Below are 218,661 nucleotides of genomic sequence, written 5' to 3' on the forward strand. Positions count from 1 at the left end.
CACGTTTCTGAGGGTGGTTTACTCAAACCAAGACTGGAATTTGTAACTAAATGTAGTGAACTGGAACATATTTTTCGTAGTTATAATGGCGACACATTAAAAATAACAAAAAATTATTTAATAAACTTAATAAAAGCTGCAAAATATGTAAATGTTAGCGAAGATGTAAAATTAATTTTTTTAGATGTAAAATATATTTTAAAATACGAATTCTAAATAAAAATATTAAAGATAATTACAATATCCTCAAGAGAAAAATCACAAAGATTGTAAAATAAATGTCTAAATGATATTCATTACAGTCTCAAGTATGGCCCACTTTTTCTTTATGGTTCAAATTCTTTACATTTTACCGGCCTTTTATATTTAATTTATGTTTTGTAGAAATATTTATTTTGTTTGTAATACACACAATCAAATCGTAGATTCATATATTTCTTTAACTAATTTTACAAATTACTTATTAATTTTCAAACCACGGTTTCACAGAAAGTAACTAGTTATGACTACTTAGTGCAAGATATGGCATCGAGGTATACTTACCGTTAACAGTTTAAGTTTGGAACTTGTTCATTACAGTAATGGAACAACGTTGCCATATGATGCATCGTTAAAATAAGATACACACAAGTTCCCTGGCTTTGTCTCGCTATGACGTCATGCGCAAAGTCGATTAAAATTGGAACGGCACGTGAGCATATCTTGTTTGTTATAGTATCATGTACCAAGAGGTTCAAAATAAAATAGCAAATTATTAACCATATATTTTTTATCAATTCTGCAACTAGTTCCATTTTGTAAGTAAACGCCAAAAAAACAACAACAAAAAAAGAACAAAAAAGTAAATTAATACAAACTAGGAAATAAATGACAGACTTACAATCTATTTCTTTAGTAAGTGATGACAGGTTCCGACCAATACAGTTTTCTGGTCATCATCAGGTCACCCTTAAAGTACAATCTTTACAAAGCTAAAAAAATTCACACTGTAATACTACTAATTTAACCAAACCTTACATCAGGTATGGTACAAAAGGTGCCAATATTATGGCTTATGTTAGTTAAAAAATGGGGTAGGGGTTACTTTATTTAATGAAATTAGTATAAAATAATATAAGTAGTACTTACATTCCGGTACAAGGTCTATTGTTAAGATGGCGTGTTTTAAATGCTCTTTTATGCTAAAGTATTGTCTACTAGTATTCGATTTGGTCTTTCTGTACCTTTGCAAGTAGCTACAAAAGGTCCCGTATCCTGTGAGCGCTTGCGTTAGATAGTTGTCTATGCGCCTGTGCTCGCAGTCCAACCAGCTTCGCAGATTCGGTATAAATGACTTCGTGCACTTTTCCCCTTATATCTCCCTATTTCTTCGTTGAAATCTCCTTTCTCTCTCTCTCTCTCTCTCTCTCTCTCTCTCTCTCTCTCTCTCTCTCACCATGTGAAGGGGGCACAGCCGGTGATCAATCATACGGCAGCAGCATACACAGTCCTGTATAGACTTGTTACTTGCTGCAATTATTTATGTACCTATTATAATTTTGGAACTCGGAAACTAAAGAACTTTTTAGGATCCGCAACTTTTATTTGACTATTTTTCTCTAAAAAGTATAAAAAACGTTTTATATTTAAAAAATGAAAGTCAAAAAATAATTTTTTTTACTTTTTATGATTGTTTAAAGAAAAAAAAAACCAACAAAATCAGCTGTCCAGCTAACCTTCATAAACCACTTACAACCTTCAAAGATTTTTCAGCTTTTTTTCGTTTACTAGCCTATCTGTGGTATAATGCTAACAGTCGTAACTAAGAGGACGCCATGAAGATATTAAAAACCTTAAAATCCATGCTAGTCTTCCCCATTAACAACATTTTATTTAAACTTTATATAATGTATGTATGCTTATACATAACCATATACCTATAAATGTAACAATAAAACATTTTATCAAATAATAAAAAAAATGTAACTATATAATCCTTCATTAAACAGTCTTTCTGGTTATGATCTTGGCAGTAAAATTAAAAATCTCTTTAGATCAACCCTGTTTATTTATTTAATTATATATTTAACATTAAGCTAACCATTTTATCTATTAATAGCATATAATAGCATGTAGATATATGCGCAACCTATATATTAACTGCTTCAAACAATCCCCATTGGTTATGGCATACCAGCATTTGAAGTGAGAAGACATAAAATGTGTAAAGTAGTTTATTGGCTAGTTTTATTAATTTATTTAAGGTAAGTAGTAATTAGATAACTTTCTCACCTCTAAAAAAAAATCTAAAAATTTAAAATAAAATCAATGAAACAACGTCGAAGAAAGTCTGAAAACGATTTTTTGTCACACCAAAGAGCTAACTGCTGATTAAAACATGTTCTGGTTTATTATTAAACTATTAATCAACTTATTTTTGTTTAACTGTTGTTTAGTTTTGAAGGAACATTCTAAACTATCAAAGTTTTCTCTATGTTCTTTAAATGCCGTTGTAGAATTATCCGAGAATGGTTATCAATACAACAAAGACTTAATTGCAATATCCAGTATTTTCTTTAAGTACAATTACTAATCAAGAACTACCTAGCAAAGAATATCAATAGAAACAGACATACTATCATACATAGAACAAAAAAGACTAAAGTGGTATGGACATGTAAGAAGAACTAGCGACAGCAGATGGATAAAGAGAATAACCGAATGGAGCCCCATAGGAAGGAGGAAAAGAGGACGACCCCGAAAATCCTGGAGGAACGAAGTAGACGACGCCATGAGTAAGAGAGGTCTGAACGATGGAGAATGGGACAACAGAGAGAGATGGAAACGGTTGAGGGAGGGAAGGCAGTGAATACTGTAGAATCCCTGAATATATATATATACAATTACTAATTACTTAATTTTAGGTGATTATTTATGTTTTCAATACATGCTTTCAATCTTTCTTCTATTCTTCTTCTTCTTCGGCTTTTTCCCATTACGAGTTCGACTATTTCGTCCTCCACAGCACTCTATTCTGCCAGTCACCTTCTCTATACATTTCCTATGTACGTTTTTTTATCTTATAGCAGGCCTTCCTCTCCGCCTTGTTTCCAGTGGATCGCAGTCCAATATTTATTTCGGCCACATGTGTTCTGTTATTCTTTGTACATGACCGTACCACTGAAGGACGCTGTTTTCCAACTTTCTGTAATTGAGAATTCTATTTCTATCTGGCTTTTCGGAATCCAGCTTGTTCTTCCCATAATGGTCCATGTGTTGTTTTATTTTTTCTTTTATAATTGTGAAGAAGATTTTGGGTATTGAAGGCACTATACTGATTCCTCTATACATAGTTGTCTGTGGATCTTTTGTCACCTTTTTTGAAAATAAAATAATATATGTATGATATATTCCACTCATCTGGAACCTCCTTTCCTGCTTCGATTTTCCTGGGTAGAAGCCCTTCTACCAGTCACTCACTTAATATTGTTCTGAAGCTATATTAACATATTAAAATATTAACATATTAAATTTAAAATACATTTTACATGTAGTGACTTGGGTCTGTCCTATGCTTTTAATATTATTTTAATTGTGACGTTCATGTATATTTGTTAGCACCGAATTTTAACATGCTTGTTCATATTACTTCTTGAAAAAGGCATGGATTTCCTGCCGAAACGTAGAAAAAAATATAAAAATGTTTTAGTATTAAAACAATTTTTTTTATGAACCTACCTAAGGAAATCCACCAAAAAATATACATATATTAAGGTTCAAGAACTAAACTCAAACTATATATATATATATATATATATATATATATATATATATATATATATATATATATATATATATATATATATGTATATATATCTATATATATATATATGTATATATATATATATATATATATATATATATATATATATATATATATATATATATATATATCGAAAATGTTGGGAAATAATTTACTGCCCCTCTTTCTCATTTCATAATTGCTAAAGGTAGCCAATTTCAACATTTCTTATAATTTGATTGTATTTTACTATACATTTATTATAAGTTAATTGTATTAATATTTGCATATCCGTGATCTGCATTATGTCGACAATGAACATAGAGTACAATGGAAAGACGCAACAATAGTCATGAAAGAAACAGACATAAAAAAGCAAAGAAGCATCCCATTCAATAAAGAAAAATGAGTAGCAAACGTATCAGCAAAATGAAGCAGGATCTGCAAAAAGTCATCAGTAATAACATACCAAGATTAGAGGAATAAGTAACCCTATATACACATCAATCTTCATACGAAATACATATGTGACACAACACACGTTCACTAAGCAGGAACACTCTATACACATACAAAAAGTTTACAGCAGATATTAACAATACCGAACAGAATAATCAGAGTTTGAAATTTCCATATGGCAATAACATCCGCCCTCACATCTTTTCAGCCAAATATGGCCGTTGCCTGTAACACCGTGGCCAAAAGTAAGTCAACCTATAATTTTGTGACGTAAGATAACCTTGCCAACAATTCGTTTTTTTAACAACATGATTTAATAATCTTTTTTGAGAACGATTTTCGGAGTGGAAGTAGATAATATGTCAAATTTTTTAGGTAAAATCAAAATTGTGGCTTATTGTCATATAAACATAGTATTTAAGACATGCCACAGGAAAACAGTTTCAGAAGGTCATTTCGTTATTTTTTATAACACTTTTTTTTAACAATTATATTTTTTCCACTAATTAAGTAAATTTGGTAATTATTTTTAATAATAATTCATTTTCGGTACTGACACAAACACCGGTATATAATTAATGTGCATTGTGTATGTATAGCATTTTTCACATAAAAATGCTTGCACGTCATTCAAGATTTACGACGTCAGATCCCCACAGCGTTGCCAAAACATCAGAATAGTTAGTAAGTGAGGAATTTTTAAAATGTCAACTATTTGTCAAACTATTATATTAACAGTAAATACACTTAGTTTTAAGACTACTGCAACACACTAAAATACATAAGAAAACATTTTAATACAAAATTATATATTCTAAATTTTACACTTACCTCTTTTAGGGCTGTAATAGTAAAGACGTCCCGCCATTATTTCTTGTTCAAAATTATCTATCTTATATGAAACCTTATCAGCTTTCTACAGACTATTTAGTTGTTTTGGGAGAGCACAATCACAATACACAACAATAATTAGTTATTAGTCTAAATTTAATATGTATTTATAAATACAATTTATTAATATATATTATATTATGACCAAATTGTGTAAGAAATCAAAACATAAACAAAATTCTTACTCTAAAAAAGCGGAAACACTTTATACACTTTTGCCACACGCTTTTACGAAATTTATTGCTCAATGAACTTTGAAAATGAACGTAATAATCAGGTACATAAATAAACATGTAAAAACAATGTTATAAACTTATATAATTATTTTATAATTATTTACAGGATTTATTAAATTTTCTAATGTTATAAACAATCCAAGATTATATAAAATCGAGAAGATTACCAATGTAAATTGTACTAAAATTAACAAAATTTAAAATTACTTAAGACAAATCACATAATGGCAAAAATGACATATGGACAAAAATAAAAAAAAGCGATAAATAAATTTGTTTTGAGTATTTCCTAAAAAGATGGATATCTAAGTTTCTACTTCAACTTCTAATTTATTGTTGTGTTGCTTCTATCGGATATTGGAAAAAATCCAGACTACCTGGACCATAGTACTCTTAATATTGTTCTGAAACGATTTTCTCGTGGTATTTTAAAGCAATAACTATTTTAATGGGAATAAGCCACAACTAAAATTTAAAATTAAGTTTATTGACGTTTCAATTTTGAAAGGTGTTTTGAGAACCATTTCCGAAGTGGAAATTGAAGCTTAAACTTAATTTTAAACTGCAATTGTGGCTTCTAATTAGAATAGTAATACGCATTCGTATCTAAAAAGCTGATTTATGGTTCAACAAAATGATTCCCTTCAATTTTGCATCTATGACGTTTTTTTCCGGAAAACCACCATTTTTCCACGAATTGGCTTCGAATTAGTCTGTGGAGTAGTACATACACAGTTCTAGACCGTGCTAAAATTGCAAAAATGCCAAGGTCAGAAACACTTTTGGACCTTATAATCGAGGACGATGGTGACAACCAAAGTAGCACGTTTAAGAATTTTTGTTGTGATGGGGTAAACGGAGAGGACTTACCAGTCATCTCACAAAACCGAATAATACAATAAGACTTTAATAAGTCTTCTTTTGCTCTTAGTTCAGGCGAGACACTTTAAAATCTGGCACTTGGTCATAAGACCTTTGTACCATTACGAAGACTTAATTTGATATTAAGGAATGTAGTGCTACTTACTTTGTAACAATTTATAATTGCTTATGGGGGGTTAAAAGGGGGACTGAACAATTTCTGGACTTGCAGATAGGGTAAGCAAATGAATTTAAACGTTTGCGAACTGCTACTCCTGTTTTGGTTGAAAAGCTAGGTCGTGGATAAGGATTTCTTTTTTTAAGGAGAACTGAGAGAAATAATTACGAAAAAGAAATCATTAATACTTACATAGATATCCTGGGCAACACTACACAAGAAGATTCCTTAACTATTTAAAATTAGTCGAACTGAAACTACACAACTTCTCTGAATTATTAAATAATTATCAAAGGTTAATTATTTTTATAAGAAAAACTAAAATATGACAATTAGCTGATACATAAAACTTATATTTATTTATAAACCTATAAATCTTATTATATTAAACAATAAATATTTATTTAGAAAAATTTAACAACAATTAACCACTTCACTGGCTAATTATTTCTTTTCAAATTATGAAGTTTGTTACCCTACATTTGAATACAAAACATTGTCCCAAACAAACTTCAAAACAATCTGATTCGACCCATGGGCGGCACAAAATGGAGGCTGACAAATCCTGGGAGAAATTAAACACCAAAACTGGGCACCAGGTTATACCGATAATTATATATGATTTTTCAAACTCGGCTGCTTATTTTCCACTTAAAACCTTGTCGGCTTACTTAGCCCTACTGGACGCTCTTATCGAATCTCTTGACAAAGAAAACAGTTTTTAACAAAACGGTGATTAATTCACTTTACAAAGACTGCCATATAGCATTTTGCTCAAATCACCTACTTTTCACAAAAACTGATGGAATTAAGCAAAAATTTGTCGGTTTTTAAAAATTTTTACGAGAACGGTGTTTCTCCGTTCACATCCTGATTGTTCTCTTACGGCTGCGAATGTCAAAGCCGCGATGACTAAATTCGTACTTATACAATGAAAACGACTGCTCTTGCGGCTGGTCCATTGATAAGTGATATTCTCCTCAAAAATCATTTTCTTGTCCGCATCAGCGGAAAGACTATTGTTTATTTCCGGCGTAAATATCTAGGCGGAATCAAAATCAATCGAAAGAGCAATTATAATTATTATAAACAGACTCAAAAATGTTTACAATACCAATTTTAGAGCCGTAAAAAGATTAAGAATCTTTTTCGGTTATACGGAGTAAAACGAAAATGCTACAACTGAAGTGGCTAAGAGCTGAAACCTCATAGGCTTTTATACATTAAAACACATCTGCACCATTAAAAAATTCCGTCTTTATCTAGCATGAGCCACTATTATGAACACGAATAACTCATAAACATTGTCAGGAAATAATTCTAATAATGAAACTGACTTTTCTTTGAAACAGGGTTCAGCTCAGCACTTACGATAAAAAGTATGTTTAGACACAGCCCCTTAAAGTAACATAAATATTAGTAAATTAAACAAATTTTGTTTTTTATTACTTAGTGAAAAATTCTTCTAATAATTAATAATAAATAACATAAATATATATAAAAAAATACCAAAAATCGTTTAAGGTAATTTATTTATGAAAAGTAAAAAAGTACAATAGGCAACTGAACAACAAATCGCTTTAGTCATAAACTCACAAATAGTCATAATCTAATGTTATTGCATGTGGTATAATAAATGTGAATCATAGCTAGTCAGCAAAAATCTAATCTTGGGGCCCTTCATCGCTTTCGTCTTCCTCATCGGATTCTGCTAGCTTATCTGGCGTAGCTGACGTTTTCAAGAGCCTATATTCATTTTGAAACCTGAGAGGAATTATATTGTTGTCGCAGAGATCAATTAAGTCTTTTTTCTTTGCAACGGAAGTAGAAAATTTTTGAGAATAAAGCCGTTTTGGTTTTTTTCCTTTTAATTCCATCGTGAAATTGATGCAGTTCTGGCCATTATTTAAATAGTCAACCTCTATAATATATATCTGGGTTACCTTTCCCAAATTTTACATTTTTAATTTCACTGATTTTTATAGGTTTTCCGTTCTTACATTTGTATTTACTCGGTTTTAGTACATCATCAGATATTTTTTTCCATTCCAAGAAGTCGCTGAAATCCATTTTTATTGTTTCAAATGGTTTAGATTTGGTACGAGAGTTGGATATCGAAGTACACCATTCTGATGGAGCCCATACTACACGTTTTTTAATAAACAGCAATTGTTGCGTGAACTGAGTCGACAAGCATATAAGTATGGCCTGGTAGTAAGTATCGCACACTGATTGATGTTATATTAACAGAATCCTTAAGAAAAGTCGAGATCATTACAAACATTGCCTTGTTTTTGTTCTGTCCATAACTATCACAATTTAGTGATATATGTTTTACGCTTTGTCTTCTATCAACTTCTTGCAAATATTTGTAGATTATGGTAGATATTTCGTTACTGCCACGTCCTCCGTTCCATTCTCCCCACAAATAACAAAACCCATTTTCGTAAACCGTAAGATTGTAATAAGCATACTTTCTGGTATAGTACAAGAGCAAATTGTCTCCATGTAGAAATGAATCTTTGCATTTTTCTTTGTTTTCCAAATGTTTTTCATACAATTGCTTTGTTTCTTCTGTTTCCTCAAAATCTATGTCTTTTCTTACTTCACAGACTTTGCACTTATCTTTTTTTGGCAAGTGAAATCCGGTATTAAATTCTGACTTAAAAATCTTTCGGAACACTTTCAGGGAAACGATAGTGTTCTCAGTTATGCCATTTTCTAACTGTTTCTTCTTAAAAAAGTTCGTATAAGAATGATACATTACGAAATTCAGTGGGTAAGTACTTCTCGATGTTTTATTTCTGCAATAATGAGATGGGACAGTGGGTAGCAATGTGATAAAATATAAAACATTCTGCTTCTGCTCTTTCCCAGTCTTGCTATGGGGAACATGCTTAGCTCTCTGATCTATTTTGGAAAATGTGGCTGACGTAGAGTTTTCTTTCGTATATCTCAAAGTCACTTGTGAACTATCCAAGGTTTTCAATAAAAATTGTTGGCACACCTCGTGTTCCACATCATTCCACCTAATGGTATACTTGTACGAACATTGTCTTCTGCTTCTTTCAGCCTCTTGTTTTCGACGTTTTATTTCAACATCTTTTATGCATGAAAGCAGCCAGTCTCGTTGCCTTTGTAGGCTTCCCAAGCCCCAATAAAATTCGAAAACATGTTCTCTCACTATCTCTGGAAATTTTGAAATACACTGGTTTGGGCAATTAATACTGCAAGGATTCTCTCTAACAGACTTTTGGCACCGAACTTGTGATTACTTTTCCTTATTGTCTTTTTGCACGGTATTTTCTGTTTCCTAAAACAAGTTTTTCCCATTGTATCTTTTTTATTGTCAGGAGAGTTGCTGTCACCATTGCTAATATTTTCTTCAAAGAAATATTCTGAAGAGTGGCGACGAAAACGTTTAGCTGTATTACAGGTACGACTATTTTGATCATTTTCGCTACTGGAAGAGTCATAGTCAACGAGTTTCACAGGGGGTTGTGTTGAAACTACTGGCTGGTTCTGGTGAAGGTCATCATCAACTAAAGAACTTGGCACATTACGTTTGAATTTTATTTCTGTTACGTCGGCAGTGATATGGTAAATTATAGGTTCATCTAAACTAATTACGACCGCGTCTGAAGATTGTAAATCTTTCAAGTTCGAGATTTGACCAACTTGTGAAGGAACACTGGTGCTAGAGCATTTGGTTGAGTCTATAATGGCGTCTAAGGACTTCTGTAATACCAGTGGAATCTCTTCGAATTCGCTTGATACATAAAAAGATGCTGAGTCTTTTACATCATACGAAACTGAAGATATTTCAAATAATTTGCTGTCAAAGTTAGAGTCACCCACATATAGTGAGAGTGACTCCAACTCATGTGAAGACTCAGACCGAGTGGTTACCAAAGACGGTATGGCATTTGGTTCTTCTGTTCCTTGAGAACTAAGAGCTAATCTTACTAGATGTCTTGATCTACTACTCATGGCGATAATCTGAAATAAAGAATATTTTATCTTGTTTGTCGACTTTAAAATATTACTTATAAAAGTTATATTATTTTGAATTATAAGTGCGCCAAATGTGGCCTCCATTCTTCTTGTCTTTTATTTTATTTTCGCCAGGTGTGATTACGGTGTGGCCGTCCGATAGCTCGATCGGTACGGGATTTATCTTGTATTATTCCATCTTACTCAATGTTGCGTAATGTTACGCAGCATTGCATCATGTACGATCAGTACGGAGTAAATCTTGTATTATTCAACCTTACGCAATATTACACGTAAAGGCGCGTACAGACCTACAAACGCATGCGGTGAGCAGCCACGAATACACATACGTATGCAAATGTGGACGGCGCTTTCGTAACCTCTCGCCGCATGCGTTGCTTCTCGCAAATGACTTGAGCACACATGCTGCAAGCCAGAGTGGTGTCGGTTTTTTCGCACACATCAAAGAAACATACGTGTGCGTTTGCGCTCAGTTTAGACGGATAGCGTGGGGATTTGTTGCATTTGCAAGACAAGTTCGGGTTTATTGAGTTTTATTCATTTTATTGATTTATGTGTAAAATTGAGTGGCCAAACGAACAATGTTTGCAATTAATAGATTTGTATAAAGAAAACCCTATATTATGGGATCCAAAAAATAAGTTTTATTATTCAAAAACAAAAAAAGAAGATGCATAGGAGTCGATTTCAAGAAATCTTGATATAGATTCAGCAGTGATGAAGAAGAAAATGAGCAGAAATTGTCCAGTATTAGATTCTAACGCCAAATCTACTAGTAAATTGGACTTCATTTGTAGGGTTCTTCTTTTAAATAGATGCATCGTCCACCATCGCCTATTTTTCCTTTGTTTTTTTTTTTCTATTTTAATGAAGTAATAACCACAAATGCGGCACTAACCATAAGCAGACATTTTTTCACGAATGGATGGAGCGCCTTGAGCACGCATACATATGCGGTAATTTCTAATTTCAACGAATGCTCTGAGCGCAAAATAATACAAAAAGATAGGATTATGATTCACTTGAAACGAAATAAATCTAGAAAAACCATTACCTATCACACCAATACAATTACTAAGAAACCTCTATAATTTGAAAAAAACTACGTTATGTTGAGGAAATTTTGATTTCGAACTACATTTTTTACAGTGTTTCCTACAAATCTTAACAAAAGCAAAAGTAAAAACCATAAATAATTACCGAAAAAATTATTCTGTGGTACTTACGTTCTGACCCTGCGGCTATACACAGTGCACTAATAGATCGTAACGCACTTCGCTGCATTGTAGGTAGCAATTTTTGTACCACGTGACTTGCACCTTACGATGTTTTGGTGACCATGCGATGTTTTCACAACTATTTCACATGACTTACGTGACAGCAAATTCGGTTTTTTCTCCAAGATTATGCTATTATACCTTACGATAATTTTGCTGGGAGGTGCCTGGCGGCTTGATAGATACGATGCTTCAATAAAACTGTTTTCCCTAAATTTGTCACTTACGATGTTATAATATTTTAATATATATTGGAAATTTGGATCGTAAACGCAATAATAATAAGGAATTATATTATTTTACAGACTTTCTGATGCCAAAAATAATGGGACCTTTCCTTCTAACTTTTTATTTGGAGTAGCTACCTCTTCTTTTCAAATCGATGGTGCATGGAACGAAGATGGTAAAGGGGAAAGTATGTGGGATGAATATAGCCATCGAGTGCCTTCCCCGATAAAGAATAATGATACAGCGGATATAGCTTGTGATTCCTACCATAGATATAAAGAAGACGTTAAACTCGTAGCGGATCTTGGCGCCGACTTTTATAGATTCTCAATATCTTGGCCAAGGTAGTATTATATTGGAAATTGTTTTATCTTTTCACTTTTAAAACAATAAAAGCATATAAATGTGAGTATAAAATCTTTAATTATGTTTGTACTCCCAATTTTCAGCTTTTAGTCCAAATACATACACTCAAACAAATCTCCAATTATATTATATTTGCTTATAAACACGAAATTGCTATACAGTAGTATGTACTGAATATAAGGTTATTTTTCTAAGCAATTTGATTGCAATCGATATAGCGATAACTATACTATGAATACCAAACATTATTACGATATTATTACGATTTTAATGGGAATGGATTACAATTTCAGTTAAAAATACATTTATTTTAACGTTTCGATTTTTACTTCGGGAATTATTCTTTCTCGAATTAAAAAAATTGAAAAATTGAAATAAAGCGTGGACATTGAAACCTCCAAATAACTGAATTATAATAAACTGAAATAAACCGAACTGGATTTTTAACATTTAATATTTTTAAACCGAAGATTATCATCGTTCTTACAAGTCTCTAAACCAAATTTATTTACAGAATTCTTCCTACTGGCTACACCGACAATATCAATCAGAAGGGTATCCAGTATTACCAGAATTTAGTTAGGGAGATTTTGAAATACAATATGATACCAATAGCCACTTTATATCACTGGGAACTTCCACAAACGCTTATTGCTGCTAAATTGGACTGGACCAATCCCGACCTTATCGACATTTTTGTGAATTATACCAGAATTGTTATTCAGAATCTTCCTGATGTAGGCCTCTGGATAACAGTAAATGAACCCAAAGAGATCTGTCATCAAGGCTATGGTGAAGGTACGTTAGCTCCAGGAGGACTTAATAGTGGTGTGGATGACTATCAATGTGATTATATTGTACTTAAAGCTCACGCGAAGACTTATCATATGTATAAGGAGGAGTTTCCGCACTATGAAGGTAAATTTCTAGTTACATAATAGTAGTAATTAGTATGAAACTATTATTTTTATTTATACATTTTATAAGATTTTGCTTGCTTTTTATTCTTATTGCGCCGTAGCATTGCAAAGGTTGGCCATCCAAAAGGCACTTGTAGATTTTACCAACAATATCTGCCGATGAGCGGTTAATCCATCTCTTCAGTTTCTTCAGCTATGAGTTCTGATGTTTTCCTACTTATCTTGTGCCCGGTACTGTCTAATATGATTCTGAGCATTTAATATCTTTCACTTCTTAGCACATGGCCCAAGTATTTTATTTTCCTCTTTTTGATCGAGCATCGTGATCGTGATCAAATAGAGCTTCGCTGGTCACACTGCTTGACAAAAAGACCAACATTGGAACGCCGCAATTCAAAATTGGAGACCTTACAAAGGTAGACGACTAAGAGGAAGACCACAGATAAGATGGGTAGACATAAAAAGAATAGCTGAAACAAACTGGAAGCTAAGTTAGTTAAGTAGACGCAACTAACAATGCAAAACGTAAGCTTATGCGTCACAATTGAAGGAGAAAACTGTACATTCTTTAACATTAATAATGGTCTAAGACAGGGGGACACGCTGGTGTGTCTCCTCTTTAATATTGCCTTGAAAAAGGCAATCAAACAATTAAATATTAGAATGAATGGAACTATTTTTAATAGATCGACGCAAATTCTCGCATTCGCTGACGATATAGTTATAGTGGGCAGAAGTATGAGAGACATGGTGCAGTATTTTACAAGGCTTGCGGACGCGGCAAGTGAATTAGGACTTGTGGTAAACACGAAAAAAACCAAATATATGTTGGTTTCTAAAAATCCCCGAAATATCCAACAGAGAATTCAACAACCATACCTTTGAGCAAGTCAAATAATTTACATATCTTGGATCGCTAGTGAATGCGACAAATATGATAAACGGCGAAATAAAAAGACGCATAGCAATAGCAAACAGAACTGTTAGCGGTCTCCAGAAAAATTTAAAAAATAAAAATATAAAACGTGCAGTAAAGCTTAATATATACAGGACTTTAATAAGACCGGTTTTGATATATGAGACTGAAACGTTGACTTTATTTCAAAATGGTGTGAAAGACTTCTTGGTATTTTTGACAGAAAATTCTTAGAAAGATTTTTGGGGCCGTAAATGAAAATGGACTAAGGCGTCGAAGATACAACTTTGGACTATATCAGTTATACACCGATCCAGATATTGTGAAATTCGTTAAAGTGCAGAAACTTAGATAGGCTGAACACATTGCTAGTATGTCAGATCACGAATACACGAAGATATTTACATTTTCAAAACCAGAGGGCACAAGAAGCAGAAGACGACCACGAAGGAGATGGATTGATTATGTGGAAGAAGACCTACAGATTCTAAGGGTCAGAAGATGGGGGGAAGTTGCCAGGAATCGACAGGAGTGACGACTTCTTTGTGAGGAGGCCAAGATCCACAACGGATTGTCTAGCCACTTGTGATGATAAAACTTTTATACATTTTAATTTCATCAAATTTTAACAAAAAGAATTTATTGAAATAATAAATTAATATTTTCATATAAACTATTTATATTTTTTTCGAGTAATACCATTGGGAAACACATAACCAATTTAAAGAAAATTGTGAGTTACTACAGCAAAACGGAGTTCATTTTTGGATTCAGCGCATCATAAATCATACATCAGTTAAAATGATCAAAACAGCATTTAATTTTTGTTGTGGCTCTGTGTAACCTGTGTAGGTATTATCTCATCCTATTGCAATATTGGTTTAAGTAGCTGGTCCCATTGCCCCATTATGGTCTTTTAAATTAAAGCAGTTGTGAAGGGAGTGGTTTTTATAGTGTAAATCTTATTATAATTAAAGAAGTTAGAACTATAGCTGTCTATAACTAGCTATAAACTCGGTGATATGTAATATACGTAAAATATATACTACTTTTTATACTGTATGGGGATTTCCTAATAACTTCTGAATCTTGGGTCATGCATTCCAGCGCGTATGAGGTGGAGCTGGTTAAAGCTAGTATGATTAGAAATAGTGTTAGTTAATATGGTTAGAAATAGTGTTATACCTATTAGCTTATTTTTTATTTTATTTTTAGCTAAGATGTCGTTAACTATAGACTGTGAATGGTATCAACCTTTAACAAATTCCAAGGAAGATATTGATGCAGCTAGAAGATATATTGATTTTGAAGTAAGAATATATATTGTTATGATGTGTTTTTTGTTTGAATGATGAGCAATGAGTATTTTTAACAATATAGGGTTTTTATCGCGGTTCTCAAAGAATTAGCTTGTAAGTACTTTTTTAAATTATCTTTATTATAACTATTATGAAACACACATATATATCTAACTTAGCCAATGTAAATTTAAAATAAACTATCTTTAAATTGATATTCTTATAAAACTAATTAAATTCTATAGACAATCTACAATTTAAACAAAACTATCTTCAAAATTGAAATTGTTATGACACTAACTAAATTATATTAACAAAATTTTGTACCTTTCTTTCACTGAATGCCTAAATGAACTGTTTTCTACTATATAGATTCTAATCACCACTGAATGTCTTCGTACTTCAGTTATCCTTGTTTTTTGTGAAATTACTTTTTCCAATTATCAGCTTCTACCAATTTAAGATATAGTTTTCTTCACCAGCATTTATACACCACCAACCAAACCAGCAAACAGCATTTATATTTATTCTTCTTTTCAATATACCAATATCCACTTATTATAAGTTGATTTATACTAATCTCCAACCATAATATAATTTAATTTCTTCCAATATACTTTTTTTAATCTTCAATAATTATTTGTGTATAATTATAAATGTGCATTAAATTATATGCATAATTTTTAATCTTCATTTAACTCACTATATTAAACAATTGGACTATCTCCAACTAACTTTCATATTTCTTATAAAACTGCTTGACTGATTTACTAAAACTGTGAACAATTGACTTCACTAATTAATTGTGTCTATCTTCTACTAACTTTCATAATAAACTGCTTGACTTCTAACTAAAAACTGACATCTTGAATCCAAATCACGGGTATTTATATCTTTTCAATCTTCCAGAACCATCTGGTAAGAAATCATGTTCCAATTTGTTCTATCACTTCTATATAGATGTTCTCGAAAAAAATATCTGTTCGATCCACCGCCATAATCATTATTTCGAGAATGTTCGACTGTAAACAATGGTCACACTCTGCACTCTGAAGAATTCGTTAATGTTCCATTGATAATTTTGTTGACATTTAGGCTTTTCAGATCAGAATAAACATTTAAATCATCAAATATATATAAATTAAACACCTCAAACCAACATTATTATTATAACCCCACTTATATTCGTATTATGATTAATTTCTATCTGTCAATCCACTGTATAGTTGGTTGCCTAAGCACATGGCTCACTTAAATCTATTTACAACATTAAAATTACTAAAATACAACTTTTTACAATTATTATATGCTAATTTATTAAAAATGCCCTCACATAAATATATTTTTATTAAATTCTCTAGTATATAACTTATTTAAAATAATCAAATACTTTTTTATATCTAATATTATGTAGTATATAACTTATAAATTATTTTCTATAAACCCCAATCGTCACAATACCCCAAAAATAATATTTAAAATAAATAATTTACTTATTATTTCTTTTAAATATTAATTTTCTCATACCTTATTAAATTTAATAAATCAATTTTTTTTTATTTAAAATGTGTTAAATACATCCCTGTTCGCTGTCTATATCAAAACAGAGAACAACGGAGCACAGTTCGGCTATTCTATGGTCAAACTGTCATGTCAAATGGGGCAATGGATGCGATATCAGAGAATAAAATATAACCTTAATTAAAAATATAATCGATATGGTGTTCTGTTTGTTTATAGACAAAATCTAGTAATTATTTCCATTCAAAATAACTTTCATCAATATAAATTGGTAAGTTTTTTTTTTTTTACTTTATTATATTAGAAAGACATTTTTATAGCAATTATAGTATCTAACCCCAAATTATGATTTTTAGGGTACCAAACAATTTCCATATGTACAAAATTCAACAAGTATGATGTCAAATTAATTCAAAATAATGAAATCTACCATCTATTTAACAAATCAAGTCTATTGAATAAAATGGATATATCAGTAAGATGTTAGTGTTAAGTTTATAACCTAGATATATCATTACTTTTTGAAAAATTGTACATTTTTCTTGATTTATTTTTAGTCCAACTTTGTCTAATCTATTTATTATAATTTTTAGGTGTTTCTCATGATCTTCAGCCGTTCTAGAAAAAATTAATATATCATCAATGTAGTGAATTACAAAATGTTCATATTGATCCAAAATATCATGAAGACATCTACATAGAGCACTGCAAGATGATTGAAGTCCAAATGGTACTACTTTGAATTGATATACTACTCCATCTATCTGAAATCCTGTATACTGTCTACTTTTTCTTTCTAGAGGTATTAACCAGAAACTATGCTGTAAATCGATTTTAGTGAAAAATGACATTCCTGTAATTCTTCCTAATATTCCATCTATACTCATTGGTGCTTCAAATTGCTTTTCAGTAATCTTGTTAATATTCCTTGCATCCAAACATAACCTGATTTCACCTGATCTTTTTCGTACTACTACTATGGGGTTAATAAAACATGTGTCTGCCTTCTCAATGATCCCATCTTCTAACATATTATTAATTGTTTTGTTTACTTCTTCTCTGTATTTATATGGTATTGGGTATGATTTTGTTTTAAAATCTTTTTCTTCTTTAACTTTTATACTATGGATATAATTTTGTGCAATTCTATTTTCTTTATTGACAAGTCCCTTGTGTTGCTGCAATATGGAAATGACTATTGATTTATATTCTTCAGGGCAATTTAAAACTTTCATCATATCTTCTTCTTTACAAATAACATTATTCTTCATTATGTAATCATTATTCCTTGCTTCCAATTTTACGCACTCCGCCTCGTAGGCATCCATCTGCTTAAAATTTCCATTCCTTAAATATTCACTACAATAATTATTCTTTACATTCTTTTGGGACATTTCCCTATCATCAAAATACATTTCTTCTTCATAAACATCATTATTTTCTTTTAATAATATCCTATCAACTCTTATTCCTTCTTCCACCTCATCTTTCTGCATAAATTTAATTATTTGCCCTTCCAAAGTTACCATTCTTTCTTCAAAATCTATCTTTACTTTCTTCTTTTCCAATTCATCATTTCCCATTAATATATCAACACATAAATCCTTGACAATAAATCCTTGCATATTAATTTCTTTATTAAGAATATTAATTTTAAAATTGGCTAGTTTATCAATTTCACCCAACTTCTTATTATTTGCACCAATAATTTTAATTTTTGGAATCTTTATTATATCTGATAGTTTTAATGTATTAAAAATAAAATTCTCCGAGACTAAAGTACTTTCTGAACCAGTATCTATCATAATTTTAATTATTTTATTTTTGGCCAAAGCATTTATATAAATTAAATTAATAGATTCAATAATTTTATCTTCATCTAAAGAAATAAATTCAGAAGGTTTTTCATAATAGCAATGGCCTAACTTGTAATTCAGAAAGTTTACTGCACAAAATTTTGATTATTAGAATTGTCAGATTGTATCTGACCACTTGGATCTGATGTCCTATTTCTTTCCCTACTATGACTTCTACTCACATTTTCTTGCCTTGTATGATTTCGTTCCCTGTCTTCGCAGCTCCTATTCCTTCGAACACAATTTACCTGTCTGTTATAGTTAGGTCGCTCTGTATTTCTTCTATTGTTAAAATCTTGTCTATTATTATTAGTACTGTTATTAAAATGTTGTCTATTATAATTACTGTTATTATTATTAAAATTTTGTTAATTATTACCATATCTATTATATGACTGTCTATATTGTAGATTATCATTTTTATTATATTGAAAGTTATTAGTGTTTTTTTTTGTTGTTATTATTACTTGTCATATTGCCTCTTTGTATTCTTTGAATAAAATTAATAAAACTATCTATTGTTTGAATATTTTGTACAGTTACGGTTTGCACAACATCAGCATCAAAATGTCTAGATACATTTAAGACTGTTTTATCCTCTCTAAGTGGTGGTTCTAAATATTTTGCAACTGTTATCAATTTCAATGCATAATCTACCATATTTGATTTTAAATTTTGATTATACTTTCCAAAATATAGAATTTCTCTAAACTTGGCTTGCTCTAATTCACCCCAATAATAATTTAAAAATTTATTTTCAAATGTTTGAAAATTATCTAAATCATTCTCAATACTAGCAAACCAAGTTGCTGCATTGTCATTTAATGTCATTCTAATATAATCTTTAATATCATTAATATTATTCACCAATCTTAATTTATGTTTTAAACTATTTATGTATACTCTAGGATGCAAATTTTTTATATTACCAGAGAATTTAATCCCAGTCTCATTTGTTAAATTTAAGTAAGGTCTCCCTATGTCTCTCATTTGTGAAATATCATCTATTCTCTGTTCCACATTTCTTATTTGATTACAATTTATTTGGATATTTTGTTGTATATCGTCTAATTTTTCTTCTGTGTTTCTCCTGTCTTCGTTAATTTTTACTTCTAAGTTACATTTCTGTAACTCTATTTTCTGTTCTATATCTATCTTATTATCTTGAATAATCCTCTTTACTTCTGTCCTCTCATTTTCTATCCTTTTCTTGTAGTCATTCCTTATATTTTTTATTTCATTTGCTACTTTTTTCTCTGCAGCTTCAAGTTTTTTATCCATTTGTTTTTCTATTTGTTTTACAATTTTATTATTATTATCTTCTATTTTCTTTTCTAATTTTCTATAATTCTCTTCTAATTTCTGTTCCATTTTTTTCATGTCTTCTTTGACTTGTTTTGAATTCTCTTCCAATTTTTTTATGTCTTCTTTGACTTCTTTTGAATTCTCTTCCAATTTTTTTATGTCTTCTTTGACTTGTTTTGAATTCTCTTCCAATTTTTTTATGTCTTCTTTGATTTCTTTTGAATTCTCTTCCATTTTTTTCGTATTCTCTTCCATTGTCTTGTTCATCTGCATCATTAATGACATCAAAGCTGCCATATTGACATTTTCCTCTCTTTCTGGATTCATTTCTGCAGTATCTTGTGGAACTTGAACTAAACTCTCCTCTTGTATAGGTTGTGTTTCTACTTCCACATCTTCTTCATTCTTTTTTCTTCTTGTACCTTTCTTTCCTTGAGACATTTTGAGACTTTACTTGTTCAAATATAATTAAAAATAAAATCTATAATTTTTTTTTTTACTGATAATTAATTTAATTATATGAGAGCACTTATCTTCCCAAACTAATTCTTTTAAATAGAGAGCCACCGCGTTGGGTGCCAAATTTGTTATGATGTGTTTTTTGTTTGAATGATGAGCAATGAGTATTTTTAATAATATAGGGTTTTTATCGCGGTTCTCAAAGAATTAGCTTGTAAGTACTTTTTTAAATTATCTTTATTATAACTATTATGAAACACACATATATATCTAACTTAGCCAATGTAAATTTAAAATAAACTATCTTTAAATTGATATTCTTATAAAACTAATTAAATTCTATAGACAATCTACAATTTAAACAAAACTATCTTCAAAATTGAAATTGTTATGACACTAACTAAATTATATTAACAAAATTTTGTACCTTTCTTTCACTGAATGCCTAAATGAACTGTTTTCTACTATATAGATTCTAATCACCACTGAATGTCTTCGTACTTCAGTTATCCTTGTTTTTTGTGAAATTACTTTTTCCAATTATCAGCTTCTACCAATTTAAGATATAGTTTTCTTCACCAGCATTTATACACCACCAACCAAACCAGCAAACAGCATTTATATTTATTCTTCTTTTCAATATACCAATATCCACTTATTATAAGTTGATTTATACTAATCTCCAACCATAATATAATTTAATTTCTTCCAATATACTTTTTTTAATCTTCAATAATTATTTGTGTATAATTATAAATGTGCATTAAATTATATGCATAATTTTTAATCTTCATTTAACTCACTATATTAAACAATTGGACTATCTCCAACTAACTTTCATATTTCTTATAAAACTGCTTGACTGATTTACTAAAACTGTGAACAATTGACTTCACTAATTAATTGTGTCTATCTTCTACTAACTTTCATAATAAACTGCTTGACTTCTAACTAAAAACTGACATCTTGAATCCAAATCACGGGTATTTATATCTTTTCAATCTTCCAGAACCATCTGGTAAGAAATCATGTTCCAATTTGTTCTATCACTTCTATATAGATGTTCTCGAAAAAAATATCTGTTCGATCCACCGCCATAATCATTATTTCGAGAATGTTCGACTGTAAACAATGGTCACACTCTGCACTCTGAAGAATTCGTTAATGTTCCATTGATAATTTTGTTGACATTTAGGCTTTTCAGATCAGAATAAACATTTAAATCATCAAATATATATAAATTAAACACCTCAAACCAACATTATTATTATAACCCCACTTATATTCGTATTATGATTAATTTCTATCTGTCAATCCACTGTATAGTTGGTTGCCTAAGCACATGGCTCACTTAAATCTATTTACAACATTAAAATTACTAAAATACAACTTTTTACAATTATTATATGCTAATTTATTAAAAATGCCCTCACATAAATATATTTTTATTAAATTCTCTAGTATATAACTTATTTAAAATAATCAAATACTTTTTTATATCTAATATTATGTAGTATATAACTTATAAATTATTTTCTATAAACCCCAATCGTCACAATATATATATATATATATATATATATATATATATATATATATATATATATATATATATATAGCGATTTTCATCATTGAAATTAACTGAAATGTCATTAATCCGTTCCAGTACCCAAAAAAACACGTTAGTTGTTTTTGTTAAGTGTTTTTAAATAAGAAAAATGTATTTAAAAGAAGAAACATTTATTTATAAGTCACAAAAAAAGACATAGGTACGTATTCTGTAAAAACATAAGAAAAAGTAAAGTGCTTACGGAAGCGCTTAATTTCCGTCAGTGGTCTTCGCTTTTTTCGTCACACTTTGCGCATTTTCATTAGCAGATCGTTTAAAAAAACTGTCCAAGGAGGTTTGTTTGTTTCAGAATATTGCGGAAATGTGTTAGGCAAGTTTCGTTGAACAACACCGATGCACAACCAGTTGTGACTTTTTCGGGGTAATTTTAATCCACGAACTCTGCAACTTTCTCCCACATTTCAGGATCTCCTTTATCTCTTGTAGAGACAACGTCTTCCAATTCTCGCTCCTCTTCAAAACTAATTTTTCGTTGAACCATCGTATGCTGCTGCGATGTAGTTTGTCTAACTCCTCGGTTGTCTGAGTTGTCTCGGCTCCTGAGACTGTTCCTCGACAAGTTCATTTACATATTTTTCATCCACCTCTAGACCCATGGATTTTCCAAGAGAAACAATCTGATCTACCACTGACGCTTCGGGTTCCAGTCCTTCGCAGGCACTTTCATCTACAGCCTCAGACCACAGCTTCTTTCATGCAGAGATTGAAGTCCTCGTTGTAATACTTAGTCATACCTGCTCAATAATTCATAGGCATATTACTATGTTAAAGTGGTCCTTCCAGAACTCTCGAAGGGTAAGGTTTGTGTTCTACGTCACCTCAAAGCAGCGCCGAAAAATGTTCTTGGTATACAACTTTTTAAAATTAGAAATCACTTGCTGATCCATGGACTGCAAGATAGGAGTAGTGTTGGATGTTAGGCAGAGAATCTTTACAAACTTGGAGTAAATCATCTTCGAGATTAGTTAAGTCAGCAAGGGTATTGTTGAGGACGAGAAGGGTAGGTTATTTTTCTGTAGATATTTTTTAACAGAAGGGCCAAACACCAGGTTTATCCACTGCACAAAGAATTTCCTGATGACCCACGCCTTTGGATTTGCCCTCCACAGAATTGGCAGTTTTTCTTTTAAAATTTTATGTGACCTAAATTTTGTAAGTAGAATTTTCTGAATGGTGCATTAAGAGAGGTTTGATTTCACAGTTGTCACTCGCATTGGCGCAAAGTGATAGAGTTCATCTATCTTTCATAGGTTTGTTACCTGGTATCGTCTTCTCCTCTTCCGTTATGTAAGTCTTACTTGGCATCTTTTTCCAGAAAAGCCTGTCCCGTCACAGTTGAAGGCTTGCTGGGGGAGGTACCAGCTTCGCCTTTAGCTTCTATCAGTTCGGAAAACGTTTTGAGGTAACCTCAGCTGCTTTAACATCCGAACTTGCTGCCTCACCATGCCTGACGACGGAATGAATGCCGGTCCTTTTTCTAAAGTTGTCAAACCAGCCCCTACTGATTTTAAACGAGTCTCTCGATTCATAATTTGTGGGAGCGTGTGGGATCTGCTTCAGCAAATCTTTTTAAATCGCTCGTGCTTTCACACATACGATGCTTTGTGTTAAGGTTCCTTCTTGAAGCTGCTTCTCTGTCACCCACACCATTAGTAGTTTCTCCATATTTTTATGAAGAGAAGTCTGGAGCTTAGAAATTATTGTAACGCCCTTAGCTGGCATTATACCATTTATTACCTTCTTCCGATTACAGTACATATCATTGATGTGATACGCCCGTACATTCTCGCCAAATCAGTTACTCATACACCTTGCTCATGTTTTTCAATGATTTCACGTTTTAGTTCAATAGACATCATCTTTTTCTTCGAACCCATGATTGTAAAAAATAAATGTAAAAATAATATTGTAATGTAAAAAAAGCACAAAACGTGAACCCAACTGATCAACTATACTTCAAAAATGAGGAAAACAAGCAAAGTAGACAGACTGAGGTCTATGAGGTCTATAGTGAAAATTTACAATGTGTAAATTACACCAACATCGAGAGTGGAATATGGTTAGTATTAGAATCCGAATTTTTATCGGATTTAACTTCCAATGACCGAATTTTTATCGGATTTAACTTCCAATGACCATTTAATTTGTCGTTCCAAGTAATAGTCATGTACAGACCTGTAAAATGATTTTTGTGGCGAGGCCGTAAAGATCTGTTACCAGTAAAACTACCTTTTATTTACAAAGCAAATTAGAAGGTCAAATAAGAGGTACGAATTTGAATAAACACCGATTCCTCGTATATCAAATCTTGCTCTCATTAAAAGCAAAATATCGCTCGCTCCGCGGCTTGTATCTCAAAACACTCGTACATCGAGGTACCACTGTACAAGATCGACATACTACCTACCAAGTTTCAGTTTTATGAGATCGCACAGACGACGACATTTGGGGTTAAGTTTAAGTTTACAGACTTATTTGGTATATACCTATGTATTATCCATCCACTCTGATGTTATGAGTCCATTCTTTCATGTTTATTATTTATCGGTTTTTATACCAATAAATATGTTGCAGCACGTATAACAAAACAATGTCAACGACCAAATAGATAGCAATATTTTACAATGTAGGGTAGCAGCACCATTTTTGGCCATCTTAAGGAATTTCTTGGCCTTAATAAATCATTAAAAATCAAAAATTAGAGCTGCGGACTTGTAATTGAGCAAACGTATGACGTTAACTTTGTTTGATTTAATAGCCACTTACGTTTGAAGTTAAATTATAAGGACATTTTGTTAGGTATTTTTAATTCAGAAAGCATATAAAAACTAACTTTGTACCATTTGTGACCACTTTGCTTCTAATGTGGTTTATTCAGAAACCATTTGTGGCCATTTGTTTAATTCTACATAGATAAGGATGATAGTTTCTAGTATTTTTAGTTACCTAACACATTTTTTTACTAAAGGTAGAAAAATTATATTTAATTACTAGAAATGTTAATAAAATTACATGAAAAGGATAGTAGTTTTAATAAAAAAAATTGTTATTACAACAGTTTTAATCAACACGAATTACTAAAATTTATAATATTTATTGATCTCTTCAACAAAAAAGTAACCCCTTAAATTTTTTTTTAAAGGTGGTTGAATTTCTTCCATTACCTCATCCTTTTCATACCAAATTTCATCCTTTTTGTGTGGCCACTTCCAATCATTCCCATAGTTTTCCATTGTGCTGATTAAAACCTTGCCATTTTTTTCGTCAGTAATTATTCCTGGGAAAAACTTACTTTCATACTGTACAATTACGTATGTAGATACTTTGTCCGCAGTACATATGTCAAGAGGGTTCTCTTCAACTACATTCTGTATATTTTTGGCCTCCTCACAGACAGGTTCCTCCCCTGATTCTTGTGTGAGATTGGTCTTTTCTAACCTGTTTCCAATTACTTGTTTTACATCTTCAGGGGCCTTTACATTACTCACAGAAACTGTTTTGTTTATTAGTTCGGTTTTTTTTAGTCTCTTTAGATTTTATCTTAATTCCATTTTTACTAGAAGTTTTTTTTAGATTCTCTTCTTTACAGGCTCTTTTCGCCTCTTTGTCTTGCTTCTTTTTTTCTTTTTTTTCCATTTCAAGTTCTTTTTCTTTTTCTTTAGCCACCGCAAGTTCCAACCATGTATTACATGTTAGCACAGAAGGTAAGATTTCACTCTTTCTGGTGTTCTTGGAAATGTTTTCGTCACTGGGATAAATTAGAATGTTACTTAATAGGTCTACAGGCCTTCTTTTCGGAGTATAGACAATGGTAGTACCAACAGATGAAGTCATTAAGTCAACATTTGAAGGTATAGGCGAGTCCGTCAATTTATTAATAACACTGCTATTTTCCAATAGATCCATCGATTCATTGTCCATAACCACATCAGAATTTTTTGCTAACTCTTTATCTATTAACATTTCTGTAGCATTGTCTATGAAACTGCTTTCTTTAAAGGAAGGATTATTATACTCTGGAAAGTCAAATTCTACAATATTAGAGACTGTTGAAGTTGATGTTAGTACATTATTATCTTCCACTTCAATTACAATGGAATTGTCTACCATATAATGGTTAGGAATTTCCTCAGCCGACAATTTGCTGACACTCTCAATAGGGTCATGTAATAAATCTTCTTCGTTTTTAAACTGTACCCATATATTGTACAATGATTCATCAAAAGCATCGTATTTGGACTGTTTGAATTGTTTTAAAACGTCGGGATGAATTTTAGACTCCAAATATTTTAAATGTGTCAGACAAGTTTTCGTTTTGCTAGAGACTACTATGGGTTCTTTCTTTAATGTGATTTTAGAGTAATCTACGTTATTAGCAGAAAACGGAAAAAGTTCACATGTTTTAAACCCATTTTGTAGAGATTTAGTAAAATCAGTTTCATCCATAATTTTTTAAAGGAGTTGTGGAATGTCATGTTTTTTGACATCTCTGCCGTTGTGAAATCTGTACATTTTTACTTCAGTTTTCCACTTACTTTTTAACGGAAAAAAGAAACTGACATCCAACGGCTGAAGGATGTGTGTAGTATTTGGATGTAAACACACAACTATAATTTTATTCTCAATGCACAATCGACTTAAAGGCAAACTTAAATGCGAGGAATGTCCGTCCAAAAAAACTATAATCGGCAACGCAATATTACTTTCGTGAATAAAAGGAATAAACACATTTGAAAAGTATTCGTAAAAACACTTTGATGTCATCCATCCTTTGGGTGATATTCCAACTCCCCAGTCTCTTGGAATATTTTTGCAGATCTTCTCAGGAGGCCGATCATATTTAAAAAGTGTAAGGGGTGGTGCCATTTTCCCTAAAGCATTTGCTGTTATTAAAGTGGTTATATTTTCTTTGTCCGAGAAGGATGAAGTATTGTAAACTGGAAGACCTTTCTCCGCTAAAATTAAACCGCCTTTTGGACATAAATAGAAAGACGTCTCATCCATATTCCAGATTCTTGCCGGATCATCCAAAACATGCTTATCATCTCCAAGTAAATCCAAAGTTTCTTTGAACCAGTTTCGGATTTTTTCTTCAGTAATTAATGATCTGGCTCTATTTATGTATTCAGACTGCTATAATGAGAGTTCTGGAAATCTACGCATAAATAGATGAAACCACTTCCTCCCAGGAGTATTTGCTTTAAAAGGGGTTTTTAGTTGACTGTCTTCTACCAATTTTTTTATTGAAAAATAAAGGCCTTCTCGACAAATAGGAAAACCCATTTTAGCTGTAGTTTTGATCCAGTGTACCAGCCGATCTTCTATGATCTTCCCTAAAACTGGACTTCTTCCGACTTTGCCTGATGTTTCTGGAGCTCTTCCACTTAACTTATTGCGTATTGTGGAACGGGGTACTTCATACAAATTACATGCTGTACTTACTTTCATTCCACCTCGAATAGCTTCCAATGCATTCTTTACTTGCTGAGGTTCGTATTGAAAAAATGTTCGTTTTGGTCGTTGTCGTACATTATTATTTTTTTTCTTGATTTCAATTTTCTTTTTACTCCGTGCCATTATCTGTAATAATAACAAACATTTATAAATAAATTATTAGTTATATTTTTATGTACATGATGTTTTACCGGTAACGGTATGATTTCTTATTTGTTTTAAATAAATGTCAATGTATAGTAAATACATACTCCTGGGTTCTCCATAAAAAAAATTATATTTTTGTTTTACAACCCCATTTTGGGATACCTTGATTATTACAAAATATTCTTAAATCATTTTGTTAACGAACGGTCCGTTGCGAGTAAAACACCCTGTAGAGTATAACTGGCTACGATGGGAACACGCGTGTTTTTAAAGTAGTCAGTAAATTATGTCATATGACCAAAATTGGATTTAACTGTTCCATTAGTAGCCACTATTAAACAGTTGCTGTGGCCACAAATAGGTCAGAAGTGTTCTAATAGTAGCCAGCAAATGGCCATTAATGGTGTGAATACAAAAATAAGTGTTCCATTTGTGGCCACCCAATTTAATAATGTATCGAGATAAAATAAGGAGTTTAAAAACAGATGAAATCGTAAAGAAATCATACCCAAAACTTAAAATCATACGTTGATCACAAAATTTTAATATTTGGCTTAAATACAGCTTAAATAAACTTACCTGTTTTCTTACGTATATCGTTAACAGAAGGTCTAATACACAGTGTCACCTACTTCAAGAATAAGTAGAAACTAACCTGTAAATCAGAATAAGTCGCAAATTGTAGAGCCATCGTGTTAGAACGAATATAGTCGAAATTCTTCCGATTTCCGTAAAGGCGGTAAACTCGGACCTTATTATATTAGATTATTGGTTTAGGTGGCCACTAACGGTGAAGTGGCCAAAAATGGTGCTTATTTGATCGTAGTGTAGCCAGGCGACGTTTCTATAGTTATCTGTTCTAGGTTTATAGTTCCAGTCCTAAAATAAATACTTTTAGCTAGTTTTAAGTTACCTTTATCTTAACGTTTGAATAATCCATAGGTTAATGACATATGCTATGTATAAGTGAACATTTTACCAACCTGGATCAATTTATTTTTTTTATTTAATTAATAGTGAGTTTTAATGAAATAAAACTTACAATTAAATAATACACTAATTGTTGAAAATATGTCTTGTTTTAGTGTGGTTTGTACTCTAATCCAATATACCATGGTAATTGGCCGCCAAGTGTGAAAGAGCGAGTCAAATTGAGAAGTGAGCTTGAAGGATATAACCGAAGTCGATTACCAGAATTTACTCCAGAAGAGATCAATTACATAAAAGGAACTTCCGATTTGTATTTGCTGAATGTTTATTATGCGTATTTAGCTAAAGATGTACCAGAAGCTCCCAGTAATGTTACTAGTTGCCGATCTGATATTAGAGCAGAACTCATTCAATTTCCTGGAACTAGTGTCGGAGTGAATGGATTTCCTGTAAGTTGAAGACGAATTAAAATTTTTCTGTATTTTTAAATTAAAAAAAATATATGAAACATTTAAAAAAATGAAAATAACAAATTATGGTCCGCTTTGATATTTTGATAACCTAAACGCCACCCTCTCGATAGATACCTGCACAAATGGACTCTTTGGTTGTGTCTGTATAAATATGAAAATTTTTAAAATGTTTTACGAATTGTATTTATATGAAATAATATTTATATGACATTAAGAAAATATAAATAAATATCATTGATAGTTAATTTAATTATTATATAAACTATATAAGATGTTAAAAAATAACAAGTTATATTAAAAAGAGTGGAATAGTAGATGGTCCTGTAGACTAGCGCGGAGTTTTATACTACGTTTTCTATATTTTGAAAATTTAAATTACATTTAAAATTAAATAAAGTAATTTCATTATTTGTCCCCCCATTTCTGAAGTTGTTCTACCCACTTTCTAAAAAGTCATTAAGTAAAGCTCGTTCATAATCAGCAAACATTGTTCCTTCGACTTCTCTTAAATTTTCACAACAATCAATTTCGATAGGTTCTATACGTTTAGCTTCAAACAGCTACTACTTTCGAGTGATTTCATTTGCAAAATACCATGTCTTATTATGCATGTCTAAAGCTCCTTTCGCATTGGTTAAAAGATCAATATCAAGAAGAGTTTTGTTAGGTGCAAAAACTATAAACTTGTTAGGCACGATTTTATCTCTTATTTTAACATCAACTACTGTTGTCTTCGTATCTATTAACACTATCAGCAAATTTTACATAAAATTGTTGGAACTTAAAAGTTTGACCTTTATTCTCCAAAAGGTTATATAAAGTTGTACCAGCTAGACTTTGTTTAATACCTGTATCAATTAAACCTTTACCTTCATGACCTAATATATTGATGCGTAAAACTAGTTTAATCCAAACTAATCTTTTCCATATTGTGCTCTAATCCGTATACCATTCTAATTAAACTGATGCCGTAATACTACCTGGTTCTAATTGTGCAATTAAGGCTCTATCTCGATTATTTCTAGTTTCAAAGCATAGTGCTTTATGTATATCTTCATATTACATTTTGGATCGATTCTCATCTGTATTTAAATCATCTATGATGTTGGATTCGAGAATAAAAAGATTCGAGAAGCCACTGGCCAATACAAGAGGAGAATCACACATTTTTTCATAAACAAAGACGGAAACCTGGCGACGCCAGTTAATGAGAAGTTGGTGACCTGGAAAATGTACATCTACATCGAAGAATTTTGCTGGGACTACCGAGGTAACCTTCCAGAAATAAATTGCATGACAGGGCCGTCAGTACTAGAAAGCGAGGTGAAGGCAGCTTTAAAACAGTCTATGAATGGTAAGGCCACAGGTCCGGACGAAATACCCGTTGAACTTATTAAGGTGATGATTGAAGTGAGCACAAAGAAGTTGATTGAACTGTTTAATGCCATATACGATTCAGGTAATATACCAGAGGAATGGCTATTGTCAACATTTGTAACGCTACCAAAAAAACGATCTGCGAAAACGTGCGAAGATTTCCGAACTATCAGCCTTATAAGTCATGCACTTAAGATTTTTCTTAAAAGCATACATGCCAGAATTTACAAGAAATGTGAAGAAAATGTCGGTGAAATGCAATATGGATTCCGCAATTCCGTAAGTACACGTAAAGCACTTTTCACCTTACAAGTCCTACTTCAGAGATGCCGCGATGTCAGTTGTGATGTCTATATTTGTTTTATTGACTACGGCAAGGCATTTGACCGTTATCAGTACCAGAAGATGGTCGCCCCCCTACAAAGAGTATGATTGGATGAGAAGGACATGCGGATCATCATGAATTTATACTGGAACCAGCATGCTCAAGTCAAGATCGAAGACCAGCTGACCGACCAAGTGAAGATCATGCAAGGAGTAAGGCAGGGTTGTGTGCTCCTGCCGACTCTTTTCAATATATACTATGAGGAAAATTTACTGAAGCCCTCACAAACCTAGGAATGGGAATCCGAGTGAACGGTGAATACATCGATAATATCCGCTACGCCGATGACACTGTATTACTAGTGAGAGTGAGAACTATGAGCGTAATATACGGACTAGACCTTAATATTAAGAAAACTATATTCATGGTTGTCATCCGTGCAAATTTAGATCCCGGGGCACTAATGGCACGTAGCGAAGAAATCCAGAGAGTCGACAGATTCACTTACCTCGGAACTACCCTCAACGTACAACGGGACTTCGCTCAAGAGATTAGATCCAGAATTGAAATGGCACGGTCTACATTTATCAAGTTGAGATCCTTGCTGTGCTGCAGTGATCTCACTTTGGGAACCAAGATGCGCATTGTGAGGTGCTACATTATTCCAGTGTAATTATATGGAGTTGAAGCCTGGACACTGACGCAAGTCACTGAAAAGCTGATTGAAGCCTTTGAGATGTGGATCTATAGGAGGATACTAAAAATATCTTATATGGGCCATGTCACCAACTTTGAGATCCTACAGCGCATAACAAAAGGAAAAGAAGTCCTTAATTTAGTGAAACAACGTAAGCTTGACTACCTTGGCCACGTGATGCGGAACGAAGAAAAATATCGAATTCTTCAATTCGTTATATAGGGTAAAGTATTCGCCAGGAGAGGACCGGTACGCCGTCGTATCTCGTGGTTGAAAAAACTACGAAAATAGTTTGGAATGACCTCCTCGGAGCTGTTCTGCAGAGCAGTCAACAAAACGATGATGCCTTGATGATCGCCAACATCCGGACCGGATAAGGCACTGAAAAAGAAGAAGAAGGATATTGTATGCTGCAGGATTGTTCTAAATATGTCTCCTAACTAACCACAGACAAATTATTATTATTTCTCAGCTAGTCTTAATAACATAATATTTCACAGTTCTTTATCAAGTTCATATTTTAATGATATTATTCTTGTACAAAATTGTCTTTTCTACAATAAATAATTATGATAAATTCTTTTTTTGTTAAATAAATGAATAATAATTAGAATATTAAAATTTCTTATCTAAATAAATTAAAGACCTACGCGATCAGCATGATATGCCTTCTTCCTACTGTATCGTATCCCCTGCGTCTGTCATTTTTTATATTCGAACTACTAAAACCTAACTACTATACTATTCGTCTTTGGCTTCTTAAATAGAAGCACGCTAATTAAATATCCTTTTTGGCTTCTCAACTAGAAGCAGCTAAAGATTCCGTCTCTGGCTTCCCAACTCGAAGCACGTAAGTCATACTTCATCTCATGCTTTTCAAATAGAAGGAAATTTTAAGTTTAATATTATTTTTATTAAATAGTTAATATTTTCTAAATTCAGTGCTAGTGCATAAAAATACAGAAGAAAATAAAATATTTTGTGCTCACCTATCGTAAAATATTGACTACGAAAAATTGCAGGGTTGCCGGTGATACAATTAAACTTTATTGTCCTATCTATCGTATTTATTTATCTTGAACATTTGTGTATTTTTAGTACAGTCAATATAAACATTTGTGTATTTTATTACCATTTAAAAAGGTGATTTGTTGACTTACAGGTGAAAATTTTAGTTATCCTATTAGTAATTCTGTACACTATTACTAATCCGCAATTTTGCGACCTAGTGGTCGCTGGTCCTTTGAGATTTATATTTATTTTTTATCTACCAAATGTAGGAACGTGAGAATATAGTTTCACTAATATGTTTTTTTTTATTAAACCTGCTAACTCACTCTTTCCCCTACAATTCTACTAATCGATCTTATAAATTCTACAACGTACTCTTTGATTTCTCTATCGGCACTTATACCGACTCCACTCCGAGTTTAATTTTTCCAACATACCACAATTGTTTCCTGTTCATCTACTTCTTATACGTTTGTCTTTTTCACTGCGCCTCTTGAATGCAAGCAAGGTCAAGATTTCCAAGATTCCTCTATGATTATGGAATATCTTTCTTCAAATGATGCCATTATTTTTGACAACATACTACCAACAAAACCAAAGTCTAATATTACCCTATACCCGCTTACATTTTCTCAAGATTGCTACTGTAAGAACTAACCTCTCAGCCAATGTATTATTGTCCGTATTGCAATACTACTAGGTATACACTTTATATAATGTAGTGAAAATGTTTCCCCAATTGTGTGCTTGTCTATACAGGATTAAAAACAATCGCGAAGCCCTTCACAATCTAATATTTTATTGAATAAAAAAATGACATTATACAAAATATTATAGCAACTTTAGTATTCTCTTACGTGTTAATTGTTTTATGGATTTGTAGATCGTACCATGGAGTATAGAAAATATGTTGAAATTTATCAAGGACGAATACAAGAATCCTGATATACTCATTTCAGAAATAGGCACTTCTGAAGACGGGTCTTCTTTGGAAGATGATATGAGAATAGACTATTTCGAAGTACGTATAGTATAATATATATGTAATATATCTTTTTAACTGTTATGTAAAAAATCAACAAAACTGTTAGGAAATATTTTTATTATAGTCTTCTTATATTATTTAGATTTAAGTACTTTAAAGGGAAAATTAACTCATCCCAGACATCTACGTTATCAAAGGTACTCAGCTCTGGAGGACTTTGACCGTATTATCGAGCTCTAGAAGATCTGGAATATTTCCCAAAAATGTTTTCGTTCGTCTGAACGTCGTGAAACAATACCGCTTTGTGCATGTTTAGTAATGACCATCTATTTGTCTTTCAACAAAAGACTTTTCGGAATGATACTAGTAATAGAGAGAATAATAAGTAATGTCTGCGTACTTTTCATTTCCATAGTAGCTTTTTCATCCTTATCTAAAGATCTGTATACTTGGAGATTTTCACGTTGTATTTAATATGCAGATTGTTGTTAGTCATCTTATCAATAGGCGTTGTTTGTTTACTACTATGAGATCTGGCCTATTATTTATGTGTCACTGTCTGTGAGCACAATACTTTCCCAATATAGCTTGTAGTTGTAATTTTTAATTATGGCATGCCCAATCTATAAAAAGGGGATAAATTGAAATGTGAAAATTATCGCGACATAACCGTCTTGTGCACAAAGTTTTTACATACATACTAAACAAACGACTCCAACATTTAACTGAAAATATTGTCGCAAATATGAAACTGGCTTTCGACCAGGTGATCTACAACTGATTAGCTTTTCACAGTGGGAATACGACACTGATGTCCACAACTTATTCATAGATTTTAAACATGCCTACGACTTAATTAATAGAGATAAGTTTAAACAAATATTGCATAGCTTTAGGATTACCGACTAGTAAAAGCAACAGAAGACTCGTCAACAGCAACTGTCAGAGTACAAAATAGGCTCACTGAGAATTTTTCAGTAGTCAAAGCGTTAAAACAAGGAGACGAACTGGAACCTACCCCAATTAATACAGATTGCCGCCTATGCTGATGACATCAGCATTACATATCACGAACAGAAGAGACGGCGGAAATATATTCACAATTAAAAACAGAGACAAAAAACACAGTTAAGAGCTAGAAAAATAGACGTTCAGTTGAATTAGAGAACGATATTGAAACTGTAGAATATTTCACATATTTTAGAGTTGCATTAAACACGGCTAGAACAGGATAACCACAAATTCAAAGAAAAATAGTAAAGGGAAACAAAGCTTACTTTTCACTCGCCCATGTGTTCCGCTTAAAAAAACACACACTGGAGATCGAAAACCAGGGTCTACAAAACTATTATTAGACCAATAGTATGTTATGGATGCGAGACATGGGTGATGACAAAAGACAAAAACGTTAGCTACAAGTCTTAGAAAGAAAAGTTCTAATAAAGATATTTTGAATTATTAACGAAAACTGAGTATGGAGATTAAGGTACAATCATGAACTCTACCAACTCTTCAAAGAGGTATCGATCTCAGAACTCGTTAAACTTCAGAGACTTCGATTTACTGGTCATGTAATAAGAAATATTGCCAAAAAAGCGCTAGATATTAAAATGCAGGACGTAAGAGCAAAAGGATAGCTACGGAAAAGATGGGATGATAAAGTGGCAGTGGACGCGCAAAAATTTGCTAGACGGGAGAACTTGGAGAAGAACGGAGCAGGACTGCTCAGGTTAGAGGCATAGTTTAGAAGATTCCAAGGCTCGATTTGGGCTGTATTTAAGAGAATATGCTTTTAATTATACGTCTTTAAACAAGCCATTATATAGATTACAGCGAAGTAAAAACTAATCTACTTTTTCTTCTTTTTATGTAGACATGACTGTCTGTTTTTCAATGTGCCTCTAGTAAGTTGTCGGTCCACTGTTTTCGTGATCTTCCACTGATCGTCTTCCTACTGGGAAACCATCTCTTGCAGTCTTTACTACTTTATTTGTTCTCATTTGGCTTATATGATCGTTCCATTCTACTCTTCTGTTTCTTACCCAGTCCTCGATGTTCTCCACCCACCGTGCTTCTACGTTGTATATCTATACTTTTAGCTTAGTTCCATAGTGTTTGCCATACATTTTTAAGTGTTTTTATTTCTGCTATTTCTACCATCCTTTTTGTCCTCTCTGTGTCAGGTCGTGCTTCTGCCGCGTATGTCATTATTGGTCTGATAACTGTTTTGTAAATTCTGCCATTCGTTTCTTTCCCTTTCCTGTTTGCTCTATTCACTTGATCTTCCACTTCTGTTTTGAGCTGTCTGTAGCTAGATAATGTGATGCCTAGATATTTAAACTTCGTCACTTGTTCTATTATACTTCCAGCTCCAATTTACATCTTAGTAAATTGGATGGTATAACTTTTTTTAGCAGTTTTTTTGGGGAAATTAACATGTTAAATTTTCTGTCGGTTATATTTAAAACAGAGGTAAGCTAGAGGTACCTAGAGGTACTGATCACCATCAAATCTCGAAAGTTACAGTTCTTCGGACATATTATGCGAAATGAATCCAGATATGCTCTCCTTCAGGCCATCCTGCAAAAAAAAATATTTGGAAAACGAGGTCCGGGAAGTAGAAGAACATCTTGGTTAAATAACCTCAGAATCTGGTTCAATACAACATCTGTGCAGTTTTTCCGCGCTGCTGCAGATAAGATACAGACTGCCATGATGATCGCCAACATTCATAACGGATAGGCACATCAAGAAGAAGACGACATATTAAATTAACATAATGTGCTAATTAGCATGTTAGGTGCAGTATACCTAACTTTGTTTTTCTCCCATTTGGTATCCATTTTTAGTTCTTATTTTTTTTAATATGTCAACTATAATCAGGTTGAACAATAAAAGACTCAGGGAATCTTCCAGTCTTATCCCATTTCTAGCTTCAATATGGTCAGTTAGTTCTTCTTCTACATTTACTTTTTTTGTGTTGTTTTGGTAGATATTTTTGATCGTTTTGATTATTTCTAAAGGTAGCTCTCCTTCGTGCAATAAGTGGATAACGTCCTTTAATTTGATACGGTCAAATGCCTTCTTAAGGTCAAAGAAACATACATATGCCGGTATGTTGTATTCTAATGATTTTTCTTGCACTTGCCTCATTATAAATATAGCGTCGGTGCATGATTTTCCTGACTTTAAACCTTGTTGTTCTTCTGCTAGTATTATCATTTCATTCAGTTTATATGTTATCACTTTGGTTAATTTTAGTGTCGTGTTTAATAAATTAATTTCTCTGTAATTTTTCGGGTTCGATTTGTCTCCCTTTTTGAAGAGAGGTATTAGGATGCTTGATCTCCATTCTTAAGTAATTCTGTTTTGTTCTATTATTTTTTAGATTAGTTTTAATAGTTGTTTGGACAGATCTGGTCCTCCGTACTTTAGCAGTTTGCTCGGTATTCTGTCCTCTGGGGGTTATCTGCTTTTTAATTTCCTTAATGTTTCCTTTACCTCTTCTTTCTCAATATTTACTGCTTCGTTTGCCACCACCTCTTGGTGCTAGTGGTTCATTATCGTCAGCTTTAGCAAATAGGGATTGACAGTAGTCTGCCCATGATTTCTCGTCTGTGTTCCATCTGTTTTGAGAAACTCTGCCAGTGTTCCCTTTTTATTTGTCTAACCAAAGTATTCGTTTCATTTCTGATTCGTTTATAGTGGTTGTATTCCTGTTGTGTTTGTTGTGTTCTGTATTGTAAAAAGGCTATCTTCTTTTCTGCACGTTACTTCCTCCCTAAACCCTGCGGTTCTTTTTGATATGTTAGTGTTCGTCACTTTTTTTTCTCCGAGTAAATCTGTTGATACGTTAATTATGTTACTTTTAGGTAAAAAAACTAATCTAAATGATGAAAATATGTATTTCTACCGTTCCTAGTATTAGTTAAGACGTAAGAACTTTCAGGGATATACAGGATATATCTTTAGTTGTTGTGTTAATAGGAACTCATAAAAGACTAAGAAGAAAAAACAATATTAAGATGGGAAGATGGCATAATCAAAGCTAGCGGAATATACTAAATAAGCGAGTAGAATATTAGAGCGCAAGAACTGGAAATACGTTTGGAAGGCATAATACGGGAGCGCAGTACTTGATATGCTGCCTCTAGCCCATATTATTAGTGATCTCAGTATATCTTTTACCAGAAAAGGGAGAACTGGGGGGCCTTTCGTTTCGATCGTCCTTTTTTGTTTTGGTAATATTTGGTTGATGTGTTTTGGTTGTATTATATAAAAAAAACAATTAATTTTATTTTACAAATTATATTTTGAAGGCGTCCTTTAATCTGGAGTCTCAATGATCAAAAAAGGATTCTACTCGTATTAATAACAACAGCTCAAAAAATAGGAGAAAATTAAGATCAAGATTTTAAGATGACATAATCAAAGCTAGAGGAATAAATCGGAATTATTGAAAATTATACCACAAAAATCAATTGACAATAACTTGGTAAAATATATATCCAGTAACTCAATACTATAGGTTGTCTCTAGCGTTTGCTATTCGTCGCCTCAGTTAGTGTTTTACCAGAAAATGGAGAACTGGAGAAAGCGGGAGCTAGAGAACTATAATAAAACGTGTCCTCTCATTTTGGTATGCCTTCTATTATAAATGTTATAATGTGTTTTGATTATATTTGGCTAATATATTTTTGTTGTATTTTAAAAATATATAAACCAAACAACTTATTTGATTTTCAAAATTATGTTTTGAAGGCAGCTTTGGTAAGCAATCTAATTCGTAAAAAGGATATATTTGGAATTAATCGTGTATTTCCTATTATATAATTGATCAGAAACAGAATATTAAGTTTAGAGGTTTGTTTTAGAAAACATTTTATGCAGTTCTCGAAGCGATGTACAACTATGATGTAAAAGTGATAGGAGTAACAGTATGGAGTTTATTGGATAATTTAGAGTGGACTGCTGGATATACGTAAGTGATGATTTATCAATTAACATTGTAGTACTTGGTAGGTTTTTAGGTTTATTACTGTTATTAAATTATTTTTGCTTTAACACTTTAACTCCTGGGCCTATTTATCTGCATAAGTTGTCACAGCCTGGCCACTTTTTTTTTCATGTTCTTTAATAAAATTATTTAAAAAGGGCTTTGTAGTGTGTGTTTATTTTTGTGATACACGCAGTTCACCTAGACGACTTTTCATAATGTCATTACCCATAGCTTATATGTATTGAAATTGATACATATTATTTATGAAACTTTATTACGAAAAAACATAACGTCAATGTAAGATTTAACAGAATTATATTCTACTATTGTAGACGGTTTTCTTTTTATTCCTGATTTTGTACGAACGTCGACCATTTCTGGACAAGATTTTGTAGTCAAAAATGTTACCTCTCTTTTGCCGATCCATTTTCCTACAATAACTTTTGTGTTGCTCTGTAGCGCCATCATGTCTCCTTTATTTAGCTTAGCTTCAAACACTGACTTAGGATTGTATTTCCTATTTTTACGAAGTGCTACGGATGCTAGTGATTGTTTCTTTGGTCTTTTTTGCTTTCCGTCATAAATTTTTGCGTGATATGTGTAGCCGCCTTTTCCGCAGAGTTTGAAAACTTTTACTCCATATTTATTACGTTTGCCAGGTATGTACTGTAAAAATGACAAAGGTCCTCTAAAGGGAATCATCGATTTATCAATACAAACGTATTGGCCTGGTACCAAAGCAGATTGACAACTTCTATTGAACGCCTGCAACAATGGTTCAACTTTGAACAATCTGCTTCCTTCAGGACAAGCTTCATTATCTGAAAAATGGAAGCAAGCAAGAAGAGCCTCAAATCTAAACCTCGATATGTTTGTCGTCTTGTATATTGAGCAATGATGGATAAAATTAGTGCTCCAGTAATCTCGTAGTCGTGGTTTTGTATTCAAACCCATCCATATCAAAATTCCCAAAAATTTTAATATTTCTTCTCTGTTAGTATCATTCCAGTTAGTGAGATATGAATTTGTCTTAACGTTTTCACGATTTATAGCATCAATAATTTTTTGTTCGGCATATCGATTTGTTTCCTGCACTAAAATATCGAGTATCTCGTCTGTTAGGAGTAGTCTATAAAATGTTAAAGGTGTATCATTTTCCTTACTTTCTACAACTGTACCAAAACAAGTATTTTCATGTATAACGTCGAATGTATTTAAATTTCCATCAACATTGTTCCATATAACATTTGCTTGTAAATTCCCTATATGAGGATTTACCATATCGATATTATTTAGATCTTCAATTTCAGATTCACTTTCGCTTATTTTCAAATTTAACTGTTCATCTTGAATTATAGGTTGACTTGTAACATAATCATCCTAAAATATTTCAAAATTAGATATAACATTTGAAATTTATACATAACTATAAACTTACCATGTGTTTCCACTTTCTGCCGTTTTGTTTGTGGTTCACAATCTGAAGAGTATTCACTGCTATCGGAAATATCAGTGTATAATGGATCGACATCTGAGTCATCAAATTCACAATCACTTATTTCGCTAAGATTTTCAGCCAGATGCTCAAGTTCGTGTAAAGAAAGGTATCTCTTGTTATTTTTAGACATTGTACATAAACAAACCTGACTACAATAAAGGTCTAACAGTAACTGGTATGCCACAATGCCACTCGACGATTTTGTGTCTCCAAATTTTATCTACAATGTTGCCGATTTAAGTATGCTAGGATTACCGGACTAAGATTGAAAATTGGTTACCACAGCCTTAAGGAATGATAATACACGTATAAATACATTACAACTGCGGTCAGACCACATACACAGTCGCTTGAATGCGTTCTACTCTTGTGTATCAAATTCATACACATAGGCTCAGGGAGAGTACCTGTTGTGTATTATATATGATACACATAGGAGTCAAAGTGTTAATGTAAGAACTGTATGGTTTAATATTTTCCAAATATTTCTTTTATTCATTATTTTAGGAAAGTAATATTATATTTTTTTGTCTAAATGTCTTATTTGTCTTATTTGTATAAAAGTGTGAAGTATACATATAACTAAAATATCAAATAAACTGACTATTCTGCCTTCTGCATTCTATGACTATGAAAAAACTTGAAATTGAGCCAAAGAAGTTTCACGAAAAAATAAAAGAATTAGTACAATTAACAAAGACATGTAAAATAATATTTTTTTAGTGGCCTGAATGTTACAGTGGGACATTCTACAGTGTTACCTTTCTTGTGTAATTTCTGGTTCAACCTCATTTTGAGTGCTGTTAGCTGATACTGATGACTCATTTATTTCTTGTTTTTGCCTGATGTGAACATGGTTTTGCGTTTTTGGGCTCCATGATGATGGTGCTTTTGCTAAGAATGACTTTTATCGTCAATTATAGTTGAGGTTCTAGTAGTTTTAACTGGAATGTTCACCATGTCTGATTGATTGTCTTCGACTTCTCTGCAATGACTTATCCACTGGCAGATAAATTTAAGGCTCAAATAAACCGTTAATATGTTAGATATCATACAACATACGTTTTGGAAAATATACGTTTTAGAAGGTTTTTTCCTTAACTTTGCCTTTGCCACATCTTCGGCTGTTGATCCCGTCTTTCTTTTGACGATCTAAATACGCAAAAATCCAGAGGCTACAAAACGTGACCTAAATGTGGTAGAAGCTTTAGCACATTTTGTTCACTTAATTTTTGAACAAGTTGAAGATTGATATGTGAACTATGTTCATCATAAATAAATAACGTAGGTCGTTTATCTCCAATAAATTTTAAATTAACTCAATCCAGCAATTTATTGTTTCAGCGTAGGTTATTCATGTAAAATTTTAATCGCTAGAAGTCATCTACGAATCCCAAACATATTTTTTACGGAAAACAATTAATGGAGGAACTTTTTGTCCATCTGCATTTCTCCTCCTCATTCCTTGAGCCCTTATTAGGGTGTGGTGACACTCTAAATATTATTGGCTTGCTGCCCTATTAGCTGCGATCCTGTGCCATATGAACAGCTTCATGTAGGGATTTTCCCACAAGAGTCGTCATTCGGTCTGCCCATCGTGTTGGAGATCTTTCTCTTGGTCTTCGGCCTTCTACCTTTCCTTCTACTACCCATAGTTTCATGGTGTTCTTCTAGCTATGTGGCCGGAGTAAATTATGCTCGGTTTACTTTTTTGAATAGCCTGTCTTTTACATGAAGCTCTTCTAGAATTGACAGGTTAGTTCTATGTTCTGTCCAGGACACGCGTAGAGTTCTTCTATAGACCCACATTTCAAAGGCTTTGATTTTATTCCTATCGATTTTTTTGAGAGTCCATGTTTCAGCTGCGTATGTAGCAGTGGGAAAAATAAGGGTATTGACTAATCTGAGCTCAGTATTTCTCGTTATTGTTTCTTTCCATATTTTAATCAGTTTAGCTGTTGCGGTTCGGTCATTGCTAGTCTACGCTTTATTTCTGAGGATCAATCGCCATTGTTGGTAATCAGGGCTATCATCTGAATTACACACCATTAAAACAGTGATCTTTTGTTCCCGGCCCAGTTGTTGCTCGATGAGTAGGAAATCCGGCCATTTTCCCAATTCCGTCTGCAATATTATTTTCAACATCTGAAGAAACTACGGTGCGTTTTCCCTGTGTTTGACTTTTTACTCCGCGGATGCCGTTTACATGAGTAAAAAGTGTTGCTTTGGGTATCGAATATACTTTTGCTGCTTTGAATAAGCTAACTCTTTTACTTTTGATCTATTCTACAGCCCCCTTTAAAGTATCAGCTGAATACAATGGCTTTCGTTCTTTCTACACGTAACTATTTTTAAGCACACCAGTTATCTAAAATTGAGTAAATCATTAGAAACAAATTGTACGGCCTAAAATTTGTTTTTGATGATTAACCTTAGAGGAAGTAGGTACTGTTTATTAAGTACTTATTCAATAATATTAAACAGTATCTACTTTCTCTGAGGTACATCGTGCAGGTTTATACTTTTACTCATGCTATATTTGTCTATATGAATGTCAAATACATTATCAGCTAAAACCGTATTTTTGATTGTTTTCGACAGTGCGTCAAATATTTGGAAAATTTACTATTAACGTTTATAGCACGGCAGACTGTTTAAGTCAAAGTTTTTATGCATAGTTCATCTCCCTTCAATCCTACACCCCCGGAAAGAGTGTAGTGGTTATCGTAATGTTATGTATTGTCCGTCTCCAAAGATCTCTTTTTCTGGTCATTTCTTTTAACTCATGCATAGGTCTTTTGCATATTCCTGTAATTTGATCGATCCATCTTGTTGTGGATCTTCCTCGTGATCTTCGGCCTTCTACCTTTCCTTGGGTAATACGTCTTTCCATATTTTCTGTGTCTGTTCTCATAACATGTCTAAAGTATTTTAATTGTTGGATATGGACTTTGCTGGATGGCCGTTTGCTGACTTTTAGCTCATTCAGAATTGAATTATTTGTCCTGTGGTCGAACCACTGAATTCGTAACACTTTTCCTCAACAGAACATTTCAGTGGCGTCTATATTTTTTCTTTCCGCTTGTTGTATAGTCCAAATTTAGGAAATGTACTATACGTCATTATTCCGTATAAAACGTAAATATTCGTATGTCAAAACAGGTAAACAAAATATTGCAGACCAAGTAAGCAATTTTGTGTTTGTGTACAAGTGAAGAAAATCTCCTTATACTCATTAGCTGACCAACGTTGATCACTTTTTTTTTCGAGCAGCCTGGTTTGCTTAAATTTTTACCGCCCTTCCCCACTTTAAGTCGATTTATTTTGAATGTCTTCTGATTGTTTCAAACGGTATTAAAATGTTAATAAATTATAATAACGATTAATTGATTTAATATTCACAAGGTCACATTAGTAACTCTTTAAAAGCAGACTAACTAAAAATTAAAGTTTCAAAACAATATTTTAACTAATTTAAAAAAGCCATATTTTCTGATAAATGTCAAATATCAAGGGTCTTTAATTTTGTTCAATTTAATAAAACTTTTGATTATTGTTGGTTTTAATTTTTGTTTTTTAAATTTATTCTATATATTTAACAATATGAATTTACCTATTTAAAATTTATAATGATTATGTTTTATCTTTCAGAGCTCGTTTTGGCCTCTACCACGTAAATTTTACCCATCCAAATCGTACAAGAACTCCGAAAAAATCAGTAAACTATTACAAACATGTAGCAAGCACAAAACGTTTATTAAGTGCTGAAAATGGTTCAAATTTTAATAACATTTCAGGATTTATGACGATAATATTATTATTTACAATTCTGTGGAACTCGTTGATGTAATTATTATTAATAATATTAAATTATTTATCAGAATAATATTACTTTTTGTCCAATTTCCAAGCAATTTTTCTGTTTATTTTATTGGCCGTCAGAAGTGGACAGAATATGAATGTGCCTGCGGAAATCCTCACGATCTTAGTCTATACGTATGATATAGTAAATATGGCCTCCTTTGCCAGTGCAATATCTATTCAGACGGGTAGCGTTAAGAGTTGTGATAGTCTTAAAGTCCCTGGCAGAAAAAATCCAGGATATTCAGGAGTAAAGGAGAATAAATTAAACAAGGTGTAAAGATTTGTTTGGCTTGGAATTACAGGGGCTCTCAGTAATACATGAACTGTAGTTATGGAGCCTTTACTGGACCATCCTCCTCTGCAGGACGTTATAGGGGAAGAAACGAGGAAACCTGAGTAACAAAATATAATTCACAAGATTGAAGAAAGGAAACAACAGAACACCAAAAACGATCCATAAATACCCACAAGAAGAGATTTAAAACAATAACAATACCATATGTAAAAGTCTAGTACAAAAATTAAAAAGAGTAGAAAATAAATACATCACAACAACATTTAAAATAACCAACACGCTGAGATCTATCCTTTACGAAACCAAACCCATAAACATACAGGAATGATTAAAGATGCTTTATGAAATTTTTCTGGGAGAAACCTCAAGACCTCTAAGTATTTGGATATATGAGCATGAATCATACATTAAAAACAAAGACTTTAAGGGACAGATCACAGATATACTAATATGTCTGGGAAAATGAGCACGGACTACAATGGAAAGATGTATTAATAGTCACAAAAGAAACGGACAGCAATCATCTCGCTCACTAAATGAAGAACAATGTGGAGCAAACTCAGAAATAAAATGTAGTAGTCTCTGGTTACCAATTCTGAAATAAGAATTTAGTAAGAAAAATATACCAACATTAATGAGTTAATAGAAGGTAAGTGATACATTATCTATAACTAAATACATAAGCACAGAAAGATCAGAATTTGACATCAATCCAAGGGTAAAACATCACCCTTTCAAATTTCACTCAAAATATGGCTATTTATCTAAAAGATCGAGGCCAAGTAAGTCAACTGTCCAATTGGCTGCTACCATGAAGACCTATAAAACAGGAGAAGGATCAAAATTGGACGACCTTTAAATTTATGTACACTATTTTACCTGTTTGCTTGGTTTGTCGCTAGGGCGGCGCTGGTATAGAGAAGACGCTGGTATATTTAATGCTAAGATTTTAGTGCTTAACAGGTTAAGTGCCACCATATTGAAAATGTTAATGTCTTCATTTTTATCAGCAAGATTTTTATCACAAACTGCCTATGAGAGTCTAACGTAAAGCGGCCACTATACTGCCCAACTAGGGAAAAGTGCCGTAAGTCCAAAAATATTGAATATTGAGTTATATGGTTTCTTATATTTTCAACCATGCAGAATTCAATGCCCTACTCAAAATTGCCTTATCTCCAACAGTGATCGAGATATAAAATAATTTTTTGCAGTAAGTGTATCAAAAGTTTTCTGCATTATGCTTAGTATACTGTACTTACTGCAGTCTTGCTTAGTGGTTACTTAAACAGCTGATGTACTTACTGCATTGTATTTATGTTGACCGTAAATTGTGAGGTTATATTTGTAACATATGAGTTAGCTAAAAAGTTGCTGTGTTCAGTTTAGGTTATAATAAGCCAATATTTGTGTTGTTGAAGTAGTTCAGAAAGTATATAAATTACATTTAGTTAATTGTTGTTTTGAAACATGAGTGCTTCAAAGTTTAATACAGTCTCAACTCGTTCTGAACTTATTGTAAACTTAGCTCTAAAAAGCACCAAGACTGACAGAACAGTTGTACAAGATAAGAAATCAGAGCTAATTTTACCTACAAAATGTCCTTCCAGTGATTTATTAGAAGCTAATGAAGTACCTCAACCATCTAGCTGCACTATAACGTTGTCAGATGATGTCGGAGATGTGAGATTACCTGACAATATATCTCAACAGGTAACAGCCAACCATAATATATTAGTTTATGACCTTAGTGAAAATACACTGATATCACGTCCACTGGAAGAATTTAATGTTGATAAATCTGTTTATTTGGAATCACATACTAACCTACAAGTTATAGATGTACCTGAAGTACTATTTGAAAATCTATTTACAAATGTGGTCCAACCAAACAATGAAAATATTAACTTGGAAGAAGATTTAGGTGTTCCAGCTGCTAGTGTTGATTTTCTAACTGCAAATGAAAATGGTAAACAAACGAATGTATATTGTAATGACAATGCAGACCAACATATTACAATATTGTCGTAGAAAATCAATTAACCCCTGTCACGAAGAAAAGAAAAAGGTTTGAAACCAGTCTGGAAGACAGAAAAAAACTTAAAGTTAAAGAAATGAAAATATCTCATGCAGTAAAACACATACCGTGTAAAAACGCTGATGCTTTTTGCAAAAAAAAGTGTGGACAGAAAATTATTGCAGAACGAAGAGAGTTTATAAATAAAAAGTTTTGGGAAATGACGTGACCTGAACGTAGACATTTCATTTTGATTTGACCACATTTTGAACGTAGACATCATGTGCTAAGGTTGCTGTTAAACAAAGAAGAAATAAAAACACTGAAACAGAAAGACGATCACTACCTATTCAATACAAAACTAAAAGATTGCTCTGTCGTCACATAAGAGGTTTATAAGAGTTTTTTCCTCGCCACATTAGGATTTAAGAAAAATAATGACAGGTTTGTACATTATACAGTCACAAATAATCCTAAAGGTGCTTTAACTTCACCTAGTGATACGAGAGGAAGACAGCCATCAAAAAATAAAGAACCTCATCACTAGACTTCAGCAAATATGCATATTGCATATTTTGCATATTGTGCATATTTTATGCAAATATTTCATATTTTGGCATATTTGTATAAAAGTTTGCATAAGGTGCATAAAAGTTCAGATTTTTATACTATATTTGAAAATTTTTAAACATACCAATTTATTTCAATTCTTGTATAAAATTTTGTAGTCATTTTAATCAAGAAATGATCTAAGTACGTAATCTCTACAGGTACAAAACATTTACAATTTCAAAGAAGATCAATTTAAGTAGCCCTCAACATTCTTAGAAAGTCTCGGTCACTGAGGCATTCAGTTATTGGATAATCGCTAAGGGTTCGCTCATTTGCATTTTATGATCTAATCCCCAAATCTATCTACAATTTATTGTATCTTAACAGCAGGTAAACGGCTAATAGTTTGTTCCTAATTTAGGGATTTTCCAAAATCTCCCAGTTTATTGAATTAGGTACCTAAACATTTCTAATTTGATGCTCAGATTTGTAAATCATTTTTGTTTTGATATTCAAAGCGTAAACACTCGTTGTGCGTAACAAAAAGGAAGATTGTGATTTTATAATGCCTAAAACAACCAGTGCTTCAACTTGGATTAAACCTTATAAAGAGCTGTCTATGGATATGGGAAAAATCTACTATTCAGTCTGTGGCAAAATTGTAAGTATCTAATATTTTCTATTAAATATCTAATATTTCATACATACAGGGTGTTTCCAAATGACACTTACAACGTTTGACTGTAGATACTTCTCGAAAAATTGAACAAAACGATATAGTTAATGAGGGGTCAAACTTATTTACTTTTCGAGATACAGGGTGTTAAAATTAAAAAAAATTAAATTCTTTTAGTTAATAACAACAATAACTTTAAAACCAATAAACGTATTTACTTGAAATTTAGTACTCCTAGGTTGTTTTTAAATGAAAAATAGCTTCCTTTAATGAGAAAAAATTGTCCATGGTACAATACAATGGTGTGTATTTAGAAAAATTTTTCACCTTTACTTTTTTTTATGAAGTCAGCTATTCTAAAACACAATTATTTTTATTGTAATTGAATTAACAAAAAAAAAACTTTTGTTGAATTTTAAAATAAGTTATATGATGTACTAATGGTTAGTAACAAAAACTAATTTGTGGATTAATACTGCATTTAAAACACTTAGCGAGTGTTTTTTTTTCAAACCAGTTATTTGATTAACCAAAAACACCTTGTATATTTTTATATTTTAAAGGTTGGGTTAAAATAAAGGTTTTTATTTTTATTTATAGATGTGAGAAGAAATTTCAGATAGACCAACATGTGAGAACTGCTTCACACATTGCAAAAAAAGGAAAACTAGGAGGAAAACATCAAACTTCAATGGCTAAATGTTTCCAATCTACTTCAAAAAAATTAGATGAGCAAGAAACTTTTAATGAAGACTTGTGTCGCGCATTAGTGTCTGCAAACATACCGCTTTCAAAATTAGCAAATGTAAATTTTAGTTCGTTTCTAAAAAGATATTGCAAACTTAATGTTCCAAGTGATCGGTCTCTAAGAAGAAATAATGTGAACGGGCTATACTCGGTTTTAATTAATATTAAGGAAGAAATTGCAGATAATTATTTTTACATATCTGTAGACGAAACCACTGATTCCTCAGGAAAGTATATTGCTCATTTATTGATTGGTGTTCTTAAAGAAGATACCTTACCAAAATCTCATCTTATTTCATGCCAGCAACTTGAGAAAACAAATGTTTTAACAATTTCGCGTTTTATACAAGAATTATTAGCAACTTTTTTTCTTCCGACAACTATTCCTTCTAATAAATTACTGCTTATTTTATCGGATGCTGCTCCTTATATGGTGAAAGCAGGACAAAATTTAAAAATATTTTTCCCAGATTTAATACATGTTACTTGTGTAGCGCATGGATTAAACAGAGTTGCAGAGGAAATACGAAAAAAGTTTCCTCTTGTAAATACCATGATATCCAGTGTCAAAAAAGTATTTCTTAAATCTCCTATAAGAATTCAACTTTATAAAGAAATGCTACCTAACATTCCTTTTCCACCACAACCTATTTTAACGCGATGGGGAACATGGTTAGAAGCAGCTAATTTTTATGCAGATCATTTTGTTAAAATAAAGAACATAATTAATACGTTAACAGATGAAAGTTCCCAATCTCTTTTGGATTCTAAACAAACTTTTCAGAGTAACTTGCTTCAACAAGAACTTTCATTTATAAAATCAAATTTTAGTTTTGTTCAAAAAACAATTACTCAGTTAGAATCACCAAAACTGTCATTGTTCGAAAGTACAGCATTAATAAAAGAATTTGCGTCATGTAGTCGGAACGTTAGAGGTAATATTGGAAAAGATATTTTAAAAAAATTTGAAGCTACTATGGAAAAAAATAAAGGTTACCATATTCTTTCTGAAGTAGTCAGTGTTCTAGCTGGAAATATTTCGGAAACAATTAATTTAGAACCAAATGTTTTGGTTAGTTTGAAAAATGCTCCCGTTACATCAGTTGATGTTGAACGAAGTTTTTCCATATATAAATATATGTACTCAGACAGAAGCCACAAGTTTTTGTTAGAAAATTTTGAACACCACTTGGTCATTTATTGTTACCATAATTCTAAATAAGTTTATTCATACTTAAAAATGATGTAGTTACTTAAAATAAATGTAAATCTTAATGAATAGTAGGAAATATTTAGTTATGTACACTTTTTTTTAAATAAAATTGTTACTATTTTACGATTTTTTTATTTATTTGTATGCATATTTTGTAAAATATTTGCATATTTTCGGGTAAACACGTGCATATTTATGCGCATATTTTCTACATTTTTATTTGCATATTTGCCTAAGTCTACTCATCACTTAATTATCGAACACATCGAATCATTTCATCCCACGATTTCTCATTACAGACGGGACCATGCTCCAAATGTGCCTTACCTTCCAGGTGATGTTAATGTAGTACTTATGCACAGTGAATTCATCAACAAATTTCCCGAGTTTAAAGGGAAAATATATGATTTATACAGGCGAATCGTTAAAGAACAACATATATCATTCGCACAACTAGGACATAAGGAGTGCGAAAAATGTGAGCAGTTTACTCTTCATGCCCACAAAAAAGAGAATCTTGACATATCGTGTGATATATGTAAACAATGGAAAGTTCATAACGAATTAGTTATATAAGCTAAAAACGCATATAAAAGCTTTTCTGAACGAGAAAGATCAAATAATGCAATATGTTTTTCAAGTGACATGCAGAAGGTTATCATATTGCCAAGAGTGGACATGTTCAACAAAGTATTATTTGTAAAGCGTTTAGTAACCTATCATGAAATCTTTGCACCTGTAGGAAGAAAAAGTAAAGCAAAAGTTCACTCCCTTTTTTGGCATGAAGAAATTTCAGGCCGCAATAAAGAAGATAATGTTAGTGCGTTGTACATGTTTTTAAAACAACACAGAGATATTGAAAAAATCGTTTTTTGGTTAGACAACTGCTCTTCGCAAAACAAAAACTGGTGCCTTTTTTTTTAGTGTACATAATAAACTCTGAGTTTGATGTACTTGAAGAATAAATAATTCATAACTAAAATATCTTTTGATATTTGAGTTGTCTCAAAATGAGAGTATCTCAGTACTCCGGAACAGAATAAAAAAAGAAAACGTGTGGCCGGAAATACCAAACCGTTGGGACAAGATTATCGTCGTCCACCAGTAAAGAAACAGAATATACGAATTTCGGAGAACATGTTGATGCTGCTATATAATCTATTATTGCCCAACATTCTGAAGTCTCCCAACGAAGAGGAAATTTTAGAAGGACCAATAGTATCCAATGCAGTGAATAGAGCTATTATCTGGGGACCAGTCACCAGCGAAAATTTACAGAAATTTACATTTGAAGACTTTAATTTTGTAGGTTTTTAAACACAATTATACGAAAACTTTTACTACAGTAAATCGCCCATTCAATTCTACGAATATTTTGTAGACGATGGTCTTTTATCCATGATGGTAAATTTATTTTGTTCAACTGATTTTGATTTTTTTTAATTTTTAGGTCGAAGAAACAAATTGTTATGCCCTGCAGTGTCAGTAAAGAAACCAGAAAAAAGCGCACGTATTACAGCGTAGCACAACACTGATGTGGCCGAAATAACACGATTCCTGGGTATAGTTATATGGATGGGATTAAGTAATTTTCCATCTTTTTGTTTATACTGGTTAAAGAGTGATCTTTATGTGAATAATATAAAAAAAGTAATGTCAAGGAATCGCTTCCAGTTATTGGGGGAAACGCTGCATTTTAACGATTATTTAGTAACAACAGATGCCCGTTTGCAGAAGATCGTTCCCTTGATTAGCAGACTAGAGGAAAAATTCAAGGTTACCATCGTTCCAAAAACACGTGTGCATTGACAAAACTTTAGTACTAAAATTTAAGCAGTATATTGCCAACAAAAGGTACACATTTGGGATAAAATTATTCAAACTTTGTCTGAAAGGTGGTTATACCTACAATTTTAACGTATATTGCGGAAAATAACATATTGAAGGTAGCACCGTACCAACAAATGTAGTGATGAAACTTATGGATGGACTGCTTGACAAAGGACGAATACTTACGATTGATTACTACTACAGTTCTGTCACACTTGCACATGAACTCCTACACTGAAAAAATTATATGATTGGAGATATAATTTCAAAAACTTCATTTCCAAAAAATTTAAGGTAAGTAGCTGAACAAAGTAATTCGGGCATCGTTGTTCAAAAGTGGAGGAACAAGTGAGATGTGCTGATGATTAGTACCAAATTCGCTGATGAAATGGTGACAGTACATAAGGCACGCTGCGGCAGTAGTCTGCGGCCTTATGTTGGAAGAAGAAGAACTGGGACTCCATTACTACATACTCCATAAAGATATCAAAAGCCTTAAAACAAGCTGGGGTCGCCACAATTGATAAGATTTTATCTAAATCGTTTACAATATTTATATACCTACATTTAACCTTATATCTAATTGTAACAATAAAAAATAAAAACCAATAGTAAAAAAATTGTTAATATATAATCTTCCAATAAACAGTTTTCTCTCTCTTTTTATGGTTTTGGTAGTAAAATAAAAAATCTCTTTGGATAAATCCTCTCAATTTATTTATTTATATACTTAATATTAAGTTTATTATTATTATCGTATCTAATAATAGCATTTAATAGCGTGTATGTAAATATATGCATAATTCATATATATTTATATGCTTTAAACAATCCTCATTGGTTATGGCTTACCAGCCTTTGGAGAAGTTTGAAGACAAAATGTGGAAAGTGATTTATTGCTTAGTTTTTTTAAATTATTTGGGGTAAGTGATAATAAGGTAATTTAAACTTCTATGGAAAAATCTAGAAAAGTAGGTCTGAAAAGTAGTTTTGTCAAACTACAGAAGTTAACTGGTGATTGAAACATACTCTGATTTAGTATTAAAATATTAGTTAACTTATTTTTATAAATTTTTATTTAGTTTTTTTTTAATGTTCTAATCTATCAAAATTTTCTCTATAACTCTCTTCTTTATAAGCCATTCTAGACAATAGTGAACTTTTTTTTATTCTAAACTCAAATGTATTAGTTTATAACTTTCGCAGTGAACTTGCAAAATTGCAAACAGTAAATTTGCAATCTTAATATTAAAAATATGCTTATCCAGGTTTTTGTATCGGGTGGTCCAATAAGTCGATCTCTCAGCTATATATCAGAAAATATTCATGTTATAACTTTAGGAGAAAAAAATCCCTAGTAAAAGTGGCCAAGAGAAATGGCTGGAAATAACTTTCAAGTTTCTGGGTTAACCGCTAGGGGGTGTAACCTGTGAAGAAAAATTTGAACACCAGTTTTTTGTGAAATATGTCCAATTATACTAAGTGTTAAATAAGTAAACTAGAAAGAGGCCTAAATTTTGCACAAATTTGTTCAAGTACTTTTTTTTATTTTTTGAAATAAAGGGTGGGGGAGAGTGGGAAAGTATTTGTGGATAAATACCTATAACTTTGGTTTGGATTAACCGATTTTAACGAAATTAGTGTCATTAGCAAGAGTATGGATAATTTAATTTACATCTACTATAAAATAATTGTATTTAGTTTTAATTGTCATGGTTAGAGGGTACTTTCGAATAGAAAACATTAAAATTTGTTTTTCTTCAAAATGTTTAATGGAATCACCTATTTATTGTAATATATAATAGAACTTAATTAAATTCGTAACAAAATGGCGCAAACCGCATGTTTGGTAGCTTTTGTTGAACTCGAGATATGAATAAAAACGCATAAACATAAGTAAGTATAGTATTGACTCACCCTTTATTATAACTTAATATTAAATATGTGAAAGATCATACAAATATCTCGATCATTAAAACTTAATGTCCAATTAGATGTTCAAATTGTTTTCCATCGATGTTCACACAAAGATGTAATCTTTCGCGCGTAGAGATAACAGCTGCTTCAAGCTCAGCTGTTGATATACTATTTATTGCGTTTATAATGCGCTGTTTCATGTCGTCTCCCGTGGTTGGTCGAGTTTGGTACAATAAGTCCTTCAATCTTCCCCACAGATAAAAGTCCAGACATGTTAAGTCTGGAGATCCAGCTGGCCATGAAAATATACTTCCCCTTCCAATCCATTTATTTGGATAACTTGCATACAAATAATCTCGAACTCTTCTGGAAAAGTGCGCAGGACACCCGTCATGTTGTAATATCATATCTCTTCTTATTTTTAAGGAAATATCTTCCAATAAAACAGGCAACTGATTTTCCAGAAAATCCAAATATGTTTCGCCATTTAAAGTTCTATCAAAGAAATATGGACCTACGATCTTTCCATTAACTACACCATATTATGCAGATTAACACCACCCGCACTATTAAACGTAGCCTCATCTGTCCACAAAATCTTTGACATGATATGCGGTTGTTCTTCTAGCAGACCTAACATCCAATTGCAGTAATCCAGCCTTGCATCAAAATCTCTCTCATGTAAGGCTTGGTGGAGAGCTACATGATAAGGATGCAGTCTAAAAAACAGAACAAATATTGGTGAAAAAGAAACTACTATATTTACTAAAACTCAAAAAATCTTGAAAAATCCACAATTGTTTCACAAGAAAAATTGTGCATACGTATTTTTAAGAAACGGATAAAAGGATAAAAGCAGCGTGTTGCCTTTTTTATCGGAATATTAAAATAACAGTTAAATCTAATGTTTAAAGGGAATTTCAAGTTTCTGACCTAAACGTTCACTTTATAATATGAAAAACTAACCTGTGATATTTTAAAATCCTTAGAACAGTAGTTTTGGGTATGTTTAATTCTATAGAGATTTGCCGACTACTTATATGTGGATTCTGTTGAATTAAAGCAAGAACATTGATTGGATTATCTTCAGTCATACCTCTACTACGTCGTTTAAAATAAGGACGATGAAAACTACCAGTTTCTCTTAATCTTCTTGCCTTTCTTTCAAATACTTCTTTGCCACAATGTGTCCTGTCAGGATAGATTACAGAATATATACGTGAGGCAATAGCGGCATTTTGGTAACATTAGAAATAAACTCCAATCATATCATACAATTCTGCGTTTGTTATACTCATCACGAATTATTAGTACTGATAATTAATTACTAATATAACCAATATTAATATCTATTGGAAAAAGTGCAATCTTCAATTCGAATTAAAATATAACACTTCTTAACAATGTTTTGACTGCTGTCAATAAATAATCAATATGAACTCCTCGTCAAATTCATTGTCGTAGCCTACTTAGTTTCGAAAAAACTATTTTTAATCATATGAAATAACAATGGTCAAAATAGGTATCAAAATTAAGATTCTTTGGTTATAAAAAAAATTGAAAGTACCGACTGACTTAGTTTTTAATTTAATTTATAATACAGGGTGGGTCAATACTATACTTACTTATGTTTATGCGTTTTTATTCATATCTCGAGTTCGACAAAAGCTATTATGGAACTGGAATTTAATCCAGTTCTATTATAATTTACAATAAATAGGTGTTTCCATTAAACATTTCGAAGAAAAACAAATTTTATTTTTTTCTATTTGAAAGTACCCTCTAGCTATGACAATTAAAACTAAATGCAATTATTTTATGATAGATTTAAATTAACTCATCCAAACTCTTTCTCATGACACTAATTTCGTTAAAATCGGTTGATTCAAACCAAAGTTATAGGTATTTATCCACAAATACTTTCCCACTCTCCCTCACCCTTTATGTGAAAAAATAAAAAAAAGTACTTGAACAACTTTTTGCAAAATTTAGGCCCATTTCTAGTTTACTTATTTAACACTTGTATAATTGGGCATATTTCTCAAAAAACTGATTTTCAAAGTTTTCTTCACAGGTTACGCCTCCTGGCGGTTAACCCAGAAACTTGAAAGTTATTTCCAGCGATTTCTCTTGGCCACTTTTACTTAATTTTTTCTCCTAAAGTTATAACCTGAATAGTTTCTGATATATAGCCGAGAGATCGACTTATTGGACCACCCGGTACAATTTGGACCATCAATTTAAGAGATAATTAGGCGTTTCTAGACTTTGGTTCACTCTATATATACGTGTATTATAGTACAAAAATAAATTCGTACTTTTTATAACTTTCTTTTTATATAAATTAGGGTATATAATTAAAGTACATACCATAAACATCCTAATTTAAGCCTAATAGTGCTCTAATTATGCATTTTATTATTTAATGAAGTTTGAAGATGAACGTAATAATCACATAAATAAAAATGTGAGAACGAAGTTATTATTTACAAAACTGTATAATCATTTTATAATTATTTACAGGATTTATGGAATTTAAGATATATTATGTCAAGGTAAATATGAAAGTAAATGATATGAAATTGACGAATCAACAAAAACATCAAGAGAAGACAAATCATATGATAGAACAATATTCTAATCGAGGAAAACGCAAAAAAACAAGCATTGCGTGCTTATATGAAAGATCTAAAGATGGAGGAAAAAGAGAAATCAATTTAATTTGAGTACTTACACACAAGTAGGAATTAAAATTATAATTCTTATTGCGCTGCTTCTACTGCTTTTCCTAGTTGTTCAAGAAATTATGCGTTTATTTTGCGATCCATCCATGATATTTTCAGAATACGTCGGTAACACCACATTTCAAATGCTTTCAGGTTTTTAATAATTTAATATTGGATTGTTTCATTGTCCAGGAATCAACCCCATACAAAAAGGTTTAGAAAATATAACAATAAATCAATTAATCCATGTTTTTACCTTGTTTAGACTTCTGTATCTTCAAGAAAATGGGCGCTCCTTTTTTTATGGGGCCAGGGGGCGTGATAAGCGTAAGGGTGATATGCGTGTAATGTTGTAATGGTGAACTGCTAGAGAGCTGGTGTTCAGAAGGTAGCGTATTGTGATAAGGAGGACAATAGGAAATGTTGGTAAGCCAAACAAGCCAAGGGGAGGTACTTTAAGGTGTTACCAGCCATACTAGGAACGGCTCTTACTTAGCGTTTTTGGCTTGGAGTTGTTAGCTGCGATATTTTATTGTGATTAATTCTAATATATCAAAATACTCATAGAAAGTTCGTTTAAAGTGCTATGAAGAAGTTTTGTTGGAGAGAATGAAACATTTCTTTTAGGAACCCTAGTGAGTATTTGCCCTCGACAATGGCAAGGAGTTTTAAATATTTGTTTGACTCGCTGGCTTACTGTTTGAACCTGCTATAGTGCGAAGGACATACATCCTGCTGGCGGTCATGATTCTAATGTCCTAATGTCCTTAATTGATGTTATATTGACTACTTGGCGTATGAGTGCTGATAGATAGTGCAGAATCTTAGTATTTTTCGTTGTGTGGCCATGATGGTATTCATTTGGCGGGTGTAAAGTGATGCATAGACGCATGCCTTGTATTCGATTATAGGTCTTATGTAGGTTTTATAGGTATGCAATAGTATTTTATTTAACGTATTGCCCATTTTACCGGACAGCATTGCCAGGAGTTTAGTCCTTTTTCTTATCCTATCTAGGGTGTTTTGTATGTTGGTTTTCCAGTTGAGAGTCCTGCTAAAATGAACTCTCAAATAGGAAACCGAGTTTCTGAGATTAAGGTCTTCTCCTAGCAGGGTTATCCGACCCTAAATATCACGGCAGTGGGGAGATTTAAATAATATTAATTGGGTTTTGGAGGCGTTAATAGTCACTCTCCATCTATTGCACCACCTAATAACTCTGTTTAGGTAGTATTAAGCTCTTTCGAATACAGACATTTGTCCATGTATTGTGGGCATGACGTGAGTAGTTTCTCGTAGTAAGTATTCTATGTGACAGCAGTAGGAATTACGATTTATATTGAGTGCAGGAATGTCACTGTTGTTGACTGTGTATAGTATTGGAGCAAGAATTGAGCCCTGGGGTACTCCAGCTTGTGGAGTGAATGGTGAGGATAATGTATTATCAACTTTGATCCGGATAGTTCGATTGGAGAGATGGGAATTTATTAATTTAACGAAAGTTGTAGGCAGTTTAGGAAGGTGGAGTTTTTCGATCAGTCCTGTGTGCCAGACCTGGTCGAATGCTTTCTGGACGTCTAGGAATATGCCTATGACGTGTCTTTTTTCGTTAATTAATTGTGGGATAAAAGTTGATGCTTTAATCAATGCATTTTGTGTGGAATGTCCCTGAATCCAAATTGAAAATTTGGAATGGCAAAGTGAGCGTCTAGGAATTCTACGAGTCTCTTTAATGATCCCCTTAAGGGTGGTCAGTAGTGAAATAAGTCTATATAATTCAGAGTTGGTTGGGGGTTTCCCTTGTTTGGAAATCATGATTGTGCTGGCCACATTTCATAAAATTGGAAATTAGCTCAGCGTGAGACATGCTTTGATTATATTGGTAAGCAGCGGGATTATATTCTCTGGGAAAATATAACACAGTAGCATTCTTATCCAAAGTTTTCTCTTTCTATTAAAATTTGAGCATATAATTTCAATGTAGCGTCTTATTTTTTTGTCTGATCAGTATTTTCTGTGATCCAAGCTCCAAGGTATTTGTACGAAAATATTTGTTCAATTTCTGTATTATATAGCACAAGATTAACTTTTATGTTTGGAGCTTTTGCAAATACCATAAAGTTGGTAAACTTTTTTCAAATTTATTTTTAGTCCATAATCATTGCAATATATATTTAGTTGTTAAGCAAGATGTTACAGTTCTTCTAGTGTTCCCGCCAGGAGGACGGTATCGTCATCATATCGTATGTTATTAAGTGGCTGAATGTTTATTAGTAGGCCCTCATTGACTTCAGCCAACACGAATTCTAAGATAGCTTCATTGTATAAATTAAAAAACAATTGTTATAAAATACACTCTTGGCGCATCCTATGGTGAATCTGGATATCAACAGTCAGTTTATTTTTAACTTCCACTTTTGCTGTTTGATTCCAATAGAGTTTACATATAATTCTAATTTTACATATAATTCTTTATTGTCTATGTTTTTATTTAACAAAATTTCTTTGGGCCGATTATGCTGCACTATATCAAATGCCCCCTCAAAATCAATCAAACAGGCATATAGTTCTTGATTCATACCTTAGCATCTCTGCGAAAGAACGCTCGCTGCAAACAGTGCATCGCGTGTAAATAACTTTTAAAAACAATTTCAAAATATGACTCATTAAAGCTATGATGCGATATTCATTGCAATCCTTTGCATTGGCTTTTCTGAAAAGCAGTATAAATTTCGATAGTAGCCATTCTTTAGGTATTTTACCTGTTCTATATATGGTATTAAATAGATCTAAAAGAAGGTCAATACATTCAAGTATCCATAATTTTGAATAATTCGATTGGAACTTCATCAGACCCGGGAAATTTACTACTTTTAGCTTGTTTCATTGCATAGTCGATTTCTTCTCGTATAATGTCAGGCATCTTTAAATTCTTTTGCGGCTTATATTCTCTCTTTGCCTTAAAAAAAACTGGGCTATATATTATGTCCATCTCTGCATTTTCTGGTTTATATATGTTATAAGTGCATCACTTTTATCTCTTAGTTGCCTATTTCGAAGTGTTTTTCTCATTCCTGTTAGTTCTCTAATTATTTTATGCATGTTAAAAAAGTCATATTTTTTCTCAATTTCTTCCAGTTCTTAATACCACTCATGCAACATTCTCTCTTTAGCTTCTTTTACCTATTGCTTGTTTTATATTTTCCCATTTCAAAGTTATATCTACTTTTATTCAGTTCTTGAATATAATATATATTTTCAGTAAGACTTTTTACAGTTTCTTCTTTTGTTTGTAGTTCTCTTAGTCTCTTAAGATCAATTCTATTTGGTGTGGTTTTTTAATCAACTTCAATTTGGTTCGCAACGTGACTACTACGGCGTTATGGTCTGAACTGATATCTGCTCCAGGGTATGTTTTGGCAGAAAGATAGAATTATGAAATCTTTTTCTAATGAGGACAAAGCCACATGGATTTCGGAATATTATATTCGTTGTACCTACAGGAGATTTTAATGTATACAATCTTTTTTATGGTAGTTTAAAAAGTGTATTAGTTATTACAAAATTTTCGATCTGGGAGAATTGTATTAAACCGTCAGCACGTTCATTTCTATTTCCTAGACCATATTTACCCACATTTCCATCCACTCTTTCCTAGCCAACTTTGGCATTGAAGTCGTCCATTACTATTAAATTGTAATGTTTCTTCATTGACTTTAAGACTTGTTCCAAAGCATGTTAAAAAAGTTCGATTTCGTCTTCACCTTTATCTGCTGTCGAGGCATAAACTTGAATAAAATTTACTATATCTTCCTAAAGTAAAGTTGTAATTATAAGATCCTGTCAGAATATCAAGTAAAACTCATTGCAGAGTAGTTGACTATTTTTGCAACTGAGATAGCAACACCATCGTGATGATTAACGTCTTTGTTACCTAAATAATACATGGTTCCATTATTTGTAATTTTTTTGCCTTTACTGGCCATTGTACGTCACTTATACCTACCTAGAACAACAATTTGGAGGGTTTTCATTTCAAGGAGTACGTTCGCAATTTACCACTCGCAAATATACTTCTGAGATTCCAGATTGCTACTTTTTATGTCTTAAAGGCACAGGGATTTTTCTGGTTGACGACCTAGGAGGCCCTGTGGTCTAAAGCTTTGCCTCTCTTGCCGAATCTTGGACTCCGTGCTCCATAATCAGTAAGTTTGTTTACTCTTTTTGCCACTTGCCGTTTATGACTTTACTAGGGATACTCTATGAGTCTGTAACGCAGTCATTTCCTGGTGCCTTCTGAATCCTTACGCCGTTAACATAATTTTCAGATTTTTCCCTTTAGGGCCAGTTTCCCAACCCCTGGACAAAAGAGTGCCTTTCCACTTACTAACTTATCCGCCCGAAGCCGTTGGTCAGTAAGTGGGGAATTAGTTATACCGGCAATCATTCAGTAAAATATTTAGATATATTAGATATAAAAAATAATCAAGTTTATCTTGACTATTTTGATTTCTATTATCTTGCCTAGCATAATACACTAGGCTGCAGCGATTATGGTGAGCAGGGCACCTGGCCCCGATGCATGAGAACAGAATGTGTAGAAAATTACTAAGCGCAAGAGTGTAAGGAAAAAGACCTGTTAAAAGACCATAAAAGAAATGTGACGACCAAGTAGAGATGATGCCAAAAACCTCCCCTAAAAACAAGTTCACGGAAAATAACAGCAGTAGATAGTGATTTTTGGAGAAACTTACTGTAGGAGGGAAAAGCCTGCCTTAAGCTGTAGCGCCATCGAAAGGATAGATCTTGACTATTTCTACTCGTATCAAAAGAAATGTTTTTTGGTACAACAAAACCATTTTCTCCGAAAAAAAAAATGAATAGCCGTGACCTTTTCCTAGGAAATGAATTCTATTTTTCTATTTGGCCTTACGTTATGCTGTGAATGAGTATGATGCACGAGCCAGTGCGATTTCTTTGGTCCTAAACCAACAAACTGTTACACCTGAGAACCATTTTTGCACCTAGTACCGGAGGCTGATGGCAACATCGCGTGCAGATATTTATTAATTTCCACAAGGAAAATGAAATTCCTGTAGTTAGCTGTATACCATAAATCACAAAAAATTTATTTAAAAACTTTTTATAACAGGTATATATATATATATATATATATATATATACACGAGGCATGTTTTTTAAGTAAGTACCGTTTTGCAATTTCGCCGCCGCAGCGCTACGGTCGGCGTTCCGCGCATGAGCGCTGGTTACCTACATCTCTTGTCTACGCACTGACGCCAGTACAGTCTGATCCTAGAATAACAGAGACACATAGAAGCGACATAGCGGTCCAAAAGCGTGTACCATTTTTGTATACGCATGCCCGATTCTGGTTGTATTACTGTCAAAAACACGTGCTTATTCTTTAATTCTGGTTGTTTTCGATAGTCCGTAGGCGTCTATGGTAAATACTCGACACAACAAGTGCATTTGACCATTTATATAATTTATTTATAGTTAAAAGGTTATAGTTATAGTTTATAGTTAAATATATAAGTTTATAGTTATAGTTTATAGTTAAAAGTTTAATTTATATTTAAAATGTCTGGATATATTTGTGCGATTCGCGGATGTTCATCTGTGACAGGAAAAGGAATAAGTTTATTTAGATTTCCTAAGAATAATAACAGGTAATTACTATTGCTTTGTAATTATTATTAGTTATTACTAATTACATAATAGTATTGGTTTGACTTTCGAACAGTAAGCCGACGCCGACGTGTCTGTCCGAGCTATAAAAAAATAAACTTTGATCTGCCAAGGGATACCTAGTTCAAAATGAAAACATTAAATTTGGTGTCAGTGCTATTTCTTTTATTGAAAGACGCAAGTCTCCGAAGGCTCAGGTCAAAAAATCAACAGATGGTGGCCAAATGTCGGCGCGCTCGAAGACAACAATACGGATATAGTATTTTTAAGAAATAAAAATATATAGAGGGTTTTATACACGAGAATATTTGATTTAAGAGCGTAGGCGCAAAATTTGGGGCAAATGTTTTTTAAATGTATTCATTTTTTTCGAATCCTGAAAAAACTAATAAGTATTTTTGAAAAATTTAAACGCAGAATGAAAGACCACATTATTACTGAGGGCCAAAAGTCCCCGAAAACTTTTATAATGTTTATTTTAATAAGTTACAGGGGTGAAAAAAAAGAGAAAATTTAGTGTGATTTTTAATTTCAAATATCTCATTCAAAAAAACTTTTTGTTTATTCTAAGGGACTTTCGGCCCTCGGTAATAATGTAATCTTTCATTCTGTGTTTCTGTGTCATACAGAATGAAAGATTACATTATTACCGAGGGCCGAAAGTCCCTTAGAATAAACAAAAAGTTTTTTTGAATGAGATATTTCAAATTAAAAATCACACTAAATTTTCTCTTTTTTTTTCACCCCTGTAACTTATTAAAATAAACATTATAGAAGTTTTCAGGGACTTTCGGCCCTCAGTAATAATGTAGTCTTTCACTCTGCGTTTAAATTTTTCAAAAATACTTATTAGTTTTTTCAGGATTCGGAAAAAATGAATGCATTTAAAAAACATTGGCCCGAAATTTTGCGCCTACGCTCTTAAGAATTTATATTGTGTGATATGCCCACTGACTATTAATTTTCTGGTTGTTAGCTGTCATTGGCGGCTTGGCCACGTAACTTCAAAGGACTGTCGCTTCTCTGTGTTGGGTTGTTCTCTGGTCTGATTCTTCATTGTATACTTGTTTACTCCAGTGTTTAAGATGCCTCCAACAATCGTGAGTCACGCTGATTGTGAAGTACGGGCTGTTATACGATTTCTTAGTGCTAAAGGCGTAAAACCGATCGATATTCATCGTGAGATCGTTGAAGTTTACGGAAAAACCATTATGAGTGATGGAATGGTAAAAGCATTTAAAGATGGCCGCACAAATGTGCATGATGAAGAACGGAGTGGGCGTCCTTCGGTCGTTAATGAATATTTGGTGCAGAAAGTGGACGAAAAGGTGAGAGAAAACAGACGCTTTACAATTTTATCATTGTCCGACTGCTTTCCTCAGTATTCTCGTAGTGTTTTGTATCGCATTGTTACCGAGAACTTGAATTACCGCAAATTGTGTTCACGTTGGGTTCCAAAAATATTGACGAATTTGCACAAAACCCAACGTGGCAGTGCATTGACTTTCCTTGAGCGGTACCACAGTGAAGGTGACGATTTTTTAGACCAAATTGTTACTGGTGACGAAACGTGGGTGGCCTACGTCACATTAGAATCGAAACAACAATCCATGGAATGGCGACATTCATCATCACCCAAAAGAGTGAAGTTTAAGCAAACAATTTCTGCCCGGAAAATCATGTGCACAGTTTTTTGGGACAGAAAAGTAGTATTGCTAGTGGAGTTTCTGCCTAGTAATGAGACAATCAATGCAGCGTCTTATTGTGAGACATTGAAAAATCTGCGTCGTGCAATCCAGAACAAAAGACGTGGCAAGTTGAGTAAGGGTATCGTTTTCTGCATGACGATGCCCGTCCACATGTGGCTAATCAGACCAAAGATCTCATCAAATCATTTAAATGGGAAACTCTAGATCATCCTCCATACAGCCCTGATCTGGCGCCCAGCGACTACCATTTGTTCCAGCACTTGAAGAAACACCTGGGCGGTCAGCATCTTTAAGACGATAACGAAGTCAAAACATTTGTGATGCAGTGGTTAACAAGTCAGGCGGCAGAATTTTATCAGGAGGGTATTCAAAAACTGGTGCCACGTTATGACAAGTGCCTCAATATTCGCGGAAATTATGTAGAAAAGTAGATTAAGGTACAGGCTTTCATGTGAAAATAAAATTATTGCCATATCTTTGCACGTCTTTTCTTTTTTTAATTCCAAACGGTACTTACTTAAAGAACACGCCTCGTATATATATATATATATATATATATATATATATATATATATATATATATATCTATATATCTATATATCTATATATATATATATATATATATCTACGGCATAAAGTGGACTCCGCCCATGTTAAAATTCAGGTTCAAGTGAGCTCCGTGGTCAACTGGACACCGATATACGGAGCTCACTTGACCATTCCATAATATTGGCTCTGTCGATTCGTCAACATGTATAGTTTCATAATTTTTAAAAATTTTGTGGAGCCCTTAAGTACCCCTGTATCATGAATGTATATTGCATAGTTCACGTGTATATCTTATAGGGGTCGTTCAGATCTTTTTCACTGTATATTGGAACCATAGGTATATCGGTTTAAGTAAGCTCTGATAGTTTGGCAACTCTGCCATTAAGCTGTATACTTCTCGCGTATAGTCTGAACGGTTGATATGGACTCCTTATTTTTGTTATCGTTTATACGCATTACAGTGTGTAACAGATATGTATACTATTAACTACCTGTTTTTGGTAGGTACGTGCTTTTCTAAAAATAGCTTTATAGATACAAAAGGATTTCGTTACCAAATTGGATTTTTTTCATATGCGGAAATTTCCTAATGTATTTTGTTAACGTGAGTATGTCTTCATACGTTTTATTTAAGAATTCGATAAGTAAGAACTTTTTTTATTTCATCCAATGTTTTATGATATCTTGTATACAGATTTTTATTATTTTATTTCTGGTTTTATCTGTGTACTACATATAATTCTGGATAGAAGGTTATCTCAAAATAAATATTTATTTGCTTAAATATATATATTTGTGTAAAAATGGACAGTAGTGCACAAAAAAGGGAAGAATGCTTAATTTATCTAACAAGAATTATACCACTTCACCCATATTACATACTTCTGAATGTTTTATCTCCTATTTAGGGGTAATATGTAGTCAATATAAGTGAAGCTAGTGTTAAATTTGCAATGATCTTTATAAGTAATAGCTTACTGACTGTACTTTACATGTTGAGTTCAAATAAATAAACCTTGTCCCTTCAGAAAAGAGCGATTTGAATGGCAAAGTCAACGAAGAAAGTGTAATGAATCTTTTATCACCCCAAATTCACACAGGTTAACCGCTGTTTGCAGGCAAGAGTCTTCCTGGCAGATTTAAGAAAGATAACTACCATAAGGAAGTTCCTTTTGAGGGTTCAGATGGCGAGAAGCAGCTTATTTTTTGTTGTATATCTTGCAGATGTGTTGATCTAGCCAGTTTTTCCTCGATTCTAGTCATAAAATGGGTTGTTATTCGTGGAGTAAATGTTACGAATCTAGACTTTGTTTCTTTTGTTCTCTAGCTACTTATCTTCGGATATTAGGTGGATTGATAACTTCGATATTGTAGAGCTTATGTATGGATGAGAGTCTTAATATCCGCTTAATTTGGCTGACTAATTTATAGCTAAATCTACGTGTCAAGTATGTATTGATGTCACCCATACAAGCTAGGTATATTTGGCAGCAGAAGCATAGAGTTTAAGCGTCTACGTTTTAAGAGTGAAAGGATGTGCTTCCCGTTTTTAGCTGACAAGTTCGCGGAGAATACTATTTTTCTGGTTCTAGTTTGCCATTTAGTTTTAAACAAAGTTCTGTAAATTACAAGGTGTGTTTAATGATTTCATGACACTATTGGTTCAGGTATATGTTCAAATTTGTGAAAGCGTCTCTGTTAGGGACATTGAAGGAGCACACCTGACTTTTTCCAGGGTTTGGCTTAAAATTAATTTATAATCTATTTTTATTGTGTTTAAGATATGATTTAGATTTTTCTGCACTTCAGCAACAAAAGTTTGTGGTTCTGCAACAATAGATGTATCTTCTACATAATAAAAGTCCTAGTATTTACTGGAATGGGTTGTGTAAATGTTATACAGTGTAGGTGCCATTACGGTACCCCAAAGGAGACCGTTCTTCTACGTTCTCAATCTTCATCTTTTCTTACCATTGAGTGACACGGAAAATCTTCTGTTGTTCTATTACCTAAGGGGATATCACATAGATTTTGGAGAAATGTCCTTTAATTTAAGGTGTCGTAAGCAGAATTTAGATTGACAAATACCACTCCTCATGTCTGATATTTTTTATATCCGTCTTCGTTGTGTTGGGCAAGATTTAGTATGTGTGACGAACATGATCTACCCTGTCATATATAGCCACTTTTATCTTTAAATTTAAGTTTTCCTTCTATTATCGGTTTATATTAAGGATCATATGCAGAAGTATTGTGTATAGCTGAAAAAATAAATAGATATATTGGCCGATAGCTTTTGTGGTCGTTGAGGTTTTTGTCAGGTTTAAGCAAGGCATCAACTTTGTCTTTACTTTGCTTGTCTACAGACTTTGGATATTAGCTACTGTTGTATTTTTTTGTCCAAATTTTATAATTAGTTTTGTGTTTAGATCCTCAGTCAGGAGCCGTAATATTGTTCATAATATACGTGGATAGTGGATCCAAACTCAACATCGTTGAAAGGTTTCCTCAGCTGACTGGTTTTGTCCTCTCTTATTTTAAGTTTTTCTTTGCTTCTTTGCCGGCATTTATTATGTTTATTTCGTTATTTTCAGCGATTAGCTTAATACCAAATACCCTAGGTTTGGCCCTCTATTTGCTTCCTGCAGTAGAAATACGTCACATTTGTGTTAAGCGTATATGTCTGATAAGCTTAAGTAAAGTAGAGTGTGTGTATCTGTAGATATGTCCTTACTATTTATAGACATAAGTAGAATAGTTGGTCCTAAAAAGGACCGATTTGACAAACATCATATTGAACGGGTGATTGAAGAATTAACCGATTAAATAATTATTCATTATCCAGAGTAAGAGTACGCTCGGTTGCGGTGGTCTTATTGTAACTTCAAATTTCGTGAAGGCTTTTACTTTGAACTCCATAAAAATTTAAATTTTGCATATTGTTACTTATAGACGATATTTCGAGTCAGATTTGTTTAGTAATAACTGTACTTATATAGTCTCTTTGTGAAAAGTAAATGAGCTTGTAATATCGGTTTACAACTCATATATGGATAATAAGGAAATAAACAGGTTAAAATGTGACAACAAATTGCTATATAACAGTACGAGACAATATTCATATGCTGTGGCAAAATCATCATATTTGGGTTTCATATTTCAATTATCATATTTACATTGATATTTATTTGGCAATCAGCTGTAAAAGTCATTGCCTTTTTGTCTGTCATATCATATTTTAGCATATCATATTTTGAGTGAAATTGATCCTAAATTCGTCTAATAATATTAAGTTTTTAAAACAGCTGTGTTTTTATGCTCATTCGGTTACCTTTTGTAAACCAGTCTGTGTAAATATAAGGGATTTATATAATCTTTTCATTTCGTAATCTTGTCGTTTCATAATTATAGTTCTCTTGCTTTTATTTTCTATATTTTCTATATAAAGATCATCGTCATCGTATAGTCAGAACGCAACAAGATTCTATTGCCTTTTTGAAAATACAGCCACGTAAATGGCGTTTTTAAAATTTATGTCAATATTTCTGAAGTGCCTTTTCTAGGATAATTTTTTTCAATTACAATATAATCAAACGAAGCCTAGTTCGTTTGATTATATGTAATTGATTTGATAGTCCACAACAGATAAGTATTGATTGTAGGTAGGATAGCAGGTGTTGATAAATATAATGGGTCGGTAGATAGTCTCATTATTCCTAAATCTGACCATATGTTAACTCCCCCTTCATTTGTGGAAGTCCTAAGGACACTTTTTCTCTTGGGGCATCCTCCCAATTTAACTTCGAAATGCAGTTATCTTTGGATAAAGCCAGCGCAACTTTAGCATTGAGATTTAGTTTCTTGTACGACGTTGCTATCTTTATATATGTGTTTGATCTTGGAATTAGTTCTGTTCGGTATTGGTTAGTACTCGGACCTCTGTAAGTCGGAAAATACCTCTGATGGCTTTTCTAGCAATCCTGGTCTAATTAATACGTTCTCGTCACGTCTCCACATATTAGCACTGGTTTGCTCACTATTTTATATACCCTAATTTTATGGATTCGAATTAGACTTCTGGATTTAAAAGAGGGTTATATATACATATACATCAGTTAGCTACCTGAATATTTCCTTTTATTTCTTATGTAACAACGTTACCTACGATATCTAAGACGCTGCAATCTTTCAAAATTATATGGCTTTATTGTTCCGTTATGCCCTAATCTAGATCCTCTCTTTTGTATGTTAAAGAACATTTATTTGATTTTCTCATTAGTTACTATTAGACCGCTTTTTTTGCTGCTACTAGCATTATTTTATAGCATTTTATTATTTAATTTATGGATTAAATCCGGATAGCAAATAGATATTCTTCACTTTCTCAGATATTCTAACATACAAAATCCTATTAAATTGTCAAAACCTTCCTTGCATATTCTATTCACTTATGAGGAGCAGCAGCAATATCAGTACCATAATAATGCGTATAGTTCTGGACTGGCTAATTGTTGGATAATGAGAAGCATGAGTGTAGCAGTTTTAATGTTTTCGGGACTGATATCTGGTATCGGGGAGCAGAATTATCATTACCGAGTTATATACCGAGAATATAGGAATTATTGCCTGAACTTTATTATTATTGAACAACAATATATTCCCTAGTAAAATAATCATGAATTTACAGTAAGAAAAATTTTTGAACGTTGGTTATGAAAACATCATGTACATACCACCGGGTTCACTATGTCGATATCCAGCAAAATCCCTGTAATAATGATACGGGAAACCAAAGATGAAAATATGCTCCAAGAAACTCTGTGTTATAAAACAGTCGAATAAAATACAGATTCTCAATTCAAATAGTCAAAAAATTAATGAACAGCTTACTAAAATAGAAATAACGCCTATTTAAGAAGTACTCCATTAACGGCCCAAGGGACATAGCACTCCTAGCATATGCTAATGATATATATCTCATAACTCTAATAAGAAACTCTCCCGTCCAAAAACTTCAATAAAGTGAAGACAGCACGAAAAATGTTTCACTTAAAATCAACGAAATGAAAACCAAATACAAGCGAATCAACAAAAGAGACCAATTCAATAAATCTCGATAAAATATTAAAGTTAATAACTACAATTTTGAAAATATGGAACACTTTAAATATCTTAGATAAATAATCGTGGTTAATAAAAAAAACGGGTGTGGCAGTCCAGTGGGACTGCCGGTAGAAGTTACGTATACACGCGTTCGCCGTTACAAATTTATATGGGAGTCAATCTGCACAATCATTACATATTTAATGCTATAGGTAAGAGAGAGCAGAAAGAGAATAATAATTAGGTATATAGGTATATAGGTATATGGTGCATCGTTTGCTGTATATAAACATTTGACCTGTAATAGGAGTATAGTAAATGAAGGATTGTATCAATATTTTAATGAAAATATATATTTTTATTTTCATATATGTATAAAAGGAGTTGAATGCAAAAAAATTTTTTTACGCATACTCTGCAGTAAAATGCATTGTTTATTTTGTTATTAATATAAAAATTACAATACAATACACTGCAACATAATTCAATATAATAATACAATACAAATTAAAATGCAATATTCATAAGTATTTAAAACTGCCAATATACATAACTTACTTTACGAAGATAAAAATAAAAAACCAACAACTCGGATTATGTTGTAAATTTTCATTTAATTTTAAAATTTAGCATTTTTGCGTATATTACATATATTTAATAACATTAACGTGAGGTTTTTAAATATTTCAAAAATAAAAAAGGAAATTCATATTGGGATTCGAACTCACGTACACCAGCGTATGAACCAAACACGTAAAAGATTTGCCAATTAGACATGATACTAACGGATTTCAAAATTGACAGTTGTCTGTCATACAGTGATTATTTTGAAATGCAAAAGCCTAAAATAATTATGAACATTTAATAAATAATACAAAACATATCACATAAATAATAATATTAATATATATTATATTATATAAGTATATAACATTATATAATATAATATAATATATTTATAATATTAAATATATATACAAAAGGAACATTTTTATTCCCGAGGTAGGAAGAGAGAGAAAATATATCTTATGTCTCTCTCTTACTCATTATCTTACATATGTAATGGTTTCACAGATTCACTCCCGTGCAAATTTCCAACGCCGACCGTGCCTATAGAAATATAACTTCAATAATGCCACTAAAGAATCACAGAGCATAATTCAAACTTTAGACCTATTTTAATACATGCATGCGTATTATGGACAAAATAGGAAAGAACTACGAATATATGAAAGAAAAATAATAAAAAAAATGTTTTAACCTCATTATCATATCGCTTACCAATCCGTATAGAATAAGAACATATACTGAATAAAGAAAGCTCTTATACCGATATTGTTCAGGAAAATAAATCGCTTAAGGTAGATCGGACACATGCATAGACGTCAAGATGTCAAACTTGTAAAACTGGTATGGAAGGAAGTTAGCACAGAAGAATGCCACTTGGGCGTCTCAGTATGCAATGGAGAGAAAACTTCCAATCATATCTCAAAAAATTAACATTTCGTTTGATTACAGATTCGTGGAAAATCGACCAACTTGGAGAAAAGTTAGCGAAGACTCACCCAATGTTATAGCGCTACGTAACGATGATGATAAAGAGAAAGGAGAAACAGTGACAAAAAGCAACAAAAATGGACTAATGGAGCAAAGCTGCTTCAAAATCTTGATTGGAAGGGATTGAAATGAAAGTATAAGAAATACAATGGATGAGGGGGATTCACTTATGAGGGGCAGAAGCAATATCAGTACTATAATAAGGCGTATAGTCCTGGACTGGCTAATCGTTGGATAATATGAAACATGAGTGTAGCAGTTTTAATGTTTTCTTGACTGCTACCTGGGATCGGGGAGCAGAGATATCAGTACCAAGTTAAGGCATATAGGAATTGTTGCTTGAACTTTAATATTATTAAATAGCACTATATTTTCTAGTAAAATCGTCATGACTTTACAGTAAGACAAATATTCGAACGTTGGTTATGGAAACGTTAAGGACATACCATCGAGTTCCCTATGACGATATCCCGAAAAATCTTTGTAATAATGATAACCGAACCAAAAAAACAGAGATTAAAATAGGCGCCAAGAAACTGTGTTATAAAACAGTCGAATAAATACAGATTCTCGATTTAAATATTCAAAAAATTTATGAACAGCTTACTAAAATAGAAATAACGCATATTTAAGATGCAATCCATAAATGGACCAAGGTACAAAGCACTCCTAGCATATGCTAATGATATTGATTTCATAAGAAACTCTCTCCCGTCCACAAACGACATTAACAAAGTGAAGAGAGTACAAAAAATGTTTCACTTAAAATCAACAAAATGAAAACCAAATACAAGCGAATCAAAAGAAGAGAGCAATTCAATACATCTAGATAAAATAATAAAGTCAACAACTTCAATTTCGAAAGTATGGAATACTTTAAATATCTTAGATCAATAATCACGGTTAATAATAATGTCACTAAAGAAATATATATATTTAGGGATTCTACAGTATTCACTGCCTTCCCTCGCTCAACCGTTTCCATCTCTCTCTGTTGTTCCATTCTCCATCGTTTAGTCCTCTCTTACTCATGGCGTCGTCTACTTCGTTCCTCCAGGATTTTCGGGGTCGTCCTCTTTTCCTCCTTTCTATGGGGCTCCATTCGGTTATTCTTTTTATCCATCTGCTGTCGCTAGCTCTTCTTACATGTCCATACCACTTTAGTCTTTTTTGTTCTATATATGTTAGTATGTCTGTTTCTATTGATGTTCTTTGCTTTATTTCGTCATTACTTCTCCTATCCATTCTTGTTACTCTGCAGCATCTTCGCAGGCATTCCATCTCTGTTGCTATTATCTTACTGCTGTTTTTCTTGTTTATGATCCAATTTTCGGCCCCATATGTCATAATACTTCGCACTAATGTTTTATAAATCTGCGTTTTTGTCTTCATATTTAGGTGTCTATCCCACCATACTGAGTTAAGTTGTCGGATTGCTGTTCTTGTTTGTCCTAATCTTTGTGTAATTTCTTCCTCTGTTGTTGCCTTTTTCGTGATTATAAACCCCAGGTATTTGAATTTATCCTTTCCTTTGATTGTTACGTTGTCATCAATCTGTAAATCTTCTATGTCTTCTTCACTTGTAGATAGGTACTCTGTTTTCGCGAGGTTAATATCTAGGCCAGCCTTGGTATATTCTTCTTGTAGTTTCTTCATCATCTAGCTGAGGTCGTCTTGGTCTTGTGCAATCACTACTTGATCGTCTGCAAAACTTAACGTATATAGGTATTCGTTCCGTACCGGTACTCCCATGCCTTCGCATTTTCTTTTCCATGTAGTCAAGGCTTTCTCTAAGTATATTTTGAATAGGGTTGGAGATGTGGAATAACCCTGCAGGAGCCCTTTTGTTGTGGTGAAGTCTTCTATATTTCTTGTTCCCATTTTAATGGACACTTTATTTTCTTTATACAGAGCTTTTGTAGCTTCTATGAGTTCCGTCTGTATTTCTAATTTGTACATTGCCTCCCATAGTTCTGACCTTGGTACAGAGTCATACGCCTTTCTCAGATCCACAAATGCCAAGTGTATATCTCTATTTTTTGCTTTTTTCTTTTCCAACAGTTGTTCCAGTGTGTATATGTGGTCTATGCATGATCTTCCTGCCGTGAAGCCTGCCTGGTCCTCCCCGATTTTGCCTTTTATCGCTTGCTCTATCTTTTCTCGCAGTATCTTCCCATATAATCTTCCTATTGATGATATTACGCTTATTCCTCTGTAGTTTTCGCATCGTTTTCTATCTCCTTTCTTAAATATAGATGTCATATATGCCGCCGTCCATTCCTTTGGGAGCTGTTCTCAATTTATGGCTTTCTGAAATATCCATTGTATCATCCGGTGTAATTTTTTTTATCCGTATTTTATAAGCTCAGGTGAGATGCCTCCAGGTCCCAGTGCTTTCTTATTTTGATTGCTTTTATGGCCGTTCTCATTTCCCTATCTGTTATTTCTATTTCTTGTTGTGGGAATCTGCTTCGTCTTCGCCTGTTTTCTTTTCCAATGAATTGTGGTCTTTGTTCTGTTAATAGTTCCTTGTAGTAGTCCTTCCATTCTTTGTCCTGTATATTTCCCAATTTAGTTTTTTCTTTTGAGTTTTGTTTCAATCCTCTCAGTACTTTCCATGACTCCGAAGTTCTTGTACCTCCTATATATGTTTCAATATTTAAGCAGATTCTTTCCCATTCTTCATTCTTTTGCTGTGTTATTTGTTTTTTCACTTCTCTATCTTTTTCTCTATATTCTTTATAAACTTCATCGTTGTTTGTAGTCAGCCATTTTCTGTATAGTTGTTTTTTTTTCTTCAATTATTCTTTTTGTTGGTTCATTTATTTCATTATAGTGCTGTTTATTTGTTATATGTTCTTTTTCCCCAAGGGCTTCGAATGCTGCTTGCTTTATACTCGCCTTTATATGCTCGTATATTTCTTCGATGTTGCCGTATCTAAATTCTATTAATTTTTGGTCTAGACGTTGTTGGTATAGTTCTCTTATTGATTGTTCTTGGAGTAGTTCTATATTGTATTGTTTTTCTCTTATAGTGTTCAACGGTTCTTCTGTGGAGGGGGTCTTGTTATATTTCCAATTAATGCCCATTTTTGCTGTCAGTAGTCTATGGTCCGTTCCACATTCTGCTCCTCTTTTGACTCGCACATCTTTGATCTTTATTGTGGTATCTTGTTTGATTATTATGTAGTCTATTATCGATTTCAGCTTTCGTGTTTCTTGCGTCCATGTATATTTATGAATATTGTTATGTCTGAAGAATCCGTTGGTGATTTTTAGGTTGTTTAATTCGCATAATTCAATCAGACGTTCTCCGTTATCGTTTTGTTCATCCTCTCCAAATCTCCACACTACTTTATCGTTTTCTTTCCTTCCGGTTCTGCCGTTAAGGTCTCCTGCTATAATTATCTCCACGTTCTTTTTAATTAGCTCTATTTGATTCTGGAGTTGTTCCGTGAAATGTTCTTTTTCTACTCTCGGAGAATCGTCTGTTGGTGCATATACTCCGAGTATCACTGTCTCTTTACCGTATATGTCTATATGCATTTTAAATGCATATAGACATATACTAAAGAAATACAGAGCATAATTCTTCTAAAATTTTTTAACCTCATTATTATATCACTACAAATCCGTATAGAATAAGAACATATACTGAATAAAGAAAGCTCTTATAACGATATTGTTCAGGAAAATAAATCGCTTAAAGTAGATCGGACACATGCATAGACACCAAGATGTCAAACTTGTAAAACTGGTATGGAAGAAACTTAGCACAGAAGAATGCCACTTGGGTGTCTCAGTATACAATGGAGAGAAAACATCCAATCATATCTTAGAAAATTAACATTTCATTGAAGATTCGTGGAAAATCGATCAATTTGGAAAAAAGTTGTAGTTAGCGAAGACCCACTCAGTGTTGTAGCGCTACGTAATGATGACAATAAAGAAAAAAAAAGAAACAGTGACAAAAAGCAACAAAAATGGACTAATGGAGTACAGCTGCTTCAAAATCTTGATAAGAAATACAATAGATGATTGATGGATTCGAGAAACTTGAGACTTGAGAAAGGCACTCTGCCGAAACAGCTGTAGTGATAAGATACAATTAATTTGGTGAAATTTTTGAAAACAAAGTTTTTAGTATTTTGTTGTTAAATAAAATGGAATTAACATACGACATTATATACGCTATAATAACTAGACAACTTGTATGATACGGACATATAAGGAGAAAGTTTCATGAAACAATAAACTACCCAATATTCGTTATGAGTGAAATCGATATGAATAAAGAAAATGAGGAAAACTATGACAAAAAGGTAAAAAAAAAGTAGTAATTAGTAATTAAAAAATGAGAGAGGTACCTTGTGGACAACAGGTGCTTAATTAGGAACGAATTGAGATAAATAATCAAGACGACAAAGAACATTTTAAATTGATAAATCTATACGATTTTTAACAATGCATATTTATAGGTCATTTTCAGAGCCAACGTGCTAATTGTATGTAAAATGAAACTTTTTAAGGTTTTTAATGTTTGTATGAAAGATAAAACCGTATGAAACATGACCGTGAAATTTATATACTAATCTATAAATCTCTTTTAAAAGAATACTGACACCTATACATTATCACAATACTACATATCATAATACTAAGAAGTCTGTTATTTTAATCTAAGAATAGGCTTTATAATTTACGAGAGATTTAATTTAATGTATTTAAAATTTTCCAGGATCCGGTATTGTAATAAGAAACAAAATTTCACTACAAGGCTTGAAATCGTGTTAAATTTGACTTTAGATATTCTTTTTGAGATTTAAAGATTTTGTCTTTCTTCCCAAGACTTTTCTTCCCTCTACTCTTCCTTGCATGATGACGCGTAGAAGAGAGTATTTATCGTTTGGAACTATGTGGCCCAGATACGATGTCCAGATAGACAATTCGTTTGAGACTTTTACAGTCCAAGGAATTTTAAGAATACGCCTATATAGCCACATTTCGAATGCCTTTAATTTGTTTACAGATTTGGCTTTCAGGGTCCAAGCTTCTACCCCATAGAGCAGTTGCAACCATACATAACATTCGACGATCTCAATCTAATAACCATACTCAATTTCTTATTTGTAAACATTGACTTTTATCTGTTTAGTTTAGTCCTATCTTTTTGCTTTATCTGTTAATGATTTATATAAGAATTTGTAAATCATCTATATTTTCTGTCATAATTGGGGTTTAGTATGCAAATTTTTTGTTATTAATGATGCTCACTCCATTCCTTACTTCTTTCCCATAGTGTCTTCTAAAATAGTAGTTGGGAGTACACATTAAATAATTGTGGTGACATTTCACATCACAACAAACATCTCTGGCTGACTCCTTTTTGAATTTCTGCTTGATTTGTCTCATCTTTCACCCACATGACGGCTGTTTGATTTTAGTAGATTTTTTATTAAATTAATATCTTGGTATCTAGGTTTATGTGTTTTAATGCATGTATGGGCTTACCAGGTTGAACTGTGTCAAATACTTTTGAAAATCTATATTAGATAAGAATACGCTTTCATTATAATCTCTTCATTTTTGTAATAGTACCACCATTGCGCACAATTCCTCTTTTGTTCCCAATCCACCTCTTAATCCAAACTATGTGTTGTCCAATTGTTCTTCACATTTTTTATTGAGAGACGATTTAATGTTGTTATTAACCCGATGACATTTATGACTTTTATTAAATTTTGATAATCGTTACAAATCAAGTCTTTTAGTGACATATTATTCTTTTAATTTTTACTTCTCATTTAATGTCTATATTTTGTTAGTTATTTTTAGACTAAATATATGATGACTAAAAACGAATTGATCAAGAGTAGTGAATCGATGCCAAGAGCCGCTATTCTATGAAGCTACCCTTCACGACGCCATCTTGTGGCGCTAGTTCCGTGACGCTCACCTCAGCATTTTACTGTAGAGAGAAAAAGTAATACAATGCCAGTATAGAAGCTTTGTTTTAAAAATATGCCATAAGGAAAGATATAAAAGTATTCTTGTCATTATATTATATTGCATACTGTATTATTAACAAAATTTTTCATAATACATTCTGATATACGCTTTCTCTTGCCGCTAACGAACAGAAGTTTTTATTACCTTTTCGGTAATATAATTATGTAGGTATTTATATTTTTAACTTCTTACCATAATGCTAGAGTACAAAAGTAGTTATACTCTACTGTATTTTTTTCGTGGGGGTTCTATTTTTTAACTGTGTGATGAATTCTTGTATTTCAGTTCGTACGATTTGCGTTAATTAATTTAATGATATTTCTGGAGTTACAAGGGTATACTCAGTTTCTGTTGTTCCGTTTATTTATCTGAGATATGTTATTCATTCTTCTCTAGGGATGTACTTAATCTCAATCAATTCTTTGATTTGGTTTTTGACCTCTTTCACATCTGTTTCAAACCCTCCGGCGGACTTTTAGGTCTTCATTTTATATAAGCATTTTTTTTTCTTAGCATTTTACTTTTACCTCTTTTAATAAAGTGTGTCTATTTTTCTTTCTCAAAGAGCCTCTTTTATTTTTGTTTTTATGTTGGTATTATAATTTTTCAAATTAATTCGACATTATTACCACTTGACTCTTTTGTTTCAGTTATTGCTCTAGCCTAATTTGACATTTTTTTCCTTCAAGTCATCAAATTTTCATAAATTGTTTATATTTCGTTGTAGTAAAATTCATATTTTCCGATAAGCCTAACATATGCAGCAGCGGTGTCATGAAACCGAAATAATCCAGTTCTGCATAACGTTTTTGCTGATCGATTTACAAATAAATTTTCAAACACATCAAATTGATCATCCTTTTTACTTTCGTATACGCTCATACTTATCCAAATTAAATTTTCAATTTCCAAAAACTTATGATACCTCCTCAATCCGCAACCCTGCGCCACGGACAATATCTATTCCGGCTATCGACATCAGTCTAACAAACCTATCTCAGTTAGTTTCAAATTGTCGTCAATTACAACCATCTTTTCGGCTGAATTATTCGCAATTCTAAAAAGAGAACCCCCTTCTACTTCTTATTAAAAAAGAACTTAAAAACATTTCAAATAAGAACATCCAAGTTCATTTTTTATGGGTGCCTTCTCATGTCAGAATTGAAGGTACCGAAGTTGTAGATAAACTAGCTAAAAACGCACCAACTAACCTGATGTCCGAAGAAAGTAACATAATGGTACAAAACGATTTAAAACCATACTTAAAACAAAAAATAATTCAAAAATGGCAACAAACTTGGAACAACACTTCATTAAGGCTATACGAAGTTAACAAACATCCATATCTTTGGAAACCAAAAGTAAAAGACAGAAGAGAGCATGTGATGCTTACCCGTGTCGTCTCCGGTGTAATTAATAAACGTATGAAAAGTCGATAGCATCTTGGTGCAAGTTTCCATGTTTATTAATGTCTCAAACTATTGCGCAATATGTTGCAATATTGCGTAGTTAGCCGGTACGCCCTTATTGTGGCATTGTCTTGAAAAAGACAATGCCTTTATGGTTTATTTACTTTTGTAGAAATAAAACACAGGTTTTCTAAGAAGAAAAAAACTCAGCTTCAGAGTCTTAGAAAATTCGCAGAGCCCTTCGAGCAAAGTGCTCTAGGGAGCTACCCTAGACGGGTAAAACCATACTGACTTGAGATCCGAAAATGTCCCATATTTAAAGATAAATTAACTTTTATATGAAACTTTTTCATTTCTCAACCAATTAAATTTAATTATAAGTTCCAGAAGGAAGGGCGATGCACATCGAGGTGCGTGATTGGTGGCACCTGATGACACCCGTCTCCGTATCGGCCAGACACGACTTACTCATGGCTATTTACTACAGCGCAAAAATAAACCAGTTTGTGAAGTGTGCAACCATGTTCCAACGGTAAAACATTTTTTAATACAGTGTCCTAAATATAACAGTGAACGACTCAAATCTAGCATACCCAACTGCCCTAGAAGAAAATACAGATACCCAAAGAATAATTTCTTATCTTAAAGACTGTCAACTTCTTCATAAGATTTAAAACATACATTGTAATACACATACATATTATTATTATTAATTGTAAACCAATATATATACACTATTTGTATCAAGTGTAACATTAATCTAAATACGCTAATGCCTCTGCGTGGTAGATGCGTTTAAAAAAAAAAGGTATTTTTATTTGATTATAGATTATATTAGATTAGATATTCAGTTTTGTGAAAGCGCCTGTCTTAGACAAATTAAAGGAGCGCTCCTAAGATTTTTCGGGGTTTGGCTTAAAATTAATTCGTAGTTTATCTTTATTATATTTAAGGCATCATTTAGATTTTTTTTCACTTCAGCAACAAAAGTTTTGGTTGTGCAATGTATCGTCTACATGAAAGTCCTAGTATCTACTGGTATCGGTTAATCATTTGTGTAAATGTAATACAGTGTAGGTGCCATTACGCTACCCCAAGCGAGACCATTCATCTGCGTTCTTCATCTTACCATTGAATGATACGAAAAATTTTCTGTTCTGTAGATATACGCGGATAAAACACGTGATGTTTTTATCTAAGGCGATGTCATACAGTTTTGGAGAAATGTCCTCTAATTTAATATGTCGTAAGTGGCATTTAGATTGACAAATACCACCCCTGATACCCGATATCTTTTGTACCCGTTGTTGCTTTTTGCAAAAACGGGTACGTTATTAAGTACGTTAATAAGTATTACGAATAAAAATAAATAAGCAAGAAGAATATAAGTGATCTATATTTAAACCAAATGACAAAAAAAAAAAAGAATATTAAATATACATTTACTTCTAAATTAAATATTAAATTTTGATATGCCTGACAGTGAAAGATACAAAAACACAATTATTTAAAGTTCAAATAATGATAGCTTGTACAATCACAAAGCATTTAAAACAATAAGACCGAACATATTATATGTAATTGTAATAGATATGTTGCCGAGAATCAAGTTACACTAAGGTACCGAAATATTTCTTCTTTTAGTATCTGCCATAAGTGTATCTATGTGTTTATGTGTATCTAAAATATAGTATATAGGATATTGAATTCCCTTCATTTAAAAATCGAAATACTGAAATTAGACAGTAAAAAATTGGAATTTTAAGAATGATTTATAAATTGTTATAATTCAAATTTTACTACTTCATGAAACAAATATTTTATTCGTCATAAACTGTAGCAATCGAAACATCGGAACGTACATTTATAATATAATAAATGTTTCAGTGCCAATGCATTAAAAAACATACTAGTACATAAAAATGGACCCTTGCCTTTTCAAAGTTTATAATAGACACTAATTTAAGTTTATCTATAATTAAAGCAAGTAATATAAATTACCACCATAAAATATTTAACTACAATAACCAAGTACGTATTTGTGAAATTTCTTGATGACTAAATTAATTGATATTTAAATAAATTTGAAGATCCAAAACGTACCTGCTGTAAAATTTAAAAATCTACGACTAATCAAATTATTGGCAACATCGGAGGAGTTTAGTTGTGTACGCAAAGAAATGTACACGGATCCCAAAAGTGTTTTAACCTATTACGGAGTCCACTTAATCCGACGTGTTGGTCGGAGTCCGCATAAAGCGCTACCCAGATAATAATATACACGGTGTATATTCGCCTGGAGTTAGTATAATACCGTTTTAGAACGGAGCTTACATTAACCGCTAGATGTATATATATATATATATATATATATATATATATATATATATATATATACATCTAGCGGTTAATGTAAGCTCCGTTCTAAAACGGTATTATACTAACTCCAGTAGAATATACACCGTGTATATTATTATCTGCGTAGCGCTTTATGTAGACTCCGAGCAACACGTAGGATTAAGTGAACTCTGTAATAGGTTAAAACACTTTTGGGATCCGTATGTATACCTTCGCGTACACAACTAAACTCTTGCGATGCTGCCAATAATTTGATTAGTCGTAGACTTTCAAATTTTACAGCAGGTACATTTTGGTACTTCAAATTTATTTAAATATCAATCAATTTAGTCATCGAGAAATTTCACAAATACTTGGTTAATGCAGTTAAATATTTTAGAGTGGTAATTTATATTACTTGCTTTAATTATTTTTAAACTTAAGTAGTGTCTATTATAAACTTGGAAAAGGCAAGAGTTCATTTTTATTTATTAATATTTTTTTTAAATGCGTTGGCACTGAAATATTTATTATATAAATGAACGTTCCGATGTTTCGATTGCTACAGTTTATGACGTATAAAATATATGTTTCATGGAGTAGTAAAATCTAAATTATAACAATTTATAAATCATTCTTAAAATTCCAATTTTTTAGAGTCTTATTTCAATATTTCGATTTTTAAATGTAGGGAATTCAATATCCTATATACTATATTTTAGATACACATAAACACATGGATACACTTATAGCAGATACTAAAAGAAGAAATATTTGGGTTCCTTAGGGTATCTTGATTCTCGGCAACATATCTATTACAATTACATATAATATGTTCGGTCTTATTGTTTTAAATGCTTTGTCGCTTGTACAAGCTATTATTATTTTCAACTTTATATAATTATGTTTTTGTATCTTTCGTTGTCAGGCATATCAAAATTTAATTTCTAATTTAGAAGTAAATGTATATATAATATTCTTTTTTCTGTCACTTAGTTTAAATATAGATCACTTATATTCTTCTTGCTTATTTATTTTTATTCGTAATACTTATTAACGTACGTAATAACGTACCTGTTTTTGCAAAAAGCAACAACGAGTACGAAAGATATCGGGTATCAGGGGTGGTATTTGTCAATCTAAATGCCACTTACGACATATTAAATAAGAGAACATTTCTCCAAAGCTGCATGACATCGCCTTGGATAAAAACATTACTTGTTTTATCCGCGTATATCTACAGAATAGAAGATTTTTCGTATCATTCAATGGTAAGATGAAGAACGCAGATGAATGGTCTCGCTTGGGGTAGCGTAATGGCACCTACACTGTATTACATTTACACAAATGATTAACCGATAACAGTAGATACTAGGACTTTCATGTAGACGATACATTGCACAACCAAAACTTTTGTTGCTGAAGTGAAAAAAAATCTAAATGATTGCCTTAAATATAATAAAATAAACTACGAATTAATTTTAAGCCAAACCCCGAAAAATCTTAGGAGCGCTCCTTCAATTTGTCTAAGACAGGCGCTTTCACAAAACTGAATATCTAATCTAATATAAATCTAATATAATCTATAGTCTAATATAAATACCTTTTTTTTAAACGCATCTACCACGCAGAGGCATTAGCGTATTAAGATTAATGTTACAGTTGATACAAATAGTGTATATACATTGGTTCATAATTAATAATAATAATATGTATGTGTATTACAATGTATGTTTTAAATTATATGAAGAAGTTGACAGTCTTTAAGATAAGAAATTATTCTTTTAGTATCTGTATTTTCTTCTAGGGCAGTCTTCTGTCTTTTATTTTTGGTTTCCAAAGATGCGGATGTTTGTTGACTTCATATAGCCTTGATGGAGTGTTGTTCCAAGTTTGTTGCCATTTTTGAATTATTTTTTGTAGTATAAGTTTATAGTTTAAATCGTTTTGTACCAATATGTTACTTTCTTCGAACATTAGGTTATTTGGTGCGTTTTTAGCTAGTTTATCTACAACTTCGTTACCTTCAATTCTGACATGAGAAAGTACCCATAAAAAATGAACTTGGATTTTCTTATTTGAAATGTTTTTAAATAATTGATGGATTCGACCGTTACTTGATGGAAATTCATTTTATGTAACAATAAAACACTGAAAACTTTGTTTTCAAAACTTCCACAAAATTTATTTTAAATTCTTATCACTACAGCTGTTTCGAGCACTTGAGAAAGGCAATCAGCCGAAACAGCTGTAGTGATAAGAATTTAAAATAAATTTTGTGGAAGTTTTGAAAACAAAGTTTTCAGTGTTTTATTGTTACATGAAATGTTTTTATGTTCTTTTTTACTAAGAAGTAGAAGGGGGTTGTCACAGTATAATTGAGTCAGTGAGGAAAATGAATTTAGAGAATCTGTGATTATTATACATATTTCTTGGTTTTTGTTTTGTATTAACGATAGTGCTTTTAGAATTGCAAATAATTCAGCCGAAAAGATGGTTGTAATTGACGACAATTGGAAACTAACTGAGATGTCTTCCGAATAAATTGCTGCTCCAACTCTGTCTTCATTTTTTGATGCATCGGTGTATACGCTGTAGGTATTGCCATATCTGTTTAATAGTGTACGAAACTTTTGTTTAATGACGGTCGACGATATCTCTGATTTCTTAGGTTTTTTTGATGTCGATAGCCGGAACAGATATTGTCCATGGCGCAGGGTTGTGGATTGAGGAGGTATCATAAGTTTTTGAAAATTGAAAATTTAATTTGGATAAGTATGATCGTATACGAAAGTAAAAAGGATGATCAATTTGATGTGTTTGTTAAAATTTACTTGTAAATCGATCAGCAAAAACGTAATGCACAACTGGATTATTTTGGTTTGATGACACTGCTGCTTCTTATGTTAGGCTTAGTGGAAAATATGAATTTTACTATAACGAAATAAAAACAAACCATGAAAATTTGATGATTTGAGGAAAGAAAATGTCAAATTAGGCTAGAGCAATAACTGAAACAAAAGAATCAAGTGGGAATAATGTCAGTCATCATATATTTACTCTAAAAATAATTAACAAAAGATAGACATTAAATGAGAAGTAAAAATTAAAAGAATAATATGTCACTAAAAGACTTGATTTGTCGACGATTATCAAAATTTAATAAAAGTCACAAATGTCATCCGATTAATAACAACATTAAATCGTCTGTCAATAAAAAATGTGACGAACAATTGGACAACACATAGTTTGGATTTAGAAGTCGATTGGGAACAAAAGAGGAATTGTGCGCAATGGTGGTACTATTACAAAAATGCAGAGATTATAATGAAAACGTATTCATATCTAATATAGATTTTCAAAAGTATTTGACATAGTTCAACCTGGTAAGCCCTTACATGCATTAAAATACATACACCTAGATACCAAGATATTAATTTACTAAAAAATCTACTAAAATCAAACAGCGGTCATGCGGGTGAAAAATAGAGAGACAAATCAAGCAGAAATTCAAAAAGGAGTCAGCCAGAGATGTGTGTTGTCAACTAATATTTTAGGAGACACTATGGGAAAGAAGTAAGGACTGGAGTGAGCATCATTAATAACATAAAATTTGCAGACTAAACCCCAATTATGACAGAAAATATAGAGGATTTACAAATTCTTATAGAAATCATTAACAGATAAAGCTAAATGATAGGACTAAACTAAACAGATAAAAGTCAATGTTTACAAATAAGAAATTGAGTGTGGTTATTAGACTGAGATCGTCGAATGTTATGTATGGTCGCAACTGCTATATGGGGTAGAAGCTTGGACCCTGACAGCCAAATCTGTAAAAAAATTAAAGGCATTCGAAATGTGGCTATATAGGCGTATTCTTAAAATTCCTTGGACTGCAAAAGTCTCAAACGAAGAAGCGTTAAAACGAATTGTCTATCTGGACATCGTATCTGGGCTACAGTTCGAAACGATAAATACTCTATTCTATGCGTCATCATGCAAGGAAGAGTAGAGGGATGAAAAGTCTTGGGAAGAAAGACAAAATCTGGCAGAGAAATATCAAAGATTGGACTAACTTCAGTGTTGAAGAAATAATATATCTAAAAAATCTAAAAGAATATCTAATATATCTATACCGGATCCTGTAAAATTTTAAATACATTAAATTAAATCTCGTAAATTATAAAGCCTATTCTTAGATTAAAATAACAAATTTCTTAGTATTATGATATGTAGTATTGTGATAATGTGTAGGTGTCAGTATTCTTGTAAAAGAGATTTATAGGTTGGTATATAAATTTCACGGTTATGTGTCATACGGTTTCATCTTTCATACAAACATTAAAAACCTTAAAAAGTTTCATTTTACATACAATTAGCACGTTGGCTCTGGAAATGCGCTATAAATATGCATTGTTAAAAATGGTATACATTTATATAGATTATTATATATTATATAGATTTTCCTTTGTCGTCTTCTGATTATGTATCTCAATTCGTTCCTAATTAAGCACATGTTGTCCACAAGGTACCTCTTGTATGTATGTAAAACATACATCAACAGTGTGTAAAATTTAAATTTTTAATGAAAAGTTAAAGATTAGCCATTTATTATGGAGTTCAAAAGAGAAGCCTTTACGAAAATTTAAGTACTAATAAGACCACCGCAATCGGACGTACCCTGGGTAATGAACAATTAATTAATCGGCTAATCACCCGTTCAATATGATTTTTGTCAAATCGGCCTTTTTAGGACCAACTATTCTAATTAGGTCTATAAATATTAAGGGTGCTTAGCACAAATGTGACGTATTTCTAGTGCAGGAAACATATAGAGGGCCAAACCTAGGGTATTTGGTATTAATATGATTCCTGAAAAACACATAATAAATGTAAAAGTGCTATCTCTGCTGGCAAATAAGTAAAGAAAAACTTAAATGAGAGAGGACAAAACCAGTCAGCTGAGGGAACCTTTCAACTATGTTGAGCTTGGATCCACTATCTACCTATATAATGAACAATATTACGGTTACTGACTGAAGATCTGAGCACAAAGCTTATAAAATTTGTACCAAAAACACAACAATTACTGATATCCAAAGTCTGCAGACAAGCAAAGCAAAGACAAAGTTGTTACCTTGCTTAAACCTTCAAAAACTCCAACGACCACAAAAGCTATCGGTCAATATATTTATTTTGTCAGCTATATAAAATACTTCTGCACATAATCCTTAATATAATTTTACCGATAATAGAACATTAACACACCCCGTACCAGTAAATACTAGGACTTTTATTACGTAGACAATACATCTCCTGTTGCACAACCAAAAACTTTTGTTGCTGAAGTGGAAAAAAATCTAAATCATATCTTAAACACAATAAAAAAAATAGATACAAGGTTGAATGCTCGAATAAATGAACTTTGATAAAATAAAGGCAGATATCGAGCACAGTTTTATTAATTAAATCTTGCCCAAGTACTTTCGCTCCCTAGAGCATCTTCAGGGGTATCTGAAATAAGCCAAAAAACGTTTTTTTAAAGGAAGAAATTAATTAACCGCGATAAAGACTCGAAGTTATTGGATAATAAAAGTTTTTTGTGATTAACGTTTTAGACTTACTTCGTCAATTTTGGGCTATCCAACAATAATTGCAGAATGTCATAAGTGAAGAATATCAATTTGCTATCCGGATTTAATCCATAAATTAAATAATGGGATGCTATAAAATAATGATATTAGCTAAAAAAAAAACGGTCTAATAGTCAGTAATAAAGCATATAAATGTTCTTTAACATACAAAAGAGATGACGTAAAGAACGGCATAACGTAACAATAAACCCATATAATTTTAAAGAATTGAAACGTTTTAGATATCGTAGATAACTTTGTAACATAAGAAATAAAAGGGAATATTCAGGTAGCTAACTGATGTATACATAACTCTTATAATACTTTTAAATTCAGAAGTCTAATACGACTCTCTTAAATCAGGATATATAAAACAGTGATTAAACCAGTGCTAATGTGTGGATATGTGACGAGAACGCTGACAAAACAATGTACGTGAAACTCAGGTATTAATTAGATCAGGATTGCTAGAAAAGCCATCAGAAGTATTTTCCGACTTACAAAGGTCCGCGTACTAACCATTAACGAACGGAAATAATGCCAAGGTCAAACACGTATATAAAGACAGCAACGTCGTACAAGAAGCTAAATCTCAATGCTAAAGTTGCGCTGGCTATATCCAAAGGCTTTATAATAACTGTCCGATCTACGTTAAGCAATTTATTTTCCTAAACAATATCGTTATAAGAGCTTTCTTTATTCAGTATGTGTTCTTCTTCTATACGGATTTGTAGCGATATGATAATGAGGTTAAAACAATTTTCCTATTATTTTCCTTTCAAATATTCGTAGTTCTTCTTTATCTGTTTTAGTCATTGTCCATGATTCGCATCTATGTATTAAAATAGGTAAAAAGTTTAAATTATGATCTGTATTTCTTTAGTGGCATTATTATTAACCGTGATTATTTATCTAAAATATTTAAAGTGTTCCATATTAATGAAATTGTAGTTGTTAACTTTAATATTTTATCAAGATTTATTAAATTGGTCTCTTCTGTTGATTCGCTTGTATTTGGTTTTCATTTCGTTGATTTTAAGTAAAACGTTTTTCGTGCTCTCTTCACTTTATTGAAGATTTTTGCGGACGGGAGAGTTTCTTATGAGATCTATATCATTAGCACATGCTAGGAGTGCTTTGTACGTTGGCCTGTTAATGGATTACATCTTAAATAGGCCTCATTTCTATTTTAGTAAGATGTTCATAAATTTTTTGAATATTTGAATCGAGAATTTATATTTTATTCGACTGTTTTATAACTCAGTGTTTCTTGGTGCATATTTTCATCTTTGGTTTTTTGTTTCCCGTATCATGAGTATAAGGATTTTGCTGGATATCCACATAGGGAACCCGGTGGTATGTACATGATATTTCCATAACCAACAATCGAAAATTTGTCTTATTGTAAAGTCATGATGATTTTACTAGTAAATATAGTGTTATTTAATAATGTGTTTAATTAAACACATATACCAAAACGCAATAGCCAGTGTTAGAGTGGGTGATCGTCAAACCCAGAAATTCCCGATACAACGTGGAGTACGCCAGAGGGACACCATATCACCGAAACTGTTCACTACGCTTTTGGAATATATATGTAAAAGGGCAAAACTGACCGACAAGCGCATAAATATAAACGGAGAAAAGCTTAGCCATCTAAGGTTTGCAGATGATATTGTACTAATAGCTGATAGGATAGATGAGGCCAAAGAACTTCTATATCAGCTCTACCTTTCCTCGCTAGAAGGGGGATTGAAAATAAATATATCTAAAACCCAGATGATGACAAATCTTGTAGTCAGCGAAGATATATGCGTAGGAACAAGATCCATAGACCAGGTAATGGCCTAGAAATACCTAGGTCATGAGATTCGCATAGGAAAAGATAACCAAACCGTTGAGCTTCTCCGTCATATAAGACTGACTTGGGCAGCCTTCGGCAAGCTGAACCATATTTTCAAATCGTCTGATATACCAATATGCCTTAAAAGAAAAACGTTTAATCAGTGTGTTTTGCCAGTGTTAACTTACGGTGCGGAAACGTTGACCATGACAAGGAGAACAGTTCAAAAGATCCGTGTGTGTCAAAGGGCGATGGAGCGTGCTATGTTGGGCATTTCACTACGAGACAAGATCCCAAATTGCCAGCTACGACAAAGAACCGGAGTGGCTGATGCAGTAGAGAGAGCAGCAACACTGAAATGGAACTGGGCAGGTCACGTGGCTCGAATGACAGATAATAGATGGACAAGCGGATACTGAAATGGAGACCAAGAGATGATGCCTACCGAAGCAGAGGTCGTCCACCAACACGTTGGACTGACGATCTAAAACGTTGTCATAGGAATTGGATGCAAGAGGCACAAGATCGAAATAGATGGAAAATTATGAGGGAGATCTATGCCCAGCAGTGGATAAGCGAAGATTAAATGATGTTAATATTAATAAAGTTCGAGCAACAATTCCTATATGCATTAACTTGCATACCTGGTGCAGTCCCGAAAGCAATAAAACTGCTAGACTCATGCTTCCTATTATCCAACAATTAGCCAGTCCAGGACTATACGCCTTATTTTGGTACTGATATTGCTGCCCCTCATAAGTGAACAGAATATGCAAGGAAGGTTTTGGCAATTTATTAATTTTGTGTGTTAGAATAATATTTCTTCGAGAAAGTGAAGAATATCTATTTGCTATCTGGATTTAATCCATAAATTAAATATTAGAATGCTATAAAATAATGCTATTAGCAGCAAAAAACGGTATAATAGTCACTAATAAAAAAATCAAATAAATGTTCTTTAACATACAAAAGAGAGGATGTAGAGTGGGACATAACGTAACGCCATACGATAAAGCCATATCATTTTGAAACATTGCAGCGTTTTAGATATCGTAGATAACACGTAGAATCAGGATTGCTAGAAAAGCCATCAGAGGTATTTTCCGACTTACAAAGGTCCGAGTACTAACCAATACGAACGGAACTAATGCCAATGTCAAACACATATATAAAGATAGCAATGTCGTACAAGAAACTCAATCTCAACTCCAACGTTCAGCTAGCTATATCCAAAGGCTCTCTCAATAACTGCATTACCAAGTTAAATTGGGAGAATGCCACGAGACGATGTCTACAAATGAAGGGTGGAGGTAACATATGATCAGATTTAGGAATAATGAGACTACCTACCGACCCATCATATTTATCAACACTTGCTATTCTAGCTACAATCAATACTTCTCTGTTAGAAGCTATCAAATCAATTACTTGTAATCAAACGAACTAGGCTTAAAAAAATTATCCCAGGAAAGGCACTTCAGAAATATTGACATAAATTTTTAAAACGTCATTTACGTGGCTTAGTTTACAATAGAAATGAGGAGACAAAAAGAAGAAAAGGCAATAGAATCTTGCTGCGTTTTGACTATGCGATGACGATGATCTTTATATAACATAGAGGGAGATAGAGAGAAGAATGTCTATGTTTAATCTAGAAACCGCTGGTTTTCTTCCTTTCGAATTGGGTATGTATATGTATTACCATAGATAATAAAAGCAAGAGGACTATAATTATGAAACTTTATCTAAAAAGTAAAATCAATAAACAAATTATATATACAAAAAGATTATATAAGTAAATCCCTAATATTTACACAGACTGCTTTACAAAAAGTGAACGGATGAGCATAAAAACACAACTGTTTTAAAAACATAATATTATTAGACGAATTGTGGATTCATTTCACGCAAACTAAATCGGTTTAGTTAACATACTACAAAATAAATCAGAAGACTATGCTAAAATATGATACGGCAAAAAAAAGGCAATGACTTTTACAGCTGATTGTCGTATACATATCAATATAATGCAAATATGACGATTTGTCCACAGCATATGAATATTGTCTCGTAATTTTATATGGACGGCGTAATTCATCACTTGACCAAGCGCCAAAATATGATTTTAAGATATTTGACTTTAAAGTTTTCACTCTATTAAAATTCACTATATGTTACAATTGTCGTACTTTTTTGTTTTCGAATACAGTTTTTTATGTTTCTTATAAGTGCGAAATAGTAACTTGTCCAATAATAAAGAAAAACAAAAAAAAAAAAAGTCTTTTGGTCGACTTACGATTTTCGCCACATTGTGTAATTGTGTTATACATCAGTAGACCAAGCGACATGGAGGTCGTTTGGTCTAGTGATGAGTAACTAAAATATCACTTTTAGTGAATTATTGGTAGGCCACAAGCTATTATTTCTTTTTGGGTATGACAAAAATAGTCGTTGTTTTTGAATATTTTATATTACTTAAGAAATTAATCAAAAATATTAAATCTTTTAATGTCGTCTTCTATTGTATTGTTTCTGAAAAGAGAGCAATACAAAGGTTTTGCATCATTTGGTATTAGGTGCGTTAAAGATTGTCGTTAAGCTTAGGCACAAAAAGTGGCTTGCCTGTGGGCCAAAGAGGAATCAAGTGGTTACTTACGGATTGCATTGCAACAGGCCGTCCTTTTTAAAAATCCTTGTAAAGATTTACTTCAACTTCACTAGTGTTAAGTTTTCATAAAAATAATGAGTAGTATATCCTTTCTTATTTAAATTTCTCTTGTTTTAAACCAGCCTTACTCTTTTCTATGTCTGACTTACGGTTTGTAAGTTTGTAAACTTCTTTGTTCCAACGAATTCTTTTTTTTTTCATTCTGTGAACTACTAGTGGTTTCTTTTTACGGGATTTTTTCATCACGTTTATTTAATCATCAACGATATATAAACGTTGTTGAAATTTTAGGGCATTTTCAAAATCTCCAAAATCACTACCATTGGGTAAAAGCTATGACTAGGAAGGAAATAGCGTAATGTAATTTTTTCAATGGTAGGATGAGTTTCCAAAATCGTTTTCAGAATCAAAACTATTTTGATGTTGCGGTTTTGGCCGCCACAAGAGTCTGACCAAAAAATTACATGTCTTGCAGAAGTAACATTTTCTTCAATATGTTTCTTAAGACAAATGCCTACGTCCTGGGCTCCCCGACCAGCTTCACCTTCTATCCAAATATAACAATGACCTTTGTTATCCTTGGCGCTATGGATACCAAGATTGTAAATACATAATTGACGCTTATAATATACAATATTTATTAGAATTCTCGGAAGGGGAAGAGTTTTTCTTTAAATCAAATCAAAAGGTTTCCACTTCTGGTTGATAGTTGCTTATCTTCATGTCTAGTTTTCTTCTAGATTGTGCATTTTCATCTTCTTCTAATTGCACATTTTTTCTTTTTTTAACTTGTTTAATTGTTCGTTATCTGCGCAATTTTTAATTTCTAATTCGAAACAATCACATCTACTACAAGTAACTTTTTTCAACTTTTTTCTTTGAAGATTAAATCGTGTTAAAAACATTTTTTTGTAAAACGAAAATTTAACAAGGTCATTATCTGCTTCTTTAATATATAATTCATACATTTTACTTAGTGTTATGTCTTTTGTTAGGTATTCTCTTTCTGTGTTAGCTCTTCTGTAATGTGACTATTATAGAAAAATTTAAGCAATAACTGCCACTACTTCTTAATCTAAACGCCTCAACAAGTTGCCAACGTCACCATTGTTAACAACGTTTATGTACATAATATGTTGCCAAATATTCGATTTACAATCATTAAAACGCTCGCAAGAGGCGCTTGGTCTACTGATGCAAAACTAATACACAAAAATTAGTCGCTTGCTCTAGTTATGCAAAATTCAAAATCCAAAATAAAAAGAAAGGCACTTAATCTTTTTAAATATATCTGGTTATCCATTACTAACAGGTTAATGGGATTTATTACGTAGATAGTTTATGCTATTTTCCACCTTCTTCTTTAAGTTCCATCTTCTATCGAAGGTTGGAAATCACCATGGCTATACGGACTCTGTTGACTGCCGCTCTAAAAAGTTCTGCACTACTGCTTTCAAACCATTCCCTTAGGTTTTTAAGCCAGGATATTTTTGGTCTATAACTATTCTAATTATGTGTATAGATATTAAGAGTATATCTAGAGATAAAGACACTCCACTTTACATATGCACTTAACAAAATGCAGGAAGCACATAGATGGCCAATCCTATGGTATTTGGTATTAAGCTGATCGCTGAAAATTACATATTAAATGCAGGCAAAGAAGCAAAGAAAAACTTATAATGAAAGAAAACAAAACCAGTCAGCTGAGAGAACCTTTCAACGATGTTGAGCTTGGATCCGCTATCCACGTATATAATGAACAATATTACGGCTCCTGGCTGAGGATCTGAGCACAAAACTAACTCTAAAATTTGAACCAAAAATACAACAATGGCTAATATCCAAAGTCTTTAGACAAGCAAAGCAAAGACAAAGTTGTTGCCTGGCTTAAACCTGACAAAAACTCCGACGACCACAAAAGCTATCGGCCAATATATCTATTTATTTTGTCAGCTATACAAAATACTTCTGCACATGATCCTTAATATAAATCGATAATAGAAGAAAAACTCAAATTAAAAAAAAAAGTGGCTATATATGACAGGTTAAATCATATACGTCACAAATACTAAATCTTGCCCAACACAGCAAAGAGAAGTACGAAAAATATCAGGTATGAGGAGTGGTATTTGTTAATCTTAATGCCGCTTACGACACCTTAAATTATAGGGTATTTCTCCAAAATCTATGTAATATCCCCTGAGGTAATAAACTCACTTGTATTATCCGCGTATGCCTACACAACAGAAAATTTTTCGTATCACTCAATGGTAAGAATAGCAGATGGAGAACGTAGAATAACTGTCTCTTTGGGGTCCTGTAATGGCACCTACTCTGTATAACATTTACACAACTCATACCAGTAAATACTAGGACTTTTATTATGTAGACGATACATTATCTATTGTTGCACAGCCAAAAACTTTTGTTGGTGAAGTGGAGAAAAATCTAAATCATACCTAAAAATAGATTATAACTCAATTTTAAGCCAAACCCCGAAAAAAGTCAGGTGTGCTCCTTCAATGTCCCTAACAGAGACACTTTCACAAATCTGAATATATACCTGAACCAATAGTGTCATGAAATCCTTAAACTCTGGACTTGCTATAAATAGCTTGAAGATAGTTTCTATCACACTTTGTCATTCACAGTACTTTTTTTAAAATCAAATGCCAAACTAGAACCAGAAAATAATATTCTCTGCAAACTTGTCAGCTAAAAATGTGAAGCACATCCTTCCACGCTTAAAACGTAGACGCTTGAACTCTATGCTTCTGCTGCCTAATATACCTTGATAGTATAAGTGACACCAACACATACTTAACACGTAGATTTAGTTATAAATTAGTCAGCCAAATTCAGCAAATATTAAGACTCACATCCATACATAAGCTCTATAATATCGTAGCTATCAATCCACCTAATATCCGAAGATAATTAGCTAGAGAGCAAAAGAAACAAAGTCCAGATTCGTAACATCCACTCCACGAATATCAGCCCATTTTATGACTAAAATCAAGAAAAAAATGGCTATATCAACAAATCTGCAAGATATACAAACAAAAATAAGCTGCTCCTCGCCATCTGATCCCTCGAAAGGAACTTCCTTATGGTAGTTATCTTTCTTAAATCTGCCAGGAGGACTCTGGCCTGCAAACACCGGTTAACTTGTGTGCATGTGGGGTGGTATAAGACTTATTACACTTTCTTAGTAAACTTTACCATTCTAATCGCTCTTTTCTGAAGGGACAAGGTTTATTTATGTGAACTGAACATGTAAAGTACAATCAGTAAGCTATTACTTATAAAGATCATTGCAAATTTGACACTAACTCCACTTATATTGATTACATATTACCCCTTAATAGGAGATAAAACATTCAGAAATATGTACTATTGGTGAAGTTGTATAATTCGTGTTAGATAAATTAATCAGTCTTCCCTTTTTTGTGCACTACTACCCATTTTAACAAAAAATATCTATTTTAGCACTTAAATATTTATTTTGAGATAACCTTCTATCCAGAATTATATGTAGTACACAGATAAAAAAATAAAATAATAAAATAAAAGAAATAAAATAATAAAAAGCTGTATATAAGATATCATGAAACAATGGATGAAATAAAAGAAGTTCTTATTAACCGGATTCTTAAATAAAACGTATAAAGACATACTCACGTTAACAAAATACATTAGATAATTTTCGCATATGAAAAAACACATCCAACTTGGTAATGAAATCCTTTTGTATCTATAAATCTATTTTTAGAAAAGCACGTACCTACTAAAAACAGGTATTTGGTAGTACACATATCTGTTACATACTGTAATGCGTATGAATGATAACAAAAGTAAGGAGTCCATATGAACCGTTTAGAATATCCGCTGGAAATAAACGGCTTAATCCCATAGTTGCCAAACTATCAGAGCTTACTTAAACCGATATACTTATGGTTCCAATATACACGGAAAAAGATCTGAACGACCCCTATAATATATACACGTGAACTAAGCGATATACATTCATGATACAGGGGTAATTAGGGGCTCCACAAAATTTTTAAAAATTATGAAACTATACATGTTGACGAATCGACAGAGCCAATATTATGGAATGGTCAAGTGAGCTCCGTATATCGGTGGCCACTTGACCATGGAGCTCACTTGAACCTGAATTTTAACATGGGCGGAGTCCACTTTATGCCGTAGATATATATATATATATATATATATATATATATATATATATATATATATATATATATATATATATATATATATATATATATATATATATATATATCTGTAAGAACCGTTCGGGCTACATCACAGAACGTTTTCAGACTAAAAAGTCCATCATCAGTGTGTTATTACCAGGAGTACATGAATCAAGCCACCAAATATTTAAAAATAGTACAAAATTTATTATGTGTGACATTTTTGTTAAAAAGATGGTGTAATAATAAAGTTTTTAACAGATACCCTGTATGGCAATGTAAGACACCCAATGGGAGGTAAAAACCCTTTTACCCAAATATTTAGTGGCTTGACTCCTGATATAAGATACCTGGTAATACATTGATGATGGAATTTTTAGTCCGAAAACGTTCTGTGATGTAGCCCGAAAAGGTCTTTTTAATTATGTACATTTTATAATGGATTTTTAAATAAAACTTTTATTAATTAATTAATATCTGCCACGCAATGTTTGTTAGGAGCGGGTAATACAGCTCCTATGAGTGATTATACTAAACAAAGTGTTCAATAACTCAAAAACTCACAGTAAATATAATCCTATTTACCCCAAGGTCATCATAATTGTAATATCTTAATCATATGTCAAGTCATTTAAAGCCACCTAGTCTGTGGGTTAAAAGAACATCAGAGAAGATCAGAGGATATAATGAAGGTGATTAATTGGTAATAAATTACCAGGGGAAAATTACAATAATGAAACTGATTTCAACGATAAAGATGATAGAACCAACTGTTTTATGTATTTTTAACTATTTTATGTATAATAATTTATAAGAAAAATCTTAAAATGACAAAAAGATTTTTTGATCAATACTTTACCAAGATCTGTCACGTTTTATTAAAAAATATTTTTTAAATAAAAAAAAAAAAAAAAAAAAAAACCCGACGGTCCTTTACAAAATTAGATTTAACATGTTGCTTTTACAAATAGACTAGACTTTGAAACTGAATTCTCGTATAGTACATCCACTAATAATTTTCCAACATAAACATGTCTCATTCTGGTATCAAAGAGACCGCCTTTCAAATCAAGGTTGTCAGACATATTTCCTAAAATTCCTAAGGTTATATCTAAAAAATATTCTCCATTCCCTATTCGTTATTATTCAATTGCTAGTCAACGAACGACACTCTTAAAAAATAATATAAACATATTCTCAAAAAATATATATATAAATTAATTAACTAGGTACTAATATTTCCATGGACTCTTCACTAATGAATTAAAGCAACCGTGAACTTTGTATATATTACTTATATTCTAAGTAATTTTGGAATATTGGCAACATTGTAGTCTGGAGAGAATTTGAATGTTCGACGTTGCCCTGTTGGTGAATTTAGCGGTAATACTTTTATAGATATAATGATCGACTTTTAAGAAATCAGACAACTTAGAATCCAAGTTCTCAAAAACGGTTTCAAGAATTGTATTATTTTTTCCCAAATTTCATTGATTTTATACCTTACCCGGAAACATGAAAAATTGCAGATATATTAATAATGGTATTAAGGTTATATTCACTAATTTTAAACTCATGCATTATGGCAACAGCGCGAAGCGCAAAGCCGTAAATTCTAATGAACACCTGTTTGTCTGGGTATGTGACACCCTAAAATATTTCCTTTTGCAGAGGCGGAGGCTTATGATAAGGTATAGGTAATATAAGTTATAAGTAATATTATATTTTTCTAGGATGGCATTTTTTAAGATGCATCAACTTCTGTGTTATCAATAAATAATGACAATTATGTTAATGACAGCTCTGAATTAAAAAATAAAGATTTGCACGTACAATCCCAAAGAATAGTTTTAAATATGTATGAGTGTTTGAAAAAAGAAAATATTGGGATGGCTGATAATGCAATTGTTTCGAGAATTCATGTATTAAAAAAATCGGGTATAAGACGATATATACAATTATTAAATTAGGCACAGTTACAGATCATTCCTTAAAACGAAAGCGACCAAATAAAAAATTGGGTAGGATTGACACTGCTGCAAAAGACGTTATTCAGCGAACAGTTTACAATTGATAATGCAATTGTTTCGAGAATTCATGTATTAAAAAAATCGGGTATAAGACTATATATACAATTATTAAATTAGGCACAGTTACAGATCATTCCTTAAAACGAAAGCGACCAAATAAAAAATTGGGTAGGATTGACACTGCTGCAAAAGACGTTATTCAGCGAACAGTTTACAATTTTTACAAAGAAAATAGAGTGCCTACTATAGAACTGATTTGTGAAAAATTAAGAGATTTCCCTGAATATAATTATATATTCCGCCGAATTCAGTGATTGTTATGGATAATGCGTCGGATCATTCCCGCACATTAAATAAAATACCTAATATTAACACGAAAAAGGACGAAATTTTAAAATTTATGCAACTTAAAAACATCACTGTTCCTAAAAAGATTCCAGTAAAGAAAGAATTAATTAGAATGATCAAAAGTCGGAATTTTAAAAACGAATACGTTATTGACACCATTTGCAGCAGGCACGGCCATACTCTTTTGCGATTACCCTCATACTATTGCATTTTTAATCCAATTGAAATGGTTTGGGGTACCGTAAAAAAACGATTGCGAAAATATAATCAGTCACCAATATTAAGCGCAATGGCCATTGAGAATATTCGAGAAATAATTAGTGGCATTAATAGCGATGTGTGGAAAAATTGCGAAGCTCATGTTGTAAAAATAAAAAACGAATATCCTGTTTTACCGGCAATAGCACCAATAGTTATCCAACCTGGGAACGATTCGACTTCAGAAGACTCTGACGATTCTTTTAAGTCCTTCTAATTAATTTCTTTACAGCTATCGCGATGCATCTTGAACACTAGTATTCATTATTATACAGTGTGTCGCATTTAAGATGAAGACACCTCTATATATCAGCTACTAAAATACATACAGATTTGACATTTTGCACAGTCATACATGTTGATAGTGCACATTTTTTTAAGATAGTCATCTGAAATTTAAATTTTAAACGCGGCTTACTGCGAATCCACAAACAGGGTAAATTTTCGATATTTTGCTTCGCGTTAGAGAAATCGGAAAAACTTATTTGGAAAAGTTGTTCCACTTATTGTAACCGCACATACCAAATTTCATGACAAAATTCGCAATTTTAGTTTTTCAGTATTATTTGTAATCTCAATCCTAAATCTACAATTGGCTGTCTAAAGATGCATCTCGGGACAGCCAACTGTCCGTTTTAGAATCCTGACTACAATTGAAGAGCTTATTTCCAAAGTGTCTTACATCCATATAATGAAATCCATGAAACTACAGATTTTCATACAAATTTAACATACAAATTATACAATTTTACAATTTTCATATGCACTTTTAAATGGTAAATAAGAAGTTGTTTTGGTACATATAACTTTATTCTAGACTTGAAGAAATCTATAAAGTTTAAAAAAAGAAAATTTAAAAAATCGAAATTTTGGATTTAAGACACTTTGGAAATAAGCTCTTCAATTAATGAAAAAAGTAAAAGTGCTAATTTTGACATAAAACTTTGTTATGTGGGGTTATAATAATATTTGGAACATCTTTTCCAAATCACTTTTTCAGATATCTCTAACTCGAAGCAAAATATTGAAGATTCATCCTCTTTGTGCATTAACAGTAGGCCGTGTTTAAAAATTAAATTTCAGTTGACTATCTTAATTGCTGGATAGACAATCTTTTAAAATTTTTTGACAGAATGAGCCATTATTTACAGATAATTGTAAAAAAATATTATGGTTTATGTAAAAACTAAATAATAAGTCCAATATTCTTATAAATCACTAAAATTAACAAGCTTTAATTTGAAAGAATTAATTTGTTATTTATTCGATGTTGTGAGCCCGCTCCCATTTGAAAAAAACTGATTCTGTCCTTTGAAGAGTCCTATTCAAAAATGCCCCGTTTAAACAAATCGAAGGTTGAAGGGTGCCGTACATTTTTGCCGGAAACAATTCAAATTCAAAAGATCACCTTTTTCTGCTACGGAAAATATTGCTCCGATTTCTCACCAAAATCAATGTTGATACTTTAGTTTAGATACTCTTGAATCTCAAAAATACTCATTTACATATTTTTCAAGCCTCGAAAATGCATATTAGGTATCGCATTTTTCGGATTTTAAATCGCCTATATCTCCAAAACTATTAACTTTTGAGAAAAATGACATAGATCTTATTTAGAGTCACCCAAAAACCTAAAAAATATTTTTTGGAGCACAAAAGGTGATATTTTGAATTTGTTTAAAAAATTGTTTAAACAATTTCTGCCCAAAAATTGAGAAATTTTCCTGAATATAATTAAGCCGACGCTGGGCAAATTGACGATGGAAAAAGTATACCTACTCGTATACTGGCTCTAATGTATGAAGACACTACCACTTCAATGTGCATGAAGACATGCACCCCACTATTAACGAGCATGTCTAGCTCGGGATTTTTAAATCCCTCATTCCTTTCAATAAAGTTTTTGTGCACCATTAGGGCTGTACAGTTATATCCTCATCATCATCGTCAGTAACATCTTATAGTAGATGTAGATGTGTTGTGGTTCATCATTGAGCTTCAGCAGCTCGGATAGTCTGATCAATGATACTTCTCCATTGGTCGCGGCCATCTGTTACATGTACTGCTTCAGTATAGTACTTGTATGGTTATATACATTCCTTAAAACGAAACTAAAAACATATGACCATTTTTAAATTCGAAATTATATTTTTCATATTTTTAACTTTTTTTTTGGCTCGTTTCGTGCGATTTTGTAGTTCTATATTCCACTTTCATGAGTCTTTTGTACTAAGCATACATTTATATTTAAAAATTTGGGTCATGAATTTAGTGCTAATTTGAAACTATATTATTTTACAGATTTTCTGATGCCAAAAATAATGGAACTTTTCCATCTAACTTTTTATTTGGAGTAGCAACTTCTTCTTTCCAAATCGAAGGGGCATGGGACGAAGATGGTAAAGGAGAAAGTATGTGGGATGAATTTACACATCGAGTGCCATCCCCGATAAAGAATAACGACACAGCGGATATAGCTTGTGATTCCTACCATAAATATAAAGAAGACGTTAAACTGGTAGCAGATCTGGGCGCCGATTTTTATAGGTTTTCAATCTCCTGGCCAAGGTAAGAGCACGGGAAGTTTTACGAATGTGTCCTCCTAGGCCATATATTTGGCCATTTAATTCAATAAAGCGATAGCAGCTTTCGCTAAAAGATTTAATCTTTTACAAATATATATATATATATATATATATATATATATATATATATTTATATATATATATATATATATATTTATATATATATATATATTTATATATATATATATATATATATATATATATATATATATATATATATATATATATTGTGACGATTGGGGTTTATAGAAAATAATTTATAAGTTATATACTACATAATATTAGATATAAAAAAGTATTTGATTATTTTAAGAAGTTATATACTAGAGAATTTAATAAAAATATATTTATGTGAGGGCATTTTTAAGAAATTATCATATAATAATTGTAAAAAGTTGTATTTTAATGTTGTAAATAGATTTAAGTGAGCCATGTGCCTAGGCAACCAACTATACAGTAAGTAATTGACAGATAGAAATTAATCATAATACGAATACAAAGTGGGGTTATAATAATATATTGTTTGAAATGTGTATTTTATTAAATTAGAGTGTTAGTTACTAATTTGAATGTTTATTATGATCTGAAAAGCCTAAATGTCAACAAAATTATCAATGGAACATTAACGAATTCTCCAGAGTGCAGAGTGTGACCATTGTTTACGGTCGAACATTCTGGAATAATGATTATGTCGGTGGATAGAACAGATATTTTTTTCGAGAACATCGATATCGAAGAAATAGAACAAATTGGAACATGATCTCTTACCAGATGGTTCTGGAATATCCAAAGGGATATAAATACCCGTGATTTGGATTCAAGATGGCAGTTTTTGGGAGTTTTTTAGTCAGAAGTCAAGCAGTTTATTATGAAAGTTAGTAGATTAGTTAGTGAAGTCAATTGTTCACAGTTTTAGTAAGTCAGTCAAGCAGTTTAATAAGAAATATGAAAGTTAGTTGGAGATAGTCCAATTGTTTAATATAATGAGTTAAATGAAGATTAAAAATTATGCATATATTTAATGCACATTTATAATTATACACAAATAATTATTGAAGATTATAAAAGTATATTAGAAGAATATTGGATGGACATTGGAAGGAATTAAAATTATATTATGATTGGAGATTAGTATAAATCAACTTATAATAATTGGATATTGGTATATTGAAAAGAAGAATAAATATAAATGGTGTTTGCTGGTTTGCTTGGTGGTATATAAATGCTGGTGAAGAAAAATATATCTTAAATTGGTAGAAGCTGATAATTGGAAAAAGAAATTTCACAAAAACAAGGATAACCGAAGTACGAAGACATTCAGTGGTGATTAGAATATATATAGTGGAAAACAGTTCATTTAGGCATTCAGTGAAAGAAAGGTACAAAATTTTGTTAATATAATTTAGTTAGTGTTATAACAATTTCAATTTTGAAGATAGTTTTTTTAAATTTAACATTGTCTATAGAATTTAATTAGTTTTATAAGAACATCAATTTAAAGATAGTTTATTTTAAATTTACATTGGCTAGGTTAGATATATATGTGTGTTTCATAATAGTTATAATAAAGATAATTTAAAAAAGTACTTACAAACTAATTCTTTGAGAACCGCGATAAAAACCCTATATTATTAAAAATACTCATTGCTCATCATTCAAACAAAAAACACATCATAACAATATATACACTCAGGTGCAAAAAAATCGATCCATTCCTTATTTATTATTTATTTGAAGTTGTATAATTTTAGAGACATTAAATTACGTATGTAAATTTAGGTGTACCCTCGTATACGAGAAATAAAATAATATTTTTAATATTGCTTTTTATATTTCTTAAAACAAATTGGTATTTCAGGTTTTTGTCAAAAAGGGTCTGAAGCAAGTAGATATTATTTATTGAATGTTGTTTTTAATTCAACAACCATACTAGTGTAGTGATTTTATTTTTAAAACGTCTTACATTTTTATTTAATTATCCTTCCTAAATGTCTCTAACTCCGACAGATGCTGCAAGGGTGGTGACTTTAGTTCAAGATGGTCGTAGCCAATATTATGCAGCTGAAATGTTGGGTGTTAGTCGATCTTCGGTTCAAAGAGCAGTTCGGCTTTTTATCGACACCGGTAACTTTACAAGAAGACCAGGATCAAGTCGTAGAAGGGTAACATCCGAAAGAGATGATCGATTTCTGGTTTCATCATGTTTGAGAAATCGGCATCAACCTTCAGTTGAACTGGCAAATCGTCTAAGCGAAGTGAGAAATGTGGATGTAAGCAGATGGACAGTTCGTCGACGACTTGTAGAAGGTAATTTATTATCCAGAAGGCCAGCCCTATCTCCAATACTATCCATAGAACATCGCAGAACTCGCCTTGCTTTTGCAAGAGAACATGAAAACTGGAGTGATGCAGATTGGAGCAATGTATTGTTCTCAGATGAGTCCAGATTTTGTCTAAGGTCACCAGACGGCCGAGAAAGGGTTTGGAGAAGACACGGAGAGCGATATTTTCAATTTAATATTGCGGAAAGAATAAGTTATCGGGGGGGCTCCGTTATGGTTTGAGCTGGTATCCGTTCAGAAGCCCATACTGATTTAGTTATTGTAGATAGAGGTTCTATGACTGCTGCAAGATACATAACAAGTATTTTAGATCAGCACTAGATTAGTATTTATAGGTGGTACCTTTTGCTCCATTCATTGGACCTAATTTTATTTTTATGGACGACAACGCGCGTCCTCACCGTGCTAGAATCGTCAACCAATATATAGAGGAGGTGGGAATTGTCCGTATGAACTGGCCAGCTTGCAGTCCCGATCTCAATCCCGTAGAACATCTATGGGATATGATGGGAAGAGGTCTTCGAGCACGAGTATCCCGTCCAAACAACTTGGCTGAACTTACAGGGGCTCTTCAGAAAATATGGGACCAATTGGATCAATTTGATATCCAGAGGTTAATTACCTCAATGCCTAGACGTGTACAGGCTGTTATAAGGGCCCGAGGGGGAAACACTAGATATTAATTACTTATCAATGTTTTTCTTAATTTCAGAAAGTTTTGAATATTCTTGTATTTTTGAGTTTTGGCGTATGTCTCTATAAATAAATGATTTTTTTGTATATTCTGTAAAAATTATTTTAATCTAACATATACTTACATATATACCTGATTTAAAACTAATATCTTCAAACGTTTTCTTTTTTCAGCAAATAATACCCATGGATCGATTTTTTTGCACCTGAGTGTATATATATATATATATATATATATATATATATATATATATATTTTTATACTACTAAAAATATGGGTTTATTTCACCAAACAGATATTAAAGCCTGAACTCGGTGGTTTTCATCATCATCATCATCATCATCATCATTGGCACTGCCACCCTTTATGATTCAAAGTTTTCGTCAGAACATTCCCCAGTCCGTACTATCTCTACCAACTCTTCTCCATCCTTAACTTCGATAAATTTTAAGTCAACTTTGAAGTGGTCAGGGTATCCAAGTTTTGGTGTACCTCTATTATGTCGTCCCACTACTCTGTTTACATGTTCAATCTATCTGAGGCGTCTTACCTTAATTAATTTCATTTCTTGAGCTTCTCGATAACTCAAACGTTGTTACGCCTACGAGAAAAACCTGCCTAGTACATCCTCCGTATATTCTTAAAACCTTACGCTCGAAAGCTGGTAACACTTATTGACAAGGACTATTCTTCGCTGACGTGCTACTCCTTAGTCTGTAACGAACCTAGATACATGGAAGTCTGATCTCCTGATACGATTAATAACCATTAATTATTAATCCAGCTGATCGATTACCAGACTTGACGATGCATATATACTTCGTTTTTTGACAATTTATTTTTAGTGCCATTTCTAGTGCAGATGCCCTGAATGACCGAAAAACTTCAGTCAGGAAATCTGTGGACCTGGCGATTATGTCAATTTCGTCTGAATATTTAACTACTTGTATGTATTAAATAGTGTACCACACGTATTAATCTATCACTCACGAATAATCTTCTTCAACGCAAGGTTAAAAAGAAGATAGCGAGAGGACCTTGAGGTGTAGCTCTGGATTCTGACTATACTATCTGTACGCGTGAGTGTAAGTTCAGTTAGTTTAAAATGAAATAGGATTTGAAATTACACCATAACTTGGAACACCTTCTGCCTAACTATTTAGTCATAGGCTGCCTTGAAGTCCATAAATATATAGTGTGTGTTGACGTTAAATTCTAAGGTTTTCTCAAGAATTTGTCTCATTGTGAAAATTTGGTCAGTTGTTGGTTTATTAGGTCGAAAGCTGCACTGATATCACCCTACTATTAATTTGGCTTAGAAGAGTATTCAGATGTATTGTGCATTTGATAGTATTTTGTATGCCATGTAAGGAGGGTAATACCTCTATAGTTGTCGCAAACCATCACGTTTGAAGTGGGCATAATATACCTAATTTCCAGTCCGCCGGTGTTTCCATCCTATGTCAGATTTCATATGCATGTGTTTTATCAGTGTGTCGTCGCCGTCTTAAAATATTTTAATGCGTAGCCCACCTGATCAATATCTGTTCTTTGTCACTAATTATAGAGCCGTTATTATTTTTACAGGAAATTAGTATATGTTTGAATTCATGACTACAACTGTTTATCTATTGGCAATATTTTCATATATATATTTCATATTTTCAAGTGTTTTCTAGTTTGATAGTTAACTATTTCGGTCAGGGCGTTTTCATACTTTTTTTTTATCCTGAAGATTCCCTTTTCTACTCGTCTAAGATTTTCATATTGTTACAGGGTTAACCGCGTTCTGCGCTACTTAAGTCTTTTATATATTTCATTTTTTTTGCTGATTTATGGACCTGCATTCCTCATCGAGTCAGTCATCACTTTTTTTTAGCTTTATAAGATTTCAACACACCTTTTGCAGCGGTGTGGATTACCTCTTTACATTTTGCCCAGTATTCCTCTATATATAGGTTTTTATCCATTCTTGCTAGGTATTCGTTTAAAGTTTGTACGTAGTGATGCCTGGCTGTTTTTTTTTGGAGTTGGATATAGTGGCTCTGAGTTTCGCTCTGACTAGGAAGTGATTTAAGTCTATATCAACTCCTCTATATAATCTTACATCAAATATGCCAAAGAAATGCCGACTATCGATAATTATATAGTCAATTTGGTTTTTTTTAGACCTTCTGGAAAATGTCATGTGGCTTTGTGTATATTTTTGTGGAAGAAATACGTGCTTTCAACCACCATTCTTGTGGTGAGATCAATCAGGTATAGGTCATTTTAGTTACTGACCGTGTCAAAACTATGCTCGCCAGGATTTGGTTTGGTTGAGGTTGTTTTTCAGCTGATGAAGTTCTTCAATTTCTCATACAATAGATTCTTCTCATCTTCTCCTTTATCTTTAGTGGCAAAAATCCCTTACCAAAAATGTAATCGGTTTTATGATGGCTGTAATTACTTTTCTCTTCTTTTTCTTCATGTACCTTCTCCTCATTGGAGGATGGTGACCATCTACTGGAATTCTTCTCTATCTTTTACCAATCGTATAATTGTGCTGGCTTCTCTGATGTCGATTTATTGGCGTTTTGAAGTTTTGCAGCCAAGAGAACTTCTTTCGTCTGATGCCTCGTCTTCGTTCGATTATTCCTTCTACGATCAACTACTCAAAACCATACTTATAGTTTCTAAAGATATGGTCAAAATAAGCTACATTTCTTTGTTTAACTGTTTTCAATAGTCCTTTATTTTTATGCATTATTTTATACTCTCGAACACTCGATCATTTATACTCTCTCGAGCCATGGTATTTTTAATAACCGCCGGTGCAACCACATCTCAAAGAACCCAGACGTTACATGGCCCTTAAACTCCGTACAACAGTGCAGACTGTACCTATCATTTAATGGCACGTCATCTAGTAGTGAGACTCAGGTCTCTATTGCAGAATAGTTCTTTCATTTTGAAGTACATACTCCTGGCTATTTCGATTGTAATTTTGAATTTATCATCACGGTTCCATGTATAGTTAAGTCAGCATCCCAAGTACTTAAAAATCTTGACTCTTTCTATGTTCTGATTTACTATTCGTTCTCTGACATTGCCTACATCACGTTTGCTGATGACCATGAATATTGTTTTATTTATTTTTATTTTAAGACCATGTGATTTTATTTATTAGGAACTGCCACTCTTTCTTATCATTATCAAAGAGGATCGTTTCGTCAGCATAACGGATGAAATTAATAGGCTTTCCATTATCCTTGATTCCTATTGCTATATCTTCTACGGATTATTGGAAAATGGAATCAGTATATAAATTAAACAGGAATAGCGACAGTATATACCCTTGTCAGACTCCTTTGAGAATTTGATTTTTCCCTAGACTGCAACTACCTATACATCTTCCTGAAGGAGTATGATGTCCGCCGCCTATTCATGCGTTCTTTTGATAAGGTTCTTAGCTTTACTGTACTGTAGAGCTTTTGAATGCCTCATGTGAATAAACCAATATCATTAACCTTGTTTCGTATGCCTGGTCGTTGCTGAAATATTTGTCTGGTTAATTGCTTTGAAGTTTTCGGGTCATCATACCCTAGTCTATTTTGGTTTGCAGCAGATATTTTATTTTTCCCTTACCCGCCCGTCCTAGGATCGGTTAGGGTATTCCCCTATACTCCACCTGGGAATACATCTGATGGGAGATAGAGAACTTTACACGGACTATGCTTTTCTCACAAGCAGCCTACACCTGTTTAGGCACTTCATCATCTTAATTATTTTTTAAGGATTAAAATTATTACAATGAGTATAACACCAGTTTATAACTTCATTGCTGCAATCGATCCATGAAATTTAAAATTTAAATTTCATGCATAGATTTAAATTTAAAATATAATAGGCGAATACCAATGCGGATTTAGACGAGGGAGAAGCACAACGGACCAAGTATTCATAATCAGAGAATTACAAGCAGAAAGCTATGAACACAACTTACCAACGATAGCGCTATTCATCGACTTCCAGCAAGCATACGATAGAATAAAAAGGAAGGAATTAAAAGAGACCCTTGAGGAACTGGGAGTTAGCAGAAAGTTGCGTAACATGATACATCTTACTTTAGAGAATACAGAAAACAGAGTCAAAGTAAACAATCATGTATCGGACAAATTTATAGTAAACGAAGGATTAAGGCAGGGCGATCCTTTGTCATCATTACTCTTCAATTTATGCCTAGAAAAAATAATGCGAGAAGCGAAAATCAATAGAGAAGGACTCCTATATCATAAAAGACACCAAGTTTTGGCATTTGCGGATGATATAGTGTTGCTGGCAAGAGGAAAAAAAGAGCTACAGGAGATAGTACAGAGAATAGTAAAAGCAGCAAAGAAAATGGGACTTTACATAAATGAAACTAAAACAAAATGTATGCAGTGGACAGATGATCAGTTCAGGGATGGACAAAAGTTTAAAGTAGAAGTAGAAGAAAGATTATCATACGAATTCGGAATGGTAGAAAGATTTACATACCTAGGTACAATAATATCACGCAAACCTAACATTAAAGAAGAAATACAAGCTAGAATAATGGCAGGCAATAGAAGTGTACATGCTCTTAGTGGAATGTTGAAAAGCAAGTTTTTATCAAGAAAGGCAAAAATACAGTTATACAAAACAACTATACAACCAATAGTAACGTACTGCAGTGAGACATGGACAATGACAAAAAATGAACAAAATTTACTGGAGATATGGGAAAGGAAAATCCTGAGGAAGATATATGGAGGAATAATAAGGGAAGGTTTATGGATAAGAAGATCAAATGATGAGTTAAAGAAATTATATAATCAACCTAACATAATAGGAGTCATAAAGGCACAGAGACTAAGATGGCGAGGTCACCTAGAAAGGATGCCGAACACGAGGACTTCAAAAAGGGTAATGAACTACACTATAACTTTAAAAAAGAGAAAAGGAAGGCCAAAAAATAGATGGAATCAGGAGGTAGAAAAAGATATGGAAGAAATTGGACTACAAGGCCAGAAAAGAAAAATGAATAACAAGAAGGAATGGAGAAAAATCACATATCGAGCCAGAGAAGATCTCAGTACATAAAGAAAAGCGAAAATGAAGAAAGAACAAACTTTTTAAGCCATGGGCCTCTAAGGCCTTTAGTGCTATTGTATATATATATATATATATATATATATATATATAACACCAGTTTATAACTTCATTGCTGCAATCGATCTATGCATGAAATTTAAAATTTAGAAAACGTAAAACATATTCTGAAAGATTCCTATAGAGCAGTCAATATTTTTTCCTTTAATCGATTCTCTAGTTCTTTTAGTTGCAAAGATCCTGTACCAATATCCTAATATGATCATCTCTTATACAAGCTTGTAATTATCAAACCTATTTATTTTATAAATAAAATTAATTTTCAGGATTCTTCCTACTGGCTACACCGACAACATCAATCAGAAAGGTATCCAGTATTACCAGAATTTAGTCAAAGAAATTCTGAAGTACAATATGATACCAATAGCTACTTTATATCACTGGGAACTTCCGCAAACGCTTGTTGCTTCTAATTTAGACTGGATTAATCCTGACATTATTGACATTTTTGTGAACTACACACGCGTTGTAATTCAGAATCTTCCTGATGTGGGCCTCTGGATAACCGTTAACGAACCAAAACAGATCTGCCATCATGGCTATGGTGAGGGTAAGTTTGCTCCAGGAGGACACAATAGCGGCGTGGACGACTATCAATGTGACTATGTTGTACTTAAAGCTCATGCGAAGGCTTACCATATGTATAAGGAGGAGTTTCCGCACTATCAAGGTAATATTTTCGTTACATAATAGTGGTAATTATATTTTTTTTTATTTCAAAGATTTCGTTTATTTATTATTCATTTCTGATATATTTCTATCCTGAGTAACTCTTCTGTACTATCTCATCCAACCTTTAGTGTGTTAAGATTCCTTAACACACTAAAATAATTTTGTTTGAGGCCTTTATTATGGCCTTATAGTCGCAACTAGCTGGTGGCCACCAAATATCACCATCGCAGCTAGTTATTTTTCATGTGTTGAAACTGTCCAGTCAATTAAGTAAAATATGAGTACCTGCGAATAGATAGAACAGTTTCTTCAGCATATTTTAATTATAAGTCTTTAAGAAGACCTTGTCTTATATCTCTTGATGAGTAAAGGCTGGATCACTATTTTTTTATAGCCTTTCTATACTTTGTTGCGTTCTGCATATGCGATGCATGCTGTATTTATTAAGAGGGCATCAAAAAATGGTCTGCACAACTAAATTAAATTAAGCATATTCCACAGTTGCTCTATAGGGTTAAGGGCGGGTGAGCAAGCAGGCCACTCCAGAACAGTGATATCTTGTCTCAAGGAAGTCTATAATCACTCTGCTGGTATGTGGAGGCGCATTATTATGCATGAAAATTAAATTTTCTCCTATTGCAACTCTTTAGAGCCTAACTACAGGTTCTAGAACTAAATCAACATACCTATGAGCTATTAAAGTTAGTTGGATGAAAATTAATTAAGTTTTTTTACAGATCATAATGCCTTCTTAGAACATGACGCTTCCTCCTTTATATCTGTGAACAGATCTTTCGTTTTTGCTTGTATTCTTCGCTCTCTGAGTACACGAATTCGTCGATCACCTGATTTTTCACAAATCCTGGTTTCGATTGAAAATGGCACATTTTGCGAATTTCTAATGTTTCAGTTCTTTTTTAAAGACGTCAATTTAAGCAATCAATATTGAGCTGTCTGGATAACTCGGGAATCCGTACCTGCCTACTGCTGTATAGTCCTTGGGTACGAAGTCTTTTTCTTATCATTTTAACTAAAACACTTACACCTGTAGCTTCCAAAAGTTGCCTTTGGAGCTGTGAATGAGAAATTGTTGCGTCTCTTCTAGCTAATTGGCCAATGAAACGATTGTGGCAAGTTATTGCTACTTTTTGGCCACTTTCTCTTAGTTTATTCCTAAACGTTACTAATTCCTGATACCTAGCATAAGTTTTTGACCAATAATCTTTTTCCTTTACACCTGCGTTAACCCCATATAAGGTATATTTTGGTTTTTAAACGCAAAAGTAAGTTTATTTATCTTCGTTTAATGTACCTACAACTAAAGTAAATAGTCTATAACGTACTGAATTGGGTTATCTGATTGTTTTATTGGTTTGTTAATTTTCAATAGAAACCTTTATTCTTCGCAACAATAAGTTTTTCTTTTAAAGAAATTAATATTGGTTTGAAATACATGGTGATTCCATATAAGTTTATTTTGTGTATATATTTTGATAACTAACAAATCCATTTCAAATTGTAAAATATGGCTAGTTAAAATAAATAGAATAATAATTAAATTAATATCAAAGTTATTTTGTTTAGAGAAGTTTCATGTTCGATTTTTCAATCTAATTCTATGTTTGTATCAACAAATTCTAGGCTCTAATAAGCATCTAATATTAGATAAGTCTTACTAAAACTTAAAACTAAATAATTGTTGGAACTAATTAAAAAATCAGAGTAACTCAGTTTATTTTTTCTTTTAGCTAAAATGTCATTAACCATAGACTGTGAATGGTATCAACCATTAACAAACTCCAAAGAAGATATTAATGCAGCTAGAAGAAATATTGATTTTGAAGTAAGCATTACAATTCATACCTGTGTATTTATTTAAACAAATTAGGGCTAAAATATGCTAATTCTGACAAACTCCATATTAAAAATTTTGTTCCTGCCGTGACCTTTACGTGATCACTACAAAACTCTCTTTTATGTTCATGATACTATCATTCATATGATACTTACACCAGGCTAGGACTGGAAAAAATTTTTAGAAGAAAAATCATTGACCAATCGATTAAAATCAAACCAAATTGGAAAAATCTACAAAGACCAGCGACAATCATCGGTTAAAAAAATTTGACCCTGAACGATCCAATCTATCGTAGTTTGAGCGAGATCCTAGGAAACTACCGAATTCATCAAAGCTAGTCCAAATTTACTAGATTTAATTGACTTATCTTAAAAGTAAATCTGAAAAATGAGTTTGACTCGAACAAATAAACCAAGATATCAACTAGTCATCTTTATTTTACATAACAAAAATATAAAATTAAAATTTAATATTAAATTAAAAACAGAGCAAAATCTGCCTACAGCTTTACAAAAATTTTAAACTGACACTTAAATCTAGATACTTGCATGTATGTATCTTTAGGTGGCCGTTGAGTTCTAAATAGCAGCTGAAGTTGTTATCGCATGGTCGACCATATACTTTGGAAAGTCCTTACCGAGACTCAGAAAGTTCCACTTATGTGGTTTCGATATGCCCCACCAAAAGGTGGATAAGAAAAAATTAACAAAGCCAAACAACTAAAATAATAAACCTTGAGTTAGCGACTGCATACGCTTTAAAATATTTCCTTGTCATATGATGGCTGCAAATAATTACAATATTACAAATTAGTAAGGATTGAAAAAATTAAAAGATTCTAATTACATATGTCAGGAGTCAGGACAAGTACATGATAAACGCGGAGCAGTATTTCGGCAAACACACGCACACAAATGCGGAACCTCTAGGAGAATACTGTGTTAAAAAGTTGACTAAAACTATTTACGGAAGTTATCGAAACGTCACAATGGACAATTGGTTCACTTCAGTTAATCTTGCAGATACTCTTTTGAAGCCTCCTTACAACCTTACAATGATTGGTACTTTGTGGCAAAATAAACGAGAGATACCCTCTGATTAATCTTAAAAACAGAGAAATTGGAAATTCAAAATTTTGCTTTGACCGAGAGAAAATATTATTGTCGTATAAATCCAAAAAGAACAAAATCGTTCTAGTTTTATCAACAATACATAAAGGCTCAGTTGTTTGTTCAACTACTAAAAAACCCGAAATAATATTGCACTATAACCAAACAAAGGGTGGTGTGGACACTTTGGACCAAATGTGTGGCCATCGAAGCTGTTCTCGAAAAACTCGAAGATGGCCGTTATGTATTTTCTATGGTATGATCAACATAGCGTGTATAAACTCTTGGATTATATATAATCATAATTTATCGAGAAATAATCAGAAGCCAATAACAAGAAAGGCTTTCATGTTAAATCTACATCAACAACTCACAAGATTATGACTTGAAAAAAGTTTTGCGATGCCTACTTTGTAACACTCGGTGAAGCTTCTCATTAGCGAGATAATTTAAATTCCTTTGGTAGTTACTATATATATATATATATATATATATATATATATAATCAATAACCCTTCTACCCTAAGGTGTTGGGTGACTCCTCTCCTGTCTAGGATGGCGGCAATTTCATCGTCCCAGGTCTTCATGGGTCTGCCCCTCGGTCTTTTCAAGGTTCTTCTCGCTTCCCACACTTGTTTCACTTGGCTTTTTTTATCCATCCTTACCATGTGGCCGTACCATCTCAGTTGGGCTTCTTCGATTTTCTTCTCTATTGATTGGACTTTAAGGTGTTCTCTTATTTCATCGTTCCGTATCCTGTCCATTCTGGTCACCCCTAGTACTCTTCTTAGATATTTCATTGAAATACTTTGCAGTTTATTTTTTAGTCTGGTGGTGAGAGTCCAGCTTTCACATCCAAATGTTAAGATAGGTACAAAAACTGTGTTGTAGATAGCTATCTTTGCTTTTTGGGATACTTCTATTTTCGATAGGAATGTGCTCTTAATTGCGTGGTATATCCGGGAAGCGTTTGCTATTCGATTGTTTATCTCTGCTTCTTGTGTACCCCTACTCTCTAGTTGCACTCCTAGGTATTTAAAGGTTTCGAATTGTTCTAAAGTATAGTTATTGATTTTAATGTTTGTATGTTGGTCTGTTTTCCCACATACCATGACCTTGGTTTTACTTTCATTAATTCTCAGGTTACGTTTTTCGAGTTTATCTCTCCATATCTGGAGGTTTCTCTTAAGTGCGTCCTCGTTTCTTCCAAATATGACGAGGTCATCTGCAAATGCGCACTCCGCTATCTGTATCATTTCCAGGTTTCTATGTCCAACAAATATTCTCGATGTTTCTTCTCTAGTTTCTTTCATTACATCATCTAGTACAATATTGAACAGGATGGGGCCTAGTACACCTCCTTGTCGTAAGCCATCATTGACTCTAAACTCTTCTGATTCCATATTATCTGTTCTTACTCTGTTTCTTGTGTTCTTGTAAAGGCTCATAATAGCTTTTCTTAGTTTGCTGTCTACTTCTCTGTTTCTTAGGCTTTTGTCTATTTCGGTTCGCGGGGTTCTATCAAATGCTTTTTCGAGGTCTATGAAGGCTTGGTATAATTCCGTGCTTGTATTTCGTGCATTTTGTATTGGATGCTTGAGTGTAAAAACATAGTCATGGATGCTTCTTCCCTTCCTGAAACCGCTCTGTGACTGCTCCAGCTTATGGTCTACTTCTTGTAGTAGTCTTTTCTCCAGTACTCGTTCGTAAACTTTGGAAGGGATACTCAGGAGAGTTATACCTCTGTAGTTGCTGCATTCTCGTCTGTCACCTTTTTTGAAAATGGGTAGAATAACGCCCACTTCCCAGTCTTTTGGGATCTTGTTCTCATTCCATGCTTTATTACAAACTTTTCTAAGCATTTCATTTCCATTTTCTCCCATATTTTTTAGCATTTCCGCAGTTATCTTATCATAGCCAGCTGCCTTTCCTCTTTTGAGCCTGAGTATTATTTCTTTTATTTCTTCTATTGTTATTTCGTTTTGGTTTGGGTTCCCATATGGGTTTTCTTTAGTGTTGTCTATTTCATTATTATAGTCTTTTTGAGTCAGAAGGTCTTCGAAATATTCCCTCCACCTGTTCATAATATTTTCGTTCTCGCAGAGGATGTGGCCATCTTTGTTTTTAATTTGTTTTGGTGTTTGTTCTCTGTTCTTAATCTTCTCAGAGTTTTGTAAAATAGTTTTTGGTTAGTGTGGTAGTCCTTCTCCAGCTTATTCCCAAAATCCTCCCAGCTTTTCTTTTTTGCTTTAATCACCATGTCTTTTACTTTTGCCTTCTGTTGCTTATATTTTTGATAGCTTTCTGCATTCTGGTCCCCTAGATATTTCTTCCACGCTAACTTCTTGGATTTGACCTCTTCTTTTATTTCATTACTCCACCAATTCGTACATTGTCTGTTTTTATTGATTTTAGCTATTCCGCAGATTTGCTTGCCCCCATCTAAGAGGGATTCTTTAAGTTTTTGCCAAGTTTCTTCTAAGCCATAGTTCTGGTTTAAGTGCTTTTGTAGACTATTATTCACATAGCTTTTGTATTTCTGTGCTATTTTCTTATCTGCTAACTTGTATGACCTAATAACTGCGTTGGTGCGATTTCTTGGGGTTGTGTCTCTTTTTCTTGGTACCTTCTGCGTGCGTTTTTGTTCCACACCGATATTAGTTCTTGATACTACCAGATAATGGTCTGTTTACCAATTGGAAGTTACTAATGTCAATAAACCTTCTAACAAACGAACTACATGCTGCATCTGTCCCTCGAAAAAAAGAAGAATGACGTCTCTTTATTGCAATCACTGCAAACGAGAATTTTGCGCAGAACACCGTGCTCGTTGTTGCGTTACCTGTGACGTACATAAAATATATGTTACTCATAAAAATAATCCTTTGTTTATTTAAAAAATTTATTAAAATGTCATCCTAATTTTTTCTTTTACTTTTTTGGAAAAAATTCGTAAATATTACGAATGATTAGTGTCTACGAGAGTGTAAATTAAAGTTAGAGTTCTAGAGTTCTAACTTTCCATAAAAAAATTTTCGTGGTTTGATATTGTGTCGTCTAATTCAGTCATGTGCTCAATGTTAAAAATACATTCTGTTTTAGTGTGGTTTGTACTCTTATCCAATATATCATGGTGATTGGCCTCCAAGCGTGAAAGAACGCGTCAAATTGAGAAGTGAGCTTGAAGGATATAATCGAAGTCGATTACCAGAATTTACTCCAGAAGAGATCAATTACATAAAAGGAACTTCCGATTTGTATTTGCTGAATGTTTATTTTGCGTATTTAGCTAAAGATGTACCCGAAGCTCCCAGTAATGTTACTAGTTTCCGATCTGATGTTAAAGCAGAACTCATTCAATTTCCTGGAACTAGTGTCGGAGTTAATGGATTTCCCGTAAGTTAAAGAATAATTAAAATCTTTTGATTAACATAAAATATAAAAATTGTATTCTACAATGTAAAAGCAAATGAATACAAACGGAAACTTTTATACCGATTTATTTTTATTATAATTCTAATTTTAATTTAATTCAATTCGTATACACACACATATATATACCGATTCGGCAAATTTTCAACTACCGTATACGTTATTCAGTATGTGGAACAAAGATAACACTTAATTGTTTGAATACGAGTGAGACACAATCCACGCACTTGGAGTAGCGAGTCTAATTTTTAAGCAGTGTTGCGAAATTTCTGTAACATAACTCCTTCTAAAACATTAGTCGGATACATGTGTGTAACATAATGTTTAAATCCACTACAGTTCATTGTAGAATGAAAATTAATATTGCCCCAACAAACCTTACATGAAGTAATCATGTATTATTTTTTAAACGATTATATCATTACTTCATTAATTAACAAAGAATACTGAATTGAGAAATTGAGATGCGACAACAGCGTGAGCTAAATAAATAACGCACTTCAGTAGACAGAAAAATAGTATAAACCATTTGCGCTCTCTACCACTTCCCCTCAAAAGATTAGGCGGTCCTTATCTGTACAGCAGGTTTAAGGTCAATAAGGTAAGATATTTATTTGATTTTTAGCTGTCGTGGTAAAAGGTTGAAAATAAATAATTAACATACCAAGCGTATACAGTAGAACCTCGATAAGTTAAATTCCAAGGGAAAAACCAAATATTTTAAGTTATAGAGGTTTTAAGTTATCAAGGGTCTATGTTGTGATGGATTAATATAGGTCAGAAGTTCATTAAAATATAGGCATTTATTACACAATACATTACTACATACACTACATTCATTTATTATATTCGTTACAAAAAGTTAAAGCAATAATTAAAGGTATAGTCTACTAAAAAAAGTCTGTGATTTTCTTTTGTTTTAAACAATTCATAGATTCCAAATCGATTTGATTTTCAATAACATAGAGAAGAAAATACGTTATCTTTTATGCTTCTACACTGCTCTATAAATGATCGTACAGTCGTTATAGCACTCTTGCTTCGTTGATTGATATGCTCTTAGATGAAGTTTGTGGGTTGTCATTAAATTCATCGTCTTTATAACTTTAAATACGGTACATGTTGTTATTCCATTATTCAGGATCATTATTATCTTCCTCTTCAAAATGATTTCTTGAGGTTCTGAAGAAAAACCACAGGTTCTAAAGCAGTTTTTCACTGTGAGGAGTGTTACGTTTTGCCATGTTTTGTCCACCATCCTCATTACTTGAAGAACATTGATAGAAGAAATCGTATTTTGCTCCATATCAGCTATCATTCCTCTAACAACATTTTTTCTGTATAATGTTTTAAAATTTTTAATGATACCCTGATCCAAAGGTTGAAGTTGTGATGTTGTGTTTGGTGGAAGAAATTGTACTTTGATTGCCTTTAATGGTGGTATGTCCCCGTGTGCTGTTCAGTTGTCTATGAACAGAACAATGTTTCTATTTCAAGTTGCCCTTTGCTAATATATATTAATCAGCCATTTTTTAAAAAGTTCTGCTGTCATCCATGCTTTTTTATTGGCTTCCTAATCCATGGGTAGTGATTTTAAACCTGCAAAACACCGAGGTTTTTTTGACTTACCTATTTAATTAAAGGTTTGAGGTTTTCTGTGCCCGTAGAATTTGCACAAAGCAGAATCGTAAGTCGTTCCTTGCTGTGTTTTTCTCCATGACATTTTTTATTTTTGAATGCTAATGTTTTTTCGGGAAGACATTTAAAAAACAGACCAGTTTCATCAGCATTAAAAACATCATTGGGATCATAATTATTCACTAAATTATGCAATTTCCATTGAGATTTCCATTCTTGGCAGACTGATTTGCTTACGCTCGTACTTTCGCCGCACATTTTTTTAAGGCTAAATCATTCGTTTATTGAAATTCTCTAACCAGCCATTGCTGGCTTTAAAATTATCGATTTTTAGTGAATTAGCGAACTCTACAGCCGTTTCTTTCAGTATGGGTCCACTGATACTGATGTTTTTGTTTAGATACTGTTTTAACCACGTAAACAAACACTGTTCCAAATTAGGGAATTCGGCAATTTTTGTCTCCTGATTCTTGTTTTTTCAATAGTTCGGTTTCTTTTTTTATGATGATTGATAATGTACTCTCGTGTATTCCAAACAGAGCCGCAACTTCTTTTCTTTTAAATCCATTTTTCACTGCTTCTATAGCTTTTAATTTATCAGCATATGTTAGCGTTGTTAATTTTCTTTTTGAACTTATTTTAAGCAAGGTATCACACAGTACCTAAATCGATGTTTCTAGAACAGTGATCAAAACTTATGATACAGTAAGCTGTTCAGCTGTCATTGGTAAACAATTTTATGTTATAGAGATTTTGAAAACATTTCTTTAAGTTACTGAGGGCCAATATTGATATTGTTTATTTAAGTTATCGAGATTGTGTATTTTAAGTTGTAGAGGTTTTGGGCTCCGATGGGAAGGGAACATATAATTTTTTGAAGTTATAGAGGTTTTTAAGTTATTGATGTTTGACCTATCGAGGTTCTACTGTATTTTCAAAAAGAAAAGATTCAAATGGTGAAATGGTATTATGGGAACCATTCTATTGTAGAAATAATACAGTCATTTATTGCTGCTTTTTAAAAACAATAACTTTTTAAAAAATGTTTTCCGATGAATCTTCATTCACAATCCATAAACGTCATAATCCATCTGTCGTCCGCTATTGGTCTAGGGAAAAGAAACATTTGAGTATTGCTGTGAAAACACAATTCCCAAAGAAATTAAATGTGTGGACTGGCATTTATAACGATAATATAATTGGTCCATTTTTTATTACGGGTAATCCTAATGGACGAAAGTATCTAGATTTATTATGCAATCAGATTATTCCAGCAGTTCGAAACCTTGCGGTCAACTTCGATGATGTTTGGTTTCAACAGAATGGTTGCCCAGCACATCATGCAATCGAAGTTACAAATTATTTGGAACAAACATTTCCTGGACGAATAATTTCTACACGAGGAACAATAAAATGGCCGTAATAAAATCCCTAGATCACCAGATTTAGCACCTTGGGTATTTTATTTCTTAGGAATGCTAAAATCAAAATTATATCGGCATGAATTCGAACGAGCCACCAATTTAGCAGAATTGTAAGTTTTTCTTAAAGATTTACCGACGGAAAGTTCGCGACGAAATAATTTTATGCAAAGAACTGCACCCCATCAATGTCCGATAATTACTGTCGGTCATCGGTATATTTTTATGCCGCTTCGCACTGTAAAAGAAGGCGTTGCTTAAAATTTTAAACTCTTCAGGGGAATAATGCTTTGTTGCCACACATAAATTACTTAAATCACTGTTCTTTGTTAACTAATAAAGTAATTAATAAAATCGATTAGAAAATAACAATTACATTTTTCATAATCTATAAAAGCCAGACATAATGAGAGATTTTCTTTTCTATTAGGATTTTTAAAATAGATGTATAGATGCTGTACCCTTTTCTAAATCCGGCTTGTTCTACTGGTTCATATCCGTCAAATTTAGTTAATAACTTGTTTGTAATAATCTTTGTAAAGGTTTTTGTAAAGTTGTGAAAGAAGTGAAATTGGCCGATAATTTTTCAGATCTGTGGTGTCTCCTTTTTTGTGTATTAGTATTGTTTTAGCAGTCTTCCATTCTTTGGGTATGTTGCCTTGGAATAGATTCCGTCGTTTCCAGTAGCGTTATTCCTTTTTATTTCTTTTACTGCTCTTTCTATTTCTTCGTGGCTTATTTCGGGCATCACTTCTTAGTTGACATTTGTTATCTGCCTTTTCAAGTTCTGCTTTGAGGAGTTAGGAGGATCGTTTCTGGAACGGTGCAGATCGGCTAGAAGTTTTCAATTGAGTTTGCAATATTAGATTTACTTTTTTTTCTAGTTGTCCTTGTTCATTTTTAATGGTTATTATGTTTTTCTTTCCTAGTTTCGGTTTGGTGCATTTGAGGCTTTGGTTTTTCTCTATGATTTGTTCTATACCGTCTTCTTGATGTTTTTTTTAATGTCATCTTTTATCTGTTTTCTTATTACTCAATTAAGTTCCTTAAATTCTGCAGTGTCTCTTTTGTTTTGACTCAGAAGATATTTTCTTTGTTTCAGCATGTTTTGTGATTCTACACTTATTTTGGATTTTCGTTTTCTGTTAGCGGTTGCCACTTCTGAACTTGCATTTAATAGTTCTTTTGTTATGACTTCATTGATTTCATTTAAGTAAAGATTATCTAGATAAACTAAATATATATATATATATATATATATATATATATATATATATATATATATATCTCCAACATGGAGAACACATATACAGGGGTGTGGCGCGACAAGCTTTAATTAAAAGTAATGGCGGATACAGTTATGCTATAAATCTGAAAATTTGAAGGTGTAGTTTTTAAATAACGCCCAGTTGAAATATAATGTTGTCCTGAATGTGGCACTTCTGGTTATACCAGAAGTAGACGTCAACTTTGGTATTATAAATACAACCTTATACTTTTAATTTTATTTTTGAATTCTACATAAAATTTTAGATAAAATGTGTGTACAGTATTCTCTAACAAAAATGAAGTATTTTTGAAATATTTCAAATAATATCGTTTTCTGTCCTCTGGGATATACGAAATGTGCAAAAGATTACATCTTTTAGTAAAAGCTACTATCGGTTTGTTGAATTGAATAGTCAAATAAATGGCCTAGGAGGACAAGTTTGTTAAACTTTCCGTGCTCGAATGGGTATCAACAGAGTGTTATGACATGTCATTTCGGCATCCCTGTTTCGCTAGATACTCGGGCTGATACACAATTCAGACTCGGAAAGTCCAACGAATGTCTCCTAAATTTTTACCACTGCAGTGGTTAACGGACAGAGGTGTCATCTACTTTGGTGGCCATGAACGAAAACGATTTAATAATAATTGGTTCCATACTTTATTCCAACCCCGTTTAAATGTATTTGTATATATAAGAAATCACATTTTTTAGATTTTAACAATAATTTTAACAATCTATTATTTTCTTTTAAAATAAATTGCACACTTTTCTTTCCTTTTGATTCATTATGAATTTATAGATCGTACCTTGGAGTGTAGAAAATATGTTAAAATTTATTAAGGACGAATACAAGGATCCTGATATACTCATTACAGAAGTAGGCACTTCAGAAGACGGGTCTTCCTTAGAAGATGATATGAGAATAGACTTTTATGAAGTACGTATACAATGGTAACTATATAATACATCATTTTAACGGTCATGTAAAAACTGGACACAACTATTAGGTAATATAGTTTTTATTATATTTTTATTATACAGGGTGAGTCATGAGGAACTTTATATACTCCTACCACGTATTTAGGCCTATGGGAAATAATAAATGACCAACAAAAAGTGTCTGCTCCTATTGCTTAATACTATACAGGGTGAATTTTGACTAAAATTTCCATTAGTCATAGCTTTTTAACGGTAAATTTGATGTGTCTCATATTTTGGTCAAACATTAGACTACTACCAGCTAATCAACTGATTTATTAAAACTAGAAAAACATCAGGTTCGGCTTTAAAAAATATTTTAAAGCAAACAATTCAGCTTGAATATGGTTTTGGAAACCGGTATTCTAATAAGAATTTAATGAATTAGTAAAATAGACAATTAAAATAAAATATCAATTTTTTTCTATTATTACTTAAATTTTAATTAAAAAATTTTCACTACGAATAATTCATAGTCAAGAGAACAGAAAGACAAAGTGAACTTTGAATTTATTTAATGTTCACTTTAAATTCAATATGAAATCAGGCGGTATTAAACAGACGATTTTATATTGTTATTAATTGGATGACATTTATGATCACTTTTAAATTTTGAAATTTAATATATTTTATTGAAAGATGTACTTTTAATTTGTCATCTTTCATATATTATCTGTATTTTGCTACTTAATTTTTCATGCAGTTTTTAATTTACACCAACTCAGAGTAAATATTTAGTCCAGGAAATGAAGCATTTCACCTCGCAATTTTTTCGTCCTGTGCGCCAAAGCCTTGGAGCCTTGGGGGTGGTTGCCACCCCATCTGGGGGGTGAAAAATTTTTTTTACGTTTCACCTACAGGTTTCGATTAAAAAAGTGATTCTAAACAAAAAATGTTCTATACATTTTTTCTGTAAAACTGATATTTTTCGCGTTATTCGCGATTGAAAGTAACAACTTTTAGACGAAAAAATCGACGTTTTTAATCGATTCTTCGCGAATAACTCGAAAATGGTGCATTTTATCAAAAAAATTGTAGAAAACAAATTTGTAGCTTTTAAAAATACAAATAGAATTCATTTTTTAAAATGTTTTTGTGATATAATAGGAACCGAAATACGGCCTATCAATGTTCAGCAGTTTTCTTCAAATGCCAAATTTGAAAGATTCAAAGTCAAATATCGGGAAAACGATGCATTTTTAAAAGAAATCCCATAGAACCTTTTTTAAAGAGCATAAATAGACCTATCATAAAAAAAGACTCTATCTCAAAAATTGAGTGAGTTATGATGAAAATAAGGTCAATACCTCATTTTTTACGAAAAAATCGATGAAAACAACCCCCTAACTACCTCCATAATTAAAATTGATCTTCACCCTTCTGCAATTCTCTTTGTACATGTATTGTTAATACGTCCAAGAAGTTTGACCAATTTAAAATGCTTAGTTTTAGAAAAAGTACAGCTTAAAGCGAGAAATGATTTACAATTTCATATGTTTACCCTTCTTTTTTTAAATATCCCCGAAAATACTGAATATATGAAAAAAAATAAAAATATACTAAATTGTAGCTTTTTTAATGACTAAAATTTTCCTTTATTTAGATTTGTTGTACAATGAATATTTGGCGAGATATAGCCGTTTAAAGCATCGATTTACGATCAAGCACCATCTTGTTCGCGCCCTTTAAACTCACCCCATTTAAAAACCAAGGGTTTCAAAAAGATTTAATTCACAGATCCTTGTAGCTCTTAACAACCTCTACAAAATCGTTTCTGAAGAAATACTCTATCGTTAAAAAAGAAGAAAATACGTTAAAAAAACCAATTAATTTTTTTTCCGGAAAATTTCATTAGTATAGTACACTACATTTCGGAGCATAATAATCTACAAAACCGGTATTGTTGATGTCTTAGATGAGCATTCAAAAAGATGCTATTACCAAATTCAACAGTGGCTTGGCAATGAAAATATCAGAGCAACAGATTAAGGATGGTGTTCCAAAGATGGTTTGTTATTACCCGTACGCATGAACAACCAACCTGCACCCGATGAACTTTTGAAAATTATTTTTTGCCAATGCAAAAAAGGATGTGGCGTTTCATGTGGGTGCAGAAAACTTGGTTTATACTGTAACTCTACTTGTTCTGGGTGCTCAGGTGAAGGGTGCAATAATAGTCCACCAATAATTGAAGAAGATGACGATGATATAGATCACGATGAAGATGTAATTGATGACAAATAAAATTAATATTATAATTGTTTTACCTATAAATGTAAATATTTTCAACTATTTATGTAAATGTATAAGAATATATGGTGCCTTTTTATGTTGATAAATTTGTTTGTATTTAATTCTACTTTTTTCAATTTATATCTATTAAATTAGTTTATAAAAACTGCAACGTTGCAAAGGGTGATTTTCAAAAGTTGAAAAGTTGCAAAATTTTGGCAAAAAAATGTTTTCACCTATAGCACTCATAACAATTGATTTTTAAGGGTTGAAAATTTATGAAATTGTATTTTAAAGTATGTCACTATTTAAACCAGTGATAAACAGTGATTTAAAAAATCACTATTTAACTAATCCAAACCAAATTTCACTCATCTTAAGACTTGTAATGTTATTTTACAATTTTTGAAAATTAGGGGTAGTTTTCCCTCCTAAGAACAATCAGGGTTCATCGGCATGACAAACACTATAAAACAGAGGGTGAGTTGAGCTTAAATCCAAATTTTTATCCAAATCGATCAAGGCGAAATCATTTTTTTAGAATTAGTAATTTTTTTACATTAATCTCTAACAAGGGTTGCTTTTTAAGGGTTGAAATATGATGGAACTCTATTCAAAAGTATAAAATAATCATTATTTAACTAATTCAAACCAAATCTTACCCATATTCAGGTTTAATATGTTATTTTATAATTTTTGACAATTAGGGGTAGTTTTCACCCCTAAAACCCTTCAGCGCACTTCGGTTCGATATAGATTTTGATTCTTGGGCTATCACCTACCTTCTATTAAAATTTCAACTCAATCCATGCAGGACGAAAAAATTGCGAGGTTTTAACTTTTTTCGAGTTTCATTTCCTGAACTAATTATATGATGACTAGAAACGAATTAATCGAGAGTAGTGTATCGATGTCGACGACGCCATTTTGTGGTGCTAGTTCCGTGACGTTCACATAATCATTTATCTGTAGAGAAAAAAATAATACAGCGCTAGTATAGAAGCTTTGCTTCAAAATAACAAAAGTCGTGTAATATTTATTTATTTAACACCTTTATAGAAACTGACTTCATTTGGGGGAAAACTCAAAAATTGCATACGAAAGTTGCGAAAATAAATCATTTTTGATTAAAATCTTAGATTCCTCTTTACATATTAATGTGATTTGAGTGATTATTTAAATATTTGTTGGTGTGGGTTGGTTTTCTGTAGACTTCAGTTAGATTACACCCTCCTTTGTGAACACCTCCAGAAACGCTAGTGAGTTATTTTTCATTTTTATGGTCATAGAAAAACTTGCAATTTAAAAAAACAGTGTTTTCTATTTAATTCAAATTTTGCGTAAATTTTGGTTTACATTTTATTTAGTAAAGATTTAAAAAAAGAACTCATTTGATTTTAAAAATTTTTGAATTTTTGAAGGCAGCTTTGGTCTGGATTCTGACTTGTAAAAAAAGGTATTTTGTTTGATAGTTATTTAATCTAAATTAATTAATTAATCAAAAATTTTTAAGGAATATAGAATTTATTTTAGGAAGCATTTTATGCAGTCCTCGAAGCGATGTACAACTACGACGTAAAAGTAATAGGAGTAACAGTATGGAGTTTATTGGATAATTTAGAATGGACTGATGGATATGCGTAAGTTCTGATGTACACATTAACATTTAGGTAGACAGTATTTATTAGATTAACATTTTTATACAGTAATATGTGCGTCAAGAATCGGAAAATAACGCAAAAGATGGAAAACATAATACGTTGTGAAATAAAAAGAGGAGAAACTAGTAGAGGTGGGAAAATATCGATAAAAACCTATAACACAGGTTTACAAAAAAAAATAATTTTTTAAAATTATTTGGAATTTCATAACTGGTTTTTATGTCTTTTTCAGCACTGATTGCAAAAATGCAATCCATTTTTTTCTATCACGTAAGGTTTTCTCACAAAAAAGGAATTACTTTTTGGTATAATAACAAAATTTTAGCAATTTTTCAAATTTTTTCTTAAGTTAAAGGATTTTATTTCATGTATAATACATGTTATAAACTACATATCTAGTACACTTACATTTCTCTTTAAGCTCATAAGTCCTTACAGTAACGCTTTTGCTTTCCGTCGAAGCTTCTTTTATTGCTTTTCCAGCTGTGTACTCGTTGAGGGTCATCTCGTTTTAGCATCCAGCAGTAGTCCGCTATCATGTTGACGTTCCATCTTCCTCGATACCTTCTTTCCATTTTCTTGATATCTTGGTGGAATCTTTCACCCTGCTCTTCACTTACATCACCAAGGTTTGCAGGGAAGTAGTCTAGATGTGAATGGAGGAAATGAACTTTAATGCTCATGTTACATACCAGCTTCTTAAAGTTGTCGAGCATGTCTGCGACGATTGTTTTGTAGTTAGGATCTTTTTTGTTTCCTAGGAAACCGGTAGCAACTAGTTTAAAAGATGTCCATGCTGCTTTTTCGTTTGTTTCCATTTTGTCCATAAAATTGGGACCTCTCATCAGTTTTCTAATGCCTGGTCTGACAAAGACTCCTTCCTTTAGTTTTGCCTCGGATAAACCAGGAAACTGTCCACAAAGATACTTGAAACACTCCTCTTCTTTTGGCAACGCCTTTACAAATTGTTTCATTAACCCCAACTTAATGTGAAGTGGTGGTAGTAATACCTTTTTGGGATCCACAAGGCTTTTCCTCTCAACATTTTTAACCCTCACCTGTAAGGTTTTTCTCAAGGGCCAAACTTTTTTAATGTAGTGTTGCTTTCTGTATCTACTGTCCCATTCACAGAGAAAGCAAGGGAACTTTGTATAACCACTTTGTTGACCAAGCAGCATTGAGATCACTTTCAAATCACCACATAGTGTCCATTTATGGTCTGAATAGCAGAGTTTGTTTAAAACCAGTTCGAGGTTTTCGTAACATTCTTTCAAGTAAACAGAATGTCCAACTGGCATAGAAGCATACTTATTGCCATTGTGTAAAAGCACTCACAAATGTCGAGTTCTTGAGAAGAATGAATAAAGAAAAGGAAGTCATATTTACGATCAAAAAACGAAAACTGCAATACTTGAGACACATTACAAGAGGCGAAAGATATGAACTGCTTCGAATAATTATGCAAGGGAAAATAGCAGGAAAAAGGTCCATAGGAAGAAGACGAAACTCCTGGCTAAAGAATCTACGGGAATGGTATAGCTGTAGCAGCAACGAATTGTTTCGGTCAGCAGTTTCGAAAATACGTATAGCCCTGATGATCGCCAACCTTCGGAACGAAGATGGCACTTGAAGAAGAAGAAAAGCACTGCTTTAAGGCTTCTTTCTGAAGAACCTATAAAAAGTCTCCACTCATCAGGAGCATATTCTATTTCGAAACGTGTCATAAGTCCAGGAACATCACTGCAAAACACCAAGTCACCTTTTTGAGAAAAAAAAAGATACAAACTTCTTTTCCCTGGAACGATACCAAGAAGAGGACGTACCCGGAGCCAACATATTTTTATCTTTTAATCTAGACCCTAAAAGTTCTGCCGAGCCTTTAGGAGGACCTAGGTCTCTAACTAAATCATTCAGTTCAGATTGTGAGAATGGAACGGGATCGGTTGTGCCAGGATCGTAGCCATCACTGTCTGTTCATTTTCACCTAGCTGAGCCAATGGCTCGTGGTCATCTAAAATACCATCCAAAGAAACTGGAGGAGAGGGTATTGGTACTTCAGGTCCATGAGAAACAGGGTGAATGGCTGATTTGATGTTAGGGTAAGATATATCGTTTTTGTTTTTCAAATTGAAACCTTGAACATTGCAAGAACAAAAATAGCAGTCATCACTATGGTTTTTGGGCTCCCTCCAAACCATTGGTAATCCAAAACGAAATGACTGCTTTTTACCTTGAAACCATTGTCTCAGTTCTTCAACACACACTGAACAAACTTTGTGTGGGGCCCAAGACTTGTCTTGATCACCCAACTTTATTCCAAAATAGGCAAAATATACCTTTTCAACAAAATCGGAAATATTTCTTTGTTGCTTTTTAACTGTATAGTTACCACAAATGTAGCAGAAGCAATCTGGTGAGTTGATACATCCTCTGGTAGCCATTTTTCATAAAACAACTTCACACCACAAGAAAACAATCTGTTTAGGCTTATACCTTGAATTTATGTTCTTTGTAGTTCGATAAAAAATCCCTGAAAGTTATTTGATTCACACTTTATTGCCAACTATCCTTGTGTCACGAGATATCATTTAATACTACTCTCACAATCACTACTACAAATCACTAGTAACCACAGCACGTGAACAGCACAGAGTGAAGAGATACTGTAAACTGAAAAACAGGTAGCAGAAGCTCACTGCTTGGTGATGGAGAGGGGGATGGGCACTGTGGCAGACAGGCACTGACATAAAAGATGCTCAGTGGTTTATCCTAATCAACTCTTTATTTTACATACAACTTGTATAGTAAAAAACCAGCTAAGTAACTGAAAATACCTTAAAGTATTTTTTATACTTATTAAAAGTACTATGAGCTTAATAAACAGTTCATAAAGATCCAAAAAAACACAAATTCAAACTCACTAGAGTCCGGAACTATGTATAAAAATATCGAAAAAAAGCTAAAAATAGACAAGCAGTTTGTGGAATAACTGTACGTGATGGAATGTTTTTCACTTTTTCACTAAAATTAGCGTTGAAAATACTATAAAAATCACTTATTCAATTTTAAACAATTTTTATGTCGCAGACCTGTGTAATTTACATTAAATTACGTTGGGACTATCGGTAGTTTCCCACCTTTAGACATTAGCTTATGTTTTAGTTAATCTCAGTCATAATTATACTTATGACGTTAAACAATAACATTTTTTTAATTTCGCATAAAGTAAAAATTGATTGAAGACAATAAAGCAAATGTAAGTAAAAACAGTTAAGTTGGTAGTAATTTTTTATTCCAAAATTTATTTATTGATCAAGAATATCTTCTACTATGATTTATGACGTCTCATACACTTATGTCACTAAAGAATTATCGAAGACTGGTGGTTTAGTGGTATGAATACCGTACTTTTACGCGGATGCTCAGGGTTCGAATATCACATGTGTTTTTTTTGCAATAATTAAATATTAAAATTTGAAATTATTTTATTTATTTGAAATACGACAAAATAAAGCAAAAAGTGAAAGATATTAAGTTGTAGGATAGTACGAGATAAAGCTAGCTAGATTTTATACGTGGCTAGTTAACTTCAGTCATAATGATACGTATAACGTTAAATAACATTTTTTTTTAAATTTCACATGTTACAACAAATATTTCAATAAATTAAGACAGATGTTAGCGAAAAAACAATAATTAGTAGCAATTTTAATTTTAAATCAAGGTCATAATAAAAATTATTTAACAAAAATATTTTACTAAACTAAAAGGTACGTTCTGGCCAAAAAAAATTATTGTGTGTAGAGTTGGTAAAATGGTTAGAGACTTGGTATATTGATCAGCAGATTAAGGTTCAATTCTCATCAGATATTACCTTTTTTGACACTTAAAAAATAATAGAAATTATGATACAACATTAGCTAACAAGTTTTCAAAAAACTCATTATTGGCAATTTATTCTCATTCCATTTTAATAAAGCGAAATTCAAATTCATTTCAAAATTAAAAATGTACAGATTTCTTTTATTTAGAGTTCTACACTCATCAGTTTTGAATGGAAAATAATCCGGGTAAGACTGTTTATGTCAAAATCATCACTAAATTCTCAGTGTTAATATCAATTCCTCACTTTATAATAAAAATATGTACAAGTAATGAATTTCACCACAAACAGTTCTGGAGTTACTAGTATACGGGAAATAAGTCAATACTCACAATCTTAAGTAGTTTTTATTTAATAAAGTTGGTGAATTTTGGGCTACCGGTTTTAAGGGTTACAATATTTTCCCCATCATCAGGCCTCAGTACGTTATTTTTATATGTAATAAAATTTAAAAGCTAAAACAACATAAAACAAGCAATAAACAACTGAAACACAGTAAATGATACTAAATAATAACAAATTGAGTGAGCAACTATACCATTAAATGAGTGAGATTGACAAACCAAGTATTGTATTGGGGCATTAGAGCAATTGGGCATCATCAATCTGATGGAAGCTGCACTAAATAGTCAGTCAGCTGTTAGTATAAGGTTTATAAAGTTAGTTGGTTAAATTGAATTTAAATTTAATTTAAATTTTATCTACGACGAAAAAAGACTACTTACATGTCGTATACAGGAAAGCTCTATAAACTAAGGTAGGTACTTCTGAGGATCACCTTCCCCTTTAAGGAATGCATTCACTCGTACTTATGAATTTCAAGATACTTATGAATTTCAGTTTGATTTGAAGAATTTCTTGAAATTCATAAGTACGAGTGAATGTATTCCTTAAGGGGGAAGGTGATTCTCAGAAGTACCTTAGTTTATAGAGCTTTTCTATATCTGGAATGTAGGTAGTATTTTTTTGTCGAAGATAAAATTTAAATTAAATTTAAATTTAATTCAATTTAACCACCTAACTTTATAAACCCTCAGGTTTGAAGGGCCGTAGGATTTTATATTGTTTTTGGAATTCGCGTAAAAATGCCAATATAGCGAATATAAAAAAACCTAACTTCCTAAAAGTTTATTCATTTAGCAAATTCCCATCTGTAAATATGATCACATGTTGATATTTGCCCTCTCATTCACCAAGATGCTATTAAATATAATTTATTGCCTTAAGCCAGACGGATTCTCATGTTACAGATCCAAACTTGCCATTCTATTTAAGATTTTTTATTCAAAATGTTTACTTTATGTATCTCTCAGTTAATGGATATTTTATTTTAGCACATTTTCCTTGAATTGAACATTAAATTTTGCTTATAAAATAACAATTATATAAGACTCTCATATGTGTCTATTTTAAACACTTTGTATGCTTAATTTCTGATAGGTTTTCCAAGTTTAATTTATGAATTTTTTTTACCCATTAAATGATATATTTGTCGCCTTTTTGTGTCGCTGCGTACAATTAAATGCACTGAAAGATAATATGATAATTTAAAAAGAAATATTGTATTGAAAAAGTTTGAAATTGGAACTTAACACATAAAAAGTTTGCAAATACCTATAAGCACTTCTATAAAAATATAGAGTTATAGTTTCTAACGTTCTCTGCCATAAACTGACGTCACGCATAGCTGCGCAAAGCAATTTATCTTTGCTTCACTCTTCGAAACGGGGGGTATAGCATACGGCGTGTCTATAAGCTTTAATGGTCTAAGAAAAATTATATAAAAGCCAACGGATTTTCTTGGACTTTTATTTACTTACCATGAGAAAGTTTTCGAGCGTCCGCCATTGCAAATTGTCTCCTACAAGTGATCTACGTTTCTCACATTAATATTCCAGATTTCTTAAAGATGAAGCTAGGTGAAATAATTGTGCATAATTATGACCCGAGGGTCTGAAAAGGCTAATTTTGTCAATACAATTATAAAATGTAAAGATTTATTTTTAAATTAGCTGCCTATCTGTATTTTTTTCTTTGTAGAATATAATATGAAGTAGCTTTGACACATAGGTTATTTGAATAATAAAATATTTTTTTTTAGGTTTTATTTGTATTTTAATTTTATTCTGTATATTTAAGCAATATTATGTTACTATCTATTATATTTTTAAATCATGTTTTATCATCTTATCATGTTTTATCTTTTAGAGCTCATTTTGGCCTCTACCATGTAAACTTTAGCCATCCAAACCGTACAAGAACTCCAAAAAAATCAGCAAAGTATTATACACATGTGATAAATACGAAACGTCTATTAAGAGCTGACAATGGTTCAAATTCTAATAAAATTTCAGGAGTTATGACGATAGTATTATTATTTACAATTCTGTGGAACAATATATGTAATTATTATTAATATATTTAATAAATTATCTTTGATCGGTTAAATTAATAACAAATTATTGTAATAGTTGTTTTTGTACAATTTCCAACCAATTTATCATTTGATTTTATTGAATATAAGGAGTAGGCGAAACAAGGATAAAGCTACAGCAGAGATTTGCACGACCTTGATTTGTACTCAGGATATAACTAGAGCAATTAGCATCGTTAATGGTCCTGACAGTATTATAGGCCTGGCAGCACCCAAGACAAGAGATTCTAACTGTCGTTGCAATAATCATCGAGGTCAATTTAATCCCAGTGTTGCTTTCTGCAGATACGATAACATCTATATAGATATATGAGGACCTCCGAAAGAGATTATGAATATATACGCTCAATCTATAACCCATTAGTTCCTCTCCTTCTCCTTGAGTATGTATATTACGACAGACAAATAATAAGCAATGATAAGTTATTATAAAGTAAGTAATTGATGAAGGAAAGATTCCTCAAGAATGGTACAACTCCGAAGTCATTTTATTATTCAAGAAAGGAGACAAAGCAAACATCGAGAATTACCGACCAATATCCTTGCTCTCACATCTGTATAAATTACTAACTAAAATCATAACCAACCGCCTAACACATAAGCTCGATTTCTATCAACCTATCGAGCAGGCTGGATTCAGAAAACATTTTAGTACCATAGACCACTTGCACACCGTAAGAACACTGATAGAAAAATGCACCGAGTATAATGTTCCAATTCATATGGCGTTCGTCGATTTCCATAAAGCATTCGATTCCATCGAATTATGGACAGTGCTTGAATCTCTAGAAAATGCACGTATAGATTTAAGATACACTAACATAATTAAAAACATAATATGAAAATGCCACCATGCAGATAAAGCTGGACGAAAGCACAAAAACTAATCCCATAAAACTACAACGGGGAGTAAGACAAGGAGATACCATCTCTCCCAAACTATTTACCCTTGCTCTAGAAGACATTTTTAAGAAACTAGAATGGAACAATAAGGGTATCAACGTCGACGGATCATACTTAAACCACTTGCGATTCGCAGATGACATAGTTTTAATAGTCGATAATATCCAAGAAATAAATGATATGTTACAACAATTAAATGCAGTTTCAGAAGCGGTAGGCTTAAAAATGAACTACAGCAAAACAAAAATACTGAGCCGAGACCAGACAAATATAACAATACAAAATCATACCATAGAAAATGTTGAACATTATGTACATCTAGGTCATGTTATCAAACTAGGAAAACCAAATCAAGATGCTAAAATTAAAAGAAGATCACAACTGGCATGGGGCGCTTTCGGCAAATTAGCATATATCTTGAAAAACACCTCCTTCCTGTAAACTTAAAGAAAAAGATGTAAAACACATGCATACTACCAGTTTGTACTTACGGCTTGGAGACAGTAGCCCTTACCAAAAAATCTGCTAAAAAATTAGAAACAACGCAAAGAGCAATGGAACGAATCATGCTTGGAATATCACTAAGAGACAAGATTAGAAACACTGAGATAAGACGTAGAACGGAGATTAGGGATATTGTGGAAGAAATTGCAAAAATGAAATGACGCTGGGCAGGTCACGTAGCCCGATATAACGACAACAGGTGGACACGGAGAATTCTGGAATGGAGACCAAGAACGACAACAAGAAGCATGGGAATACCTCAAAAAAGATGGGTAGATGACATAAGAACAGTGGCAGGCAAAGAGTGGATTAGATTGGCGCAAGATAGAGAAAGATGGAAGCAATTGGGAGAGACCTACATTCAGGAGTGGATGTAGGAAAATGGTTAAATAAAAATATGGGCCCTATTAACCTTAAAAAAGAATGGAAACGCCGGCTGATTATATATATATATATATATATATATATATATATATATATATATATATATATATATATATATATATATATATATATATATCAAAAAAGCTCCTTTTGCTATGCAAAAAAAGATATATAATTCAGATTCATATAATGGTAGCAAACTTGAGGACCCCATCCGTTCTTCCGTTCAAGCTAAAAAGGCAAATTAATTGCCACCTTCGGAATTTGAACTACCCATGCAATCGTACTTCAACTTTATTGCTATTAATGAAGACAAGTTCAAAGACATAATGTTTTTGTCAAAGTTTTACGAATCCGAACAAGCAACAGAAATGTACATGAGTATATCTTATGAAATAAAGATAAAAAAAAAGGTGTGGCAGTTCAGTGGGACTGACGGTAGAAGTTATACTTCTATACACGCGTTCGCCGTTACAAATTTATATGGGGGTCAATCTGCACAATTTTCATTACATATATGTAATGCTATAGGTAATAGAGAGCAGAAAGAGAAACAGAATTAGGTATATAGGTATATGGTGCATCGTTTGCTGTATATAAACAACATTTGCCTGTAATAGGAGTATAGTAAATGAAGGATTGAATCAAAATTTTGATAAAAATGTATATTTTTATTTTGATATATGAATGAAGGGAGTTGAATGCAAAAAAAATTTACACATACTTTGCAGTAAAATTCATTGTTTATTTTGTTATTAATATAAAAATACAATACACTGCAACATAATTCAATATTATAATAGAATACAAATTAAAATGCAACATTCATAAGTATTTAAAAATGACAATATGCATAAATTACTTACTCATATGTTTAATTTACCATGATAATAATATTAATAAATATTAAATAAATTTACAAAAAGAACATTTTTATTCTCGAAAGAGAAAAAGAGAGAAAATATATCTTCTGTCTCTCTCTTACCCATATCTAACATATGTAATGATTTTGCCGATGCACTACCATACAAATTTCTAACGTCAAACGAGCGTTTAGAAGTATAACTTCAAAAACGAAATAAGTCCCGCCCTAACAACTCTTTTCTGAACCTTAAAACTTGAATTACTAAATTTTTAGGTAACTGAACTAAGCCTTAGTTTGGAGAAATTAATATATTATTTGAAGGCACTTGTATAAAACATTAGCTCCCTCGTTTTTTTGATTCTTTGTGGCACCGTTTCGAAATCTCCACTAAATTGTGAAAATCTTATTAAATTAACTCTCGGTGAATGGTATTCCAAAAATGAAAAGGTTATTACGAATCATAGAAGTCCCAGGAAGAATATTTATTTGCAATAGACTTTGACCAAATGTATATATCTACCGAATTAATATAAAATAATAATAATATTAATAATTATTAAATATATTTACAAAAGGAACATTTTTATTCTCGAGACAGAAAATATATCTTCTGTCTCTCTCTTACATATATCTTACATATGTAACGGTTTTGCCAATTCACTCCCGTACAAATTTCCAACGTCGAACGCGCGTATAGAAGTACAACTTCAAAACAAAGGAACAGTCAATAATTCAAATCTTGAGGAATTGCAGCCTGTTATAATGAAGAAACGTTTGGCTCAGAAAAGAAACGCACCTGGACTTTCATGATTTTCTTCCATAAAAGATTGACACTGACTTATATTTTCCTATTTTTTACAAAAACTGTTTGTTTCTTTGGTTTAGTTTTAAGTACTAGCTTTAGTAGTAAATGTTAATGATAAATGTTTTGAAATATTTAACTGTAATATTGTATGTGTATTTAGCTGTAATAAAATTTAACTGTAAAATTTATTTTTTTCAATAAAATATTTTGTGACATTCATAGTTTTCTCCCGAGATCCTTCAAATCATAAATATCATGAACTGCATCGATATTTACGGCGATCGACATAGAAACTGACCTTGCCGATTAATATTTATACTTAATAAAAAAAATTACATCTTTTGAAGTTTGCAATCCAATTTTTCACGGTTGCATACAAACAACATTGATCACCAATGACCTTAAGCATACCTTCGTAAATCTGTTTACCTCTTCATTTCTTCTATAGTATATAAAATTCACACAGAAGTTGTTAAATAAAAGACAAGTGAGCATATTTTTATGTTCATGTTTTGGTTATTAGAATACAAAATTCGTATTTATTAAGTAAATGCTTTATAAAAATTATATTAATACCAAATACAAAATAATTATTGTCTTTTAAAAATTTACCATAATTTAAAGAAATAAAACGACAATATAATAAAGCCAAACACAAAGCCATTAACCCTGTAAATACTTGATGCTCCATCACTATGAGAATGATCCTCTATACTCTTTGTCTTGATGACATTCTTAAAAAACTCTACTGAAGATTTAGCTGTCCTCGGTCGAGTATCGTTTGTAAAATCTACGTGATATAATCCAAAACGGGCCCTATAAAAATTTTTTATTTAATAAATAGTTTTACTTTGAAAGTTTTATATTTCAGAAAAATTTCACTTTGGTTTGATTCGAATTACTATATTAAGTTAAAGGTTAGTTTCATATTTTTTTTACTTATACCGCTATATATATATATAATATATATATATATATATATATATATATATATATATATATATATATATATATATATATATATATATATTTATATATATATATATATATATATATATATATATATATATATATATATATATATATATATATTGAATTTGAAATTTCCGCGGGAGCTATATGTGGTTTCAGTTGTTTTCCGGGTTTGACTCCGCGTTAAATATTTTTGGTTTTTAGAAAAACCATTGTTTTGACGACGTTTCGGCAAGGTCACACTTGCCATTGTCAAGTCAGATTCTGCTTCGTCTTGATGTTACAGGCGAACTGATTTCTCGGTCGCTGCACGCTGAGTTTAAATATCTTGTTGCGCTTCTTGTCATTGGTCCTGTGCGCAGAGTGGGCGTGGTCTTCTTCGCTATTTTAATTTTTACGTTTTTCTGCAGAATTGTTTTCCACGTATTTGGGAGTCTTTGGGCATCATCTCTGGTGTTTAAATTTTTCGGATGTTTTTCGATCTCTATGGCTTCTCTGATTACACGTTTGGCCTTATTTTCGATGTTGGCTAGCATTGTTGTTCCATTTAAGTCTATTTTATGTCCTGTGTTTATGACATGTTGTGCTAGGGATGAAGTTTTTTCTTTTCTTTCGATGGCGTTTCGATGTTCTTCGCGTCTAACCTGTATCCTTCGATTTGTTTGTCCGATGTACGACTTATCGCAGTCTTCACACGGGATCCTGTATACGCCTTGATTTTCTAATGCAACTTTTGTTTTTGCTGATGGTAATATGGTTGCTATTTTTCTGTCGGTGTTAAAAATAGTTTCTATTTTGTTTTTTCTTAGAACTCTGCTGATTTTGTCTGTCGTACCCTTTATATAGGGCAGGATAGTTTTACCGACTGGTTTTTCTTCTTTTTCTGGATCTTTGCTGTTGTTTCGGGATTTATGTGCTTTTTCAATCATGAACATGGAGAAACCATTTTTTCTTAGACTTGTTTTGACTTTGTGCATTTCTTCATTCTTATGGTCCTCATCTGCCAGTTTCTCAGATCTTGTTATTAAGGTTTTTATTACCGAATTTAATTGTGCAGGATGATGGTGTGAGTCTGCGTGTAAGTACCTGTCAGTATGGGTTGGTTTTCGGTATACTGTATGTCCTATGCTTCCATCTTCTTTCTTAATAACTAACACATCTAGGAATGGAAGTTGTTGGTTATTCTCCCGTTCCATGGTAAACTGTATTTTTGGATGGATATTGTTAATGTGTTGTAGAAATTTATTAAGTTTCTCTTCTCCGTGCGTCCAGATAATAAATGTGTCGTCAACATACCTAAGCCACAGTTTGGGTTTATGCTCTGCTGTTTCTATTGCTTTTGATTCCATATCTTGCATAAAAAGGTTGGCTATTACGGGGGACAGTGGTGAACCCATCGGTGCTCCTTCGACTTGTTTGTACCTCTGGTCCTTGTAGATGAAGTAGGTGTTGTTTAAGCAATGCCTCGTTAAGTTTAGTGTATCCTGTGGTATTGGATATTTTCTATGTATAATTTCTAATGTTTCTTCTACTGGGACATTGGTGAATAATGAGATTACATCAAAGCTCACTAATAAGTGTTCAGGTTCCAGAATAACGTCCTTGATACGGTCGATAAAGTGGCTTGCGTTCTTGACGTAAGAATCCGCTTCCTCCGCATATGGTTGTAGCTGGTCAGCCAGAAATTTTGCCAGTGATTGTAACGGTGATCCAATCGAGCTGACTATTGGTCGTAATGGTAGCTCTGCCTTATGTACTTTAGGTAAACCGTACAGTTTTGGACATCTTGACGACTTTTCTCGTGGAATAAGCTGGAACTGTTGTTCTTTCTTGATGTTTGACGCTTGTATTTTGGCTTTCGTTGTTTTCTCCAGATACGTTGTTGGGTCTGTTGCGATTTTTTGATATGCACTATCGTTTAGAATGTTTTTTATTTTTGTGTCGTAGTCTTCAATGTTCATTATGACAGTAGCGTTACCCTTGTCAGCTGGAAGAACGATAATGTCTTTGTTTTGTTGTATATTCTTCAAGGCTTTCTTTTCTTCGTAAGTTAGATTCTTTTTCGGAGGCTTGGCTGTTCTTAATATTTGTGATACGTCTTGTCTAATAATCTCGGCTGTTTCTGATGGTAATTTAGTGATAGTCGTTTCCACTTCGCTAATGATGTTTTCGATGGGAATACGTGTCGGTGCAATAGCAAAATTAAACCCTTTGGAAAGGACACTATTTGTAGCTTCATCCAAAGTAAGATTTGAGAAATTGTAGACTAAATTACTGGATTCTGTTGTTGGTAGTTCCTTATTCTTTGGTCGTTGTTGTAGTATCAATTTCTCAAACTTTTTGATTTGTTTTTTCTTGGTGAGATCAGCATCTGTCTCCGATCGAAAGTTTGTGAGTTTGTCGAAGATGTTCCACATAATCGGATGTACTTTGTTACTTAGTGTGAGATATAGCTTTAGCAACTCTGAATTTACTTTATCGATGTCTCGTCTTGAATCTTGAATTGCTTCTCTAGTAAGTGCTAGACTTGCCCTTTTTAAAATATTCTTAGTTTTATGGTTGTTTTTGTGGAAACTTAACTTCATACAAGTGGGTATTATGGCTTCATCGCGGCAGCGTTCTAAAAAGGTTAGGTTACAAAGTAACTTACCTCGCTTTGACCGTAGTTTTTCATATCGTCTAAGGTCTCGTAGAATTTCCTCCCCGTAGAGGTTAATTATATTGAATTTGAAATTTCCGCGGGAGCTATATGTGGTTTCAGTTGTTTTCCGGGTTTGACTCCGCGTTAAATATTTTTGGTTTTTAGAAAAACCATTGTTTTGACGACGTTTCGGCAAGGTCACACTTGCCATTGTCAAGTCAGATTCTGCTTCGTCTTGATGTTACAGGCGAACTGATTTCTCGGTCGCTGCACGCTGAGTTTAAATATCTTGTTGCGCTTCTTGTCATTGGTCCTGTGCGCAGAGTGGGCGTGGTCTTCTTCGCTATTTTAATTTTTACGTTTTTCTGCAGAATTGTTTTCCACGTAATTTCCATGGTTTCTCCATGTTCATGATTGAAAAAGCACATAAATCCCGAAACAACAGCAAAGATCCAGAAAAAGAAGAAAAACCAGTCGGTAAAACTATCCTGCCCTATATAAAGGGTACGACAGACAAAATCAGCAGAGTTCTAAGAAAAAACAAAATAGAAACTATTTTTAACACCGACAGAAAAATAGCAACCATATTACCATCAGCAAAAACAAAAGTTGCATTAGAAAATCAAGGCGTATACAGGATCCCGTGTGAAGACTGCGATAAGTCGTACATCGGACAAACAAATCGAAGGATACAGGTTAGACGCGAAGAACATCGAAACGCCATCGAAAGAAAAGAAAAAACTTCATCCCTAGCACAACATGTCATAAACACAGGACATAAAATAGACTTAAATGGAACAACAATGCTAGCCAACATCGAAAATAAGGCCAAACGTGTAATCAGAGAAGCCATAGAGATCGAAAAACATCCGAAAAATTTAAACACCAGAGATGATGCCCAAAGACTCCCAAATACGTGGAAAACAATTCTGCAGAAAAACGTAAAAATTAAAATAGCGAAGAAGACCACGCCCACTCTGCGCACAGGACCAATGACAAGAAGCGCAACAAGATATTTAAACTCAGCGTGCAGCGACCGAGAAATCAGTTCGCCTGTAACATCAAGACGAAGCAGAATCTGACTTGACAATGGCAAGTGTGACCTTGCCGAAACGTCGTCAAAACAATGGTTTTTCTAAAAACCAAAAATATTTAACGCGGAGTCAAACCCGGAAAACAACTGAAACCACATATAGCTCCCGCGGAAATTTCAAATTCAATATAATTAACCTCTACGGGGAGGAAATTCTACGAGACCTTAGACGATATGAAAAACTACGGTCAAAGCGAGGTAAGTTACTTTGTAACCTAACCTTTTTAGAACGCTGCCGCGATGAAGCCATAATACCCACTTGTATGAAGTTAAGTTTCCACAAAAACAACCATAAAACTAAGAATATTTTAAAAAGGGCAAGTCTAGCACTTACTAGAGAAGCAATTCAAGATTCAAGACGAGACATCGATAAAGTAAATTCAGAGTTGCTAAAGCTATATCTCACACTAAGTAACAAAGTACATCCGATTATGTGGAACATCTTCGACAAACTCACAAACTTTCGATCGGAGACAGATGCTGATCTCACCAAGAAAAAACAAATCAAAAAGTTTGAGAAATTGATACTACAACAACGACCAAAGAATAAGGAACTACCAACAACAGAATCCAGTAATTTAGTCTACAATTTCTCAAATCTTACTTTGGATGAAGCTACAAATAGTGTCCTTTCCAAAGGGTTTAATTTTGCTATTGCACCGACACGTATTCCCATCGAAAACATCATTAGCGAAGTGGAAACGACTATCACTAAATTACCATCAGAAACAGCCGAGATTATTAGACAAGACGTATCACAAATATTAAGAACAGCCAAGCCTCCGAAAAAGAATCTAACTTACGAAGAAAAGAAAGCCTTGAAGAATATACAACAAAACAAAGACATTATCGTTCTTCCAGCTGACAAGGGTAACGCTACTGTCATAATGAACATTGAAGACTACGACACAAAAATAAAAAACATTCTAAACGATAGTGCATATCAAAAAATCGCAACAGACCCAACAACGTATCTGGAGAAAACAACGAAAGCCAAAATACAAGCGTCAAACATCAAGAAAGAACAACAGTTCCAGCTTATTCCACGAGAAAAGTCGTCAAGATGTCCAAAACTGTACGGTTTACCTAAAGTACATAAGGCAGAGCTACCATTACGACCAATAGTCAGCTCGATTGGATCACCGTTACAATCACTGGCAAAATTTCTGGCTGACCAGCTACAACCATATGCGGAGGAAGCGGATTCTTACGTCAAGAACGCAAGCCACTTTATCGACCGTATCAAGGACGTTATTCTGGAACCTGAACACTTATTAGTGAGCTTTGATGTAATCTCATTATTCACCAATGTCCCAGTAGAAGAAACATTAGAAATTATACATAGAAAATATCCAATACCACAGGATACACTAAACTTAACGAGGCATTGCTTAAACAACACCTACTTCATCTACAAGGACCAGAGGTACAAACAAGTCGAAGGAGCACCGATGGGTTCACCACTGTCCCCCGTAATAGCCAACCTTTTTATGCAAGATATGGAATCAAAAGCAATAGAAACAGCAGAGCATAAACCCAAACTGTGGCTTAGGTATGTTGACGACACATTTATTATCTGGACGCACGGAGAAGAGAAACTTAATAAATTTCTACAACACATTAACAATATCCATCCAAAAATACAGTTTACCATGGAACGGGAGAATAACCAACAACTTCCATTCCTAGATGTGTTAGTTATTAAGAAAGAAGATGGAAGCATAGGACATACAGTATACCGAAAACCAACCCATACTGACAGGTACTTACACGCAGACTCACACCATCATCCTGCACAATTAAATTCGGTAATAAAAACCTTAATAACAAGATCTGAGAAACTGGCAGATGAGGACCATAAGAATGAAGAAATGCACAAAGTCAAAACAAGTCTAAGAAAAAATGGTTTCTCCATGTTCATGATTGAAAAAGCACATAAATCCCGAAACAACAGCAAAGATCCAGAAAAAGAAGAAAAACCAGTCGGTAAAACTATCCTGCCCTATATAAAGGGTACGACAGACAAAATCAGCAGAGTTCTAAGAAAAAACAAAATAGAAACTATTTTTAACACCGACAGAAAAATAGCAACCATATTACCATCAGCAAAAACAAAAGTTGCATTAGAAAATCAAGGCGTATACAGGATCCCGTGTGAAGACTGCGATAAGTCGTACATCGGACAAACAAATCGAAGGATACAGGTTAGACGCGAAGAACATCGAAACGCCATCGAAAGAAAAGAAAAAACTTCATCCCTAGCACAACATGTCATAAACACAGGACATAAAATAGACTTAAATGGAACAACAATGCTAGCCAACATCGAAAATAAGGCCAAACGTGTAATCAGAGAAGCCATAGAGATCGAAAAACATCCGAAAAATTTAAACACCAGAGATGATGCCCAAAGACTCCCAAATACGTGGAAAACAATTCTGCAGAAAAACGTAAAAATTAAAATAGCGAAGAAGACCACGCCCACTCTGCGCACAGGACCAATGACAAGAAGCGCAACAAGATATTTAAACTCAGCGTGCAGCGACCGAGAAATCAGTTCGCCTGTAACATCAAGACGAAGCAGAATCTGACTTGACAATGGCAAGTGTGACCTTGCCGAAACGTCGTCAAAACAATGGTTTTTCTAAAAACCAAAAATATTTAACGCGGAGTCAAACCCGGAAAACAACTGAAACCATATATATATATATATATATATATATATATTAATGTAATATCAAGAATTTTAATTTTAAAACTTTACAGAAAATATATATTAAACATTATTAAAATTTTTGGTTTATGATTTATATCACACCTTTCAATTTTGTTATCTCAGGTTTTACTCGTGCTTTAATATCTATACTTTACAGCTGATGGGTTAGGTCCAAAGAATAACGGAATAAAACAACATAATATGATATGAAAATAATGTAATAAAATGAACTGATTAAAATACCTCAAAAATTATTAGCATACAATATTTATCAAACAAAATTCGTTCTACGTACGGGAACCTTCAATAATGCATGGATAATATAATACAATTACAATCTAAAATCCAGCTTATTATTCTACATAAACAAATCAAATAATATTCAGTGTCCCCCCTAATGCAATTTTGATATATCGATTGTACCAAGAAAAATTTGTATGAATTATCCAATTCTCTCCACAGCTCCGTGTCCCCTCCTAGAACAAATTTGATCTCCTTCGACTATCGACAACTTATTCACACGTTACTAATATGATATAATATTATTTACCCAAAATTCTCAAATTGAATATACTGTGAATGTTTCTCCCGTTGAAACGCTTCCTCTGCCTTAAGTTGTCCAATTCCTCGTTCTATGCAAAATGAACTATCAGTTCTCAGCAGCCTCCTATGTAATTGGCAATATTAAACAAGATATTGCAATTTAGTGTCTTCAATACTCTCTTTCGAATGCACGTACCTTTCCAATAATGCCAGCCACTTTTCCTCTCGCCAAACTTAATCTCTCGTTCCGAAATACACAGCGATACGTAGAATACAAGTAGAAAAAGTTTACTTACAAATTTGTACCAGATCAGCTACCGTCGGACACAATTACTTCACCAACTCACAACTTATTTTTTATCACTTACTATCCTTGGATACCACCTTAAAAACCAACCATTCACTTTAAGAAACTGGAACTAACTGACTCTCTCATCTCCTCTATCCATTCATCCAACCTCTCATTATACACACCCATCACCACTTTCCAAATTCTCGGCCAATCAGAAATTTGCATACCACTCCCACATAAAATCAGAAATACCTACAAACTTTCCTAATTCATATTATTTCTACAAGGACACTTAATTTCTACTGGGTATTTACATATTCCGAACAATCATTTATTTATTAACTATTTTTATTGTCCTTTTCATGGTGCAAATCCGGCTTACGGAACACTTTATGGCTTATGGGGAAAAACCATCGTTAACTTCTATTCATTGTACCCGCACTATTTCACTTGTTATATTTATACAAAAGATTATTTATGACTAAGATTACCTTTGGTTAATTCCAGGCAGCTCGGAGTATTTTTTTATTTTCTATAATCTCTGAAATATTGATTTCATCGTACATTTAATATTTTTACCCTTCAATTTCGAATACCACAACATTATATATATATATATATATATATATATATATATATATATTTATATATATATATATATATATATATATATATATATATATATATATATAAGGAAAAGAAAAAATCCAATATATAGGAACATCCGTAGACATTAATCTCCCAATCTCTCTAATAATTAATCCCTCAATCTCAACACAATGACTCAGACCCTCGTCATACGAAAGCCTTTCTTCCTTACATCAAAGTATTGTTCTGAAGCTATTTTCTTGTGGCATTTTAAATTAATTGCTATTTAAATGGGAATAAGCTACAATTAAAGGTTAAAATACGTTTATTGACGTTTCAATTTCCACTTCGGAAATCGTTCTCAAAATACAAACATTAGTAAATTAAACAAATTTTGTTTTTTGATACTTAGTGAAAAATTCTTCTAATAATTTAATTTTATCTGACTCATCTATATTGACAATTCAGATATACCTTATACATTGTAAAGTAGATGACTTTAAAATGATATTGCCAATATTGTTGAGTTGCGTTCCTCGGACGACTTTACTTATAAGATAGTTCATTCGATTACATGAAATCAACTTTAACTTAAGAATATCCGTCAGAAAAGATCATAAAATGTAATTCGTCTTTAAAAAGACAAATATATGCCATGATGACAGTACAATTCTCCCGTTAGTGATTCCATAGTAAATTATGAGGGAAAACCAGGAAAAAAACCTCATAATACTATCCCGACATGGTAAGTATTTGATCTTGCATTTAGTTTACCTTCAATAAACACCAAATTCCGATTTTATATGTTTGTTATTTAAAAAACATAAATAATGTATTCTCTATATGTTACTGACTTACCAATACTGGTATTTTCCTTTTAATAACTTCCTCTTTCAATATGGGTAACCAGATCCTACTACATTCTGCCGAGGAATTCGCGACACAATTGGTCTCATTTAGCATAATTAGAGCCGCTTCTTTGATTTTTCTCTTTTTACCATCCGTTTCTTTTAGGGCTATATTTGAATCATTCAAAATAAAAAATTTCAACAATCGATCGAATAGAACAAAACAACTTAGAACGAGATCCTACAGCATATACAAGGAATAATACGAGGAAAATAACAATACCATACATAAAAGGATTATCGGAAAAGCTTAAAAGGATAGGAAATAAATTCAACATTTCAACAACATTCAAAACAACAAACACATTGAGATCTATTTTGTCCAAAACCAAACCTAACAATGAACAAGAAAGGACAAATAATTGCATTTATAAAATACCTTGTGAATGCGATCAGTTTTATTTAGGTGAAACATCAAGACCATTAAATGTTAGAATAAGTGAACATCAATCCTATATTAAAAATAGAGAATTTGATAGATCTCAAATCTGTAAACACGCATGGGATAATGAACATAGGGTTCAATGGAATGATTGAAGTTATTAAAAGGAAAATACCAGTATTGGTAAGTCAGTAACATATAGAGAATACATCATTTATGTTTTTTAAATAACAAACATATAAAATCGGAATTTGGTGTTTATTGAAGGTAAACTAAATGCACGATCAAATACTTACCATGTCGGGATAGTATTATGAGGTTTTTTTCCTGGTTTTTCCCTCATAATTTACTATGGAATCACTAACAGGAGAATTTTACTGTCATCATGGCATGTATTTGTCTTTTCACTAAGTAACAAAAAACAAAATTTGTTTAATTTACTAATGTTTGTATTTTGAGAACGATTTCAGAAGTGGAAATTGAAACGTCAATAAACGTATTTTAACCTTTAATTGTGGCTTATTCCCATTTAAATAGTAATTACATCAAAGGTGTCACTGAGTAAATCGACAAAATTCTTAAACCAAAAGCAACAGAGCAATATTTACTCCCTAACAAAAACTGTCATTACTTGTCCGATCAATTACATACATTCCAAATGAACAACACGGAGTTTATAAAATTCTTAGTGCAGACTGCCCTAGATTTTATATAGGCCAAACGAATCGTAGAATCCAAAATAAGATTTATGAACACTCCATTTCTGTTCTCAATTTTTTAGCTCTAGATCAACATCATATTCATACAAATCACAAAATTGATTTTGAAAACTCCAGAATCAGAGCCCTTATCCGCTTTTATAAATGAAGAATTATCCGAGGAGCCATAGAAATTGAAAAAAGCCAGATTGTCTTAACAAAAGAGATGACGGCATACGGTTACCTTCGACATGGATACCTCTCACATAGAAAATATCGTCTGCTCCACCCGCCAATCAAAATCCCACTGTCACAAATGTTTTTGCCAATCCCCGCGCCAATCCCCTCGCTAACTGTCACACCAACCTCCAACCAAACCACGTCACCATCGACAGTACACATGAACCGTCCTCTGTTTCCAGTAGCAGTACTGCATTGGTTCGTGATCCTTGTAATAGTGTCTGGGGGCTCGGGAGACTGAGACCTTGGAAGCCCCGAAGAAGACATCAACGATTATTTTCAGGCTAGTTATTGCGGTAATTATTTGAATGTTGGACATTAAGCTTTAGCTTCACTGACGTTATTAGCTAAAAGGGCTCGGTCATCGGCAACCGCCAAGCAATTTACTTTCATATCCTTTTTTTGTGTCCAATTTGTGACTATCATAATGATTTAATTGTTCCTTTTTTAATATTTATGATGTGGTTTGATTTGTAATTTATATCTATTGACATGTGGTAGTTTCCTATACATATGAGTCTGATATCTACTATCTTCTAACACTAATAAATATGTTTCCTTATAGAGCAAACATTTTTCATAACTTAAAAAAATAATATATTGTTACGAACATGCATTCGGCGTGGCCCGTGTAACGGTTGCATCTCGAAAGCGACTAGAAGTTTCCAGCGATGTATGGAGGGATCGACCCGTCAATTAGGCGAATTAGAGGTGGGATACGCTAGAATATTCTAGTATAACTTTTATATATAACTTTTGTATATATATATTTAACTTTTGTATATATATAACTTTTGTATATAAGCATACCTTCTAGGAGTTAAAGTTTAGTTGATAAGATATAATCGTGCTGTACACTTATAAATAAATATATTTATATAAATTAGAACCGCTCGTTTTATTTAAAAACGGTACAATATCATATAATTAAACCGAAGGTACCTGTAAAAGATTTTATGTCTATGTCTGGCTAAAAACAATTCCATTAAAATTAATTCCATTTAAATTTAATTAGACGGAATGTACCTGTAAAAGATTTTATGTTGATGTAGTGATAAAACTCGAAAGCTTAACATACGTTAAAGAGTTTTACTTAAAGACCAGTATTTGACTACGAAACCCAAAATATCCACATTTATATATACAGGGTGATTGATTAGTGTAAAGAAGCTCAGTAGATCTGGTATAGTAAAACTTACAAAAAAAGTTATTAACAAAAATTGTAGGCAGCTTTAAACTCCACATTTTAAAATTAGTTACAATCTTACAGGGTGTTCCATAAGATTGTGGCAGAGCAAACTTATGTTTTTTTAAATGGAACACCCTGTATTTTATTTTAAATTTGAAATCCTTGAGCATCCAGCTGCTCATCAAAATGACCAACGCTAAGAATGCTCCAGGCACAGATAACATCACAAACAGAGCCTTAAAAAATCTACCCAGGAAAGCTATTGTTCATCTAACGAACTTAATAAATCATATTATAAGATTAAGACACTTTCCGGACAGATGAAAGGAGGCTCATGTTATCATGATAAGGAAACCAGGTTAAAACGGAATGTTTCCACAAAACTACCGACCCATTAGCTTATTACTATCAATAAGCAAAATTGCGGAAAGAGTTATCTTGGCCAGATTAAAGGAAGAATCCGATACAATAGGAGCAATTCCAGAGGCCCAGTTCGGATTCAGGAGCAATCACTCCTGCGAACTGCAAATACTGAGACTGACAGAGTTCATCACAAAAGGGTTCAACGAAAAAAAAATATACAGCAGCCGCCTTCTTAGATCTCAGTAAAGCCTTCGACAGAGTGTGGCCCGACGGTCTGCTGTATAAAATAAACAAACTGGGATAGAGTAAGGCGATGACATGCCTTCTCTCCTCGTACCTAGCCAACAGAAGGTTCAGGATTCGAATAGGGTCCACCCTATCCGAAGTCGGAACCATAGAGGCAGGGGTGCCACAGGGAGCTGTGCTGTCGCCTTATCTGTACACCATATACACTTCGGATACCCCTAGTGATCATCGAACTATGCTCAGTCTGTACGCTGACGACACTGCTATAGCTGCTAGCAGTAGCAATCCAGATATGGCCACCAGATACTTATAAACGGCCCTAAACCGTCTGCAATCTTGGTGTGTTACGTGGAAAATTGCCGTTAACACGGACAAAATACAGGCTGTCATGTACAAAAGACGTCAAGGAATCCCAGACAGCAGCGTGGGGACATGCATGTAAAACAAACAGGAAGAAAATCCAAACTGTACAAAACTTCCTGATCAGGGAGGCTCTTAAAATCCCTACGTACGTACCTTTACGGTACGTATATAGATATTCGCAGCAAAAGAGAGTCCTGAGCATGATGGACGAACATGCATATGAGCTCTTTGAAAACCTCAAAAACCATCCGAACCGTTTCCTAAGAGAGCTGACTGACTACGATCCAAATCTAAGGACGGTACATAGACGGCCTAAACAACAGCTGGCAGGATACGGCGGCAACCCTGATTGAACGTAAAGAAAAGATACTCGCATGGTAATCCCGGATAGCTTAACAGTTTTATCCCAAAAAAAAACACAACATCCAAAAAAACAAATCAAAAAACCAAAAAATGAGCGTATGCTCACAAAAAAAAATACACTTAACTCCCAACCACCACCCCATTTTTATTATGATTTGTCTTATTTTGGTTATTTACTTTATTTTCACTAACCAGTTAGAACAAAAAAAAAAAACAAAAACCCAAAAAACATATACACGGGATGTGTGAGAGCATTATGCACTTGGGAATGCACATCCCACCCACCCTTAAACCCTAGGCCCCTCAGGCATGCCCTTCAGGCAAAACCCTTAAGGAAACAGCCCTTCAGGACCAATTGCCCTAGGCAAACGCGAAACCTGAGCATTGAGGCCGTGTGCGACAAGCACGGGCTTGATGGCCAGACCCATCAATCACTCAGCCGGCAAGGAGACCAAAACTAGTTTTTGCCAAATTGGCGACTGTTTGATCGAGCGCACAACTTCCGAACAGGGGGCCGTCAGCCTCCTGCCGACCCCCTGATCAGACACACATTTTTTTCCGGGACACAGAGCCCAAAGTCATGCAAAAGGTAAACTCAGTAAAGTAAATAGGGAAAAAAGTTACACTTAGCTACCCCTACAGTCAGGTGGCCTAACCACAAGTCAAGAAAAACGGAGGGTGTTTTCTTTTCCCAAAATCGCCCGCCGTAACAGTTCATAGCCTCCTCTGCGTATGTCAGACGTAGAGTAGGGGTGGAGGAAAAACCTGGGGGTCAGATAGGTCTTCTTCTTCTAATGGCGCTACAACCCTTTGTGAGTCTTGGCCTGCTTAACAATGTTCTTCCATTCTGCCCTGTCGGATACTTTCCTTCGCCACTGCCTGATGTTCATGGTTTTAAGATCCCTCTCTACGTCGTCTATCCATCTTTTACGGGGCCTTCCTCTTGTTCTGTTTCCTTGGGTCAGATAGGTACCGAGCCAAAATGATTAGCTCTTTTGGAACGTGACCGGTCTGATCTTCGGTCATGGGGATCCCACTGACTAGCAGTGGTACACTCATGTTCCTAGGGGTTGGGATGAACTCATGTGTGTGTGTGTGTGTGTGTGACCGAGAAATCAGTTCGCCTGGAACATCAAGACGAAGCAGAACTAATCTGATTAGCAGAACTAATCTCACAATGGCAAGTGTGACCTTGCCGAAACGTCGCCAAAACAATGGTTTTTCTAAAAACCAAAAATATTTAACGCAGAGTCAAACCCGGAAAACAACTGAAACCACATATAGCTCCCGCGGAAATTTCAAATTCAATATATATATATATATATATATATATATATATATATATATATATATATATATATATATATATATATATATATATAGAATGTATGTAAATATTAAATCTTTTAAATTGCCATTATATAAAGCTGAAGGTTTCAATTACTTACGAATATCCATTTAGCCATTCAAAATTATCTAGTAAACTCCAAATTGTTACTCCAATTACATTCACGCCATCTTCGTATATACTATCAAGGATAGCGCTAAAATACTCCTAAAAGCAAAAATAACATATTTTTAATTATTATCAATATTCCTTATGTCATTATAGTGCAGTTCAGATAAAACTAATCACCTTAAATAACTACTGAACTTCTAATTTTTAGGAAAAGCGCAAAAACACGTCAATTAATATTTGAAGGAGGAGACATTATGTCATATTTAAGCTTGCTGGGAAAGGCATCCTCTCACCTCGATATCACCTTTGATTTGGACTCTCCTCTTTGTACTGATTTTAAAAATGTATGACACATGATGCTTAAAGTGATTAGTTTATAAGAAACATAAATCAAAAATCAAGAAAACTGGATTGAAAAAAAAAAATATTTTTTTAATCATTTTATTACAAACATTTAAAATGAACATTTCCCTACCAAAAATGTTTATAATAATTGTTTAAAATGACTGCCATTCACTTTCATGCAATAGTTCAATCTACTTTAAAATTCTTCTCTGACATTACTTACCACGTCTGCATTTAATTGTCGACATTCATCCTCTATTCTTTGTCGTAAATCATTCAGAGATTCTGCATGAGTAGCATAAATTTTTGTTTTTAAATGTCCCCAGAAGAAGAAGTTGAGGGGTGTTAAATCCGGTTACCCATGTGGCCAATTCATCCTGATCTCTTCTACCTATCCGACGAGCAGGAAAAGTTTCGCTTAAAAATTGTCGCACAGGTAAAGCTTTATCATGTTGAAATACAACCAAATCTTTGGAAAGTTTATTTTTTTTTCTACTATTTTTCTAATACAATCAACCAGTTGCCTAAGTAACTTACGATACAATGCACCATTTAATTTTCCAGTGATAAATAGGGATTCAATAATGTGATCCCCCAAGATACCACATCATAAATTTAAGCTTTGAGGATGCTGTGTGTGAAATTCACGCACAAGCATAAACCTACAATTTTGATTCTTTCTTGCAAAGTGTAAACAAAGAAAAATTGTCTATCTCATAAATTAATCACTTCAAGCCAAATGTATTATACATTTTTGAAATCAGTACAAAAAAAGAATCAAGATATCAAATAAAAAAAGATGGAACTAATTTAAAAAAATTAAGTGATGATATGGGGGGTGAGAGAGTGCCTTTCTTAGTAAGTTTAAATATGACATAATGTCTCCCCCTTCAAATATTAATTGAAGTATTTTTGCGCTTTTCCTAAAAATTCGAAGTTAAAAAGTTATTTATGGTGGAGAGTTTTATCTGAAAAGCACTGTATATAAACCTGTTAAGTTCCATTTTGACACTTCTAACAGAAGTAATGACGAGTAAGTTACTTAATCAAAATTACTTTCTATATCAGATCAACAACAAAGATCCAGAGGATCTTATAACCATGTATAATTAGGCAAACAATTAAGAAATTTATAGAATACATCAAACAGCCTATAATGTGCTTTACAGACTTAAAACAGGCTTTCGACAGTGTGCGACTATCAGACGATATGCAGCTACTTTATAACACAAGTACCATTCGATATCATAAAACTAACAAAAAATATATTCGTAAAGAATAAACTTAAGTAAAGGTTAAGGCAAAACAACAGAACCCATGGAAATGACAAATGGAATCAGACGGGGAGAATGATTAAGACAAAACAAGTAAAAATGACAAGTGGATATTAGAAGGAAGATAAAGCAATAAAAATAATGTGTCGCAGATGACGCAGTTCTGATAGAAGGGAATGACGAAAATGATTTACAATAATTGCTACATCATTCTATATCAGCAAACTAAGGAGTGTAATATGAAAATATCGTCACAACAACAAGAAATTTAAAAATAATAAACTAGAGGAACAGAGACTGAAAACAAAATCGACTAAAAAATGGTAAAACTAGATATTTTATCATTAGAATAGTAAAACAAGTCATTATTATTATTATTATCATTATCAACCTGTATGCATTCACTGCTTAACATAGGTCTCCGTCAGTTGTTTCTATCTCTCTCTCTTTTGTGCGGCTTGGATCCAGTTATTGCTAAAACGCTTCAGGCTGTTAGTCCATCTGGACGCGTCCTCTGCTCCGTATTGCTTCTTGTCTTGGTCTCCACTCGACAATAAGTTTTATACGTCCATTGGTTTTGTCCATAATCTGGCGACATCTCCTGCCCAATTAAATTTTAGTGACGCTATTTTTTCGATAGCGTCAGTTGTTTTTGTTCTACGACTTATTTCTTCGTTTCGGATTTGGTCTCTTAGAGATACACCCAACATCTGGCGATCCATAACCCTCTGAGTCATGCGAATCTTATTTACTGCAGTAAAACAGTAGTCCAGTCGGGATAGTGTTTGAGCTTGAATGGCAAGCTACCTTAAATTTAACTATTAAAACCTTTAGGGGTCAATAGAAGTGTAAATTTAAAATCGGGACTGAATTACCCCGTTTCATCAGCCGTCGTTTTGATTTTAAAGGAAAATAGGTTTTACATAATACCTCTACCATTTTCAACTTTTCGATAAAAATAAAATTATAATTATAATAGAAATAAAACTGATGCAAATGCGATTTCCCAAGTTTTTTGTTGCACATTTTTTTGATAATTACCGAGTTAAGGTAAAAAATAGTGAAAAGAAGAAGCATAATTACGGAATTATCTCGTTTATTATAAACTTTCCGTTAAGTTAAAAATGGCCAACATATTAAAAAAAAAACAATTAATATAAAACCAATCACTGCAAGGTCTTGAATGTACGATCTCAAATATTGATTTTAGCAAAAAACTGGAGATCAACATTATGTAAAATATAATCCTCTTTATTTTTGCTTATGTGCACTCATGCCGTAAAGTTAATAATAAAAGAGACAATTCAATAATTGTGCGTCCCTTCTCCTTCCACTATTTTCGCCCGTGACTCAGAAAATATCGACCGCACGAAAAAATTTGCAAAAAAGAAATTGTAGGAAATCGCAATTACAACAATTTAAGTCTGTACCATTTTGTCAAAAAGTTTAAAATGGCGGAGATATTGAAAAAAACTAATTCTTATGCATCTAAACATTCCGTATACGTACTTAGCACCTATAGAGCGTTTCACGTTAAGAAAATAACATTAGGCTTATGGAGATCAGTGTTGCCAAAACTCTCAGGCATGCGGTTTACTAGATTGTCGATATATTTTTCGAATTTCCATTTTAAATTAACATTTAACTGTAAAGTCAGAATAACAACTGAAGAACCACAAAGCCTTATTATCATTATGTAGTCTCAGAGAACGACATTAAATCGCTGACATACGCTCACCGTATTATTTTAAGTTGCAATTAGTAATTAGATATAAGCATTCCAAGCGGTCCGTTTATTTGCTTTTAAATCTTTTATAGCCGGCAAAGTGCATGATTTAACTAAGCAATATTTTCTACTGATTTCTATGATTCATGGTATATGATAGTCTTACCGAACAACAAATAAACCGTTACTATAATTAAAATAAGATAAAATAAAATTATCTTTTGTAAATACTATTTATTTAATTAAAATCATTTTCCCTACTTTTCATCTCTTGTTTCGAATGGACACTTCTGGTCAATTACGTTAAAACGTCAAGAAACAATTATTTAATTCATGTCTGTGAAAACGAAAATACAAATTATACAACCCTGAATCGTGCTTGTGTTCATCGTGGCCTCGCTGCGCTTCTATCGTCCATAAGAAATACATGGCCCTATCTCCGCAATGTTATTTTCTTAACGTGGAAAGGACTTTTCTATTCATTGGTCCTTTGCGACACGTGGCCATGTTTCAATCCATGGTACTATAACAAACTGTTAGTTATAGATCATGGTTTCAATCAATAGGCGGCGAGGTGCCAAGTACGTATATGGAATGTTAGTTTGGTGCGAAATTCATACACGGAATGTTAGTAGACCGAAAAAGACGACTTCTCAATAAAATCAGAAAAGGAGAGTAATTTTAAAACAGTTGTTAAAGTATTATTAAAAAAAAAGTAAATCAGTGTAATAAAACAAAATATATTTAAATAAATAATAAAAAATTTTTAATTTTTAAAATGTAATATTTATACGAAACTCAATGTCCTTCGCCATTTTTTGTTGTATTTGTTTGATTTGCTGCGATGTTGGACGAAAGATTGTAACGCCTTTTAAACTTTTTTTAGAGGGTTGAACCAAATGGTAATCTATTTGACCCTCTAGTAACTTCCCACTTTCTTCGACTGATTGAAGTTGGTTGCACTCTTATATTGGCCTTATATTCAATTCCCCTTGCCGAGGAACTTCCTGCCATGTTTAAAAAACTCTCCCAAGCCGTTTTGGTTTTAATATGGGATAACCTTTCGTGCAATAACTTTAACGTTGATTAATCAGTTCCAAATGTAACATTTTTATCTTATTAGCTATTTCATTTTTGTTTAAAAGAATATCTTCTCTAACAATATTTTCATCACTGTTATCAACATCAAGATATAATTAAATTATGTCAAAATTTATATGAAGTTCCTAGTGAGCAAAATAATTCTGTGCTTTACGAAATCGATATAGCAACAGGATTTTGCAGCTGCGAAATTGAAAGATTGGGTGCAAGATTAAGCTGAGACTATACACTTTTTTAATATAGTATATTTCTTTGCAACGTCTCAGTTGCTAGTCCTGAATATTGATACGAAGTAGATAAATTAGCTTTTGGCGAAAAAGTTCAACGTTATTCATTTTATACTGGGCTTTCAAGATCCAGTTAACGTGTTCTTCTTCTTAGAGTGTCGTCTCTCTTTTGAACTTGCTGATCTAAATAAGTCAATCGATCTGCATTGATACGAATCACGCAGATTCTTGATTCTTCAACCATGGGTTCTGCCTTCAACCAACAGATTTTCTTCCTTGAGTCTTTCCCTGTATGAGTCTCAAAATTTCATATTTTGGTCCCCTCATCACGTGGCCTAGGTATTCCAGTTTTCTAGTTTGTATAGTGGTGATTAGTTCTGTTTCTTTACCAACCCTCTCCAGTACTTCTTTATTTGTAATTCTATCAGTCCATGATATTTTTAATACTCTGCGGTGTAACCAGAGTTCGAAAGCCTCGATTCTCTTTTAGATTGCATTTTTTTAATGTCCAAGTCTCAGCTCCATATAATAATATTGAAAATATATAACAGCGAATGGTACGTAGTCTGATCTCCAAATTTTGATTTTTGCAGGTTAGGAGTGGCTTCATTCGTATAAATGCTGATCTGGCAATCTCTATTCGCCTGTTTATTTCTGCAGTATTATCATTGGTTTCATTGATCAAAGTTCCCATGTACTGATATTTTTGTACTTGTTCTATCACGTTACCATTGATTGTCAATAGGTGATGTATATTTTGTGGTCTTTTTATAATTAGCATGTACTTCGTTTTTTTAGCGTTTATAGTAATTCCCATCTCAGCACTATTCATACTTAAGCTTTCGATAAGATGTTGTAGATCTTTTATACTCGTTGCTATGATCACAGTGTCGTCTGCATATCGCAAGTTGTTAATTAATTTTCCATTAACGGTAACTCCCGCTTTGATATTATTGAGCGTGCTTTGGAAAATTTCTTCAGAATATAAGTTAAACAAAAGTGGCGATAAAACACATCCCTGTCTAACTCCTCTACAGATCTTCATTTCTTCTAAGTGTTGCCCATCAATTTAAACTATGGCACTTTGGTTTCAATATAATGTTTACACTATATTTATGATTTTACTGTCAATGCGCTTGTTCATAAGTATTGATATTAGTTTTTCATGTCTTACTTTATCGAAAGCTTTTTCGTAGTCAACAAAGCACAAGTGTTGATCAACGTTTACATCCCGACATCGTCGAGTCAATATGTTGATGGCAAATAGTCCTTCTCGAGTACCCATTCCATTTCGGAACCCGAATTGCGTCTCGCTAATATCCTCCTCTAGTTAATGTGTTACAGAACCATTATATTAATACCAGCATTGATAACAGTGATGAAAATAATGTTAGAGAAGGTATTCTTTTAAACAAAAATGAAACAGCTGAACAACAAAAATCTTCTTTCGCAGATTTTATTAATACGCTACAAGATAAAATGTTACATTTGGAACTGAGTCATCAACGTTAAAATTATTGCATGAAAGATTATCCCATATTAAAACCAAAACGGCTTGAGAAAGTTTTTTAAACGTGGCAGGAAGTTTCTCAGCAAGCTATTTGAATACAAGGCCAATATAATAGTGTAATCAACTTTAATCAGTCGAAGAAAGTTACTAGAGGGTCAAATAGAGTACCATTTGGACAACCACCTAAAGTTCAACCTAAGAAAAGAAAAGGTTTAAAAGGCGTCACAATCCACAATCTTTCGTCCAACGTCCAACATCGCAGCAAATAAAAAAAAAATGCAACTAAAAATGGCGAAGAAAATTACTTTTTTTTAATAATACGTTAACAAATATTTTAAAATCACTCTCCTTTTCTGATTTTATTAAATAGTCGTCATTTTTGGCCTGCGAAGATTTAATATTCCGTATATGAATTTCGCACCTCGCCGCTTATTGGTTGAAACATGGCCGCGTGCCGTAAAGGACCAATAGAAAAGTCCTAGGTACCAAATACATATACGGAATGTTTAGATGCGTACCGTATCCGTATTCAGACGTTGGACATCATCATGTTTACAATTTCCTGAAACCATTATAATCATAATATGATCATAATATGATCTTTTACATCTGATCATTCAGGGAAAGGTCCAAGGTAATCGTGGTCCTGGTAAAATGGTAGTCCTGGTATGGAAAATCAACTACATCGTTATTTAGAGCTGCTGTTAATAAAGTCACGATAGCGAATATGGTAGCCAACATGATATCCAACGATCGATGAAGGTCATGGAACTAGAAGAAGAAGAAACCATTATCTATCGGCTGTTGGGCGAAAAACTCTTCTACTCTGGTATTATACCATTGTCTAATATTACACATCTATGAAAGTTTCCTTCGACCAATCCATCTATCTTCCCACATTCTTCTACTTTACCCCATACGTATCACTTCAAATATTAATTTTAGTAAAAAAATGAAAGATACCAAAATTGTATAAAATATAATTTCCTTTCTTTTATGTTTATGTACATTCATGTCGTAAAGTTAATTATGAAAAAGATAATTCGACAATTATGCTTCCTTCCCTTCCACTATTTTCCCCTTTAACACGGAAAATATCAACTGTACGAAAAAATTTGTAAAAAGTAAAATGTAGGAAATCACATTTTTGTAATAATTTTAGTGTGTACCATCTCTGTCGCTAAGCCAAAAATGGCAAAGATATGGAGCAAAAGTGGTTCTTCTTTTTCATTTTCAAATTCAAGATGGCTGCTAACGAAACGGTTATTGTAATCTACAAATTATCTTGGGTTTATTGGAGATATCAAAACTTTATTGGTTTACTGGATATTTTATTGGGTTTGTTGGACACATCAAAACTTAATTGGAGTTGTTGAATTTATTGGTTTATTGGACACCAAAACTTAGGACATACAGCCACGTGTGACTGCAGCTCTCTCTCCAGAAGCCACAACTTCTAATTGGAGGACCCAACAGCTAGAACACACAAGCAGCCCATCGAAGCAATAAGTAACACTTATTAACTGTTAAGCTTTTGCAGGGTTAATTATTGTTTTTTTATTCATTTAAATAAATATGTTTGGTTAAAATTTGTCTTATTTGCTATCACCTGAGAACTCAGGTTCAATCCCTAGTTTAAGACAAGACGAACTCACCCTTGAGATACTGAGCTAGGCAAGGTATAGACGATAAGCTCCCATGGTTGATTGAGGTATTATTTTTACAATAGTACTTCAATTCTCTTTGATAGTCTTATCGTTACACATTGGCTTAGTCTCGATTGTAAATTCACACTAGTATTGACCACCGTATAAAAGTTAGAATAATAAAATTGGAGACAGCTCGCCATGCAAGGTTAGGCCTTTTTTGGTCTAGCATGACTGGACTACAAGTACTAAATTTTAAATACCTCGGAATCAATTTATCAACTGACAATACCCAGGAAAAGGGCAACAAAGAACAAAAGCAAGAATAACATCAGGATAACTTAAGGATACAATATGGAGAAACAAACATCTTAATTAAGAAACCAAATTAAGCATATATACAGCTGTAAAGTCTATCATGACTTACAAAAATGACATGACTTACAGTGAAACGAGACGAAAAACTAGCACAATAAGAAGATACCTCGCAACACGTGAAATGAGAATCCCAAAAAAGAGTATCGGAAAAGACGCTTATAAATAGATAACAAAGCAACGACATCACAACGACCTATAAAGACCTTTAGCCATAGACCTAGATAAAAGCAGAGGTATCAATATTGAAATAATTCTGAAGCTTTAATTTAATAAGTAAATGTAACAAAAACTAAAATAAATATTATAAAGATTACTTACTGTAAGTGCTTTAATCCTTTGTTCATCTTTTAAGGTGGATCCGTCATCAGAAAGACCAATTTCAGTTATTAGAATAGTAGGGTTATTATATTCGGTTTTAACATATTTTAAAACTTTTGTAAGACCCCAAGGTACTATCTAAAAAAATAAATGTAATACTAATATTCAACATTAAACAAAAAGTTTTTGTTAAAGATTTCTCTCTTTAATCTTGACCCCCCGAAGGGAGTGTACTGGTCATCGTGATATCGTGTATTGCCCGTCTCCAAAGATCTCTGTCTCTGGTCATTTCTTTTAACTCATACATAAGCTTTTGCATGTTAATATAATTTATTCGATCCATCTTGTTGGATATCTTCCTCGTGATTTTCGGCCTTCTACCTTTCCTTAAACAATAAGTCTTTCCAACTGTGTCTGCTCTCATAACATATTTAAAGTTAATTGTTAGAGGTGGACTTTGGTAGGTAGCCATTTGCTGACTTTTAGCTCATTTAAAATTGAAATATTTGTCCTGAGGTCGGTCCACGGTATTTGTAACATTCTTTTCCAACAGAACATTTCAGTGGCGTTTATCTTTCTTCTTTCCGCTATCGTAGGGTCTAAGATTTACATATAGTTTAAGATAGTTTTACTTATTTATTGCATAGACATCATTTAACTATCTTTGTTTGAGATCTTTTGCTACAAAAACATAAAATTATTTAAGCTATATAGATATAGAACAAAAAAAAACAAACTATTTCGTAACTATCCAAAATATTAAAAATATTATTATCATTCTCTTTGTAGAAAGGATCTCTCTCTAATCCTGAAAATTATAGAGGCATTAGTCTGATAAATACTACATTAAAATTGTAAAATACTACATAAAAATGTGAACGGCAGTCACAAAAGATAAAATCGAGGAAAAAGCGAACATGGCAGATGAACAGCAAGGGTTCCGGAAGAACCGCAGCACAATAGACGCAATTTTTATTATCAGACAAATAATAGAGAAGTCTATTGAATATAGAAAACCAGCATAGATGTGCTTTGTAGATTTAAAAAGTGCTTTTGACAGGGCGAAGCGAAATGACATCTTAATTTTATTACAAGCTGAACAAATAGACCATCAGATAATAAGGACAATTAATGAAATTAACAAGAACAACAAGACCCGAGTTATAATGCTAACAGGGGAAACAGAATGCATATAACTAAAAGATGGAATCCGCCAAGGAGACTCGCTCAGCCTATTGTTATTCAATATGGTGATGAATCAAATAATTCACGAAGTAAGAAAACGACACGGATACCACATGGGAGCGCATAAAATCACGATACTATGCTATGCCGATGATGCAGTATTAATTGCTGATACCGAAGATAACCTACAAAGGCAGCTTAATTACAATCTTAATATGAGAATATCCGTAGAAAAATCTAAATGTATGGTGATCAGTAAAGAGCCGCGTAGATGCAAACTAGAAATAGACGGCAAAATTGTAGAACAAGTAATGAAATTCAATTATCTAGGAGTAGAGATCACTAGTGACAGGGATATAAGAACACAGACTACAAGGCAAGCATAAATAGCGGCAAGAGTAAGTGGTTGCCTCCGGGAAACCATATGGAGAAACAAATATCTGACCACGGAAAGCAAAATAAAAGTATACAAGACAACAGTAAGACTAATCCCAACATATGCAGCGGAGACAAGGACCGATACAAGAAAGACCAAACAACAAATCAACAATATCCAAATAAAAGTATTAAGATTAATAGCGGGCATATCATTAAGAGACAGAAAAACCAACAGAAGTATACGCGAACAATGCAAAATTCAAAATATTAAGAGGTGGATAAAAACAAGAAAAAAAACTTTAACGAACATGTAAACCGAATGGGACCAGATAGATTAGCGAACATCTGTAAAAACAACAAGCCTTATAGCAGAAGACCCGTTGGAAGGCCGCCAAAAAGGTGAAAAGATAATGTACAGTCAACAACGACTGAAACAAAATAATAGGCAGACAAACAGGAGTAATCCCAGTCGCGCGAAGAAGAAGAAGAAGAATTCTCTTTGTTTTTGTTACTTTATGGTTTTAACAACCCTTCTCCAGAAAAAAATCATGAAAAAAAATCTGAGAAATAAGTATCAATATCCTCAACTAATAATAAACGAAAAGATCGTGCGAAAGATAGGAACTAGGAAGGAACAGATTATCGTGGCTAAGAAACATCCGACAATAGACAGGACTAAATTTTAAAAAGCTAATAAGAACAGCTAAAGACATAGAAGAGTTGTCAATTGTCGTAGCCAACCTCCATTGAGGAGAGGTCACTTTAAGAAGAAGAACTTTCTTGAGTTACACCAATATTTTCTTATATATCTTATCTAATTGGTTAAATTGGTTCATCTTTCCTTCTCCTTTTAAGAACTTTTTATTGAAAATTTTTTGATATGGCACTACTATTTCGGTGCCTACCTTAGCCCATTCAATGCTCTCGACACGCATAAGTGTCAGATCGGTTCTTAGCATAGTGCGCGCTCTATTTTAAAATTATTGTATGTATTACAATATTATAAAACTAGCTTACTAGGCGAACTTCGTACCGCCTTAGAATTAAATAATATGTCAAAATTAAATAAGCTCCTCTTTCGAATCTGTTAACTAACAGAAACCTCTGGGTAATGAAGTAAATCCTGTCGTGGTGTCAATAGTAACTTTGCCATTTTCAATATCTAACAACTGCTTCGACAACACAATTGCACTTTGATCTTGCTGCAAAAATACTCAAATGTTATTTATCAATTGGAGCGTCTTTATGAAACACCACAAATTGGATGATGTTAGTCATGCATTTAGTTCATCCGCAGCAGTTAATTTGGGAATAATTAATAAATAAGGAATATTCTGACAATATCTCATTTTGGTTCTATTAAAAATGTTTTTAATTGTCACAAATATCTTTTAAAGTTATGTCCTATGTCCAGTGGCTGTAATGACCTCTTGTGGTCACTGTACATTCATCCCGAATGAATAATTTTTATACCTGTAAATCATTGCCCTATTTTTGGCGATGTTGCAATCTAATGTTTCATTGATTTGTATGTTTAATGGTCATTTAAAGGCAAAATGTACAATTTGTCCTCCTTCTCCATCCATCCAATGGCACTACAGCCCAAATCGGGCCTTGGCCTCCTTCAACAGGCTTCTCCAATCATTTCGATTTACCGTTGTTCTTTTCCATGAACGCGTTCCTAGGCAGTTCCTGGCATCCTCATCGACTTCGTCTTTCCATCTCTTTTTAGGTCTTCCAACAGGTCTTTTTCCCTGCATTCTTGCATTTAGTAATTTTCTGGGGATTCTATTCTCATGCATGCGGACCACGTGCCCTGCCCACCGTAATCTCTGCAGTTTAGTGTATTGTGCTAGAGTTGGTTCGCTATATTGCTCGTATATTTATCTATTATACCTAATTCGCCAGTTGTTGTTTTCACTTATTGGGCCCAGTATCCTACGTAATATTTTTCTTTCAAACACATCTAATGCATTGGCAAATTTCTGTGTCACCACCCATGTTTCACAACCATAACTTACTATATGCCTGATTATTGTTGTATAGACCCAGAGTTTTGTTTTCCGGTGTACGTCTCGCGATTTGAATATGTGGCCCATCGCGAAATAGGTTTGCCAGCATAAGCCTTCTATTTATTTCCGGCTCTTCTTCATTGCTTGCGACCAGATCCATTCCTAGGTATGTGAATCTATTCACATGTTCTATATCGTCAATAAAGTGTTGTTGCGGCGGTCTATTTGATCTGGTTTGTATGAGTAGTTTTGTTTTATTTGTATTTATTGCTAGCCCTACTGCTTCTGCACTCTATTTCAACTCAAGGTAGGTTTCTTTTGCTGCATTCACTGTTCTGCTGATTATGTTTATATCATCTGCGTATGCTGCTAATTGGGTAGATTTGTTTGTAAGTATGTTATTTCCGCTCACCGTCAACCGTCTAATTACATATTCAAGAACAAGATTAAAGAGCGTTGGAGCCAGTCCGTCGTCTTGTTTCACTCCTTGCGTTATCGTAAACGCATCAGTGATCTGTCCCTGAATACATACCTGTGCTTCTGTTTCTGTCATTGTCATTTGCACTAGTCGTGTTAATTTTGATATACTTCCAATATATTAGGTAGAATTGTTCTATCTATTGAATCATAGGCTTGTTTAAAATCTACAAAGAGATTGTAAACGTCCATGTCATATTCCCATGCTTTGGCTAATATTTGTTTAACTGTAAATAGTTGGTCAATGGTAGATCTATTTTGCCTAAACCCTGCTTGGAAAACAAATCATATTCCCCGACGATTTGTTCCGTGAGAGGTTGGAGTCTTCGATTAATGATGTTTGTGAGTATTTTGTATCCCGAACAAAGTAAAGAGATGCCTCTATCATTCTGATACCACAGTTTGTCTCCTTTTTTATGAATAGGGCAGATTATACTTTTCTTCCATTGTTGGGGGATTTCTTCTTCTATCCATATCTCTCGTATTAGCTGGTACATCTGTTGTGTCAAATTCCTTCCTCCTTGCTTAAGTAGTTCTGCCGGTATTTTATCTATTCCCGGTGCTTTATGGCTTTTTTGTATGTGGATTGCCGTTTGGACCTCCTCTAGCGTTGGGGGTCTAGTTAATTCATTTTCTTCTCCATCTTCCCTCAGTTCTTGTTGTTATACCTCCTGCCGTGCCTGCTGCTGCTTCTGTTGTTGTAATGGTGGTTGTGTCCCTTTGTTTAGTAATTCCTTCAAATATGTCATCCAGATTCTCTTAATTTCGCCCATATCGCTAATGATTTTAGCCTTCTTATTTTTGCAGAGGCTAGTCTTCGGTTTGTATCCCTGTCTTAGATGTTTAATAAATTGGTATGCACTACGTGTTTCGTTTTCCTTGAACTCCCTCTCTATATTCAGCATCTGTTGGTTTTCGTACTTTCTCTTTTTCTGCCTGCACAGTTTATCTGCTCTTCGTCTTTTGTTCTCAAGCTCTGTTTTTCTCTCTCTAGTACGTCTAAGTATGTAATTTTTTTGTGTTTCATTTCTTTCCTGTATAGCTTGTTGGCATTCTTCATCGAATCATGTTTCTTCTCGCCGTTGTGTTTTTGTTCCTAGGACTTCTTTCGCTGTGTTGAGTATGATACCGCTTATGGCGTTCCATTGGTTTTCTATTGTAGAGTCTGCTCTGTTTTCTTCTAGTAATTTTTCATCCACTGTTCTCTCAAATCTTTCTTGTACCTTAGAGATTTTTAGGTTATCTAAGTTTAGTTTTTCTTGTTTTGGATATTTTTCTTTTACCTGTCGACTGATTTTGCATCTAAACCGTGTCTGTACTAGCAGATGGTTTGATGGTCTGTCCTCCTTCTAATAAAGTTATATTACAGATAAAGCAAATGCTAAGCTAACTACGATATGATCATTGGAAATAACAATAAAACTAGTAATATTTTTGCTGTCCCTCCCGGAGCGCCAAAGAAGAAAATTCCACGAGATTCCGTGGTCATAGCGGTAACAGCAGGTTCCATTTTTTACTTTTACCAGAAAGTGATCTGAATTTGCATCCGCTCCTCTATAACTTCTACTGCCTTTAACGGCCTTCATATGTTTCGCTTTAATTAATATATGGTCTGTCTGATTAATTTTTTGACCATCTGGTGACATCCAAGTATCTTTATGAATCTCCTTATGGTCAAAATATGTGGTTACAGTACGCATATTATTTTTAAAAGCAAATTCAATCAATCTTCTGCCATTTAAATTGCTGTTTCTGTGTTTAATCCCTTCGCGGTTATTTGTCTGTAAGCATACTTCCTACCAGCTTTTGTGTTAAAATTTCTTACAATTAATTTCATATCATACGATGGTATTTCGTGAAACAGTTTTTCGAGTTGTTAATAACAGTAGTCTTAAATATTCTTATCCTTTTCTTCTGTTGGGGCATGTACATTTATAAATGTTTTTCTGTACTTTCCCCTCATTATTAACTGACATAATCTGTTTGTTATTGGCTTTAATTAAAAAACCCTAATCCTAATTGTCTTTCAATGTTTCCACTGTTGAAGAATATGTAGTTCTTAATCTCTGTGCAGAAAATTCCCTTTTGTTTGGTTTCTTGGATAGATGCAATATCTATATCGTACTTCTCTGGGGTCTGGGTTCCTCTAACATTCCATTGTCCAATATTGCGTTCCTCTGAATTTATTTTTATTTTTTATAATAAGCTGTTTATCCTTGAATGTGTCTATTTTCACTATTGCTATTATTGGTTTTCCGTTTATGATCTTGATTTTCTGAACGTCATTTGTTCTTATTTTCATATTCAGTTTATCTTCTATGAATTTTGTAGCGTCTTCAATTTCTTCATCTTTTTTAAGTACTAGCCTTTATATTATAACATTCTGTTTTCTGATTTGTTTTTCTGATCCATTTTCTCAATCTTGTTCTTCAAATAATTTACTTTATACTTTAGCTCTAAACTTTCTTTTTTTAAATTACAAATTTCCCCTTGAAAGTTTTTGGTCTTTTCTTATTGCTTTTACTTCGCGCATGAGAATCATTATCATTTATTTTAATTCTGGGTTTTCACACTGGTGGAAAGGGTAAACTTTGTTGCCAAACTATCCACATTTAAGAGAGGCATACTTGAACACCTAATTGCTTCAAAATATTTATTAAGGACCACTGAAGCAATAAAACAATTAAGAGGTATTTTCCTTCGATTTATTTACACAATAGACTTAAGGGCTGGTTCAAACATTGACAATTATCGCAATTCTGATAGTTACATAAAGAGTTATACAAATATTAGCTTTACAGTGAGTGCGGGGAGGCAGTAACAGATATACATGAAATGATAAAATTGAGAGAGACCAACTATATACGTTTTAACACAAAACACCGGGTTTACAAGCGCATTTATCACTTACGCACCACGCACTTTTCGGGATCACACACAACACCCGGCCTTCACTTGCCGAGAGGCAAATTGGCACTATCTGTCCTAAGTTATATACCCCGGAGGAGGAGCGGGTCCCTGATATAGGGAGTCAGTCGCACACACGTTAACACGATAGCTGACGATGTGAGCGTACAATTTGATAAAATAACTATACTACGATTACAATATACAGGTTGTTTTTACAACATACTGCCCCCAGTTGAAGCACTAGCTTTAACATTATAAAAAGCATTAAAAAAAAGAGTACATAAAAAAAACAATATGAGTCATAGTATACAAACAACATATGAGTAAAAGTACTAAACCTAATAACATTAACATGACCCTTCACCAGGAAGGGGACACAATTTTGTTATCGTGCGTTTGAAAATCCCATCCTTAGTTTTAACAGATGCAATTCTCACTCGGCCATCTTTACTCGGAAAGACTTCCATCACTCGTGCCAATGACCAGTAGAGAGGAGGGAGATTATCTTCTTTAACTAACACAAGGTCATTGGGTTCTAAATTTTTGAATGGGAGAAACCATTTTAGACGATTTTGAAGTCGATTCAGATAATCAGTCGACCACTTTTTCCAAAAAAGTTGCTGGAGCTTAGAGAGATTTTGCCAGATGCTAAGTCTATTTTCCGGGATAGTGACCAGGGGTAAGACATGTGAAATCGGAGGGATCATTAGAGAGGGCACAAATGGGCCGAGAATTAAGTACGGCTTCAATTTGGGTAAGCACGGTACTGAATTCCTCGAATGTAATTTTGAGATTGCCCAACAATCTATAGATATGATGTTTAGCGCTCTTTATAGCGCTCTCCCAGAGTCCTCCATGATGAGGAGATCGAGGTGGTATTGTTTTCCACCGAATTTGAGAGGAGGCTAGAAATGCCTGAATAGAAGAGTTAGTTTCCTTATTTTTCAAGAAATTATAGAGTTCGAATAACTGATTTTTAGCCCCAAGAAAGTTTGTCGCATTATCAGAGAATATAGTCTGAGGGAGACCTCTTCGACTGATAAAGCGCTTGAGAGTAAGAAGAAACGCTTCTGTTGTGAGCCCACTGACTAATTCTATATGAACCGCACGTGTGGACATACAGACAAATAGAGCTATGTATGACTTTATCAAGGGACTTTTACGAAGTTTAGAGGCCTTTATTAGAAAGGGACCACCAAAATCCAAACCTACATGAGCAAAAACTTGAGCAGAGCATAAGCGTTCCTTAGGTAAATCAGACATGATTTGAGCTAATGGTTTGGCATTAAACTTGAAACAAACATGACATTCGTGGACTATCCTCTTAATCTCCCGTAGACCATTCAAGGGCCAATATCTAAGGCGAACTTGAGAGAGAGTATTCTGAGGACCTGCATGATGGAGCCTAAGATGTTCTTTTTTGAGAATTAGACGAACAACATGATTTTTCGAGGGGAGGAGGAGAGGATATTTTTGATCAAAGGTAACTTCGGAATACCTTAGACGTCCACCTACACGGAGCATTTCATTTTTGTCAAGAAAAGGAGCAAATTGTAAGAGAGACTTATTAGAAATAATCTTATTGCCTTTGAGATCAGCAATTTCTGAGGAGAAACTTGAGTTTTGCAATAATTTTATAATTTTCATTTCGGCATTTTGAAGTTCAGATACTTCAAGTGCACCGGATAATTTTTGAGTGCCAGACTTTGCGTTATTACCAAATCTGAGTACATAAGCTATAGTCCTTACATATTTCGTGAAACTGGAGAACCTTTCAGAAAGCATGACAAAGAAATCAAATTGAGCACTTCGAGTGTGAAGAACAACTTTTCTTTCTTCAGGTAATTTATTAGAATTAAACTTCGGACTATATTCAGACAAATTTAGGTCAAATGTTTGCAAAAACTGAGGACCGTGAAACCAAAGAGTGGAGTTGAGTATGTTAGAGGGCATCATTCCTCTGGAGAGGATGTCAGCAGGGTTGTCTTTAGACTTTACGTGTCTCCAATGAGAGTGAGAAGAATTTTCTTGAATTTGAGCTACCCTGTTGGCGACAAATTGATTCCATCTGGAGTGATGTGATCTGAGCCACGCCAAAACTATCTCAGAATCGCTCCACATGTTTATAGAGGTAATAGAGGGCAATTTATCCTTTATGATATCAACCACCTTTGTGGTGAGCTTGCTAGCCAATAAAGCACCCATAAGTTCCAGCCTTGGAAGCGTTATGGTCTTTAAAGGAGCAATACGACTTTTCGAAGCAATGAGAGAGCACGAGACATTTTTTGATTTGTAGATAACCCGTATATAACAACAAACAGCATATGCTTTCAAACTTGCGTCAGAAAAAGAGTGAATTTCAATAGAAGAAATTTCATGACATGAGAAAAGACATCTGGGTATGCTTATGTCTTTGAGAGCAGCGAGATCAGTTATAAACTTCAACCATTCATTTAAAATATTTGAATCCACGTAGTCATTCCAATTAATTTTAGAAATCCAAATTTTTTGCATAATAATTTTAGCAAGAATAGTTACGGGATTAATGAGCCCTTGTGGATCAAAAATTTGAGCGATAATAGAGAGTACTTCCCTTTTTGTGTAATTATCCTTTATTGATAATTGAGGTACAGAAATTGAAAATGTATCAGTACTGGGGTTCCAACAGAGACCTAAAACCTTATTAGAAGCATTCTCTGGTGAAATAACATAGGCAGAGTTTGTAGAGAGAGTAGAAACATTTTCTAAAAACATTTTTGAATTAGAGCACCATTTATGAAGAGAAATGCATGCCTTGTTAAGTAGGTCAGTTATCTCATTATGAGCCTTAAGAAGAGTTTGCGTGTCATTGGCCCCATATAGAATGTCATCTACATAGCAGCCTGTTAAGAGAGCATCGGAGGCCAATGGGTAGTTGTTTTGATGAGTTTTAGCTAATTCCATCAAACAACGAGTACTTTGAAAGCTTGCGCTTTTTGTTCCATAAGTTACGGTTTGAAGCTCAAGACATTCGATGTCCTGTTCTGGAGAATCCCGCCAGAGGATATTCTGCAGGAATGTGTGATCAGGATGAATTTGTACCTGCCTGTACATTTTTTGTATGTCGGAAGTGAAAACATAGGTATACAATCTAAACCGAAGGAGAATGTCGAAAAGTTCAGGCTGGAGAGTTTTTCCTTTCAACAGGATGTCATTAAGAGAATAGCCACTGGAACTTTTCATGGAGCCATCAAAAACCACCCGTAATTTGGTAGTTAATGATTCTTCTTTTATAACAGAGTGATGAGGTAAAAAGTATTTATTTTCTAAGTGCACATTTGTGAGAGAAAGAGGAACCTTTTTGGCATGTCCAAGAGAAACATATTCATTGATGAATGCTTTATATTGAGAGTATACATTTTCGTGTTTTAAGAGTTTATTTTCTAAACTAATAAACCTTTTCCTAGCCATGTTGTAAGAATTGCCCAGCATTTTATGTGCTGTTTCAGAAATGAGAGGAAGCTTTACCTGAAACCGACCAGAAGGTAGAATTTGAGTTGTTTCAGTGAATATTTGTTCAGCCAGATCCTCAGAGGAGGAGATTTTAACAGAGGGGGTCACTTCTTCGACTTCGAAGAATTGTCGAATTATATTATCGAGCTTATCTTCCTCAGATGTGGACTGGACAAATAAAGAGACATTTGACTGTGTAGGGGACAACTGTGAGCGATAAATTCCTTTGTGAAGTGCGTAAGGAGGTAAAGAACCAAACATAATGTACCCTAAGTGTGTGTTCTGGAGAACAGGGAGTCCTTTACCTAAACGTATTAAACCATCCGATAACAATTCGCTATATATGTCACTGGCAAGAAGAAGATCTATATTTCCAGGGACAGAGTAGGTGGGATCTGCGAGAGTGACTGTAGAGGGGATATTAAATTTACTTCTGTTCATGGATACCTGAGGGAGTCTACAAGTTATGTTGTCTAAAATAGCACAGGAGATTTTGAAACCATTACCATTTCTTTTGTATGGAAAAATTTCTAGATCGACCATTTTGTTCGAGAATGAACTATGTTCAGAGATAGTAGAGATTTGTAACCTTTTGCTGTAAGGAGAGAGATTTAATTTTTGGACCAAATCTTTAGAGACAAATGACGACTGAGATCCACTATCTAAAATACATCTAGCGTGTATTGGTACGCCATGCTTTGAATAAATAGTGACTAGAGCGGTTGCCAGCAGAACATCCTGCTTTATTGACAGAGCAGAGAGAGAAGTCATCACATTTGAGACCTGAGAAGTTTGAGATTCAGAGAGAGAGACAGAATTACTTGGACCGGCTTCACCATCAGACCAAGTGTTTTGTACATTGCGAGAGGTTGCGTGATTTTGTCGTTGAAAAGATCTACTAGAAGAAGAGCTATTTTCATGGTCATTGTGCAAGAGTGTGTGATGCCTTTTCTTGCATATACCACATAAACGTTGAGACGAACAATTTTGAAAAAAGTGTTTAGTTCCTAAACAGTTGCGACATAGTTTGTTTTCATTAATAAATTTATACTTATCCTGTAAGAGAAGATTAGCAAATTTTGTGCATGTATAAATAGTGTGTGTAGCATTATTACAAAATACGCATGTTTTGGAGTAAGAGTTATTTTTATTACTTGCCGAAGAGAAGAGAACCGTTTTAGAGTGAGTTTTAATAACTTTTTTATCGTTATTATCTGAGGAGTTTAACTTTTCCATAATGTCACACTTTTTTTCTAAAAAATCAAAGAATTGATTTAGCGTGGGAATATCTTTTGACCCTAACTCGTATTCGAAAGACCGGTGAGTAGTAAAGTCCACTTTTTGCAAAAATATTTCTATTAATAAGAGATCCCAATGCTCGATGGGTACATTCATATTTTTTAGCGCGAGTAAGGTCTGTTTTGCGGTGACCAAAAATTCACGTAAGGCCTTTGCATTAGTTTTGACTAAGGATGGAACTTTCAAAAGACGCTGTATATACAAACTAATTACGCGCGATTTGTTTTCGTACCGATTTCGAAGAGTCTCTAACGCGATTTGGAAGTTTTCTTCTAAAACTTGGATGTTTTCTACCAACTGGAGAGGTTCGTTGCGTAGAAAAGATTTGAGATAAATAAAACGCTGGACGTTGTTGAGTTCCGGGTTATTAATAATTAACGTCTCGAAGAGCTGATAGAATGCACTCCATTCTGAGAAGCATCCTGAGAAAGTTTGAATTTTAATTTCGGGAAGAGTCACTTTAGCACTAGCTAAACGTGGAGAAGTGGAACTGGACTGGTGTGAAAGAGGTTGGAGCATCTCCATTTTATGCTGAAGACCTGCTAGAGTTGAGAAGTATTTTTCTTCAATTTCTTCCCTATCGCGTTCTTCAGTGTTTGCTTCGTCCAGTTCCTCAATCTGATCCATGAGGTCATCATATTTGGCGTAACAATTCGTTAGTTCAGTATGACGGAGTTGGAACTGCAAGGGATCCGTTTCTTGAGCAGAGTTATCCCTTAACCAATTAGAGATACGAGAGATTTTTGATTTCAACGGTTTGCGTTGTTTCTTCAATTGATCCATTGCGGTTAGAGATGTATCGAAAGCTTTGCGAGATATTTATCTATGAGAGATACACGAGAAATAAAAAATTTTAGAGTCTAAAATACAGCTTAGTCCACCCCGTATAATAAACAAGAGTCTCAGAAAATAATGTCTGTACGAATCCTGCGAAATATAAACTCGTCCCGTATACTAATAATATGCGTTCGAACTTTTGAATGTCCCTGTACGCTTGATTATAAAAATATATCTTGGAACGAACTCACCAAATAGAAATGAAAAATGAATCGTAAAAAATCCATAAATCCATAATCACATCACATGTTTCTTGTCAGCAATTTTACTTGATAACGGCGAAGAACGATAAATCTAAGAATGTTGGGTGGAAACACTTCAAACACTTGCGTGGTGACGTAATGTTCCATGTACCATTTATCTTATGCAAAGTTCTATTTTGTGAAGAGCACTTAGTAATGGGTTTTATTTTAATTTTTATGGAAAGAGAATTAAAATAAGAGAAAATTAATTTAATTTATGAAGATAAATCAGAGCGGGAATTGCGATAAACAATATATTCGGTTCGAAGAGACCACAAATGGTGGAAAGGGTAAACTTTATTGACAAACTATCCACATTTAAGAGAGGCGTATTTGAACACCTAATTGCTTCAAAATATTTATTAAGGACCACTGAAGCAATAAAACAATTAAGAGGTATTTTCCTTCGATTTATTTACACAATAGACTTAAGGGCTGGTTCAAACATTGACAATTATCGCAATTCTGATAGTTACATAAAGAGTTATACAAATATTAGCTTTACAGTGAGTGCGGGGAGGCAGTAACAGATATACATGAAATGATAAAATTGAGAGAGACCAACTATATACGTTTTAACACAAAACACCGGGTTTACAAGCGCATTTATCACTTACGCACCACGCACTTTTCGGGATCACACACAACACCCGGCCTTCACTTGCCGAGAGGCAAATTGGCACTGTCTGTCCTAAGTTATATACCCCGGAGGAGGAGCGGGTCCCTGATATAGGGAGTCAGTCGCACACACGTTAACACGATAGCTGACGATGTGAGCGTACAATTTGATAAAATAACTATACTACGATTACAATATACAGGTTGTTTTTACAACACACACCTTTTCTTAATTGGAGATCTAGAGATTTTCTTACATTTCGTAAAATGATTCCCATCTTCGTCCTCATTTGTCCACCTTTTTACTTTACCATCTTCAGTGTATGATTCTTTCACTTTTATATATCGTAAATTTTTTTTCGTAGCCATGACAATTTGTTATTCTAATAATTATTTTAAACAATATATCACCTACCTTCTTCTAGATGGGTAGTTACCTGTTATCTGATGTAATGCTGATAAAGACTTAATAAAAACTTAACTTGTTTGTAAATCGTTTACTATCGATTAATTTCAAGTTTTTAATATTTCGTTATTAACGCACAATTAATAGCTTTTAAGACACAGCACTCTGTGGCAAAACAACTAGATATTACCCGATTTTTCAAGCTAAATATCGGAGCCGATTTACGCACGTCTACCTCGTTTGTAGATTGATATCCTTTTTTTTCCTTTATTTTCTTACATAAAAATATTACTTATATATGGAACTAACGATGTAAATGGATGCATATATCGGGCATATATATTAAAAGGATAAAGTAGCTTGGTTTTCTTCTTTACCAAAATTGATTGATGTCCCTTCCACAATTATCCGTTGCATTACTTATTTGATTTTTGTTTTTTATTAAACCTAGCTGTAAACGTTTATAATTACTTAATTTAAGGTTTAAAATTTTTATTTTACTCTTTTAAGTATTAATTTTAAATCATAGGACAATTTGTATAAATATGCCAGATAAAATAATATTTTATATTTAAAAAATAATTATTTAAAAAAAAATTTTTATTAAAATCCTTTGTAAAAGGTATATATTTTAAGGCAAAAAAAAAAAAAAATATATATATATATATATATATATATATATATATATATATATATATATATATACCTTTTACAAAGGATTTTAATAAAAAATTTTTTTAATATATGGTATACAGCCAAATACAGGAACGTAGATTCCTTGTGAATTATTTTAAAGTTAAATTTCACTATAACTTACCGGATAGCCGTTACTGGCAGACTCAATGTTTGAAATGTTACCCAAGACGACCCTTACATCATTGTTGTAGCTAGTAACATTTGTAAGATCCTCTGTGTCGTCCGCTACTGTAAAGGCAACATAATAATTTAAGCCTAAGAAGTCAGCTGTGCCTAGGATATAGCTGATTTCAGCTAGAGTCAATTCGGGCAATCTGCTTTTTGAATAATTTTCTCTCATGCTTCTTTCGTATACACGGATCTTTACATCCTCGGGCCAATCTCCTACAAAGATTGGGTGAGCATAGATTCCGCACTAAACAATAAAAATTTATTATTATTAATTTAATTTAAAATAAAAATTGGATATTTTGCTTTCTTTAATGTGAAATATTTATTGATTATATTATTTATAAACATCTTCAATAATCATTATAGACAAAATTGTTTCGTCATAAAAAACCAAAAGTACATCTCGAATATTAAACCTGAATATTTGAAAGACCAACTAAAACATCAAGAAATGACTTTGGGACAGAACGAATATGCTCCAAGTGAAATTAAACGGTCAATACCTTAAAAATTAAATAAAAAAATCAAACCACAATAACGAAGAACAAAACTCAAAATTAAAGTTTTCTTATCGTAGGTACATCAAATATATTAAAAATAGACTTGGTAAACTCTTAAACAGGCCATTCACGTTCCGATTTTTAGTCCGACTAGTGGTCCAACTTCCGCAGTTGGATATGAAATCGTACCATGAGTGGACTGGTTGGATTAATTGGACAACTAGTGGTACTAGTCGGAACATCTAGAGGGACGATTTGAAGGTCCGATCGAAAATTTACTCAGTCAGTTGACCTTCGGCACCTGCTACGTATGAGATTTCTATGAATTACTTCACACAAAGATCCCTAGTTCGCAATTATTTAATAGAAAATAAACTTTCAATTGCACGAAAATTAGACCTATTAAAATACATCATTCTTCATCAGTATCTACTTTTTAATAAGGCAAATAATTTTCCTTTCTGTAGATCTATTTCGGACACTCTCACGCAGGTACTATTTAAAACATTCCGGATTGGCTACAGAAGAATTATCAACAAACAACAAAAATTAATTCATAGTTGTACTAAAATTAGAAGTAATTATTTCTGTATATTGTTCTGAAGTTATATTCTTGTCGCATCTTATGCAAATTTACTATTTAAATTAGAAAAAAGCCTGAATATTAGTTAGAAATTAAGTTTATTTGACGTTTCGACTTATTCGTTTAACGTTCGGAATATTTCGATAACGATTTCCGAAGTGGAAGTTCAAACGTCAAATACATTTAATTTCTAACTCATATTGTGGCTTATTCCGAACTAAAATAGTAAATTTACTACAAAAACACTTTGTAACTGCTATTTCCTCCCTGTATACAATTTGCTTACAACATCAGCTCCAAACAAAATCTCAATTGGTGCGATCTGTCCGACATCGCTGAGCAAAGATCCCTAGTTCGCAAATAAATAATAGAATTGCACGAAAAATTATTGTAGCCCTGCAAGTTTCTGGTATTACCTTTTTCAATAGTTGTGGAGATATTTTACAGCTGAACTTCAGATCCTCAAATGACCTTCCAGTGACCAGAAAACGTAAAGTTGCTACAAAGCGTTGTTCAGTACTGATACATTTACGCATAACGGTATCTTTTTTGGAAATGAGTAGACCAACTTTTTCCAGCAATAGCGAAAAAGTGAAGTTATCAATTCTGAGGTAATTTTTGTAATCATCCTCATCAATGACATTGAACAATTTCGTGTCAAAATAGTTCACACGATTAACAAATAACTGCTTCATCCAACATTGTTTCTTCTTTTTTTCAAAGGATAACAAGCACAATGCTGCCATTTTCCTCCTTCTAATTATATTTGCTTAGTGTTTACTTGATACATTTCTTGGTTAAGCGATGTACATCGTCGTAAAAACAAACTAGAACTAAAGTTGAACCGCTAGTTGGATAGCAAGTTGGAGCGTGAGTGGAGACGAATATCCAACTAGTAGTCCTACTAAGTGGGACCGCAAATCGGAACGTGAATACCCAGCTTTAGCAAACCATTACGTTAAGTCTACCTTCAAACTTGTCAAGACAATACAAGAAAGCGACAAAAAAGTTGTTGGCATTAAAAGAATGAAACGTAAAATTATTGATTCTGATAATGAGGTTAGTTTATACCAAGACAAATTGTCGTTATAACATTTATAAAAAATAACATGCCGCAGTTTGTTATGATTAATTTAGAAAGTTTTGTTGTCGAACCTTACATTTACCCGGTCGTACAGTGTTTTAAGTATCTCCGGTATGGCCATACAGCTAAATATTGCAAAAGCACAATTATTAAATGTAAAATTCTGGATAAATTCATGATGATAAAGAAGATGCCGAATGCACTTACAACGATTATTGTATATATTGTGAAAAACATGACCATAAATTTGTATCAAAAGAATATCCAAAACTTCAGGAAAAATTAAAGATTAAAAAGGTTATGTCTGAACAAAATGTATCCTTTAAGGAAGCCGAAGTTTTAATACAAAAATTGTTACAAACAATAAATTCGAAATTAGAATAACCTAAAAAATTTTTCCCAATAAATGGTAATTTCAACCGTAACGACTATCCTACCAGAAGTAGTAAAAACTGGGTACCACGTACCTCTACCCAACAACCTAAAAAGCGAAAAGCAATCCCCCGTTTTCGTAAATAAATCCTCCCTTTCAAAATTAAAAATATAAACTCAACTCCTATTATTTCTTATTCCCACAGGGAATCTTTTCAATCCTATAAAGAAATATTAGAAATACAAATCTTACAAAAACTCTCATTATATATTAAAAAATGTGTTTAAAAAATTTAATTTAGTAATCCCAAATCAATAAATACTACAAGAGATATAAATAGAATTAAGAACAATTTTAGGTACAATACACTACAGTGATTCTGATAGTGATTATAATTATTATTATTAAATGATAAATATAATGAATGCGATGTAATTGTAACTCAATTAATAAAAATAAAGCCAATCTCGTTAATTTCCGTTACGTTTGACTTAATATTTCTAAATTAAACTTATCTCAAAATAGAACATTTAATTTATCAGGTTTTAATATAATACCTCTATATACATCAGATAAATACAGAGGAATTTCCATTCTCAAATAAAAGTTTGTGTAGCGTATATCAATGACCTTAAAATTTCCCTAGTCTGTATTTATAAACCTCCCAAAATACAAGTAACTAAAAATGACTCGACTAAACGTTTTTCACAGTTGCAGGGTGATGTTGCTATGCGTGGCAATTTTATTGTCATCACACTCGTTGGAACAGAACGAAACTTAAATATACATATAGAATACAAAAGGAAGTGTGGTATTTTTTCACGACAATAAATCAATCCTTGTGGAAGATACCGTCAAATAAAGCAATCACCAAATTTTGTTTGAAGAAACATCGCTGTTTTGAAATAAAAAAGACAAACATTTCTGCAACAATAACATGCAGCGTCTGACCCAGCGTGGACAGCTGCAAATAGCGTCTGTGTCCAGAAGATCGGCTAGAATGCATACCAGAGAAGGCAACGGGAAACCACTCTGGTAAATATACTTCGTGGCATAAGTTAGTTCGATTTCAAACAGGCGTTTGATGGAGTAGATCGACAAAAGATGTTAAAGCAACTTTCTATGTTAGGGATACCCAATAAGTTGGTTAAACTTATTCGAATGACTCTGGAGGGTTCCAAAGCTATGGTGAGAATAGATGGAGATATGACGCAGGCCTTTGATATTGAAAATGGAGTTAAACAAGGTGATGCCTTATCAACAACACTTTTTAATCTAATTTTAGAAGCTGTTGTTAGAAAACTGGATATAAACGGCTGTATTAATACAAGATCAATGCAAATATGCGCATATGCGGATGATGTTGCCATAATAAGCCGCAACAAAAGGGTATTAAGCGAAAAAATTATAGAACTGAAATGAGAATCTGCTACGTTTGGTTTATATATAAATGAAAGCAAAACAAAATATATGAGGTAGACAACCATACCTACAAATATGCCTCCACTTTTCCCTATGATGATGACAACAACACTACTCAAGAAATACAAGCACGGATTAAGTAAGTTACTGAATCGTGAGTCTAAGCTTAGAATCTACAAAACAGTAATTAGACCAGTGGTCCCATATGGATGTGAAACGTGGACCCTCTCAACCACTGATGAAAATCAACTAAGAATATTTGAGAGCAAAATACTAAGATATTTGGACCAACCCAATGCAGCGATGGTTCGTGGAGAATTAAAATGAACCACGAGCTGGATGAACTAATGCAAAGCGCAGATATTGTTAGATTTGTAAAGTCACAAAGACTAAACTTACTTGGTCACCTAAAAAGAACGCCAGATAATCGAGCTGTAAAAGTAGTCCAGAGATGGAAGCCCCAAGAAAATAGAACAAGAGGAAGGCCCCGTAAAAGATGGATAGACGACGTAGAGAAGGATCTTTAAACCATGTACATCAGGCAATGGCGAAGAAAAGTATCCGACAGGGCAGAATGGAAGAACATTGTTAAGCAGGCCAAGACTCACAAAGGGTTGTAGCGCCATAAGAAGAAGAATAATAAGGCATAAGTTAGGGATATTGCCAATATAATAGTAATGATACTTCATTCTGCATCAATTATTTATATGTAAACAATTGAGAAGTATTATAATTTTTTTTATTTATTAACCGATTTTAATTTACCACATCTCATTTTGTGTTTCTTTTTTTCTAAAAAAGTTGTCTGTTGACGTCAAATCTCTAAATAGACAAATTCTTAAGTTATGAGCAAAATAAAAAGTTTGACGTTCTGATTGTTTATTTAAAAATAGTTTGATTAAAAATGAATGAATCCCTAGATGAAAGTCTTTTTGTAATTTGTAATTTTGTCAAACCCGTCTATACACTTGTGTCGAGTAAAAACCTAACTTAATTGGCCTATAAATCAAATTGTATAATTATGCTATTATACATATAGAAATGCGATAGAAGCTTCCCGACTATCTAGTCAACAAGTTCCGTAACCATTTTCATATGTACTTGTACATCAATTTGTAGTAGAAACTGATCACAACCCTCTCGTTTGGATCTACAAAATTAAAGACCCTACTTCTAGATTAGCTCGCTGACGACTTAAGTTAGAGGATTACAATTTTAAAGTTAGATATAAAAAAGAAAAAGAGAACCAAGTAGTCGATGCCCTCGGCAGAATTCAAATAAATGCTCTAAGCTTCAGTTCAGAATGCGCTAAACCTCCAGATACGATTGATGCTTTTGACGCTGAAAATTTTCTCGAGGAATTTGAAAATTTGCAAAATAATACCAACACACAACACACCGCCGTCGAATACCCTATCACAGGAATAGAAATATTACCCGAGCCAATTATCTTAAATCTATCTTAAAACCAGACTATATTTCAAACTGAATGAGCTAAATTTGAGTTATAATACATAAAGATTTTCAATAAACATCGATACACTGTAAACCGCACCAACAACTGTCAAGCAGAAATAGCAGATGCATTGCAAAGTATCTTAAGACCGAATCAAAAATTTGCCATTATAATACCTCATGAATTTAGAGCTTTCATTTGCAATTATTTTAAAGAGAAAATAAAATCCTCAGTAAAGACAATATTCTGCAATAAATTGCTGAAAGATATTGAAGAAGAGAAATGGCAAGTTGAATGTGTAGAAAAATATCACAGAGAAAACCATAATGGAATAGAGAAAACCTGTAAACATCTAAAGCAAAATTTCTATTGGCGTCTATGCAAACCACGATCTCGAACTTTATTTTATAAATAAATGTGAAATATGCATCAAAAACAAATATGAAAGACATCCTTACAGACTTCCACAGTTAGGACCACTACTTGGACAAAAAGCGTTTGACATCTTTGACACATTTACATTTTTCATTGTAATAAAACATTATATTTAACAATAATATATTCATTTTCTAAATATGTGCAGTGTTACAAATTAAACGATAAAACATCTATTTCAATTCTGAACAAACTTAGGCAGTACTTCACTCACCATAACTATCCAAAGAAAGTTGTATGTGATAGCGGCACAGAATTTAACTCAGCAGTCATAAAAGAATTTTTAAAACTCCACAAAATCGAAATTCGTTTTACAACAGTAAATAATTAATCTTCATAATCAATCGATTCATAGGTCTACAAATTTTTCTCCCTTTTCAATTCTAGATGGACCTTATGCCGAGAAAATCCATTTTTTTTACCTTTCCGTATACGAAACATACAATCAAAGACAAAGAGAAATTAAAAGCTTTTATTGATTATTTATACAATAAATAAAAAGAAAAAAGGCAGCTGGTATTAGATAGAAAGAACGAAAACGCTGAAGAAATTCCCAAGATAGATCTTTCAAAAACTTTTTGTTTCAAAAAAGAAACATAAACCAAAACTACAGGTACCTTATTCTATAATACATCTAGATAAACAAGAAAAAACAAAGACTTAGGTAAAACAGACAAACAAAACCCAACCAGTATACATCTTGTTTGTAAGTTTGTTAAAAGAACAAGAAAATGTACAGGCAAAAATACTCAAGCTCAAACTTGTTCACAGGAAAATCCTCACCCTGGGCCGTCAACTCAGGATTCAGGAGATTCAGAATAATGGCTACTATGCTGAGGAGATAGGAAAGTCAAAAGAAATCTTAGACCATTACCATAGACACTTTCTTCATATTTCCCTAGACAATATAATAGAAACTAGCCCAATCAACCAATTCCAAGCTCACTTTAAGAAAACACCTCTCTCACTTCTTTATTCTCAATATAATCATATACGCGAACAAGCAAAAGATGATTTACATAAGATCACTCGTAAACAGAAAAGAGCACTCTTTAACTTTCTCGGAACTGCCATCGAATATATAACAAGGTAACCCAGATGACTGTGACCTTGATCTATTAAAAACACATGTTATTGCAATAGAAAATAAACAAGATGAAATAATTTAACAAAATTTAAAAAAATTTAACAATCAAATCTCATATGGATAATCAATTAATACAAGATTCGATAAACTTTTAGAAAATATAAATATTGATCATACTGCCCTTGAAGCTGCAGTTAAGTTTTCTGCAGATTTTGATAGTTATTTGATTTTGCATAACGAAATAGTAAACATTCAAAATTTTAACTAATTCTTAAGCGAAACTAATTAGAACCATTACTTTATCTCAGTTAAATACTCCAAATATCAATTTTAAAACTTTATCTTAGAAATTCGGTTCTTGTCAGTGATAAGTTAGTAAGTAGTTATATCCGTATGAACTAATCGAAGCATCCAAAATGTTAGTCTGTGTAACCGCCAATACAATGCTCATAATAATTAAAATTCCTATTCTCCACGAAACTTCCTATAGCACCTTTAAAATTTATCCGATCCCAAATAAAGATCACATGATGATGTTACCACCTACACCCTATTATGTTAACAACAAATGGTTTGAAAGCTGCATTGGAGAAAGTGACCACATCATTTGTACCAAAAACGTACAATCCCATTGTACAATACCAAATGTCCATAATTGCACAAAGACCATAGTGACAGAGAACTTTTTCCAAGAAACCAGCAAAGTCATATTGCTAGGAATAATCCATACAATAATAATTCACTAACATGAAGTAAAATCAAAAAGTTTACTAACGACAGAAGAACCAATCGTCATTGAAGGAGTCTAGTTTAACAAGAAAACATCCGAAGACATTTCAATACCAAAAATAGTTCCGATAAAACTATTGCCGGATCACCAGATAAAAATTAAGAAGTTGACGATTTCAAATACTCATGGTCAAATTCAACCCTTCGAAACATCAGATGTTTTACCACAACTTTCAATGGGACTTAGCACCACTTCACTTGCTATACTTATCTTTGTTTTAGCATTTTTAGCAATATTCCTAATTAAAAACGAAGAAGAATTTTCCAAATTCTATTTGGTACGAAACTTCATCCTACCCAAATTCAGATTCTGGATGAATTAATTGCAGAAGTTACTAGGACTTCCAGGACGAAGTCCGAACCAAAGGAGGGAGGAGAAATGTAATAGAAGCTCCCCGACTATCTAGAGTCAGCAAGTTCCGAAGACCAGAGGCTATAAAGAAGGAAGAAAGAAGCCGACGATAAATATTATTAGTTCTTATCTAGTTGTAGTAAATATCTCTGTAAATTTTAACTTAAATTTGAAAATAAATTTTTTTTGAGAAGTTCAAGTGCTTGTGACATATTTATATTGATATTTTAAATACCTCAAAGTCTACGTTGCGTTTGGCTGCTTCTTTATCTTCGGCAGAATCACTCTTAGGTTCGTACCACTCGCAGTCTATAGTAATGCCCATAGGAGCTGAAAATAAAATAAACATCAACTATTTGGTATAAGAATGTCTTTTATTACATAGGTAATCGGGTACTGCAATTGAAGGATTAGATTGATTAAAACAGTATTTATTATATCATCGCTTTTAGGGAAATATTAGTATGATAGGCATATAGGCTTCTGAGGCTGAGAAACAAATTTCTGCAGTTATAGTTTCACAGTTTCACCTCTCTCGGTGGATGCAAGCACAAGGTTTCAATCGACGTTGAAATTTTTTCTGCTGTTAATTTATATTTCTGAACAGTTTCTTCCAACAGTTTAAAGAATTCTTGAACAGCCACCTTGTTAAATCAGGCTTTGTGATTGAAAACTCTTTGTGTCTATTTAAAAATCCCTGCATCATCCCTGTCCAGTCATTTTATGATTTTTGTTAAGGGGGTGCTCAATCCTATTTTTATTAGCAACGTCAAAGGCAAGTTGCCCACATTCTTTCATGGTCAAGCCAAACAATCTTACTTCCATATCTCTAAGATAAACAACAAGTTCTACTTCCTGTTCTGGAGTGAAAACAGGCCTTTTAGTACCTAAAACTTTTGCAACAGAATAACTTGCATTATCTCGTTTTTTTATGTGTCTAAGGAACAATCCATCTCACGAGTTACTACCACTACTATACTATTTTATATCTTATAGTACTTGTTATAGTAATTAAATTTTTAATATTGTAAATAGATAAAAATATGCACAACATATATTAATGTTACAAAAATGTTACAAATAATAATATTGGTAAGAAAACACATCAAAATATACAACACAATTAAGATTAGACACAATTCGACAATTAAGGATGTTAGCCCAATCATCATCATTATCATTCTATTGATTTTTTTCTATTTGTCTCTATTCCTATGTGAGGGCGAGCTCAGGTAGACCGGTCCATCTGGCCTTTGTTGATCTAAAGAAAGCATATGACTCAATACCTAGAGTCAAATTATGGGAAGCAATGAATGATCTCGGAATCCGACAAACACTAATAAAAGCAGTTAAAGCACTATACAAAGAAAACAAAGTAGCTATTAAATGTGGAAATAAAGCCTACAATCCATTTAAGACGACAAAAGGACTTCTACAAGGCTGTGCTACGTCCCCTACTCTGTGTAAAATATTCTTGGAAAAGACACTCAAACCATGGAGGAGAAAGTGCGAAGGAATGGGCATACCAGTAAGAGACGAATACCTATACACCTTAAGTTTTACCGACGATCAAGTAGTCATCGCACAAGATGAAGAAGATCTGAGCTTTATGCTCAGAAAACTAGAAGAAGAATATAAAAACAACGGAATGGACATAAACTTAGAGAAAACCGAATACCTAACAACAGAAAACAAGGATATGAGAAACCTAGAGATAGACGAGGGAAGACAAATAAATGGAACAGATAAATTCAAGTATTTAGGAACCATAATATCGAACCAGGGAACAACAGAAGAAGATATATACAACAGACTGAGACAAACAAGAAACTGTATAAGACAACTAAACTCAGTGTTGTGGGATAAGAACATTACGATAAAGACAAAAAAGAGAATATATAATACCCTGACAAGAAGTATCCTGACATATGGGTCCGAAAACTGGACAATAAACAAGAGAAATAGAGGTAGAATAAGAGCAGTAGAAATGGAGTTCCTGAGGAGAAGCTGTAGACTTACAAAAAGAGACAGAATTGAAAACGCAGAGATTAAGCGGAGAATGGGAGTGCAATCAGACATAATCGACTATATAGAGGAGAAGAGACTATCCTGGTACGGCCACGTCAGAAGAGCGGACAGAGGACGCTGGATAAACAAAATCACATAATGGAGCCCGATTGGAAGAAGAAAGAGAGGAAGACCCCGAAGGTCATTCAGAGATGAAATGAGTGAAGGAAGACAGTGAAAACTGTGGAAATCCTTAGTAGTAGTAGGGTGAGCTCCTTAATTACATTTCTCCATAAGTTTCTATCTTGGTCTATTTTGGTCTTCTACTCCTATTCCTCTCAGGAACCCACAGCTCACCGATTCTTGGTTTTGGGTAATTCACATCTCGACGTTGAACATGACTAAAGCATCTAATATACGCATTCTTAATTTGATAATTTTTGCCACTTCACTCATCCATCTAAGTCTAAGAATTCTCCTTTCTGCCACATGCATTCCCTGTTCGTCTTCCTTTTTAATTGTCCAACATTCTGTATATCATAGCTGGTCTTATGGATGTTTTATAGAATTTTCCCTTCGACTTCATTGGAATTTTTCTGTTACATAAAACTCCTTTCGTTACCTTCTACTTCATCCAGCCAAACCTAATGCTACTTTATGCATCTCCATTGCCCTCTCCATTACTGTCTAATACCAATCTTCCATATTTAAAACAACTATTACTTTTCACAATAATTTCACTATCCAGTTATTATTAAGTTATTACTATCCAGTTATTATAAGTTATTAATCTATTTGTTGTAACTTTATTTTGAATGAATATTCCAAATACTTTGTTTTTGACCTACTAAGTTTTAAACCTATTTTCTTAATACCCTGTCTACACTGTTCCAGTTTTTGTTTTAAATAGTTTTTATAATTTTCTACTAATATTACATCCTCAGCATACATTTAGCAACAGGGAATGTTACCTTATAGTTTCGCTGTTATCTGATCCAACAGCAATGAGAATAAATAAAGATTAAGCACCGAGCCTTGGTGTAATCATACTTTTATATGAAAGTTATCAGTCTCTCCCACACCTATGCTAAGACTCATATTGTTACTTCCTCATACATGACTATCACAATCTTTACATATTCCCGAAAACTCCTTTCCTATTGAGCGCCCACTATAGAATCTCTAATCTAATCGAGGAACTCTATCATGTGCTTCCACATGATCAATGAATACCATACGAGCGTTTTTTTATTCCTCCATTTTCCTTCAACTACCATTTTATTTGGTGGCCGGAGCCTTTTTTAAATTTTTTTGGGATTTTTTTTGAGGGTAGTTTTGAAACATAAGAACATCGTTAGTAAATTGCCAATGCCAAAATGCCGTGTTATCTTCTGTTAATAAAGCTACAATTTCCTAGACGATGTTTGCCAGTATTTGCTGTTTAGATCTTCTATGCATCCATTGATGGTACATATTATATCTTTATATCTCTTACAGTATCGGGCTGTGGTTATCTTATAGCTCAGCAAATTTTATTCTGGCTTTTTTTCCATCGTGTTTATTGTCCAAAGTTAATCACCCTGTAGTTTTGCGAAAACTTATTGTATTTTCCTGGCTTCAGGATCATGATAGCAAAGGCTTCTTTCATAGGTTGGTAAGGTTACTTATTTCCTTCGGAGAGGCGGGTTGCTTATTTTGCTATCTTCTTCGGGCATTTCTTGTTTTTTTGACTTCTTCATTGAATTCTATGTGTTTGTATTGGTGATAGTTAAATGTACACTCTCCACCAAGGGTCCTTTTCATCATCTCGACTTATTTTCATTAGAGTAGACAATTTTATTTTCCCCGTGAAGTGGGGGAATGGGTTTTCTATCGTCTTTAAATGTTCTTTGGAGTATTTAAGTATTTTGCTAGTTATGACTCCATTTCTTGTAGATGGTTGTCCTACTTTTGACTTCTGTGTTCTGTAAGTACCAATTTAAAAACTCTTTAGTGAGTTTCTTCAATTCTTGTCATTCTGGTTTCTGGTTCTTCTGGCTTTATTTTTGGCTCTATTCTTTTCCCTTATCATTTTTCATCCTTTATTTCCTGGATGACGTCTTTGAATCTTCCCATTTAGATTTGTAGCTCTTTTGACTTTTTCTTCTATTTCTTGTGGATTTTTGATTGTTAAGATGTTGCTCATTCCAATGCTCACAAGTCTTTTGTAGTTTAAGCACTTTGTTTTTTTCCTTTTTCTTGTTGCTGTATTGTTTTCTTTCCATGTACCTATTTCTAGTACTAAGTAAATGTGAATTCCTGATCTTTCGTTTAGTGTTGGGATCTGTTTATAGTCTTAGGTTTTTATCCACTACTATATCCAGATGGGTAGGTAGAGCATTCTCTGAGGAATATGTAGGCTCAATGGGCCCTGTTGCTATGGTGTCTTTGTTGTTATCTAGATACTGATACTTGTTTAGTAGTCTTCAGTTTCTGTTCGTAGCTCTATCGTTCCAGTTTGGGGATCTTGTATTTACCGACACATATAACAAAGCAAATCATTTTTTTTATAGAGGCATATTCCTTACCAGCCACTTGTCTTAAATATTGGCATTTCACTATTGGAATGTTGTAAAATTGAGGAAAAATCGAGAAAAGTGGAGGAACATTGGCAAGACCAACTTATGATAACTTATGGTAACAAAATACCTGTATCGGCTCAGCAAATAAGAAACAGAAGAAAAAAAATTAATTCTACAAAAAAATTTGTTAAACATTTGAAAGTTTTTTTATTCTTAAGGACATACTTATAGTTCTTTTTTATAATTTATTTTTTAATGCAAATTAACTCATTCATCGCGTCCTGGAACAGACTGTATTGCTAGTACTTATATAAAGGTTATATTGTTATACATACCTGTACGGTTTAGAGCCTTGTACATATGATACGTTTCGGCATGGGCCTTCAGGACAGTATATACACACTCATATTCTCCTACTCCTGAACTGTGTATGCCTGGTGCGAATATGCCAGTTCCGTATCCAAAATGACAAATTTGTTTAGGTTCGTTAAAGGTAATCCATACTCCTACATCTGGAAGTTCCTCGATGACTATTTTGGCGTACTCTACAAAAAGTTCTGCTAAGTTAGAATTTGGCCAACCTAAACCAGCAAGGGGTTGGGGCAGATCCCAGTGGAAGATTGTTGCAACCGGGGTAATGTTGCGATTTACCAACTCTTTCGTAAGATTCTTATAATATTGAAGTCCCTCCGGATTCACCTTGTTGGCATAACCAGTTGGAAGTATTCTAAAACGTGAAACTATTCATCAGGAAAATATTAAATTACCTACCGCAAAAACTAGCATCAAAATACGTAAATAAATCAAGTCAAGATTTGTGTTAATTAATCATTTATTAATAATGTATATCTTTTAAACCAATAAAGTATTGGAGGAAAAGAAAAGAACGTATAGTTTCCAAATATAATTTGTGCGTGATTACGTACAACTGGTAAATGTGTAACGACTGAATTTATGTATACTCCAGTCGTCAGAGATGAAAATGCCACTGAACCTCTAAAAAGCATGCGAACAAGATAAACTTTGCAGAGAATATTAATTTTAGGATCCCAAAAAAGATGCAAAAAAGTTTACCACTTTTACCCCCGGGCTTCCCTTTAAAATCCCCCTCACAGGAGGGTAAAAACGCAAAAAATCGATTTACCAAGAATCTGCACATCCTAGAAAAAAATATTTAAAAAAAATGTAGCTGAGATGATTTTAAACAAAAGTGCTTATAAGCATTTTTTGTATAGAATAAACCGTTCTCTTAAAAACAACGCTTGAAGCGACCGTCGATTTTGCATGTCAGTTAAGCGCGCGAAATCAATGTTCAATAAAATTTGTATCAGCTCGACGGTACAAATGCGATAACTTATGATTCAAGTGACCATTCGACAAAAATCAAGATGCGTTTTAAAGGTAAAGATTTCGTATGCAGTTTTTGTATTTTCCCGCAAAAAAACTTAGATTTTATATAGGTGTTAAATAAATATAAGTGACGCGATTTTGCCATTTTTATTATTCTCACGAGATCAATACAATCTATCCCGTTCATTGACTGACCACTATGAAGTTTCGATTACTAGAGACTAACCTTTAAAACCTATAGCATGAAATTTTAGTTTTAAGTTTTGGCAAGAAATGTGAGGCATTTGAAATATTCCTAAAAAACGTTGGATTTAAATTTGCACACAACAAACGATCTAAAACATTTAAAACTTTTTTTTAATTACACTAGTATGTTTTCCAAAAGCACAAAACTTCTGCAATAATCACATCCAAAATAGTCTTCTTATTAACTACGGGCGCCCAACCATGAATCTCAAATACGGGCGCGGTGTACTCTATACACCAGTTACAAATAGCTACAGAAACAAAATTTCTTTAATAATTAGAACTATATTAAATTGCACAACTTGTGTTTAATCAATAATTAGTTATTATATAATAAAAAATAAAACTAAAAAATAATTCAAAATGTTAAACCAGTGAGAAAAAACGAAAACAGTAATTTATTACATATTGAAACACCGACCTAAAAAAATATGCGAAAATTTTTAAATTTTTAACTAGGTAGAAAAATAAACACATACGAGTCTTTATTCACTTTCGTCTTCTTCCTGGTTATTTGAGTCAATACACTCAGAACAAATAATGGTGGAATGTTCTTTGCAAACCATTCTCCTGCATGTCTGACACGAAATGGTTGTTACTCTATTTTTACGCCTTCCGCAGCAATAGCAGCTTCCTCGTATTTTTGCTGGTTGTTCTTCTTCTTCTTGTTCCACTACAGTAGCTTTATATTTCTTCAGGAAAAGTTTTAAATCTAAGGGCAAACTCTGTATTTCAGCTCGTTCTGAAAGGTGTGGTCTCAACAAAGATAAGGATAATTCCTTTAAAAATATCCTTCATATTTTTGAGGATTGTTTATATTTGCAGCATTATACAGGATTTGGCTGTTAATTCCTGCGATGTTTAGGAGCTGAAAAAATATAACCATCGGCCACCTTTGCGTTCTCCTTGATACCGAGTATGTAACGCACATTTTATCTACTGTGTCGACACCTCCTTTGTGAGAATTATAATCTAAAATTATATTTGGCTTTTTTTTCTCCGGATCTACTGCAGAATCATTATGCATGGTTAATATCAAAGGCACAGCTTTATTTTTTGCAGGGACATATGACACTATAGTTACCTCTTTTTAAAATCCGAAAAGGGACGATCCAACTTCTCTTTCTTTATGTGGTAGGAACTCCAACGGCAGCTCCCGTTTATTTTTCTTTAGTGTGCCAACCATTTTAGTTTATCTTTCAAAAGATCATTGGCCAATGAGTAACTTGTGTACCAATTATCACATGTCAAGTTCCGGTTTTTCCCTTTCCAGTCTTGAAGTAAACGATGTACAATATCAGCAGGTTTATTTGATTTGTTATAAGGTCCTTGTGGCTGATTACCACAATACACCTCTAAATTTGTAACATAAAATGTCTGGGCATCACACAATACAAATACTTTTAACCCATACTTTGCAGACTTGGACGGGATATATTGAATAAAACTGCATCTACCTCTGAAAGGTATTAATATTTCGTCAATTGTTACTTCTTCTCCTAAACAGTAGTTATTGTTGCAGTTCTCCACAAAACGATCCAGTGTAACTCGAATAGCAGCAAGCTTATCAGTTTCCTTGCGTATCCCTCTACTATTTTTGTCATCAAATCTTAGAGCAGCAAGCAAAAATAAAAATCGATCATGCACGCTCTAAATATTTCTGAGCCGGTTCCGTCTTTAGTCCACAATTCAAGAAAATGTGTATGATTTTGCTTTTTAGTTCCTGCAAGAAGTAGTAGTCCGATAAATGCCATAATTTCTGTTTTTTTTTGTGTCTTTAGCCCGTCTCGGCCGGTTATACTTTATGCGCATATTTGCAATTTTCAAGTTTGGACACTCAACTATATTTTCAATAATGTCGCCACTAAAAACTTTTTCGAAAGCACTTCTTTCATTGGTAATATCTCTACCACTCAGCTTTGGCCCAGGAAGTATTTTTACAATATTTTTGCTGGAAGTTTTGCTACTTTTGCTCACCACTGAATATTTATACCACTTTGTTTGTTTATCTTTCGCTATAAAATACTCATACTGATCTTCATCGCTTTCTAAACTCTCACCATCGCTCTCTTTATCTGAATCAGAAGACTCTTTATCATTTAGTTCTATCTCCGACTCAGTGTTATAATCGTTGTCTTCCGTAATTTCTTCCTCTTCTTCTGACGAACTAGCATCCTCTTTTCCCTAACTTCTTCCTTAGGTTCTTCTTCGAACAATGCTTCACCCATAGCTCTAATCTCATCTTGTGTGAGACTTTTAGGGTTTCTAACACGCACTCGATCCCTGTAAAAATATTTCTCCTAAGTTTCCATTTCACATTTTTGTATAAAAAGTACATTGTAACATTTACTACACAGAAAATAACTCGTTTGCAGGTAATTTAAAGTTTAACATTCGTTAAATTTACTTACATAACTATGTGCGTGGTGTAATGAAGGCACCGTTCGGGAACTCACTTTGATATTTTTTATCACAACTCAACTATTCGATCAAAAATCACGTATCGACTGTAACAGACAATGGTTGATACTATACTGATAGGAGTGATAGGTTACGTCGAGCGCCGTAAACGCAGAAAATAGTTTTAAGAAACGGCAACCAACTTAACACGCATGGTGTACTGTGTACACCGTAGCCCGTAGTTAAAGGTTAAATGCATTTCCCGTGACGTGTGATCGTTTGTAATGTAAAACATTAAATTCTGCGTTTTTAATTCATATTTCAAATGCCTCATATTTGTTACCACAACTCAAAATTAAAATTTTTGTCATAGGTATTTAAGGTTGCTCTCTAATAATGAAAATTTTACTACAACTGATCAACGAAAGTGATCAATTTTATTGATCTCATGATAATCGTAAAAAATGGCAAAAATCGCGCCACGTTAATTTATTTAACACTTTTATAAAAATTGAGTTTTTTCTCGGTAAAATACAAAAACTGCATACGAAAGCTGCACTCTTTGCCTTTAAAACACATCTCAAATTTTGTTCATAGGAGATTTGGATCAAAAGATATCGAATGTTTACCGTATTACTGATACAAATTTTCGACCAATAAATGTTACCTTGAAAAATTTCATCCCTATATTGGAAGTGGAGATAAATTACAGGGTAGCTCGTTAGGAAGTTCCGTAACCGAAAAGCTGTATACAGGGTTTTTACCACAAGAACCTGTTATTTATTGATAATTTTTTTACATCTTTACCTTCATTGACAAGGTTAAGAGATCAAAAGCTACGCCGTATCGGCACAATTAGAAAAGACAAAATTGAAAGAGCTCCACTCAAAGAAATAAAAAAAAACAAATTCGTGGAACTTCCCACGCTCTACATAGAGGCGAACATCAGCTCACTCTTATTCGCTAAAATGACAATAATGAAGTTACTATGTATAAATATTTACTATAGAAAACTAACAGATGGTCCAGAAAAGACAGAAAAATTATAGCGGCCCATCAACCAAACGTTGTGCAAATGTATAACAAGGGAATGGGTGGTGTAGACTTATTGGATAAGCTGAGAGGTTTATATAGGATTAGAATTCGATCAAAAAATATTATTGGGCTATATTTAGAGTTTGCTTCAATGGGGAGATAGTAATGTGGCTTCTTTACCGCAACATTGAGGCTATTTCTGTATTAAAATTTTACAGGCGAATTGTGGAGTCCCTGCTGATAGCTCCAAAAACATGTTGCTGACCAAATTCGTTTAGATAATGTGGGTAATTTGGTAAACAAAATTGAAAAACAACGAAGTTGTGGCAAATGTGGCAAGTGTACCAAATATCTATGCAATAAATGTAATGTAGGACTTCACCCCGAGCAATGTTTTGTCAAATATCACACGTTGTAAAAAATTTAAAATAAATGAAATGTAATATATCATACGTTAAAAAAAAAGACAGTTAGAAAGAAAAAAAAAACATTTTGCACATTTCTATTGGAAAAACCTCTCTTTATTTCATTCTGAAGTTTTGATTTCGTTTTGATAAAAATTCAATTTTTGGCATTAATATGTTAAGATGTTTTATTTTTATATATATTTTGTATAAAATTTTTTCTGTCAAATTCATTGGAAAGAAGATATTGTAAAAAAACTGTTATTAGGCGTCATTATTCCAAAATGGTGCGAGAGCGGCGGAGATACGAGGTTAAAAAATTACCAATTTTTAAAACTCTTCTTCATCTTCTTCACGTGCCATATTAGAGTTATCTGACATTGGCGATCACCATTGCGAAGGCTTCTCGATCTTCTGTCACATGGAATAATTGTCCTGCATTTGATATCTCAGTCCATTCACGAATGTTTTTTAACCAAGAACTATTTTCTTTCTACACCTCTATGGCCTTTTATTTTACCTTTAAGTATCAGTTGTAATATTTTATATGTGTGTTCATTCTCACTGAGCGTAAAATATAAGAAATTAAATAATTTACTTTTTAAGTAACGTATTCTGAATCTTTTTAACTTAGTATATTGGTAGGTCCATCAAAATAAACAGGCTGCGGTGGCTAGACCACATAAAACCTACCAAATAGAGAGGGCAGGATCTAAAAACAAGTAAAATAATCAAAATTATCGAAAAAACCAGACCATCCAATACAATATTCTTCGGTAAAATACAATAAATTATTAAATTTTTAAACCACGTAAAAAAAGTATTTTAACAAGAGTGATGCTAAAAAAAGCTAAATCTTTCTTTATATCATGAGCGCCATCTATTGGATGTCCTAAGAACTTATTAAACGACTATAGGTTTCCTGAATTTCGTTTTGTTTATTTTTATTCTTTTTAACTTGAATATATATTATAAGCCAAAATTTATTTTATTTAAAATGTTATGCGTCAATTTTGATCACTTGTATTTGTAAATCTTTATGATCGAGATAATTTCTGACACGCATTTAATATATCTACATTTTGTTATCACAGGCTCTAACTTAATAAAAAATAATATTTACCTCGACCAAGAAATTGAAAATCTGTAGAAATTTACTCCCAAATCTTGCAAAAGTTCAACATCTTCTTTATACTTGTGGTAGGAGTCGCATGCTACATTTCCTGTTTCGTTGTTCCAGATTGGAGATAGATCTTGGTGGACCATATGATCCCAAATATTTTCTCCTTTCCCATCTTCCTCCCATGCACCCTCAATTTGGTACGCCGATGTAGCTACGCCAAATAAAAAGTCTTCAGGAAAGTGTCCATTGTTTTTGGCTTGAGTATACCTAAGAAGTAAAAAGTACTAGACACGGTTAAATTTTATAAACGATAAATCAAAATATTAAGTGTATGTATGTGTGTGTTGTGTATACTGTAGCTTTTATGGTCTTTGTATTGATTAACGTCTGATTGAGCCGTTTAATTTAGTTTGTTGTTTCTGGTTAACGTCATATTCATAAACAGTCTATAATTTATATCCAACTAGAGTCCCCGGTAAACTAGTATTGTAGGTTTGTTTTTTTCTGTTTATAAAACCTATTAGTTAGAGAGCCCGTCGGCAAAAAGTTTATGATACATGCGATCTCCAAACTTTGAGTATCGCTCCATGAGACTAAGTCTGACACGGTTTCCCTCTGCAATTTCTTTTGGTTGTGCGCATTTTTTAGTTGCAGTTATTGTTGTTTTACCAATCAATAAGGTACCTGTACCTTTTACCGACCACTTAAGGTTTTCCTTATGAGCAGGTTCAATATTAAAAAGAATACATTTTTATTTTTCTTTGCCTAATTTTTAAAGATAAGTTTTAATCTATCTGATTCAGCTAGTAATTTAAAAAAAATAATATTATCACAGTTTAATTATTTTTTTAAATGTTTTAATAATTATGAACAATTTCATTAAAATGCTCCCTTCACCGACCGACTCGAAAAATACTCACTTATCACTGACCGATTGTTTTGCTAATACCGACCACAAGCACCTAATTACCGGACATTTCAGTCCTATTAGCGACCTTCTTGGGGGACTAATTATTTAAGCAATTAAGTGTATTTTCCTCGTCACGACAGATTTGCTTGAAAATTTGAATCTAGGCTCTAGTAGGAATCTAGGTGAAAAAACATACGTTCCAAATTAGTCCAGAAATGGATAAATTAACTAATTATTCTCAGCAGCTTTTATACTATAAAGTTTTTCACTAAGTCAATACTTTTTGAGTTACAAATTACAAGAGACAAGAGCCTAAATATCAACAACAAAAATAAAATGTAAACAAAGAAGAAAATTTTATGTGTTAAGTAGGACCACATTACATGCTGATAACGAGGATAATAATTGAGTGCAGGCTTTTGTTCGTTTGGTAAGAGCTAGGTCTAATTTCAAAGTGGCCCAAAACACAAAAACCAGACTCAACACGTCCAGTTGGTAGGCTCACAAAACGTCGGTGTGACAGCTGAACCTTAAGTTGACAACAAGGCAGTTGACAGAAATTACAGGACCTCGTCCTATTATAAAAAGAATATAAAAATGAAAAGTATGTAATCTCAAAAAAATATTTAGCTACACAAAAAAATGCTATTTAACTTTTAACTACAAAGTATTAGGAAGTAGTGTTTGAAATGATCTAATGAACTCCGTCCCGTCAGCACTCCCTACATACACACTCCCACCGCACTCTGCCTCTATTGACGTATGCTAGAGGAGATGGAAGGCCTAGGACCGTATAAGACAGCAGCCGACAGCAGCATGAGAGAGACGAGTTTTGCTAGAGTACTGATCTAGTGGAAACTCCACCTGGCCCTAGGATATTGACTAAAGGCCAACCGCTTTTGCTACAGTAATGATCTAGTGGCAGTGGACCGTATCCGGTCTGGAAGTAATCATCTGAGACAGATCTATTCTTCCTGTGTCCTCGTCGGACCTAGTGTTGATTAGCCCGTTACATCTCTATACCTTCGACTCGTCGCTTTCCGTCTTCGCCGAGTGTGTCACATCATAATTACGAGTAATGTGTTCTTCACAGATAAAGCTAGGTTTTGTGTCTACCCCGATTCAAGAAAAATAAGAGTTTTGAGAGGATCTGATCGACAAGAGAGAGTTAGGTATGTGGAAGGCACTTTGAATGAATATCAACATATTGAGCAGGTCCTTATTTGCGTTATATGCCGAATAATGCAAGACCACATACAGCAGCAACAGTAAGAGATTGGTTTCATAATGGGGATATTACACTTTTACCTTGGCCAGCACATTTGCCAGATCTTTATCCCGCCAAGCATGTATTAAGTATAATTAAGTGAGATATTGCCAGTGATATACTAGACAAGATCGTTAAGATCTTTCTACACAAGAATGGATCCTATTGCCTCAAAAGGAAATTGATAATTTAATTTTAGGCATGCCAAGATGGTGTCATGCTGTAATTAATGCTGCTGGAGGAAACACAGATTATTGAACACATTTGTTGTTAGATTTTTATGTTTTATACTGAGTTTTATGTTAAAAATTTCCATTAAGTTATTGCACTTTTAACTTTTGTTTGATTATTTTATCATAAAGAAATCATAGAAATCACTGAAATTAAGATAAATTGATTACTGACTAATCAGGAAATGTAACGGTATGTGACTTTTAAAATTTAATGAAAATTGATGTAGATATCAAAAAAAACTTTATGTTTCTTAGACATGTTTGATTTGCATATTTATTGATGCTGATAAAAAGAACATCGGTTACAATATCTGGATGTGTGCAATGGCTAAAAAATAATTAAAGACCATGAAATTATTCTTGCTGTGTTTAAAAATATCTTTAAAAATAGATGTGCAGCAATTATGTTGATTAGAACCAATATACAAAAAGTTAAACTCTATACTATAGAGAAAAGTCTTGTACTTACGTAACCAGAATTAAAAAACAAAAAAAGTGTTTCCCAATCATTTTCACCCAACAATAGCTGAACTTGTCTTTAAAGGTCTTATAAGATATAATGCAAATTTATATAAGATTATTTTTGAAGTATTTGTTTATCAGTTTAAAAAACATTTAGATTATTTTTTTGCGCAACATTTATGTAGCACTTTCATCTACTAAATACTACTTAATGTATAATTTCTTTTTATCATCCATTTGTAAAAAACCCCATGATTTAAAGAAATATTGAAATTTTTGTAATATTATTAAACACTATATTGACGCAAGTCCTTGATTAAAGAAATTCTTCAACATACTTACAAACTACAGAATTGTCAGATGGATCACTAACGCTCTGCTGAATCATAGGCAGGTAATAATCACACTCTTCAAAAGAAAAATACGGCTTATTTTAAAAACCTTTCCCCTATCTGTCCTTTGTTTTTCCTAAAAAGATGTAGTGATGTTATGCCATTCAGTTTACTTTAGTATGCACTTATTTCTGCATGCACGTTTTACTTGGACTTGTTTTGTCTACTATTATGTCTACTACTATATATTCTACTGTCTACTGTCACGTCTACTACTATTCTTGCTACGAGTTCAAACTATATAAGTAAATTAGACTCTTTAGAGGTCCAATTTGAATAACTTTAATATTCAACTCCAAACTACATAAAGCACACCTTAGATTTTATTAGAGCAATAGTAAGCAATAATTCAAGAAGTACGGGATGCAATAAAACATCTAAAAAATGATGAATTATCAGGAAGTGATGGTATACCTGCAGAACTTATTAAATGTGGAGGTGCTACTCTGACTAATCATATATATAAAATCATACTGAGAGCCTAGAATGGAAAACAAATCCCGGAAAAGTGGTGTATTGGGATCGTTTGCCCGCTACACAAAAAGGGTGATCAATTAGAATGTAGAAACTATAGGGGAATAACCTTCCTTAATAGGAATGATAATAACAATAATCCTCTGAGTGCATATTCAGAGGAGCTTCTTGGCGAATATCACAGTGGTTTTAGTCCTGGCCGATCAACAACAGACCAGATCTTTGTGCTAAGGCAAATACTGGAAAAAACCAATGAATTCAATATCGACACAGACCATCTTTTCGTAGATTTTAAATCGGCCTATGATAGTGTCCTAAGAAATAAATTGTATGAAACCATGGATGAATTCCACATCCCTGACAAATTGGTTAAGACTACAATGCGTAAAGTTGTTTGCAAAGTCGAAATACAGGGCGATAAATCACATGCATTTGAAACGCATGTTGAGCCGCGGCAGGGAGATGCGCTGGCGTGTCTCCTTTTCAACATAGCTCTGGAAAAGGCGATCAGGGATGCCCAAATAGACAACAGAGGAAACATTTTTATTAAAACATCCCAAATTTTGGCATATGCAGATGATGTTGATCTAGTTGCCCGCACAACACGCAAGCTAGAAGAAATGTATACCACCTTGTCAAACGCCTCAAAAAAATATGGTCCTGCAAGTAAATGAGGAGAAAACTAAGATAAAGGCATTAACACCCAACAATAGAGCCAGAAACATTGGCCACCAATTCACGGTTGATAACTCTACCTTTGAAGTGGTGGACAAATTCACATACTTAGGCTCCCTGATCACCAATGAGAACGTCATGACGAAAGAAATCAAGCGAAGAATAATCCTAGCAAACAAATGCTATTTTGGACTGAGTAGACATATCAGAAGCAGAAACTTCAGCCAAAAAACAAAAATAACCATATACAAAACCGTTATACAATCAGTGTTGACGTGGGTTGGAGACATGGACCATTTCCAAGGCAGATGAAAACCTCCTTCTTATATTTGAACGAAGGATTCTAAGAAAAATATTCGGTGGCATCTATAAAAACGGTGTTTGGAGAAGGAGATACAACTACGAGATATATCACAGATATAAACATACGTTTGGTGGTAAAGACGTAGCATCCCTTATAAAAATAGGAAGACTGAAATGGGCAAGACATCTGGCAAGATCACAGCAGAACAACCCTCCTAGAAGAATCCTTATGCCACAACCTGTGGGAAGTAGAAGTAGGCTTAGGCCACAACTCAGATGGAGGGATGGTGTAGATGAGGATGGTAGAAAAATAGGCGCAGCAAACTGGCAACAGTTGGCAATGGATAGAACTAACTGGCGTAATAGACTTGGAAAGGTCGAGGGTCTTTTATAGGGCTGTAGCACCAATGATGATGTAATAGTAAGCTTTTGATAAAAGCGACCAATATTTGCAAATTTTCGAAGAGCCAGAGCACAGAAAATAATTTATTTAATTGTTTAGTTCTTCGCCACCAGAGCAGGTGGCACCTCTGTGCTCGAACCACTAAAAGTGAAAATATTTTGGAGACATTAGTAGGATTTTTTATAAATAACTAAATAATAATGATATAAATAACTAATTCCAAGTTTACAATGTTTCACTTAGGTCAAGTTGTTAAAGTATTACAACTAGGAGAAATTTCATTTGGTAAAAAAAAAACAGAAAGCTGGATTTCTTTTTAAGCTGGTTCTATGTTTAAAGTGTTCCATTAAAAAAAAACACAAACAAGGCTGTCCACTGGACTCAACAAAAAACATGTTAAAAAAATTAGATGATAGAATGAGGGAAATCGAATGCCAGCTTTTTAAATGATGAATTGAAATTCATAATGAAAGAAGAAATTTAGTCACAGTGTTTTCTATAATTACAATTAAGCCAAAAATCACAAACCCTGGACTATGAAAGTTATCCGTATCAGCCAAGAATGTGCGTTCACTACTGTAAATCAAGAAATTTACTATTAACACCTCTGTTGCTGAATATATCACCAAGTACAGAGAAACCTATTTAAAACTTACTAAAACAGCTAGAAATGCGTACTATCAAAATCGTCTGGGAAGGTCTAAAAGTGTTACAAAAGAACCTTGGTCCATAAGACCTTCTAAATCTTCTGAATAAAACAAACACTCTTAAACATTTTCCTTTCTAAACCCTGAAGTAAATACTTCGTTAAATTATAATATTAACTGTTTTGCCAAATTTCCTATCTTTCCGATTCACCAATTCACCAATTCAAAAAAGGTCTCGATTTCATTCTTTATAAGACAAGTTGATAAATCGCAACTAATCCAAACAATTAATATTACCAAAAGCAAACTTCCCTGTAGTACTAATTGACTATTGATAAAAATTTCTTAAATCTTCAAAAAAATGTGTTGGAAGTCCTGGTCTTACTAACTCATGATTCCTTCGAAAAAGGTTTATTTCTACAGTACATAAGGACCGCTATTATTATTCCTCTTCAAAAGGGTGGTAAAAAATCTAATGCCTGCAATTATAGACCTATTGCCTTAATATAAGTACTATCCGAAATTATTGAGAGACTTATAAAACAACGATTTATGTCCTTTCTCGAAAACAACATTTATCACAAAATCAGTTTGGTTTACATCTAATAAATGTACCAGTGATGCTATATTTTCTGTAATACATGAGGTTTACCAAGCACTTAACAATAATCTTTACATTGCCACTATTTTTTGTGACTATGCCAAAGCTTTTGATTGTGTCAGTCACGACATTTTAATAAAAAAAACTAAATTTTTACGGAATTCGAGGTATTTCTTTCGAATTTGTTCCAATCTTACTTAATGAATAGGAAACAACTGGTTACAGCAAATGATACTCACTCTAAATAGTTACAAAATAATTTTATGTGGAGTACCCCAAGGTTCAGTATTGGGTCCTCTACTTTTTCTAATTTTTATAAATGACATCACTAATTTAAAAATCGATGGAAACATTTTTCTTTTTGCTGATGATACTAGTATCACCTGTAAAAACTCTTGCAACTCTATAACTTGCGTCTTAATAACAGCCAAATCAGTATTGTAAATTCTGTAATATTTCATGGTATTTTTATAGACAGCAACTTTAAATGGCCCCTTTATATCAATTTGTTAAGCCTGCTACGCAATAAGATATGTTTTGAAGGAAATCAATTAAGCATTTTCCAAAATAACATATTTTTCTTTATTTTCATCTTCGATGTGGTCTTCCTTTTTCAGGTTCTACTACAGCTGATTTGATGTAAGGGTAAAGGAAGAAAAAATGGACCACCTTTTAGACAAGTGAAACCTGTTTCTTTATTAAATAAACATCAGAATAGAAAAACCTTGTATAACATAACTTAACATTGGTATTTGTTTTCGTATAAGTAAAAACTGGAAATTATAATTCTTAAACCTAGAAAAATATAATGCACTGGCACGTCATCGGTCCAACTCTTCTCGACTGTGGAGGTGAGATGGGCCACTAGGAGTAGGAGAGATGAACCAAGCTAAACCTTTTTCTTTTTAATAGCAAAAGACTTTCCGTACTTGTTACAGAGATTAGCGAAGCCAGTACAAGTTTCATGTAACCAGCGCTCACAAAAAATACAGTGTAACGAAGTCATCTTTTTTACATGTTTGGCGATAGTCCTCGTTGCACCCAACACACTCATTTTCAATATCACCCATGTTTTCATCACTACTAGTATCATTTAGAGTGTGACGATTCGCTTGGCTTTCTCTTACGTTTTTGTTTTTTTATAGGTTTTGAGCTTTTTTTAATCCTTCTTCATTTTAATAAAGTATTGGGTAGTAATCTCTCCTGTAATTTTTTTACGAACTCTCTTTACTGCTGCTGCCAATACAGGCACGTGCGTTACCAAGAGCCTTTCCGGTAGTTATATTTTCATTAGTAATTGATGACTTGTTTGGGCTACCGTGCAAGAATATTTTACCACTAATTCCAGAGGGACCTTGTTGAGGTAATTCTGATCTAACTGGAAAATTCATTGTTTTTGTTTCTGATAGGGTGTGTGTCAAAACTGCATATTCTGGGATTATTAATGGATTAAACGTATAAATTTTCGTGTATTTAAATGCAGAAACCGTATTTTGGGAAAGTTGCTGAGTTTCCCCATGCTCGACCTAAGAGTTTACCAAACCGAAGGCGTTTTAGAACCCTGTTTGTGTTATTTTGTACCATAAAATGGTATTCAGCATAAAAGTTGATTTTAAGTCACTTGAAAAAAGCGCGATACAGAGGCTGTGGCTAATGTGTTTTGTGGGATGGCAAACAAAATAAAATTATTTTATTTTGGTCTGCAAATTCTAGTAGATCCAGGTTGGTCGTATGGGATGTGTAGCCATCTAATATTAATAAGGTTTTACCTAGAGGCTTTCTCGACAAAAAGTGTGTTTGTAACCATTATAAGAAAATGTTACTGTAAACGTATGCTGATTGTTTCGATATTCTAATCTTGGAACCCGGTGGCATACCATAATGCCACTCGTCTTTTTTATTTTTTTCCTTAAAAATGCAATATGGGGGCAAGACAATCCCTTCTATACTACAGCAAGCTATTACACTGATCGTTTGACCTTTTTCCCCAGGGCTTACGCTAGGAACACATTTTGAACCTTTTCTGCTAGAACTTAACCGGCTCTAGTATTCAGTTGTAATCCTGTTTCGTCAGTATTAAATATGTGTCCGGGTTTATCATAAAAATTATATTCGGTCATAATTCTCTCGAGATCAGAAAAGTAGTTATCGACTGTTTCTTTGAACATTCCTAAAACTCGTGCAATTGAGGTGTTCTCAGCTTTTTTAATCGAAATTTCAGGTCTTCGTTTCAAAAAGAGTTCTAACCATTTTTTATCAGCTTAACCTAAAAGTAGACAATAAGTAACTCTTGTATCAGATTTATGAATTTAAAAATTTACCTTCTTATACATTAAATTAATTTGGGATTCCTAATCGCTGAGCTAAATTAAAGGCCATGATTCTTACTTCAGTTCTGGTTCGTGCAAAGCCTGCTTTTTGTAGTTTTTTATATGGCTAACGATTTTAGCTTTAATCGGTTTATCTTATCCATATTGTCTGTTTTATTTGACGTTTAAAAGTTGTTTTGGGCATTCCAAATGCTTTGGCGGCTTCATTAATATCCATATCGCCATTCTTTACAGCATCTATGGCATCAATTAGCTCCCTAGAGGTCCAGTTACCTCTCTTAGTGTTGTTTGTGAATATATTTATTGGCATAATCCTAAAACAAAACATACTGGTCCAAATCTCTTCCTCGGTAATTGGTCCATCTATACTCAAATAGGAGGACAGATGGACCAGCCCGTATTGTTTAAAATAAGCAACTACAGCAGTAGCTCTTACTCTATAATACACATTTTAAATATAGTTCAATAATAAACTAACAAATAGTCGGTTAAATTCACCTGTTTTTACAAAAAATGAAATTTAAAAAACTCAAATAAAATTATCACATGTGGCAGTTTCAGTTATCGTAAATAACACTCCTACAAGTACGCACCGATGCATTACAACTGACGTCTCTTAGCAACTAACGTTAAACGACAAGATTAGTAGATGTTAAGCATGGTACAATGAATACACAAGGTATGATACATAATGTTCCAAAATCGGTTCGCTTTCGCGCATGACGTAGTCAAGATCGCTTATTCCCGCAACATTTGAATGTAGTTGTATAGGAAAGACTTTTAATTTTAAGTTTTTTTTATATAATTTGGCTAATTTAATTATAGTAATTATAAAGAGATGATAAAATTATGTTATTATAATATTTATCCTTTATAAAACATAGATATCCTTTATAAGACAAGTTTTAATTATCTTTTATTACACGTAGGTACAGGTTAATTAACTTATACTCCAGAGTTCGATATTTCAGATGTTTAAAAAGATACAGAAAAGTGGTAATGGAGGTACACAAAATTTGTACGTATATATACCTACTGAACTAAACACAAAATCAAAATAAATAATGACAAAGTCAACTTTATTTATATCGAATGGGCTAGCTGGCCATCGAATATGAGTGTAGTGAGGGCACACAATATTGCACAACATTTAAAATGACAGTTGAGTTTTAGACCCTTTTTAGAAACGTAATTTAAAAGTTCCTGTTGTAGATTTCTTTGGTAATCTTCAGTTTTAAAATGTGTATAACAAATTCTTGCAGTATTACAATTAAAATTATCCTAGCTACAACAAGATACAATCCACAGTTTTCTGGTCACGCTATCTTTAGGAAATGTATGAAACCTAAAGATTTTATCTTCATTGTCACTATTGCAACAAGCAATTGCACAGCGTACTTTGAAAAAGGTACAAAACCAGATATACAATGGCAAATAAAAACTTTCAGTTTTACAAAAAAATACTATACAGTATAAATAAATAGTAACTAAACACCATTTGTATAAAGACACATATATAAGCATATATATAAATTATTTTTCTATTATAAAATAGATGACTCAGTTAGTATTGAGATATTTTATAATATATTTATTATCTCATAACTTGCAATTTGCAATAGTCACCATTGATAACCGATATTATTGTTGAACTTTTGTTTTTATACAAGCTTTCTGTCTTGCCGGTGTAAAGTCGTCTGAAGTCGATATTTATTGTGCTTTGCGTTTAAACTAATTCGTGTCTTATTTTCACATTATTATATTGTTTGATAAGTAAATTTTGCATATAATAATCGGTAGGTTATAGTAATGTGTATATTTTTTATTTTACTAAATTTCATTATAACTCATCTAAAATACCATATTGAATTGTAAAACAGATTTTTCTCTATTGTACTCTATTTTGTTTTTATTTCAGTAAAACTGCTTGGAAGTGAGTGACAGTGAATCAGAATAAGCAAATCTACTACTATTTACCTATTCACAGTATTTCCTCTGCAGAAAATTTTTAAATTTCAAGGGATTTGCATACAAAAAGAGTACCTATATTATTAGTATATGTATGAAAACAAAAATAAATATTTTGCCTGAATCTCTAGGAGAAGTAAAGGTTTTACGCTACTGAAAATATATTTTTTATTCAATTATAACCAAAACAAAACATTTAAAAAAAAATTAGATCACTTTTTAACCATAATTTCAAAATTAATGTGTACGTTAAGCTGTAATAATGGGTTCGAGGTGGTTCAGGCGATCTTAACTACGTCACACTCCTGGGCCAGCTGTCAAATGTCATGCGCAATATCATACCTTGTATATTCATTGTACCATGGATGTTAAGTAGGTTGTCTCGTAACTATGTTGGCGAAGCGAGGGGAAGGCAGAATGCTTACGTCACTCATACGACAAAGTCAAATTTGACAGTTGATGGACAGTTGTCTGCACGTCTGAGTTTAAGTTCACGTTTGTTGTTGTCTCTATTCTATAGTATCATTAGTTCGTTTATTTGTTTAGTTATTGTTTAGTTTTTATTTTTAAGTATAGCTATAAGGACAATATTATTTATAGAGACTTATTATTTAGTTATTTGTGTACATAAACACTTGTGAAATGTGTTTTCGTAGCCGTGATATCAAGGTTTGTCAAAACAATTATATGTAGTTTTGTACGTTATAATAATGATATATTTTTTAGATGAGATAAGTATATATAGCTTGAAGATTTGTGCTTGAAGGACTAATCATTTTTTGTATTTTAATCTAATAATAAATTATTTATATTACCTATTGGTTTTTTTTGCCTACCACTAGATATGATAAAAATGCTGCAAATTCCAGGAAAAAAATAATAAGTAAGTTCCTACATATTTAGTATTTTTGCTTTTGAACTTTTTCTACTGTTTTTTTTTGGGTTTTTGTGCGAAATAAACTGTTATCTCCATTTAAAACACACAATATTATCACTATAATCAATTCTATTTTTTGTCATCAGACTATTGATTTTAGAAAAAAAAAATTGATATAATTACTAATATAAGAACCACTTAACATCCCTATACCCAAGAAAATCCCAAAATATATTGCAAAACCTAAGTTTTTGAACCTTATATTAGCATTGAAGCTTATGGCAATTTTAAAAGTGTCGTATGGGTGACGTATTCCCGCCTTTAAAAAGCGAGCATTTGATTGGTCTATAGTTACGAGACAACCTACTTAACATTTACTAACCTTGTAGCGGACCGACTATCCTCCTGGTCCATTCCTTCTTCCTTTACCCTATTTTTAATTTACAAAATGAGCAATAAGACATCTGTTGGGCCGTAAAAGAACAACCCATTGTGGTAGCTACTTCACAAATCACGGGTTTTTAACGCTTTCCGCTATATATATTTTAGAAACTGTTTGCTTAATTTGTAAACACCTACATGTTTTTCCAGTAAGACCTAATCATTACTTTTTCACTAGAAATTCAACCTTTGATATTTACTGAAACCGTCCCGATCCCGAGTTAGTAAAGAAATCTAAAAAAACTTTACAACCATCTCCATTTACAACTTAAATCTGCAACATATTTCCCTAAGTTCCGTAAAATGACAAAAGCCTATCTATCTGAAATACCATATTATTCAGTAAAAGAGTTTCTTAACAAATAACTAAGAAATTGAAGTACCTTTATGTACATGAAACTAAAGTATTTTTATCTATATTTGGGTATCATATGCAGCAACTTCAACTTTTATTATGCAATTTGAAATTTATTTAAATTTTGCAATGGATTGTTTATTTTATTATGTTTTATTTTCTTCTGTTCCAGTAAAATACTCTTGGTTCTTCGTTTTCTTTTTGCTTTATTGAATTATTTTTATTATTTTTTTTTATTGAAAAAGTTTACCGCATCCACCATAAGGTGATTAGCGTTGTATTTTTATTATTATTGTCTTTTATCTCTCGGTAATGTTAAAATCACTATAAACTAACTTAGCTACTAGTCACTAACCACAAACAAGCAAAAAACATGTATTACCTACCATCTGAACGTTAAGCGAAACATTGACATTCCCAATAATAAAATTAAACAAATACAAACACGGCACTTTGCATATTTTTAACTCAACAGAGGGGGTACATAGCATATTCGCCAACTTTCTCCGTTGGCCATTACAACAATCTTCCATTTCTATTCGCAGCTCTCTCATTCCAGTTTGAGGCTCCTAAGTGTAGGTCTCCTGTTATTATGAAAGGCTCTTCTATGTTCAGGAATGCATCGTTTTTTATTGAGTCTTTTGGCCTTACGTATGCAAAGGTGATCCTAATTTCTCCTTGGCTCATTTGTACTCTGATTGTATATTCTTTCTTAGTGTTTAGTATGTATTCTAATATGCGATATTCCTTTTCTCATTAGGATAGCAGTGCCTTCTGTCCTTGCTCTATGGTAGTTTATGTAAATGTCGAAGTCAGGAAACTTTATGTATATCTTGTTTGTCAGTTTGATTTTCTGTATTGCAACGACATCCATTTCGTATCTATTAATTAGTTCGTATGATGCCTGGATCTTCAGGTATCCCCTATTCTCGCACCTTACTTCAGTGCTAGCTTAATGTCTTGTATCGCTTGCACTATTTTGTTAATTAACTCTTTTGCCATGTCGGTTAGTCCTCTTTCGAGATCAAGATAGTATTTTCAGGTATTTTCGCGGCCTGTGCGCATGACTGCCCTTTTGTCCTTATTTGTTGTTATATCCTGGTGTTGGTAGGTGCTAGTATTTTGAGTCTTCCCCATGTTTATACTTTTGCGCATCCTGTATAATTGGCAGGTTTTTGCTAACTGCAGTTGGCACATTTTGCCTTTTGTTCTGCTGGAATTTTGCAGAACTTTGTTAGGTAGTCTTTTCTGCACTTGACACATTATTCTTCTTTGAAGCATGCATTTTGAGCTTGGTGAAAGCCCTGGCAGTTGAAGCACTGCCTCTTGTTGGCGATTTTTTTTTCGTCTTAGGTAGATCTTTCTTTTCGACTGTTATAAGAAACATGGGCAGTAGTTTTTTGTCTGCCTTTCTGAATGTTATATTTTTATTTCAATTGATAAGATTAATTGTTTTAATGTGATATTCTTTCTCCAGATTTGCTTGAATATCTTTAGCAGGGATGTTAGAGGGTATTCTTTTCAAAACTAATATAAACTTTATATCTTCCTTAAGCGGGAAGGCGATCTACTATATTTTTTTTTTTGAGTATTCCTTCAAAATGAAACTCATTTTCTATATTCTTTAGGGCTCTTAGTTTGTATTAATGTCTACCTGCCGTTTCTAGAGATCTTCTTGGGAGTTTGATCACTAGCGGTTTGTAATGTCGTTTTTCTTTAGCTTTTCGAATAGTAGCGTTGTCGCTAGTGTCCATTGTGTCTTCTTCTTGCGCCTTTGTTGTTGTTGGAAGAGCACAGGCATTGTCTTCTTCTGTGATGGTATTTTCCTTGCTTGACAAGGAAGAAAATCTTCTTTTGTGTGGTCTGTTTTCTTCTCTTTAGGAGGGCTTTACATTTTTTTTATCTTAGATATTGCTGTCATAAACTTTTTCTCTGGCTCATTTTCTACTGTAATAACTGTTGCCCTGTTTTTTTCTGATTTTTTGATTTTGGGGATTACCCCGTGAATTTTTTATCTGCCAACTCGGCGAATCGTTTATTCATTGGTTTTATTACATTATTGCTGGAATTGATGATCGAATTTTGTGGTTCGCAGACTTTTCCATTTAATTTGTTAATAGTCTTCATTAATTTGGAGATTTCTTCGTCCTTGGTACGTTACTGCATTTTCAATTTGGCCATATAGGTTTCTTCATCCTCGTTGCTATTGTTGGGCCTTTACCCTTTGTTTGTCTTCTTTTTCTCTTTTAGTTCCATTTCGTCCTTTGTTGAGTTGACGAATTTTGTGACGGTCTTATATTTCTTCTTTTCTTTTTTTTTTAATTCGGTTATTTTAAATTCATTATCACTATTTTCTCTTTTACTTTAACAAAGCATAGCACTGACATATATTTGGGTATCAAAATGATCGAAATCAACTATTTCTAAGAATGATTTATCATGCGATAAATTGTCAAAAATATTATTTGATTTTAAGTTAGTCTGTGGTACTTACCTTAATTTTTCCGGGTTGATTTGTCCTCTTTCGTGCAGCTCCTTCCCTTGTCCTCACTGTAATATTTTGTGTCACAAGTATTTTTGCATAAGTACTCGAATACATTAAGTTGATTACATAAAATGTTTGTAGGTTTACTTTCTATTTTTGTAATAGAACTACTAAAATGAGACCACGTATTTCTGTCATATCTTTGATATTATACATATAGTGTATTTCGTGTTGTCTATTCTCAAGGATCTAATTTACTGGAAAATCATCATACATTTTTGTGGTATTTTTATTTGATTTTTTTCATCTAAACATAATTGCAAATTATTCAATCAAAGTTCCTTTTTCTTGAGCTCGTTTTTTTTAAATAATAAATCAACTTAACTTGAGATTATTTTTACATATGTAAACAATTGGTTTAAATGCTAGTTGAAGTGGATTCGTCTACAATTTTTTTTCACTATTTAATCCTAATTTCTTACATTTACATTACATGCTAACATACTAAATTAAAAATTTTTTGATTGGTAGGTATATTATTGATTGACTAAGGTACACGGTTCCTCCTTCTTTTCGCCTCGGTGCTACAAACTTTACGGCGCTTTGGCCGATTTTTCTGAGGTGGTCCTTGTCCATCTTTTGCTTGGGCAGCAATTTAAGATGAACATTGCTGTCCATCCTCAACTCCGGCTTCAGGCTGAGCTGAACGTTTTGGTCCAGGCTCGGGATTTGGTTTTCGTTTTTGGTTTTTTATGTTGTACATTCATGTTGTTCCCATGAGTAGCTAGCGAAAGGTTGGTCGCCTTTGGCAGAGCCTCGTAGTACTAGGGAAATGCAATGGGGTTTTCCTGGTTCCCCAATGGAATCGACCACGACCACATATAACCCTGTGGCCATACAGCCATCGACACGATTATCTTACGCCTTAGCTTGGGTAGGCTGCTTCTTAGTCACTGAAGCAGTTCATCTATTCCTAATTTCTCGATTACCTAGGACAGATTCTCAGTTACTCCAGAAAGCTAAGTACTGAAGGAACTGTTTTAGCGTGGTCGTTTCAAATCCCTCTATACTTTTCATTCACCAGGCCTAGCCCGTTTATAGGGGGTAGTTTCATTCAACGGAAAGCTCTTTATTAAGGAGATCCCATTCATTCACACACATATACTTGCTCCACTTCCTACGCCAGACTACAGCCCTATCTGAACAGTCAGCTTAAGCCCCCGAAACTACGTGAAGGTTGTTTTGCTCCTATCGGAGAAACGATTGGGTATATTTTACTAAATAAATAATTTTATCACTTAAGATACAACCGTGAACATCTTTTAATTAATTTGATATTAAGGCACTATTTTTAAATATCTCTAGCTCCCTTAGGAAGCATTTTTCGATGAGGTGACTTACTTCAAATCGGCATAAAATGAGTTCTAGATTTGTAGTTTGCTTTCGTAAAAATGGGTTTGTTAATAAACTGTATATAAAAATACAATATAATACAATATAACACAATAACTTGAAAGAATGTTATTGCCTTTCATCATCATCATCATTTGGCTCTACAACTCTATGTAAGTCTTGGCCGCGATTACTATTTCCCTCCATTATTGTCGATCCTGAGCAGCTATTTCCCATTGATGCATTCCCATTTTGCGTAGATCACTGGCTACTGCGTCCTTCTATCTCTTTCTTGGGTGACCAACTGACCTTCTGCCATCAGGCCTTTCCAGAATGTGGCGTTCAGGAGTCTTTCGTCACTCGATCTCAGTACTTGGCCCGCCCATCTTATTCGGTTTGCTTTAATGTAGCGTACTATGTTTTCATCTTCCTATACTGTCTGGAGTTCATCATTGTGTCTTATTCTCCATTTTTCTGTTGTCTCTTCTCTGCAAGGCCTATATATAGTTCGCAGTATCTTTCTTTCCAGTACCAGTAATTTTGTCGGTTCCCGCTGGTTCAGAATCCATGTCTCGCTTTCATACGTTATTGTGAAACGAATTATTGTCTTATACACTCTTATTTTTGCTGGTATTGAGAGTATTTTTGATTTAAGTACTGAGTAATATGCCCTGTTTCCTACAATGATCTTGGCTGTCACGTCCTTTTCATATTTATTTTCAGATGTTATGATCGCTCCCAGGTACTTGAATTCTTTGACGACTTCAAAGTTGTATTCATTGATTGTTACGTTTTGTCTTACCCTTCGTCTTGGGTTCTTCGTAACCACCATGAACTTGGCCTTGTCCTCGTTGATATTCAGATCAACTTCCTTGGCTCCGTTTTCGAATAGAGTGAAAACTTGTGTGAAATTGTGTCCACGTGATGCGCAAACGCCAATAATATTTTTGATCCTTGGGCGGCAAATCCGTTTGTCAGTTGTGGTTGAGCTTTCCTTACCGAATGTTCCAGTGCAAAATAGCAGCGGGACGAGAGGATCTTCTTGTATGAGCCCGATGTCAATGAGGAATTCCTCCGACGTGGTGCTGCCAATTCTGATCCGTGCGGAAGCGTTCTCTGTGCTCACCTGTGCTAATCGTACTAGCTTTCCAGGTACTCCCATTTCTACCATGGTCTCCCACAATGCTTCTCTGCTAACAGAATCGTAAGCTTCTTTGAAGTCCACGAAGATTTGATGCACATCGCGGTTGAATTCCCAGTTTTTTTCCAAAACCTGGCGTAGGACGAATATCTGGTCTATGGTCGACCTTTCCGGTCTGAATCGGCTTTGGTAGTGGCCTATTATTTCCTCTGCGTATGGAGTTAGCCTTCTAGACAGTATTATGGATATATTTTTATTGTTGTTTTGATTAACTTTATTTCTCTATAGTTCCGACATATTTGTTTGTCTTCCTTCTTGTGGATAGGTTGCTATTGCTTTCATGTCATTGTATCGGTATTTATTCTCTTTACCAGACTTCTCTTATAAGATAATATATCTTAAGGTGGAGCTTTTCTCCCCTTTTTTTAGTAGTTCAGCCTCTATGCCGTCTGGGCCTGGGGCTTTATGGTATTTTAGGGACGAAATTGCGGACTTTACTTCAGCTAGTGTGGGCCCTGGTATTTCAGGTTCGGCTAGCTGGTACTGTTTTTGTTGCCCTGTGGTTGTGGGTTTTTCTGTATTTAAGAGTTGCTCAAAACTTTACCATACCTATAATGGCATAGACTTTAAAGTTACCCTATTAGACTTTATAGGAGAGACTTCTTCTTCCTCAGATTTTCCCTTTTCAGGGGTTGCTGTTCCTTACTATTCACCGCCACTCATTTCTGTTCATCGGGTCTTCTTTACCTAAACCTTTCTCTCTCATGTCCTCTGCCACACTGTTCTTTCATCTTCTCCTCGGTTTTTCTCTACCTCTCCTTTCATCAACTTCTAACAGCGCTATACTTCGTCCCACATCGTTTTCATCTCTATGTCTGACATGATCAAACTATTGCAGTCTTTGTTCGTAAATCTTTTACACAACTGTAGTTACCTCAGCTTTTTTCCTAATCAAGTTGTTTCTGATCCTGTCTCTTTTAATCTTACCCAATATCCACCGTAACATTTTCATTTCAGCTACCTCCATATTTTTTTCCTGAATCTTGTTTACAGGCCACACTTCACCGATGTACGCCAAAGAAGGTCTCGTCCCACTCTTGTATATCCATCCTTTAAGCTCTTTTCCGATTTTTCGATCACGAAGAACAAGAAGATCAAGGTATTTAAATTCTCCTACTCGTCCTTTTTCTTTAAACAATTCTCTATCACCAACCATTATACCGTTCCAATTCGCCTAAAGAAATATTTAAGATGTTACAAATGGTACATCTCAGCAACGAATACCCAAAAAAAAAACAATTATTTGTCCATATTGTGAACAATACAGGTCTACTGCATGCCCAACGATAAATGCTCCCAAATATAACAAGTGTAAAGGAAATTACTTGGCATTTTCGCTAAGGTGCCCACACATATAAGTTATATCCAATAACACAAAACAAACACAACACGTACATAATCCTAAGCAAATCCCATCCTACGATCTATATTCGGACATAAAATCCCTCATACTTTACATCCATGATCCTCTTCAATGTCTTCCCTGAAAAGCGAAACGACACAGTCCGATATCTAAACCAAATGTCCAACTTATCACATGGGTATGCCATATCAACATATTTCTATAACAATACCATAAACCAAACATTCACACAACTACTCACATAAATACATCAATACATTAACACTCTTAACACAACTTATACATATACATTACCTACCCACACAATGCTCACACAAAGCATACTTACACAAAACTTTATAAAAGCAACTTTACTAAACATATATACAAATAATATACAGAAAAACACTAACAAACTAATAAATACTCATAAAGTGAGCACACCCATACATTCGTTTTCTTCTGTATGTACCATCTTCTTTCAGAACGTTGGCTACCATCATAGCTATTTTAATTTTAAAGCACGTGGTGTTCGTGTGTATTAAAGTATAAAAAAAGTGCTTATTACAAGCTTAAATTTTTTATTTTAAGAAGATCTTTTCGGCATTAAATCATTCCATCATCAGTTAACTAAAAGAGAGAGTAAAAATACCAATATTAAAAAACACAAGTTAAAATTTAAATATATAGAAATAACACGTTGGTTTTTTACTACTTACATAAAAAGTTGTTAAAAAACATTGTATGGCCACATAAAAAACTTTGGAAGGACATCCGTATTAAAATATAATCCTCATGGTATCAAGGTAAATGCAATAGACTTAACTTGTTGATTGATTATTGATTTATTAAAAACTGAAAATCTTACATGGGGCATCTTACATGACCCCCTGTAGCTGGTGAGGTTTTTTTCTAGACTGAAGGGGGACTGGTGAGGGGACTGGTGAGGGGGTCATGTAAGATGCCCTCATTTTCAGTTTTTAATAATCAATAAGTTAAGTCTATTGCATTTACCTTGATAAATACCATGAGGATTATATTTTAATACGGATGTCCTTCCAAAGTTTTTTATGTGGCCATACAATGTTTTTTAACAACTTTTTATGTAAGTAGTAAAACACCAACGTGTTATTTCTATATATTTAAATTTTAACTTGTGTTTTTTAATATTGGTATTTTTACTCTCTCTTTTAGTTAACTGATGATGGAATGATTTAATTCCGAAAAGATCTTCTTAAAATAAAAAATTTAAGCTTGTAATAAGCACTTTTTTTATACCTTAATACACACGAACACCACGTGCTTTGTATTCAACAGGTATACAGCCACTCCTGGATATCTCCACTTCATGGTTTGTTTCACTTTTATATTTTAATTTTATTTACTGCCACTCTTTTTCTTACCTTAGTGCAGGATTTGTTCTCCGTAATACCGGCAGTAGTTCCCAAGGTACTTTAAAATGCCCTCTCGTCGCTGACTGAGTCTACGCCGAACGGATGTCGTTTACAGCATCATTTCCGAAGCACTACCTTCATTTATCCACATACTGTCAGCAAGAAGGCTCCTTGTCTTGTTTCAGGTAGCTCGTGGAAGCCCCTTATTGCTCCTATTACAATATCACTCCCAGACGGACCTTTTCTCCTTCCCCATAGTTTAACTCACACAGTCTAACTCATACAGTCTGACTCACTTTTCTGCCACCCTAAATAGCATGCTTGTATCAATACCAGGACAAAAGAGTGCCCTACTACTTACTAACTTATCCGCCCGAAGCCGTTGGTCAGTAAGTGGGGGATTGCTTATACTGGCAATGACGCGGACGTCAGACTCTCGTTTGTTATCTAGCAGGATGCACTGGATGATCAGAATTAAGATCATCTGAAGGGCACTAGGAGGGGCTATATGTCGCGCATCACTATCCCTGGCATCCCCTGACACTCGGTTTGAGTCACATTAAATCTACAAGGACAATAGGAGATTGGTTTTTTGTGGTTTTTCAATCTCATTGTACAACGATACCTGATCCTAGGCAATGATATAGCTACAGCTAAGCCCTACGCATTTGCACCGAAAAATAAAAGGATTCGACGATCTAAAGAGAATCGTTTGTTAGCAAATACAACTTGTATGTTAAACACAGGCTTAGTTAACAACTGATGAAGATCATATACTGGTACAAGGTAGGTGGCGAGAACACAGACTATTGTCACCCCCCTAACAAAATCCTATTCCTTGAAGATTTATTCCTCCTTTAACCAGTTTTTCGTAAAAACATGTTATGGTTTCCAGTGCTATCTAATGCCATGTGTCTAGTGGAATCAATTTTCTTTTAAATGATTCTTCTAAATTTTCTTTTAGACTCAAAAAAGTGCACTCCGTGGAAAGGTATTTCTGGGTAATTTTACCAATATGAGTGTATTGACCTGACTCCTTTTGGAGCAAGGGTTTATTTATGTAAGAGTACTTTAAGAGAACATTGTGGATTCTCGACATTTCTGTAGTCTGTCTTATCTCCAAACAAGGTCTTTACAATTTTCCTTTTACCCTTCGCAGTTTCTTATTGTATCCAGTCAGATCTTCATTATAATCACTCCATTTTCCTGATCTTTTGGCAAAATTAAATTTTCTTTTGATTTCGGTAATTTTCACGGTTATTATTTCGCCATGACACTTGTCACCTGGAATTCATCACTACGGTTGGATATAATTATTGTCTTCGAACGCTTAATCGAACCAAGCGACTTCAAAAACATATTAATACGGTTTGACGAATAGAAATAGTTACAGACCTTGTTTAAATGCAAATATGTGCATTACAAGATTGTTGATTTTAGCGCACCTGCCTACCACACCTATTTATATTTAAGTTGAGTCTACACAAGTATATATCGAATTTCCTTGTAAATGATCAATACATAGTTATTGGGTTTTTATGATTATTAAAATTTATGTTGCTGGATTTAACTGATTAGATATCAAATAATGTATTTGTACTATAATTAAATTCTAAAAGTGATAACGTTATTCATTTATAAATCTACTGATTTATTCCAAGTAGCTTTAGGTGAACTCTGTACTTTTCTTTTAATTATATCAAAATAAAGAAAATAGTTGTTGTTAGATAATATGTATATAAAGTGCTAGCTAAAAGTCTACTCCCTCCTGGTATCTTTTGAATGGTTATACATATAATAGGAAATTTGGAGGGAGGAAATAAACGGACGTAAGGTTCTCAACTAGTCTTAAAAGATGACGTAATAGTAGTAGATTTCGTTACACAGCAGTTATGACTGATATACTCCATTCGCTTAGCTCGGGCATATTTTGACAGATTCATTTCCAGAACAACATTTATTCCTACTTCTCAGTATTAATAGCTCAAGTATCCTACTATTGCAGACTTCTTTCTTTAAAACAAGGAGAATTAGTCTAAATAGTGGAAGTGTATACTAAACCCATCAAATTTTGGGTAGTATATATTTAAAAAATATATTTTAGTTACTTTTTTTTTAGTTTTACTTGGTTGTATAGTAATTTCCAGCCACTTCTAGTCTGTCAAAAAGTAACTAACTTCGCAAAAAAATAATTACTAAATTCACTAGACAGTTAGGACTGGGAATAGCGAAGCGAGTATAATTTTAAATGGGACCTTATGGCAAGTGATATCTCGTTTTAAAGGTGTTGAATATAACTGTTCAATCATACTAATTTGGTTTGATTTTAAGCTGATTTTGATCTTCTTCTTCTTCCCTCTTGTATGTAAAAGTTCTTTAAAGCCTGTTTCTTCTTCAATATTAGCCTCTAAAATTGTTTAAATTGTCGCACTATATTTTTCTTGGTCTGCCAATACTTCTTCGTCCATTTGGTGACTTAATTCGTGCTATTCGTACTATCCTATCTTCTGCCATTCTACTAATGTGTTCGTTTCATACTCCTGTTTCCGTTCTGTCACCCATCTATTTATCTCTTCTATATTGTACGCTCTTCTTATGTTTTCGCTTCTTTCCCTATCCAACAGACTTTTCCCTGATATTCGTCGGAGTATTTTCATCTCTGTTGTTTCTAGTAGTCGTGTCGTTTTAGATGTGCCAGGTCTTGTCTTCGCCGTGTATGTTAATATAGGTCTAATTGCTGCTTTATAGATTTTTGTTTTTGTGTCTTGTCTTAGGTGATTGTTCTTCCAAATTGTGTCATTAAGAGATCCCGCCACTTTACTTGCTTTTAAGCTTTGTTGTCGTGCTTCTTCTTTAATATCTCCATAACTGTTTATATTTATTCCCAGATATCTAAACCCTGCTTCCCGCTTTATTATTTTCCCATCAATTTCGATTTAACATCGTAGTGGGTACCTATTTAGATGTTGTCATATATTTGGTTTTTTCTGCTGATATTATCATATTGTATTTCTTGGCTGTTGTATTGAATATGTGTGTTAATATTTGGAGCTCGGCGATTAATGCGGCGTTGTCTGCATAACATAATATTTGGATTTCTTTGTTCCCCATTCTGTAACCATGACCTTTACGTACTGCAGGTTTAGGTTTGCAATCCTCGGGGCTATAGATAGATATGATATTTAATTTTTGGTAGTCCATTGTGATGTTCATATGTATAATTCTTTTGGAAATAAAACGACAGTTACTTATGTTGTCGTTAAATTTTTAATGGACAAGTATACCTACGCCTGCTCGTGCTCGTTCTTTCTTCACTTCACTGTATGCTACAAAATATTGGTTATAGTCTCTTTGGCCTTTACCTGCCTTTTTGGTTTCTTGGATTGCACAAATGTTTATGTTTTTATTTATCAGTTCTTCTATTATCTCTTGGTGTTTGTTGTTAACAGAAGTAATGTTCCATGTTACTAATCTTATTGTGGGCTCATTTTACCTTCTCGTTTTCCTTTTCTTTTTGCGTGGTTCGTCACCTTAGGTTCCAAGGCTTTATATCAGTTCTTTGAGCCTTATTTTCTTTTACAATGGGTAGGATGCTAACCTGGCACATCAACCCTCCTCTTTTTTTCTGGGCTTGGGACTGGCTGTGGACATGAACGCGGCTTCTAAGCTACTCAATCCACTCAGTCATCGAGCTTATAACTCCCAGGTAGAGTTAGTTGATTTTGATGAATAAATTAAATAAATACTAAAATTGTAGTTTCGCAATTAATTAATAAAGATTCAAGAACCAGTTCTCATGTTAAGTATTTAAAACGTGCTCCTTCTACTTCCTGATAGTAATGCATCCTATTGCTGAACTCTTGTCGTATGGTTTAAATGTTTCGTAGGAAATTGGCCTTCATTCTTCAACAATTCGCTGTTTCAAAATGTCAATACTGCCGGATGCTGTAGCGTAAACCTTAGATTTTAAATACTCCCATAGAAATAATCTAGTAGTGTGAGATCTGGTGATCGAGCTGGTCATTTTATCGAACCTCGTCGTCCAATATATCTACCACGATATTCCTCATCTGGGTAACATTTTACTGCACCATAGTGTGCAGGAGCACGATCTTGTTGAAACGTTACTTTTAAGTTGCCGAATTCATTTGAATGATCTTGCAGTTTCAAGAATTCACGGCTCAAATGGCTTCACCGGTTAAGTTTGCATTAAGGACAACAGGCCAAACTATGTAGTTTTCGAAAATACCTACCCAAAAATTTACTTTTTTTGGAAATTGCGTATGTTTTTCATGACGTGACGATTTGTATCACTCCAATACCTAACATTGTGTATGTTAACATTTCCATTGAGGGAAAAAGTATTTTCGTCTCTAAAACAAATTATTTTTATGTAATCTAGCTGTTGGTTAATTTGATTGCACACCTTTATGAGTGCCGATAGTTTTAATTACCAGGTGGAACTGTCAATAAAAGCACAGAAAAAAACCTTTTTTTTGTACAAATGATCAAAAAAAAAATTTGATCATTTTGTTAAAGCTGTAGGGGCTGCCAATAAAGGATAGGTTAATAACTTTTTTGTGAGGAAAATTGAAATTTGAAGCGAAAATGAAAGCCAAGCAGGACAGACCTTATCCCAAAGATACTGTTCACATGAAGTTTAAAAAAGGTAGACACACCTTACAGTATCAAAGAACGTATGAAAAAATTACCAAGGGAACGGAAAAACCAGTTACTTCAAGTATTAGAAAATATTATCCCAGAAAATAGAAAAGTATTCCGAAAGAGAATACCAACATGAATTTTTTTTAGACCTTTAGCCTTAACTAGCTAATAAAATATTGTTAAAAAAAAGAAGTTACTGCTTTTATTAAATTTTACATTGTTAAGAAAAGTAACAGTAACTTGTAGATACCCCCTTTTTGTTTTTCATATATAAGGTCAAAAAAGAAGTAAGTGATATTTCTTATTAAAAACTGATACATTGTAGTGATTTTATTCTTTTAATGTAAAGCTAATACCACACATGACAATACAACAAAAATATATAAGGAAAATAATCCATTTTTAAGTATAATAATACAGTTTGAAACTTGACTTCTATTTATCTTAAAACAGATGTTTTGTAGATACTGCACTTTCTCTTAGCAGGGCAGCATGACAAATCAAATTCAAATCTATATTCCTAAAAAAACATTACTTACTCTCTGTGCGGAATAATTTTCAAGAGATTATGTTTGTAAATAGATGAGTTATCTCTTTAATTATCATAATATGCTGGTAAAAAATTAATTAACTTAATACAAAATTTCTTATTACAACAACAAATTAAAAGGAACAATTATTTTATTGCTTTTGATAGAGGTAATGCAAAATTATAACTATATTTTTTGGTATATCTTCACGTAAGAACCATTACTTAAATTTTGTTTTCTAAAAATGTTCCCAAAGTTCCCTAGAAAAAGCTATAGATAGGCTGTTCACAATGTATCATTCTCGTAAACAAAAAATGATTTAAATCTGATAACACTTGATCGTTGTTATCTGAACCTATAATAAACTGTTGGTATGTGGAGCTTAAAACAAATTATCAACGTAATTGACTCATTAAGACAGTGATCGTTACAGAAGTTCAGGTGTTTGATTACTGATAAGTAACATTGAATTGCCTATAATAGAATATATTAATTAATAAGCCTTACAAAAATATAAAAATTTAGGCTAATAGTCCAGTCGTCAGAGATTTAATCTCCAAAAATAAGACGAACAAGCTGAATTTTGCTGAGAATGGCAAATGCCAAAATTTAAAATGCAATTTTTGAATTAGACTGCAAATAAATTCAGTTTTTATGAAGCTGTTAAATAAATAAACGTTACGCGGTTTTTGCCATTTTTTCCTCCTCTATCTTTTCTCCTTTGTAAGGATATAGTGGCGTCATGTAATTTGTTTGACTGTTTCTGTCCAATTATCTCTCTCATGTGCGTCTTGTTTTGCTTCGGAGAATGAGTAACCAGTCATGTCCTTTATTTGGTCCGACCATCGTACTGGAGATCTTCCTCTGGATCTTTTACCTGTTACGTTATCTTCAACTATAATTAGCTCCAGACCTCTTCTTCCAGTTATATGGCAAAAATATCTTAGTACATTTTGGTTTTTGGTTGATAGTTGTGCTAAGTCTAGTTTTTATGTTAAGTTCTGCTAGAATTAAGTTATTTGTGGGATAGTATGCGCAACGTTCTACGGTAGACCCACATTTCAAATGAAATTATACGCTCTAAATCGGCTTTTTTTATTGTCCAAGTTTTTGAAGCATAGGTGACGATAGAAAATTTTATCACTTCCATTGACCAGTTCATTTCTATTGTTAGAGTCAAATCTTCAAAAACCTATGACATGAAATTTCGATTTTGAGTTTTGGTAACAAATGTAAGGCATCTAAAAAACGCTGAATTTAAAATTTCCTATTCTATCCTATTCCTAAATAATCACACGTCGCGAAAATACTTCAACGAAGTCGAAATTGGATGAACTTTGTAACTAAAGTTGTGTAGTTTCTAAAAATGTAGGGGAGACCGGGCTAGTTGACTAAAGGGGTTAGTTGACTAATTGCCTTTAGTTCCTTTATTGTGTAACTTATGTTGCCTATAGACAGGATTTCTGAACTGCCCATTTTTGCGCCTCCATTTTACAATATCGCTGTTATAGTCGCTTGTGTTTTGTGTCGGTGAGAACGAGAAATCTAGAATCATCCTTGGTAAGTAATTACTTTGGTCCTCAACATTTTCGTATTGTTATCTATAAGATCGTTCGTCACAAATTTCACTAAATATTTTTG

At 33.1% G+C, this 218,661-nt stretch overlaps 3 protein-coding genes across 4 annotated transcripts; 2 read left to right on the top strand and 1 right to left on the bottom strand.

Annotated features, from left to right (window-relative positions):
- The first annotated feature begins 2,085 nt into the window (after nucleotides 1–2,085).
- Nucleotides 2,086–43,972, top strand: LOC140434443 (myrosinase 1-like). The gene is made up of 8 exons (XM_072522706.1): nucleotides 2,086–2,243; nucleotides 12,003–12,269; nucleotides 12,806–13,209; nucleotides 15,343–15,437; nucleotides 28,883–29,176; nucleotides 33,494–33,631; nucleotides 38,470–38,576; nucleotides 43,744–43,972. Exons 1-8 carry the CDS (start codon nucleotides 2,200–2,202, stop codon nucleotides 43,940–43,942), a joined length of 1,548 nt encoding a protein of 515 aa, XP_072378807.1. The 5' UTR covers nucleotides 2,086–2,199; the 3' UTR covers nucleotides 43,943–43,972.
- Nucleotides 43,973–52,108: 8,136 nt separating this feature from the next.
- On the top strand, nucleotides 52,109–130,740 carry LOC140434442 (myrosinase 1-like). 2 transcript variants are annotated; one of them, XM_072522704.1, is made up of 8 exons: nucleotides 52,109–52,209; nucleotides 99,619–99,885; nucleotides 108,377–108,780; nucleotides 110,531–110,625; nucleotides 114,852–115,145; nucleotides 120,313–120,450; nucleotides 124,257–124,363; nucleotides 130,476–130,739. In XM_072522704.1, the coding sequence occupies exons 1-8, from the start codon at nucleotides 52,130–52,132 to the stop codon at nucleotides 130,681–130,683; spliced, it is 1,593 nt and encodes a 530-aa protein (XP_072378805.1). In that variant the 5' UTR covers nucleotides 52,109–52,129; the 3' UTR covers nucleotides 130,684–130,739. The 2 variants fall into 2 exon arrangements, with proteins under 2 accessions (XP_072378805.1, XP_072378806.1); XM_072522705.1 differs by lacking the exon at nucleotides 52,109–52,209 and adding an exon at nucleotides 55,714–55,758 and having other exon boundaries at nucleotides 130,476–130,740.
- A 3,914-nt stretch (nucleotides 130,741–134,654) lies between these two features.
- Nucleotides 134,655–194,687, bottom strand: LOC140434444 (myrosinase 1-like). The gene is made up of 8 exons (XM_072522707.1): nucleotides 194,553–194,687; nucleotides 191,674–191,940; nucleotides 185,451–185,842; nucleotides 180,783–180,877; nucleotides 172,417–172,710; nucleotides 157,744–157,881; nucleotides 149,208–149,314; nucleotides 134,655–134,978 (listed from the first exon to the last, which is right to left on the bottom strand). Exons 1-8 carry the CDS (start codon nucleotides 194,591–194,593, stop codon nucleotides 134,771–134,773), a joined length of 1,542 nt encoding a protein of 513 aa, XP_072378808.1. The 5' UTR covers nucleotides 194,594–194,687; the 3' UTR covers nucleotides 134,655–134,770.
- Nucleotides 194,688–218,661: the final 23,974 nt, after the last annotated feature.

The sequence above is a fragment of the Diabrotica undecimpunctata genome, chromosome 2 (genome assembly GCF_040954645.1).
Source record: "Diabrotica undecimpunctata isolate CICGRU chromosome 2, icDiaUnde3, whole genome shotgun sequence".
Taxonomy (NCBI): Eukaryota; Metazoa; Arthropoda; class Insecta; order Coleoptera; family Chrysomelidae; genus Diabrotica; species Diabrotica undecimpunctata.

Excerpts from the sequence above, each read along its gene's own strand:
- LOC140434443 (XM_072522706.1), top strand. The coding sequence starts at position 2,200 with ATGTGTAAAGTAGTTTATTGGCTAGTTTTATTAATTTATTTAAG. Across the intron at positions 12,270-12,805 it reads TTCTCAATATCTTGGCCAAG|AATTCTTCCTACTGGCTACA; the intron begins GTAGTATTATAT and ends ATTTATTTACAG. Across the intron at positions 13,210-15,342 it reads GGAGTTTCCGCACTATGAAG|CTAAGATGTCGTTAACTATA; the intron begins GTAAATTTCTAG and ends TTTTATTTTTAG.
- LOC140434442 (XM_072522704.1), top strand. The coding sequence starts at position 52,130 with ATGGCTTACCAGCCTTTGGAGAAGTTTGAAGACAAAATGTGGAAAGTG. Across the intron at positions 99,886-108,376 it reads TTTTCAATCTCCTGGCCAAG|GATTCTTCCTACTGGCTACA; the intron begins GTAAGAGCACGG and ends ATTAATTTTCAG. Across the intron at positions 115,146-120,312 it reads TCGGAGTTAATGGATTTCCC|ATCGTACCTTGGAGTGTAGA; the intron begins GTAAGTTAAAGA and ends ATGAATTTATAG.
- LOC140434444 (XM_072522707.1), bottom strand. The coding sequence starts at position 194,593 with ATGATTGGGAAACACTTTTTTTGTTTTTTAATTCTGGTTAC. Across the intron at positions 180,878-185,450 it reads CAAGGCTCTAAACCGTACAG|CTCCTATGGGCATTACTATA; the intron begins GTATGTATAACA and ends TTTTATTTTCAG. Across the intron at positions 172,711-180,782 it reads AACGCAACGTAGACTTTGAG|TGCGGAATCTATGCTCACCC; the intron begins GTATTTAAAATA and ends TTTATTGTTTAG.